Source organism: Carcharhinus amblyrhynchos, chromosome 5, assembly GCF_965287045.1.
Source record: "Carcharhinus amblyrhynchos chromosome 5, sCarAmb.v2.hapA, whole genome shotgun sequence".
NCBI classification, from domain to species: Eukaryota; Metazoa; Chordata; class Chondrichthyes; order Carcharhiniformes; family Carcharhinidae; genus Carcharhinus; species Carcharhinus amblyrhynchos.
In genome coordinates, this window is record NC_137328.1 from 96,184,945 (window position 1) to 96,442,015 (window position 257,071).

The 257,071-nt window shown below is 41.5% G+C and overlaps 1 protein-coding gene and 1 non-coding gene across 3 annotated transcripts; both read left to right on the forward strand.

The window, feature by feature from the left end:
• The first annotated feature begins 71,648 nt into the window (after positions 1-71,648).
• On the forward strand, positions 71,649-243,025 carry tnpo1 (transportin 1). 2 transcript variants are annotated; one of them, XM_080189242.1, is made up of 25 exons: positions 71,649-71,698; positions 112,311-112,424; positions 113,067-113,142; positions 150,099-150,248; positions 153,923-154,029; positions 165,128-165,261; positions 167,043-167,124; positions 179,711-179,833; positions 180,392-180,510; positions 192,997-193,057; positions 193,204-193,372; positions 195,204-195,356; positions 196,880-197,105; positions 203,623-203,794; positions 206,386-206,472; positions 209,376-209,483; positions 211,183-211,341; positions 211,426-211,513; positions 211,668-211,766; positions 217,485-217,580; positions 221,592-221,667; positions 222,717-222,816; positions 228,654-228,728; positions 232,748-232,886; positions 236,759-243,025. In XM_080189242.1, the coding sequence occupies exons 1-24, from the start codon at positions 71,690-71,692 to the stop codon at positions 232,853-232,855; spliced, it is 2,691 nt and encodes an 896-aa protein (XP_080045368.1). In that variant the 5' UTR covers positions 71,649-71,689; the 3' UTR covers positions 232,856-232,886; positions 236,759-243,025. The 2 variants fall into 2 exon arrangements, with proteins under 2 accessions (XP_080045368.1, XP_080045370.1); XM_080189244.1 differs by lacking the exon at positions 71,649-71,698 and adding an exon at positions 111,939-112,178.
• LOC145343601 (U1 spliceosomal RNA) lies at positions 107,027-107,186 on the forward strand. The gene has a single exon (XR_013886750.1). It is a non-coding gene; the product is annotated as a U1 spliceosomal RNA (small nuclear RNA).
• Positions 243,026-257,071: the final 14,046 nt, after the last annotated feature.

The window sequence follows — 257,071 nt, forward strand, 5'->3', positions numbered from 1 at the left end:
AGGAGAGGCTGAATAGACTGGGCTTGTACTCGTTAGAGTTTAGAAGGATGAGGGGGGATCTCATTGAGACATATAAGATGATGAAAGGGATGGATAGGGTAGAGGTGGAGAGGTTCTTCCCGCTCAGAAAGGACAGCAGGAGTAGAGGGCACAGCCTCAAGATAAGGGGGGTGCAGTTTAGAACAGAGTTGAGGAGGAACTTCTTCACTCAAAGGGTGGTGAATCTCTGGAATTCTCTGCCCATTGAAGTGGTGGAGGCTACCTCACTAAATATATTTAAGACGCGGGTAGATAGGTTTTTGGTAGGCAAGGGGATTAAGGGTTATGGGGAGAAAGCAGGAAAGTGGAACTGAGCCACTTCAGATCAGCCATGTTCTTATTGAATGGCGGGGCAGGCTCGAAGGGCTAGATGGCCTACTCCTGCTCCTATTTCTTATGTTCTTATGTTCTTAATGACAAATGGCACTGCTGCAGATTGTTCTAAATATTTTCTAGGGTGGAAGTGAGGGGAAACTTTCCTGCCAAAGACAACATAAGAATTTCTTTTATTGTTTTGTTCCAGGTATCAAGAATCAGAGATACCAACATTTCTAGGATGCCATTAATTCCATAATTTTACCATCCTCCCTTTCACTTTCTTGACCTTCCATTTAACCTGAACAAGTATAACATAAATTTAGCTGGCATTACTGTTAAGAGAGGTCAGAGCCGCAATGTATGGTGGAAAGGGTGAGTTGCATGAAATGTTAGAGGCAGACATCATAAGGCCATAAGACATAAGAGCAGAATTAGGCCACTTGGCCCATTGAGTCTGCTCCGCCATTCAATCATGGCTGATATTTTTCTCATTCCCATTCTCCTGTCTGTACCCATAATCCCTGATTCCCTTATTAATCAAGAACTTACCTGTCTCTGTCTAAAAGACACTCAATGACCTGGCCTCCACAGCCTTCTGCAGCAAAGAGTTCCACAGATTCACTATTCACTATTGAGGAGGCTGAAGAAATTCCTTTTCATCTCTGTTTGAAAAGATCACCCTTTTGACCTGAGGTTGTGCCCTCTGGTTCTAGTTTTTCCTACTACTGGAAACATTCTCTCCATGTCCACTCTAACCAGGCCTCGCAGTATCCTGTAAACTTCAATAAGATCCCCCTTCCTCCTTCTAAACTCCAATGAATACAGACCCAGAATCCTCAACCATTCCTCATATGACAACATCAGAGAGGAGAATTGAATATTGCAGCAATATTAGTGATCTGAAAGAGGAAGGAAAATACCATGTAGAAAGAACCAAATATTGGGGCAATTAGTGTTCAAACTCCAATCCATTTCTCATGGATTTCACCATTCTCATATCTCTTCATTCTTTATCTTTGTTTAGTCTACAGTGACATTGCTACATTTTGTTTTGAAAATGGCCAAAAATGTAAATCCATGCACGTCATTTAAAAGTTATGGAGATGATTCACAACTTGTATTAACAAAACTTTACAATATTATCGACCCTGTTTTGCTTTGTCCTGCATTTGTAACTGAACTAATACTTCAAGTGACTGTCTGTGTTTACCTGGCATCATTCCCAGACAATGAGCTTCCAATTTTTCCAAGCCTCCCAACATCATAATGTTTCCTTGTGTGCCGTTCTCATGCTCAAAGTAAAACTAAAGCCATGGCTTGATATTCTTCTGTTTCTAATAAACCAGTCAATCTTATCTCTGATACAATGGCCTTTTTTTTTTGGCTCCCTCATAAATGATATAAAGCACTATACATAACATTACCTTTACTATGACAGGATTTTCTATCCTTTGAGAAAAAGTAGGAATCTACTATGTTTTGTTGATTTGCACTAAATGTTTTAAAGAAACTAATTAAGGAACCACTTGACAAATGTTTTCAATTCTTTTCCCTTCCTGTTCTGAGGTTTCAAGTACCAACTGCCCACTCATTACATTTGAGTATAGACAGGGTGAACAGGGAGTACTCAAACATAGAGAATGACTTCATGTCCATCAAGACTGATCCTATCTTTTCCCGATTTCCACAAACATGAACTTTTCATTGGGGATGACAATAATTTTTCTTTCTTTTTCCCAGAAATCTTAAGTTCATTGTCATACTCCTGCCTCGACTCAGCCAAGATCAACTAACTCAGCACAGATGAAAGATTTGAATTTGGGAACTTCCTGATGTGTGTGGCTTGGTGCCAACTCATCTGGCGTATTTACCCAATAAGTCATCAGGAAGCCAATGTTGGGAGTTTCATTAGATGAACTACATCTGTGTTTGAATAACTCATTTATTTATTGGTTAGCTTGCTTAAAGCAGTTATGTAAAGGTTTTGATCTGCTTTCCAATCCCTACAAGCTGCTAAACTCTCCACTCCTCCAACTCTGGCCAATTATGCATTCTTCAATCCTTTCATTCCAACATTCACAACCACCTAGGGTCTCCATGCTGCAGAATTTCTTCATTAAATTCCTTCGCCTCTCTACCCCTGAACTTATTTAAGACCCTTTTCTAATAGTCCCATATCTCCCTCTTTGGTTTGGCTACTTCTCTGGTCAGTATTACTACTGGATGGGAAGGACCCAGAATCGAGGCCTGGCTCAGAACACCATGACGTTTGTTTTAGAAAACATGGAACTGCCAGTTAGTTTTTAACAACAAGAAAAAAAAATTAATAAACATAAAAAGTTTAGTTATAATACAATATTCCTTCACTCCAGCTTATCTTCACAAAGGTATACAGATTACAAAGCTAAGACAGCCCATTCTGAAGCCAAATGACAGATGACACTCAATCAATCTTTTGCGGATTTTTCTTCAAATTTCCCCCAGATGATTGTCACATGAATGTTTCCGAACTCCACTCTCAAAAAAATTCACTTTAAAACCTTCTTTCAAACAGTTGTTTTCTAAGAGCCTTAGAATCCCACAGTGTAGAAGGAGGCCATTCAGTCCATTGAGCTTGCACTGTCCACAATCCCACCCAGTAATTCTGCTTACCTTCCCTACAAATCACCCTAACACCCAGGGGCAATTTAGCGTGGCCAATCAATCTAACCTGCACATCTTTGGAGTATGGGAGGAAACTGGAGCACCCCGAGGAAACCCACACAGACACCCGGAGGACGTGCAAACTTCACAGTCACCCGAGGCTGGAACTGAACCCAGGTCCCAGGCGCTGTGAGGCAGCAGTGTTAACCAGTGTGTCATGGTGCCACTCTTTTCATTAAGAATCCACCTCCAGTATTCCAACTCTCCTTTCAGGATTTTTTTGTCTTGATTGCTTTCACACAAACTCTGAAATCCAGCCACCTATTGCTTCACAATTATTTCGAATAATGTCTCACAAACTATCACCAACCTTAGAACTACTTCAGATACCTTTTGGGCACATTAAGTCCCACTCATAAGCTTCTGCAACGAGCAACAGGCTTACTGATATTTCTGCAGAGTGTACATGGGGAGGCCTGAAAACATGCCCAAAAGACAGATCTGAAACTCTCCCAGTTTCAAGTCTGCCCAGCACTGAGAAAAAAAAATTGTAACATTGTCTCCACAATTTGAACTGACGGAAACCCCCACACATCCAAACACCTTTATCTAATATGCAACTAACTAGAATTTTGCTCTTCTTACACAGAAACACTAAATTAAATCTATTTAAATTTATACCTTATTTTTAATATTCAACAAAACAAATAACAATACAAATATAGCTCAGATAAACCTACCCCAGTTTGTAGTCCTTGTCTCCAATCAACCACCTGTCTCGACAAGCTGGCAATGAATAGCCTGGGCATCTTTGAGTGCCAAAATGGACTTAAAACGTTCACTGTGATCCTCTGATCCCAGCAAAGTCAATGAGCTTTTGGCTGGCTCACTGCATTTCCCAGTCCCACCCACAGTGGGACCCATTACAGTGAGGCTGGAAAATCACATATGTTAATTCTGTTTCTCTCTCCACAGATGCTGCCAGGTCTGCTGAGTTTTTTCAGTATTTTCTATTTTTATTTCAGATCTCCTACATCCACAGTATTTTGCTTTTACTCTGCATGACATGATATTAGGACTACAAGATGAGAGAAGCACACTTGAGACCCTCCTCAGTGCTGCCATTCAACTCAATGACCACTCAGTACTCATCGTAGAACGCAGAAAGTCATTGAATCTTTTTCTGGCACTGGATTCAGGTTTTTCAGACAAGGTCATGGCCATTGTCCTCCACTTCCACCTTGGCCCATGCCACCTTTGTGAGGTGGAGTGGTCACTTCCACATATTCCTCAGCATCAGCGTGTCCTCCTTTGTCTGGTTGCTTCCTGCAGGGCTCAGAGGCAGTCATCTGAGAAACAGAGCACTTGCTAGCTGCCTGAACTCCCCTCCTGTCTGCTGTAGCCTCCTACTGTTGCCACTGCTTTCACAAGCACTCTTCTGCGGCCTGTGAAGGCCACTTTTGAAGTTTGGGGCAGGCTGCCCTTGGACATGGCGTGCACGCCTGCCAAGTACGCTCGACCAATTTGGCCATAATTCATATTGGATAGCACTTAAGTGGTAGCTAGCGTAATATCATGAGTTTCAATTGGATTCAAGCGGGACCAGGGATACACAGCTGCTTCCGGTTCCACCGCTAAGTGTGCACAAAGAACAAATTACAGCACAGGTACGTGCCCTTCAGCCCTCCAAGCCTGCACCTACCATGTTGCCTATCTGAACTAAAACTCCCTACCCTTTTGGAAAGAACAAAGAAAATTACACATCAAGGGTGAACTTCTATCATACACTAAGAGATCTTGCAACTGTCAGATCCAAGTTCTGCAGTTCTGCCATATCCCATTAGTCATGGTTAGTTCAAAAACTAAGTGGAGGAGCAGGTGGTTCCAGAAACATCCCTGCTGAAACATTTGCAACCATCCAGCCAGAAGTGCCTTGTGGAGTGATCTATCTCAGTCTTCCCTTAAGGTCTACAGCATCATAAATGCCAGTCTTCCGCTAAATTATTTCACATGATATTAAAAAACAACTGAGCACATTGCATACAGAAAGGCTATAGGCCCCATTACTTCCCAGTTTGTAGCATTGAAGACTGCTCTAGAACTAGCCACACCCTCACCAAGCAGGTCCATAACAGCTACAAAATTCTCATCTATCCAACAATATGTAAAATTGCCCAGGAATTCCTGTCCACGACAAGCAGAACAAATCCAACTAGGCCAATTATTGTCCCATTAGTTTACTCTCGCTCATCAGAAAGTTGTGGAAAGTGATACTAACAATGCTGTAAGATGGCACTTACTCACCAATAATCTGTTCATCAATGTTCTGAATGGTTTTCACCTGGACCACTTAGCTCCAGATTTCATTGCAGCCTTTGTCCAACTAAAGGAGCTGGATCCCAGAGAGGAGATGAAAGTGACTGTTCTTGACATCAAGGCAGCGTCTAGCTGAGTGTGGCATCAAGAAGTATGAGTAAAAGTGAAGTCAAAGGAAATATTTCCATTGATTGGAGCCATACTAGGCATAAAGAAAGATGGATCAAGTTGTTGGAAGTCAGTCATCCTAGCCCGAGGATATCACTGCAGGGGTTCCTCAGGATTGTGTCCTTAGTCCAACAATCTTCAGCTGATTCATCATTGATCTTTCTTCCATGATAGGGTCAGAAATGCAGATGTTGGTTGATGATTCCACAGTGTTCAGCACCATTCAGTGACTCCTCAAATACTGAGGATGGGCGACATGGTGGCACAGTGATTAGCAGTGCTGACTCACAGCACCAGAGATCTGGGTTCAATTCCCAGCTTGGATCACTGTCTGTGTGAAGTTGCACATTCTTCCCATGTCTGTGTGGGTTTCCTCCGGGTGTTCCGGTTTCTTCCCACAGTCCAAGCTTGTGTGGATTAGATGGATTGGCCATGATAAATTGCCCATTGGTGTCAGGGAGACTAGCTAGGGTAAATGAATGGGGTTATGAGGATAGGGCATGGGTGGGATTATGGTCAGTGCAGATTCAGTAGGCCAAATGGCCTCCTTCTGCACTGTTGGATTTTATGATTCTATGAAGCAGTCCATGTCCACATGCAAAAAGACCCGGCCAAAGCTATTAAGTGGCAAGTAACAGTCACACCAAGTAAGTGCAATACAAAGACTATGTTCAACAAGGGAAAATGTAAGCACCTCTCCTTGACACTCAATTGCATTGTTACTGTTGAATTTTAATACAACAACATGGGGTTCGCCATTGACCAGAAACTGAACTGAGCCAACCATATAAATATTGTGACAACAGCAGCACATCAAATGCTGGGAATTCTGCAGCACATAACTCACAACCTGATTCCCCAAAGCCTGGCTGCAAGGATCAGGAATGTGTTATAAGGAATACAACCCCACAAGTCTGGATAAGTGCAGCTCTGACAACACTCATGAAGCTCGATGCCATCCAAGACAAAGCAACTCTTTGATTGGCACCACATCCACCACCTTATGTATTCACTCCCTGTACAAATGATGCACAGTGACAGCAGTGTGTAGCATTTACAAAACTCACTGCAGCAATTCATCAAGGCTTCTCCAACAGCACCTTCCAACCCTTGATCTCAATCACAGAGCAGCATATGCATAGGAACACCACCAGCTGTGAGTTCCCTTTCATGCCACACACTATCCTGACTCAGAAATGTATTCCCGTTCCTTCACTGGTGCTGGGTCAAAATTCTGGAATCACTCCCTCTCTCCTGTGAGTGTACCGACACTAGATGAACTGCCTCAACAACAACTTCTCAAGGGTAATGGGCAATAAATACTGGAGTTTGGATCTCACGAGCAAATAAAATGTTTTATTTTTCAATTTTGCTTGCATTTTTGTCCTTTTCGATGGATGCCCTTTTTATCGAGAGGCCATGTGATTAACAGTTGAGAAATTTAATGCCAATGTGGGTATCTGGTATCTACAGTCAAGCAGGAAAGTCTGAGGTGAACCCCATCAGTTTTCCCTCTGTCACCAATCAGCTGGAAAGTTTGACACTGCTTTGTGCTGCATTGCTATTCCTCCAGCTGAATTGACAGCTTGTTCATGGCCCTCATGTAATTAATCTGTGAAGCTGGGGTTTGAATCCAGATTTTCAAGTCTCTGCACCATGCCACCTGGCTGCTGAAGATACGTTTCACCTTCAATTGTATATAGTTATGATAACTGTTATTATAAAATGTTTCAATTCCAGTTTAGTTTTGTTATATTGAAGACATTTATTTCCCCTTTCCCAGTATGGTATCCAGTATGGTATCTTCAAAAAAGAGATATATGATTAAACTCTTAGGCTTTTATTTATTCCTTCAGTTTATATATTGCTCTTGGCAGTAGTGACATTTGACACCACGGGTGGAATTTTCCCAAAACATTGCTGCTGGTGAGAAAGCTAGCATTCCCTCCAGATCTTACTACCCTGCCAAAAAATGATCATGTCGTCATACGGGGGACACGCCAGTAAAGCCCCACTGCTCAGATATCAGGGAATATCTTTAAGGGTACCCCAGTCAGAACCTGAATAAACCTCTACCCAGCCCACCATGTAGGTCTCAGGGGCCTGCCTCCCCAGTCCTGATCGGAGTCGGCATTTCTATCCCATTCCCCAATCATTAGTCCCCTTCTCCCCACCTGATCATCGGTCCCTTCTACCTCCCACCCAACCATTGGCCCCTTCTTCTTACCCCGATTGAATCACCAGTTCTTTTTCCTGCCTATTAGAATGCAACCAATGATAACATTCGATCTGCTGTAGTGTGACCAATGGTAACATGCTGTAGAGGTCAACTGACCAGTAAACTATGTAACCAATGACAAAATGATGTGGTGGTCAGCTGACCAGCTGACACAGTACAAATAAGAAGCTGCTGGGGTTGTGGGAGTTTGGAATGGCCCAGGGTGAGGCCTCAAGCATTGGAGTAATGAAGTTTATTTATTAAAACTTTTTCTTTGACTTATAAGTTGGAGCAAGCGTTGTTTTATTTATTGCCTACAACTGAAGAGTTCCTTCTGGTGGATCAACATTCCACCCCTCTCACCATGTAATCATCAGCCCCTTTCCCACCATAATCTGAGTTGGCATCCACCTCCACCACTCACCCCCACAAGGGCTATCATCAGCATCCTCTGCTCCTCCAACTGTTCCCGGTCACTAGCACATTTAAATGATTCCCTCCCCTCCTCCTGAGGCTCCCAGTGGTGCCTGGCCCTTGGCACAGGTTGGCACTCATGATGTGGAGATGCCGGCGTTGGACTGGGGTAAACACAGTAAGAAGTCTGACAACACCAGGTTTAAGTCCAACCGATTTATTTGATAGTAAACTCACAAGCTTTCGAGGTTCCCCTCTTCGTCAAAACCTCAAAAGCTTGTGAGTTTACTATCAAATAAATCAGTTGGACTTAAACCTGGTGTTGTCAGACTTCTTACTAGATTGACACTGCCAGGTTGACACTGCCAGGTCAGCATTGTGCCAATCTGGCAGTGCCAACCTGTGCCAAGGGGCAGTGCCAGGGGGCATTATCAGGCCACTGCCTGGCCATGTCCCTCTTCCCTGAGGACTTAATTTATCCCTAAGACTCCTGGGAGACCCCTATGACAGGTTTGCATCTTGGCGACATCATGCCAGCACCTGCTGAATATCCAGTGAGATAGGAAGTCCCAGAAAGAGACAGGCTAATGTATTAAATTAAGCTTTCTGCAGTCCCACAGAATTTCATGCCATTCCACCAGCAAGGGGCTAGTAAGATCGGAAATTGGAAACTCGTCGGCGCAAATCATGCTCTCTGGATTTTGAGCACATGCCACTATTCTCGCAGATGGGAGAGAGCAGGCTCAAAATCGCCCCCTCTTGGTCTTGCTCAAAGGTCTGATCCTACCTTCTGCACTTCAATTCTGTAGGTGACAGAGAGAGGCAAGTGATAACATTAAAAGTTGATGATATATAATATAGGCATAAATGAATGATTGCATCTGCTATGAAGTACAAGATAATTATGAGATACTTTAGATTATGGGTGTGAAAACCAGCTCTGTCAGGAACATAAAATAGATAGTAGTGAATGGACGGTACTTTATACACAGCTTCTGATATTTCTCTCAGTGAATTCCAGAGATGCAATTGTCGTGCGAAGGTTCATCCCAAGTAACTCTGTGATGGAGGACTCTGTGCTCTATAGGCTGTTCTCAGGGATGCACACGAGATAAACATCAACTGCAGCCAGAGGACTAGCAATTTGGTGAAAGATATTCTTTGGTCTGCCTGAAACTTGCTGGTCTTCTAGTGCAAAGAATTATTTTTGACCAAATATTTCACAGTGGCAGATGTCAAGTTTATTTATTAGTGTCACAAGTAGGCTTACATTAACACTACAGTTAAGTTATTGTGAAAGTCCCCTAGTCGGCATACTCTAGCACCTATTCAGGTATACTGAAGGAGAATTTAGCATGGCCAATGTACCTACCCAGCATGTCTTTTGGACTGTGGGAGAAAACCCAAGCAGACACAGGGAGAACGTGCAGACTCCACACAGACAGTGACTTAAGCCTGGAATCGAACCTGGATGCCTAGCGCTGTGAGGTAGCAGTGCTAATCACTGTACCATCATGCCACCCAGGACTATATATTGATGGATGTCTTAAAGTTAGGGACAGCTTCCGTAGAGGTGCCGTAGGAGTGTGAAGGGTACCAAAACAGCTTCTCCCCTGTTCCCATCAGAATTTGAATGGTCTTACCTCATTATTAAGTTGATCATTCTCTACACACTAGCTCTGACTGTAACATTACATTCTGTACCCTCTCCTTTCCTTTTATATGTACGATATGCTTTGTCTGTATGGCTTGCAAAAAACAATACTTTTCACTGGAGGCTAACACATGTGACATTAATAAATCAAATCAAATCAAATCAAAGCAAGGGAGAAAGGTCACAGTTTAAGACCTTTCAGCCATCGTACACCAAGGTGCTAGAAATTGTATAGAACCCCCTGAGTTATATCTCTAACTTGCAATGTACTTCTTGAATATCAAGAGTATTAAAATAATATTAAGGCAACCAGAGTGAAACATGCCATATTGAGGAATGTTGCATTTTCCATAATATTCAGTTAGCAACATCTTGCCCTTGGGTTGTACGTGAAATGTATATAAGAAATATCAAGAGTATTACAGTTGTACTGAAGGACCTCAGGGCGGAACATGCTGTTTGGAGAAAAGTTGGATTTATTGCACCTGCCATTTTCAGGTCAAAATGTTTTGTGATGTATTTCTACACATTTTATGGATGAAGTAAATTTTGGGGAAAAATTAACACTCACTGAATTTCAGAAGATAAATGTTTAGTCAAAAGGCATCTTGACTGGTGACTTACTGTAAATGTGTTTATCTGTCATAAATCTTATTCTCAGGAAACATGAGTAGACTTTCTTTGCAACTGACCCACAGTTGTCTGTGCTGTATAAATGTTGTGTGTTAAAAAGGAGACCCATTCCTTTGAATTGTCACATCATCCTAATAGGTCCCTGCTTAGGTATTCAATTCTCTTTCCCCTCAGATCAGACTGTATTTTCTTGGAATGTCTTTCATTCCACCATTGTATACTTGCAAAACTTTGACTGTAACCTCACTCATATGTGTATCAGCGTTCTCATGGCACTGCCATCTAAATTACAGCAACAAAATGGGGATAGCTCTGGGGAAATTTACCCCATTACAATAAACAGCACTCACTGGAATGCCATTCCCTCCTAAATAAACAAGGTTCCTAATTAAGTAGAAGCATTCATTAATTAACTGCACCAGCTGTAAAAATGACAACCCAATATGTTCAGTGACAGAGTACAGATCATACTGTATGTGAATTCCTTGGAAATTTTACAGATTATAGATGCACCATTGATTCTTTTTGATTGTATCACAGCTTGGTATGGCTCCTGCTCTGCCCAAGACCGCAAGGAACTACAAAAGGTCGTGAAGTAACCCAATCCACCATGCAAATGAGCCTCCCGTTCATTGATTCTATCTACACTTCCCGCTGCCTCGCCAAAGCAACCAGCATAATTAAGGATCCCACGCACACCTGACATTCTCTCTTCCAACTTCTTCCTTTGGAAAAAAGATACAAAAGTCTGAGGTCATGTCCCAACCAACTCCAGAAAAAGCTTCTTCTCTGCTGCTGTCAGACTTTTGAATGGATTTACCTCGCATTAAGTTGATCTTTCTCTACACCCTAGCTATGACTGCAACACTACATTCTGCACTCTCTTGTTTCCTCCCCTATGAACGGTATGTTTTGTCTGTATAGCGCACAAGAAACAATACTTTTCAGTGTATGTTGATACGTGTGACAATAATAAATCAAATCAAATCAAATTTTGATTCCTCTTGGAGTTGGAAGCTACCATCACAAGGTTTCGCCATCTATCGTACTAAAAACGAGGAGATTCCACATCAAATGAAGTCAGTTTTTTATGTGCAGGTTCTGCATTCTGGATACACATGAATGGAAATGCAGTATCTAATGCCAGTTATGTGAATATTTATAGTGGAAAACATTATTATTGAGTAGTTAACAGGTACTTGAAACATTTAAAAGACTTGCTACATAACTTGTAACATAACTGATGAGCTAGTGTGAACTTGCCTGAGCTGGCATTGGCATGTTTTGAGGTTTAGAACAAGCTTCATGTTTCGTCAGTACCATGGCTCTTAGCCAACAGGGGCTTGGAGTTGTAGGTCTTGGAATGTATCCCATGGGGCAATTCCACAGCTATGAGCTACATCAGCAAATAGTGTTGCATCTCAACAGTAACCGTTTCATTCCTGGTCTGTTTCATTTGGTTCAATATTGCTGCTTATTCTAATTCCATGCAGTTATATTTGAATGATTTAACTACTTCCATTATACAATTCCCATCGTACATATTATTTTACAGATCAAGGATAACAGAAGCAATTTTTTCATTCAGGTTAAATATCCTGATTTTTAAACATGTATTAGTTATAACGGAATTTCAATTGCTCTTGCCAATAGTACCACCCTCCTCTCTGACCATTGTCTCAGACTACTAAGATTATTCACAACATTAGCATCCCATTGGATCCTGAGCTGAGACCCTGGCCTCGGTAGCTACCTGGGTCCTATTAAGAGTTGCTGTCTAAATCTTTACTTCTCTTTCCTTCCTATAAAATCTTATCAAACCAAAACTCCCATTCCTGCTTTTCATAAGAATTGCTGTCAACTACCTGTGAATATCTGATTTTACATTAGTGGTATTTTATCAATGAAAGTTGTTGGGCAGGAATTTCTGGCTCATATACCGCAGCACCTGACACAGGGGAATGCCAAATGTCCAAAGATTTTCCACACGATCGGACCATCCTTGTGGCGTGTGGGGTCAGAACTGCATTAAATATAATTTTATGAATTAAAACATGCTCTTTCATAAGAAAATTAAATTCTATGCAAGGGTATCAGGAAACAGAGGCAGGTTTAAGCAATCTATATTTGTATAGCTTAAAGAGTAGAAATGAAGCATAGATTTAAGTGGCTTTAAAATAGTGTTTTGCGTAGAAATGAGTACAACTCTAGTTAGATTCATGTTAAACAAAGGTGTCTACATGTATGGGGGGGGGGGCGCGGGGTAGGTGGTTTAGTCAATTTCACCTGCTCTGCATTTCCACCTCCACCTTTAGCTTCAGGGACCAGTACCCTGTTTCAATGGCAGTTTCCTCTGTTCTCTTAACTTTAGACTACCTGGAAAATATTCTTCATTTCTCTAGTTTCTTTAATTAGCTGTTCCTCAGGTTTCTGGCGTTTGTTTCCTTGTCCCTTGTATGATTATTCATCTAGCAAAGCTGCAAGAGATGTTCCATCTCTCCTTGTGAAGTTCCTTCTACTCTGGCTTCCAGTTAAAACTAAATTTAAAAAGATATTTTCCCTAAAAATGGTCCCTTGAAATTCACTGCCTACCGGTGGATTTATGGAGGAACCGGTGGATGTGGTGTTTTTAGATTTCCAGAAGGCGTTTGATAAGGTGCCTCACTAAGGGTTGCTGCAGAAAATTAAGGTACACGAGGTGGGGGGTAAAGTGTTAGTGTGGATTGAGGATTGGCTATCTAACAAGAAGCAGAGAGTTGGAATAAATGGGTGCTTTTCTGGTTGGCAGTTGGTGACTAGTGCGTGCCACAGGGATTGGTGCTGGGGCCTCAACTGTTTACCATATACATAGACGATCTGGAGGCGGGGACTGAGTGTAGTGTAACAAAGTTTGCTAATGACACAAAGATGAGTGGGAAAGCAAATTGCGTGGAGGATGTGGAAAGTCTGCAGAGAGATTTGGATAGGCTGAGAGAGTGGGCGAGGATCTGGCAGATGGAGTATAACGTTGGCAAGTGTGAGGTTATTCACTTTGGAAGAAATAATAGTAAAATGGACTATTATTTAAATGGTCAAAAATTACATGTTACTGTGCAGAGGGACCTGGGGGTCCTTGTGCATGAATCACAAAGACTCAGTCTGCAGGTGCAGCAGGTGATCAAGAAGGCAAATGGAATGTTGGCCTTTATCGCGAGGGGGATGGAATATAAAAGCAGGGAGGTCTTGCAGCAATTGTACAAGGTACTAGTGAGGCTGCAGCTCGAGTACTGTGTGCAATTTTGGTCCCCTTATTTACGAAAGGATATATTGGCCTTGGAGGGAGTACAGAGAAGGTTCACCAGGTTGATGCCGGAGATGAGGGGGTTAGCTTCTGAGGAGAGATTGAGTAGATTGGGCCTGTACTTGTTGGAGTTTAGAAGTCTGAGGGGTGATCTTATAGAGACATATAAGATAATGAAGGGGTTAGATAGGGTAGAGGCAGAGAGATTCTTTCCACTTAGAAAGGAAACAAGAACTAGAGGACACAGCCTCAAAATAAGGGGGAGTCAGTTTAGAACAGAGTTGAGGAGGAACTTCTTCTCTCAGAGGGTAGTGAATCTTTGGAATTCTCTGCCCATTGAAACGGTGGAGGCTACTTCGTTGAATATGGTTAAGTCATAGGTAGATAGATTTCTGATCAATAAGGAAATTAAGGGTTATGGGGAGCAGGTGGGAAAGTGGAACTGATGACTTTCAGATCAGCCATGATCTTATTGAATGGCGGGGCAGGCTTGAGGGATTAGATGGCCTACTCTTGCTCCTATTTCTTATGTTCTTATGTTCTAAATCTGTACACATTTGTGAAGATAAATGGGAGTAAAGGAGTATTATGTCAAATTTTTCATGTGTACTAATTTATTTTGTTGTTAAAAGTTAATTGGCATATTTGTGACTCTGTTCCTCGATGTTTCCTAAAAAAAAAGTTACAGGGTGGGATTTTCCAGCCCAATGCACTGATTGAGTAGCATAGCGGGTAGGAAATACGAGCGAGAAGCGAGAAATTGGATTTGCGCCCGATTTCTAGCCTCTCACGATCTTGCCGATCCTGTTCTGTCCGCAAAATCAACTTTCCCAGCTGCGAGGTTGATTTAAATACAAATCACCTGATTAGCATGTCATTAACAACCCCAGGACACAATATTCCAGGCTCACTTACCTTCCCTAACTTGCCAGTGGAGGTTCTCACCAGCGAGGATCACAAATGGTTCCCATATGATAGTCTTGCTGGTGGGACCAGAGGCTATTGAAGCCCAGGTGGTTGGGGGCAAGGTTGGGCAGTGTCTTTTATATAGCACCAGCCTGGCAGTCCCAGCTTGGCACCCTGGCACTGCCCATTGGGTGTCCTGGCATTGTCAGCCTTGCACCCTGACAGTGCCAAGGGGATAAGGCTTGAGAGGGGTGAGATCTGACAGTATGAGGTTGCAGGGGTGGGGACTGATGGGGCAGAGCCTGATAGGAGAGGTAGCCTGTAGGAGGGGAGAGAGGTTTGGAAACATGCATTGGGAGTTGGGGGTGACAATTGCTGTGGGTGGGTTGGGGGTGTGATGTCCAAGGGGGGTGGGTGGGGGCTGATGTCTGTGGGAGGTTGGAGGGATAATGTCCATGAGAGGGAGTGGCAGAACTCCCCGTGTACTTTGTACACAGTGTACACAGTTTACTGGGAGATTGAAGCGCCTGTGCACTGGCACTCTTGTTGCTCAGCAGACAGCTTTGCAGCAAGCTGAGACACTACGCCTCCCCTTTACTGGTGACATTCATATTACGGCCTCTGTATTGCACAGAGTGCCATAAATTACTTCCACTTACCTCACTGGAAAAACAGATGAGAAAACCTCCCAATTTTCTCACATATTTTACATTTAGAATTTTTCTGAGAAAATTTTGCCTACAGTCTTTTGAGCCACAGTTCCTTTCTGGGATCTTCCTGCCCATCTAATGGGAATGTAGCAAAGGTGTGCATTTTACGATTTCTCAAGGTTTGAATGTTGATTAAAATATTTCTCAATGTTTATTTGCCTTGTTTCATTTTCAAAAGAACCCCAGGAAGCATTCAATTTTTTTTCATTGTGGGTAGAGCATAACCTCTCCTATTGGAGCCATGCCTGAAGAAGGATTGGTGGCCATAGACTTTGTACGTGATACTGCAGTGGTTTCCCCTTGCCTTCTGCTGTATGGCTGACAAAGAAACTCTGCCACTATTTACCACCTGACATATTGGAAGGATTTACAGCTTGACAGTTAACCTGTTTGGATATGTTATGCACGTGACATGTCCATTAATTCTTGAAGTGGGACTTGAACCCAAAGCTTCTGATCCAAAGCGAGTGGTTCTACCACTGCACCATAAAACTTCCAGAATGGAACCAGAGGCCATCAATATAAAACAGTCACCAAGATATTCAATAAACAATTCAGGAGAAACGTCTTTACCCAAAAGATGGTGAGACATAAAACTCGCTACCTACAGAGAGTGGTTGAAGTGAATAGTGTAGATTAATTCAAGGGAAAACTAGACAAGCAAAAGAAGGAGAATGAATAAAGGGGGTTACATTGATAGATTGAGATAAGATTGGAGGAAACTCAAGTGGAGCATAAACACTGGTATGGGCTGGCTCCGCTGAATCACCTGTCAACATGCTGTAAATCCAGTGTAAGCAAGGAGCAGCAGAACTCCTCATTAGCTCCTGAGAAAAAACTATAGCCCATTGGCAGACTATTCAGGAGCGTTTCAAGCCCCAGAACTATTTCCAAACTGCACCCCATATTTATTACGGGTCAGCTAACTTGTTCAGCTTGGGAGCCAGTTGATCACCCACCCTATTGGTGCTCACTTAGTGCCTGCAGCTGACCAGTGGCATGCGAAGTTTCAATCCAAAGTGGCCTAGCTATAATATTGAGACAGTATTCTGTATTCCCCAAGCCCTTCGAAGTTAATTAAACACTTTAAAGTGTAGTCACAGTTATGAAACAGGGGAATAATCACAGCCCTTTTAATTCTCCAACTCTGGCACTCCTTCAACCATTCAATTATTGTCAATATGTAGGTAAACTCTGATATGTGAATAGGAAGGTTGGGTTGAATTATATACTATAGGTGAACTCCCCCAATCCCAGTGTAAATGTTGGAGACAAGCCTGCCTCCACTTCTACATCTCACCCCACTTTAGCCTTTCTAGGCAATGGTCTTTTAATTAGTATGAAGCAAAGTTTCCATTTGTCTCCAGGAAATGGTCCCACCTCATACAGCCGCCAGCCATTTAGAGGCCAGCAGCTCTGTGACATACCAAAACTGGTAAACATTACACCAGTGCATAAGGCCAGGAGAATGAGAAATAATGGATGCCCCGAAACTCAGGTAACTTTTGTTATCTCACTGGGATCGAGTTGGCAGGCCCCCTTGTAGAGGACGAGATATCTTGTTAGATGGATATGGGGATGGCAGTGGGGCAGATAAGACAGGGCAAAAGTTTGGGGAAGACCTTTGATTGGTACAGAGGCCCCCTTCATTGACCAGCAGCCCACAGGCTACATATTGGATGCATGCCTCTCACCGTACCCGTAAAATTTGAGCAGGAATGAGGCTCTCAATTGAGCAGTAATTGCTTTTGACCACTGCCAGAATTGTGGATACTGACAAGCATGGAGTGCTGTGTATGATCCCATGCCAACAGAAGATTCAAGGATTGGAATGTTTTGCAGCTTTATACATTTCTAATTTTTATGTTCCTCTGAGAGTGGCACTCATAGAGGAATATGTACAATAGTTGACATACTGCACTGAAGGAAATCCTGGCGAAGCCACATGTATGCTCGGCCTGCCTCCCTCTGAAAAGAGACGATGCAGCATTTTGCCTCTTTTATCATACAGAGTATCAGTCACCTCCCTTATACAACGGATGGTGAACTGCAAGATTTTGGGGATGTCACTAGCACCAGCCTAAGGAAGCTGGTTTAAAAATATTTCTGGCCACTAATACCTTTTCAACCACTGGTAATGTTGTTATCAGTTTACTCTGAGTCTGCAGTTCTGCAGCAATACGTGACAGATTTCTGTGAATAGTTCCTTAGTGAAATGGAGATAGTGAATGCATTGTTGAGCTAGGAAAATTGCTTTCTGAAGAGACTGGGTAGTTAAGACCTCCTGCTGAGAGCTGTTACCTCCCTTCTTCCCTCTTTTGATCTTTCTCTGTTACGCCTCTGCTGAATCTCCCTGTCATGCTGCAGACCATGAGGGGTAAAAACTAATGTACCCATCATGAGCAGCAAGTGATCTGAGCAGAACCCTTGAAGCCAGGACCAAGGCCTTCACATATGCCACACCACTTCCTATAGACTTCAACGACCTTAAATGGTCATATAACTTCTACAAACTCAGTAATAACCAGAAATCAGTCAACAATTTAGGAAAGCGGTTAGTGCTGTTCTAAATAGTGCTGGTGGGGGGATTCCTTGCTGCTGAACACATTCATCTGCGCAAGGTTAAGGAGAGGGCATTAGCCAGAGCTTTGAGATCAGGGGTGACATTTGCTAGAGTAAAATCAATATTAAGCAAGGACTGACATCATGATCTGCCTATTCTGCAAACTTCCAGCAGATGCTCCCTGCAGTAAGCACACTAAAATGGCATTCTGCCCTGTCCACACCAGAAGTGTGTGCAAATGGCGTGGGCATCATTCTGGAGCTGAAAAAGCACCAGCAATAAAAATACTGGTGCTACATGCTGGATTTTGCAAATGTTGGCATGTTTCAAATGCCATCATTTTGCATTAATTGCGTTCCACACTGCTCTGTAATGAAAAGTGGGAATATCTGACGTTCAGCCAAAAATAAAGATCTTTGTGGATGGCAGATGAGAAATCTATCATTAAAACTACATCTTGGGATACTTCGCTCAGAAAATTCCATTTTAATGCAATGCCACTCTTCCTTTAGAGAGATAAAAATACTTCAGGAACATTAGCAGAGAGCAGGAAAACCCAATTGTTCTTTACTGAATCCTTGAAACTAAATTACCCATAACAATATAACGTTACCTTTTTTTAAAACATTTATTATTTGTAAATAATATTTAACTCAGTTTTCCTTTGATTGCCTTGCAGTATTTTTACATTTATGGCTGAAATCAAAAGGTATGTGATTTATTAGCATTCATGTATTTTTGTGTGTTGTAACCTATATTTGGTAGAAAGATGCTGGCTGGAATAAAGGGACATGCTTTGTAAAAGTGGGAGGATGCTGTGTGGGTGGTTTCACCTTTGCGCATTCAGCAGCTGCATGTATAAAGTGCTTATTTCACCAGCTAAAATGGTGCAAGTTAAAATGGGATGTGGCATATTGGTAAAGTTCACAGTGATTGTAATAACGTTGATGCAGCAGTAACCCTGCAGTCTTTTGAAGAGGGAATAGGCCGATCATTGTCTTTTCAGGCACCATTATAATAATAGAGTATGCCTAGTTGTGCATTTTTTCAGAGCCAATTCCTGTTATCATAGAATCATAGAAACTCTACAATGCAGAAGGAGGCCTTTCAGCCCATCACATCCGCACCGACAATAATCCCATCCCCATAATAGGGATTCATTACTGCCACTGATAATTCTAACAATGATTAGCACCCATTCCAGCCTAAGCTTTGGCATTGTTTTTCACTTTGGTCTTATACACACAAATGTTAGTGGGATCACTGCTATTCATGACTCACAGGATAGGTGTTGCATTATTTTGGTACCACGAAACTACTCTGCAAAACCTCATGCAGAGACCAATTGCACAGAAAATAGCATTTGCAAGCTGAAAATTGAATGAGAAATTTAAAGACAATAGATCATAAATCAGTTTAGCCCTTTGAGAGACTGCAAATACTTAAAATGTATTTTTCAACCTTTCCAATATATCTACCTGAGTGAAATGTCTGGCAAAAGAAGAGGATGCAAAATAACTGGAGATTGAGGCAGAGAAAAGATGCTGCGGGCAAGTGCTGAAGCATTAAAGCACACCAACAGCTTTTGATGTCTGGCAAGGTTAAAGGGCTATTGTATGAATTATTTATAATTCAGGTTGCCTTTCTTGGCACATTATGACACTCTGTTCCCAGGACAGTAATGGATCATGGCTAGAAAGAAAGAGCGGTCATGTTTAGTAGTTCATACGTTACCTATACAATTAGGGAAATGGTGTAGAAAAATACAGCATGTGATAAGGTGGCTGCCACAGTAAAACTACTGAAAAATGTCATTTGCTAGGTTTGTGCTCCAAGTGTATCTGCCACATTGCATTCACTGCTGGCCCATGCCTAACCCTCATATATCTATGGACCTTCATTATTCCATTTAAAACATATACGAATTCCAGCACATCACACGTTCAATTTGTGGCTTAACACAGTACTGGAAAGAGATAGAGAATCTGGTGAACTAGTGCGAAGACAATAATCTCTCCCTCAATGTCAACAAAACAAAGGAGATAGTCATCGATTTCAGGAAACAGTGGCTGGCATATCCCTGTCTACATCAATGGGGACAAAGTCAAAATGGTCAAGAACTTCAGGTTTTTAGGTGTCCAGATCACCAACAGCCTGTCCTAGCCCCCCCAGCTGGACACTATAGTTAAGGAAGCCCACAATGCCTCTACTTTCTCAGGAGAGTAAGGAAATGTGGCATTTCCACAATAACCTCACCAACCTCTACAGAGGCACCATAGAACTCTTTCTGGTTGTATGACAGCTTGATATGTCTCCTGCTCTCTCCAAGGCTGCAAGAAACTACTATAAAGGGTTGTGAATGAAGCCCAGTCCATCACTCAAATCAACCTCCCATCTATTGGCACTGTCTACACTTCCTGCTGTCTAGTAAAGCAGCCAGTATAATCAAGGACCCCATCCAAGCATCCTGCACATTCTCTCTTTCACTTTCTTCCATCGGGATCTGAGATCATGTCTGAGATCACATACCAACTGACTCAACAGCTTCTCCCCTGCTGTCAATAGACTTTTGAATGGACATACCTTGCATTAAGTTGATCTTCCTCACACCCTAGCTATGACTGTAACACTGCATTCTGCACTCTCTCCTTTCCTTCTCTATGAATGGTATGCTTTGTCTGTATAGCCCACAAGAAACAATACTTTCACTGCACACAAATAAACGTGACAATAATAAATCAAATCACAGCCTTTAGGCATGTATCTTCAGAGAGCTTCACTTATGTTATTTAACAACATAAGAACGTAAGAAATAGGAGCAGGACTAGGCCATCTAGCCCTTCGAGCCTGCCCCGCCATTCAATAAGATCATGGCTGATCTGAAGTGGATCAGTTCCACTTTCCCGTTTTCTCCCCATAACCCTTAATTCCCTTGTCTATCAGAAATCTATCTACAAGTGGCTTAAATATATTCAGTGAGGTAGCCTCCACCACTTCAATGGGCAGAGAATTCCAGAGATTCACCACCCTTTGAGTGAAGAAGTTCCTCCTCAACTCTGATCTAAACTGCGCCCCCCCCCCCTTATTTTGAGGCTGTGCTCTCTAGTTCTGCTATCCTTTCTAAGTGGGAAGAATCTCTCCACCTCTACCCTATCTAGCCCCTTCATTATCTTGTAAGTCTCTATACGATTCCCCCCTCAGCCTTCTAAACTCTAACGAGTACAGACCCAGTCTATTCAATCTCTCTTCATAGGCTAACCCCCTCATCTCCAGCAACTGCCTGGTGAACCTTCTCTGTACTCCCTCCAAGGCCAAAATATCCTTGCGTAAGTGCGGCGACCAAAACTGCACACAGTATTCCAGCTGCGTCCCCACCAGTGCCCTATACAGCTGCAGCAAGACCTCCCTACTTTTATATTCAATCCCCCTCGCTATGAAGGCCAGCATCCCATTCGCCTTCCTGACCACCTGCTGCACCTGCAGGCTGGGTTTTTGCGACTCATGCACAAGGACCCCGAGGTCCCTCTGCACCGCCACATGCTGCAGTTTTTCGCCATGTAAGTAATAGTCCTTCCTACCATTCTTCCTACCAAAGTGGACCACCTCACACTTGCCAACATTAAATTCCATTTGCCAGTTCCTGGCCCATTCGCCCAGCCTATCTAGATCCTTCTGCAGACTCTCCACATCCTCCGCGCAATTTGCCGTTCCACCAATCTTGGTGTCATCAACAAATTTCGACACCATACACTCGGTTCCCTCCTCCTGATCATCTATATAAATGGTAAATAGCTGAGGCCCCAGAACCAACCCCTGGGGTACTCCACTAGTCACCAACCGCCAATCTGAATAGCACCCATTAACCCCCACTCTCTGCCTCCTATTTGATAGCCAATCCCCTATCCACGCTAACACCCTATCCCCAACTCCATGCCCCCTTACCTTCTGCAATAACCTCTTGTGAGGTACCTTGTCAAACGCCTTCTGAAAATCAAGAAAGACCACATCCACCAGCTCTCCTCTATCCACCGCCCTAGACACATCCTCATAGAACTCCAATAAATTCGTCAGACACGACTTCCCCTTAACGAAACCGTGCTGCGTCTGCTCTATCAAGAAATTCCCCTCAAGATGCCTCGCTATTTCCTCCTTGATGACAGATTCTAACATTTTACCTACAACAGACGTTAAACTAACCGGCCTATAATTCCCCGCCTTTTGCCTGCCACCCTTCTTAAACAACGGCGTAACATTAGCCGTTTTCCAATCTTCTGGCACTTCCCCGGAATCCAGCGACGTTTGGAAAATAACCACCAAGGCATCCACTATCACCTCCGCCATTTCTTTCAGAACCCTTGGATGCATTCCATCCAGTCCTGGGAACTTGTCCACAATCAGTCCCTCCAGTCTGTCGAGCACCGCCTCTCCAGTAACAATAATGTCATGGAGACCCTCCTGTCCTACCATCTTTCCATCGCTAACACCCGGCAAATTATTCACGTCCTCTTCCGTGAAGACCGAAACAAGAAAGTTATTCAAGGCCTCAGCCATTTAAAAATAGATTCTATCAGATATTTTTGCTGCCTTTGTTACTCTTATATTGGTTTGTGAGAGGGGCCTGCCCTGCTGGTTCTGGCATGTGACTTTTACAAATTCAGTGGAACCTTAAATGTATATTTGTCAGATTCACTAGGACCAGCAGCTGGGTGATTTATTTTATTTCAGCTGAGTCTTACTGGGCAATGATAGTGAATCATAGTCAAGTGCATGAGATATATTTTGAGAACAAGCAACAAAATAACTCTAAGAATAATGTAAAATCACCTTAGATTTCTCGGAATTGTCGAAACATGTGAATATAAAATCCTCACTAGCAATGTAAGTGCCTGCTTGAAAGAGAATTCACACCCCTATTTGTGTTTATTGGCCAATGTTATAAACGGCAAAGTCATCAGGTGGCAGAAATGACCTTGGACAATTATCTATACTTGCTTTAGACATTCATTCAATTAATAATTTTAAGGGTGTAAAGAGATATTGAGGCAATGCAGGTGCATGGATCTTGGATTTATAGCAGCCATGGTTTTATTGAATAGTGGAAAAGCTGGAAATCCTGAACCGCTGACTCCTGAACCTATATTCCTCATGCATTTGTGTTTACCCCAGGCCTCTGGAAAGCTAACTGCAAAAGTTGCTAACTGTCTCTAATCTGACCTCTGCAATGGCTAACATTGGGAGGGTTTCCAATCTTTGTAATGTTTTGCTATGAACATATATGAAGGGGTCCAATTCTTTGAGAACCTGATTTGAGTGACAGGCAGTGTTGGCGAGTTGTTGTTCCAAAGTAGTCTGAAGTTCTGTTATTGTGATGCCTATTGTTGAACACAAATGAAATGAGTGAGGAGTCCGTCTGAATTGCAATAGTATTGTTGCATACATCAGCATCGAGAAAGGAAGAGAAAGCGTAGGTGCAGGCCTCTCCATGTTCAGAATTAGCCCTGTCTAATTCTTATCTTAAGAGGTCTTGTGGCACATTGGGTAATGTCCGTGCCTCTGAGACAGAAGCTGTACAGTCTCACCCCAGGACTTGATGACCAAGGATAGGTGCATTCATAATGCAGCCAAACAGATTGAGCAACAACCAGCAAAATCCTTCCAACATTCACACTGGCAGGTGGTAAGAGTGGGAGAGACTTTTGGTCAGCCATGCTTGATGCAGAGTGGCTATAAGCCTCTGGCATTGGTATCACGACTTGCTCCAGTAAAAGATTGCTACAGGAACAGATTAAAGTCTACTAGGTGCAGGAAAAGAAACAAGAGAATTCTTATGTTTGACTACTATTTGTTGTAAAAGCAGATGAAGTCACTGCTCAAGCTGATGTACATCAGTCACCTATTTGGTACATGTGTGGGCAGCATTTTGTTTAGCAATATAATTAATTCTTATTCTAGTGTGGAAGAAGCCTGAAAAATTGTGGGGGTGGAACAGGGGATCCAGCACTACAGCCGCAAGCATATGTTTTCACATACCTTCAATGACAACTCCAAATCCTTCCTTCTTCTCATCTGGCTTAGTAACTGCTGTCACTTTTACACCAATCATTAAGGTAACTTAATTAGACCTGAGTAATTCATTCCTCATTCACTATGGTTTGGCTGCCACCAGCTGCAGCAGAGTCATTTTTGCAGCCTACGCAAGTTCCATCAGGGTCACACCAGTCACTGTTAATTCATTAGGGACATAGATGGCTGCATCACCAAAAATGGGCAATTTAGCCCTCGGTATCTTGTTGTCAGAATGTGTATGACATGAATAGAAATATAAATAAATTGAAATTTCCTCAAATTATGTCAAATTTACTAATTTTTGAACATTACAACTTATCATTCTGTTCAAGGTTTGTTTTTGCTGATGATGCATGGATGAAAAATAAGTGGAACTTGCCTGATTAACTTGCAAAGTGAACCCCACACCATGTAACTGGCCTCATCTTGTCAAAGCTGCATTCATGTTTAATGCTTCTCACAGTTATTAGACTGAATAATCTTTGACAACAGTTTAAGGCAAGGAAAGATAAATTTTTGAACAGTAAAGGAATTAAGGGTTATGGTGAGCAGGCAGGTAAGTGGAGCTGAGTCCACGACAAGATCAGCCACGGTCTTATTGAATGACGGAGCAGGCTTGAGGGGCCAGATGGCCTACTCCTGTTCCTAGTTCTTATGTTCTTAAAAGATGAGAAGTTTTTTAAACAAGGGCTGAGCTCTGTTGAAGTCTGCATGTACCATTTTTTAACTTATTCATTTACAAGATGTGGGTATACTGGCTAGGCCAGCATTGGTTGTCCATCCCTAATTGTCCTTGAAAAATTGGTGGTGAGCTGCCTTCTTGAACTGCTGCAGTCCACATGGTGTATGTACATCCACACTGCAGTGAGGGAGGGAGATCCAAGATTTTGACCCAACAGCACTAAAGGAACAGTGATATAATTCCATGTCGGGTTGATGTGTGACTTGGTGGGAAATTTCCAGGTGGTGGTGCTCCCAGGGATCTGCTACCCTTGTCGTTATGGTTTCTTCAAAAGGAACTCTTCAAATACAGATAATAAAAATATTTTAAAAATTTACTCCAATTTATAAATCAAAGAAAGGGTTTAATAAAGAAACTTCATTACTCCAAACTTGGGGCCTTGCCCTGGGCCAATCCAAATTCCCCACAATTCTCAACAGGTTTTTATTTATAGTGAGTTAGCTAGTCAGCTGGCCATCACATCATTCTGTGATTGGTTCCATGGTTTACTAGGTCAGCTGACTCTTACAGCTTGTTACCATCATCACATTACATCCAATACAAAGTTGTCACCGGTTACATTCTAACACTTATAGGTGGTAGAGGTTATGGATTTGGAAGGGGGCCAGTTGAAGAAGCCTTGGTAAGTTGTTGCAATATATCACTGTGCATTGGCGATGGAGGCGCTGAATGTTTAAAGTGATGGATGGGTTGTCAATCAAGCAGGACTTTTGTCCTGGATGGTGTCAGGCTTTTTGAATGCTGTGGAGCTGCACTTATCCAGGCAATATTGGTTTGGATATACTGTCTTAGCACATTTCTTCCTTCCTTCCTTTGGCTGGAAGTCAGGAAGATCTAGATCATGAACTTCTCCACAAAATTCTTTGTCCAGCAGGCAAATAAGTTGGGGCTTTCTCTGCATCATGGCCCTAATCTTTCCTAGGGTGGAGAGATCACACTCAGGAAAGGCAGGGGAAGGGAAGAATGGGAAACTCACACAAGAACACCAGTTTTACCCTAAGGCCATTTTAATTCCCTGGCTTCATTTCAATATTCCAACACTGTCTTGCACCTCAAACCATCAGGACTGGCCTGAAGACTATCTAAATGCAAGTTGTTACATTTTTGAATGGTCATAGTTAACAACTGCAGCATTCCAATTCATTATGCAGACGAATAAAGAATTTTATAGCTGAAATAATGCTTTTGAATGCCAGGGAATTTTGAGCCCAATGGTTTTCATCAGTTATTAGTGTTACAGACAAGGGAGGGAGGCAAAACTAATTTTTTTTATTTTCTCACCATCTGTCCATAAACAGAGGTGTTTTAATTTTTGAAATAGGTTGGGGTGTGTTTTCCCAAATTCTGCTCATGAGGTCAATTTTTAAAGTGACTCGCAGCAAACACTCATTAGGATTAAATCAGAATTGTAGTTTGTTCACACATTCAAACCCGGAGGATGGTTACATTTTCATGTACACAAGCACACAATAAAATTATATGAAAAAGGAGTCCTCACAACTCTGAATAACCAAAAAGAAAAAGTATCACAGATGTGTATATCAGTTTACATGATTGCCATGATCCAAAAGTCCAGTGATGGTCCTTCACAAAGGAGCTACAGTTCAGGTTGGTTCAGCTGGCTGAAGCAGGATTTGCAGAATTCCTTTAAAGTTGATGGAGCACAGCAATAACAATAGCATACAAAGACTTGGTCTGCTCAGAAGACAGTAGCAATAACCTTCTGAATAAAACAGACTCTGAGATAAAAAAAACTATACCACCACACACCAATGTTCCAAGTTGGGACACCCTCACAGAAAACATCAGTGTGGTTTAGGACACTAGCTAGCTTCCTCTTGTGCTCTAGTTTTTCCCTTCTTACATAGGAACATAGGAATTAGGGGTGGAAGTAGGCAAATTCAGCCTTTCAAGCCTGTTCCGTCATTCTGTCAGATCATGGCTCATTTCTTCCTGGCCTCAAATCCACCTCACCACCTGTTCCCTAAATCTCCTTATCAATTTTTAATTAGAAATATATTTATCTTTTCTTGAAACCATTTAACAATTCAGACTCCACCGTGCTATGGGGCAGTGAGTTCCACAAGTTCACCACCCTCTGGGAGAAATAGTTCCTCCTCAACCTTGTTCAAGATTGCCCCTTAAAAGGAAACATTTGTGGGGGCGATTCTCCCAAAAAAGTTCTAAGTGCGGAATTCATGGGAAAACTAGTGTAAATCACGATTGCTTTTCCAGTGGACGTTCACACAAGAATCTCCCATAATGCAGAGGTAACAATTGTGAATATCATTAAAAGCTCGGTGGGGGGTGGGGGAGCCTATTCATGCTGGAGTCTGACATTTCCAGGTCTCCACGCATGCACAGTGCCAGCCGGGGACCCTAGCAGTGCTACCCCTCCTGACACCCCCCATGGCCCAATCGCAGCCTCCATGAGCACTCCCAGGCCAGCAGCCCCAGTCCCTCATTCCAAAGTATCCCGATCTCCAGCCCCCACCCTGAGCAATGACGATCCCCCCACCAGAGGCAGACACCCCCTCACCTTGGCAAACACCCTCCCCATGGGACGCAGACCACCCCCCCATCCACACCAATCACTGGTCTCCTTCCAGCCCTGAACAATCCCAATGGCAGTGGCAGTGGGACCCCCAACTCCACCAATTGCCCCCTAAGCTCTGCCCCCAGATGGCCATGCCCCTAGGCCCCAATTCCAGCAGGCCCACCTACTGTCCCATGCCCGGAGGGCAGTGCCAAGGTGCCTCCTGGGCATGGTCACTTTGCCCCTTGGGCAGTGCTGGGGCACAGGCTTGCACTGCCCAGGTGCCCATAGCTGGGGGGCCCAACAATGACATTTAAATAACATTAAAATAAGACTAAAATTACTTAGCTGCTGGCGCGCCAGGTTCCAACACAGTCCCGACCATGCTGGATATCTGGGAGATGCATGCGTGTATCCATGAATTGGCCCATCTGCAATTCTTGCAGCCCAGTGCGCTAAAAAATTAGCATGTCGGGATGGAAGAATTGCCCTCTTGGTCTACATTTACCTTATTAATCCTTTCAAATTTTTATATACCTCCATCAGATCCCCTCTCATCCTTCTAAACTCCAGCGAGTATAAGCCCAAACAGTTTAATCTCTCCTCGTATGTCAATCTTTTCATCCCCAGAATCAATCTGCAAACCTCCTCCGAACTGCCTCCAATGCCACCACATCTTTCCTCTAATAAGGAGACCAAAACTGGACACAATACTTCAGATGTGATCTCACCAACAGGGGAACAATAATCAGCTGGATTATGACTATACTTGTTAAACTTTATATAGCCTGTCTTCATGGTGGGAAATTCAACAATCTGGCAGAGTCCACTGACCAGTGTTATAATTCAGGTCAGAAACTGCAAAGTGTTCAATGAAGTCCGCCATTTTGCACTTTGAATTTGGCTATGAGAGGCTTCACTTCAGGTATGATTCAACTGACCTACTAAGAAGCTTTTATCAAACAAAGTTTATTTAAGTATACAGTTAACATGTATAGAAAGAAAATTAGCAATAACTTTTACCAATTACAGACAAAGAATCCCATGAGTATAGGAAAGGTCTCAAACAAACATCCCATAAACAAAACCCTTTCCACAGGTTTATCACAGAAACCACAAATGTTCACGTGATGCTGGACTTAAGTCCTATGGTTAAATGCTGCAGTTCTCTTGATACATACACAGTCAAGCTTGGAGTCAGAACAGCCTCCCAAATACCATGGAGGGACTCTGGACAAGCCAACCACCAACAGCAGATTTTCCACTCAGGAAGGCCAGGAACCTTGCTTCTAGCTAACAGCAGAATTTCCAAAACCAGGGACAGAGAGAAACATTGTTTCCAGCTTGATGCCCACACCCTTCTAAACGAAACGTTGCCAGCCAAATGAAAAATGAAATCTTGAATTCACTATAAAAAACTGTCCAACACACATGACTAGTCTTCCTCCTAACAATGCAGGGTCATAAAACAACTCCTAGAAAGTACCTCCCAGAAAATACCTGATGAAAAGTAAACAACACCCCATTTAAAGCAGTAATGAAAGGATGTTTAGCAGCCAGCCCAGTAACATTGAAACCAAAAAGGCCTGCTTACAACTGCAGAGAACATGATTTTTTAAAAAACATTTCTTTAAGGTAAACTAACATCACACCAGGCAAGCTGCAGTACTGTGGCTATACTCATAATCTAAACTGGATTTACTCTACATTTACAAATATTACTCTCTCCTAATTCTTAACTTACCCTTTCATAAATTGTATGGCACTTGAATTGCAACAAGCAATACTGAGCCTTTCCCCCACTTCAAAAGTCCTCTTGCTGGCTTTGTCATTGTTTGAAAGGTCCTTATTGTCATACTGCCTTCTACAAAATGTGTCTATAAACAGAACATCTCATGTTTTTTAACAGGATCACAGATCATCCCACATATTTTTAACATCTTGTATTTATTGAACAGAATTAGTTTATAGAGCAGCGAGAATTTATCCGATGACCCATTTTCAACATCCCATAACCTACCTGCAGATTGCAACCCCCATTTTGAAAAAGGCTGTGCTGTACAATCATTAATTTACAGAACCACCTTTCCACATGTTCTTAGCTTTCTCTCCTTCCTAAATGTCACCTACCCTTCAATATTCAGGTCCTAATCTATGTCATCCTTAGCCATGTCTTTGCTATGGTTATCAGATCATACTTATTAATTGCTATTTGTGTTGTCTTGTTTAAAATGCTACATGCATTAAGATAAAGAGCTTTTAGTTTTGTCTTTTTATTATTTTTTGTAACATCTAGCTTTATCTGCTGATTTACTCTTAGATTTGTATTCTCTGTCCCTTCCTATCATGGTCTGTTTATCATTTCCCATTTTAGTACCCTTCTTCCTTGTCTTTACTCTTTGGTTCTTCCCAAATTTGATCCCTTGCCCTGACTATTCAGTTTACAACTCTCTATTTTTCCAGTTACATAGCTTGTTAGAACATCAGCTCCGGTACGGTTAATTGTAGACCATCCCAATGGTACACAGCCCAACATGAATCCCATTACCCCACAAACCAGGACTCACTTCTCCCACGCCAGTCTCGGAGCCATGCATTAATTTCTCTAACCTTATTTGTCCTATGCCAATTTGTAGATGGATCAGATAATAATCCAGAAATTATTACCTTTCCAGTTCTGCTTCTTCATTTGGCACCTAACTCCTCATACTGACTATGCAAAACCTCCTTCCATTGCTTTTAGTATGGAGCATAGTCAATCAGTAAGGGCAACAAACCTTCTTTCCTAAAGGGCAAAAATGAACCAGAAAGACATCTACAACTATTCAATATTTTCATGATTACCATTACTGATATAGTTTTTTAACCTAAATGATTTAGTTCACTGAATTTGAATTCCCCAATTGCCATACTGACACACACCTTGAGATCATTAATCCAGGTCTCTAGATTACTGGTAGTCTAATAACATAATCACTCTGTTATCCTTCTCCATTTGGTTACTTATATTGTATGGTTGGATGAACTATTTACAGAGAACCAGCCAGAAAGGGGTGTCTAAATTGCCTCCTCCCTTTTTCATTTTTTTTCTCCTCCTCCCCTCCTTCCTCTCTCTTTCCTGATAGTTTATCCTGCTCTTTGCTCATTATCTCAGTCATGCTCTATTTCAAGAGGATTGCCTGCTCCTTTTCCTACATCTGGGAGCAACTGGTCTATGCAGAATGCCTGAGTCAAAATCAAGTCCTTCAGCATGTGCTTACGACTCCTGTACTTTTAACAATTTTAACGAACTCTTGAAGACAAAAATGCTTGTAACAATTATAGCAACAGCTAATGGAAATTAACCAGCAAGCAACCTGTAAGCACTTGAAGATTGATAAGTGCTAGTGGGATGGTTCCTTCCTGCCCCGAACCTGCTTCAGCCATGCGTGATTGAAAGTGGAGTTAGTTGGAGTGTTAATGGCAGTGCTGGCATCAAATCAACATTACACACTGATTCACATTATAATCTGTCTTTTCTGTATAAATCTGGTGGGCTTCACTTTGCATGTGCTATCACCCCCACCAATATGACATCAGATGCAACTCACACTGGAAGTATGCACCTCTGATTTCATTTTGCACTTCTAAATGCAGTTGTATTGTCCAGAAAACAGAATCTATAGATCCACATTTTGCAAATTATGTAAACCCAAAACAAATTCTCAATGTATCTCTTTGTATACATGATCATGTGATTTGGTATTTTCAACAGGCTTCAGCTGAATTTAAAGGTCTCCATGGCAAAGACAACAATATAGGTCAGAATCAGAGGTACAACTTTCAGTCCAAGCCTTTTGAAGCTTGGGAAGCTATCCACCATTAAAGGCGATGAATCAATGAAAAGTGTTGCCATTCATAGATAAGGTAAATTCATTTTTGTGATGCAAAACTTTACAAAATATTGTCTCAAATATAGATTCGACATTTCCTTGAAAAGCTCTCTAGTATTGTTAGTATTAATGAAAAGACTTGGAAACAATGATTATCCTCTGCAGTGGTAACCTTGAACATTTAATTGCTTTTTTATTTTGTATCATAGCAACAGGGTTGTTAAAAGCATAATAGCTTTTATTTGTTACCATTGCTGAGTGGCAGCTTGCACTGATCAAATATCAACTCTGCTGCACATGCTGTTGAAGATTCATTTCAATAATACAGAATAATTCACCAGCACACTGACCCACAAAATTATGCTAGTAACACTGATGGCCTGCCCACACAAAGGTGCTTTCAACACATAGTGGCAGCAGTGTGTACCATCAACTCACCAAGAGTTCCACCCAGCACCTTCCAAGCTGATAACTACTATCATCTAGAAAGACAAGGGCAGCAAACGCATGGGAACAGCACCACCTGTAAGTTCCCATTCAAGTCACTCATCATTCTGATTTGGGAATATTTTGCCATTCCTTCGTTGTCGGTGAGTCAAATTCCTGGAACGCCCTCTCCAACAGCACTATGGGTATACTTACACTTCAGGAGCTGCAGCTGTTTTAAGAAGGCAGTTCATCACTGGGACTGTGGAGTTGAGGTTAATCAGATCTGCCATGATCTTATTGAATGGCAGAGGAGGTTCAAAGAGCTGAGTGGCCTACTCCTGCTCCTATTTCATGGGGGTGATTTTGCGACATCGCCACACCTAGTGCAGATTGCGCAGACCCTGGAAAATAGCGTGCAGGCCTAAAAATCTGTTCCATGCCCAATGCTAAACTATTTGCAATCATCCTTGCCCCTTCCAACTGGTGCAAACTGGATTGCTGCCAGAAGGGGCATGAGGATGATTAGCATGAGACTGACTTGATTTCAATCTCATTAGTGAGTTCAGCCCTCCCAGAATGTTTCCATCACTTGCCATGGGTCATCATATAGGCATGAATCAATATAGGTCTCCACTACCAGAGTCCAGGCTTAATGGTCATGCAGGTACATTCGGAAGCCATTGAAGCCTTTGAGCGGTGGGGGCATGCTATACAGTGCCTATCTGATACAGCCCATCAGGCACCGCAGCAGCACCCACTGGATACCCTGGCAGTGCCCACTGGACACTAAGGCAATACCCTGGAAGTGAAAATTTGGCACTGCCAGTGTGCTGGGGCAGTCACATAGGGGTGTGGCCTGAGTAGTGGGGGGGGCTGAATGGGGGCTGTTGGGTGGGCTAAGACAGGAAGGGGGCTATGTAGGGGGGGGGTCTTGCAGAGGAGAGCACAAAGTAGGTCATGAAGGGCACGAAGGGCAGCACAGTGGCACAGTAATTAGCACTGCTGCCTCACAGCACCAGGGACCAGGTTTGATTCCTGGCTTGGGTAAATGTCTGTGTGGAGTTTGCACGTTCTCCACTTGTCTGCATGCATTTCCTTTGGGTGCTCTGGTTTCCTCCCACAGTCTGAAAGACATGCTGGTTAGGTGCATTGACCGGAGTGTGGCGACAAGGAGAATTTCACAGTAACTTCATTGCAGTGTTAATGTAAGCCTTACTTATTACTAATAAATAAACTTTTTTTTACTATGATGCGGGGGCATGTCAGGGAACATGATGGGTGGCATATCAGGGGTCATGATGGAGGGTCATGCTGAGGGTCAGGTAGGGACCCAATAAGAGGGCCACAATGCTCCAGTGTCAGTGACCAGTGTTGGGGATGGTTTGAAGGAACATGTCGCTGATGAGGGGAGATGTCCATGGGGGATGAGAGGGGGTCTCCCAGTGCACTATGAAATCTGAGCACTCTTGTGAAACAGCGCCCAGATGCCCTGCAGCCAGGTTCACCGGCATGTCTAATCAATTTAATTTATACAGTCATGGTTAGTCAATGAGCCCAATTTCAATCTTGCAGCCCACTGAGATGAATGAGGGCCACTCATGCAGACTACTCAGTAGCCTAGGCTGCTTATCACTGTTGTAGAAGCTTTTACAGTCTGCTTTTATGTCACTTGCAATTTATTCTCAGCTTTCCCCTCATAAGTGATGGAGTGCCCACAAAGAAGGTTCTTGACCTCCCAACAAACTGTGAGGCCGCTGTGTTTTCCAACAGGCAACAAATCCTTCTGATACAATTAAAATGCCTGCAACGGCAGGAAGTGACCTGAATTGGCCAATTCAGTGGCATCATTGACCTCCTGGCAGGCCGTGGGTCTGCTAGATTTCCCACCACTAGCATTGATATGATGGCAGGAAGACATCAGGCAATTGCCAATACTTTCTGTGCCATTTTGTCAAATTTCCTGCCTCCCAACCTGACCCAAAGGACATCAGGCAAACAAACTTCCTGCCTGAATCTGGCAACAATGATGTAGGGCCTAGCATATGAATGGCACTCAGATAATTGTGGTGTCAACAATCCTATTCTTCTGATCCAAAGAGAAACATTTGTAATAAATACAGACCCTTAACTGGGTCTTTTCTCTCTTTCATACCAGGTACTGCTTGTCATGCAGCCACCAAGGAGCTGAGCTTGGTTATCTTTGATTGGAATCAATGAGACAATAATGCAATTCTTAACTACTGCCTAAAATTCTGCCCTCCACCTCTTTCTCTTTCTCCTTTAGGATGCTCCTTAAAATCTTTTTAATCAATCATTTGGTCATCTGTCCTATTATCTCCCTGTGTGGCTTGATATCAAGATTTGATTAAAAACATTCCTTTAAAGCTCCTTGAGAATTTTTATTATGTTAAGAGCGCTATATAATTCCAAGTTGTTATTGATTTGTCAATTGCAAAGAGTCATACACTGCAACAACTGAGCCAATGTTACGCAAATGAGAAAAAGTACATTAGTTGATTTCGAAAGAGATAGGATTCAAGATGTAACCTCAAAGGTCAGTACATAAAAAGGGATTAGGCAGCAGATGACTTCGATCTGTAAATGAAAAGATGATGTCATTTAGCAAGCTATGATGGGTTGCCTGACTGATATGGATTAAGGACAGCTTGAAGAGTCTATTAAAGAATTTGCTCTATTACTGTACAGGCATACATTGCTGAAATATAAATAGTGTTATTCCGTCATTAGTCATACAAATTGAGGTAGAGCGGAATTGGTAATTTTATCCTAATAAACAGATAATTCCCAAATGTCAATGACAGCTGCAATTACAGAACAACCAATACAGTACAAGATACTAATGAGATGTGAAATATGATAGGTTAGAAAAAAAAATTTAAAACAGCATAATTCACAAACTCTTCTTGACATTGGCATCAATTTGCTGCATTATATAAATTCAGTTTTGAACAAAAGCATTGTGCAAAAGCTGGGCACAACTGGGAAATGGGTGATGTGTCAAATAAATTCTTAATATGCTCTCGTATAGAAGGGTTTGTGAATTATGCTCTTTTTAAATTATTTTTAACCTATCATATTTCACATCTCATTAGTATCTAGCACAGTATTGGTTGTTCCGTAATTGCAGCTGTCATTGACATTTGGGAATTGTCTGTTTATTAGGGTAAAATCACCAATTCCATTCCACCTCCCCATGTAAAGGAAGCACAGTCAAAGGGAACAAGGTTGGAGATCATGTTACAACGTTCTCATAGTACTTATTTTTTGATCTGTATGAGCATAAGATCCTCTTGTGAGCACAGGATCAATAAATCTACCCTTGTATTTTTCACATTTGTTCTAAGGACAGAAAGCAAAAGGCTCCTTTAGCCCATGAACCTATTTTCTCCAATGTATGCCATATTATTTTAATTGTCACAGCGTTATAACTTACTTAAATATCCATGATTTGCAATCAAAGATAGAAAAGATTTCCATGCTTCTTCTAGATATTATCCTATACTGAATAAGGGTATAATTACACTTCACATTTAATGTCAATTCAAAATAATTCATTTTACATCAATGCTTAACTCGTGGAGTGTAAATATGAAATTATGTCCTAGCTGACAGTGGAGTGAGTGGAATGGCATTCTGCTTTATTGCAATTTAAGATTGGACTTCTAAGCTGGATTTTGATTGCATTTACACTATAACTGTAATCCATTTTGTGTTAACGCTACAATTATCATAGAATCATTGAGGGCAATAGAAGCCATTTTTGCTATGCTGGTTATTTGCTAGAACCATTGTCTTGATTTTTCCCCAGGCCCCTGCAATTTTTTTATTTTTATGCATGTACCCAATTCCCTTTTGAAATTCACTATTTGATTTTGCTTCATCCAGTTTTTTTAAACAGTATACACCAGGAATTTCTTCAGAATGCCTTGACGGTCCAATGCAATTTTGGTGGCAGATCCTTGAAAACCCTTGATAAACCAGTATTTCTGTCATTTGTTACAATGACCAATTAAAAGAATCCGAGGCAAGCTCCCAGCAATTAACTGGTAATTTATCTCATTGTTCTTGGTGAATATAGCTTGTCCACCTTTTGCTACTTTACAGCAATGTGCTGAGCATATAGGCCTAATAGATAAGCATCTTGGTCCCGTGAGTCAATTTATTGTTTCTCCATGGCCATTTTGTTAGTCATCCAAAGTTGGTGGCTGTTTTTCCAATGCATGTGCTGAGTATTTCATCAAGAAGTAGGTTGTCTGTCACTATAGATAAAAAGTAATACAATTTGCAGACTGTTGTGAGCTATTTAGTCTGATGGCAGGCTGAAACACAACACCCTCTCCCATAACTAGTTTTCTTGACATTGATGTTGAGGGAGAACATGAAACAGGCATGGGATAAAAGGCCCATGAGCCTTTGAAACTGGTCTTCTGAAACTTGTCAAGTGCAGCATCATCAGCATGCAAGAATTCTTGCAGGTGTGGGCAGCACAGTGGCACAAGTGAGCAGCATGGTGGCACAGTGGTTAGCACTGCTGCCTCACAATGCCAGGGACCCAGATTCGATTTCCAGTTTGGGTCACTGTCTGTGTGAAGTTTGCACGTTCTCCCTGTGTCTGCGTGGGTTTCCACTGGGTACTCCGGTTTCTTTCCACAGCCTCAAAGATGTGCTGGTTAGGTGCACTGATTTGAACAGATGCTGCAGTGTAGTGACTAGGGGAATTTCACAGTAACTTCATTGCAATGTAAATGTAAGCTTTACTTGTTGACTAATAATAAATAACCTTTAACTTTCTCTGATCAGGACGTGCCACACTTTTGTCTTGGCTTTTAATCATGATAGGTTGAAGAGTTTCCTATCTGATTGTGCATTGAGGTACTTGTTCCAAGTTGGCAGGAAATGCAAAAGTCAACAGGACAAATGGTGCCATCTATGTTATCATGAAACAACCGAGCAGATTTTGACGTTTGGGAGGACAGCTGATTTTATCTAGTATCACATCCTGTTCGTAGTGCACAAAATGTAAGGTTTTGGTTTGATCTGATTTATTATTGTCACATGTTTCAGTATACAGTGAAAAGTATTGTGACTTGTACACTATACAGACAAAGCATACAGTACTTTGAGAAGGAAGGAAGAGAGTGCAGAATGTAGTGTTACAGTGATAGCTAGGGTGTCGAGAAGATCAACTTAATATGAGGTAGGTCCACTCAAAAATCTGAGGGCAGCAGAGAAGAAACTGTTCTTGAGTCGGTTGGTACATGTCCTCAGACTTACGTATCTTTTTCCCAACGGAAGAAAGTGGAAGAGAGTATGTCCAGGGTGCGTGGGGTCCTTGATTATGCTGGCCGTTTTCCTGAGACAGCAGGAAGTGTGGACAGAGTCAACGGATGGGAAGTTGGTGTGCTTGATGGTCTGGGCTTTGTCCATGACTCTTTGTAGTTTTTTGCGGTCTTGGGAAGGCATACCAAACTGTGATACAACCAGGAAGAATGCTTCTTATCGTGCATCTGTAAAAGTTGTGAGAGTTTGGCAGACATGCCAAATTTCCTTAGCCTCCGGAGAAAATAGAGGTATCAGTGGGCTTTCTTAACTATATCATTGGCATGGAGAGACTTTCGATAACGTTCCTCATGGCAGGCCTGAAACAGAAGGTGAAGTCATATGGGATCCAAGATGAACTGGTAAGATGGATACAAAACTGGCTTGGGCATAGAACACAGTAATAAGTCTCACAACACCAGGTTAAAGTCCAATAGGTTTATTTGGTAGCAAACGTCACTAGTTTTCGGGGTTTTGCCCCTTCATCAGGTGAGTGGGGAGTTCAGAACTCCCCAATCACCTGATGAAGGGGCAAAGCCCCGAAAGCTAGTGGCGTTTGCTACCAAATAAACCTGTTGGACTTTAACTGGTGTTGTGAGACTTCTTACTGTGTTTACCCCAGTCCAACGCCAGCATCTCCACATCTTGGGCATAGAAAGCAGAGAGTAGCAGTGGAAGGGTACTTTTCTAACTGGAGGTCTGTGACAAGTGGTGTTCCACAAGGATCAGTACTGGGGCCTTTGTTATTTGTAATAAATATAAATGATTTGAAGGAAAATGTAGTTGGCCTAATTAGTAAATTTGCAGATGATACAAAAATTGGGGAGTAGTGGATAATGAGGATTGTCAGAGGATATAAATCGGCTAGAGACCTGGGTCAAAAGATAGCAGATGGAATTTAACCCAAATGTGAGGTAATGGAATTTGGAAGGTCTACTGCAGAAGGAAAGTACACAGTAAATGGTAGAGCCCTTAGAAATATTAGCATTGAGAGATCTAGGTGTGTAGATCCATAGTTCCCTGAAGTTGGCAACTCAGGTGGACAAGGTGGTCAAGAAGGCATATGGTATGTTGGCCTTCATCGGTCAGAGCGCTGAGTATAGGAATTGGAAAATCATGTTGCAGTTGTATAAGACCGGTTAGGCCACATTTTGAGCATTGTGTACAATTCTGGTTGCCACTCTACCGGAAGGTTGTTGATGCGTTGCAAACGGTGCAAAACAGACTTACCAGGATGTTGCCTGATTTGAGGATATGGACTATGAAGAAAGGTTGAACAAACTTGGATTGTTTTAATTAGAGCATCGGAGGATTAGGGGGGACCTAATAAGGTTTACAAGATTATGACAGGCTTGGATTGAGTGGATAGTCAGAGTCTTCTGCCCAGGGTGAACGTTCAATTACTTGGAGGGGTAGGTTAAAATTGAGAGGGGGAAAGTTTAAAAGAGATATAAGAGGCAAGTTTTTCACACAGAGGATAGCGAATGCCTAGAATGTGTTGCTGGAGAAGGTGGTGGAAGCAGATTCTACAACAATGTTGAAGAGGCATCTGGATAGATACATGGATAGGCAGGGAATAGAGGGATATGAACCATGTAGAGGCAAGAAAATATTAGTTTAGAGAGGGATCTACGTCAGCACAGACTTGGTGGGCCAAAGGGCCTGTTCCTCTGCTGTACTGTTCTTTTTTTGTTCTTTGGAGCAGAACACGTTGTTGATCTGGACACCTGGAAACTTGAAGTTCTCGACCATTTCCATCTTGTCCCCATTGATGTAGAAAGGAGCATGTCCTCTATCACACTTCCTGAAGTCGATGACTATCTCCTTTATTTTGTTGACATTGAGGGAGCGATTATTGTACTCTGTCTCATCACTCTTTGAGATCCAACCCACTACAGTGGTGTTATCAGCAAACTTAAAAATCGAGTTGGACAGGGATTTGGCCACACAGTCATAGATGTATAAGGAGTATAATAAGGGGCTGAGGATACAACTTGTGGGGCACCTGTGTTGAGGATGATCGTGGAGGAGGTATTGTTGCCTAACGTTACTGATTGTGGTCTGTAGGTTCGGAAGTCTAGGATCCAGTCGCAGAGGGAGGAGTCGAGCCCCAGGCCATGGAGTTTGGAGATGTGTTTGGTAGGAATAATGGTGTTGAAGGCTAAGGTGAAGTCAATAATTAAGAGTTTGACATAGATGTCTTTGTTATCTAGGTGTTCCAGGATTGAGTGTAGGGCCAGGGAGATGGCATCTGTTGTGGACCTGTTGTGGCAATAGGCAAACTTTAGTGGATCCAGGCAAGCTGGGAGGCTGGAATTGATTCATGCCATGATAAATCTTTCAAAACAATTCATAATGATGGATATCAGAGCCACCAGATGATACATAGAACACAGAACATTACAGCGCAGTACAGGCCCTTCGGCCCTCGATGTTGCGCCGACCAGTGGAACCAATCTAATGATCCTCTAACCTAAACTATTCCAATGTTATCCATACGCCTATCCACAATCCATTTGAACGCCCTTAAAGTTGGCGGGTCCACAACTGTTGCAGGCAGGGCATTCCACGACCTTACTACCCTCTGAGTAAAGAACCTACCTCTGACATCCGTCCTATAATTACCACCCCTTAATTTAAAGCTATGTCCACTTGTGTTAGCCATCACCATCCGAGGTAAAAGGCTCTCACTGTCCACCCTATCCAATCCTTTGATCATCTTGTATGCCTCAATCAGGTCACCTCGTAACCTTCTTCTCTCCAATGAAAATAACCTCAAGTCCCTCAGCCTTTCCTCATAAGACCATCCTACCATACCAGGCAACATCCTGGTTAAACCTCCTCTGCACCCTTTCCAATGCCTCCACGTCTTTCTTATAATACGGTGACCAGAACTGTACGCAATACTCCAAGTGCGGCCGCACCAGAGTTTTGTACAGTTGTAACATGACCTCACGGCTCCGAAATTCAATCCCTCTACCAATAAAAGCTAACACACCGTACGCCTCCTTAACAACCTTATCAACCTGGGTGCCAACTTTCAGGTAGCTATGCACATGTACACCGAGATCTCTCTGCTTGTCAACACTACTGAGAGTCCTTCCATTAGCCCTATATTCTGTACTCCTGTTATTCTTACCAAAGTGAATCACCTCACACTTTTCCGTATTAAACTCCACCTGCCACCTCTCAGCCCAGCTCTGCAGCTTATCTATGTCCCTCTGCAAACTGTAACATCCATCCTCACTGTCTACAACTCCTGCAACTTTGATGTTGTCGGCAAATTTACTAATCCATCCTTCTACACCCTCATCTAGGTCATTTATAAAAATGACAAACAGAAGTGGCCCCAAAACAGATCCTTGAGGTACACCACTTGTAACTGAACTCCAGGTTGAATATTTCCCATCAACCACCACCCTCTGTCCTCTATCAGCTAGCCAATTCCTGATCCAAACTGCTAAATCACCCTCAATCCCATGCACCTGCATTTTCTGCAACAGCCTACCATGGGGAACCTTATCAAACGCTTTGCTAAAATCCATATACACCACGTCAACTGCCTTACCCTTATCCACCTCTTCAAAAAACTCGATAAGGTTTGTGAGGCACGACCCACCCTTCACAAAACCGTGTTGACTATCCCTAATCAATTTATTTCCCTCTCGATGATTATAAATCCTATCCCTTATAATTCTTTCCAAAACTTTGCCCACAACAGAAGTAAGGCTCACTGGTCTATAATTCCCAGGATGGTCTCTACTCCCCTTCTTGAATATTTGCTATCCTCCAGTCTTCTGGCACTATACCTGAAGATCAAAGCCAAAGGCTCTGCAATCTCCTCCCTAGCCTCCCAGAGAATCCTAGGGTAAATCCCATTCGGCCCAGGGGACTTATCTATTTTCACACTCTTAAGAATTGCCAACACCTCCTCCTTATGTACCTCAATCCCGTCTAGTCTACTACCTGGTATCGCAGTATTGTCCTCGACTACACTGACTTTTTCCTGCGTGAATACTGACGAAAAATACTCATTCAGTGCCTCTTCTATCTCTTCAGGCTCCACGCACAACTTCCCACTGCTGTCTCTGACTGGCCCTAATCTTGCCCTAACCAATCTTTTATTCTTGACATACCTGAAGAAAGCTTTAGGATTTTCCTTGATCCTATCTGCCAAAGTCTTCTCATGTCCAGTAAGTCAGTAAGGCATGCCACCTGGCTTTTCTTTGGTACTGGGATGACAGTTGTCTTCTTGAAGCAGATTGGGATCTCACATTGATGTAATGATAGGTTAAAGATGATATTTGCTTATCTTTGCACTTCTCCTGAAGCTGATGTAGGGAGATTATATCTACCAAGGATCTGTCTGTGCTGAAGCCACATTGTGCCTCTGAGTATATTCAGCCAGTTAAATTTGAAGGAGCTCCATTAAAATGACTCTGGTAAAGGCCTTCCCAGAGACACTGAGGAGTGAGATGGTATGGTAGTTGTTGCAGTTCCTTTGTTCCTGTATAATGTGATGATGCTTGTGTCACCAATATCTTGTGGGATAAAGCATTCTCCTCCACACAGGAAGAGAGGAGATCTTGCATTTACAAAATGTGCAGTAATACAGTTAAGTACAGTGAGAATGCAAAGCAACAATGTTTAAAACTTATATACAACTGGACTTCCATTTTCGAGAAGGAGATGAGATAAGTAAATTTTTAAGATACAGTTCCTCATCAGAACTCAGTGCTTGTTTGAATTTGCTTCATTTATTCATTTCAATTTATTTGCCTTATTGTGTCTTATGAATTGATATCCAATATCAGCAAGTAGACTTACTATTTAACAAAGTCTGGGAAGGACTGAATAGTGTAACTAAGTACAGGGATAACGGAACTGTGTTTGTAATTTCTCTGTTTGGATGATGGATTGTTCATTTCTAAGTAGTTAATTTGTAAATTGATTGATCTGCTATTTATTTCCTGAGTTTTTGATTATTTATTACAAATTTGAAGTAATTGCTAGTTTTCTTTCTATCTACAATATCGTAAAACCCATTTGTGTTGTTTCATAGTGTTTTATTTCAATGGGGAGATGTTGGGTACATGTTAGCATACTTTATTACATATATATTTCGGTTTTAAATAGTTATAATATGAAGGGAAATTAAATTCATAATGGCATGAAATAGTTTCTAATATGCTGTTCATTAATTTTAAATAGTATAATATTATTCCATTCCAATTCTCTTTCTGCACCTAATGGTGCACTGAGGCAGATTTTGCTCTGTTTCCACAGCTAATATTTCCTGGAACATGTTGCTAGTCCATCGCCAGGGGCTTATAGATTGAAGGGAGCTACTCCACATCAAGCATGGCTGACCAGAATCTCTCCCACTATTACTGTCAACCACGGGCGTGTTGGGAAGGATTTGCAGGCTGACACACTCAACCTGTTTGACCTCATTATGAACATCCCTTCCTTGACCATCAAGTTCTGGGATGGGGCTAGAACCTGGAGCTTCTGGTTCAGAGGCAGAGATGCTACCCACTGTGCCACAAGACCTCCTGTGCAATGTTTTACCCTTATACCTATGTTTGAACTGCACTTGGAGAATGGTGTATTTTAATTCATGTTTTCACATTAAATGTGTTTTAAAACACTGTATATTTAAAGGTTACTTAGTACTAAACTACTACTACAAAAGAGCTCAACTCACAAGGGTTACTGAGAGTCTCTGACATCAAGAAAACACTTTATCAAGTATGGCATCATGGAGCCAAGCAAAACTGAAGTCAATAGGAATCACTGCTTGGCGTCAAAACTATTATGAAAGATGGTTGCAGTTGTTGGAGGCTAATCATCTCAGTCTCAGGATGGGAATTTTTCAGAGTAGTGTCTAGGCCAACCATATACAGCTGCTTCATCATAAGATCAGAAGGTGATTGCACTATATTCAATACCATTCGCAACTTCATGGATGCCGAAGTAGTTCATGTCCATATGGAGCTGAGTCTGCACAACATTAGCCTTGGGTTTATAAATAATAAGTATCATTCATAGAATCATAGAATCCGTACAGTGCAGAAGGAAGCCATCCGACCCATGGAGCCTGCATCGACAACAATCCCACCCAGGCTCTCTCGCTGTAACACCATGTATTTACCCTGCTCATTCCCCCTGACAGTAAGAGCAATTATGGCCAATCAACCTAACCCACACATCTTTGGACTGTGGAAGGAATCTGGAGCACCCAGAGGAAACTCATGCAGACACAGGGAGAACATGCAAACTCCACATAGACAGTTACCCATGGCTGGAATTGAACTCAGGTCCCTGGCACGGTGAGGCAGCATGCTAATCACTTTGCCACTTTACTTATCTCCAACAAATGAACATCTCCAACAAAGGAAATCTTAACTATGCCTATTAACATTCAATGGCATTACCATCATTAAAATGCCTCACTTTCAACATTCCAGGACCAGCCATTCAAGTACTGTGGTTACAAGAGCAGGTCATACTTCCATGGATGGTAACTTGCCTCGTGAATCCCCAAAACCTGCCTACCTTCTGGGGGGGGAAAGGCCAGAATGTGATAGAATACTTTTCACTTATCTGGATGAGTACAGCTCCAAAAACACTCAGAAAACTCTTCACTATCCAGGGAAAAGCAATCTGCTTGATTGACACCCCATCCACCAACTTAAATATTCACTCCCTCCACCACTGAAGCATAGTAGCAGCAGTGTGTACTATATACAAAATGCACTACAGCAACTAACCAATGCTCCTTCAAAAGTTTTATCCGCAAAGCTAATGTGCCTTTAAGAAATGTATTTTAATCATATTTCTCTGCAATTCTTTTAAGAGGGTCTTTTGTCTTTGTTGCCAACCTATCTGACTAGATGTCCTTTTGTTGCTGTTTAAATAATTTAATGAGTTTTTGTTTATTTTTAATCTGGGCCTAATGCATCTCTTTTGGGAATTGTTGGGGGAAGAATGGTCGACAGGCCAGATGGGACAGTTCTTTCCTCCCAAGAGTTCTTTTACTTTCAGTTTTGGTTGCTGGCCAGTGAGAAGGTGTTTGGACTCCAGGCTCAAAGCAGTGTGTTTGTCTCTGTTCTTGGTATTAGAAATTCTGCTGGCTAGTTGAAAGCAGTCTTTCTTACTTTTTTGGAGTGAAAATGCTTTTGGTGGTTTGCTGGCTAGAGACAAGCAGTGGCACTATCTCTGCCCTGAAGTGCTGAGAATTCCAGAACACAGAAGCCAGAGTTTTAATTCTCCGTCCAAAGGACTAATTCACAGCAGATATTGCAGAGCTGAAAAATCACGTGAACATTCTTATTTTCTGTTCTAAAACTGGGACATTTGTTTGTAAGAAGGTTTGCTTGGTTGGACCAGTATATTGAGCTGTTAACATTTGTATAATATTGTGATTGTTGTTTTGTCTTGTTTGTGATTGGTAAAAGTTATTGCTAATTTTCTTTCTAAGTGTTAACTGTATTCCTAGATAAACTTTGTTTAATAAAAGCTCCCTAGTGAGTGATTCGAATCATACCTGGAGTGAAACATCTTTTGCTTACTTGTGCTAAATTCAAAGTACATAACTTATAGTCTGGGCTGACATCATTGGAGATTCTGACCTGGATTATTACACTTGCAATTTCACGATCTCTACTGCCTGGAAGGACAAGGACTGCAGACATATGGGAACACAATCTATTTGAACATTTTTACTATTGAACTTGGTTTTCATTAGTTCATTCATTTTTCTAGAATAAGCTCTGAATTTTAACACAACCTTTTTGAAAATATCTGATTTACTAACTATCCATTTACTTGTTTAAAAATAGAACATTATAAATTACAGTTGCTTTACTCTGGGTAAAATCTAAAATGTGTACCCTAACTAAACACACACACAGCTAATGCTGTCTTTATGCTGCACAATAAAACCACCCACACAGGACACTGTGCATTAGAGCTGTAAGTATTCATGTCAAAAACATACTCAAGAGTGTTGCTTACCAGCCTTAGACTGCCAGCAATCATTCTAGTGATTAAAAAGAGGTGATGGGACAATGGTACACTAGATTTTGTGTTCCAAGCAGAAACTTGCCTTTTTAATAGGCTTTGCACCAACTGCTCTTACATAGCAGCCAATGTACATCGTTATCATTGCAAATAGTTTAATCACCTTTCAATAATGCAATTATTTCCCTCAGTCAAAAATGTTTTGTATGTTTTTAAGAATAATTATCTTTGTGAACTTCCAATTTTGATATTTTGTTTCAAATTGTATTCCTCAGACAAACATATGCTATCATACAGTCCAGATTCTCCTACCCCCAACTAGAAGAATGTGAGCAAAACTTCTATGGGACATCTGCCAGGAAATTCAAGCATTCCATGAGCTAAGTCTGGACTTGGAGAGCTGCCACCGTTTGGGCTGCTCGCCTAAGAGCCCATCATACCCAACACAAATAGATCAAGAAGCCAGGGAAGTATGGCATGCACTGAATAAATAACTTAACCCAACCCACCTGCTCCCATCTCAGACTGTATAATCCTGCTAAAATTCAAATCAATCCCATTATGGTATACTACACAACTTCATCCAGCTCTAATGCTCTCTGTTGGTATCTGTGAATAGAATATGACTTAAAATAGGCAATGGCTGATGTTGAATTGTAAATTTTATAGACTTTGTTCATTAAAATAACTTTTACCCACCAATGTTCCATGGAATATTATGCAATAATATACAGTGATTATGACAATTGGGTGGTGTGTTACAGTTTAATCAGGGTGGCTGTGGCAACATGCATTCTTACATGCATGTTGTAGTCGGAGCAGTGCATAGTAATGATACAGGCTCCAACGTTCTTTCCACTACATGGCTAACCAGGAATCTTCCATGTTTTTTTATTCCAATTCAATCAAATTAAGTCCAATTCAGAGTCTCAACAAGTTGAGACATTCCTGATCCAAGCTGACAGGGCTCTCACCTTGTCTTGGGCCTGCTCTACTTCATCCAAGCTGATTGGAGTAGGCATAGCTCCTCCTCCAAGGCTTGATCTCATTTGCATCTTAGCCAAAAGGCCAGGATGCTGCTTTTAAAAATTGCTTCAAATGAAGCTAAAATGTAACCTAATGACTTCAACCAAGCACAGCATGTCGATATTACACTTGATCTTAGCCAAAAAGCCAAGAAGCTTCCCTGATCTTACTGCCTGCTAATAGCATATGGAATGATTTGAATGTTGATGCTCAACTTGTTTGACCACGTTAGGAGTGCACTTTCCTTGGCCATCATGTCCTGAGCTGGGAGTCAAACCTAGTGCTTCTGGCTCTGAGTAAGAATGCGATCCACTATGCCAAAAGGCCTTCATTACAGCCTTTCCTAAGTCATGACACACTTCTATACTATTAAGAATTTTGAGGCATGCCTCATATTTTCTCTGTCTATTTCCCTTACTGGAAACTTTGGGTCCAGTTCTCCCATCCCAATGCACATGGTTTTTGGTATGTCGGGATGGGAGAATCGCATGTTGGTCATTTTGCGGGATCTGCATGTCAACCATTTTGTAGGCAGTGCCAGCCTGTGCCACGTAGCACTGCCTAAGGGGCAACGTGCCCATCCCCTAACGGGCATCAGGCAGCGCCAAGCAGATGGGGCCTAGGGGAAAGGAGTGGGGCCAGTGGGCAAGGCCAAGTGGGGGACCAAGGGAGTTAGGGGAGGTGGGATCTATGGGACACAGCCTGGGGAGGGGCAGGCCCAAGGGGTGGAGCCAATTGTGAGTGGGGCTAAGGGGCGGGTACTAGGGGAATCAGTGGGGTAGGGACTTCTGCTGCCATTCTGCATGGGGATTGGTCAGGGCTGGAGGCCAGCGATCAGGGCAGGCCGGGGTTGGATGGAGGAGGTGGTCTGCTGGATCAGTGTGCCAGAGGAAGTCTGCCTCTCAGGGGATGGGTGATCAGTTGGGCAGGGGGCAGTGGGGGGACTGCCACTGCTGTAGGGAGTGGTTGCTGGATATCTGGATATTGGGGTGCTCTGAGATGGAGGAGTGGGTCGGGACCAGCCCTGGAATGCTTGTGGGGTCTGCGATTGGGCCATGGGGGGAGGGGCAGCATTGCGGGGGTCCCAAGCTGGCCAGTAATTGAGCTGGCTAGCAGACACAGGGACTGACAGATCGGGGTCACTGCGCATGCGCAGAGTTCTGGAACTGTTAGTCTCCAGCGTGAACAAGCTCCGACTCCCCGAGCTTTTATTGAGGTTCACGATTATGACCTCTGCATTGCACAGAGTGTCGGAGATTTCAGCCTGAAATTGAACTGAAAAATGTTGTGATTTACACCAGTTTTCTCGCCAATTCAGCAGTTTTGGCAGAATTGCCCCCTTTGTTTTTAACTTCTCTGCCAGCTCACCGTTTTTTTTAACCTTTCCCTGTCTCTCTCTTGCTCCTCCCCAGTTTTTTGTGTCCTTTTTGAGCTTTTGCTTTTGTGCAGGCGCATGGGATCTTTGCCTTCTGCTTCAAGTTCTGTTGGTCATACGCATGGGCCTGATCAACATAAAAAATCTAAACCACACATTTGCAGCTCTTTCCCAGCCAGTGCATGCACAGGTGGTCCAAGATTCATCAGATCTAGATGTATTTATAGAGATAGATCAGTTGGAGGCTTGGGGGAGAGATGGCAGATGGAATTTATGCATTTTGGAAAGTCTAATAAAGATAGGGAATATACAGTAAATGGCAGAACCCTTAAGATTATTGATAGGCAAAGGGACCTGGCTGTACAAGTACACAGTTCACTTAAAGTGGCAACACACATGGAGAAGGTAGTCAAGAAGGCATATGACATGCTTGCCTTCATTGGCTGGGGCACTGAGTTTAAAAATTGGCAAGTCATGTTGCAGCTTTATAGAAACTTAGTTAGCATGCACTTGGAATATAGTGTTCAATTCTGGTCGTCACACTACCAGAAGGATGTGGAGGCTTTGGAGAGGGTACAGAAAAGGTTTACGAGGATGTTGTCTGGCATGGAGGGCATTAGTTATGAGAAGAGGTTGAAGAAACTTGGTTTGTTCTCACTGGAACGACAGAGGTTGAGGGGCAACCTGATAGAAGTCTACAAGATTATGAGGGGCATGGACAGAGTGGATAGTCAGAAATATTTTCCCAGGGTGGAAGAGTCAATTACTAGGGAACACAGGTTTAAAGTGCGAGGGGCAAGGTTTAAAGGAGATGTACGAGACAAGTTTTTTACACAGACGGTAATAGGTGCTTGGAACTCGCTGCCGGGAAAGATAGTGGAAGCAGATACGATGGTGACTTTTAAGGGGCATTTGAACAAATACACGAATAGGATAGGAATAGAGGGATATGGTCCCTGCAAGGGTAGGGGGTTTTAGTTCAATCAGGCAGCATGGTCGGTACAGGCTTGGAGGGCCAAAGGGCCTGTTCCTGTGCTGTAATTTTCATTTCTCTTTGTCTTGGAGATGCCAACCACACAGCTGAAGGCAAAGGTTAGTTTCAGTTTAATTCCAAGAATATTGAATCATTTTGAATCATTTTTTGTGGCACACTGGTTAGCAACCCTTGAGTATACCCATCTTAAAATTTAAAATAATCCTAAATTTGTTTGACAACTCTTTTGCCGCCTCAAGTGAGATTTGGAAGGACAACACAGTTAGTCCTTGACTTTACAATGTTTGATTTATGATGAACAATATTTAAAACATTTATGAATTGATACCCCATTTCAATTTTACAATGTCAGTTTCAACTTTACAATGCCACATCAGCACATTCATATGTGCTCCTGGGTGTTCTGAGCTGGCTATATGTTTGACTGGACATGTCAAACCATATTCATTAGAACATAGAACACTACAGCACAAACAGGCCCTTCGGCCCACAAGTTGCGCTGATCATATCCATACCCACCAGGCCTATCTATAATTCTCAATCCCATTAAATCCCATGTACTCATCCAGAAGTCTCTTAAAAGACCCCAGTGAGTTCACCTCTACCACCACCAACAGCAGCCAATTCCACTCACTCACCACCCTCTGAGTGAAAAACTTACCCCTGACATCTCCTCTGTACCTGCTCCCCAGCACCTTAAACCTGTGTCCTCTCGTAGTGACCATTTCAGGCCTGGGAAATAGCCTCCGAGAATCCACCCTATCTATACCTCTCAACATCTTATAAACCTCTATCAGGTCGCCTCTCAACCTTCGTCTCTCCAGGGAGAAGAGACCTAGCTCCCTCAACCTATCATTAGTTGGAAGCGAGTGTTTTATTCTGTTAAGTATCATGATTTAAATGTATTTATACGCTTATGTTGCATTTAACATTTGCTCAGACTCAGGAAATGGAAGGGAAGGAGGAACTCAGGAAAATTACAATCACCAGGAACATGACATTAAGCAGAATGTTGGGTCTACAGGCTGACAAATCCCCAGGTTTGGATGGACTTCAACCAAGAGGTCTTGAAATAGTGAGATAGTTAATGCACAGGTTTTCATTTTCCAAAATTCCATAAATTTAGGGAAGATTCCATTATATAAGATAGCAAATGTAACTCCTTTATTCAAAAAGGGAGAGAGAAAGAAACTACAGATTAGTTAACCTAACATTTGTTATAGGGAAAATGTTAAAGTCATTATTAAAGATGTTTTGTAGGGCACTTGGAAAAATTCAAGGCCATCAGGGAGAGTTAACATGGTTTTATGCAATTTATTGGAGTTCTTTGAAGGAGTCGTATGTTCTGTGGATAAAGGGAAACTCATGGATACACTGTACTTACATTTCCAGAAAGCATTTGATAAGCTGCCATATCAAAAGTTATTGCAGAGAATAAAAACTCATGGTGTAGAGCATAACATATTGGCATGAATTGAAGATTGGCTAGCTCACAGGAAATGGGAAGTAGGCATAAATGGCTCTTTTTCTAGTTGACACGATGTGATGATGATGTGTCACACGGATCAGTGGGACATCAAGTTTTTACAATTTATATAAATGAATTAGATTGAATGAAAGGACTGAAGGTATGGCTGCTAAATTTGCTGACAACATAAAGATAGGTAGGAACATGAATTGTGAAGAGGACAGAGGGAGGCTACAAAGGAATATAAATGTGAGTGGGCAAAGATCTGGCAAATGGAGTAAAATGTGGGCAAATGTGAAATTGTCCATTTTGACAGGAAGAATAAATCAGGAGCTTTTTATCTGAATGGTGAGTTTTCAGAGCTCTGAGGAGCAAAGGAAATTGAGCATCCTAGTATATGAATCACAAAAAGCCACTACACAGGAACAGCAAGTAATTAGGAAAGCTAACAGAACGTTATTGTTTATAGTGAGGGGAATTGATTACAAACGTAGGGAGGTTACACCTCAGTTGTATAGGGTATTGGTAAGACCACATCTGGAATATTGTGAACATTATTGATCTTCTTATTTAAGAAAAGATGTAAATACATTAGAAGTAGTTCAGAGAAGGTTTACTTGACTAATACCAGGGATGGGCGGGTTATCTTATGGAGAAAGTTTGGAGAGGTTATGTTTGTATCTGCTAGAGTTTAGAAGGGTAAGAGGCAACTTGATCAAAATCTTTCAGATTCTGAGGGGTATTGACAGGGTGGATGTGGAGTGGATGTTTTCTCTTGTCAGAGAATCTAGAACTAGAGGTCACTGTTTAGAAATAAGGGTTACTCATTTATGATGGAGACGAGAAGAAATCTTTTCTGTCAGAGGTTTGCCACTCTCTGGAACTCTGTTCCTCAAAAGGCAGTGGAAGCAGAATCTTTAAATATTTTTAAGACAGAGCTAAATAGGTTCTTGATTAACAAGTGAAAGGTTATCAGGGATAGGTAGGAATGTGTTTTGAGATTATAATCAGCAATGATCTTGCTGAATGGCGGAGAAAGTGCAAAGGGGCTAAACGGCTTACTCCTGTTCCTAATTTAGATGTTCATATATTCAGGCTCACAGAAGTTCATGTTAAAGAATGATGGTGACGGAATAACTTCATTATATCCCCCAAACTAACTGAGTGAACTTGTGCTAAGGTGTGAAAGCATCAACTATTTTTGATTTGATTTGATTTATTATTGTCACATATATTGGTATAAAGTGAAAACTATTGTTTCTCACATGCTATACAGACAAAGCATTCTGTATATGGAGAACGAAAGGAGAGGTTGCAGAATGTAGTGTTATAGTTATAGGTATTGAGAAAGATCAACTTAATATGAGCTAGTTCCATTCAAAAGTCTGATGGCAGCAGGTAAGAAGCTGTTCTTGAGTTGGTTGGTACGTGACCTCAGACTTTAGTGTTTTTCCTTTTTAATTTGAATTGATTTGATTTGATTTGATTTATTATTGTCACATGTATTAACATTCAGTGAAAAGTATTGTTTCTTGTGCGCTATACAGACAAAACATACTGTTCATAGAGAAGGAAACAACAGAGTGCAGAATGTTACAGTCATAGCTAGGGTGTAGAGGAAAATCAACTTAATGAAAGGTAAGTCTATTCAAAAGTTTGACAGCAGCAAGGAAGAAGCTCTTCTTAAGTCATTTTTAAGCGATCTCAGACTTTTGTATCTTTTTCCTGAAGGAAGAAGTGGAAGAGAGAATTTCCAGGGTACGTGGGGTCTTTAATTATGCTGGCTGCTTTGCTGAGGAAGCAGGAAGCAGACAGAGTCAATGGATGCGGGGCTGGTTTGCATGATAAATTGGGCTACATTCATGATCTTTTGTATTTCCTTGCAGTCTTGGGCAGAGTAGGAGCCATACCAAGCTGTGATACAACCAGAAAGAATGCTTTCCATAGTGCATCTGTAAAAGTTGGTGACAGTCATAGCTGACATGCCAAATTTCCTTAATCTTCTGAGAAAGTAGAGGCATTGGTGGCTTCCTTAATTATAGTGTTGGCGTGGGGGGACAGGTTGTTGGTTATCTGGACACCTAAATACTTGAAGCTCGACCCTTTCTACTTTGTCCCCATTGATATAGACTGGGGCATGTTTTCCTTTATGCTTCCTGATAACAATCTCCTTTGTTTTGTTGACTTTGAGGGAGAGATCATTATTGCCACACCAGTTCACCAGATTCTCTACCTCATGGAGGATGTGCCCTTGTCTATGTCAATGGGGTCAAAGTAAAAATCATGGACAACTTCATTGTTTGAGATCTGACCCACAACGGTGGTGTCATCAGCAAACTTGAAAATCAAATGGAAGCAGGTGGAAGAGAGTATGTCTGGGGTACTTGGGGTCCTTGATTAAGCTGGATAGAGTCAATGGATTGGAGGCTGGTTTGCGTTCATAAGAACATAAGAACGTAAGAAATAGGAGCAGGAGTAGGCCACCTAGCCCTTCGAGCCTGCCCCGCCATTCAATAAGATCATGGCTGATCTGAAGTGGATCAGTTCCACTTTCCCGCTTTCTCCCCATAACCTTTAATTCCCTTGTCTGTCAAAAACCTATCTACCCGTGACTTAAATATATTTAGCGAGGTAGCCTCCACCACTTCAACGGGCAGAGAATTCCAGAGATTCACCATCCTTTGAGTGAAGAAGTTCCTCCTCAACTCTGTTCTAAACTGCCCCGCCCCCCCTTATCCTGAGGCTGTGCCCTCTAGTCCTGCTGTCCTTTCTGAGCGGGAAGAATCTCTCTACCTCTACCCAATCCATCCCTTTCATTATCTTATATGTCTCTATAAGATCCCCCCTCATCCTTCTAAACTCCAACGAGTGCAGACCCAGTCTATTCAGTCTCTCTTCATAGTCTAACCCCCTCATCTCTGGTATCAGCCTAGTGAACCTCCTCTGCACTCCCTCCAAGGCCAAAATATGCTTGCGCAAGTGCGGCAACCAAAACTGCACACAGTACTCCAGCTGCGGCCTCACCAGTGCCCTGTACAGTTGCAGCAAGACCTCCCTGCTTTTATATTCTATCCCCCTCGCTATAAAGGCTAACATTCCATTCGCCTTCTTGATCACCCGCTGAAGCTGCAGACTGGGTTTTTGCAACTCGTGCACAAGGACCCCCAGGTCCCTCTGCACCGTAGCATGCTGCAGCTTTTCACCCTTTAAATAGTAATCCCTCCTACTATTATTCCTGCCAAAGTGGATAACCTCACGCTTGCTAACATTGTACTCCATCTGCCAGGTCCTCGTCCACTCGCTCAGCCTATCCAGATCCCTTTGCAGACTTTCCACACCCTCCACGTATGACCCATTGTAGTTTCTTGCAGTCTTGGACAGAATAGGAGCCATACCAAGCTGTGGTACAACCAGAAAGAATATTTTCTATGATGTATCCGTAAAGGTTGGTGAAAGTCGTAGCAGATTTGCCATATTCCCTAAGCCTCCTGAAAACGTAGAGACATTGGTGGGCTTTCTCAACTATAGCATCAGCGTGGAGGGACCAGAACAGGTTGTTGGTGATCTGAACACCTGGAAACTTAAAGCTCTCTATGAGTTCCACTTTGTTCCATTGACGTAGACAAGGGCACGTGCTCCACTACACTTCCTGAAGACGACGATTATCTCCTTTGTTTTGTTGACATTGTGGGAGAGATTATTGTCATCGCATCAGTTCACCAGATTCTCTATCTCTTTCTCGTATTCCATCTCATCACTGTTTGTGATCCCACCCATTATGGTGACTTCATCAGCAAACTTGAAAATCAAGTTGAGGGGAATTTGGCCACACAGTCTTAGGTGTATAATGAGTATAGTAAGAGGCTGAGGACACAGCCTTGTGGGGTATTGGTGTTGAAGTTGATCGTGGAGGAGGTGTTGTTGCCTATCCTTACTGATTGTGGTCTGTGGGTTAGGAAGTCTAGGATCCAGTTGCAGAGGGAGAAACTGAGCTCCAATCCACAGAGTTTAGAGATGAATTTTGCAGGAATAATAGTGTTCAAGGCTGAGCTGTAGTCAATAAATAGGAGTCTGACATAAGTATCTTTGTCATCCAGATGTTCCAGAGTTAAATATTGGGCCACAGTTAATGGTGTCTGCTGTGGATCTGTTGCAGTGAGAGGCAAATTGTAGTGGATCCAAGCAATATGGGAGCCAAAATTGATTCATGCCGTGACTAACTACGCCAGCACTACATCAGAGACTTGATAAGGCAAGAATTAAGAACATTTTACAATGCTGGACATCACATGAATGAGTTCTGACCTTCGTTCAGGAACTAATTCCCCATTTATACCATTGTTCCAATGAGAAAAATGGTTCCAACTAATGACTTTTCAAACGAGTTAGCAGGAATTCCGGGGACTGCCTTTACATCAGTTTATTTATGCTGTGTAGGATGGAATTTTACTGAATTTTATGTGTGGGATGTGATATAAAGATATTTTTATCTTAACCAATATGAAATAAAATCTTGTCAGTGGCGGCTGGATTTTACCAGGTCTTGCAGAAGTCATAGAGTCACAGAGGTTTACAGCATGGAAACAGGCCCTTTGGCCCAACTTGTCCACGCTGCCCTTTTTTTAAAACCCCTAAGCTAATCCCAATTGCCCACATTTGGCCCATATCCCTCAATACCCATTGTACCCATGTAACCATCTAAATGCTTTTTAAAAGACAAAATTGTACCCGTCTCTATTACTACCTCTGGCAGTTTGTTCCAGAACTCACCACTCTCTGCGTGAAAAACATGCCCCTCTGGGCACTTTTGTATCTCTCCCCTCTCGTCTTAAATCTATGCCCCCTAGTTTTAGACTCCCCTACCTTTGGGAAAAGATATTGACTATCTAGCTGATCTATGCCCCTCATTATTTTAAAGACCTCTGTAAGATCATCCTTCAGCCTCCTACCCTCCAGAGAAAAAAGTCCCAGTCTATCCAGCCTCTACTTATAACTCAATCCATCACTGTGTGCCATGTCAAACTCACTCAAGTTAATCAGATGCTGTAGCTCTGCTTCTATTCAAATATGGTTTGATGCTAGTTAAGATCTGGCTTCAGGCTAGCACTGACTGCCACATGGTGGAATTGTTTCACACAGGTCAAATTTTCCCCCTTATATAAGGGTTAAATGTGCTGCACGCTTATATCTAAAAACATTTATTATAGTTCAAAAGATAACCTGTGTACTTTAAAATGTCATGTATTATGCCATGTTGGTTATTTATTTAGAAACTATTTAATAAATGCCCAATCAATGACATTCAGAGTGGTTCCAGTAGCATCCTACTAAATCTTTTCTATATTCTTTCCAGTTTAATAATATCCTTTCTATACTAGGGTGACCAGAATTGCACACAGTATTCCAAATGTGGCCTCAGCCAATATCTGTACAACTTCAACAAGACGACCCAACACCTTTATTCAATGTTCTGACCGCTGAAACCAAGTGTGCTGAATGCCTTCTTCACCACTCTGTACACCTGTGACTCCACTTTCAAGGATCTATCAACATGTACCCCTAGATCTTTGTGTTCTGTAACATCCCCAACACCTTACCATTAACTGAGTAAGTCCTGCCCTGGTTCAATCTACCAAAATGCATCACCTCACATTTGTTTAAATTAAATTCCATCTGCCATTTGTCAGCCCACTGACCCAATTGATCAAGATCCTGTTGCAATTGAAGATAACTTTCTTCACGGTCCCCTATGCCACCAATCTTAGTGTCATCTGCAAACTTACTAACCATGCCTTCTATATTCTCATCAAATCATCAATATAAATGACAAATAACAGTGGACCCAGCACTGATCCCTGAGGCACACCGTTGGTCACAGGCCTCCAGTTTGAAAAACAGTCCTCTACAACTACCCTCTGGCTTCTGTCAAGAAGCCAATTTTGTATCCATTTAGATACCTCACCCTGGATCCCATGAGATTTAACCTAATGCAACAACCTACCATGCAGTACCTTGAGAAAGGCGTTGCTAAAGTTCATGTAGACAACACCAACTGCACTGTCCTCATCTATCTTCTTGGTTACCCCTTCAAAAAAACTCAATCAAATTTGTGAGACATGATTTTGCACTCACAAAGCTGTGCTGACTGTCCCTAATTAGTCCTTGCATCTCTAAATGAAAATGTTCCTTTCATCTGTACCAAAATACTGAGGACCACTGTCCAGCCAGATTTTACCCCCTCCTTTTCCAGGACCTACCTGTGAGCGTGTGCCATGTCAAACTCACTCAAGTTAATCAGATGCCGTAGCTCTGCTTCTATTCAAATATGGTTTGATGCCAGTTAAGATCTGGCTTCAGGCTAGCACTGACTGCCACATGGTGGAATTGTTTCACACAGGTCAAATTTCTCCCCTTATATAAGGGTTAAATGTGCTGCATGCTTATATCTAAAAACATTTATTATAGTTCAAAAGATAACCTGTGTACTTTAAAATGTCATGTATTATGCCATGTTGGTTATTTATTTAGAAACTATTTAATAAATGCCCAATCAATGACATTCAGCTCTAAGCTTCTGATGGGAAGATGGGTTACTTCAATAAATTGTTGGAATATAAATGTTTGCTAAATTTATTCACAGTTCTCCTTTTCCAAACACTAATGTTGTATGGAACAAGGAGATGGATAGAACCTTATGTATGACAAATGGGATGGTTTTGCAGAGGTAGTTGTGTCAATGCTACATGAATAAAGGTCCTTTTTAGTTGACTTGTTAAAACAATACTGAAGTCGTCCACTAACCCATGAAGATGTTACAAAATGCTAAAGAAAATCCTCGATTATAATTGTTAAATCCTTTACTACTAGAGGTGTCAGAGCTGACTCCACAGACAGATGTCAAGGAATATCGGTATTTATTGCAGGTCTTACTTGCTCCATGCTCCAAACTACAATTGCCCTCCCAGGGTGGCTCCAAGGCAGATCACCCAGGATCACATGACTCGTTCCCTTAAAGGAGCTATGCCCCAATGTACATAACACCCCTCTCCCTTAAATAACAATCCCCCATTACAGCAACAATAATTAACTTATTTACATACACTTACATATACTTACAAATAGCTTTTCTTTACAGAATTTTCCAATGCCAAGTGATGGACCCACCATATTATTGACAAAATGATACATATCCTTCTTCTGATTCCCCACCCGTACGTCCACACTACATTGTCATGATGAATCTATCTGGGGTTCAACAGTTCTGTGGAAGTTGCTTCCAGGGAGTTGGAAGCGGCCTTTGATTCATCTCTGGTGATCATGGCCTCGGTGAAACTCCCATGTGTGAACCCTCTTCCTGCATGCCTTCGGTTGCCAATGTCAGCTCCCAGTTCCTCAGTAAAAGGAGGGGCTATTGGTTCCATGGCTCTCTCTCCTGGTACCCCGCTGACACTATCCGGAACTCCTCCAAAGTTGTTGATGAGGCTCATTCCTCCTTGTGGAGCTGCAAGCAGTTGATTTGCATATTGCTGCCAAACCAACTCGTCCTGAGTTTCCACAATACAGGACAATGGTTCTGTCTTGGCTACAATCGTGGCTGGAACCCACTTCTCCACCAAAGAGTGGTTCTTGGTAAGTACCAACTCTTCTGGAATGCTCTCACCTTAGCACGCTTGGCTTAATGGTCCATCGGCACCTCCTAGTTCCTCTTCACCACTCATCTTGTTTCATCAGGCCTCAGTAGATCAAATATTGTATGCAACTGTCTCCCAAGCATCAAAGCCACCAGGCAGCATTTGGTTGTTGCATGGAGAGTGTTCCTCTATACACTCAAGAATGTGTTTAATCTTCATGTCAATGACCCCTCTCCCTGTGAAGTCTCTAGGGAGTGTTTAACAGACTATACAAAATGCTTTGCCAAGCTATTTGTCTCTGGTTGGTAGGGTGCAGAATGTGTATAGTGAATTCTATGCAATTCCATATACTCTGCAAAGTGCTGCGGTACGAACTGCAGTCCATTGTCATTCACAACCTGCTCTGGATATTCAAACCTAGCAAACATGTCATGGAGCTTGTCAAGGTTGTTTCTGTGGTCATTGACTTCACACATATCACTTCCGGCCACTTTGAGTGTGCATTGACGGCCACCAGTAGCATATAGCCTTCCACTGGCCTCGCAAAATATATATGGACACGTTCCCAAGGCCCTTTTGGCCATTTCCATGGGTACAATTGTGATGTGGGTGGTGCCTTGTGAATTTTGGAACACGATATGCAATAGCCTTCTATGCTTGCATCCATTTTTGGACATCACACATAACTGCAGCCTACCTCTTTCATGCACATCACTCCTGTGTTCCCTTGGTGCAATTGCTCCAGGATTTTTCTCCTTAAGGAAGAGGGAATAACAACCCACATGCCCTACAACAAATGATTGTCCTACATTGACAATTTCCACTGATGGCTTGGATATAGCGTTAGTTCTGGATTATTCTGTCGGCCTGTTCTTCACTTGTGTAGGACGTCTATCACCTGGCGTTTGCTACAAATAAACCTGTTGGACTTTAACCTGATATTGTGAGACTTCTTCAGGACTGACTACAGGGAAGTGCAGTATTCAGTGGTGGCATTGGAAATTAAATTGTGACTGGCACTTCCTCTGCAGAAGTAAGACCCAGGCCACAAATTCAGAAGAATCTGCATCAGGGCATGTCTATTGGAAATAATTAAGATGCAATATCACACGTCTTTTATAGTATACCTTCCCTAATCCGTACTTTCCTCTTTCAGAATCAAAAATACGGAATGGCCGCAATTCTCCCATCCTGCTGCACTAATATTTTAGTGCAGCAGGCTGGGAAAATTGCGCGTTGGCTGATTCACGGGATTCCCATGAGCATTTTGCTGCGCTTGCATCTCTCAGCATCAGAGTTTGGTGCCGTCTGCTCCATGCCAGAAATAGGCAGGGAGGTGAGATCAGCGTTTAAATAGTATTTAGCATGCTGTTTGCAAGTAGCAAGCCTGGGATGGAATTCTCCAGGCCTAGCCAGTAATGTCCACATCCTGTAAATGAATAAAAAAGATCATTAACAGATGGGGCCAAGATTAAAAATGTTCCTTATGGTATTTCATACTATGTTGAGCCATAATTTTAAAAATGTAGTTTGAGGCCTTTTCCTTATCTCACAAGGTTAATACATTCTTCAATAAGACCACTTCAAAAATTTTTTGTTTCAGAAATCTTTTGAACTGATTTTGATACCATAGTTATCTCATAGTCCTCTCTGATCTATCTATTTGCTTTACATTTATCACTGTCATGTATGTTGGGGCACAGCCCTTTAGGAAATGGGTCATGTAATCCTGGGTGTGGGGTGATCTGTCTGGGAACCGCCCTGGGAGGGCAGTTGTAGTTTGGAGCATGGAGTAAGATCTTCAATAAGTACCCCCTAATAAAAACCGGGCGGCACAGTACCAGAGTGGTTAGCACTGCTGCTTCACAGCTCTAGGGACCTGGGTTCGATTCCCAGCTAGTGTCATTGTCTGCGTGGAGTTTGCACATCCTCCTTGTGTCTGCATGGGTTTTCTCCGGGTGCTCCAGTTTCCTCCCACAGTCCAAAGATGTGCGGGTTAAGTTGATTGACCATGCTAAAATTGCCCCTCAGTGTCCTGAGGTATGTAGGTTAGAGAGATTAGTGGGTAAAATTAATAGGGATATGGGGGTAGGGCCTTGGTGGGATTGTGGTCGGTGCAAACTCGACGGGTTAAATAGCCTCTTTCTGCACTGTAGAATTTCTATGATTCTAAATACCTGAGTTCCCAGATGTCTGTCTGTGGATTCAGTTCTAGGGAATATACTTCCAATAGTAAACTTAACACTCGCGACTAACGTTGGCAGCTCAGAGTGAAGGATTGGGACTTTCTTCACAATAGTGGGCTGGGAGAGAGTGATCATTGTATGGTGGAGTTTCTGGTGCAGATGGAGGAGGAGAAAGTGGGTTCCCGGACACGCGTCCTTTGTTTGAATAGAGGGGAGTACGGTAGGATGAGAGAAGAATTGGCGAATGTGGACTGGGGGAGTGCGTTGGAGGCAGGGTCTGCTGAGGAGCAGTGGAGGATCTTTAAGGAGATCTTTCTTGGTGCTCAGCAGAAATTTATTCCGATGGTCAAAAAGGACTGTAGGAGGAGAGGTAATAAGCCGTGGATAACGAAGGAGGTGAAGGAAAGTGTTAAATTAAAAGCGGAGGCATTTAGAGTAGCTAAGAGTAGTGGGCGAGAAGAGGATTGGGAGAGGTTTAAATGTCAACAAAGATTGACAAAAAAGTTGATAAAGGAGGGTAGGAGAAACTATGAAGCTGGGCTAGCGCTTAATATAAAAAAGGATAGCAAGAGTTTTTATAAATATATAAAAAGGAAGAGGCTGGCTAGGATGAACGTTGGTCCTTTAGAGGATGAGAAAGGGGACCTAGTGGTAGGGGATGGGGATATGGCTAAGGTATTGAATAACTTTTTTGTTTCTGTCTTCACGGAGGAGGACGTGAATAATTTGCCGGGTGTTAGCGATGGAAAGGTGGTAGGACTGGAGGGTCTTAATGACATTACTGTTACTAGAGAGGCGGTGCTCGACAGACTGGAGGGGCTGATTGTGGACAAGTCCCCAGGACCGGATGGAATGCATCCGAGGGTTCTGAAAGAAATGGCGGAGGTTATAGTGGATGCATTGGTGGTTATTTTCCAGACATCGCTGGATTCCGGGGAAGTGCCGGAAGATTGGAAAACGGCTAATGTTACGCCGTTGTTTAAGAAGGGTGCCAGGCAAAAGGCAGGGAATTATAGGCCGGTTAGTTTAACATCTGTGGTAGGTAAAATGTTAGAATCCGTCATTAAGGAGGAAATTGCGAGGCATCTTGAAGGGAATTGCTTGATAGAGCAGACGCAGCATGGTTTCATTAAAGGGAAGTCGTGTCTGACAAATTTACTGGAGTTCTATGAGGATGTGTCTAGGGCGGTCGATAGAGGAGAGCCGGTGGATGTGGTCTTTCTGGATTTTCAGAAGGCGTTTGACAAAGTACCTCATAAGAGGTTATTGCAGAAGGTCCGGGGACTTGGAGTTGGGGGTAGGGTGTTAGCGTGGATAGAGGATTGGTTGTCAAATAGGAGGCAGAGAGTGGGGGTCAACGGGTGCTATTCGGATTGGCGGATGGTGACTAGTGGAGTGCTCCAGGGGTCGGTGCTGGGGCCTCAGCTTTTTACCATTTATATAGATGATCTGGAGGAGGGAACCGAGTGTAGGGTGTCGAAATTTGCGGATGACACCAAGATTGGGGGAACGGCAAATTGTGCGGAGGGTGTGGAGAGTCTGCAGAAGGATCTAGATAGGCTGGGCGAATGGGCCAGGAAATGGCAAATGGAATTTAATGTTGGCAAGTGTGAGGTGGTCCACTTTGGTAGGAAGAATAGTAGGAAGGACTATTACTTACGGGGCGAAAAACTGCAGCAGGCGACGGTGCAGAGGGACCTCGGGGTCCTTGTGCATGAGTCGCAAAAACCCAGCTTGCAGGTGCAGCAGGTGGTCAGGAAGGCGAATGGGATGCTGGCCTTCATAGCGAAGGGGATTGAATATAAAAGTAGGGAGGTCTTGCGGCAGCTGTATAGGGCATTGGTGAGGCTGCAGCTGGAGTACTGTGTGCAGTTTTGGGCGCCGCACCTGCGCAAAGATATTTTGGCCTTGGAGGGAGTGCAGAGGAGGTTTACTAGGCTGATACCGGAGTTGAGGGGGTTGAGCTATGAGGAGAGGCTGAATAAACTAGGCTTGTACTCGTTGGAGTTTAGAAGAATGAGGGGAGATCTCATTGAGACGTATAAGATGATGAATGGGATGGATAGGATAGAGGTGGAGAGACTCTTCCTGCTCAAAAAAGACAGTAGGACTAGGGGGCACAGCCTCAAGATAAAGGGGGGGGCGTTTTAGAACGGAGTTGAGGAGGAACTTCTTCACTCAAAGGGTGGTGAATCTCTGGAATTCTCTACCCGTTGAAGTGGTGGAGGCTGCCTCGCTAAATATTTTCAAGAAGCGGGTTGATGGGTTTTTGATAAGAGAGGGGATTAAGGGTTATGGGGAGAGGGCCGGAAAGTGGAACTGAGCCACGACAGATCAGCCATGATCTTATTGAATGGCGGGGCAGGCTCGAAGGGCCAGATGGCCTACTCCTGCTCCTATTTCTTATGTTCTTATGAGATCCACAGTGTGGAGTGGAAAATAAAACTCCTTGGAAGATGGGTAGGACCATAGGAGTAGGGGGGCATTGTGGGAATCTGCAAATTGAACAGTCTTGGGCACCATCAACAATTGCAAGGTTCTGTCTCTATGGTCGTCACTGGAATCGGTCGTCGTGGGGCACATGGAGGGTATTTGGTTGTCAGGCAATTGGGAATATCAAGCGCTCAAGAAGGGAGAGCAGGAGCCCATGCAGCGAACTACCCAGCCTTCAGGAGAACAATGACCACAACACCACACAATGCTGCCACATCAACATGGATGCCATCATCTCACATGAGAACACCATCCACCAGGTACACGGTACATACTCTTGCAACTCAGCCAACGTTGTCTACCTGATATGCTGCAGGAAAGGATGTCTTGAGGCATGGTACATTAGGGAAACCATGCAGACACTACGACAACGGATGAATGAACACTGCTCGACAATCACCAGGCAAGACTGTTCTCTTCCTGTTGGGGAACACTTCACTGGTCACGGGCATTTGGCTTCTGATCTTCAGGTAAGTGTTCTCCAGGGCGGCCTTCATGACACATGAGAGCACAGAGTCGCTGAACAGAGACTGATGGCCAAATTCCGCACACATGAGGATGGCCTCAATCAGGATCTTGGGTTCATATCACACTATCTGTAACCCCCACAACTTGCCTGGACTTGAAAAATCTCACTAACTTTCCTGTCTGGAAACAATACACATCTTTTTAACCTATACTTAATGCTCTCTCCACTCACATTGTCTGTACCTTTAAGATTTGATTAGCTGTAAAGATTCACATTCCAATCACTATTCATGTAAATTGAGTTTGTGTCATTACATGTCCTGTTTGTGATCAGAGCTTCCACCCACCTAACGAAGGAACAGCCAGTTCCGAAAGCTAGTGGCGTTTGCTACAAATAAACCTGTTGGACTTTAACCTGGTGTTGTGAGACTTCTTACTGTGTTTACCCCAGTCCAATGCTGGCATCTCCACGTCAGTCCTGAAGGCCAGTTATAGCCCAAGCATGCTCTGTCAGTTCCTGTCAAGTTTACAACAGCTTTGAATTTTCATGAGGCGACTTCTTAGAACCAAGTGAAGGAAATCTCTGAAACATCTCCCAAATCATATGAATTATATTAGAAACAAGCAGCAAGGAATAACCTTCCACCTCTGTGGGCCAACTTTGATTATGCTAAGATGGCCATATGTGTTATAGTCAAAACTATGCTCAACTTAACAAATAAAAAGGGATAAGGCAGTGAAGTGAGTTTGGCCTCCCCAAAAACCCAGAACGGATGAGCCGGCCATTAGCCTTCACTGTGAATAATGTCGGGTTCTGTCTTCAGGAACCAGTAGGAGCAGGCAGAAACAGACCTCCAGCCAGCCCCTCAGCCCCCACCCCTAGTCCACCCTGGAGACATGATGCTGAGGAATGACCAAATGTCAAACTGTCACTGCATTCACCTACGTGCTCCATCATCACAGAGACAGACACCTTGTTGGGTCATTGATCTAGGTTAGGCTCAAGGGTCATTATCTGGAGATCACTTCACTGACACATCTCCCCAGCAATTAGAAGCAAGGCATCAGAGAACTGCTGGGGAACTGGATCTTGCAGAGTCTGATGATGAGTCTCTGCAATTGGCCATTGTACACATGCTGGAGATGCAAATTCAGGCAGGGGAACATCAGGTAGAGTTGTCAGAGGCCATCACCAGATTAGAATGAAGGGTGGAAGAGTCTGCCTACATTCTCTCTGATGTTGTCGTTCCACCATGCAGACATCCCTACTAATTTTACCCACTAATCTCTCTAACCTACATACCTCAGGAATTGAACCCAGGGAAGGATGATGACTACCTTGCAGACTACAGTCCAGCAATTTCTGTTGGATTTGTATGTAGACCACCACTCCATTGCTTTAGGCAAGGTGGGGTCCATCAGTAGCTAAGCGAGAGAGAATCAGGGCATCTTGACCTTCTTTTAGGTGCCCCTTCTCAGGAATCAGTGAGAGACCCTCAGGCACTGATGGAATGGGTGCCAATTCACTGCATATATAATGTACCTTTGTAAATACAATTTGACTTTAGGACACAGTTGTCTCAGGACAAGAATGCCACCTGCAAAAGTTTGGTTTAATTCAAGGATGGCCTATGCTCCCACAACTCATCACTCTGCCTTCCTATCTCTTAAATTCATGTTATGTTTAACAAAGTCATGTTAATCATTCACCCCTTGAGTTCTTTACGGGAGATATGTCCAACCAGAAACTGAAAGCACATGTTGATATAGAAATGTTCTTCTAAGTCTACCAAGAAACTATTGAATCATGTGTGCTCCTGTATCTTAGAGGGTGACATTTAATGTTCTGACATCAGCACTGAGCTGTATTCCTTTTGAGTGTGAAGGCATATGTCCTGGATGCATTCTGAAGATGAGGTATGAGCTTTCGCATGATGAACTTGGTGTTACTGACTGTGAGAAAACTGACCCATCATTTGGCCACCATGAAGGCTCTGAGGGGAAATTCAAAATTGTTTTCCTGCAGGCGGGAATCTGATTTTTGACCTCATACTCAATATTAATTTCTCACCTTACGCATTTCCCACCACTGGCAGGAGCATTGGATCATTCTAAAATTGGTCTGTGATCACACAATCATGCATATAAATGTGAATTGATGAGCTTGATTCCATCAGTCTGCAACAGCCAACTTTATTTCAGGAAGACTGCAAGGATTATGTTAAGAATATACACCACAGAAGCATTCATGAAAAGGGTGTGGGAAAAGAATTGTGAGTCCAGGTATGCACCAGGCACTAATGAACATGCCCTTGCCTTTCTCAAGTGGAAATCCTGTTAGTTCAATCCATCAAGTAAATTCTACAGTATAGTCCAGCCAAAGGCAATAAGATTATTCTTGCATACTGTGTCCCCACAATATTTCCCAACTAATGACTCTAAAGACGGAGCAGTCAGGAAAACAAAACACGGCACGTATCTGTTGAAAAGGTGAGCTGAGTTGAAGGAAGCAGAACTGCTGGCTGAATAAGACACTGCAACTTTTGAAAATAATCTTTCATGGGATGTGGGCCAGCTTTGATCTTTAGATAAAGGATGTAATGCTGCAAACATTTACAACCTAAGATTAATGATTCTCCAAAAATATGACTAATCCATCCAGATAAAGCTTTCTCTTCTGCATGAGATTGCCAATTGATACCAAAGCAGAAATGATTCTGTGCTATTGGGTTATATCCAATAAGTACCGGATAGAGAATATTCAAAAGCATTTGCATAGGATCATTACAACTACAAACACATTGAACTTCCACATGATCACTATTTTAGGTTATAGTCCAAAGGTTAATCCACTGCACCAACCATTAACAGATGTCCTATTAATTAACCTGGGCATGTTATAAAACCATGTTTTATATCAAAAATGACTTTATTTATTGAATAGGCTGAACGAGAGGATAAGTTTTTAAAACTGTTGACAATATTCCAAATGACCTCAGCAAGAACTGTCAAAATGCCTCAATGTTTACATAGCTTTATCTTGCAAATTACAAAGCCATCAGAAAGGAGTTGTGCTGACTTGATGGGCCGAATGGCCTCCTTTGCATCGTAGGGATTCTATGGTTTTATGGATTTTATGTAGTTATTTGCTGCAGAATCCCCAGCCTCTGACATACTCTTGAAGCCAAAGTGGCAATATGGCAGATCCAGTCAGTTTCTGGGTCGTAGGTAACGCCAGGATGTTAATATGGGAGATTCAGCAATGGTAATGCCATTGAATGGAAACGCAAGATTGTTGGATTCTCGCTTGTTGGAGATGGTCATTGCCTGGCATTTGTAGAATCTGAATGTTACTTGCAACTTAACAGCCCAAGCCTGAATATTATCTAGGTCTTGCTGCAAATGGGTATGAACTGTTTCAATATCTGAGGAATCATGAATGCTGCTGAACACTGTGCAAATCATCAGCAAACAACCACATTCTGATCTTATAATGGAAGGAAGATCATTGATGAAGCAACTGAAAATGTTTGGACTTTGGACACTACCCTGAGGAACTCCTGCTGTGATGTGCTAGGACTGCAATGATTGGCCTCTAACAATGACAACCTGACTCCAAGCTCACTCATTTAACCCATTGACTCCAGTTTTCCTAGGTCCCTTGATGCCACATTTTTTCACATTTGATGTCACTCTCACCTCTTGAGTTTAGTTCTTTTATCCATGTTTGGAACGTAATGGGGTCAGAAGCTGACTGGCCATGATAGAATCCAAACTGAGCATCAGTGAGTAGGTGTTTCTGAGTAAGTGCTGTCTGATAGCAATGTCGATGCCCCTTACATCGCTTTGGTGGTTGAGAATAGTCAGATGGGGCAGTAATTGGCCTCGTTGGACTTGTCCTGCTCTTTGTCAACAGGATATACCCGGCAAAGGTGGATATACAGTTTGCATGGCCACGCACTCATCTTTAATTCTGTTCCCCCTCTCCCAACCTCACGTGTCTTCTGACACCACCCATCCTTGCCCTACAGAACAAAAAGGCGGAAGCTACAAAATACATAAATTGATTGTTATTTTTTAACCTATAAAAACACACATGTATGAATAATTCCTGACCTAAAAATCTAAGTTTACTTCTTGTCAGAATGACAATGAAGATGGTCAATATTGCAATTTGAGCCTTGAGGCAAATAAACATGGAATTGCTGATGAGCTACAAGATGGAACAATGAACCAATGACGTTTGCTGCAGCATAGAGCATTGCAAGAAATAAGCCAGTGCAGTACAGGAGTAAATAGTCCAATCAACAAGATGCATACACCATAATTTAGTATGTTTTACAGAGTTCCATTCAGTTTCAGAAATATATGTTAACTTCCTTACTTCTTTTCACAAATTCAAATAAGTTATTACTATAAATTCACATGAGTGGAGTGTCCAGCGAGTCGACTCCTATATCAGTGGCTTTGGTAGGATTGCTTTCTTTGTCCTAGACACTTTCTGAAGGCCAGTTTTGAGAGCAATGGTGGTTAGAACTACCAGCACGTGACCAGCTACAGCCATTATATCAGAGCAGCAACAGTCCAATTTGAAAAACAAAATTTAAACAAGAGAATATGGAAGATGGACTGATTTTTAAGTATTTCTTGCTTCATTCCTTGTTGGCATGGCAACTTTGATTGCTTTCTTTCTACATTTTTCTCTACAAAATCATCAGTTACATCATCGTAGATAAAATCTTGTAAAGATACACTTTCAGTTGTCAATATTGCTGAACTTGCCAAATGCTCCTGACTCATTGTACTTCGCCAATAATATTTAGCCCTTTTCAATACAGAAAAAGAACATTCACCGGAAGCATTTGTAACAGGTATTGTTAAAAATATTTTCAAAACAGCATCCACATTTGGAAAAGTTGCCTGCAAACTGCCACATACAAGTCTGCACAAATCAGCTGGTGATCTCAAAATACAGAACTCATCATTATTGATTACATAAATGAATTGTTTCACTTCATCCTCAAAAACATTTGTGCCTATGTCCTCCCAGTAGCATTCACTTAATTTCTTACTACAATGGCTTTGAACATTTTCATCCAAACTTCTGTCAAAAAGCACACATGTATATTAACAGTTTTCTTCAGAGATTCACTTCTACTCTGCAATTGCACTATTATTGTGTCACAAGTAATACTGACAATCTCGATGATCATCTCTTTCCCTTTTAGAGATTTAATTGTTTCTAGTTTCACCAAAAAATACTGTTAGATGAGAAGAAATGTGCAGTTTGTGCACTGTTCAATATTTCAAACTTCTTAAAGTAAAATAACAAACTGTCTCTTTGTCTGCTTTGTCCTCTTGCACACATCCAATTGATAGTGTTGCTTCATATTGCTAAAGAAACTGATCTTGATTTTAAGCAGCTAATAAAGAGTCTGAAAGAGCAGATGTTTGCAGTCAATCCCATGTTTTTATCAAGATTAAGCTTTACAAAAATGGGATTCCTCTTTTAACTATGAAGCTGTGATTTTGATCATGGATTTCAAACAACACTCCCTCTACTCTTCTCCTGCCCATCCCCCTCCCCAAAGTCACAAACTCCTTCCCCTTGGATCTCCAACCCCAAACTCTCCCTCCATAATGCAACCAGTCCTCACACATTCTCCTTCCCTGCAAGTCTGCGCGGGCTTGTTGGGCCGAAGGGCCTGTTTCCCGTGCTGCGTTGTTCTTTGTTCTGCAATCCAATCCCTCTCACACTCTCCTACCCCCCCCCCCATCATGATACTCTCTCCCCCATTGCCATCCCCTCACAGTCTCTCCCCATCCCTCACATTCTCCAAATCTTACTCATCACACTTGCCTGGTCTGTTCACTCTTCAAACCAGCCTGCCTAACTTGCCATTGCTGCCAGGCCTCTCCCTTGCCTCAGGAAGGCATGCACACCTGTTACTGTTTGCTGGCCTGGGTATGCTCTGCAACCAGCATAACCTAGTGCTCAGCTCCTTTTGGCTTGATTCAGAGCGTTGCTGGCCTGGGTCTCCAAGTGCTGGTGCCTGGCGCAAATTTGCTTGCTTGCTCTGCTCCTTGTGGCAGGTTAATCTCTCATCATGTGGCTGGCCACTGTGACTCTCCCTTGCCTCGTGTCATGGTCTCATCTACGCATGGTTCAACAAGTTAACCATTTGTTCCCAGTTTTCCTGCTATTTCAGGCTCACTAATCAGATTCTGATTTTGGTCTGCGTTTTCTGCTGATGGGTTCAAACAAACACAAAGGAATCTATAAACAAATGCAGAAGAAAGATCCTCCAATTGGATGCCCAGTGCACCGACCTGATGTGGGACTCCTCGTGGTCATGGCCTGTGCCTAGGCAAGGTGTATTTCATTGTAAACCTGCCTTTGTACCTGGGCAGTTTTCCACATTGCTGGGTAGATGCCAGTTTTGTAGCTATACTCAAACAGCTTGGCTAATGGCAAATTCTGTTGCCAGAATGTTGTCAGGACTCCGAGACTTTGCTGTATACATTGTCTTCAACTGTTTCTTGATATTACATGGAATGAATTGCATCTGTGATCCTGGGAATCTCAGGAGGAGGCCCAGATGAATCATCCACTTGGCATTTCCGGCTGAAGATTGCTGTAAGTGCTCAGCCTTATCTTTTGTAGTGATTTGCCTGACTCTCCCATCACTGAGGGTATTTATGAGACCTCATCTGCCAGTGGGTTGCTTAATTGTCCAACACCATTCACAACTTGATGTAGCAGTTGTGAATGTAGCCGAGCTTAAATCTGATCTACAGGTTGTGGGATCACCGAGTTCTGTCTAGGACATGGTGCTTATACTGTTTGACACACAAGTATTCCTACGTTAAAACTTCATCAAGTTGACTCCTCATTTTTAGGTTTGCCTGGTGCTGCTTCTGGCATGTCCTCCTGCACTTGTTGAACCAAGGTTGATCCCCTGACGAAGGAGGTAGTGCACATGTGCAGGCCTCTGGTGCAGGCAGCCTGAAGCAGCTTCCCCTCTGCAATCGTGGGGGTTCACAGTTGTAGATGCAGACTGCGCTGACCCCACCACCACCCACTAATCACTGCAGAGTGGCAATGGGCCCCCTTCCCCCACTGGCCTGATCCCATTAGGCCCTCCCCATTAGCCCTGCCCCCCCCACCCCCACTGGCTTTCTCCCCATTAGCGCCACCTCTAGCACTGTCTGGTGGGCATTGCCCAGGTGCCTGGTCGGCATTGCCCAGGTGCCAGAGTGGCACTGCCAGTTTGGCACTGCCCAAACGGCAACCCCCCCCCCCCCCCCCCCTTGTCCTCAGCCTTTCTGAGGGGCCTCAATGGCCTCCGGTTCCACCAGCGAGGCCATGTTGACTGCTCTCCATTCAAAGGGAGCATGTATATTCCTCACCAGCGAGAATCTTTCCCGATGAGGTCATAAGGGCAGGCAAGCCTGGGCTCGCTAATAACATGTAAATGGATCTTTAAATGAATTTCAATAAATTAACCTGCCTCTCGCCTATTTACAGCGAGAGGCTGACAGAAATCCAGCACTCGTAAAACCGGCAGCAATCTCGCTAATCGCTTTTTGCCCCACTTTATGACCACGTCGCACCTGAAAACGGGTGCAACACGATGGTAAAATCCAGTCACAGTCTCACAATAACTTCTTAACAGAGTTGTGGAAAAATTCTAGAGGCCAGCCCACTGCAGATACTCAATAGATTTTTGGACACTAAGGGAATTAAGCTCTGAAGGAAAGTCATATGGACCCGAAGCATTAACTCTATTGCTCTCTGCACAGATGCTGCCAGAGCTCTCTAACCTTTTCTGTTTTTGTTTCAGATTTCCAGCATCTGTAGTATTTTCCTTTCATTTCGGGCAGATGTTCCCAAACCAGGGTCTATGAACCCCTGGGCATCATGAAGTGTCTCCATGGGGTCTGCAAAGCTGGTGACTGCCATGTGACCAGTGATTGCTGATTTGAAGTACAAATTTTAAAAGGAATTCGAGAAATCAAACAGACCAATCAGAGCAAGACCTCTTGGAAAACGGAGCATCCAGGGCTGGAAGAAACCTTGCACTGCTTGGCCCATTTGATTTATTCCATCTTGCTGTTGCTGGACTGAAAAATCCGCGTCCAGCAGCAAGGCTGAGGTGAGGCAGGAGATTCATCTGCCAGAGGTGGAATGGCAGGAGAGGAGAGGCAGCGTATGACCTACAGGCAGTAAAAAAGGGGCCAATGACATTATGAGTATGTTCCTGATGCTCTTTGGAAGTCACTGGGGGTTCATAGCTCGGAAGTTATGTGGGGATAATGTGGATAGGTGAGGGAGGGAGAAGATGAGGCTGAAGGAGTTGAGTGGCCATCCCCACCTATTCCTATTTCTGAGGGCATCTCAGAAACCTGTGAAAAATGTGATTGAGTTGGGCTTGAGCTGTCACATACCTGGATATTTTCAGTGCATTGTACCGTTTTACTTGGAACTGGTGTACTTGGTCACCCCTTTGTCCCCTTGGTCAGTTCCCCAAACAGCAGCAGGAACACTGGTCTGGATCTCCCGGGAGTTGATGGTCCACTGCCACTGTCCACTGTAATGGGCCAAGTGGGAAACCTTGTTCGTGATGTGCTCGAAGAAATCGTTGATGAATGAGTCCATGATGCTCATGGCCTTGGAGGCAATGCTGTGTCAGGGTGAACCTGCTTCTTCACTTTGCAGGTGTAGATGGAGTAACTCTCCTTCCTGGTCCCCCTCACCGCTTTTCGTTGGCGGCTTCTTCTGGGCTTTTTTAGCGTCCTTCTTGGGAGCTTGGACTTTCTTTTCGTCGGGCATGGTGCATGCAGACTGCAGGCACAGAATAACCTGGGCCTTGACCACTCTGCGGCTGGATAGCTCCGCGGTGAGAAAGCCATCCTTTCCACCATGCTGGATGAAGCGCGTCCATTCTTAGCAGGCCAAAGATGCCATCCTCCACAGCGGGTACCGAGCTTCCTTCAGTGGGGCCGTTGTTGCCATGGAGATTTTTTTTAAACCAGGCGCTGGGTTCCGTTGTCATGGTGACCGTCAGGGCACTCGTTGACCAATCAGGTGGATGGTTGATTGCACGTGACCCTCCCGTCGTTGGGCGCCATTTGAGGGGCGTGGATGTGTTTGTGCGGTTACACCGGACACTGTGATGGTTTGGGTAGGTGTGTGTTTGCGGTTATTACCGGACACTGTGATGGTTTGGGTAGGTGTGTGTGTGTGTTTTTGTTAAATCAATCTTCACTGTGTGCCGCAAGGTCTCCTCTTTCAGTGACTACCGTAAAAATGTGTAAGGTAGTAGTTAGATTAGGCGAAGAACGAGGGGAGAGGCTTTGGTTGAAATGGTGCACAGTGCGGCCAGCAGGTCATTGCGACCTCGCTGTTGAAGCTGCCTTTCTCCATCGCGCTTTACTTAAAAAATATTATCAACAGGCTTGAAGTGGGGCTTTGGGAGGTGCACGCCCGACATCTTTATCTCATGCAGTATTTTAACTGGTGGCCATTTATACGCATCTGAGAAGCCAGCGTGGTGGATCCGCATGTTGGAGTTTGACAGGGGTCCGGGAGAGACCGTTTGACGTTTTTTATGTTTCGAAAAAAACAGCCAGCGCCGCGACCTCCCGACAGAAATGCAGATAGAGAAGGGTTGTGTTAGGAGGGTGTTGTATAATTGACCTAGTGGGAAATGTAGTGGAAGAACATTATCCAATTTCTCTTGGATTCGAAGTCTTGGTGAAAAGCTTTTCTTCTGGTAGTGGCTAATTTCTACAGCAATCGTAAACCGCATCGGTCTGATTTAGATCTGTTGCTTTTTTTTCGCGAAGTCCCTAGCCGGATTTTAGTAGAATCTTCCCAATCTTCGTACACTCTAAGGAGGCTGCCGGGGTGGTCTAAAACGTGCGGATCTCTAACGATTATACTTGACTGTCATAAGGCTATTACGAAATGCTTACCAATTCACAACAATGATTGACTGAGCTTGAGTTGAAGGTCAAGTAGTCAAACTTGCAGATGATGCCATACTGGAAGGGAAGATTGAAACTGACGAAGTGACTGAAATTACACAGTTGTGAAAATATAAATAAAAACAGGAGTAGGAACCATTTGATTTTTCAAACATGCTCTACCGTTCAATAAAATTTATGGCTGTTCTGCTTTAATCAAAGAATCCCTGCAGTGCAAAAAGAGGCCACGATCCCACCCAGGTGCTATCCCTGTAACTCCATATATTTACCCTGCTAGTTCCCCTGACACTGAGCCAATTTACCATGGCGAATCCACCTAACCAGTGCATTTTAGGAGTGTGGGGGAAAACTGAAGCACCTGGAGGAAACCCATGCAGACATGGGGAGAATATGCAAATTTCAGAGTCACCTGAAGCTGGAATTTAACCAGGTACCTGGTACTATGAGTCAGCAGTGCTATCTGTTGTGTTGTCCTGCCTACCAAATCCACCACCCTGCTCTTTGCCCATACCCCTTTTTCCTTGGTATCCAATCATCTGTCAAACTCTATCCTATCACTGAGCATATTTATGACATTCCCAACCCTTTAAATGAAGAGATTCCTGCTTGGCTCAATTCTAAATGGCCCCCCTCTACCGCGGCTACGTTCGCGGCCAGGTGTCCCTGGAGAGGGAGCACATGGTGTCCGCGGGCACAGTTGAGGCCTTCTGGATAGCAAGAGTTTTTATAAATATATAAAAAGGAAGAGGCTGGCTAGGGTGAACGTTGGTCCCTTAGAGGATGAGAAAGGGGACCTAGTGGTAGGGGATGGGGATATGGCTAAGGTATTGAATAACTTTTTTGTTTCTGTCTTCACGGAGGAGGACGTGAATAATTTGCCGGGTGTTAGCGATGGAAAGGTGGTAGGACTGGAGGGTCTTAATGACATTACTGTTACTAGAGAGGTGGTGCGCGACAGACTGGAGGGGCTGATTGTGGACAAGTCCCCAGGACCGGATGGAATGCATCCGAGGGTTCTGAAAGAAATGGCGGAGGTTATAGTGGATGCCTTGGTGGTTATTTTCCAGACGTCGCTGGATTCCGGGGAAGTGCCGGAAGATTGGAAAACGGCTAATGTTACGCCGTTGTTTAAGAAGGGTGCCAGGCAAAAGGCGGGGAATTATAGGCCGGTTAGTTTAACGTCTGTGGTAGGTAAAATGTTAGAATCCGTCATTAAGGAGGAAATTGCGAGGCATCTTGAAGGGAATTGCTTGATAGGGCAGACGCAACACGGTTTCATTAAAGGGAAGTCGTGTCTGACAAATTTACTGGAGTTCTATGAGGATGTGTCTAGGGCGGTGGATAGAGGAGAGCCGGTGGATGTGGTCTTTCTGGATTTTCAGAAGGCGTTTGATAAGGTACCTCACGAGGTTACTGCAGAAGGTCAGAGGACATGGAGTTGGGGGTAGGGTGTTAGCGTGGATAGAGGATTGGTTGTCAAATAGGAGGCAGAGAGTGGGGGTCAACGGGTGCTATTCGGATTGGCGGTTGGTGACTAGTGGGGTGCCCCAGGGGTCGGTGCTGGGGCCTCAGCTATTTACCATTTATATAGATGATCTGGAGGAGGGAACCGAGTGTAGGGTGTCGAAATTTGCTGATGACACCAAGATTGGGGGAAAGGCAAATTGTGCGGAGGGTGTGGAGAGTCTGCAGAAGGATCTAGATAGGCTGGGCGAATGGGCCAGGAAATGGCAAATGGAATTTAATGTTGGCAAGTGTGAGGTTGTCCACTTTGGTAGGAAGAATGGTAGGAAGGACTATTACTTACGTGGCGAAAAACTGCAGCAGGCGACGGTGCAGAGGGACCTCGGGGTCCTTGTGCATGAGTCGCAAAAACCCAGCCTGCAGGTGCAGCAGGTGGTCAGGAAGGCGAATGGGATGCTGGCCTTCATAGCGAGGGGGATTGAATATAAAAGTAGGGAGGTCTTGCTGCAGCTGTATAGGGCATTGGTGAGGCCGCAGCTGGAGTACTGTGTGCAGTTTTGGGCGCCGCACCTGCGCAAGGATGTTTTGGCCTTGGAGGGAGTGCAGAGGAGGTTTACTAGGCTGATACCGGAGTTGAGGGGGTTGAGCTATGAGGAGAGGCTGAATAAACTGGGCTTGTACTCGTTAGAGTTTAGAAGAATGAGGGGAGATCTCATTGAGACGTATAAGATGATGAATGGGATGGATAGGATAGAGGTGGAGAGACTCTTCCCGCTCAAAAAAGACAGTAGGACTAGGGGGCACAGCCTCAAGATAAAGGGGGGGCGGTTTAGAACGGAGTTGAGGAGGAACTTCTTCACTCAAAGGGTGGTGAATATCTGGAATTCTCTGCCCGTTGAAGTGGTGGAGGCTGCCTCGCTAAATATTTTTAAGAAGCGGGTTGATGGGTTTTTGATAAGAGAGGGAATTAAGGGTTATGGGGAGAGGGGCGGGAAAGTGGAACTGAGCCACGACAGATCAGCCATGATCTTATTGAATGGCGGGGCAGGCTCGAAGGGCCAGATGGCCTACTCCTGCTCCTATTTCTTATGTTCTTATGTGCCCGTTGGGCACTGCAGGGGCTGAGGTGCCTTATAGACCCCGACAATTACATTTTGATTTGATGTGTCTTAAGTTTCCTTTGTACTTTTTGTTCCTGTTTGGGCCATTCCCCCTCCTTTTGGGGAGCCGCCCCCTTTTTCTTTGTCCGAATGTAGTTTGAGTTTGTTTACTTGATTGACCCGAAAGACTGACCCAATATTCTAAGACTCTGACCTCTCGACTAGACTCCCCAGCCAGGTGAAACATCCCATCCCCCTCAAAATTTTATATGTTCTAATGCGATCACCTCTAATTCTTCTTGCGCTTGGGAATTTAGACCGATCTGTGTAATCTTTCCTCATAGCATTTGCTTTCCTAATTGCTTGCTGTATCTGCTGGTTAATTTCATGATTCACGTCTCCTATTTTTCCTACGTAGAGGATAACTACACACTTGATGTTATATTCCATCTGCCATTTTCTTGCCCAGTCACTTACCCTGTCTATTACCCTGTGTTACCTTTTTGCATTCCCCTCATTACCTAGTTTACCACTGAACTTTGTATCATCATTGAACTTGGATGCATTACACTAGGTTTGCTTAAGTAAGTTATTCTTATAGATTGTAAATAGTTGAGACTGATCTTTGTGGTAGCTGACTACTTACAGCTTGCCAATCTGAAAATGACCTGTTCATTCCTTCTGTTTTCTGTTAGTCAATGATCAATCCGTGCTGATATACTGCCCACGATTGGCGAAGCCCTAGGTTGTAGGTAACCACCCTATGTGAGGTATCTGTGTTTGCTTCTTGGAAATCCAAATACATTGCATTTACTGGTTTCACCTGTACTTACTTGCTGGTTACAGCCATAAAAGTACCTAAACAGATTTGTCAAATATGATTTTCCTTTTATAAATACAAATTGACCAATCACATTTCCCTGTATATCATCAAATTCCTAATAATAGATTCTTGCATTTTTCTCCACTATTGAAGTGCGGTTGAACGCAAAATCATGGCTGACAGTCTGATGCAGCAGAGTTTTCCCTGGTGTCTTGGACAATGTTTATCCCACAAGTAATGCTATGAAATAGATGATCTGGTCATTATCACATTGCAGCTTGTGAGAACTTACTGTTTGGAAATTGGCTGCAGTGTTTCCTACATTAGAGCATAGACTACAATTCAGAAACATTTAATGGACTGTAAAATGCTTTGTGATGTTGGGTGCACATGAAAGGCACATACAAATGTATGTTTTTTTAGTACCATAAATTTCTCCAAGACTTATTATATTCATTTCTTTAGTTTCTCATTCTCATCAGATTTTTAGTTTCCTACAATTTCTGGAATTGTTTTGTTATCTGTCTTGAAGATGGATGTAAAATATTTTGTATAATATCTCTGCCATTTCCTTATTTTTTTGATTGTGTTTTCCTACCTTTGCTTATAAGGGACCTCCATTTACTTTTGCTAATCTTTCTTTATATGACTATAAATGCTTTTTATATCTCTTGCCAGTTTACTCTCAATTTCTTGGTTGTCCTTGGCTGAGCTCTAAATCTTCAGGCTTGGTATTCTTTTTGATTTCTTAATCATCTTCAATTGAATACAATCCTTAGCTTAATTACAAATCAAAATACTGCAGATGCTGGAAACATGAAATGAAAACAAAAAGTGCTGGAAGTACTCAGCAGGTCAGGCAACATCTTTGGAGTCTAGTGATCCAGAGGTTCATGCTAATGCTGACGTATCCAACCACAGCAGCTGGAGGAGGGCATGCCAGGAGTAGTACCTCAAAATAAAGCATCAACCTGGTGAAGGTACAGGACAGAACTACTTGCATGCTAAACAATAGAAGTAGTAACTGATAGGCAGAGCTAAACAATCCCACAACCAATGGCTCAGGTCTAAGCTCAGTAAGAAGTCTCACAACACCAGATTAAAGTCCAACAGGTTTATTTGGTAGCAACAGCCACCAGTTTTCGGGCCTCTGACCCTTTGTCAGGTGTGTGGAGAGAACTCTCCTGACGAAGGGTCAGAGGCCTGTAAGCTGGTGGTTTGTGCTACCAAATAAACATATTGGACTTTAACCTAGTGTTGTGAGACTTCTTACTGTGTTTATCCCCATCCAATGTCAGCATCTCCACATCAGGTCTAAGCTCTGCAGTCCTGCCACATCGAGTTGTGAATGGTAATGAAGAATTAAACAACTAACCAGAGGAGGGGGCTCCAAAAATATCTCCATTGCCAATGATGGGGAAGTCCAGCATTTCAGTGCATAATACAAGGCTGAAGCATTTGCAGCCACCCTAAACCAGAATTGCGGAGTGAATGACCCAACACTTCCTTTTGATTTCCCCAGCATCGCAGATACCAACCTTCATGTTTCATTATGGTATCAAGAAATAGTTGAAAGTAATGGATATAATTTTGGAGCTCAGTCCTGGGGCATCATTGCAGGAATTCCTCAGGGTAATGCCTTGTCTCAACTCCATGCAGACGGTCACCTGGAATCGAACCTGGGTCCCTGGAGCTATGAGGCAGCAGTGCAAACAGCTCTGCTGCCCATCTTTTCCAGAATTTTTTTTTCTCTCACCTATTGTCATCAACCTGGACAAGCCAATGCCTCATTATGCATCTTTGCCTGATGGTGTGGGTGTGTATTATGTAATATATAATGGCAGTAATTATGTTCAATTTTTTACTTGTAAAGCAAAACTAGGGTGAGAATTTTGCTCTTAACCCAATATGGACTTGGATAAACTGGTGTGACAGGATGCATTACTTGACTGCTGAAATAGAATATATAATAAGAATTGGGCCTGGATTTTCATCAGAGGCAGATAACAGGAGTCAGAAAATTTCCTACCCCTCTGTCTGTCTTAAGCAAAGTGCCTGCAAAGGCAGGATTATCATTTGGGTTGTATGAGTGTGAAAGCCAACTAGAGTGAAGCCAACTGCCCCTGGAAACAGCAGCAACTGTGGCTGCTACTGAGCTGTGCGCTGAGGCGGGCTGGTAAAAAGGACTGAGAGGGTTTGATTTATTTAATATTAGACTCTCTAGCCCTCAATCCCATACCCCATCCATGCCAACTGATGTCCTTCCATTCACACACACACACACACACACACACACACACACACACACACACACACCCCCCCCCCCCCCCCCCCCCCCAAACCACGGACCCACCTCCCACCCCCTCATGAGCTCTTGTACGCGCCAATAAACCTTTCACTAACAATGGCATGTGTGGAAAAGTTTTTAAAAAGTAATTCATGATTTTCTTATAAAGAACTTCTTTTTCAACAGCTCTATAAATCCGTAAATTATCCAGACATTTAAAGAATCAAGAACAAGCTACACTTGACACTACTTTATCTTGTGTCAATAACCATTGTGTAATTGACACAAGAGAAAGAGTTATTACGTGGTGTTTCCTTTGGATGCAGCAGTTTCAATAGATGAATGGATATCTAGGTGTTCAGCCAATGTCTCATTATGCATCTTTGCCTGATGCTGTGGGTGTGTATTATGTAATATATAATGACAGTAATTATGTACAATTTTTTATTTGTAGAGCAAAACTAGGGTGAGAGTTTTGCAGTTCATATTGGGTTGACTTGAATAAACATAGTGAATGTGGTCAAAATGGGGAATGATTTTTAAAGTTCATCCAGGACTGCCTTCTGGATTAATATGTCTCTAATCCTACAAGAAAAGAAGCAGTGTGTGATTTAGTTCTATGAATAGTTAAAAAGATTAAATTTAATAAAGAATAGGGCTCACAACACAGGTTGAATGCAAAAGTAAAAGATAAAAAAAAATTTAAAATAGTGTTGGAATAGAAATGGGGCAATATTCATAGAAATCATAGAAACTCTCCAGTACAGAAAGAGGCCATTCGGCCCATCGAGTCTGCACCAACCACAATCCCACCCAGGCCCTACTCTCATATCCCTACATATTTTACCCACTAATCTTTCTAACCTACGCACCTCAGGACACAAAAGGGGCAATTTTAGCATGGCCGAACAACCTAACCTGCACATCTTTGGACTGTGGGAGGAAACCAGAGTACCCAGAGGAAACCCACACAGACACGAGAATGTGCAAACTCCACACAGGCAGTGACCCAAGCGGTCCCTGGAGCTGTGAAGCAGCAATGCTAACCACTGTGCTACCATGCCGCCCTTCAGTAAGATTAGAGAGTTGGTTCAAATTAATTGGACAAGAAACTTAGCAAGGAGAATGGCAGGTCAGGAGTCAAGAACTTGTGAAAGATTACACATTACTTCAGGTGGAAAAAAAATACATAAAGGACAGTCCACTCAATTTCGTTGTTTAAGGCAACTCCATGAGTGTATAAAGGAAGATGACTCGGGAGGGGCCAATCAACTCAGCCTGAAGACATTGCTGCAGGGCTCTTTCATGACTGTATCCTAAGGCCCAACTATCTTTTGCTTTGCCAGTAACCTTTTCATCAAACTGTTGTAAGTGGGAATGTTTACTTATGGCACAGTTTTTAGTTCCCTTCAGAGCGCCTCAAAATGAAGTAACGTGTTCCCACCTGCATGAAAACGTGGACACCATTCAGGCTTGGACAGATCAATAGCAATTAATATTTGTTTGCATGGAATACTGACCGCTTGCTTAGATGAGTGCAGATCCAGCAATACTCAAGAAGCTCAGCACCATCTAGGGCAAAGCAGCATTCATTTGATCGTCATCCTGTCCAACATGTTAATATTCACTGTTCCACCAGTGGTTCACTCTGTCTGCTATATCTACCATCTGGAAAATATCCTGCAGGAAATTACCAAGGACTTTTAGGTCATGCATTTGGGAGGTGTTTTCTAACTGCCTTAAAAAGCAAGGGCAAGAAGCACATTAGAAAACCACCACCTACAAGTTCTCTTCCAAGTTCTACATCATCCTAATTTAGAAATATATTACCATTCCTTCATTGTTGGCTCAAAATCCTAGAACTCCCTGCCTAATGGGTTGCAGTAGTTCAAGAACGCAACTTGCCACCCATCACCTTTCTTTGTTTTCAGTCATGCTTATTATGATCATTGACTAGACCTCAAACTTTTGGTAAGATTCAGTTAGGAACCAATAACGTTTTGTTTATATTGGACAGTTTTAGGTTTAAGATGTTTACTGGGAGTTTGAAGCCTTAAAATTTCATGAGTTTTGAACAAACAATAAAACAAACTTCACTCCCCAGGGTCAGAAAAATGAAACAATTTACAATATCTTGTACTCTAATATGTAGGGCAAATTCAAGATACGTGTGAATTAACAAGTAAACTGTGCTCGATCTGACTGCAGCTGAACGTTGGTGATCATTTAAAGAATCTTCTAAGGATTGCAAAATCCAAAAGAGATTTTTAAACATTTAAATACTTTCGAATTCTGGCAGTTCCTGCCCCTTTCCACATAATCCCTATGTTCGCTGAGACACCAAAAATCTGATTATCCCAGCCTCTATGGAATATTCATACCCCTCTGGGGTAGAGGATTCCAAAGATTCACAACCCTTTGAGTGAAGTAATTTCTCCGCGCCTCAATCCTGACTGATCAGTCCATTATCCTGAAACGGTGCCCTCCATGTTTTAGACTTGCTGATCAGTGGAAGCAAGCTCTCAGCTTCCACTTTATCAAAGCTGTTCAGAATGTTGTAGGCTTCAATGAGATAACCACTCATTCTTCTAAACTCCAGAAAACTCTTTTCTTAGTCTTTCATTGTAGAACAATCCCCTCAGTCCAGTGTTCACTTAGTGTACCTTCGCTGTATCTTCTCCAATGTGAGTAGATCCTTTCTGAAATAAGAACATAAGAATTAGGAGAAGGAGTAGGCCATCTAGCCCTTCGAGCCTGCTCCGCCATATAATAAGATCATGGCTGATCTGAAGTGGATCATTTCCACTTTCCCGCTTTCTCCCCATAACCCTTAATTACCCTGTCTATCAGAAACCTATCTACCTGTGACTTAAATGTATTTAGCGAGGTAGCCTCCACCACTTCAACGGGCAGAGAATTCCCGAGATTCACCACCCTTTGAGTGACGAAGTTCCTCCTCAACTCCGATCTAAGGGGAACCCCCCCCTTATCTTGAGGCTGTCCCCTCCAGTCCTGCTATCCTTTCTAAGTGGGAAGAATCTCTCTACCTCTACCCTATCTATTCCCTTCATTATCTTATACGTCTCTATAAGATCCCCCTCAGCCTTCTAAACTCCGAGTACAGACCCGGTCTATTTCGTCTCTCTTCATTGGCTAACCCCCTCATCTCTGGTATTAGCCTAGTGAACCTTCTCTGCACTCCCTCCAAGGCCAATATATCCTTCCGCAAGTGCGGTGACCAAAACTGCACACAGTACTCCAGCTGCAGCCTCACCAGTACCCTGTACAGTTGCAGCAAGACCTCCCTACTTTTATATTCTATCCCCCTCGCTATAAAGGCCAGCATCCCATTCGCCTTCTTGATCACCTGCTGCAGCTGCAGACTGGGTTTTTGCGATTCGTGCACAAGGACCCCCAGGTCCCTCTGCACCGTAGCATGCTGCAGCTTTTTGCCTTTTAAATAATAATCCCTCCTACTATTATTTCTGCCAAAGTGAATAACCTCACACTTGCTAACATTATACTCCATCTGCCTGGTCCTCGTTCACTCGCTCAGCCTCTGCAGACTCTCCACACCCTCCACGCAATTTGCTTTTCCACTCATCTTCGTGTCAAAAGCAAATTTCGTCACCCTCCACTCAGCCCCCTCCTACAGATCATCTATGTAAATGGTAAACAGTTGAGGCCCCAGCGCCAATCCCTGCGGCACTCCACTAGTCACCAACTGCCAACCAAAATAGCACCCATTGATTCCAACTCTCTGCTTCCCATTAGACAGCCAGCCCTCTATCCGTGCTAACACCTTATCCCCATCTCCGTGCACCCTAACCTTCTGCAGCAACCTTTTGTGAGGCACCTTATCAAATGCCTTTTGGAAATCTAAAAGCACCACATCCACCGGTTCCCCTCTGTCTACCGCACTAGTCACGTCCTCATAGAAATCCAATAAATTCGTCAAACATGACTTCCCCTTAACGAATCCGTGCTGGGTCTGCTCGATCAAACCATTCTTTTCTAGGTGCCTAGCTATTTCTTCTTTGACAGATTCTAGCATTTTTCCAACTACAGATGTTAAACTAACCGGCCTATAATTCCCTGCCTTTTGTCTGCTACCTTTTTTAAACAATGGCGTAACATTAGCCATTTTCCAATCTTCTGGCACTTCCCCAGAGTCCAGCGAATTTTGATAAAAATTACTAAGGCATCCGCTATCACCTCTGCCATTTCTTTCAGAACCCTGGGATGCATTCCATCCGGTCCCAGGGACTTGTCTACCTTCAGTCCTGTTAGTCTGTCAAGCGCTACCTCTCTAGTGACAGTAATCGCATTAAGGCCCTCATCTCCTACCATCCTTCTATCTTTAATATCCGGCAAACTATTTGTGTCCTCTTTTGTGAAGACCGAGGCAAAAAACTTATTTAAAGCCTCAGCCATTTCCTCATCGCCCACTACTAAATCCCCCCTCTCATCCTCCAAGGGTCCAACATTCACTCTAGCCAGCCTCCTCTTTATATATTTGTAAAAACTTTTACTGTCTTTTTTATATTTAGTGCTAGTTTAGCTTCATAGTCTATCTTTCCTTTCTTTATCACCTTCTTAGTCATTCTTTGTTGATTTTTAAACCTTTCCCAATATTCTAATCGCCCACTATTTTTTGCCACTCTGAACACATCAGCTTTTAATTTAATACTCTCCTTTATTTCCTTTGATAACCACAGCTGGTTATCCCTTCTCCTACATTCCTCCTTTACCATCGGAATATATTTCTGCTGCGTACCGAAAAAGATCTCCTTAAAAATCCTCCACTGTTCCTCAGCCGTCCTACCAACCAATCTGCACCCCCAATCTACATTCGCCAATTCCTCTCTCATCCCATCGTATTCCTCTCTGTTCAAACAGAGGACACAGGTTTGGGACCCTACTTTCTCATCCTCCATCTGCATCAGAAATTCAGTCATACTATGATCACTTGTCCCAAGAGGATCCCTCACAAAAAGATCCCTAATTCTACCTGCCTCGTTACACAGCACCAGATCTAAGATAGCTCGCTCCCTCGTAGGTTCCGTTACATACTGTTTAAGGAAACTATCCCGACAGCATTCCAAGAACTCTTCCTCAAGCCCACTGTGTCCGACTTGGGTCATCCAGTCAATATGCAGATTAAAATCCCCCATAATTATCACCATTCTGTTTGTGCACGCATCAGTTATTTGCTTGTTTATAGCCCACCCCACCTCAAAGTTATTATTTGGGGGCCTATAGACCACACCCATCATCATCTTCCTCCCCTTACTATTCCTTATCTCCACCCACAACGATTCCACGTTTTGCTCTTTGGAGCCTATATCTTCCCTTGCTACCACCCTGATATTATCCTTAATTAACAGAGCTACCCCACCCCATTTTTCCTCCTGTCTATCCTTCCTAAACACCTGATACCCCTGGACATTCAGCTCCCAGTCCCTGTCACCCTGCAACCACGTTTCCATAATGGCCATTAGATCATGTCCATTTGTGCTGATTTGCGCCATCAGCTCACTCACTTTGTTCTGAATGCTTTGTGCATTTAGGTTATACCAGCCCTTATCTGGACCTTATTTGTAGAAACGCTACTAACCTCTTTCATGCCCCCTACTCCTTTTTATTAGCGGAACATCCTCAACATTTACCTGCATACGTATCCTCTCCTTTACTTTAGATTTTGTAATTTCCACCACCGCCACCCCCATTAGTTTAAAGCCCTATCTACAGTCCAAGTTATACGATTCGCCAGGACTCTGGTCCCGGCACGATTCAAACGAAGACCATCCCATCTGAACAGGTCTCATCTGTCCCAATACTGGTGCCAATGCCCCATAAATTCAAACCCATTCCTCCCACACCAATCCCTGAGCCACACATTCATCTCCTTAATCCTATTTACCCTGTGCCAATTTGCACATGGTTCAGGTAGTAATCCACAGATAACCACCTGGTTGGTTCTGCTTTTTAATTTGGTTCCCAGAATATCGTACTCCCTCTGCAGATCCTTAGTTCCTATTTTGCCTATGTCGTTGGCACCCACATGAACCATGACGACTGGATTCTCACCCTCCCACTCCAGATTCTTCTGCAGCCCAGATGAGTTATCCTGGACCCGAGCTCCAGGCAGGCAACACACCCTTCGGTATTCTTTATCCTCGTCACAAAGGACAGTGTCTATGCCCCTAACCCCCAGTTACCACTACGTTCCTCTTTACTTCTTCTGCTTTGACCTCTGTCTGCACCACTGTACCGTGGGCAGTTTGCTCGTCCAAATTGCAGCCCTCATTCTTGTCCACACTGGGAGTAAGAACCTCAAACCTGTAGATGTGAAGACCAGATGGATGTACACTATTTCCAGATTTGGCCTCATCAAAATTCTGTACAATTATATCAAAACTTCTTTATTGTTGTACTCCAATCTCCTTGCATGAAATTTGTCTTCCTAATTGCTTGCTGAACCTAGATGTTATCTTTTACATTCCTTGCAAGAGCATGCTGAAGTTTATTTGAACATCAACACTTTGCACATATTTTGAAAGATGTTCTGCCTTTCTATTCTTCCAAACAAAGTGAATAATCCCTCATTTCCCTCAATTATACTCAATCATATTCAATCTACCATCTTGTTGCTCACTCATTTAACCTATCTACATCCCTTTGCAGTCGGTCTATGCCCTTCCCACAGCTTAGCTTTCCACCTAGCTTCGTATCATCAGCAAACTTAATACATCACGCTCTGTCTCTTCATGTAAGTCAATATAGATTCTAAAAAGCTGAAGCCCCAGACCGATCCTTGCTGCAGTCAATTATTCGTTTCTTATCAACTGGAAAAAGCCTTGCTTATGCCCACTCTCTGCCTACTATCCATAAACCAATTCATAAGAACATAAGAAATAGGAGCAGGAGTAGGCCATCTAGCCCCTCGAGCCTGCCCCGCCATTCAATAAGATCATGGCTGATCTGTCGTGGCTCAGTTCCACATTCCCGCCCTCTCCCCATAACCCTTAATCCCCTTGCTTATCAAAAACCCATCAACCTGCGTCTTAAAAATATTTAGCGAGGCAGCCTCCACCACTTCAACGGGCAGAGAATTCCAGAGATTCACCACCCTTTGAGTGAAGAAGTTCCTCCTCAACTCTGTTCTAAACTGCTCCCCCCCCCCCACTTTTATCTTGAGGCTGTGCCCTCTAGTCCTACTGTCCTTTGAGCGGAAAGAGTCTCTCCACCTCTATCCTAACCATCCCATTCATCATCTTATATGTCTCAATGCGATCTCCCCTCATTCTTCTAAACTCTAACGAGTACAAGCCTAGTTTATTCAGCCTCTCCTCATAGTTCAACCCCCTCAACTCCGGTATCAGCCTAGTAAACCTCCTCTGCACTCCCTCCAAGGCCAAAATATCCTTGCGTAAGTGCGGCGGCCAAAACTGCACACAGTACTCCAGCTGCGGCCTCACCAGTGCCCTATACAGCTGCAGCAAGACCTCCCTACTTTTTATATTCAATCCCCCTCGCTATGAAGGCCAGCATCCCATTCGCCTTCCTGACCACCTGCTGCACCTGCAGGCTGGGTTTTTGCGACTCATGCACAAGGACCCTGAGGTCCCTCTGCACCGTCGCATGCTGCAGTTTTTCGCCATGTAAGTAATAGTCCTTCCTACCATTATTCCTACCAAAGTGGACAACCTCACATTTGCCAACATTAAATTCCATTTGCCAGTTCCTGGCCCATTCGCCCAGCCTATCTAGATCCTTCTGCAGACTCTCCACACCCTCCGCGCAATTTGCCATTCCACCAATCTTGGTGTCATCAGCAAATTTCGACACCACACACTCGGTTCCTTCCTCCAGATCATCTATATAAATGGTAAATAGCTGAGGCCCCAGCACCGACCCCTGGGGCACTCCACTAGTCACCAACCGCCAATCCGAATAGCACCCATTGACCCCCACTCTCTGCCTCCTATTTGACAGCCAATCCTCTATCCACGCTAACACCCTACCCCCAACTCCCTGCCCCCTGATCTTCTGTGACAACCTCTTGTGAGGCACCTTATCAAACACCTTCTGAAAATCAAGAAACACCACATCCACCGGCTCTCCTCTATCGACCGCCCTAGACACATCCTCATAGAACTCCAATAAATTTGTCAGACACGACTTCCCCTTAACAAAACCGTGCTGTGTCTGCTCTATCAAACAAATTCTCTATCCATGTTAAGATATTACTGCATGAGCCCTTCCTTATCTTGCCAGTTAATCTTCTGTGTGGCGCCTTATCACATGCCATGCCATTAATGCTACATCTACTGCTTCCTCTTTATCTATCATGCTACTTGCATTCTCAAAATACTTTGTCAAAATTTGTCAAACAGAATTTCCCTTTGGTGAAACCATGTTGACTTGTTCTAATCACACTATGCTTTTAAGTGCATTATTGAGACTTTTTCTTGAAAAATTCCAGCACTTTTCCAACGACTGATGTGAGGTGAGATGGCCTGTAGTTCACTGTTTTCTTTCTTCCTCTTTTTCAAAAAGCAGTATAACATTTGCCAACTTGTAATCTAATGGGACCATTCCTGAAACATAGGAATTTTGGAAAATCATTGCCAGCGTATTTGTTATCTCTGCAACTATCTATTTTAGAATCCTATGGTGTGGACTAGAGAGTTGGTGGATTTTAGTCCTTTAAATTTTCCAATTTTTAAAAAAAATAGTTTCCTCACTTTATAGCTCCTAGTTTGTCTGGTATGCCCCCTGTCTGGTATGAAATTTGTGTCTTCTACTGTGAGGACAAACATAAAATATTTGTTTAATGTCTCTGCCATTTCTTCATTCCACATGATATGTTTTATATTTTTTGGCTATTTTACTCTGTTTATTTCCCTTTTAATATCCCTTTTTATTAACTTCTTGGTTGCTCTGCTGGTTTTTAAAACACCACCATCTTAGTATTGTTTTTTGCAACGTAAGTCCTCCTCTTAACCTAAAGCTATTCTTAACTTCCTGTATGAGTCACAGATGGACATGTTTTTTTTCAATAAAACGTATTTTAATTAAACGTATTAAGTTGTTTCTTTGAATCACTCTTATTTATCTCCATACCTTTTTAAAGCTTTTTATCCAATTAACATAACCGTGGACCACTTCTATCCTCATACCTATGTATCGTGGTGGCACATGGTTAGTACTGCAGCTTTACAGTGCCAGGAACCCCAGGTTCAATTCCTGGCATGGGTCACTATCTGTGGGAAGTCTGCACATTCTTCCTATGTCTGCGTGGGTTTACAAGTACTTCGGTTTCTTCTCACAGTCCGAAAGACATGCTGGCTAGGTGCGTTGGCCATCCTAACTTCTACCTCCGTGCACCTAAACAGGCACCAAAGTGTGGTGACTGGGGGTTTTCACAGTAACTTCATTACAGTGTTAGTGTAAGCCTTCTTCTGACATCAATAAATAAACTTAAATAAAGCCATAACATTAAGATTCTTTGATTTTAGTATGTCACACTCAAACTTAATATGGAATTCAGTGGTACTATGATCACTAACTCCCAATGGATCTTTTAGAACAATGTTACTAATTAATCCTCCTTCATTACACCATACTAGATCTAAGATAAATTCCTCTGCGTATTCCAAAAAATTGCCATGGAAACATTCTATAAACTCATCTTCCAGGCCATTCTTGCTAAACCAATAATTTTAATATAGAGCAAAGTGCGCACAGTTATTACATTTTCTTTGTTTCAAGCTCCAATAACGTAGTTTGTGTGGTGTGTCTGATCACAGTTGGCCTTTTGGTTCATGTCGACTGTATACTTAATAAGAGCGTTACAGCATAAGATACATTTTGTACCTTGTGGTTACCCTTTAAAAATGTGTCCATGTGTGAAGGTATAGATGGCGTGAAGAGTATTGTGCTACAGTCAGTCTTGTCATATTTAATAAATGTTTTTTTTTGTTGAAAGCTAATAGCAATCTTTTGATTTTTGTCCATCCACGTCACTAATCAAAAAATAGAAGTTATGGGGAGGGATTTTCCTGATGCACTTGCCCAAAGACTTCGCTATGGTTCCATGGGCGGGATGGGAAAATTCCCCCCAATAGCCTGTTGAGCCAGGGTTCCATTCTGAGACCTAACTGCCCAGTAGTAATGTCAGCTGGGACCATAATGCCATACTGATTCTACTTCATGATCATCTTGAGGTCGGGTCCTTTTTCACTAATGTCCTTATGTCATCATTTACTATCAGGGCTACCCCTCTTTTGACATTCTGTTTGTATTTCTGAAAGACTGTATACCCTGGAATATTTATTTCCCAACTTTGATCACCTTGTAGTCATGTCTCTGCAAAAATAATTAGGTCTAAATCATTCTTCACTATTACTGCCACCATCTATTATCTATTTTACTTCAGAATGCTTTGTGCATTCTTTAAAAAAATCTTTAATTGTTTTTACTGTTATTGCCTGCAATTACCTTAATTGCCAATGTATGATTTTTGCTCAATTCTATCCCTTCCTATCACACTCTGCTTGCCTTTACCCCCATTGCTATTCTGCTCCAATGCCTTGAGCTTTCTATTTGAATTTCTAAGTATACCTTCACCCAAACTCCTGCCCCATTAGTTTAAAATTCTGCGCATAGTTCTGTGATGGGCCATATTGGTGCCAAGTAGCAAGTTTGTAGGATTAATGATTAAGAAACTGAGGGTGATTTGACACTTGGTATCTATTCCATATCTATCATGAAACTGTCTGAAGGAATGATGGCTTTCAACTACACCCTAGCTTCTTGCGCTTTAAGAACATTTCTTTTGCTTAAATATTGGTGGAGAATATTGTCAGTGAAGGAATTACTTCAAATTGGACCTTACTTGTGACCACCCCGGACCATACTTGTGATGACCCTGGACCTTACTTGCAACCACCCCGTCTGTACCTTATGGCTGACCACCACAGTCTTTGCATCCGACCATGACTGAGCTGTCTCTCTGCCACCCTAGACCTTGCATCCGACCATGCCTGCACATTCTCCCTGTGTTTGCATGGGTTTTATCTGGTTTCCTCCCACAGTCCAAAGATGTGTGGGTTAGGTAGATTGGCCCTGATAAATTGCCCCTTAGTATTGGGGGGATTAGCTAGAGTAAATGCATGGGGTTATGGGGATAGGGCCTGGTGAGATTGTGGTCTGTGCAGACTTGATGGGCTGAATGGCCTCCTCTGCTGTAGGATTCTATGATTTTTATGAACACGTTCCTGCTATCTAGTCAAGGATCATGAAATAGTGTCTTAAGGGCTAGATTTTTAGACCCTGCTGGGGGAGAAAGATGGCAGGCAGGTAATGAAAACATGGGTATGGTCAGTGTATCAATTTCCTATCACTGTTCCCAGTGCTGTCCAGCTTCGCCAGAACTGGGGGAGAGTAGTCCCAAGAACCTGCCCAGTCTGTTAATAGGTGTAATTAATGTTAGTAACAGCTCACTGAGAACATGTTGAGAGCCAAGTTGAAAATTTGGCAGGACTGCATGTGCTGCACATTAAGTCAGGGGAAGATCAGATGCAGGAGATTGGCTCCGCACTGTGAACCGCCGTAACTGCCAAGGGAAATAAGTGTTTAGAGTTCATTTATTAGTGTCATAAGTAGGCTTACATTAACACTGCAGTGAAGTTACTGTGAAAATCCCCTGGTTGCCACACTCCAATGCCTGTTCGCGTACACTGAGGAGCATGCCACCAAATCAGCATGTCTTTTGGACATCTGGGAGGAAATCTGTGCAAACGTGGTGATAATGTGCAGACTCCACCCTGACAGTGACCCAAGCTAGGAACTGAAACCTGGTCCCTGGTGCTAAGGCAGCAGTGCCAACCACTGTGCCACCCTGCCACCCAGTGAGTACACAGAGCTAGGAGGGTGCCTTGGCCCCTGGCACAAAGTGGTTATCAGGTCAACACAACTTGCAAAGAGAGTGACTAGTGAGCACTTGGGCTTAAGTGGAGGGGGTCTCCAATCTGCAAGCATTACAGGACCATAGGATGAGGGGCAAGGCTTCCAAACTTAATTGGAAGGGGACGAGCACAAGGAAGGCAGCAGCGGGGGTAATGGGAGCTTGACTGTCTGATTTCAGATCCAGTGATGGTATGCTGCACAGGAAGGATAGAACTCTCTGCATGAGGACGACAAGAAAGGTGACAGGCGGAAAGACAATAGACTTATGGTGACAGGACTGATTGGGTGGTGCCCACTTGCATGGATATCAGTCACTGTAGTAGTCTGTTTGCACTTGCCATGACACTGTCCTCCAGTGAGCTATGGAGCTTAGGTGAAGCAATGGAGAGACATATCTGAGCAGGAGAAAGTGCAGGGCATAGTGTCAGGGCTAGCACAGAGTGTGGAGAGGATCCCATTAATGTCTGGGATTTTCTGGTGCAGGTTCTTTTCGGCTGACCCCTTTGGCCTGGGAAGAATGGCGTGGTTGACTTTATGCTGCCTACAAGAACACTTCCACAAGCCACAGCCTCGAATAGATTAAGCCTTACTACCAAGAAGGAAGCCTGTTTACCCAGAGGTTTCACTGGAACCATTCATGGACCCTTCTTCCCCATCACCACTTCCAAGTTTCTCATCCCACCATTAACAGAAGAATACACTCACATCTGGCTTCATGTGTCAATATTTGCATGGCGCTCAAAGACAAAAAGACAGTTATACGTGCAAGAATTCCCAGTGATCCACTTGGTGCTATGCCTGATGCAAAGATCTCAGCTCTTGCCCTGTTCTATGCAGTGCTTCCCTTGTGGCCTTGATTGAGGTAGTGGCTACCTGCTCACTTGTGTCTCTGTCTGAGGCTGAGATGCACTTGGTGGTCGTTCTCATGGTGGCGTTGCCCATGAAGGCATTTCCAGAAGTTGCTGCACGTGTGTCATTTTCAGGGCAGCCTAACATGTGCAGATGGTTTCTCAGTCAGACTGGTGATAGTGCCTAGGAAGGGAGGCACCCTCGCTCTCCTCTGCTTCAGCCCTTGGCTTGCGCGACTCGCTCCTTAATCTACACGTTTAGGTTCCTATTTACCCTTTCCACCAGGGACGTCCATTTTGTCATCTCAGATTTACTTGTGAACAGCAACCACTAGTAATGCCTGTAGCTCCATCTTTAATGTTGGTAACAGTGTGCCCATCTATGTGCTTTGCAGGGTGTTTGTGATACTTTTCTGTTATGATCCTTGGCCAGACTCCAGGATGTGGGGGGAAATCTGGTTAGGAACTTGGTTCCTGACCTCTACAACCTCAGTCCAAATGTGGACAGCTGGATGGTAAGTTGAGAGTGACTGTTCTTGACAACAAGGCAGCATTTGACCAGTTTTGTTGGAGCTTCTTGATGCTACACCTGGAGTCAATAGGGAAAACTTGCACTGGTTGGAGTCATACCTAGCACTGAGGGAGGTAGTTGTGATTGTTGGAGGCCAATCATCTTGAGTCCCAGGATGTAGCTGCAGGAGTTTTTCAAAGTAGTGTCCTCGGCCTAAACGTCTTCAACTGCTTCATCAATGACTTTTCTTCCATCATAAGGTCAAAAATTGGAATATTTGCTGCTGATTGCATTGTTTTCAGTACTACTCAGCAACTCCTCAGATACTGAAGCAGCTCAGATGCTAGATGTATCCGTATGCCCAGGATTTGGACAACGTTTGGCCTTGGACAATAAGTGACAAGTAATATTCATGACAGACAAGCTGTGCCATCACGTCACCTCTCCTTGTTATTCAATGGCATTACCATTGCTGAATTCCCCATTATCAACATCCTGGTGGTTATTGACCAGGAACTTGTGATAACTCCCATGATCTGCATGGGGAATCATTAATTGACCTCCCAGTTTGTCTTGCTGAATACAAGCTCCCTGAGGATTGATGATGAGCCAACCAGGTGGAGCTCATATACTGAGCTCTTTATAAAACAAGACCCTGAGAGGGTCCACTAATCTTTTAGTTCCAGTAGTTCACCACAGGCTTGTGGTTATTGTTTATTTCCATTTGTGCAGTAAAAGCATGGTTACTTCACAGCCAACTCCTTACTGAACTGAAATGGACAAGCCATAAAAATACTGTGGCTATGAGAGCAGAGTAAGAAGTCTCACAACACAAGGTTAAAGTCAACAGGTTTATTTACAGCACTAGTTTTCAGAGCCTCAAGCTCGCTGTTCAGGTGAGTGAGGACTTGTGTTCACAAACAGGGCGTATAATGACACAAACTCAATTTACAAGATAGTGGTTGGAATGCGCGTCTTTACAGGTAATCAAGTCTTAAAGGTACAGACAATGTGAGTGGAGAGAGGGTTAAGCACAGGTTAAAGAGAGGTGTATTGTTTCCAGCCAGGACAGTTAGTGAGATTTTGCAAGCCCAGGCAAATCATGGGGGTTACAGATAGTGTGACGTGAACCCCAAGATCCCTGTTGAGCCCGTCCTCGTGTGCGGAACTTGGCAATCAGTTTCTGCTCAGCAATTCTTTGTTGTGTGTCGTGAACGTCGCTTTGGAGAACGCTTACCTGAAGATCAGAAGCTGAATGCCGTGACTGCTGAAGTGTTCCCCGACTGGAAGGGAACGCTCCTGCCTAGTGATTTTGAATGGTGTTCATTCATTCATTGTTGGGGAGACCATGCAAACACTACAATGTACCATGCCTCGGGACATCCTTTCCTGCAGTATCAGGTAGACAACATTGACCGAGTTGCAAAAGTATATACCATGTACCTGGTGGATGGTGTTCTCACGTCAGATGATGGCATCTGTGTGTATAAGAGCAGGTCAGAGGCTGGGAGTTCTGTGGACAATAACTTCCTGACTCCCCAAAGTCTACCCACCATCTACAAAGCACAAGTCAGGAGTGTGATGGAATAGTCACCACTTGCCTGGATGAATATAGCTCTTTTAAAAAAAAACCTTGAGAAGCTTGAAGGCATCCAGGACACAGCAGCCTTCTCAATTGGCACCAAGTCTACCACCTTAAACACATTTATTTCACCACTGACACGCAGTGGCAGTAGTGTGTACCATCTAGTAAGGTGCACTGCAACAATTCGTCAAGTCTGTCTTGAGAGCATCTTTTCAAATCTTCCATCTCTACCACCTAGAAGGACAAAGACAGCACCTGTGAGTGCCACTGCCTGCAAGTTTCCTTCCAAGTCACTCACCATCTTAATTTGAAACTATATTGCCTTTCCCTCACTATTGCTATGTCAAAATTGTGGAATTCTGTTCCTAATAGCATTTGGGAGTTTATACAGTTACTTCTCCCTGTAGCAGTATCTCAAAAGGTATTCAAAAGTTGTAACATTTTTTGCATAAAATGTTAAGAACATTGAATAATTGCTTTAATTCATAATGTCAATTTTTGTATTAGCAAAAGAATATTTGATATTTTCTACCATAAGTGAAAGATTCTTTTGGTCAATAGGAGAACAAAAGTTCAAAAATTTTGTTATTTAAATTCTAAATTAGTATTGCATCTAACAGTTATTAACTTGCTGATCTTGTAGCTATAATGGTAGGAACATAGCAACTAGTGCTGTAAAAGGGGATATGGCTTTATTTTCCCTGAAGCTCCTGCAATATGAAGGAAGGACACCAGGAGCAGGTACGCTCCATGTTGCTCAGGACACCTGGTTTGGAAGTCCAGACGAGAAATGTGGAGCTCTAGTGTAAGGTAAGTAAATAAGAGTGAAATGGCAATCCAACAGTAATTGCTATTCCTTGGAAGATTCAGCCATGTGCTGTCCTAATCTTTAATCAGTGTGACTTTATTTATTTTTTTACTGTTATTAGCACACTTGGCTGTTAAAAGATTATAATATGGATTGTAAAAATCATGATGGGTTAATGTGAAAATGTAAATGAGACAGTTCACATCTTGGAAGTGATGCAAGATCACACAACTGACATGATCAGGTTTTTCTTTGGCAGCCTCATGGTCAGGTGAAGTCTCCTGCTAAATGTGGTTATTCTTTAATGTTTTGAATAAATTTGATGTTAAACCCTACGTCCAGACTCTACTGAAGGTCATTAACATCGCCTTGAGCAGCAGGTAAATGGACTGCAGTAAAATGAGCAGCCAGTGACCAAGCAGCAGATAAAACAAAAGTAAAACAGTGGAGTGGAGAAGTTATTGCCATGATCAACTGATTTGAGCAGGTTCAAAGTTGAAGTGTGACTCAACCTGCACCGAAAATTTGCAATGTACTGCACCACAAATGGGCTCACTACAAAACCGAACTAGGAGCAGGTCTGATATCCTAGTCACTGTATGTGACAGAGTAATGAAAGCATTCATTGCCTACTTCAGTCTAAGAAAAAATACTCATTTACAAAGAATGACTGACTCAGTAGAGTTCATTTAAGTTGGAGTAAAAACATGGCTGCACCAAAACACAGTGTGAGAAGAGGGCATGGCAACTGCAATAAACAAGTGTTATTGATGTTCCAAAACTGCTGACTGCTATTTTTATAAGAAGACAGGTCATGTTAAAGCAGTTAACATGGTTAAAGCATAGCTGGAAGTTTACAAATGACAGAAAAAAGAAAAGCCCTCAAAGGTTAGCAAAATCCAACAAATTGAAGATGTTAATAATTTACAGATGTCCTTCCTGGTCAGGATTAAGGGGTCAACTGGAATTTGTGCTGAAATATTAGTTGGTGGACGTGAAATACATTTTAAAGTGGGCAGTGGAGCTGGAGTTTTGTTTCTTTCCATTGTGCTGTGGTCTGAACAAGGCCTTCAACTATCAAATATACAACTCCATGGACCAAAGTAATGCAACATAGGATAGATGACTGCAGCACTTCAGTATAAAGAGACTCAGTGAAATCTAATACACAGTACAAAACCAGATTGTTCACTTTTACTAGAAGAGTTTATATAGATTTACAACTGAACAATAGAATGGAGAAATTTGAAAACCAAGAATGTGTAACAATTTTAGAGGTGAATTTCCAGTTGTTCAAAGGGCTTGGGAAGCTCAAAACAGCTTATCACATCACCTGATGGAATGTTTGTTTTTACTGGGAAAAGTTCCTCATTCATTTTTAAGAACATAAGAACATAAGAAATAGGAGCAGGAGTAGGCCATCTAGCCCTTCGAGCCTGCCCCGCCATTCAATAAGATCATGGCTGATCTGTCGTGGCTCAGTTCCACTTTCCCGCCCTCTCCCCATAACCCTTAATCCCCTCTCTTATCAAGAACCCATCAACCCGCTTCTTAAAAATATTTAGCGAGGCAGCCTCCACCACTTCAACGGGCAGAGAATTCCAGAGATTCACCACCCTTTGAGTGAAGAAGTTCCTCCTCAACTCCGTTCTAAACCGCCTCCCCTTTATCTTGAGGCTGTGCCCCCTAGTCCTACTGTCTTTTTTGAGCGGGAAGAGTCTCTCCACCTCTATCCTATCCATGCTGAAGGTAAAGCAGTAAATTCGCAAAGTTATGACCAAGAGTAATCTCATCTGTAACAAAACCTGCGCATTCGTGTCTAAGTACAGTTTCAGCACTGAAATTAACTAGATCACTAAGAACCTGTATCAGTCTCACACTGAATAAACCTATTGAAAGGAAAATTCTTCAATCTAGTCTTTGGGTGAGAGTCTGGCAGAGTTGGGAATTTTTACTAATTAATGACTTTTGGCAATGACCCTTAGACGAGGAGTCCCAATATACTTAACCTTTACATCTTTTGGGAGATTTTGCTTTAATCTTTTGGTGTATATATTATGTTTAGTGTATATGGACTTTCAAAAGGTGTTTGATACAGTGATGCACAATGGACTTGAGCAAAGTGCACACCGAGAACTGGACACAATACCCTTAAGCTGAGACTGAATTTATAACTTACAAATTCAACATAACCTCCTTGCTCTTGTACTCTATGCCCATTAATAAAGTCCATGTTAAGAAACTGCCACATCCATGTCCTTGAAAAGACAGTAGCAGCATGGGTACGGATTTGGTTGAGTGGCAGAGAACAAAGTAATTGTTATGAATGTTTCTCCTACTTGAGGAAAGTTTGTAATGGTAGTCTCCAGGAATAGATGTTGGGACCCTTGCGTTTTCAGATGTGTATTAATGACCTATAATTTGGTGTTCAGGGCACAATTTCAAAGTCTGTGAACGGTACAAAACTTGAAAGCATTGTGTGGAGGAATATGTAGAACTTCAAAGGGCATAAACGAGTTGGTGGAATTGGCAGACAAATAACAGATGCACTTCAATGCAGAGATGTGTGAAGTGATTCATTTTGTTAGGAAGAACATGGAGACGCTGTAAAATAAGAGTGCAACTCTAAAGCGGTTGCAAATGCAGAGGGACCTGCATGCATATGCATCATTTGGAGGTAGCAATTTCTTAACATGTACTCTATGCCCATTTATGAAGTCCAAGAGCAAGGAGGTTGTGTTAAAGTTGTATGAGTCCTAAGTTTGGTCTCAGCTTAAGAGTATTGTGTCTGGTTCTGGATGTGCTCTTTAAGAAGAATGTGAAGACATTAAGAGAGGATGCAGAAAAAAATTAATAATAGTTCCAGGGAAGAGAAACTTCACTTATGAAGATAGTCTTATTTTCTCTTAAGGAAAACTATCCTAACCTCCCCAGTCTGAGGACATATAATAGGTATTCAAAATCTTGAGGGTTCTGGGCAGTGTAAATAGGGAGAAACTGTTCCACTTGTGAAAGGTTTGAGAACAAGAGGATACAGATTTAATGTGATTGGTAAAAAGAAAAGTAATGAGGAGAAACATTTGTTTACATAGCACGTGGGCTGAGTTCAGAATGTACTGCCTGTTAGTGTGGTGGAGGCAGGTACAATTTAAAGCATTTAAAAGGGAATTAGACTGCTAACTGAAAAGGAAGGTGCAGAGCTACGGGGAAACGGGCAGTATGGTACTAGGTGGGTTGCTCATTTTAAAGATCAGTGTGGATACAATGGACTAAATGGTAACAATCTGTGCCCGTAACATTGAAGTCTGTATCACCTAAGGTTTTTCAACAGTCAACAACATGTACCCTGGCAGGATTGCCACATGGTTAATGTCTTAATAGTTCTGCCACAACTGAGCATGATGTCAGAGTGAGCTATGCTACAACATCTACGAGAAGCGGGACTTGTCCTTGATAGATGCAAGTTCTTGTAACTGACTATTGAATTCCTAGAATATATTGTAAAACGCAAGTTAGTGCAGATTCCCAGAAAACTTGAGCAACGAAAGAGTTTCCATCACCTTGAAATATCAGAGCTCCACCGATTTATGGGGATAATGAATTGAATGGGGATGTTCTGACCCAACTTGGCAAATGTGAATGAACCATTACTTCAGCTGCTCAGACAGGACCAGGCTTGATGCTGAGAAGAAGCTCACCAGCGTTTGAAAGAATTGAGGAAATGATATCACCGAATATATTGGCTCATGATCAAGAATTGCTGACCAATTGTTGCCACAGATGCATCATTGACTAGATTAGGGGTTGACTCAGAAGGATTGTGAATGTCAATATACTATGCATCTCGTTCTTGGACTGAAACAAGATAAAAGTATGCATTACTGAAAAAGAAGCCTTAAATACTACTTGGGTTTGTGTGAAATTTGCAGACTCACCTAGGTTTTCAATTCACAATTGAGACTGACTACAGACCTTTGGTTACTCTATTGAATGCAAAGGAATTGGCAAAGCTGTCACCAAGCATGCAAAGGTTTTGTTTCAGTTTGAAGAGATTTGATGGTGCAAGGGAAGAAACACACTACAGCAGATGCACTCATTCCCAGCAAGGCAGGCAGAAGGGGATATCAATTTTATTGAAGACATGAAGACCTTAATTGCATTAACAACCAAATATCTATTAGTTGCATTGCCCTTGAATGAGGTCAGAAGTGTGCAAATGAAGAATGTGCTCAATTTGAGATTACTGCATCAAGTGGATGACTGGAATATATGCTAGAAAATCCCATTCCGAGGCAATATTTTGACTGAAGTGTATTCTGATTTAATGACAAGATGATGTTTATAACTTTAGTCCTATGACTATATACACTTCAGACGTCACATCAAGGTCACTGGGTACCATGAAGCGTTGTGCCAGAGCAAGAAATTGTGTGATGGCCAGGACACTCCCAAGTTATTAGGAGAGATGATGCGCTATCCATCGATAAGAACATAGGGAATTATTGATGGCATTCTCATTAACCATTAAATGCGGTAGTTTACATCATCTTGAAGTGATGCAAGATCATATGAAGCAAGACTCAGAGTTCAGCACCATCCACAACAAAGCAGCCTGCTTGATTGGCACCACAGCCGCTGTTTATCCAACAACAAGAATACTCCAGTAGTAAGCAATAAAAGAAATAATTTCACCGCGTAAGGTTTAATAAAGAAACTTCATTTCACCACTGCTTAGGCCATGCCCTAGGCTGCAAAAGCTCCCCCTAATTCCCGTCTGCTTTCTATTATTACTGGACCAGCTAGCCATACATCATTTTGCCATTAGTTATATTGTCTACTTGGTCAGCTGACCCTCACAGCTTGTTATCATTGGTTACATTATAACACACACTACCTTTTTAAATATTCACTCTTAGCACCAATGCACGTTCAAGGCACAAGATGCCCTACAACAATGCACCCAAGGTTTCTTTGACAACACCTTCCAAACATGCCACCTGTATCTTACAAGGGCAGCAGATGCATGGGACACAACTTGCAAGTTTCCTTCCAAGCCACACATTATCCTGCCTTGTAACATCATCACTATTTCTTCACTTTTTTAGAAACTTCTGCAACTCCCTTCCTAACACCATTGTGGGCACATCAATACAATATGGATTGCAGCAGTTTAAGTCGTCAGTTCACCACCACCTTTCCTAGAGCAATAAATGCTATGCTAAGCTAACCAGCTATGCCCAGGTCCTTGTGAATGAATAAAACATAACTGACTTGATTGGGTTTTTCTTTGGCAGCCTCATTGCCAGGATAAAGTCTTCTAGGTGTAGTTATTCTTTGTTTTGAATAATATTGATTTTAAACTCCAACAGGTCAGTAATGTTACCTTTCAGGTATGGTTGGAGTAGTTAATGAAATATCATTTCATACATGTGCTGAGAGGCACTTGCTCCTGTACACAACTGAGTTTTACTTGTCGTATGACTTAAATTTCCTTTCAGCCATCTATAATTCTCTTGGTAGAACCTTTCTGGTTGTTATGGCCAATGAACACAGTAACTTCAGTTGGGGACAAATTTCACCCTGCGCTGAGAATCTGATAAGTGAAGCAAGGTTACAGACTTTTAGTGAAAGATTGGAAGGTTGAATTTAATTACTTTGAAGTATTACATACATTAAGCAGTTTCCACCGTCTGCATCAAGCACTATAAAATTCCTCAACAATTATTTTCTGCACTGTATTCTTCTATCTAGCTTTCTGTAATTGTTCCAGTTTGCTATTGAATTATACACAGTGGAGCCGGGTTGCTGACTAAATAGAGTTGGACTGCCCAAAATTAAATCACTTAGAATCTCTGCAGTTATTAAAGAGGATGTTTTTGCATCCTTCAGGCTGGCTGCTTACATATCTACACAAGTCACAACTTTATTCTGAGTTCTTTTTTAACTCCAGCAGAGGTTATTTTTATCATTAAATAAATACACATAAAAATTATTGGCACTTGTGTCAGTAAGTGGGAGCTGTGTTTTGCAAGTACTTTGTTTTGACACTTTTTTACATGCACAATTATTGTGAAATTAGTTCAAATCTGTAGTGAATATTGCCTATTTTTAAATAATTGCAAATGTCTACTATTACTTGGAAGGTGAAAGTAATTGCATTATTTATTTAAAACAAACAATATGCAAAGGAGAGCAACAAAGGCCTTTGTACACCAACTCCCGAGGATCAATTATCAGAACTCAACTGCCAATCTCCAACCACCACCCTTAACTGCTGCATCACAAGTTCAGACTCGCTCTGTAGGATGTGAATTTGGATTCAGGTTCAACTGCCACTCTGTACTCAGCCCCACGCTCCACTGCCACTCTGCACCCCTGAACTTGTACTCAACTGCCGTGCATCATGTTCTGCTGCACTACCACATCTCCCTCCCCTTTTAAGTCCTTTACAAATGAGTTCATGAACAGGCAACTATTTACAGGAGTAGACAAAATTACTTTTTAAAATGGATAATATAGTTTCTCAATTTCAGGTGATCCTCCTAAGAATGTTTCTGCTCTGTGCTGGGCTCCGCCTCAGTTGAAGTAGCAATGTCCTGAGTATCAGCTGGTTTTGCAGTTTCAGGAGGTGTACTGAGCCAGACATCTACTCCAGTTCCCATTGGAATAAACAAGTGCCTTTCTCTGAATTAAAAGGTCCTACTGAACTTGGCACTTTTGAAGGAATGTTGCTTGATGCCTCTGGATTATCCTTCTCTGTTTGCCTTGTGTTAGTTTCTCTTTTCCTTATGTGCTCTATATGTTTCTTTACTTCCTTGGAGATCAATGATAGGACAACAGGGCCTATTTTTGTTATTTTTCCAGGGACCAAGGCTGGACCAAATTTAAAGTTCCTAACGAATACTATATCATTGACCTTGAATGATCTATTACTCTTAGATGGCATGGTGGCATATTGGTTAGTACAACTGCTTCACAGCGCCAGGGACCTAGGTTCAATTCCTGGTTTGGATCATTGTGTAGAACTTGCACGTTCTGTGTCTGCCTCGGTTTCCTCTGAGTGCTCTGGTTTCCTCCCACACGCAAGATGTGCAGCTTAGGTGGATTGGCCATGCTAAGTTGCATCTTAGCGTGAGGGGAACTAAGAAGAGTTTTGGGGATAGGGCCTGGGTGGGATTGTTATTGGTGCAGGCTTGATGGTCCAAATGGTTGCCTGCTGCAGGAATTCTGATTCTATTCTATGATGATTCTTAACAGAATTGTGATATCCCTTTTGTATACTTTGTTTCATTTCCGCCTTCCCCACTAAATTTGGAAACACCAGGTCAAGTCTTTGTCTCGAGGCACCATCCCATTAATAGCTTTGTAGGGGATGCTCCCATAGTAATGTGGTGTTGTCCTATAAGTGAGGAATAATCTAGCTAGCTTCGATTGTAAGGGTGCATCTGGTTTTTTTTTCATTGCTGACTTGAAAGTCTGGACAGCTCTTTCTGCTGAGCTATTCAGTGCTGGTGAAAGGATGTGTGTGCACATTTTATTCTGTTACTTTTTATAAACTACTCCTGTAAAGGCAGTGCCATTATAAGAGACCAAATCATCTGGCAGACCAAAGATTTGTCATGGTTTTTCAATCATTATGGATGATGCTGTTTTAATTTCATTAAATATTGAGCCACTTGGAACGGGCATCAGTGATAATTAAGAACGTAGTGTCCGTAAGTGGACCAGCGAAATCCACATGTAACTGTACTCAATGTCAGCTAGGGCACTCCCATTGGCGCAAATAAGTCAAAGGAGGCAGTACTTGTTGCAATTGGCATTGAGCACAATATTTTACTAGATCTTCAATATCTTTACCAATGCCTGGCCACCAAATTTAATCTCTTGTGAGAATGTTCATTTCAGTCTGACTAGGATGAGCAGTGCGTAATTCCTCCAGTAATATTCCTCTTGCTGGGCCAAGAACCACTACTCTACGCCACAGTAGTAACACGCTGTCCTCACATCTCAGTTCGTCTTTGCAGACTGGAAGGATTTGAGTTGGTCAGAGATGTCGAAGTGCCATTGATGGAAATAAATCCACTTTGGATGGGACAGGATCTCTTGAGTTGAATTCCGGATTTACTTTGACAATACCGACACATTGAATAAATTGAGGGCTAATACTATTTTGATACTGTTGGTGATAATATTGTTTGAGGCAGTGTAGGTGAATCTGGGCATGTACATTTGGTGCTTTTGATGCCTGATTTATACTGGAGCATGTGGCTGTATTCTGCCAGAAGTAAATATCACTGTTGGACTCTGGCTGATACAATGTGAGGAATAGCTTGTCTTTGCAAAATAACCCTAATAGTAGCTTGTGATCAGTGATGATCATGAAATGACACCCATAAACATACAGGTGGAATGTTTTAACTCCATAAATTAGGGAGTATTTTCTTTTGCGTCGGTTAAGGTTCTTGACGCAAAAGTGATGGACCCTTGTATCCTACAACTGTGTCCCTATGCCAACTGGTGAAGCATTACACATTAGAATTATTTCTCTTTTGAGGTCAAAATGGACTAGTAAATTTCTTGAAACCTTTTTGTTATTCATTCCAGTATCAATGTTGACAGATTTGGTATAAATCAGCCATATTAATGAACCACAGCTTTAACTTTAAGCAGGTGCAGCCCCTTGGCATCAACTTTAAATCCAAGGTAAGTGACCTCGTGGCTTGAAAGGTACACCTCTCTATTAAATCACACTCCTTTTTCTTAGAATCTCAAAGAGGTGTTCGAGAGATTCAGGGGAAACTCCTGTTACTAAAACATCATCTGATATGTCTTGCAATAAATTTTCCATGGTATGTTGAAAAATTGCACATGCTGAAGCCACACCAAATGGTAATCGGGTGTATTGAAATAAATTCTTGTGGGTGTTAATTATTATAAATTTTCTTGACTTCTCATCCAATTATAATTATTGTTAGGCATGGCTCATGTCTAGTTTTGTATACATTAGGCCTCCCACTACAGAATCATAGAAACCCCACAGTGTAGTAAGAGACCATTTGGCCCACTGAGTCTGCACCAATCACAATCCCACCCAGGCCCTACCCCCTGTATCCATTATATTATTTATCTGCAAATCCCGCTAACCCACACATTTCAGGACACTAAGGGGCAATTTAAGCATGGCCAATCAATTTAACCTGCACATCTTTGAACTGTGGGAGGAGACTGGAGGAAACACATGCAGACACGAGGGGAATGTGCAGACTCCAGACAGACAGTGACCCAAGTTGGGAATTAAACCCAGGTTCCTGGAGCTGTGAAGCAGCAATGCTAACCACTGTGCTGCCCAGCTTCGCATAAAGATCCTTAATTTTTGGAGTTGGATATTTGTCCAGCTTAGCTGCTGCTTAGTTAATTTGTGATCCCCACAGATGTGGACAGCCCTGTGCAATTTAGTGTGGGTATGATGGGGGCAACGCAAGCAGAAAACTGTATTGGCCTAATGATTCCTGATTCTTCCAAATGTAGTTCCCAAAATTGAAGTTTTCCCTGTATATGTGGCCAATCTAACTCTTGAATTACTTTAGGGGTTGAACAGTGCCACGGTGGTACAGTGGTTAGCACTGCTGCCTCTCAGCGCCAGGGACAGGGGTTCCATTCTGACTGTGGGTCACTGGCTGGAATTTGCATATTTTCTCCATGTCTGGGTGAGTTTCTTCTAGGTGGTCCAGTTTCAGAAAGGATAGTAGGACTAGGGGGCATAGCCTCAAGATAAAGGGGGGGCGGTTTAGAACAGAGTTGAGGAGGAACTTCTTCACTCAAAGGGTGGTGAATCTCTGGAATTCTCTGCCCGTTGAAGTGGTGGAGGCTGCCTCGCTAAATATTTTTAAGACATGGGTTGATGGGTTTTTGATGAGAGAGGGGATTAAGGGTTATGGGGAGAGGGCGGGAATGTGGAACTGAGCCACGACAGATCAGCCATGATCTTATCAAATGGTGGGGCAGGCTCGAAGGGCTAGATGGCCTACTCCTGCTCCTATTTCTTATGTTCTTATGTTCCTCCCACAGTCTAAAGTTGTGTAGGTTATGTTGATTGGCCATGCTAAGTTGACCCTAGTGTCAGTGGAATTAGCAGGATAAATACGTGCGGTTACGTGAAGGTAAATATGTGGGGTTACGTGGATAGAGCCTGGGTGGGATTGTGGTCGGTGCAGACTGGATAGGTCGAATGGCCTCTTTCTGCGCTATAGGGATTGCATGAGTGTATTTAAATATTTGCTCCCCTACAATGGTAATGAAAGCACCGGTGACTGCTTCCTTGCTTAGTGGCTACCTATTTATCAAAAGTACTAATGTTATAGGATCTGATTTGCTCTCTTTCACGTTCAATTGATGTATCTCAGATTCCTCTTCTGAATCTTATTCTAAACGGCACACTGGAGTCCAATTTTTCTTTTTGTTTAAACTAGTTGTATTCTGTTTGACTCAGCAGTTGATTTGGATGTGGCCTCTCCGATTGCAGCCAAAACAGATAGAATCCCAGAATTTACATTTTTCCTAGGGGAGGTAACATTTGTGAGAATTTCTGTTCTGTTGACCTGTTTCTTCTGTCCCTTTGCTCATTGAGCTACTGCGCACTCTCTTCTGCGCACCCAACTTTATCCTCCCGACTGATTCACCTCGTCTGAATGCATGCAGTTTAAGTCGAGCTGCCTCTCTCCACACGCTCAATTACCTGAGCTATTTCCATGGCTTTCTCTAAGGAAATCTCATCCTCTGCCAGTAATTTTTTTTGTATGTTTAAGATATTCACACCGCAAATTAATCTGTCTTGCAGCATGCCACAAAGCGTGGCTCTGTCAGTTTTCTTGGTTTTGCCATATATATCACAATCAACTCCCTTGAGTCCCTCACAGCAGTGGTAAACTTGGTCTAAGGTTATAATGATCCTTTAACCAAAGTTACACACTAGTCAAATGATTGCAGTTCAAGGATACTAAATTTCTAATAAGACTATAAGTCTGAGGTCAAAAAACCATAAGCAGAATGACTTTTTAATTTACTGTCTACTGTGGTGAAGAAATGGTGGAGTCTTTCAATATATTGAGCCCCGTGTTCAGTCTCTGAGTCAAAAGGATCAATTTTTAACAAAAAGGGGGGTTTTTCTTGCTGTTACTGCTGAGCTTTTTTTGTAACCAGCAAAACTTCCCCCTTTCAATTCCAGGAGCTGGTGACTGTATTCTAATTTACCTCATTGCTAAATTGCGAGGCTCTACAATTACTTTGGCAGGTGAAAGCAATTGAATTATTTATTTGAAACAAACTATATCCAAAGGAAGACAACAAAGACCTCTGTAGTCTTCAACTCTTGAAGGTGAACTATCAGAGCTCAACCACCGATTTTCTAACACTGCAACACAAGTTCAAACTCGTGCTCCACCTCCATAGAAAATGAGTTTGACTCTCGTTCGACCTCTGCTCAGTGCTCCCAAACCACAATCCCTATAGTACAGAAGGAGGCCATTCTGCCCATCAAGTGTGCACCAACTCTCCAAAAGAGCATCTTACCCTATCCCCCTAACCTACAATTCTTGGGACAGTAAGGGGCAATTTACTATGACCAATCTGCCTAACTTGCATATCTTTAGAATGTGGGAGAAAACCCACACAGACATGGGGAGAACATGCAAACTCCACATACAGTCATCCAAGGCTGGAATTGAACCTGGGTTCCTAATGCTGAGAGGCAGCAGTGTTAAGCATTCTGCCACCATGCTGAGCTCAGCCACTATAGAGCCACACTCTTACTGTGATACCAGTGTTCTAGTTTTAGAATCCAGTTGATTCGCTACTTCTTAACTGAGCATCTGCTGATCAGAGGTTTTACTCTGCTAAAAACAGAAAATGCTGCAAATATTCAGTAGCTCAGACAGCCTCTAGAAAAGGGGAGGTAAGATAAACATTTCAGATCCATCAATTTTTATCAGGTCAGAAACCTAAAATGTTAGCCTTGCTTTCTTCTCTGCCTGACTTTTAGGATTTTCTGTTTTTAATTTGAAAACCCAGAAGCTGCAGTATTTTTATTCATTTCTTTCATTGGGTGTATATGACTGGCAAGAAACTGACCGTGTTAGAAAGTCAAGGGGAATATCTTTTCTGCATTTCTTCGTTGTTGGTTGCCTGCTAAGTAGTGTTAATGTGATGCTGGTTATAATTTAAGTGATTAGAGCACACTGCCAAAATCCTGCTGCCGTTTGTGCCAGTGGGATCATAAGGCACATCCTGGCTGCAAGCTTGCCAGTGGCAAGGTGTGCATTCAGCATTAAACCCCATTGACAACCCTACTGCCAACAAATGGCTTGCCACCTCCCACCACTGCAAAACATGCTGCAGTGAGAGAGGAAAATCCCACCCAAAGTCTTGAAAGCTCAAACCTTATTCTGTCATCCTTTTGTGGACCACTGGGAATTCAAATTTCTTTTTAAAGGCCTCTACAAGGATTGTTTTGTTGCAAGCTCTGTGCAAGTTACTTTCTTGTGCTTTATTTTAAAGGCATCATACGTAGAATTATAGATGATTAGGAAGTAGAGCTGGAGTAAGGCCTTTGGCCCTTTGAGCAAATTCAATATCCTGATCCCACCTTTCTCTTTTTCCCCCTCCCTATATCCCTTTAGCCCCAAGAGCTATAACTAATTTTTTCTTGAAAATATACACCTTTTGACCTCAATTACTTTCTTTGATGATGAATTCCACAAATTCACCACTCTGGATGAAGAAATTTCTCCTCGCCTCAGTCATAAAAGACGAACAACAATGTTTTGATATCCCACAAAATTAGTGGCTGTTGAGTGGTTTATTGATTATGAATTACAAGTATATGATTTGTTCTGATGCAGAAGATTTGAGAAGTTATTGTGATTGATTGACACATCAAAATGGGCAGAAGGATTGAATGTATAAAATCATTACTTGAAATGAGTTGCAAAGTAGTTCTGATCAATTCTGGCATTTTATATTTCAACAGAACAGTGTAAAATACTTTCTCTGAACTTAAAATTATTTTAAAAAATTATTTTAATTTCTATTAACTTGCATGTACTGAAGGCTTGTAGAATTTGTAGATACTTACCTGGCAAAGTCAATAATTAGGCAGGTTGATCTCCCAGGTTGAGGCTATCCCATTGTACTCCAGGTATGCTGACACCTGCCATATCCCCAAATGCAGGGTACCCAGCTGTAGAATTTGTGATTGTCGGGGGATTGCGTTCGCGCTGTATTTGGGTGGCATAGTGGTTAGCACTGCTGCTTCAAATGCCAAGAACCTGGGTTCGATTCCTGGCTTAGATCACTGCGCGGAGTCTGCACATTTTCTCTGTGTCTGCGTGGGTCTTCTCTGGGTGCTCCGGTTTCCTCCCGCACTCCAAAGATGTGTGGATTAAGTGGATTGGTCATGTTAAATTGCCCCTTAGTGTTAGGGGGGAATAGCTAGGGTAAATGAATGGGGTTATGGGGATAGGGCCTCGGTGGGATTATGGTCGGTGCAGACTCAATGGGCTGAATGACCTCCTGTATTGTAGGGATTCTATGATTCTAAGCAACAACTAAAATGAGAATAACACAGTGACACAGCCTCAAGGTACCTGAGATCAGTGGTACCAAAGTAATAATTTCTGAGAGTTCTATTGTATAAAATGGGGTTATGAAATGATTCTGAAACAAAATTAAACATCCTGAACAGTGAAGATGTTGGCGTGATCATGAGGCACAGGTGTGTTTGTTTGGTGAAAACATGATTTGTGCTAATCTGTAGTGCTACTCCACTGTCAAATTGCTTAGAGGCATGAATGGGGTCTGACATTCAGCATTTCCAGGATGTGAGCCACTTCCCCACCCCTTCTGGAATTGCACTGCATTGTGGGTAGACTATGGCTTAAGAGGCATATCATCAACATTTGCTGAAGGCATTACAAGTAGGGAGTGATTCAGGAAGGTACTTGGCTAAATTTAAAAAATGTAGAGGAGAACTAAAAAAGAAAATAAAATAATCAGAGTGCCTGACAATAGGTTATCAAGGGGGAAACAAACGTTTAGAAAAACACATAGTTGGGCCAGTTAGAGACCAAGAAAGCAGATCATTTTGTGAAGCAGAGCGCATGGCTGACTTGAGACAGATATGGCAATGCCACAATGAGGTTTGGAGACAGGAGTGGGAGGGGTAGTCGAGAAATTGGATGGAATAAAAATGGTGGAAGTACTAAAAATTTGGTCACTGCTCAAACTAGAGAAATCACTTGGTGCAGATGGGATGTATCCAAGGCTGCAAGGTCGAGGTAAGGCTGGAAATTGTGGAACTTCTCGTCCCAATCTCCTAGTCTCCCTTCAAAAAAAGGGGAGAGGGTTAAATGTGGCAATCATGATCAATCAGCCTAATGTCAGTGGCGAGAACAGAGAGGCATTAATCCAGGACAAATTTAATTGGCAGTTGGAAAGCCATGGACTAATACACGAAAGTGAGTGCAGGCAGCATGGTAGCACAGTGGTTAGCACTGCAGCTTCACAGCTCCAGGGACCTGGGTTTAATTCCCAGCTTGGGTCTCAGTCTGTGTGGGGTTTGCACAATCTCTTTGTGTTTGCATGGGTTTTCTCCGGGTGCTCCAGTTCCTTCCCACAGTCCAAAGATGTGCAGGTTAGGTTGATTTGCCATGCTAAAAAATTGCCCCTTAGTGTCCTGAGATGCATAGGTTAGAGGGACTAGTGGATAAATGCGTAGGGATGTGGGGGGGCGGGTAGGGCCTGGGTGGGATTGTGGTTGGTGCAGACTCGATGGGCCAGATGGACTTTTCTGCACTGTAGGGATTTTATGATTCTATGATTTATTAAAGGTAAATTGAGCTTAACAAATTTGAGCTTTTATGGTAACGGCAAAGGTTGATGAGAGTATTGTAGTTAATGTGTATATGGACTTAAAATACCACAAGATCTATTAGCAAAGTTGAAACCCAGAGAATTTAAGTTAGTGTGAATGTGAAACTGGTAAGGAACAAAGCAGACAATAATGGTGAGATGATTGTTTTTCAGACTGGAGGAAACTGGCAGTCTTGGGGGTCTCATGGGTTGGTGTTGGGTCAGCTGCTTTTTGATGTATATTGGTGACCAAGACTTGGGTTTGCAGGACCTAATTTCAAAGTTTGCAGATGACTCAGAACTTGGAAATGTGATAACACTGTGGAGGACAGTAACAAACTTCTGAAGACGTAGACTGATGAAATGTAATTTGGGAGTGTGAACTGATTTATTTTGCTAAGCATAAAAACTAAATGGTACAATTTTAAAATGGGTGCGGGAACACGTGGGATGTACATTCTCGTCTTTGCATAAGAACATAAGAACATAAGAAATAGGAGCAGGAGTAGGCCATCTAGCCCTTCGAGCCTGCCCCACCATTCAATAAGATCATGGCTGATCTGTCGTGGCACAGTTCCACATTCCCACCCTCTCCTCATAACCCTTAATCCCCTTGCTTATCAAAAACCCATCAACCCGCGTCTTAAAAATATTTAGCGAGGCAGCCTCCACCACCTCAACGGGCAGAGAATTCCAGAGATTCACCACCCTTTGAGTGAAGAAGTTCCTCCTCAACTCCGTTCTAACCCCCCCCCCCCCCCCCACCCTTTTATCTTGAGGCTATGCCCCCTAGTCCTACTGTCCTTTCTGAGCGGGAAGAGTCTCTCCACCTCTATCCTATCCATCCCATTCATCATCTTATATGTCTCAATGAGATCTCCCCTCATTCTTCTAAACTCTAACGAGTACAAGCCTAGTTTATTCAGCCTCTCCTCATAGCTCAACCCCCTCAACTCCGGTATCAGCCTAGTAAACCACCTCTGCACTCCCTCCAAGGCCAAAATATCCTTGCATAAGTATGGCGACCAAAACTGCACACAGTACTCCAGCTGCGGCCTCACCAATGCCCTATACAGCCGCAGCAAGACCTCCCTACTTTTATATTCAATCCCCCTCGCTATGAAGGCCAGCATCCCATTCACCTTCCTGACCACCTGCAGGCTGGGTTTTTGTGACTCATGCACAAGGACCCCGAGGTCCCTCTGCACCGTCGCCTGCTGCAGTTTTTTGTCACGTAAGTAATAGTCTTTCCTACCATTATTCCTACCAAAGTGGACCACCCCGCACTTGCCAACATTAAATTTCATTTGCCATTTCCTGGCCCATTCGCCCAGCCTATCTAGATCCTTCTGCAGACTCTCCACACCCTCCGTGCAATTTGCCGTTCCACCAATCTTGGTGTCATCAGCGTATTTCGACACCATACACTCGGTTCCTTCCTCCAGATCATCTATGTAAATGGTAAATAGCTGAGGCCCCAGCACCGACCCCTGGGGCACTCCACTAGTCAGCAACCGCCAATCTGAATAGTACCCATTGACCCCCACTCTCTGCCTCCTATTTGACAACCAATCCTCTATCCACACTAACACCCTACCCCCAACTCCATTACCTTCTGCAATAACCTCTGTGGCAGGGCAATTTGTAAAGAGTATTGAAAAAAGTTGTATTGGATCTTTGTAAATAGAGGCATAGAGTATGAAAGCAATGGAGTTACCCCAAGCCTTTATAAAACAGGTTAGGTCCCAGATGGAGCATTGTTTCCAATTCTGGACTTTAGGATGAAAGTCAAAGGTCATTGGGAGGATGCAGAGAAGATTTGCTGGCACGATATCAGGCATGAAAGATTTCAATTTTGTGGAGAGACTAGAAAAACTGGGATGGTTCTCCTTAGAACAGAAGGTTATAGATAATTTGACAGATGTTCAGGGAGTTTTGATAGAATAAATAAGAGCCTGTCTCTGGTAGCAGAGGATCAATAACCAGAAGACACTGATAGGTAATTGGCAAAATAACCAATGGTGACAACATAGAAACAATTTTATGCGGTGACTTTTGAGTGACTTTGCATAAGCTCAGAAATTACACACAAACTTCAGATACTTAAATATTTAAAAGTAGAAGAACTGGTTGTAAAAACTATGAAGGGCAAGGGATTATATGTTTTGTAAATGATGGTGGAGTTCAAATCAAGATAATGAAAAAATCTGTGCAAGTCATTTGCTAGGTCACAATGAGATTGCTATGTTCAGTATTGAATAGCCTCCTTCATGAAGAATGCCAAGACCATCCAGAGAATTTGGAGGAAATTTTATTTATTTGTTCATAGGATGTGGGTGTCACTGGCAAGGCCAGCATTTTTTGCCTACCCCAGATTGATCTTGAGAGCAGTTGAGTGTCAGCCTCATTGCTGTGGGTCTGGAGTTGTATGTGGGCCAGACTGGGTAAGAATGGCAGATTTCCTTCTAAAATGACAGAGAACAAATTTGTATGACATGGGATGAGATGCTGAATAAGCTGAAGCTTAGTAATAAAAAAAACTTACAGGTGTTCAAAATTGAGGGACTTTTAAATCAAATTTGATTAACTACTTCATTTGTTAGTGTGTTTTTTAAAGAAAGACAAACTCAAGGTATTTATCAAAAGGTTTAAGGGAAATGTTGGAAATTGAAGGTTGAGGCATGAAATATTTTACTAGGATCTGTGACTGAGTCAGACTGTATTTAAATGTGGACGAACATCTCAGAAAGAAAAAATGGCATGTATGGAACCAAGGGATGGGGGGATAAGTGCAAACTTGACGTGCTGAATGTAAAATTCTGTGACTTGAAGATATTGGGAAGATTGCACCAAAGCATGAGGATGGGAATAAACTGGAGGTGAAAAGTGTAAGAGGAATTGATGTAATTTATTTGTGGGAATGCTGTTGACGAATGACATGGAGTCAAAAGAACGTTTTCTGATGTAGCATCGGTATTGCTCAGTTGTTACTCTATACCTCAATCTATGCAGAACTACTATAGTGTTGATTTTTCGTCAAAAACATGGAACAAACATCAGCAAAGCAGTGTTCTAACATTTTTATTCTCTTGTTGGTTCCTACGGTATTTTTCATCTCTGAACCCAAACGCTGGGAAATCAAGTGTCTCTAGGACCCAGAGAAGGAGATTGGCAGATTTGTGGTTGGACGTATGACCGGTTGCGCATTAGGACCCGGAGAGGGAGCGAGGCTTTCAGTTCTGTTGTTTGACTGGATTGAAAATTCGCCATGAGTCTGTCGTTTTAGGCCTTGGCAGCGCGGTGTCAGTAGGATTGTTGTCACGTTTGATTGAGGGCGAAGAAAACACGCAAACCGTAAAGTGCAATTAGGTCTGTAAGAAATGAAGGGGAGTTTTAATGTTGCTTTGCGACCCAAGAGCAGGCACTGACGGCGAAGGGTGTGAGTTGAATGTGTTTGTAGTGAGTGGTGTTTGACCCGACTCTCTGTCTATCTCATTGCAGCAAACCAAGATGGAGTACGAGTGGAAACCCGACGAGCAAGGGCTCCAGCAGATCCTGCAGCTACTGAAGGAATCGCAGTCTCCAGACACGGCTATCCAGAGATCGGTTCAGCAAGTATCCTTTTCAAAGCGGCCTGTCTGACTTTTTTTTCCTAAAATCACTCGTCGAAACGTTGCTCGACCGGGAAATGTTCCGTATTGTCGTGTTCGAGGCGAGAGGAGCAAGAACGAAGCAGTTAGGGGTAGCGCCTAAGGCGGAAAGGCCGAGGGAGACACTTTACCCCCCTCTGGAAATGTCTCTTAATTTTTCTAAATTGAAATATTCGTATGCGTCTTTTTTTAAAAAAAACTGTCTCCACTCTTCCATAATACGGATACAGTGCGCTACCATCAGGCTGAACGTGAAGCCTGTGGCGTATGCAGTTTTACGGAACCTTTTTTTTAAATGGTGCTTTAACACGAATGGCATGCTTAGCACACCATCGCCATGCGCCTCACGTTGTATAAATTGGTTGATGGAGGAGGTGAATATTGTAATACGCTGTTTAAATTACTGCGAGATCTTTTCATTTCACTCAAACGATAGATTTGCGTCTGTTTTGCAGGTTTCGCGATTTGATAAACAAACTTTTAATAGATTAAATGGTGTTTTCAATTTGATTTCTATTTTATCTGCAAAACTGTGCCATGTTTTATTTCAGAAGTGCTCAATAATTTAGTTCCTTAGTTGTGAAATATTTCCTTAGCCCTTTTTAAGAAACTGGAGCAACTTAATCAATATCCTGATTTCAATAACTACCTGATTTTTGTGTTGACAAAGTTAAAAACAGAAGGTAAGTGCACTTGGTGGTTTTGGATTCTAAATTTATAATCCTAGAAGTTTGATTTACGATTTATAACGTGTCAACTTTCATGCTACCTAACCATCATTTAGCCTATCTTCCCTCTTTGGTGGTTTCCTGGGCTGTGGGTCTTAACCCTTGATCAAGGTATCTTAATTTTGGAAAACACTTTGCATGTCTACAAGAAGTTTATTCAACCTTATTCATGGTTTACTAATACAAATTATGTTCAAAGTTGATGAGAGCTATAAGCTACTGAAATTGAGTATCAAAATTTCTACAGTTACAACATCTAACACCTGAATTCAAAAGTAATTTATACTGAGATGTATCTTTTTGTTTAACATCAGATCTGCAATAAAGGATGGTATTGGCTTAAATTAACCTGGGATTTTGGCATACTTGTGGCAAGCCTGACTACAGTAACGTTTTTGTATTCTAGTTTGCTCTCATAATGGCAGTGTCATATGATTTTACTTTTAATTCTGATCCAATAAAGGTTTGAGAGCTTATGTAGCTTGATATATATTGAAAGCTCTGCTAAAAAAAATAGCATCAGCTGAACTGGTGTTCTTAAAGGTAGAGGACGTTTTTGCACTTGATGTTACAATGTTTTACACTTGATGACCCAAGTGCCTGTGTGCTTTATACTTTAAAGCTATACTTTGTTTGGAAGCAGACATTTTGTGTTGACCTTAACACTGATGTGATGTGAATAGGGCAAATTGCTCAATGCTTACCATCTCATCTTTGTGGAATGAAATGTCATGATATGACATTTGAAGTAGTGGAAAACAAAAGTCTGCAATTTCTGGCATTGTGAAACATGGTAATAGATGACTAAACAATACATAGTTGTACAGATGTTGATTTTTAAAATATTTAGGAAAGAACTCACCTTTCAAATCCTCTATTTGTCCCAAAGTACTTTACAACCAACAAACAACTATTGAACTGTAGTCACTGTTTTGAGGCAAACGAAGCAATCAAGTTGCACAGTTGTCAGTGAGACAGATAACATTAACAAAAAGAAAATACTGTGAATGTGGGAAATCTGAAATAACTACAGCATTCAGCATCTATGGAGAGCTGGACGGCATTAATAAAGTTTAAAGTTTATTTATTAGTGTCACAAGTAGGCTGACATTAACACTGCAATGAAGTTACTGTGTAAATCTCCTAATTGCCACACTCCTGTGCCTTTTCGGGTACACATGAAGGAGAATTTAGCATGATCAATGCAACTAACCAGCACATCTTTCAGACTGGGAGGAAACCAATGCAGACACGGGGAATGTGCAGACTCCATACAGACAGTGACTTAAACCATGAATCGAACCTGGAATTATGTGGCAGTGGTGTAACCACTATGCCACCCTCATTTCAGGTCCATGAATTTTCTTTAGAACTAGCTGATAACCAGTCATTTTGTAGTGCTGGTGTAGGTTACGGTATTGACTAGGATATTTGAAAACATGGGCTCTTTTGCATTTGTTGTATGATAGTTTATGGAACTTTTTTTAGTTCACTTGACTAACATTGATAAGTGTAGCACTTGCATTGCTTTTTAGATTTGTCTCATTGGTAGTACTGTATTGCCATTTATATAAAAAGTGAAAAGTTGAACATTTGCATTACTACTTGTTTTAAGTAAACACCATAGGTATTTCAGTTTCACATACTTTTCTTTGCTGTTTTACCAGGTGTCCTGGCTTTGAGAGAGTATGCAATTACATATTTTAATATAAAATGCCAGTTGTAGAAATCAGTCTAGGTTAATGTTTTTAAGTGTGCTTATAGTTTGTGTTGTGAAGTCTGTAGTTTTTAAAACTGTTTTCATAATCTTACAAACTTGTTCATCATTTAGGTTAATTGTTTCTGCTGCATATGTGTTCTTGTTTTTTCGTTGGATATATTTGTCATTAAGTGACCAGTGGAAATATATCCAAAAATCTCCTGGTGCAGTGGCCATTATCCCCAAAGTAGCCTTAAAGTTGAGTATTTGCATGACCTCTGGATTTCACAGCCGTGTGGCTCACCGTCGATTGTTGTGAAATTGGAGAGGAATTTCCAAAGTTGTTTTTGAATTTCTTGCCTAAGAAAGCGAGGGTGAGTGGAATAGTGTGAGTGCCCTTGATGGCTCTCGGCCCTTGCTCACTTTTACATGTCTGTGTTCACATGATGTTTCAGGTAAGGTTTCTGTAAGCATATTAGGAATGGAGACACTGGCCTTATTCCTCCCCAGGGTACTGAGGCTAACTGTAGTGTCCTGTTGAGATCTGCTACCTTGAAAGAGGTACCTTGTGGGAAGATGTAGCATGTTGGCAGTGTCAGTGGACTAGGGACATGAGTCCACATACCACCTTGGCTGTTAATAAAACTTAATCTCAGTAATGCTGACCATAGCAACTATTGTTGATTGTCATAAAAATCCATCTGGTTCACTAATGTCCATTAGGGAAAAAAATCTGTAAATGACTCTGCCTAATGAAAATCATAGAATCCCTATGGTGTAGATGGAGGCCATTCTGCCCATTGAGTCTGCACTGACAACAGTCCCACCCTGGCCCTGTCCCTGTAAATCCTCCTGACACTAACGGTCAATTTATCATGGCCAATCAACCGAACCAGCATGTATTTTGGATTGTGGGAGAAAACTGTTGGAGAGCCTGTGGAAACCCATGCAGATACTGGGAGAACATGCAGACAACACACGGCTGGAATTGAACCTGGTCCCTGGCACTGTGAGGCAACAGTGCTAACCACCATGCTGCCCTAAAATAGCCTGGCAAGCCACTCAGTTCTAGGGCAGTTGGGGATGGGTAACATGTGTAAGTCTTGCCAGTAACACACATAACCCCTTGTGCAAATATTAAAAAATAGCAAACCAGTGATCTTATTGCACTGTTAAGCTCAGCTACTAACTTGATGTACTTGCTTGACCAGCAGGCTTGCTGAAATTCGATTTTGAGTGCAGTTTGATTTGTAAAATGATTTAAAATGTCAATAGTTACATCAGCATAAGCTGTTTCTGGTCATGTGATTCATTAATTTCATCCACTCCGGGATATTTGTCTGCCAAGATGGTTTGCTTGCAGATAGTTTGAGTTGATGTGAAGTTGCTTGATACTGTTAAAAGAAATTATAAATATTGTGAGGACTTTTTTCATTTAACTTGATCACCTGCCAGCGCTTTAATTATGATTTAGCAGTATAGAGTTGACTTAAGATTAATGTTGATTATTATATGACTAATTCAATTTTCTCATTGTCTGCCCTCCATAATTTGTGCAAATCAGATTTGTGTTTTCACTGCAACCATCCAAAAATGAAGGAAACCAGTTTTGTTTGATGCAAAATTTTAATTTTCAATGCAAAAGTTCTGTTAGTGAGATTTATGTTTTAGGGTGATGTGTTGGATTGTAAGAATTGAGATATAAAGATAGTATACTGCTTAGGAGCCTTGAAAACTTTGCTGTTGGCTGACAGACAAGTTTGCACTAAAAATGTCATAGATCCAAAATGTTAACTCTTGTTTCTGTCTCTACAGACATGGTTAGGCCTGCTGAGTATTTCCAGTATTTTTGCTTTTATTTTAGATTTCCAGCTGCTTTTTAGACAAATTTGCATCTTTTTTGGCAGTGTTACTAAGTATTTAGCAATAGTGTGAAAAATTTAGATTTTCTTTGAGCTGTCTCTAGCATTTGAATTGCTAACAATTTATGTTTTAAAAACAATACTTGAAGAGTGAATGTTCCCTAATTTTGTTGAGAGGATTATTCTTCAAATGCTTGCAACAGGAAATACCTTAATTCTTGCACGAATGGCAAAATATTATCTATATAGACTTCAGTTCACTTTTTAAAGGCTGTCCTTGTCCATGTACCGAGCTCTACCTCTCTCCCAGGCTCTTACGTTTTAAAAAGTTTTAAAATGTATCGCTAACTATTTTTCCAAAGTTGCACCAAAATACAACTTGTCCGTATTCAGGAAGTGATCAGCAGTGTACTTTGGGAGACTTAATAAATTGTCTGATAGTTCACTGTTTTACATTTTACAAATTATTTCAGTCCAAATGCCATTTCACAACACATTGAAGACACTACCTTTTTAAAAAAATGTTGGCATAAATTCTTGAAACTTGTAGGTTGATTTCTTGAGACAAATGTGAAATACTGCAGATGCTGGAATCTGAAACAAAACAGAAAAATGCTGGAAAATCTCAGCAGGTCTGACAACATCTGTGGAGAGAGAATAGACTAACGTTTCAAGTCTATATGACCTTTTGTCAGAGCTCTGAGGTGAAACTACTCCTGTATTCAGATCCTATTGTGATAAGGGCCAATGTACCATTTGTCTTCCTACTTGCTGGCTGCACCTGGTTGTTAACCTTCGGTGACTTATTGACAAGAAATCCAGGTCCTTTTTTTCTGTCTACATTTTCTAATCTCTTGCCATTTAAAAAAAATTCTGTGCATCTATTCCTGCCATCAAAGTGGATAACCTCATTTTTCCACATTATATTCCATCTGTCATGTTCTTGTCTGCTCGCAAGTCTGTCCAAAGTCTTGAAGCTGCGCTGCATCTTCCTCACGGTGCACATTCCCTCACCAAACTTTGTGTCATCTGTAAACTTGGAAATAATGCATTTGCTCCCCACATCCAAATAATTGATATTTTGAAGACCTGGGGCTCAAGTATTGATTCCTGTGACATCCCACTAGTCTCAGCCAGCCAGTATAAGAATGACCCATGTATTCTATGCACTGTTATCTGCCTATTAACTGATCCTTAATCCATGCCAGTATCACCTTTCCTATTTGATTTTGATTTTACTAACCAACCTGCTGTGGGGGATTTTATCAAAAGCCTTCAGAACATCAATTCTGTTTGTTTTTCGAGATGTTCATCAAATTTGATTACCTGTTTGTATATCTGTGTTGACTTTGCCAAAGCACATCATTATTATTCATGTATCCAATGATTGCATCTATATAATAGATTCTAACATTTTTCCCCATCACTGATGTAAGGCTAACAGGTCTATAGTTCCCTGTTTTCATTTGCTATCTTCCAATTAGGGAACCATTTCAGAATTTATAGAATTTTGGAAGATCAACTGTTACCTCTGCAGATCCACCTTTCAACCTTCTGGGATGCAGAGCATCAGGTCTTGGAGCCATATTGATCTTCAGCCCCATTAATTTATCCAGTATAAACTTGTTAGTAACACAAATTTACTTCAATTCCTCATTCTCCTTCATGTACCTTAGTGAAGACAGGCACAAAGTAATTTTGCTTTTCTGTCATTTCTTTATTCTCCATTATAAATTCTCCTGACTCTGCCTGTAATGGACCAACATTTGTGTTTGCTGAATGTTTCCTTTTTAGGTACGTATAGAATATTTTACAGTCTGCTTTTGCTAACTAACACATTCTATTCTCCCTTTATCAATTTCTTGGTTCTCCATCAATGTATCTAAAACCCTCCTGATCCTCACTGTTACTATTTGTGTCAGCTTTTATTGGCATTTTCTTCGAATTTTATGCAATCTTTAATGTCTCTTGTTAGCCATGTTTGATTGACTTTTTGGGTTTTTGTGCCATAAAAAATGTATAATTGCTATAAACTATATAATTCTTTAAAGACTATGTACAGTCATACCTTTTAATGTATTACCCCAATGCACTTCAGCCAATTTGCCCTTCGTACTTTTTTGTTTCCTTTGTTCAAATTTAACAACCTGACTTCAGCTTCAACTATGTCACACTCAAACATAATGTAAAATTCCATTATTCTGTGAACATTCATCCAAGAAGGTTCTTTTACAACAATATTATTAATTAGCCCTTTTTTTTGTTACATAATGCTAGATCTAAAATAACCTGTTCTGTTGTCAGTTCCTTAGCATACTGCTCTAGAAAACCATCCCAAACACATCTCCCATAACATTGGTACTCATTAGGTTTAGAACAAAGAAAATCACAGCATAGGAACAGGCCTTTCGGCCCTTCAAGCCTGCACCGATTATGCTGCCTTTGCGCAGTCTTTTTATAGATTGAAGTCACCTATGATTACCTGTTAGGCCATGGACAATTTTTTTAAAAATGTTTTGAAAATGCATCAAGACTTTAACTGCTTTGTATGAGAATTGCAACATGCGTGGGTTTTGAAGAATTTTAATTTTTTTTCGGATTGGTATCTTAATGTGTTGTAACTGTATAAAGGCTACAGTTTCACAAAGATTCTCAAATTAGTTCAAAACATATCCTGTACAGAAATTGGGAGGAAGATTCTGTGCTATAACACTGACCAGTAGACCTCTGTTTAAAATATTCTAAACCTCCCCAGATTTCTTCTGGATCGAGTTTTCAATTTTAGTGCAACACTCCCATGCATCATTATTTCAATTATTGGTTGGAAGAAAGATGGAAGATCATTATTATCGCCATAGAATCTTAGTGCAGAAGGGGTCCTTTCTAACCTAGAGTTGAGAATGTAAAATATAATTTGGGACTTTCCATCTCTAACCGATTGAATTCTGATGTAAAGGACACACTCACTGTTGTAAACAAAAACATTTCTGGGAAGTTTTCTCTCTTGATTTATTATTCTCACATATTAATATACAGTGAAAAGTATTGTTTCTTGCATGCTATACAGACAAATGCTATTCATACAGAAGGAAATGAGAGAGTACAGAATGTAGTGTTACAGTCATAGCGAGGGTGTAGAGAAAGATAGGTCCTTTCAAAAGTTTAATGGCAGCAGTGAAGAAGTTGTTCTTGAGTCGGTTGATACGTAACCTCAGACTTTTGTATCTTTTTCCTACAGAAGAAGGTGGAAAAGAGAATGGCTGGGGTGAGTGGGATCCTTAATTATGATGGCTGCTTTGCCAAAGCAGCGGGAGGCATAGACAGAGTCACTGTCTGGGAGGCTGGACTGCGTGATGGATTGGGTTAAATTCATGACCTTTTGTAGTTTCTTGTAGTCTTAGGCAAAGCAGGAGCCATACTAAGCTATGATATAACCAGAAAGAATGCTTTCTATGGTGAGAGTTGAAGCTGATGTGCCAAATTTCTTTAGTGTTCTGAGAAAGTAGAGATGTTGGTGGGCTTTCTTAACTATAGTGTCAGCATGGGTGTACCAGGATAAGTTGTTGGTGATCTGGACATCTAAAAACTGGAAGCTCTTGACTCTTTCTACTTTGCCCCTTATGTAGGCAGGAACATGTTGTCCTGTACGCTTCCTGAAGTCGATGACCATCTCCTTCGTTTTGTTGACGTTGAGGGAGAGATTATTGCTGCTGCACCAGTTCACCAGATTCTCTCTCATTCTTGTACTCCGTCTTGCCATTGTTTGAAACCCAGCCCACTATGGTGGTGTAGTCAGCAAACTTGAAAATCGAGTTGGAGGAGAATTTGACCCAACAATCATAGGTGTATATGGAGTATAGTAGGAGGCTTTTGGGGCATCGATGCTGAGAATGATCATGGAGCATGTGTTGTTCCCTATCCTTACTGATTATGGTGTGTGGGTTAAGAAGTTCAGCATTCAGATGAAGAGAGAGGAGCTGAGGCCTAGGCCACAGAGTTTGGAGATGAATTTTATAGGAATAATGGTGTTGAAGCTGAGCAGTAGTTAATAAATAATTCTTCATGGGGCAAGTGCAACAACTTCATGGCGTTCAGTGTGTTTGAATAAAGCCAGACAGCAGTTCATGTTCTCGCTCAGACAGACACCTCTGTATTTTTGTGTTTAACTACTCACATGCAGCTGGTAGAAGTTGCTGTCCGATTTTTATAGAAACAGCTTTTAGCTTCGTGACAAGAAAGTGCAGCCCAGTGTTTATTAAAACACTGTAAATATTAGCTTCTGATGCAAAGCAATAGTTTTTTCAAAAGATATTGGGGAAAGTGATGGAAAAAGAGATGTCAGTTACGAAAGCTAATCTGCAGCTTAATGTTGCTTATCACATGCCATCTGCCAAGTGCCCCGACTGGAAAAAATTGTTAAAATCTGCGTGACTTTAAAATTACATTTAACATCTGACTTCTCAGTGTAAAAATACATTGCTTTACCTTAAAACAATGCTTTGTGTGTTATGTAATCTTAAGCTTATTTTGTGAAACATCTTTGAAGATTCACTAACTCCATTTCTCTACATGGGATTGAAACGTGAGACTAAGCTAATAACTTCACGTTTTTCTGAGGAAGTGCAATACAAAGGTAAGATTTAAACTTTTCAAGAACAGAACATTGGTAAGGTGGGCCGGAATCTTTTGATTGTCTACTTGCAAACAAAAGCAGGCCTGAATAGCAACTAATTTTTGAAAACATTTCGGCTGCTATTTGCTTGCATTTTTAAACCCATGAGGATAAGGAAAAAGGCTGCAGGTAGATGGTTAGAATATTAATGATGGAATTTCTTTATTCTTTCTTAGGATTTCATGGCAAGGCAGGCATTTGATACCCACCTGTAATTGCTCTTGAACTGAGTGGTTTGCAAGATCATTTCAGAGGGTAGTTAAGAGCGAACCACATTACTGTGAGTCTGGATTTGCGTGCAGGCCAGGCCAGGCTAGGACAGGAAAGAATGGCAGATCAAAGGACATTAGTGAACCAGATGGGATTTTATAGCAATCAACAATGGTTTTATGGTCACAATTACTGGGATTAGCTTTTATAAATTTCTGATTGAATTCCACCTACCATGGTGGAAGTTGAACCAGTTTTCTCAGAGCATTAGTCTGGGCCCTCTGGGTTACTAACCCAGTGACATTATCGCTACACCACATCTCTCTGGAGCAGAAGGTTGTCTAGTTGGGTGGTAGGAGAGAGCACAATTGAAAGGTTGTGATCATAGTGGATTGGCTGACTAGAGGTATAATAATGTCCTCTGCAGTCCTAACTGAGGTTCCAGGAGGGTGTTTTGACCAATGGAGTGCAAAGGTAAAGGATATCTCAGAGCAGCTGGAGGGGAAACTTGGAAAGGGAGACGGAAGATACGGTTGTTATCTGACTTGTGGCACCACGGGAGATTCACTTGTGACTTACTAAAAACAATACACTTGTGAAAGTAAGTTTCACTCTTAAAAGTAAAACTATACTTTTTTACCGTGGTGGGTCATGCGAGGGCTGCTCTTGGACGTTGCTTCGAGAGTTGCCTAATGCTTCACGTCATTAGTGTGCGCTTAAACTGGATCACTTGACAGCTTAGTGACCATCACTGTTTGCTGTGCAGTTACAGGGACCCAGGTCGGATCTCTGGCTTGGGTCGATGTCTGTGGGAGTTTGCACATTCTCCCTGTGCTTGCGTGGGTTTTCTCCGGGTGCTCTGGTTTCCTCTCACACCCCAAAAACATGCTTTTAGGCTGATTGGTGTGATAAATTGTCTCTAAATTGGATCTCCCTTAATGTGGCGCACATATAATTCTCTAAATTTGCGCCCCTTTATTGTGGAGTCCACGAGATGTAGACAAAAGTCATAAGTAGAAGGAGGATTGGAATGAGGCACTCAGTGTTAAAATGGGCAGCGCGGGCTTGTAGGGCCAAAAGGCTTGTTTCCTGTGCTGTGTTGTTCTTTGTTCTTTTATATTTTAGAACTGGGCTATGAAACTTCCAATTTTGAATTTTCTGAGGAAACATTAGTTAAACTAAATGATCCTAAGCTCTGTTAATTAACAAATAATGTCCTGCCTTAAAGAGGCAACTTGCTGTATTATCAGCAAAACAATATATCACTATGTAGAACAATACATCTTATAAAATGGTGCACCCCATTCAGCTTCATGGGCAGTCTTTCCACTTATTTAGTATCATTATATTAATACTCTAGCCTTTATTAGTAGGGTCATAGAGTACACGAGTAAGGACGTAATGCTGAACTTGTACAATGCTGGAGTATTGTGTACAGTGTGGGCACCGTAAGCATGTAAACGCGTTAGAGAGGGTGAAGAAGAGTTTCAAACACATTGTTCAAGAGATGAGAAACTTAAGTTATAGGGAGAGGTTGGGATGATTCTTGGAAAGAAGATTTGATGGAGATGTTCAAAATCATGAGAAGTCTGGACAAAGTGGATAGAGGAAAAACTGTTCCCATTCATGAAAGGATCAAGAATGAGAGGGCACAGATTTGAAGTGATTTGCAAAAGAAGATGTGAGGTGAAAAACTTTGGTGTGCAATGAGTACTTTGGGCTGAATTGTACTATCTAGACTCATGGTGGAAACAAGTTCAGTTGCTTTGATGGAAGCTATGTGCAAGAGTAAGGGAAAAGGCGGGGGAACTTAACTGATTTTTTTTAGAAGTGGCACAGATAATTGAGAAAAGGACTGTGGATGTAATTTATATGGACTTCAGTAAGGTGTTTGACAAACTCCCACGTGGCGGACTGGTACAAAAACTAAAACCACATAGGATTCGGTGTAAATTGGCTAGATGGATACAGAACTAGCTTGGTTATAGGAGACGGCGAGTAACTGTGGAAGGATATTTTTCAGAATGGAGAGCTGTAGCCAGTGGTGGTGTGCAGGGATCAGTGCTGGGACTTATCTTGTTTGTAGTATATATAAATGATCTGGAGGAAAATGTGTAAGCTTACGGATGACACGAAGATTGGTGGAGTTGCTAATAGTGCCGCGGATTGTCAGAGGATGCAACAGGATAAAGTTAGATTGGAAACTTGGGCACAGAAATGGCAAATGGAGTTTAATCTGGACAAATACAAAGTGATGCATTTTGGAGGATCAAATTTAGGTGCGAATTGTACTGTGTAAATGGCAGAACCCTTAGGAATATTAACATACATTAAAGTGGCAATACATGTGTCCAGGGTGATTAAGAAAGCATATGGCAAGTTTGAATTTGTCACCAGAGCATTGAGTTCAAGATTTGGGAAATCATGTTATGGCTATATGAAACCTTGGTTAGGCCACATTCGGAGCATTGTGTGCAGTTCTGGTAACCACACTAACAGAAAGGTGTGGAAGTTTTGGAGAGAGTGCAAAGAAGATTCACCAGGATGTTGCCTGGTCTCGAGGGTGTTGGCCAGGAGAAGAGGTTGAATAAACTAAGATGGTTTTCACTGGAAAGATGAAGGCTGAAGGGCTGATAGAGGTCAACAAAATTGAGGTGCATGTGAACAGTCAGAGGCTTTTTCCAAGGATGGAAGTATCAATTATGGGGGGGGGAGGAATGACACAGGATGAAGGAGAGGAGGAAAGTTTAAGGGAGATGTGCAGGAATGTGCTTCCAAAGGAGGTGGTGGACGCAGGCACATCAAACTCTGAGGCATCTGGATGGGCACGTGAATAGGGAGATACAGTCTGAGTAAGGGGAGTTGAGGGGGTTGAGCTATGAGGAGAGGCTGAATAAACTAGGCTTGTACTCGTTAGAGTTTAGAAGAATGAGGGGAGATCTCATTGAGACGTATAAGATGATGAATGGGATGGATAGGATAAAGGTGGAGAGACTCTTCCCGCTCAGAAAGGATAGTAGGACTGGGGGCACAGCCTCAAGATAAAGGAGGGGCGGTTTAGAACAGAGTTGAGGAGGAACTTCTTCACTCAGAGGGTGGTGAATCTCTGGAATTCTCTGCCCGTTGAAGTGGTGGAGGCTACCTCGCTAAATATTTTTAAGACGCGGGTTGATGGGTTTTTGATAAGAGAGGGGATTAAGGGTTATGGGGAGAGGGCGGGAATGTGGAACTGAGCCACGACAGATCAGCCATGATCTTATTGAATGGCCGGGCAGGCTTGAAGGGGTAGATGGCCTACTCCTGCTCCTATTTCTTATGTCCTTATTATGTAAGGGCAGAAGGCCGTTTCTTTAGTTAAGGCATTATGATCGGCACAGGCTTGGTGGGCAGAAGGGCCTGTTCTTGTGTTCTTTTCTTTGCCACTAAGTCATGATTTTTGTTTGCGTCTGCACCAGTTCTCCAATGGGGTCCTCCTGCTCTGTAACAGTTGTGATTGTAGGATAATAAATTCATTTGTAGAAAATCTGATGTATGTAAAAATTAGCTGTGCCATCTGACGAACAATGGAATTAAATAATACAGACGAAGTAGGTTAAATCTGAATAGCTATTTCAACTGCAATGGAAAATCCTAGGGGATGTGCTGCAAAGGTTTTTGGGGTTAGCATTAGAACGTAGAACACTACAGCACAAACAGGCCCTTCGGTCCGCAAGTTGCGCTGATCACATCAATACCTACCAATCCATAGACCTATCTATAACCCCCAATCCCGTTAAATCCCATTTACTCATCTAGAAGTCTTGTAAAAGACCCCAGCGAGTTCGCCTCCACCACCACTGACGGCAGCCGATTCCATTCATTCACCACCCTCTGAGTGAAAAACCTACCCCTAACATCACCTCTGTACTTGCTGCCCTGCACCTTTAAATCTGTGTCCTCTCGTAGCGACCATTTCAACCTGGGGACATAGCCTCTGAGAATCCACCGTATCTATTCCTCTCAACATTTTATAAACCTCTATCAGGTCGCCTTTCAACCTTCATCTCTCCAGGGAGAAGAGTCCCAGCTCCCTCAACCTATCTTCATAAGGCATGCCTCCCAATCCAGGCAACATCCTTGTAAATCTCCTCTGTACCCTTTCAATAGCTTCTACGTCCTTCCTATAGTGAGGCAACCAGAACTGCGCACAGTACTCCGAGTGGGGCCTGACTAGGGACTTACAAAGTTGCAGCATTACCTCCCGACTCCTAAACTCAGTCCCTCGATTAATGAAGGCCAGTACACCATACGCCTTCTTGACGACATCCTCCACCTGCGAGGCCGATTTAAGAGTCCTGTGGACCCGGACCCCAAGATCCTTCTGCTCTTCAACACTGCTAAGACTCCTGCCCTTGATAGTGTACTCGTTCATCCCATTGCTCCTGCCAAAATGGACCACTACACATTTATCCGTGTTGAAGTCCATCTGCCACTTCTCCGCTCAGTCTTGCATCCTATTTGTGTCCTGCTGCAACTTCTGACATCCTTCCAGACCATCCACAGCACCACCGACCTTCGTGTCATCGGCGAACTTACTAACCCATCCCTCCACTTCCTCATCTAGGTCATTTGTGAAAATGACAAACAGCAAGGGTCCTAGAACAGATCCCTGGGGCACTCCACTGGTGACTGACCTCCATACAGAAAAAGACCATCCACAACCACTCTCTGCCTTCTGCAGGCAAGCCAGTTCTGGATCCACAAGGCCAAAGGCCCTTGGATCCCATGCCCTCTCACCTTCTCAAGAAGTCTTGCATGGGGGACCTTATCAAACGCCTTGCTGAAGTCCATGTACACCACATCTACTGCTCTTCCTTCGTCAGTGTGTTCAGTCACATTCTTGAAAGACCTTTTTGATTTTATTTTTTGTTTTAAAACCTTTCGGAGCTAGGAAAAGATTTTTTGTCGCTATTTGATTTTATTTTCCCTGTTTCATATTCCCCAACAGCAAATATTAGGAATAAAATGCAAATTAAAACCAGTTGTACAGGACTTTTAGTTTTGAAAGGTTTAAAATATAGATCTATATTGAAACACTATTTTAATAGATTCATGCAGAATGATTATTTGAAACACGGTACTGATGGTAATCGACCTGAAATGAAGTGTCATCTTGGTTCCTGTGAACAATGAAACATTTTATATGCTGTCAGTGGTTGATTGTGCTCTTGATACAATGTTAACTAAATTTTAGGCTCTGAATAGGAAGATTGATATTGAAATTAGTCTTTGATTATAAGTATTTGGAAAGGTTTTTCTCATGAACTGAAATTACCAAGTCTTGGGGAGTCAGCAAAAAGTTGAGCAGTTGAGCTAGGCAGTATAGGATTGAATACAAAAGCAAAATGTACTGCAGATGCTGGGAATCTGAAATAAAAACAGAAATGCTGGAAATACTTGCGTCACTTAGCATCACTGGATAGAAAAAGCGTCAGTGTTTCTGATTGGTCCATCAAAACTGGAAATAGTTAGAAATGTAATGGGTTTTAAGCAAAGCTCCTTTTCATTCTGTCATTGCCAGCATCTTCCATTGCTTCAGCTTTACCCAGTGGAATCCCCCCAACTCTGCAACCTTTCTGCATTTTTTTTCATTTGTGAAAACCTCAGCGTCCATAATTTTGACTAAGCTTCAGTCACCTTTTTAATTTCTCAATTGTTTGATTCCTGGTTTCCCACCTTCCACAAGCTGTAATTTGTCCAAACTTCTGCTGTCTGGGCTCCTTACATCCTGTGCATCCTTGTTCTCGCTAACCAGTGTTAGCTTTCAATGCCCCAGTGCCTCCAGCGTAAAATTCTCAAGCTCATGTTTACTTTTGTGGCTATGTTTCTGTAGTTTCCTCCTGCCTACAATCCTTCATAAGTTCTGCATTCCTCCAACTCTGGTCTTTCTCACACCTTCACTAACTTTCCCTTGCTGTTGGTGGCTGTGCCTTTAAGTTTCAAGTTTATTTATTAGTGTCACAAGTTGGCTTGTGTTAACACTGCAATGCAGTTACTATAAAAATCCCCTAGATACCACATTCTGGTGCCTGTTCAGGTAAAGTGAGGGAGAATTTAACATGGTCAATACATCTAACCAGCATGTCTTTCACACTTTGGGAGGAAACCCACGCAGATTTGGGGAAGACGTGAAGACTCCGTGCAGACAGTGACCCAAGCTGGGAATTGAATCTGGGTCCCTGGTTCTGTGAGGAAGCAGTGCTAACCGCTGTGCTGCTGCGCCTTTTGTGGTGGCATTTCACTGCCTTCACTGTTCTTCGCTCTGGACTTTCCTTCCTAATCTACTACCGTACGTTTCATCTTTTTAAGATTTCCCATAGAACTGCACCTTTGAGTGAGACTTTACTTTGTTACCTCTGCTAATATCTTTTTTTGGCTCAGTCTCAATTTTGTCTGATGATGATTTTCTACTTCTCTTTTCTTCCCTCCCAATTCCAATACAATTTTCCCAGCTTAAGTTTTATGAATGAGTGCCTTGGAAGCTTCCATTCAGTGAGTTGATCATTCTAAGGGGCGGCACACAATAGCACAGTAGTTGGCTTGCTCCCTTTCTGTTTTCACCAGTGCTGCTCCCCACCCCCCCACCACACAAAAAAAAAACTTAGTGTGAACTGTGTGACTTTTTGCTGCAGTAAAACAGTGCATTTGTCCAATGAACAATCAAAGTACTCCTGAATCTTTAAACAGGCACTTATTGTGTTGCAGGTATTAAATTGCAAATCGGCAACTATTCAGTTTATTTGTACTGTACTGTTTTGCTCAAAATTCAATCTTACAAATTTAAGAAACAATGCATCAGTTAATTTCTTGTTATTTATCTGTCATGGAGCTGCATTGGAAAAGCTGGAGGCTCATGCAATTAATTCAGCTTAGTTTGCCTTTTGCTCGTTTGTTTTTGAACGATGGAATTATTCTAGATGGTAGATTAATAGAGACAAGTTTCACTTGATAAAATATAATCAACCAAATGTGTACCAGCCAAATGTAAATTTACTTAAGGAGATCACAAATATTTATCCAAAAGCTGTTTTTATTTCTTGCCAGAATTTGGCTTTTGAGTTCTGGAAGAAATTTTGTATTGAATTTCTGATCATATCCCTCGAATTTCTTCAGGATTATTGATATTGCATTTACAAATTATAGCTCCTGAACATGTGAAACTTATTGATGTAATCTACACATGTGGCATTGTTGAATAGATTAGTAGGAATTTAGGGATTCTTCTGGTCCCCTTGGTTCCTTCACATACAAGAAATGTGTCCAACTGCAGCTCCTGTTAGACCGCTTGACAGCTCTGGAGTTGAGGCTGGATTCACTTTGGAGCATCCATGATGCTGAGGAAGTCGTGGCTAGCACGTTAAGGGAGTTGGTCACACCGCAGGTAAAAAAATTACCAAGGGAGATAGGGAATGGGTTATCACTGGATAAAGGAAGAATAGGAAGGCAGTGTAGCATCCCCTATGATCATCTCCCTCAAACAGATATACCGTTTTGGATACTGTTGGAGGAAATGGCTCACCAGGGGAAGGTGGCAGCAGCCAGGTTCATGGCACAGTTGCTGGTTCTGCTAAGCAGAAGGGCAGAAGAAATAGTGGCAGAGCTGTAGCAATAGGGGATCCAGTTGTAAGGGGAATAGACGGGCATTTCTGCGCATGCAAATTAAATTCCAGGATGGTATGTTGACTCTCCGGATGAGTTCCTGCAAGCTGCATCTAGGGAGTTAGGACTTAAACTAAAAAGTAGGACCTCAAAGGTAGTAATCTCATGATTGCGACCAGTGCCATGTGCTAGTCAGAGTAAGAATGTTAGGGTAACTGAGATGGTGCAAGAGGGGGGGATTCAAATTCCTGGGTCATTGGAACTGGTTCTGGGGCAGTAGGACCGGTACAAATCAGATGGCCTGCACCTGGGAAGGGACTGAAACCAACGTCCTGGGGGGACTGTTTGCTTGTACTGTTGGGGAGGGTTTAAACTAATGTGGCAGAGGGAAGGGAACCAATGCAGGAAGTCAGGGAAGTACTGTGGGGACAGAAAAATTAGGAAGGGGAAAAAGTAGAAGGCAGAGAAAGCAAAGACAAAAATCAAGAAGGGCCACAGTACAGAGTGCAGAGACTGGAGAACTCAGTGAATGGATCCAGTAAGGCTAACAAATAAAACACGGAGAGTGTATAAAACAGGACAGATGGTCTGAGAAAGCAGGGCAGTGAGCAAGGGACGTTTAGATTAAATTGCATTTATTTCCATGCAAGAGGCCTGGCGGGCAAGGCAGATGAACTTGGCATGGATGGGTATATATGACTGGGATATTATAGCAATTACTGAAGCATGGCTGAGGGAGGGGCAGGACTGGCAGCTCAATGTTCCAGGGTATAGATGCTATGGAAAAGATAGAACAGGAGGTAAAAGAGGAAGGGGAATTGTGTTTTTGATTAGGGGAGACATCAAGGCAGTACTGAGTGGCAGTATATCCAAGAGTTGGCCCACTGAGTATGGGTAGAACTGAGAAATAGGAAGGAGAATGTCATTTTGATGGGATTGTACTTCAGGCTCTAAAAAAAGTCAGCAGGGAATCGAGGAACAAATATATGAGGAGATATGTGGGTTACAGTGCCTGGTTGGGATTGTGGTTGGTGCAGACCTGAAGGGCTGAGTGGCCTCCTTTCTACACTGTAGGGATTCTGAGATTTATAGATAGCTCCAAGAAAAATAGGGTGGTAATAGTAGGGGACTTTAATTTTCCCAACGTTGACGAGGACAGCCATAGTATTAGGGGCTTGAATGGAAAGAAATTTCAGTGTATTCAGGAGGAATTTATTATTCAGTATGTGGATGGCACGACTAGAAAGGGGGCAAAACCTGACCTCTTGGGAAATAAGGAAGGGCAGGTAACAGAAGAGTTAGTGAGGGATCACTTTGGGACCAGTGACCATAAAACTAATGAAATTAAGATAGCTATGGAGAATGATAGGTCTGGCCCAAAAGTTGAAATTCTAAATTGGGGCAAGGCCAATTTTGATAGTATCAGGCAAGAACTTTCAAAGTTGATGGGGGAAGTCTATTAGCAGGCCAAGGGGCATCTGGTAAGTGGGAGGCTTTCAAGTGTGTTAACCAGGGTTCAGGATAAGCACATTCCATTTTACACTGAAGGGCAAGGCTGGCAGAAGTAGGGAAGCTGGATGATTTGAAATATTGAGGCCGTGGTCAAGAAGAAGGAGGCATATGACATGCACAGCAAGCTGAGATCAAGAGGATCCTCTTGAGTATAGAGGTTGTCAGAGTAGAGTTGAGAGAAATCAGGAGGGCAAAAAGGGGACATGAAATTGCTTTGGCCGATAAAGCAAAGGAGAATCCAGAGAGCTTCTATAATAAAAGGCAAAAGAGTAACAAGGGAGAGAGTAGGGCTGTTTAAGGATCAACAAGCTCATTTATATGCAGATCTGCAAGAGGTGGGTGAGATCCTAAATGAGTATTTCTCACTGCTATTTACTGTTGAGAAAGACATGGTTATTAGGGAACTTTGGGGAAATAAATAGTTATGTCTTGAGGAATGTACATAGAGAAGGAGGTGCTGGAAATCTTAAATCACATCAAGGTAGATAAATCCCTGGGATTTGATGAAATGTATCTCAGGATGTTGTGGGGGACTAGGGAGGAAATTGTGTATTCCCCAGCAGAGATATTTTAGATCATTGACAGCCACAGGCGAGGTGCCTGAAGTTTTGAGGGTAGCAAATATTGTGCCTTTGTTTAGGAAGGGCTGTAGAGAAAAGCCTGGGGACTACAGACAGGTGAACCTAACATCTGTAGTGGGTAAGTTGTTTGAAGGTATTCTGAGAAACTGGATCTACAGGCATTTACAGGAGCAAGGACTGATTTGGAACAGTCAGCTTGGCTTTGAGTGGAAAATCATGTGTCTCAAATTTGATAAGAGTTTTTTGAAGGAGTAACCAAGAAGGTAGATGAGGGCAGTGCAGTTGATGTTGTCTACATGGACTTTAGCAAGCCCTATGACAAGATACCGCATGGTAGGTTGTTACGTAAGGTTAAATCTCTCGGGATCTAGAGTGAGGTAGCCAATTGGATACAAAATTGGCTTGATGGCAGAAGAGAGAGGGTAGTTGTAGAGGATTGTTTTTCAAACTGGAGGCCTGTGAACAGTACTGTGCCTCAGGGATTGGTGCTGGATCCACTGTTACTTGTTATTAATATTAATGATTTGGATGAGAATTTATGGGGCATGGTTAGTAAGTTTTAGCAGACACCAAGATTAGTGGCGTAGTGGACAGTGAAGAAGGTTATGTAGGATTGCAACAGGATCTTAATCAATTGGGCCAGTGGGCTGATGAATGGCAGATGGAATTTAATTTAGATAAATGTGAGATGATGCATTTTGGTAGATCAAATCGGGGCAGGACCTAATCAGTTAATGGTAGGACATTGGGGAGAGCTACAGAAGAAAGAGATCTAGGGGTACAGGTTCATAGCTCCTTGAAAGTGGACTCACTGGTGGACATAGTGGTGAGGAAGGCATTTGGCATGCTTGGTTTCATTTGTCAGAACATTGAATGCAGGAGTTGGGACATCTTGTTGAAATTGTACAAGACATTGGTAAGGCCACACATGGAACATTGTATATAGTTCAGGCAGCCTTATTATAGAAAGGATATTACTAAACTAGAAAGAGTGCAGAAAAGATTTACTAGGATCCTACTAGGATTTGATCCTCTGAATTATAAGGAGAGGCTGGATAGACTGGAACTTTTTTCCCTGTAGGCTTTGGGGTGATCTTACAGAGGTCTATAAAATAATGAGGGGCAAAGATCAGTAGATAGTCGACATCTTTTCCCAGAGGTAGGGCAGTCTAAAACTAGATGGCATCGATTTAAGGTGAGAGGGGAGAGATACAAAAGAATCCAGAAGAGCAATTCTTTCACCGAGGGTGGCGAGTACCTGGAATAAGCTGCTAGACGCAGTAGTTGAGGCGGGTACAATTTTGTCTTCTAAAAAGCATTTGAACAGTTACATGGGTATGGTTGGTATTGAGGGGTATGGGCCAAATGCGGCCAATTGGGACTAGCTTAGCGGTTAAAAACTGGTGGCATGGATAAGTTGGGCTGAAGGGCCTGTTTCCATGCTGTAAACCTCTGTGACTCTGATCATGTTAGTCTTACTGTTTATTTTATGCATTCTATGAATTTGAATTCATTTTATAGAAATTGATAGCACATTGGGCAGGAACCATTTTCAGGTCCCATGATGTTACCCAAAATAGGCAAGATGAAAGTTTCTTCCAAAATACTGGATACTTTAAAATAAAAGCTAGGCTTTTAGAATTAGGTATTTTTGTTTTGTTTCTTGTATGTTTTGCCCTTTTCCTCTGCCTGAAAAGCTCACCCACAAAGGTGCAGATTTATATGCTTTATTTAAGTTTGATACTACTATTTAACTTTTTTAGTTACCTATTCCAATTCTGTCTTCATTATCTAGCTACTATCCTTAACTGGTTTTAAATGGTAAATCCTCCCCTTCGCATTTTTCTTTCCTATTGTGATGTATCTATTCTGTGTATTCCAAATATCCCCTTAAGTATGTTCCACTGCATCACTAATGATCTAGCCCCTAGCTTGTCCCTTAACCTAAATTTGTGAATTTGCTTGCCCTGGTAATTGCCCTTATTTACATTTAAAATATTTGTCTTTGATCCACTCTTCTCTCCCTTAACTTGAATGCAAAATGAATCATATGATTGCTGCTACCCAGGGTGCTCTCACAATGAGGTCATTAATTTATCCTATCTCATTGTACAGTAGCATTGTATAGCCTGATCTCTGGTTGGTGCGACAATAAGCTGTTCTAAGAAATGATGTGGAAAACATTTTATCAAGGCTACCTATGCCCATCAGATTTTTCCTTTTTTAGAGAGCTTAAAATCCCCCTTTTGTTTTCACCATAATTTTCTAACAAGCTCCTATTAAACCTCCCCACAGAGTAATTACTGTTCAAAGCCTGTACACAGTCCCACAAGTGTCTTCTTGCCTTTGTCATTTTCTCATCCCCACCAAAACTATTTTTGCATCCTGGTTTCCTGAACTTGGGTCATTCCTCTAAGTGCTCATATCATCGATTAACAAGAGCCATCCCTCGCCTTCACCTAGCTTCCTGTCCTTTCTAAATGCCATGTCCCTGTCAATATTCAGGTCCAAATCCATATCACCCTGCACCCATGTCTCTGTAATGGATCGTGCTTATTTATTTCTACTTGAGCCATCAATTTGTTTTGAATGCTGTGTGCATTCAGCAACAGCCTTTAATTTTGTCCTCTTATTTTTGCAACCCCTAGTTTTATCAACTTTACTGTTAGGCTGGTACTCCCTTGTCATCGGCTGTTTATTGTTTCCCACATTAATATCATTCTCTCTTGCCTCGATTATTTAATTTGCCACACCTTCCCAAATTAAATCACTTATTTAGTTTACAACCTTCCCTAGGTACATGGCTTGCTAGAACACTGGTCCCAGCATGGATTAGGTATTGACTGTCCCAACTTTACAGCTCCCACTTTCCCCAGTACTGATGCCAGTGCCCCATGAATCGAATCCCACTTGAGCCATGCATTCATTTTATTACTCTATGCCAGTCTGTACAAGGCTCAAGAAATAATGCAGACATTATTACCTTTTGAGGTTCTTTTTTTTTAATTTAGTGCCTAGCTCCTCATATCCCTTTGTAAAACCTCTACTTCTACCTATGTCACTGGTAACTACATGGACTGTTGCAACTGGAACCTCCCTTCCAAGTAGTTCTTTAGTCCTGAGCAGGTATTCTGAACACTGGCTACGAGCAGACAATGCAGCCTTCTGGAATCCCTTGGCAACAGAGAACAGTGTCTATTCCTGACTATACTATTCCCCTCCTGCAACATTCTTTTTTTGTTCCCTGTACTCTGGTGCCATGACCTGGGATACATGTGCACAAATCATTGAAGGTGGCAGGGCAGGCTTACATGTATAATCCTGGGCTTATAAATTGGAGGGGAGCATACAAGAATACATTCATCATTAATCTATACAAAAGCCTGGTTTGGCTTCAGCTGGAGCATTCATGCAGTTCTGGGCACCACATTTTATGAAAGATGTGAAGGTATCTGAGAGGGTGCTGAAAAGATTCGTAAGAATATTCCATGAATAGATTGGAGAAACTGGGGGTGTTCTCTTTGAAGAAGAAATTTGATTGAGATTTTTCAGAATCAGTTGCTTGCTGCACAGAAGGTTGTCATTTGGCCCATTGAGTCCATGCTGCCCCACCCCTTCCCTGAGCAAGCAGTCAGTACTGCAAGTTTATTTCCTTTACCCAATCCAATTTTCTTTGAAACAATAAGTTGTTTCAGCTTCTAGCACACTTGTGGGCAGAGCATTCCAGGCATTTACACCCCCCCCCCCCCCCCCCAAGACATCTCTTGCCCAGAATCTTCGGCCACTAGTAGCTGTACAGTCAGGTAATGTGGATGTTTATTTGTTCTTGTCAGCTTATCTCAACTTGTGATAATCCTGTACACTTCTCTCAGATCTTCCCTGAATCGCCTTTGCTCCAAGGAGAACAACCCTAACTATGCTTTGTTAACCACTCTCCTAATATGAAGTCTCACAATACCAGGTTAAAATCCAACAGGTTTATTTGGAATCACAAGCTTTTAGAGTGCTGCTGCTTCTGTGTTACTCTTCCAATTTTGGTATTATTGGCAAATTTTGCCCAGTATCCAAGATCTAAATAATTTATGTATAGCAAAAAAAAAGCAGTGGTCTTGGCACAGACTCGTGAGGGAACATAGTCCACCCACCCTTCAGTCTGCAACATAACCGTCTACCTTGACTTGCTGCCTTCAGTTCGTGGATGGCACAGTGGTTAGCACTGCTGCCTCACAATTGATTCCTGGCTTTGGTTACTGTGCGGAATCTGCACATTCTGCTGAAGTCTGAGGGTTTCTTCCCGTAATCGAAAGATGTGCTGGTCAGTTTCAACTTAATTGCAGAGTTAATGTAAGCCTACTTGTGACACTAATAAACAAACTTTAAATTTAAACTTAAGCCTTTTTTTTATCCAGGTGCACATTGACCTTCCAGTTCCGCAGGTGCAATTTTTGTTAACTGGTCTTTTATGTGGCACTTTGTCAAATGCTTTCCTGAAGTCCATTCAGAAGCAGCCACCTTGTTCCCTCTGTCGACCTTTTACATTATTAGCAATTCACTTGCACTTCTTTCAGTTTAGTCTCCTGCATTCACAGCTCACAATGCAGTCTCCTCTACACTGGGGACACTAGATGCAGACTGGGTGACCATTTTACAGAACACTTTGCAGAACACCTTCCCTCAGGAAGATGGCAGGTTGAATTGGCTCAGTGTTAGGAAACAAGGGGTAGTGGTTGATGGATGTTTTTGCAAATGGAAAGCTGTTTCCATTGGTGTTTCATGGGGCTTGGTGTTGAGCTGTAACTTGGTTCTAAGCCTGACACAAACTGGAAGACCAACACCTCATCTTCCACTTAAGCATTTGAAAGCCTTCTGGACTTTGAATTCAACAACTTCAGACCATGAACGCTATCTTGCAGTTAGATATTTTTTCCTAGCCTCACACAAGAGCCAGACTGTAACTTGTTCTAAAGAATGCTGACCCTTGTTCTTCTATAAACACATTCTATTTGACCTTTATGTCAATATTAACATCTACCTTAGTCTTTAACACTATCATTACCACTCACTTCGCCTTGTGTCCATGACATCTTTGCCTCATCTCCTGATATCCCATCTATTCCTGACCTATTTTGCTCACCCCTTTGCCCCTCTCCAATCCTCTGACAGTTCCCCCCCCCCCATGTCTAGGGAGGCTTGAAAAATCAAAGCCAGCCCTTCCACTAACTCAACCCCCATGTCCTTTAGCAAGACATTAGCTACCCTGAGCAAAGCCAGTCTTTCCAGTACCATCTCCCTTTCAATTTTAACACGGTCCAATGCCTCCGTCATCTCTGTTTCTACTGATACCTTGTCAAATTCCTCTTGGTAAATAAATATTGATATAAAGAACTCAAGTATTCTAGCCTTGCTCAGCGCCTCTAAACATATATCACCCTTTTATCTAATTTGGTAACGTGTTCCCACATTCACTCTGTATCTTTTGATCCCTGTAGCCACAAGAGCCAAAGCTAACTCCTTCTTGAAAACATATAATTTTTAGTCTCAATTGCTTTCTGTGGTAGAGAATTCCACAAGTTTACAGCACTGGATAAAGGAATTACTCATCTCCGCTCTAAATGGTCCATCCCATATTCTCAGACTGTGACACCTGGTTCTGGATTCCCCTGCCAATGGGAACATCCTTCCTGCAACTATTCTGTCTAGGCCTGTTGAAATTTTACAGGTTTCTAAGATCCACACTCGTTCTTCTGAACTTCATGTGCTTTTATTTTCTGAATAATTCTGTTAGAGATGAAAGTTAGGGGAGTGGCTAGTGTAAACGAAAGTTTGAGATGTTGTAGCCTTTGTTTAGTGGGTGTGCCGAGAGGTGGAGAGGGAGCAAAAGGGAATGGAAATTGAGGGGTGATGAATGTAAAGGGAACTGTGCATTGGGGGCCAGGAAGGATTGACGGGCAGAGTTGGCTATGCAAGAAGAGAATGGTATTAATATGATGAGAGGAGAGGAAATGAACTAGTGTGATTGACATGAGAAAGAAGGTGCTACACTTATGATTGCCAGAGGATGTGATAGAGGAGAAGGAATTGAGTGGTGGGAGGGAGGTAAGTGATGTCAGGTGTTGTTAAGAAAGATGAAAGGTGGCAAGAAGTGCTCACCTCTTGCGATTTTTAAAAAAAAAAATTGGATCTGAGGGTGAAACTGGAGTTGCTGTGCAGTGATCACTAGGAGATACATAAAATCAATGAGTAATCATAGTCACTCTAATTTTTGCTTTTTTGAATTGCTTCCAGTAACTCATTTTTGTGACTAGATTTCTCCTTTATTGATTGTAAGGCTAAATGCAGTAGTCGGTTGCCTGTTTGATCTTGGAGGGAAAGCTTTGTTAATTTTGCCCCAGATCATCGTTTCTCAATCAGACAAGAGTGGATTAATTAAAGAAAGCCATTGTAGATTTGTTAAAGACAAATTGTGCTCAATAACTTTTTGATGAGATTGAGTTGGTGTATATGGATTTCCTTTGATGTTTGATTAAATGCTCATAATAGGTTTGTCAACAAAGTTGAAACCCATGGAATAAAAGCCAGTGGCAGCATAAATACAGGTTTGGTTAAGTGACAGTAAACGGGGCAAACTTCCTCTTTTTTGGACAGAGAAAGATGTACGGTGGGGTTCTCCAGGGATCAGTACTGGGATCACTACTTTCCATGAATATATTAATGAGGGTGCAATTTCAAAATATGCATATGACAGTGAACTTGGTTGCAATATTGTGAACCATGAGGCGGATAGGATAGATTGCAGAGGATGTAGTAAGGCAGATGGAATGGATGCTTACGTGTCAGGTACTTAATTGGGAGAAATATGAAATGGTACATTTTAGTAAGAAGTTTGAGAAGGAACAATAAATTGAAGGGTCAATTTAAGGAGATATAGGGTTGGAAAAACCTGAAAGGCTATGTGCACTAATTGCTGAAGGTTCCAGGCTAGATTGAGAAAGTGGTTAAAAAGCACTGGGGACCTGGGCTTTATAATTAGAGGTACAGGATATTAAATCAAGGAAGTTGAGAGGAATGTTTGTAAAACACTGTTTCATTCTCAGCTAGATTATTTTGGGGACCATACTTTTTATGTGAGTGAATGAAGAATGTGAGGGCTTTCAAGAGGATACAGAAAAGATTTATCATAGAATGTTTACAGCACAAAAAGAGGCCAATTGGCCTGACTGTCTACTGAATTTCTGAAAATACAATTTAATTAATTCCACACGGCCCTGCAAATCTTTTCCCTTCAAATAATTATCTAATTCCGTTTCAAAAGCCATAATTTAATCTGCCTCCTTCATATTCTCAGGTATTGCTTTCCGGATGTTAACCACTCTGCATCAAAGAAGTTTTTCCTTGTTGTGCCATTGCTTCTTTTGCCAATTGTCTTAAATCAATGTCTTCTGTAAGTTTAAAGTTTATTTATTAGTGTTACAAGTAGGGTTACATTAACAATGCAATGAAGTTACTGTGAAAATCCCCCAGTTGTTACACTCCAGCACCTGTTCGGAAACACTGAGGGAGAATTCATCATAGCCAGTGCATGTAACCAGCGCATCTTTCGGACTGTGGGAGGAAGCAAAGCATCCAAAGGAAACCCAGTGTGCAGACTCTGGAAGACAGTGACCCGAGCCGGAAATCGAACCCATGTTTCTGATACTGTGAAGCAGCAGCGCTAACCTCTGCTATTGTGCCACCTTTGATCCTTCCAACAATGGGGAACAGTTTTTCCATATCTTCTCTGACTCTCATGATTTTGAATACCTATCTACATTTAAGAGAATGCTTACAGCGATGAAGAACTTTAGTTCTGAGGATATTTTGGAGAAGCTGGGGTTCTTCTGCATAGAGAACTGAAGGACGGGAGGAAATTTTAGAGATATTCAAAACCCTGAATGGTCTAACCAGAGAGGAGTGTGGAGAACTAGAGGACGCAGATTTAAGGCAATTGTCAAATGGCAACATGAGAGAACTTTATGTAGCTGTTGGTTAGGATCTGGAATGCACTGCCTGAAAATGTGGAGATGAATTCAATAGTGGTATTTAGAAAGGAATTAGATGAGCACCCAAAGACAAAATGTGCAGGTTTAATGGGAGAAGGGAGTAGTTATGGAAGTAGCTGAATTGCTTTTGCGGAGGGCTTACCCAGACTAAATGGTTATAGCACAGGAAACCTTTCAGTGAATATGTCATGCTGCCGAAGGAATAACTTACTTGATATGGTTTGATTTCAAACACAGGTCCGAATGCATGTGGAAAGAACAACTAAATATTGTCAGTTTACATAGGATTTGTAGCACTGAAACGGGCTGTAGCAGACTTTGATGTTCAGCCTTTTAATTTGCACCAGACCAAGTCATGGAGTTCTCTTAAACGGCAGTTTTTAATTCAAGTTATATAGTGAAGATACTGGAAAATCACACCAGAGTCCAGAATTCAGGAATACAAAAGCAGTTGTAATTTCAAATTTGATTACAAGTAATTAGCATATACCAATCATGGTATAGGAGTTCTCTCATTCATAGCTATTAAGGTTGTATTAGTCCATAAGGTACACATATTAAAACCAATCACAATCTTTACATGCCTGCTTAATTATAATATCTAATCAGCATGAAGACTTAAGCGTATTACCTGACATAATTCATCATTGTTACAAATTATCACTGATGTCCTAGTTTGTGTCTGTGTACATTAGTCCTCCCAGATCCAGATGTCTGATTAAATGAATTCTCTCAGATTAAAGGCCTTGGAGCTTATCTGTGAAGACTTTTATAAAGATCTTTTCTTCCCCCATAGCAGCTTGTGTGATTTTTAAACTTGTGATTATTAACTCTGTCACAGACTTTTCAGCCCAACTAGTTCTTGCCAACATTTGTACTTTCATCTTTCCTTACGTAAATCTATCAGAATAACCCTGTTTACTTTTCATGCTTGTTTGGCCTACACTTGACTGTTCACTTCCAAGAACTCCCTATGGTAGCAAGTTTCATATTCTCATCACACTTGATATGTGAATGAATAAAAGAGTCTTCTGAATTCTCAATTGGATTTCTTGGTGAACTAAGCTTCCCTCAGTCGATTGCCTCATGGGGTCTGAAATCCAAATAAACAATTTTGCTGATGCAAGTAACAGGTAAAAGTTATAACAGCGGAGATCCTGGATGTGAGTTGTAGAATATGTAATAATTCAGTGCTGCTTGTGCTCTATTTGGTTTGTACTTGTTACAACAATCTAGTTCATGGTTTGTGTTAATGTTTGAGATAATCTTAGTTCAGGGAAGATGATTGTTGTGAAGGTAACTAAAATGCTTGCTTTGGAAGTTACCAGAACACCTAAATGAAAACGGCAATTCAGAAGGTTATCCTAATTGTTTAAAAGAGTTGAAGACATAAAACAGTCAGTGGGCATAATTAGCTGGTGCACAAGAGGTGTGATGATTGCTTGTCAATAAGTGTAGTCCAGAGCAATATTTTGCTTTGGGAGTTAAAGCTGTATTATTTTAAAACCATTCAAGGAAGCTTGAAGGGCCATGGAGATGTGTGGAGCTTAAGGTTTTCTGGTTTCAATTTATCTTTGATTGCTGGGAGTTGCAGCTTGGACCTTGTGTCGTTTTCAGCTCTGAGAAACTTTGGCAGCCTTTCAGCACAGTTAGATGTTCTGGGAAGTTGTGAAGGTGGCAGAAGGTTGTTGGATCTATCTTAGAGTGTTACAGCTCAGAAGACATCTTGAGCCACTTATAACGAGTGTAGTCAGGAGACAGGTTCACAGAAACACCAGCATATTGAAGCTAGAAATCTGCAAAAGGGCTGAAAGAGGGCTTTGCGAATCCTGCTAATTGTAGTCTAGGAGGAAGAGATCAAACCATCAGGAGTTGAGCAGTCCTTGAAACACTCTGAGTTGAGTAGCTTTGAAGGAGTTAGCCTAGATCTTCGAAAATGAAGTTTTGAAATCCCTCCTGAGGAAGCTGTTCTTGAGTCGGTTGGTACGTGATTCAGACTTTTGAATCTTTTTCCCAAAGGAAGAAAGTGGAAAAGAGAATGTCGGGGTGCATGGGGTCCGTGATTGTGCTGGCTGCTTTGTTGAGGCAGCAGGAAGTATAGACAGAGTTGATGGATGGGAGGCTGGATGCGTGCTGGATTGGGCCACATTCCACTCATGGAAGTCCTTCAACTTCCTTTTCATTATGAAAACTTTTTGTCCATTTTTGAAACAAGGCAGTAATGAGGGCAGGTGCTGAGTGGCTCTGGTGGAACCCAAACTTTGCATCAGTGAAAGGAAACTACTTAGTAAGTGCCACTTGATCACTTTCCTGATGCTCAAGAGTAAACTGATGGGGCAGCAACTTATCAGGTTTAATTTATTCTGCTTTTTGTGAACAGAACTTACTTGGGCAATAGTCCATTTTGTCAGGTTGTGCCAGTGTTGTATGCTGGAAGAGCTTGGTTAGGGATGTAAATTATGGAGGACAGGTTTTTAGTACTATTGCTAGAATGTTGTCTGGCCCCATAGCTCTTGCAATGTATAGTGTGTTTAGCTGTTTGTTAATATCACATGGACTGGGTCGAATTTGCTGAAGATTATAATTTGTGATGTTGGGGACCTCAGGAGGAGGCTGAGATGGATCATAAGGAATAGAGTCGTAATTGGGGACAGTGGGGTTAAGGGTATTGACACTGTCCTTTGTTACAATGACAAAGTGCACAGAAGGGTGTTTTGTCCGCCTGGTGCTTGGGTCCAGGATGTCACATCTGGGCTGCAGAGGAACCTGGAGTGGGAAGGTGAGAATCCGGTCGTTGTAGTACATGTGGGTGCCAACGACGTAGGCAAAATGCAAACTGAGGATCTGGGGAGGGAGTATGAAAAGCTGGGAATGGAATTAAAATGTAGAAGTGACAAGGTGGTTATCTCTGGACTACTGCCTGAACCGAGTGCAGACGGGTGTAAGGTTAATGAGATTAAGGAAGTGAATGGGTGGCTCAGGGATTGGTGTGGGAGGAATGAATTTGAATTTATGGGGCATTGGCATCAGTATTGGGGTAGGTGGGACCTGTTCGGGTGGGATGGGGTTGGTCTGAACCGTGCTGGGACCAGAGTCCTGGCGAATCGTGTAAATAGGACTGTAGGTAGGGCTTTAAACTAATTGGGGGGGGGGGGGGGGGGGGGTGCGAGGGTAGGTGACATTACGGGGTCTAAAGTTAAGGAGAGGGTACAGGTAAGGGAAGAGGCCGAGGATGTCCCAATAATAAAGGGAGTAGGGGGCGTGAGTATGGTTGGTGGCGTTCTGGCAAATAGGGTCCAGGTGAAGGCTGGGATGAAGGCACTTTATCTGAATGCACGAAGCATTCAGAATAAAGTGGATGAGGTGGTGGCGCAGATCAGCACAAATGGATATAATCTGGTGGCCATTACAGAGACGTGGCTGGAAGGTGACAGGGCCTGGGAGCTGAATGTCCAGGGGTATCAAGTGTTTAGGAAGGTTAGGCGGGAGGAAAAAGGGGGGGAAGCGTAGTTCTGCTGATTAAGGATAGCATCAGGGTGGTAGCAAGGGTTGATATAGGAACCAAAGAGCAGAAAGTGGAATCGTTGTGGGTGGAGATTAGGATCAGCAAAGGGAGGAAGACGCTGGTGGGTGTCGTCTATAGGCCCCCAAATAATGACCTGGAGGTGGGCCGGGCTGTTAACGTGCAAATGTGCGGCTTGCAGGAATGGAACGGCGATAATTATGGGGGATTTCAATCTACATATTGATTGGTTGACCCATGTTGGACGCGGTGGGCTTGAGGAGGAGTTCTTGGAATGCCGCCGGGATAGTTTCCTTGAACAGTGTGTGTTGGAGCCGATGAGGGAGCGAGCTATCTTGGATCTGGCGTTATGTAACGAGGCGGATAGAATTAGGGACCTTGTGGTGAAGGATCCTCTTGAGAAGAGCGATCATTGTATGGTGGAGTTTCTGGTGCAGATGGAGGAGGAGAAAGTGGGTTCCCGGACACGCGTCCTTTGTTTGAACAGAGGGGAGTACGGAAGGATGAGAGAAGAATTGGCGAATGTTGACTGGGGGAGCGCGTTGGAAGGTAGGTCTGCTGAGGAGCAGCGGAGGATCTTTCTTGGTGCTCAGCAGAAATTTATTCCGATGGTTAAAAAGGACCGTAGGAGGAGAGGTAATAAGCCGTGGATAACGAAGGAGGTGAAGGAAAGTGTTAAATTAAAAGCGGATGCGTTTAGAGTAGCTAAGAGTAGTGGTGAGAAGAGGATTGGGAGAGGTTTAAATGTCAACAAAGATTGACAAAGAAGTTGATAAAGAAGGGTATGAAAAAACTAGAAGCTGGGCTAGCGCTTAATATAAAAAAGGATAGCAAGAGTTTTTATAAATATATAGAAAGGAAGAGGCTGACTAGGGTGAACGTTGGACCTTTAGAGGATGAGAGGGGGGACTTAGTGGTAGGGGATGGTGAAATGGCTGAGGCCTTGAATAACTTTTTTGCTTCGGTCTTCACGGAAGAGGACGAGAATAATTTGCCGGGTGTTAGCGATGGAAAGATGGTAGGACAGGAGGGTCTCAATGACATTATTGTTACTAGAGAGGCGGTGCTCGACAGACTGGAGGGACTGATTGTGGACAAGTTCCCAGGACCGGATGGAATACATCCAAGGGTTCTGAAAGAAATGGCGGAGGTGATAGTGGATGCCTTGGTGGTTATTTTCCAAACGTCGCTGGATTCCGGGGAAGTGCCAGAAGATTGGAAAACGGCTAATGTTACGCCGTTGTTTAAGAAGGGTGGCAGGCAAAAGGCAGGGAATTATAGGCCGATTAGTTTAACGTCTGTTATAGGTAAAATGTTAGAATCTGTCATCAAGGAGGAAATAGCGAGGCATCTTGAGGGGAATTTCTTGATAGAGCAGACGCAGCACGGTTTCGTTAAGGGGAAGTCGTGTCTGACGAATTTATTGGAGTTCTATGAGGATGTGTCTAGGGCGGTGGATAGAGGAGAGCTGGTGGATGTGGTGTTTCTTGATTTTCAGAAGGCGTTTGACAAGGTACCTCACGAGGTTATTGCAGAAGGTAAGGGGGCATGGAGTTGGGGATAGGGTGTTAGCGTGGATAGGGGATTGGCTGTCAAATAGGAGGCAGAGAGTGGGGGTTAATGGGTGCTATTCAGATTGGCGGTTGGTGACTAGTGGAATGCCCCAGGGGTTGATTCTGGGGCCTCAGCTATTTACCATTTATATAGATGATCTGGAGGAGGGAACCGAGTGTATGGTGTCGAAATTTGCTGATGACACCAAGATTGGTGGAACGGCAAATTGTGCGGAGGGTGTGGAGAGTCTGCAGAAGGATCTAGATAGGCTGGGCGAATGGGCCAGGAACTGGCAAATGGAATTTAATGTTGGCAAGTGCGAGGTGGTCCACTTTAGTAGGAATAATGGTAGGAAGGACTATTACTTACATGGCGAAAAACTGCAGCATGCAACGGTGCAGAGGGACCTCGGGGTCCTTGTGCATGAGCCGCAAAAACCCAGCCTGCAGGTGCAGCAGGTGGTCAGGAAGGCGAATGGGATGCTGGCCTTCATAGCGAGGGGGATTGAATATAAAAGTAGGGAGGTCTTGCTGCAGCTGTATAGGGCACTGGTGAGGCCGCAGCTGGAGTACTGTGTGCAGTTTTGGTCGCCGAACTCACGCAAGGATATTTTGGCCTTGGAGGGCGTGCAGAGGAGGTTTACTAGGCTGATGCCAGAGTTGAGGAGGTTGAACTATGAGGAGAGGCTGAATAAACTCGGCTTGTACTCGTTAGAGTTTAGAAGAATGAGGGGAGATCTCATTGAGACATATAAGATGATGAATGGGATGGATAGGATAGAGGTGGAGAGGCTCTTCCCGCTCAGAAAGGACAGTAGGACTAGAGGGCACAGCCTCAAGATAAAGGGGGGGCGGTTTAGAATGGAGTTGAGGAGGAACTTCTTCACTCAAAGCGTGGTGAATCTCTGGAATTCTCTGCCCGTTGAAGTGGTGGAGGCTACCTTGCTAAATATTTTTAAGACGCGGGTTGATGGGTTTTTGATAAGCGAGGGGATTAAGGGTTATGGGGAGAGGACGGGAAAGTGGAACTGAGCCACGACAGATCAGCCATGATCTTATTGAATGGCGGGGCAGGCTCGAAGGGCCAGATGGCCTACTCCTGCTCCTATTTCTTATGTTCTATCATCTGACTGAAGATGGTTGCAAATGCTTCAGCCTTGTGTTTTGCATTGATGTGCTGGGCTTTCCCCATTATTTAGGGCAGTGATATTTCTGGAGCCTCCTCAAGTTAATTGTTTCATTGTCCACCGTCACTTAGCATTGGTGTGGCAGAATTGGGAAGCTTGGGTATGATTTTGGTTCTGGAGATACTTAGCTGTCTATCACATTCTGCTTCCACTAGTCTTGTGTTGCTTCAGTGATGCCCCTGGCTTGCTCTCTTGCAATCTTCATTGAACCAGGCCCAGTTTGATGGTAATGGCAGATTAGGGGGCATACCAGGCTCTGAGGTTAGATTGTGGTTGAATACTATTCTGCTGTTTTAGCTGATGGCCCACAGTGCCTCATGGATGACCAGTTTGAGTTGTTGGATCTGTTTAAAATCCATTCCATTTAGCACATTGGTAGTAGCATACAGTACAGTGGAGGGTATCCTCAATATGAAGATGGGGCTTTTTCTCCAGAAGAACTCTGTGGTGCTTATTCCTGATGTGGAGATGCCACTGTTGGGGTAAGCACAGTAAGAAGTCTCACAGCATCAGGTTAAAAGTCCAACAGGTTTATTTGGTAGCATAAGCTACCATGTCACGCTGTCTGTAACCCCCGTGGCTTGCCTGGGTTTGCAAAATCTCACTAACTTTCTGGCTGGAGACAATTCGCACCTATTTAACCTGTGCCTAACCCTCTCTACTTACATTGCCTGTACCTGTAAAGACTTGATTATCTGTGAACATTCCAACCATTATCTTGTAAATTTCGTCTGTGTCTATGTATGCTCTGTTTGTGAACACAACTCTTCACTCACCTGAAGAAGGAATAACACTCAAAGCTTGTGCCACCAGATAAACCTGTTGGACTTTAACCTGGTGTTGTGAGACTTCTCACTGTGCTCATTCCTACCAGTACTGTAATAGAGAGAGAGAGAGAGATATCTGTGTCAGGTAGTTAGGTGAAGACAAGGTCAAATAAGTTTTTCCCTCTTGGTTCCCTCTCCAACTATGGCATTGCAAGTCTAGCAGCTGTGCCTTTTAGGACTTGGTCAGTAGTAATGCCACCAAGCCACTCTTGGTGATGGATTTTGAAGTTTCCCCCACCCTGAATTTTACCTTAATGCTACCTTCAAGTGGTGCTCAACATAGAGGAATATTGGTTTCCTTCCTCATGTTTGACATGATTCCATCATACGTTGTGGAGTTGATGTTGGAGACCTCCTGGGAAGCTTTTTCCATAGAATCCCTATACTGCAGAAGGAGGCCATTCAGCCCATTTGAATCTGCACTGATTCTATGAAACAGCATCTTATCCAGGCCTATTTCTCCATCCTATCCCTTTAACCCTGTGCATTTACTATGACTAATCAACATAATCTACACATTTTTGGCACTAAACATCAATTTAGCATTGCCAGTCCATCTAATCTGCGTATCTTTGGACTGTGGTGGAAACTGGAGCACTCGGAAGAAACAGACATGGAGAATGTGAAAACTCCACATCGTCACCCAAGACTGCCTGGTGCTGAGATAACAGAACTAACCACTGCCACCTGTCTGCATCCTGTTGTGTTGTCATCTTTGTGCTGTTAGTGAGACTTCCTGGCCCAGGGACTTTGCTGTTGGTTGTAAGATATGATTGTTAGATAGCTCTCTTTTGGCACAAGTGCCTACATGTTAGTAAAGAGGACTTTGTAGGATCACCAGGACTGGGTTGCCGTTGTCACTTCTGGTACCTGGGGAGATGCTAGGTGGTCCATCCGGTTTCATTCCTTTTTAGACTTTGTGGTTTAATACAACTGTGTGGCTTGATAGGACATTTCATAGTTCATTTAACCACACTGTTCTGTCTGGAGTTGCATGTAGGCCAGACCAATAAAGAAGGTCTGTAGGGCATTAGTGAACCAGATCTTTTTACGACAATATATACACTCACATTACTGAGGTTAGCTTTAAATTCCATATTTAGTAATTTTAATTTAAATTCCACTAGCTTCCATGGTGAGATTTTATTCAGTGTTCCCAGAGAATTTGTGTGGGCCTTTGGATTCTAGTCAGTGACATTACCATGACCCAACTGCCGCCTCTTCAGTGTAACACTGCTATGGTGACAAGGGCATCTACTCCTACTTTTCTCTAGTAGCCACCTTTTGTGTTTGGGATCAAGGCTGTGAAGAGGTTTGAAACTATATGGTTCTCCAGAACGTAAATGTTAGCAAGCACATTATTAACATGTCTGTTGAATGATTTTTTTTGTCCACCACTAATTATATGTTTATTTGCACATGAAAACTAAACTGTATTCAAAAGTTGATTCTTTAGGAAACAAGAAATAGAATGTACTTGTTTTGTGTCAGCCTTGTGTTAGCGATGGAAAGATGGTAGGAGTGAAGGGCCTGAATGACATTATTGTTACTAGAGAGGCGGTGCTCGACAGACTGGAGGGACTGATTGTGGACACGTCCCCAGGACCGGATGGAATGCATCCAAGGGTCCTGAAGGAAATGGCGGAGGTGATAGTGGATGCCTTGGTGATTATTTTCCAAACGTCGCTGGATTCCGGGGAAGTGCCGGAAGATTGGAAAACGGCTGATGTTACGCTGTTGTTTAAGAAGGGTGGCAGGCAAAAGGTGGGGAATTATAGGCTGGTTAGTTTAACGTCTGTTGTAGGAAAAATGTTAGAATCCGTGATCAAGGAGAAAATAGCAAGGCATCTTGAGGAGAATTGTTTGGTAGAGCAGACGCAGCACAGTTTCGTTAAGGGGAAGTCGTGTCTGACAAGTTTATTGGAATTCTATGAGGATGTGTCTAGGGTGGTGGATAGAGGAGAGCTGGTGGATGTGGTGTTTCTTGATTTTCAGAAGGAGTTTGACAAGGTGCCACACAAGAGGTTATTACAGAAGGTCAGGGGGCATGGAGTTGGGGGTAGGGTGTTAGTGTGGATAGGGGATTGGCTGTCAAATAGGAGGCAGAGAGTGGGGGTTAATGGGTACTATTCGGATTGGCGGTTGGTGACTAGTGGAGTGCCCCAGGGGTCGGTGCTGGGGCCTCAGCTATTTACCATTTATATAGATGATCTGGAGGAGGGAACCGAGTGTATGGTGTCGAAATTTGCTGATGACACCAAGATTGGTGGAACGGCAAACTGTGCGGAGGGTGTGGAGAGTCTGCAGAAGGATCTAGATAGGCTGGGCGAATGGGCCGGGAACTGGCAAATGGAATTTAATGTGGGCAAATGTGAGGTTGTCCACTTTGGTAGGAATAATGGTAGGAAGGACTATTACTTACATGGCGAAAAACTGCAGCATGCAACGGTGCAGAGGGACCTCGGGGTCCTTGTGCATGAGTCGCAAAAACCCAGCCTGCAGGTGGTCAGGAAGGCGAATGGGATGCTGGCCTTCATAGCGAGGGGGATTGAGTATAAAAGAAGGGAGGTCTTGCTGCAGCTGTATAGGGCACTGGTGAGTCTGCAGCTGGAGTACTGTGTGCAGTTTTCGTCGCTGCACTTACGCAAGGATGTTTTGGCCTTGGAGGGCGTGCAGAGGAGGTTTACTAGGCTGATTCTGGAGTTGAGGGGGTTGAACTATGAGGAGAGGCTGAATAAACTGGGCTTGTACTCGTTAGAGTTTAGAAGAATGAGGGGAGATCTCATTGAGACATATAAGATGTTGAATGGGATGGATAGGATAGAGGTGGAGAGGCTCTTCCCGCTCAGAAAGGACAGTAGGACTAGAGGGCACAGCCTCAAGATAAAGGGGGGGGGGGGTTTAGAACGGAGTTGAGCAGGAACTTCTTCACTCAAAGCGTGGTGAATCTCTGGAATTCTCTGCCCGTTGAAGTGGTGGAGGCTGCCTCGCTCAATATTTTTAAGACGCGAGTTGATAGGTTTTTGATAGACAAGGGGATTAAGGGTTATGGGGAGAGGACGGGAAAGTGGAACTGAGCCACGACAGATCAGCCATGATCTTATTGAATGGTGGGGCAGGCTTGAAGGGCTAGATGGCCTACTCCTGCTCCTATTTCTTATGTTCTTACTCTGACAGTTTCTGAATCAGAATGTCATGGGTTCAACCTTTACTGTAGACATTTGAGCATGTAATAAAGTTCTGACAATTCAACAAAATACTGAGCGAGTGCTGCCAAATTAGTGGCCCCATTTTTAGGATGAGATGCAGAAGTGAAAGGTTGCATGGGACTATTCAAAGAGAAACAATATTCTCCCATTGTCCTAGCCATCATTGCTCCAACAACAAAACTAAATAAATTATTCATCATTACTATGCCTAAGTTAGCCTACAATGCAGCTGACTACTCTTAAATGTTCTTTATCGGGAATAAGGAGCTTTGGGATCTCATGAGGGTGTGAAAGGCATTATTTCATTGTAATTCCATTATTTAATGCATCCTGTTCATACCATTGCTATGGTGGCTATTTAAAAACCCAATATGCATTTTTTTTCTTGTTCCATTACAGATGAACCCACACGATCCTTGAGTGGTCTAATTTTGAAGAACAATGTGAAAGCCCATTTACACAATTTCCCAAATGGGGTAACAGACTTTATTAAAAATGAGTGCCTGAAAAACATTGGTGATCCCTCGCCCTTAATAAGAGCTACTGTTGGTAAGTTTGTAAAGTAATATTTTGGTTTGTTGATTCTTGATACTTTAATGTATTTTTAAATGAAAAATGATTGCAAATGACACCTTATTTTCTGGTAAGGGAGCTGCCCAACTTGAATGAAATGTAGTAATTTGAATAGTATGTTTTAAAAACACTAGAAATTGGAGCAGCAGCAGCCAATTCGGCAATTTTAAGACCGGTCATTCAGTACAGTTGTGGCTGATGTACCTCAATATCATCATCTGTACTATCCTCATGTTCCTTAATTCCTTTAAAATTTAAAAGTCTATTACTTACTGTGTTTCCTTAAGTTTCCAAACTCAAATTCCAAATATCTCAACCCTTTGAAGAAATTCCTCCCAATTTGAAGTCCTAGATGACTGACCCCAGATTAAGCCCAGTTCCTTGTTCCTCAGCTAGGCAAAACGTTTTACCAGCATCTACCCATTCAAGTCCCTTTAAAACTTCAATATTTCAATTAAAGGCTGAGGGGTGATCTGTTAGAAGTTTACAAAATTGAGGCTTAGATAGTCAGAGTCTTTTCCCAGGATAGAAATGTAAGTTATTAGTGTTGTAAAGCAGAGGTTGATTTTCCCCCTTCTGAGACACCCATGGAGGAGTACCTCGCCTTATAATCTGTAAAAGGTGTGTATGAAGTGGCGCAACCTGCTCTTTGGCAACTTCTAGTGGTTACATAAAAATCCCTGACGCGCTGTCTCAAATCAACACTCAAAATTTATTTATCTAACAAAGTGAGCAAATTAACTAAACTATTAACAAACCAAATAAATTGCTTCTATTAACTATTCCCAAATAACATTAGATTCTAATGGTACGCTGTTCAGGTACATAACAATTCCCACTCATTAACAAAATAGAATTTAGTCTCTCTGAATTACAAGAGATTTGTTCTTTGTGCAGTGAGAAGGTTTACATGATTTTGTGGGCTCTCCAATAGTTTTGTCCTTTTCAGTGTTGACCTTTGGTCTCAGACAAGTGGCACTCAATCCATGAGGGTGTTTAAACTTGCTTTGTTATCTAGCTAACTTTGATAAGTTTGCATGTAGTATAAACATAAAATCTATTTTTATATTGTTTTAGCTACTCATTCAACCCTGTGCCTGCACAGAATTTCATCTTCAAGAAGAGGCAGAATTATTACACCAGATCCAATTTTACATTTTGAACTGCCAAATGAGTGAATGAGCTAATGAAGGGCAGAAGTATGATTTTCCCAAGTTTTACCTCCCCATATGGCAGAAAGTAGAACATTTACAACTTTGTGCACAACTAATTATTCTTGTTGCCTAATTATTTTTCCCTTCAGTCCATCACAGGAGTTATTTACCTTAATTAATACACTTCAAAAGTCCTAATTAAATATCTCTGAAGGCATTACTCAAAATAGTATAATAACATTTGGTATATATTAAAATTTGAGTATTATAGATTAATATATACATAAACATCATATCAATATGAAAATCTGTGCTTTCAGAGCATTTTGTAGAAATTTTATTGTTTTGGATCCCACCCGTTCTATTACTTCAACTGAGCTGCTGCAGCTCATGGACTTTGGCTGGGAAACAAATGGTGTTTATGTTCATTTTTGTATTCAGCAGTAGGTATCCATAGCAACATTGCACCAAAGTTACTTCAAGGTCATCTTGCTATGATTAGTGTTAATGAAATAAGCTTTCTGCTGGTGATTTCAGTGCCCCCAGATTCCCACCTTCACAGCGTTATCAATTCCTTTATCCCTCCCCCACTCCTACATTGTAAGCAATCCCCCTTGCATGCCCCACACAGGTCAGCATCAGAGCATCGTCACCATAAGTACTGGACCAGTTTGAAGACATTTACTACTGTTTTCAGGCAACTGGGGAAGAGCCATGAATGGTATCTTGCCCATTACACTGATATCCCAAGAACAAATATATTTTAAGTATAGATAAGTCCCCTGGTCCGGATGGGATTTACCCTAGGATTCTCTGGGAGGCAAGAGAGGTGATTGCGGAGCCTCTGGCTCTGATCTTCAGGTCGTCGTTGGTCTCTGGTATAGTACCGGAAGATTGGAGGACAGCAAATGTTGTCCCATTGTTTAAGAAGGGGAGCAGAGACTTCCCTGGGAATTATAGACCGGTGAGTCTTACTTCTGTGGTGGGTAAGGTTTTGGAAAGGATTATTAGAGACAGGATTTATAGTTATTTGGAGAGTAATGAATTGATTAGAGACAGCATGGTTTTGTAGCGGGTAGGTCGTGCCTTACTAACCTTATCGAGTTCTTTGAGAAAGTGACCAAAGAGGTGGATAGGGGTAAGGCAGTTGACGTGGTGTATATGGATTTTAGTAAGGCGTTTGATAAGGTTCACCATGGTAGGCTTCTGCAGAAAATGCAGATGTATGGGATTGGGGGTGATCTAGGTAATTGGATCAGGAATTGGCTAGCAGATAGGAGACAGAGGGTGGTGGTTGATGGTAAATATTCGTCATGGAGTTCGGTTACGAGTGGTGTGCCTCAGGGATCTGTTTTGGGGCCACTGCTGTTTGTAATTTTTATTAATGATCTGGATGAGGGTATAGTTGGGTGGATTAGTAAGTTTGCTGATGACACCAAAGTCGGAGGTGTGGTAGATTGTGAGGAAGGGTGTCATAGTTTGCAGGGTGACTTAGAAAGGTTGCAGAGCTGGGCCGCGAGGTGGCGGATGGAGTTTAATGTGGAGAAGTGTGAGGTAATTCATTTCGGTAGGAATAACAGATGTGTTGAGTATAGGGCTAACGGGAGGACTTTGAATAGTGTGGAGGAGCAGAGGGATCTAGGTGTATGTGTACATAGATCCCTGAAAGTTGGGAATCAAGTAGATAAGGTTGTTAAGAAGGCATACGGTGTCTTGGCGTTTATTGGTAGGGGGATTGAATTTAGGAGTCGCAGCGTCATGATGCAACTGTACACAACTCTGGTGCGGCCGCACTTGGAGTATTGTGTGCAGTTCTGGTCCCCACATTACAGGAAGGATGTAGAGGCTTTGGAGAGGGTGCAGAGGAGGTTTACCAGGATGTTGCCTGGTATGGAGGGGAGATCCTATGAGGAGAGACTGAGAGATTTGGGGTTGTTTTCGCTGGAAAGAAGGCGGCTAAGAGGGGACCTTATTGAAACATATAAGATGATTAGAGGTTTAGACAGGGTGGATAGTGATAGCCTTTTTCCTAGGATGGAGAAAGCTAGCACGAGGGGGCACGGCTTTAAATTAAGGGGGGGTAGTTATAGGACTGATGTCAGGGGTAGGTTCTTTACCCAGAGGGTGGTGAGGGACTGGAATGCCCTGCCTGCTGCAGTTGTAAATGCGCCTAGTTTGGGGGCGTTTAAGAGATCTGTGGATAGGTTTATGGACGAAATGGGATTGGTTTAGATTAGTGGGTTAGTGTTTTTTTTAGAAAGCTGGTCGGCGCAACATCGTGGGCCGAAGGGCCTGTTCTGCGCTGTAATGTTCTATGTTATGTAATGCAAGTTTTGGATAATCAATTACTTGGGTTTGTAAATGAAAGCATGCACCCCAGATTTAGTTAGTTGTATTGTAAATTTTATAAAACTTGATTGCAATTGACACCATCCTTCTCTAGCCTTTTGTACTTCAGAACTTGGGACAAATGTTGCTAATCTTGTGTTGTTACAGGAATCTTGATCACAACAATAGCCTCAAAGGGTGAGCTACAAAACTGGCCAGATCTCTTGCCTAAATTGTGTGCACTTTTGGATTCAGAAGATTATAACACATGTGAAGTAAGTTTGTTTTGCAGATTGTAGTAATGCCTGAACTTAAATTGATCAGTTGCCAAGCTAATAACTGAAAGGTCCTACTTTGGAAACAGTTTGTCTTTATATTTCAGCATGACCTGAAAATCAGCCTAAACAATAATAATTTGGATTTTCCGATTTTGGTGCTGCATTTTGGGAAACTCCAGAGTGATTAGAAGTGAAAAATAAAATTTTGACATTCGATTCTGCGCCCCAGTCTTTAAAAATGTCTTTAGATTTTCCATTAAGAGTGATGTCAATTTCAGTAAGTGCCCACTTAAGTCCCAATAACTGTGTATAGATCGTTTGCATCGCATATTATTTAAGTACAATCAGCTTTCCAACTTTCTCTATGTGTGATCTGTTTGCTGAAAACGTGTTGCATTGTCATTCAGTTTCTAACAAGTGAAGCTGTATTTAGAAGGGTACTTCATGGTCCTGTTTAAATTGCTTCCTAATGGTTTTTTTGGCTATTTTCATTAAAACTGTACAATATAAGAACATAGGAGCAGGAGCAGGAGTAGGCCATCTAGCCCATTGGATAAGATCATGGCTGATCTGATAGTGGTTCAGTTCCACCTACCCACTTGTTCCCCATAACCTTTAATTCCCTATTGGTCAAAAATCTATCTACCTGTGACGTAAACAAAGTCAATTGTTCAATATTGAAGTCATGCTTTGATGCTTTCTCTTTATTTCATCAAGACATTCAACATGCATAATAGTATTCCCATTGCAGTTTCCCTCGAGAGTTCTTCAGAGGAAGGTGAGGAATGCAGAAAGGCAAGATTAATTAGACACTAATTCTGTCTGCATCTGAGGCAATGTCTACAAAAACTGTTGTACTGAAGCTATGCTCATTTGTACTTGGAGCCTATCTCCATATTGCCAGTGTCAGCAAAGGTAAATTGCAGGATAATTTAAGTTGTACCTGGGGACATGTGCAACATGAATGCTTTATTGAACAAAAAAATACTAAACAATTCACTTGTGCCGTGGTTGCTAGTATATTACATCCTATGGACATTGCTCGTCTCTGTAACAAGGCACTTTTTTAGTGTGGCAGGATTCCCCAAGTCATAAATTGTCATGGATTACTGTGGCATCAGGTACTTTCCACAATGCTGTTAATTTCCATCACAGGAAAGGATTTCCCTCAATGAATGCCCAGTTGTTTAGTCATCATGAACACCAAAAGAATGAAAGACTTGCATAATGCAGATGTTATTCATGATCACTGGACATCTTAAAAGTTCTTCACATCCTTTGAAGCGCAGTCATTTGCAATACAGGAAACATGACGTGCATGGTGCACAGCACACTCCAAAGGAATGTACATAGTAGCTATCTAAAATAATTCTTTGAGGCAGGTGAGACCAGTGGTGTGTAATGATGTTCATGCTAACACCAGAATCATCATCATCACCATGGATGAACAGGAGTATCCACTGCTTGCTGAAGTCCAGGTCTGAGGTGTTCAAGTTGAGTGACCCTAACCTGTACAAGAAATCCAGGTATGATCTATGGAGGACTATTAAAGATGCTGAGAGATAATACTGGACCAAGCTAGAATCCCAGGCTAGCCACACAGACTCCCACTGATTATATGGCAAGATCTGCAAGATAACAGACTACAAAATGAAGGCATGGGGAATCATCGACAACAGTACACTCCTTACTGATGAGCTCAACACGTGCTATGCAACTATCCTATTTGAGCAAGAGGTCAGTGAGAAGATGCCTTGACCCTGGAAACCTTGGTTGAATCGGTATCTGAGGTCGCCATTGCTGATACCAGATCAGCTGCCTTGGAAGTCAACCCACAAAGCATTTAGCCTGGATGGGGTGCGCAGATGAACACTCGGGTCCTGTGCAGATCAGTTGGTGGGGTTATTCGCAGATATCTTTAACCTCTCTTTACACTGATCTGAAGTCCCTATCTGCTTCAAGAAGATGACCATCATCTGAGTACCAAAGAAAAGCCAGGCAGTGTGCCTTAATGACTGTCGTCTGGTGGTTCTGATATCCATCGTCATGAAGTGCTTTGAAAGGTTATTCATGTCACGGATCAAGTCTCGCCTCAGATTGCCTGGATCTACTACAGTTTGCCTTTTGCCACAACAGATCTACAGCTGATGCCATCTCCCTTGCCCTACACTCAACCCTGGAACACCTGGATAATAAAGACATTTATGTCAGACTCCTTATTGAATATAACTCAGTCTTCAACACTATTATCCCTATAAAACTCTGTGGCCTAGGATGTGGCTCCTCCCTCTTCATTTGGATCCTACACTTTCTAACCCACAGACTTCAATTTGTAAGGATAGGCAATGACAGCTCCTCCATGATTATCCTCAACACCGATGCCTCACGAGGCTGTGCCCTCAGCTCCTTACTATACTCCTTATACAATTATGACTGACCATTTCAAGTTTGCTGATGATGCCAGTCGTAGTGGACTGGATCTCACAGTGATGAGATGGAATACAGGAAAGAGATAAAGAATCCAATGAAATGGTGTGATGTCAATAATCACTCCCACAATGTCAGGAAAACAAAGGAAATAGTCATTGACTTCAGGAAGCATTGTGGAGGATGAAATGGAAATGGTCAAGAGCTTCAAATTTGAAGCCAGATCACCAAGACCTGTGCTGGTCTCTCTACGCTGATGCTATAGTTAAAGTCCACCAACGTTACTTTATTCGGAGGCTGAGGAAATTCGGCATATCCACTATGACTCTGCAGTTTTTACAGATGCACGATAGAAAGCATCCTTTCCAAATGTATCACAACTTGGTAAGGCCCCTGCTAAGACCAGACCACAAGAAACTACAAATGGTTGTGAGTGTAGCCCAATTCATCTCTCAAACTAGCCTTCCCTCCATTGATTCCATCTACACTTCCTGCTGCCTCTAAAAAGCAGCCAGCATAATCAAGGACCCCACACACCCCAGGTATTCTCTCTTCCACCTCCTTCCATCAGGAAAAAGAAAAATCTGAGATCATGTACCAACCAATACAAGAACATCCTTTTCCTTGCTGTCATCAGACTTTTAAATGAACTTGCTTCCTATCAAGTTGATCTTTCTTTATACCCTAGCTGTGTACTCTATGAACAGTATACTTTGTGTAGTGTGCAAGAAACAATACTTTTCACTGTATAGCAATACATATGACAATAATAAATCATAGTGGTCAAAAAGCACACAGAAGATACCCTAATACTTGTTCAGAACAATCCAGCCAGGGTGTCCAGAACATAGCGTGCAACTGCTTTTCAAATCAAACTCCTGATGCCCGTTTGAAGACGGGTGGAGCAGTTTGAATAGCAGTGAAAGGAACTGCTGCAGGAAGAGTTTGCATGGAACCTTTTGCTGTGTGTATGATATCTATAGGAAGAACAAAAATGGGGCTTTTTTTTGACATGCCTGTGGTCATTTCTGCAGTAGTCACTTCCTTGTTTTTCATATTTCTAGACACACTAAACTATTCATGTACCTCAATTTGACTTGTATTCTGTATCTGTGATTTTCTAATATATTTGCACACAACCAGAAAAGCAGAACCTATGAAAAGGATTTGTTGAGTTGCAAAAATTCTTCTGTCTTCCTACTATCCTCCTGACTCACTACACATTGCAGTACCTACATTTGTGTTTCCCATCAGTTCTATTATCTTTTTGTCCTCCCACAGTTGGTAGTAAGACGTTAAGTGGTTGGCTGGTGTTTTGCCACAGAGCAGTTTACCAACTTGTCTCAGGGTAGTTTGGCTTCACTGGGGATTGATGAAAATTGTTTCCATTGTCTGCAACTGTAGATAAAAAGGTTTTTTTTGCATGTTCAGACATCTGAAAGAGCTGGCAGAAGAGCACTGTCTAGTCTACTGTGCTAACAGCAAAGGAAATTTGACAGTGGTATTTGACAGGTTGTTGGGAACAACGTTCCCAACAACCTGTCAGGTACCATTGTCAATGTGTTTTGGCTGGATTCCAGACCCAACTGTTTTAAAGTCAGAAGTGGAAATCCACTTTGGCACCTAAAGTGTCTGTTGCAGCAGTGACTGTCATTTATTCTTCCATTGGGTGAGGAGGAAGGAGTGACGCTTTTGATTGTTCTGGATTTAGAGGATCTACTTCTGTGCTGAACATATCCATAATGTTTCTACAGATGCAGTTAGTGGATAACTTCAATTGAGGCATGGTCAGCAGTAGTTTACTATAAATATAGGTTTTATTAATGGGGCAGAGAGTACAAAAGCAAGGAAGTTATTTAAACTGTGCAGAATACTAGTTTGGCTTCAGCTGGAGATTTGCATCCAGTTCTGGGTACGACGCTTCAGGAAAGATGAGGGCATTTAGCGACAGCCTCATCGTTATGATTCCAGGTTTGAGCACAAAAATCAAAGCTTACACTCAAAGTACTGGATTGTCAGAAGTGCTGTGTCTTAAATGAAACTTTAAACCAAGGCCCCATTATACTGATCAGGTGGATATAAAAGGTCCCCTGGCACTATTTTGAAGTTTAACTTTAACCTGGTGTTGTGAGACTTCTTACTGTGCTTACCCCAGTCCAACGCCAGCATTTCCATATCATGACTATTTTGAAGAGCAGGGGAGTTATAACTGGTGTGCTAGCCAATATCCCTGAATCAGTATCACAAAAAAACCAGCTGATCTGGTCGTTATCACATGTTTGTGGGAGTATGCTGTCCAAGTTAGCTGCCTCATTTTTTTATATCACAACAGTCACCCCACTTGAAAGGGCTTCCATGGATGGATAATATTCTTCAATGGTTGTAAAAAGACTTTGATAATTCAAATCTGCCTATCTTGTTAGAGAGGGTGTAGAAAAGATTCATGAGAACGATTCCAGGGATGAGAATCTTCAGATTGGAGAAGATGGGGCTATATTTCTTAAGTGAAGATAAGGTTGAGAGGAGAATTGATCCAGATATTCAAAATTATGAGGGGTCTGAACAGAATATTTAGGGAGAAGCTCCCCATTAGCAAAAGGATAGAGAGTAAGAGAACACTGATGATGGGAAGAAAGACTTTCTTTTATGCTGAGTGGTTAGGTTGTAGAAATGCTCTGCCTGAATGTAAGTTCAATCGTGACTTTCAGAAGGAAATATCCACCTAAAGAGAGAAAAGTTATGAGCCATGGAGAGTAGCATTAGCTGAGTTGCTATTGGAAATGATGTGTCAAAGGCGTCTGTCTAATCTTGAAATGATAATCATTTGGTAACGGGAGTAAAAGATTAACAAATGTATAAGAGAATGTTTAGTCATTTACCAAACTAATTAAAGTTGTCACCAGTTAGCTCATCCATGTTTTTGTGGTCATCCAGCTGCATCAGGCAAATAATGTTAGTCATTGCGCCAAAGTCCATTACAAAGATGCTGGCTGTTTTGGGTAGCAATAGATCAAATTGTCATATTACACACACACTTTAACTTAATACTTGTTCTGTTTAGAAGTTCCACTAAAGTAGAGTAATGTTGCCTTAAAAGTTATTTCTCTTATTTGTGAGCAACAGAGGCCCCAGGAGTTTTGGGTTTCTCTTGGTCATAGCTGTCGAATTAGAATTAGCACTATATACATTCTGTGTTACTTGTGCAAGGACAGCTGTTTTCCAGTTTCAGTTTGTTTAATGTTTGGATTTAATATTTTTCAGCTTTATTGGATTCAGGACATCTTATTAAGCTCACTTGAGATTTGAAACATAAGTATAAACACTAGCATTTTTTTCAAAAGCTCATGAGCAGACGTGAGATCCCATTCAATTAATAATACATAAAACAAAGGAAACCACAGTTGTCCTGAAAATTGAAGTAGTGGAATGATCTAAAAATAGTAGTTCTGTTTATAAAGCTTTGATCTCTTGCTCAAACCCACAGGGGCAACAAACATAGATGCAGTTTTATAATCCATTGATAGTGGGCCGACTGCATTTAGAACGGAGTTGAGGAGGAACTTCTTCACTCAAAGGGTGGTGAATCTCTGGAATTCTCTGCCCGTTGAAGTGGTGGAGGCTGCCTCGCTAAATATTTTTAAGACGCGGGTTGATGGGTTTTTGATAGGAGAGGGGATTAAGGGTTATGGGGAGAGGGCGGGAAAGTGGAACTGAGCAGCGACAGATCAGCCATGATCTTATTGAATGGCGGGGCAGGCTCGAAGGGCTGGATGGCCTACTCCTGCTCCTATTTCTTATGTTCTTATGTTCTTATTAACACCAATGCAACCACTATTAATTTTGCTGGTTAAGTTCTTGCCATTAAGTGCCATGTTCTAGCATACTCACACATACGAATTGACTATTGTGCAATGAAAATAGAGTCATAAAATGACTACAGCACAGACAACTGCAGTTTTGGTCCATCGTGTCTGTGCTGCCCTCCTGAAGGAACATTGACTGTCATTCTCTGCCAGTTCACTTGTGAAGGCTTCAATTGATCATGCCTCCACCACACTCAGGCTATATCAGATCCAAATCCTAACCTCGTGTTGTGGTTGCTATTTTTGATAACTACCTTAAATCTGTGTCCTTTGCTTCTTGATTGCCCATCAGTTTCTCTATCAACTCCATACATTGTCTACAAATTTCAGTTCTGTAGTAAATTACTTGTGTAGCATTGGGTTGTTTTTCAGTAGCCATATTTCAAAGTCTGTGTATATCTGATTTCAAGCTCTTGTGCTGACTTGGCCTCTGCGGTTGTGGCCTTTATTGTAAGTTGAAGTAAATGGATTTTGAATGAACTTTCACAGCTTTCAGTTTCTTACACTGCAAAAATTATGCACCCAGAAAGACGAGTGTTACTGTATAGCTACTTTTTAATTCTTCTGAATTAAAGTTCTATTCATTAATTCCATTTGAAAAAAATCCTTAAGAAATTAGTTGGAAAGTAAAGTTTGAATGTTAAAAACATCTTCAATCAGTATCAGTCCCAATCAAAAATAAATAACAAAATGGATTAGCTGTTGTTGGGTCTTGGGTTGGTACAGTTTGCCTCTGCAGTTTTCAGAGTGTAATCTAATTGTTGTATTCAGGTGATCACAGTACGAGTAAAATGCTGAATTACCAGAGTTTGTAATTACTATGTAGTAGTTGTATTCAATTTCTGGTTTGTTTCTAGATGTACATGTAATAATTCTCAACTGGTTAATAGTTTCTTGTTGATCATAATGAAGGTTAGTGTGTTGTGCTGAAAATAATATCAGTCAGAGATATAGGGCCCTGTTTTATCATTTTGATTCTGCTGGGCAGACTTGAAACTGGGAGTGTTTCAGATCCGACCTTTTAGACCTGTTCTCAGGCGCCTCCATACCCATGCTACCTGAAAAAAATCAGCAATTCCACATCGTGCTACAGAAGCCTGTGGGTGAAGCTTATTGCGCCCAAAACCCTACAGCTCTGATCGGTGCTTCTAACTGCGTGTGCGCAGAAAAAAAAGACAGAATATGGCTCCCCTGCCACATCACTCCTGGGCTGGATAATACCAACCCCTTACCCCCAAAGAGATTGTCCCACCCCCACAACATTGCTGATCCCCTTATCCCTCCACCACCCAGACTGATCATGGGCCCTCCCCCTCTCCCCCTTTCAGATCTCAGGCAGAGCAGGCAGTGTGGGAGCAGACCTCCCCCATTTCTCCTCTGATCTCAGGAGTGTGGCAGCGGACCCCTCCTTTCCCCTCACAGGTCTCAGGCAGAGTGGCAGCAAAAGCTCTTAAATGGCTGTCGCACCTGTTTTAGGCATGGCCCCAGTTGTGGCCATTTTCGGGCCTTGGTAAAGGGGGAACTGGCACACAGGTGGCACGGATCACACTAAGCCTGACTTTACCAAGTTTTTGCACCGGAACATGGGCGCAACTTGATAGTAAATTTGGGTCCATAGTGTCAAATGCCATATAGTTTGTGGAATGTTTCATAAAACGTATCTGTGTTTGGTGACTTTCATCTTTAAATGCTGTGTTTTTTGACTTCCTTGGTGCCAGATTTTTTTAAAGCAGTAAAATGATTGAAAACAGGAAGTTTACATTGGCATTGTTGCTGAAGAACTGCTTCCTCACCATATATGGACATCATTACATGTTTTTTCAGAGTTGCTACATTTTTGTTCAGGCTCTCTCCTTTAACCATGTGCTATGAGTGTCCCCTTAGCAACCATAATTCCACAAGTGAACATAAACCTAAACAATTAGAACGATCCTTTGGTGTACAGCTTTTATAAATAGCATAAGTGATTTTCTTTCCACCTTTAAAAGGATGTTGCATTTTTTTGGCTAATATGTTAGAAGAGTATTTCTTCAGGTCTGCTGTCTTGGATTTTTAAATGTGCTAATATTTCTGTAAACTTTAAGGTGAGGGTGGGAGGTAGGGGGATGTGGTTTTTAATTGTTAAACATTACAGTGCAGGTGTGCCCTTACCTTTGTGTTCAGCTATCTTTTTAAACTCCTGTTGGCATACTGGTTAGCACTGCTGCCTCTCAACGCCAGGTACCCAGGCTTAATTTTCGCCTCGGATGACTGGAGTTTGCACATTCTCTCCATGTCTGTTTGAGTTTCCTCCACGTACTCGGGCTTCCTTCCCCAGTCCAAAGATATGCAGGCTAATTGGGTTGATTGGCCATGCTAAATTTCCCCTTAGTGTCAGGGGGAATCAGCAGTGTAAATAAGTGGTGTTGTGGAAATGGGGCCTGGGTGAGATTATTGGTGCAAGTTTGATAGACCAAATGGCCACCGTCTGCACGTTGATTTTATAATAAATACAATTAAGGATCTAATGGGCTATCAGTTTGTACTGCTTTGTATCCTTTCACGTCAGATAACATAGAACATTACTGCACAGTACAGACCCTTTCTCCCTCAATGTTGTGCTGAGCTATGTCCAATCCCAAGATCAAGTTATCCCACTCCCTATAATTCTGGTGTGCTCCATGTGCCCACTTGAAAGTTCCTAAAGTGTCCACCTCCACTATCACAGCAGGCCAACCACCCTGAATGAAGAACCTACCTCAGACATCCCTCCTATATCTCCCACCATGAACGTTTATAGTTATGCCCCCTAGTAACAGCACCATCCACCTGAGGAAATAGTCTCTGCACGTCCACTCAATCAATCCCTCTCATCATCTTATAAACCTCTAAGTCACGTCTCATCCTCCTCCGCTCTAAAGAGAAAAGCCCCAGCTCCCTCAATCTTTCCTCATAAGACCTACCCTCCAAACCAGGCAGCATCCTGGCAAATCTCCTTTGCACTCTATCCAATGCTCCCATATCCTTCTTATAATGAGGTGACCAGAACTGAACACAATATTCCAAATGCATCTCACCAACGTCTGGTATAGTTGCAGTGTAACCCCACGGCTCTTAAACTCAAACCCCCTGTTAATAAATGCTAACGCACTATAAGCCGCCTTCATGGCTCTACCCACTTGAGTGGCAACCTTCAGAGATCTGTGGATATGAACCCCAAGATCTCTCTGCTCCTCCACATTCCTTAGAACCCTGCTGTTGACCCTGTAATCTGCATTCAAGTTTGTCCTGCCAAAATGAATCACCTCACACTTATCAGGGTTAAACTCCATCTGCCACTTTTTGGCCCAGCTCTGCATCCTATCAGTGTCTCTTTGCAGCCTGCAAGAGCCCTCCACCTCATCCACTACTCCACCAATCTTGGTGTCGTCAGCAAATTTACTAACCCACCCTTCAACCCCCTCTTGATAAAAATCACAAATAGCAGAGGACCCAGCACTGACCCCTGTGGTACACCGCTGGTAACTAGACTCCAGTCTGAAAATTTTCCTTCCACACACTGTCTTCTATGATACAGCCAGTTACTTATTCAATCGGCCACATTTCCTTCTATATCACATGTCTTTATCTTCTTCATGAGCCCACCATGGGGAACCTTATCAAACGCCTTAGTAAAATCCATCTATACGATATCAACTGCCCTACCTTCGTCCGCACACTTAGTTACCTCCTCCCTCAAAGAATTCAGTCAAATTTGTGAGACAGGACTTACCCTTCACAAAACCGTGCTGACTATCCCGGATTAAGCTGCATCTTTCCAAATGGTCATAAATCCTATTTCTCAGGACCCTTTCCGTTAACTTACCGACCACTGAAGTAAGACTAACTGGCCTGTGATTACCAGGCTCATTCCTGTTTCCTTTCTTGAAGCGAGGAACAACATTTGCGACTCTCCAGTCCTCTGGCATTAACCCCGCGGATAGTGAGAACCCAAAGATCAAAGCTAAAGGCTCCATAATCTCATCCCTCACCTCCCAAAGTATCCTAGGATGTATCCCATCTGGCCCAGCAGACTTATCCACCCTCAGGTTTTTCAAAATTGCTAATATATCTTCCCACAACATCTACCTCCTCCATCCTATCAGCCTGTATTATGCACTCATCCTCAAAAGCCCCTCCTTAATGAACACTGAAGAAATGTATTCATTCCATGCCTCACCTATCTCTTCTGACTTCATGCGCAAGTTCCCACTACTATCCTTGACTGGCCCTAACCTCACCCTGGTCATTCTTTTATCTCTCACATAAGAGTAAAAAGCCTTGGGGTTTTCTTTTATCTGACCCGCCAAGGACTTCTCATGCCCTCTCCTAAGCCCTTTCTTTAACTCATTCTTAGCTACCTTGTAACACTCAAGCGACCCAACTGAACATTGTTTTTTCATCCTTACACACACTTCCTTTTTCCTCTTAACAAGACATTCAACCTCCTTTGTGAACCATGATTCCCTCACTGGGCCGTTTCCTTCCTGCCTGCCAGGGACATACCTATCAAGGACAACGCAGTATTTGTTCCTTGAAAAAGCTCCACTTTTTGTGCCCATACCTGACGACAGTTTCTGTTCCCATCTTATGCTCCCTAATTCTTGCCTAATCGCATCATAATTACCCCTGCCCCAGGTTGAGCTGTTTCCATGCTGCATTTTTTTTAAAGACTAGTTCTCATTGAAATTATAAGTTGCAATGTTAAAAGTGCTATTAAAAAGGTGACTTCTTAACCATAGAACATTTGCTTGAAATTTATTTTTTGCATTTTCTCCCTCTTTTAGGGAGCCTTTGGTGCGCTTCAGAAGATTTGTGAAGACTCTGCTGAGATTTTAGACAGTGAAATTCTGAATAGGCCTCTCAATGTCATGATTCCTAAGTTTCTGCAATTCTTTAAACACAGCAGCTCCAAGATTAGGTAAGTTTAATACATATTTGTATTTTGTTGTAGGTCTCAAGATGGCCATGATTCTTTTCAAATAATATGACTTTTGTGTTGTTTATAAATTTAAAAATTTTCTGTCCCCAAATAACATTGCTGCTACTCATGGTTTTTTTTTACAGCTTTACAACGCTTGTTAATTTTCTCCTAAACTTCTGGAAAGATTTTTTGGTTAGATTGCTCTGCTAATCTTGAAAAATACGTAGTTTGGTTCACTTTAGAACATGTAGGGATGCATAGAAAAGAACAGAAACATACAAAGAAGTAGTAATGGGATAGTTGACCAAGAAACTCCACCTGAGGTATTTTGTGAAGAACATGTTCCAAGTTGGTCAAGTTTTCTCATGTCTTTTCCCATAGGCTGTGAGGATCTTTAGAAGATCCAAGAGCCTGTCACTTCAATATGCAACATCTTTAAGTTTCAGGCACTTTTATTTGAAGAAAAATATGTACGCTTAGAATTAAACAACAAAGTATTTACTTTAACTCGTCAAGCCTTGGGAGTATGTACAACAGTGTATCTTCAGCTGCCCCTTGTGACTGAAACTGAATTTGTCATTTGGACTATTTATAATATGAATGAACTACCCATTGGTCAATAAGTTTTGAACCTTTAGATTTTTAAAATGCATTATGGGCTAATGTACTAATGATACAGTTTTACATCTATGCAAGGACAGAATACTGAAAGTGGGTAGATTGGGGAGTGGGGGAAGGGAAATCCATATTCAGAATCGCCATCTTGAGGGGTTTCTTTCTACTTCTCCCATTTTGGAAGAATGAAATCTTATGATTCTTCCCCCAACTATGCATACTACTTGTTCAGCTGCCCTTTGTGTCAGCTACTTGGTCTGTAGTTTACAAATTAGATTCAACATCCATTCTGGAGTGATCAGAATCTTTTGAGATTGAAACTATGAATCTCCTCTTCACTGCCTTTGACATTCATATATTTACATGAGTGATTTGAATGTGAAGTTGTATAATATATTAATCTATTAATTATGAAGCTCAGTTACAAAAGTTGGCTTATTTATCAATTCCATAAATTCTCATTGTGCAAGTTCAGTTCTATAAGAAGTTTAATGTATTTGTATTTTAATACACAATGACAGCTTATTTACATGTTTTTCTTCAGCACATCTCAACTTAAAACAAAAGTGAACATAAAGGGATATTATAAAATGTTTTTCTTGCAATCTTGGAGATTGAATTGATTTCTTGCCCTTCTAATCTGAGGATCTAACCTGAAGTGATTAATGCCTTTGGCCAAACATTTTTTTTTAAATTTGTGAACATAATTGGAAAAAATTAACCTGAAATTCCTTTAGTGGGATGATTAATTTGCAAGCAAAGTTTGAATGCAGCATGATATAACAATAGGTGGTTTGGTATAGCAGTAATGCTGCTCAGGGAAAGGGGATGAGGAAAAAAACGCTAACTAGGCCAATTAACCTGATGCATAATACATTTGGTAACAAAGCATCTTGTTTTCCACTCTTGCTTAGTTGGACTTTTGGTTCGTAATTCTGCTGATTGTCAGAGGTGGAGCTACAGTTGAAGTTGGCTGAATTTATAAGTATTTCCAATCAAAAAATAATCTACAGTTCAATTTGGAAACAAAAAGGCTTTGTTTAAAAACAGATAATTGATTACAGAATGCTTTTAGAAATCATTAACATTAGGTTACAATTTTGACAGATATGACTAAATTTGATGTAATTTTTGCTAATACAAAAATGCTGTAATGCTTTTAGGTCTCATGCTGTTGCTTGTGTGAATCAGTTCATCATCAGTAGAACTCAAGCTTTGATGTTGCATATCGACTCTTTCATCGAGGTATGTTTACTTCTTACATTTAGACATTTAAATCAATACTTTTAAATCATTTCTAATTGTTAAACACTCAGTACATTTATTGTGAACTGTAGTGATATCAAGTGAATTACTGACATGGAACCTTTTCTGATTTAACAGTACAAGGTGCTGACTAAACGAGTTAGTTCAGTCAAACTTTTTTTTTTGTATTTGGAGTTGAATGTGACCTTTGCTCCAAAAACAATTTATAAAGTTCTTAAATATTTACTGTTAATACTTTTTATTTGAATAGTGTATTTATAATCCAGGACATGCATTGCTTTTAATGGAGATCCTGTATTTCCCTTTTAGAACATAGAAAAACTACAGCACAAACAGGCCCTTTGGCCCACAAGTTGCACCAATCATATCACTACCTACTAGGCTTACATATAACCTTCAATCCTATTAAGTCCCATAAATAAAGTAAAAACCTATTGATTTATCATATCCTAAGACAAAATTAAATTGCATAATTTAGTCCCATAATCTCATTAAAAAAATTGAATTTATTCAGCCACTATAATGTTAAGCCATGTCTATTGTATATACCATGAATCTCAGCATACATTGACCCAGAACACACACACCCATTTTTACAGTTCCGGAAATCATGTTCTTGCATATATTTAGTATATAAGTTGACCCTCTTTCAGCCATGAGATTCTACACTCTCATTTGTAGTCAGCCTCAAATTTTTCATGCCACACATGCATGTTTTACTTACCAGCACCATATAACTGGGTGCATGGGATCTCACAGACAATGCAGGCTGTGTTGCAAAGATGTGTAGGAGTTAAAGACATGCCCACTTAGATGCCGATGGCATTTCAAAATGGTAGCCACCCACACAAGGAGTTTACTTTTGGACATAGCGTTTAAGCTAACCCCTATTTTTGGAGGGACTTTTCAAAGTTTCGGAGATCGATTTGTAGCCAATGTCAATGGTAGGTGTGCTTTTGAGAAATTTCATTGGCTGTCAGTAAACCATTTATTTCTGTTTCATATTATGCTCCTACCACCTTGTTCTATTAGTTTGATTGATTCCATTTTTGTTTCTCTCTCATGGCTGATAAAGGTATAGAGCAACAATATACCTTTACATCCAGATCATTAAGCCAGACTCAGGAGTAGCAGAGTATATCATTGGGATGCCTCCTTTGTGTTTGTGAATTGGGCGTTGCACTGCTGTATGTTCCATGGTTTCTTCTGCATGACCATAGTTGCATACTTGAAAGTTTTCAATTTTGTGTGTGTCCATTTACGTACCTGCTATTGTCTTTGTGGATGTGATCTTGGATTGCTTGGGAGCTTCACGGAACATCAAAGCCAGGGATCATTTGACTCATTTGAGATGTTTGAGAGTTCTTGTGAACGCCATTTAGTTTTCAAAGCTTCAGATGGGTTGAAGTCGCAATAAATGTTGAGGGACGTATTGAAACCTGAGAGATGCATATCTTTATTTTCCTCCATTGGACGTCCTGGAGGGTTGTGGCATCATGGCGAACAGTGCAAAACAGCACGGAATGGCAGGGTGTTGAGGTTGACTTAAGAGTTCAAGTGATACAAGCATTACGGTTTTCAGTTGGACATCAACAATTTGAGGGAGGCTACTTCAGTTCCAAACTTAAGCTCAAAGGCAATCAATCTGTCACCCTCATCAGTGCTTATGTATCTGCCTTGGATCAGTATTCCAACCTAGATACAACACAAGCACAACTTTTCCATCACACTCAAAGATCATGATTCTGATGATTTCAGTGTCAGGTTGGGAGTAACCTGGGAAGTAGACTAGAAAAGTCCAATTCCAACAGTGTTACACCTCCTTATCGTGTGTATTGAACATGATCTTGTGATCATTAGCACCCTTTTCTGCCAAATGAAAAGTTTCAGGACATTCTAGCAACATCCGATATAAAACTTTCCTTCATCGAGAATGTGATGGTCAGGACCGGGGATGTTTTTAAAGGTGCTCGTTACACGTGCTGTCATTGAGGTGGGAAAGATCATTTATTTGTTTGGTATTAGTACTTGAGGCAGTTCCCCCCCCCACCCCCCAAAAAAAAATGACAGGTATGGAGATGTTTCTGGTCTGTCAAATGACACCAAATTCAGAGAATATAAAGCACGAATGAATTGAAAACCACAAGAGTGAATGGTTACATCATAAAGTAACATCCAAGGGCACCACTAAAGACACCCAAGATTGGATTGATGAAATTGATATAGAAATATACAAACTCATTTATTGTAAATGGATTCCAAACCTAGCAACAGGATCCAAGCACTACAGAAAAGAAGCTCACCTGTCAGATAGCCGAAGCTCTAGTTCAAAGAAGAACCTGCAATATGAAACACACAATTGAACACATGAACTGGGAGCAGGAGTAGACCATCTGGTCCCTCGAGTCTTCTCCGCCATTCACTGAGATCTTGGCTGATCTTTTTGTGGACTCAGCTCCACTTGCCTGCCTGCTCACCATAACCCTTAATTCCTTTACTGTTTAAAAAAAAATTATCTATCCTTGCCTTAACGGTCAACAAGGTAGCCTCAACTGCTTCATTGGGCAGGGAATTCCACAGATTTACAACCTTTTGGGTGAAGAAGTTCTTCCTCAACTCAGTCCTAAACCTGCTTTTCCTTATTTTGAGGCCATGCCCTCTAGTTCTAGTTTCACTTGCCAGTGGAAACAACCTTCCTGCTTCTAATTTATCTACTTTCTCCTTAATCTTATGTTTCTATAACATCTCCTCTCATTCTTCTGAATTTCATTGAGTCTAATCCCAGTCTATTCAGTTTCTCCTCATAAACCAACCCTTTCAACTCCAGAATCAACCTAGTGAATCTCCTCTGCACCCCCTCAAGTGCCAGTATATCTTTCCTCAAGTAAGGAGATCAAAACTGTACGCTACTCCTGGTGTGGCCTCACTAGCATCTTATACAACTGCAACATAACCTCCCTGTTTTAAACTCCATCCTTCTAGCAATGAAGGACAAAATTTCATTTGCCTTCTTAATTACCTGCTGCGCTTGCAAACCAACTTTTTTGCAATTCATGCACAAGGACATCCAGGTCCCTTTCCACAGCAATTTTTTACCATTTAAATAATAGTCCATTTTGCTGTTGTTCCTACCAAAATGGATGACCTCACATTTACCAACATTGTACTCCATTTGTCAGACCCTTGTTCACTCACTCAGACTATCTATATCCCTTTGCAGACTTTCAGCGTCCTCTGAACACTTTTCTCTGCCACTCATCTTAGGGTCATCTGCAAATTTTGACACACTACACTTGGTCCCCAACTCCAAATCATCTATGTGAATTGCAGCTTGTGCGTTTACTATCAAATAAATCGGTTGGACTAAAACCTGGTGTTGTCAGACTTTTTACTGTAATTGCAGCCCCAACACTGATCCCTGAAGCACACCACTAGTCACTGCTCATCAACCGTAAAAACACCTATTTACCCCCACTCTTTGCTTTCTATTAGTTAACCAATCTTCTATCCATGCTAATACATAACACCATGCACCTTTATCTTATGTAGCAGCCTTTGGTGCAACACCTTGTCAAATACCTTCTGAAAATCCAGATACACCACATGCACAGGTTCCCATTGGCCACCATGCATGTAGTGTTCTCAAAGAATCACAGCAAATTAGTCAAACATGGCTTGCCCTTCAGAAACCCATGCTCCGTCCTCCCAGTGGGTTAATTTATATCCCGATATCTTGCTATTTTGTTCTTGATAGTAGATTCAAGCATTTTCCCTACTACAGAAATTAAGCTAACTGGCCTATAGTTACCCGCCTTTTGTCTATCTCCTATTTTTAAACAGTGGCGTCACATTTGCTATTTTCCAATCTACAGAAACCACCCTAAAGTGTAATGAATTTTGGTAAATTACCACTCGTGTGTTAGCTATTTCCCTGCCATCTCTAAGTACCCTGGGATGCATTCCATCAGGGCCAGGAGACTTGTCTACCTTTAGTCCCGTTAGTTTGTCCAATACGACCTTTTTAGTGATAGTTTTAGGGCCTTGTCATTAATTTTTAGCATGTTATTTGTGTGTTCTACTGTGAAGACCAACACAAATTACCTTTTCAATGTCTCAGCCATTTCCAGTTATTAATGCCCCCCCCCCCCCCGCCATTCTCTAAAGGACCAATGTTTACATTCGCCACTCTTGTTTTATATATTTGTAGAAACTTTTGCTATCTTTATATATTCTGAGCTTCTTTACTCATAATCCATCTTATTGTTCTTTATAGCTTTTTTTCATGGCTTTCTGTTGACCCTTAGATTTCCCAATCCTCCAGTTTCTCATAATCTTTGCCACTGTGTATGCTTTTTTCAATTTGATACCCTCCTTTATTTCCTTAGATATCCATGGCTAATTATCTCTTTTTCTACAGTCCTTCCTTATCACTGGTATATACTTTTGGTGAGCACGCTGAAAGATTGCTTTGAAAGTCCTCCACTATTCCTCAATTGTCCCATCATACCGTAGCCAACTCCTCCCTCATCCCACTGTGGTCTCCTTTGTTTAAACACAAGACTGGTATTGGATTTTTACCTTCTTGTACTCCATGTGTATTTTAAATTCAACCATACTGTGATTGCTTCTTCCGAGAGGATCCCTAACCGTAAGATCATTAATTATTCCTGTCTCATTATACAGGACCAGATCTAGGATAGCTTGCTCTCTCGTAGATTCTACTACACACTGTTCAAGGAAACTATCGCAGGTATATTCTATGAATTCCTCCTCAAGGCTGGCTTGACCGATCTAGTTTGACCAATCAACGTAGATTAAAATTCCCATGATGATTGCCGTACCATTTTTACATTCATCAGTTATTTCTTTGTTTATTTTTCGCCCCACCGTGATATTATCAGTGACCGTTTCTCACTATTTCTAATTTCCACCCAAATGGATTCAACCATTTTTTCCATTGAATCTATATCATCTCTCACTACTGCCCTGATGTCATCCTTAAATATCAGAGCTACACCATCCCCCTTGTCTCCTTTTACCCCTGGATATTTAACTCCCAGTCATGACCATCTTGCAAACATGTCTCTAATGGCCACCAAGTCATACTCATTCGCGATCATTTATGCCGTCAGCTCATTTTATCTGGTTTCGAATGCTATGAACATTCAGGTAAACTGTCCTTATGCTAATTTTTGTACCTTTTTTGAATCCTAATACTTCCATTAATAACGTCTCCTCAATTCTCCTTCCTTTTAACTTTTTTCCTGATTTTTAGATGTAGTTGAAATCTTCTCCCATGTGCTAACCTACCATATTGCTTTCCACTAACCATTATACTGCCTGTAGTTTTATTCTTCCCTTGACAAGGAGGTTTGAGAAAATTCAATTCCTTGCAGATCTGAATGCTCCACGTCTTTTTAAAGCCACCCAAAAAATCTGTAAACCTTCCAGACCAACCACTGTGTTCCAAAGATAACGTGACACTCAAATTCATGAAAGTTGATGGTATCAACCATCAACAGCAGTGAAGTGGAAGTAAATGGTCAAGAGCTTCAAGTTTCTAGGTGTCCAGATTGCTAACAAACTGTCCTGATTCCTCCATGCTAATGCTATAGTTAAGAAAGTGCACTAATGCCTCTATTTTTTGAGGGGGCTTAGGAAATCAGTATGTCCACTACAACTCTCACCAATTTTTATAGATGCACTAAAGGAAGCATCCTACCCGGATTTATCACAGCTTGGTATGGTTCCTGCTCTGGCCAAGATCACTAGAAACTACAAAGGCTTGTGAACATAGTCCAGTCTGTCACACCGTCCAGCCTCTCATCCATTGACTCTATCTATATTTCGCAGTGCCTTGGAAAAGCAGGCAGCATAATCAAGGACCCCATTGCACCCGGACATAACTCTCTTCTGCCTTCTTCCATTGGGGGGAAAAAAGTACGCAAGTTTGAGATTATGTACCAACCGACTTGAACAGCTTCTTCCCTGCTGCCATCAGACTTTTGAATGGACCTGCCATATATTAAACTGATCTTTTTCTACACCCTAGCTGTGACTATAACATTACATACTGCACCCTGAACTTTCCTTATCCCCTATGTACTCTGTGGACTGTGTTTTGTCTGTGTAGTGCAGAAGGAATAGTACTTTGTCACATGTATTGGAATACAGTGAAATAAATCAAGTCAAATACAGTAACATAAATAAATGGGAGCAGGAGTAGACTAATTGGTCTCCTCCAGTACTGCTCCACCGTTTAATGAAGTGATGCTTAATCTGATCATGACTTCAATTCCACTTTCTTGTCTGACCCCGTAATCTCTGGTGTTGTAGTAGATAAAAATAGAACTTGGCCTTGAATATATTCAATGACGAGCCTCCATTACTCTCTGCGATGGAGATTTTCAAAGATTAACGACTCACAATAATTCCTCCAAATCTCTCTCAAATCGAAGATTGCTTATTCTGAAACTCTGCTCCTTAGTTCTGGTTTCACCCACAAGGTGAAAGGTCATCTTGGCATTCACGTTGCCATGCTTCCAAAAATCTTTCATCTTCCTCGGGGTTCTTGTGCATGAGTCGCAAAAACCCAGCTTGCAGGTGCAGCAGGTGGTCAGGAAGGCGAATGGGATGCTGGCCTTCATTGCGAGGGAGATTGAATATAAAAGTAGGGAGGTCTTGCTGCGGCTGTATAGGGCATTGGTGAGGCCGCAGCTGGAGTACTGTGTGCAGTTTTGGGCGCCGTACTTACGCAAGGATATTTTAGCCTTGGAGGGAGTACAGAGGAGGTTTACTAGGCTGATGCCGGAGTTGAGGGGGTTGAGCAATGAGGAGAGGCTGAATAGATTAGGCTTGTACTCGTTAGAGTTTAGAAGAATGAGGGGAGATCTCATTGAGACGTATAAGATGATGAATGGGATGGATAGGATAGAGGTGGAGAGACTCTTCCCGCTCAGAAAGGATAGTAGGACTAGGGGGCATAGCCTCAAGATAAAGGGGGGGTGGTTTAGAACGGAGTTGAGGAAGAACTTCTTCACTCAAAGGGTGGTGAATCTCTGGAATTCTCTACCCGTTGAAGTGGTGGAGGCTGCCTCGCTAAATATTTTTAAGACGCGGGTTGATGGGTTTTTGATGAGAGAGGGGATTAAGGGTTATAGGCAGAGGGCGGGAATGTGGAACTGAGCCACGACAGATCAGCCATGACCTTATTGAATGGCGGGGCAGGCTCGAAGGCCTACTCCTGCTCCTATTTCTTATGTTCTTATGAAAAGATCAGTTCTCGTTCTTCTAAACTCCAATCAGTAAAGGCCCAGCCTGATCAATCTTCATGTGACAGCCCCTTCACCCAGCAGTGAATCACATGAGCCTTCATCTCCAATACAGGTTTTTTTTTCTAGATGTGATCTCACCAATGCCCTGTACAGTTATAGCAAGACCTTCCCACTTGTATATTCTATTCCCCCCCTTGCAATAAAGGCTAGTTATCTACTTGCCTTCCTAATTATTTGCTCTGCATATAGTTAGCACATGGAACTACAAAAATGTTATGAAAGCAGGAAGTTAGCATGCCAGTGCAACAAGCAATTAAAAAAGGCAAATTGTATATTGGCCTTTATAGCAAGGGAATTAAAGTACGAGAATAAAGAAGTCTTGCTACACTTGCACAGGATTTTGGTGTGGCCACATCTGGGATACTGTGTGCAGTTTTGATTGCCACATGTAAGAAAGCCACGTCTTCTCCCCCAGCCCTTTTCAGTAACATCAGGTTAAAGTCCAACTGGTTTATTTGGTATTACCAGCTTTCAGAGCGCTGCTCCTTCTTCAGGTGAGTCACTTGCCCTCTAGGGCGCTTTTATCAAACAAAGTTTATTTAATAATATGATTAACCTGTATAATAAGAAAACTAGCAATAACTTTTATCAAGTTTTATCAAAAGACAAAAACAAAACAACCATGATAATGTATAACCTTTAACAAATATATTTTAGATGTTCCAGTCAAAAAAACTTCCCATAGACAAAAAACCCTTTCCACAGGTTTAAGACAGCAAAGACTAATAGGCACATGATACTGGAACTGGGTCCTTTGGTTGGTGAATTGCAAATCCTGATTTATCAACCTTGTAACTTCTAGCAGCTCTCTAGACATACTCAGAACAGCTTCCTGGCGCACCAGGGACAGACTGGTCAAGCCACCAAGTGCAGGTGTTCTACTCCCAGAAGGCAGTGAGCCTTGCGTTCAGCAAACCAGCAGAATTTCCAAAACCAGGGAGTTTTCAGCTTGATATCCCCTCTAAAGCTAAAACCTGCAGCCAGCCAAAAGAGAGATACCAGAGTAAAATTAAACAACCCCATTTTAAACCACTGAAGGAACAATAAAAAGACTTCTAGCAGACAACCTGGCAGTAATGAAACCATATAGCTGCAGAGAACGGTTTAAAAACAAACGTTTCTTAAAGGTACACTAACACCACAAGTCTTGCTACAGTTGTACAGGGTCTTGGTGAGATCACATCTGGAATACTGTATATAGTACAAAGACAGAAAAATGTCAGCAGAACTGATGGCATCTGTGGAGAGAGAGTAGAGCCAGAGTTTCAGTTCTAGATGACCCTTAATTAGAGCTTTGACAAAGGGTCATCTAGACTCAACAATGGCTCTAATTTCTCCACAGATGCCACCAGACCTGTTGAGATTTTCCAGCATTTTTCTGGTTTTGTTTCAGGTTCCAGCATCTGCAATATTTTGCGTTTATCCCATTGTATGTAGTTGTCTCTATATTTAAGGAAGTATGTACTTGCATTTGAGACAGTACAGCAAAGTTCACCAGATTGGGCCCTGAGAACATGGGGTTTGTCCTAGGATGAGATACTGAGTAAATTGGGCTTATGTTCTCTGGAGCGGAGAAGAATGAGAGGTGGTCTCATTGAAACATTCTTTTGAAGCAGCTTGTGTTGTGAACTTGGCTGTTCATTGTGAGGGTATTGCAAATTGCAGATGAGAAACTTGGATTTCAAGTTCTTAGCTACTTGTTCAATTTAGGAAAAAAATGTGAGGAGGGATGAAATCAGGTGAGGAGTGGCTGAGTCTTGTCATATACTATTCAAATAACAAAGTTTATTAAACTTTAAAACATAAAGCTAACAGTAAAGAATAACATTTATCCCCAGTCCAAATTTATCTACGTCCCTAAACTGAGGATACACCATTCCCGGAGAAACTTCCCATAGATTTAAACACTGAGCCAAATCCAGAAAATAATTACCATACAGGACCTATAGCTTTCTCTTGGGAACTCTAACTTACAGGGTCTCACACAGACAGACCTCTGCCGCATTCTTTCTGCACAGCATTTTGCTCCTGGGTGTGGGATTTTCCTGCCTTTGCTGCCATTTGGACCTTCTGGTCCTGATGATGACACACTCCTGCCATGGGTTTTCTGGCTATGGGATAATCTGCAACTGTGCTAGGCTAATCTGCATCTTACCTGTCCTCCGTTCAGTAAATCCTATTTTTGTATCTAATTCTTTGCTTTTCATTTCATTCCAACATCCTAACAATACTTGACAAAATAGACGCAAGTTGTTTTGCTAGCATGGGTAATTTGAAACATTGGCCTGGTTTCAGAAAGGGGATGACCATTTTGGATTGCAAAGAAGAAAAATTACTTTGCCCAAACAGTTTTGAATTTTTGGAATTCTCTGCCTCAGAGGTTTGAGACTTTATTGTTGTATTTAAAACTGGGATGACAGATCTTTTTTGTCTCCAGGGATTTAAGGGATATGGTAAGTGGACAGGAAAGTGGAGTTGAAGTTCAAGATCAGCCGTGGTATTGGATGATTGGAGTAGTTATGATCTACTTATGTTCCTGAATGTTCTGAAGCTGACTTTTTTCAGTGTGTAAAGCCATCTTAAAATAGAAGCATTGCTCTTTTAAAGAATTGCTGTTTCCCTTTACAATATCCAACACTGATGTTCCTTGTTCTGCATTTTTTCACATGCTTAGTTTCATTTTAAAGGGTTAAAATGTCTAGCAGGAAGTTATAGAACTTGGAGAAGTCAGACTGATACAACAAGTTGAAATCATGGTATATTAAATTGATAATATATTCAATTGTATGTCGGGCTGATAAAGATGCATGTATTGACTTTGAGGTACTTGTTATGTGAGGAAATTAAGCTGATTAACTTGCAAATCCTTGTCCTTTTATTGCCTCATTACGCATTCTGAATTTAATAGATGAGGTCTAAATTTTCAAAATGAATAATAAACTAATGAGGTGTTTACTGGCATAAGTCACATTTCCCAAGGTCAGTCATTCTATTTCATGTTTTAGATATTTTTATGTTGTAACGCACTCAAAATATTTTGTCTCAAGAGTGAGAATTTAGACTTCATGCTTAGTTAAGCATGCGGTGGTGCAGTCTTCCTCAAAGATTTGATTTTATTTATTATTGTCACAGATATTAGTATACAATGAAAAGTATTGTTTCATGCATGCTTTACAGGCAAAGCATACTGTTCGTAGAGAAGGAAAGGAAAGAGAGCAGAATGTACCATTACAGTCATTGCTAGGGTATAGGGAAAGATCAATTTAGTGCAAGTGGGTCCATTCAAAAGTCTGATGGCAACAGGGAGGAAGCTGTTCTTGAGTCATGACTTCAGACTTTTGTATCTTTTTCCCAATGGAAGAAGGTGGAAGAGAGTATGTAGGGTGCATGGGGTTCTTAGTTATGCTGGCTGACTTTTGAGGCAGTGAGAACTGCCAACAGGTGGGATTTGTGTGATGGGTTGGGCTACATTCACAACCTTTTGTAGTTTCTTGCAGTCTTGGGCAGAGCAGGAGCCAAAGCAAGCCATGATACAACCAGAAAGAATGCTTTCTGTGGTGCATCTGTAAAATTAGGTGAGAGTCATAGCTGACATGCCAAATTTCCTTAGCCTTTGAGAAAGTAGATGCATTGGAGAGTTTTCTTAACTGTAATGTCGTCTTAGGGGGCCAGGACAAATGGTCTGCACACCTAAAAACCTGAAGCTGTCAACCATTTCTACTTCGTTGCCGCTGATGTAAACAGGGGCATGTTTCTCCACCACACTTCCTGGAGTCAACAATGATCTCCTTCGTTTTGTTAACATTGAGGGAAATATTATTGTTGCACCAGTTCACCAGATTCTTGCTCACTTGCTCCTGTACTCTGTCTCGTCGTTGTTTGCGATCCAACCCTGTGCGGTGGTGTCAGCAGCAAACTTGAAAATTGAGTTGGAGGGGAATTTGGGCACTCATTCTATTTTATACTGTAGTCCTTATACACAGTCATAGGTGTATAAGGAGTATAGTAAGGGGCTGAGGACACAGCCTTGTGGCGTGTAGGATTTTGCAAGTAATTTTTGCAAATGCATATAAAACATGATCAGAAAAATAAACTGACTGAATCATTTTTGTTAAAGTCTGGAACTGTTGGTTGACATGATAGGTGACTTTGTTAATGACTCTAGTACAGAGATTTGTACTGCTGTTTACTCTAAGATTCTGCTTCTGAAATTTGAAAGCTATGGAGTCTAACTTGCACCTGAAGCCCCTTAGCTTTCACAGTGAACAAATCTTGAATTGGAGCATCATAACTGGAAATATCCAGAAGTGTATAATGGCGCCTTGGTGTTCTTTGATTTTTTTTAAACAAGGTAGTGACTCAAAGCAGAAAAGATGGAATGCAATTGATAGCTTTATTACAGTATGTGATGGGCCAATTGATTGCTGCAAACACTTGTCTTTGCTGCAATATATTAAATCTTGTCAAATAAAATATTTGTGAAGTCTGCAAAAACAAAAGGGTCACTTGATTGGAGCAACATGCCAGCTGCTTTTGAAACTAATAGCAAATTGGCCCTGTACATTTTTCGTCCCATGGCCATTTACTGTCACTTTATTCAAATAAATATTTATTGTATTGCTTTGGAAACTGCTTAGCAGCTTTAATAACAGTTCCATATTTCTGGAGCTTTTGACATATCCCCTGCAGAATCCATTTTACTTCAGAGCAATGTATGGGCAATTGTATTAAATGCTGTGTAATGGCTCGTTGTGAAGTATTTTTAACGTTCCTTAAAATATTCTAGGTAAAGGTATCTTCAGCTAGTTGGGTGGGTTGTCTGAATCAAAGATTCAGTAAACTAAACCTGCTTGTTACAGCATGAAAATCAATTTCATGACCTGCAGTTGGGAAGACAATTAGACTTCGCTCGTAACTTGGATTTAGCAACATTGAAAATTGTCCATGTCATCTATTGTGTGCACATTAAGGGTATTTAATTTATGTTGATCAGCCACATTAAACTTTAAAAGTGGGGTTCACACTGGTTACCAGTTCAGTGTGTGCAAACTGGTGTCTGTGAGCTCCTCAGGAATGCTGAATTCTGAGCATTTCATGAAGCTTTGCTCCCCTTGTTGGTGCTGACTTTGGGGCACTGAATTTGTTGTACCAAAGAAAGGGAAGTAATGTTTTGCTATTATGCAATATATAAAATTATATGCTGTTGTAAATATTAAATGCTGTTCCCTTAGAATTTGTTTGCATTGGCTGGAGATGAAGAATCTGAAGTACGGAAAAATGTATGCCGTGCCCTTGTTATGCTGCTTGAAGTTCGGATGGATCGCTTGCTCCCTCAGATGCACAACATTGTTGAGGTGAAACTATATTAAAATGCTCTCAGCTTGTTTTATTTTGCCTTTTCAACAGCTATACCCAAAACTGATTAGCAGAGGAGCATTTTGGGATTTCCTGTGGTTGTGAAAAATGCTGTATAAATACGTATTTTGTCTTAGTCTCTCTCAGTAGTCTACTTGAACTTTCACCAGTGAATTATGAGACTTATTTTTCTGCATTTCCTCTCCTGGTAGATTTTGAGAGCTTTTTTATTTTTTTAAAAATAATCTCTTCTCGAGTCATGGCACCAATGGATCTTTTCATTAATTCAGAAATATCCTCATCTTTTTTCATAATGTAAGCCTACTTGTATGGAATATTGCAGTAATTCTTGACACCAGTTATATAATTGTCGTATAAGTTGGTATTTTGACAGTTCTATTTATCTTGGTGCTGGAACTGTTCCTTTCAAAGCCATATGCTGCAATGAATATTTGCATATTTAAATAATTAAACATTGGAAGTACTTTCCCGAAGCTTGATTTCTAGCTTCCAAGATATTGTGCATTACTGATATTAAAGGCATTACTTTACTACAGTACATGCTGCAGAGGACACAGGATCAAGATGAAAATGTAGCATTGGAAGCCTGCGAGTTCTGGCTAACGTTGGCTGAACAGCCCATTTGCAAAGATGTACTTTCCGGACATATGTCTCTGTGAGTAACTGCCTGTAAATGTAAGAATATTAATATTTAATGTGCTAATTCTTACAGAAAACTTTTATATTGCATTGCAAACCTATACAAGCTCTTTTATTGACCGAGCAACTGGTAGTTGAAAGTCTTGGGTTGGCAATCATGTCTTCTAATAAATAATTTGGAAATGTAAATAATCATTGAAATCAGAGCCTTAAAATTTTTTGGGTAGTTGAACATGAGAAAGAAATGAAACCTATATATTGTAAAATTTCCAACAGCAGTAAATTATTTTTAATGCTGACCAAATATCCTGGCTAGATAATTTTTCAGTAAAATACTACAAATGTAGCTATTAATTCACAATTGAAAAGTACTTTGTCCAGCTCATGTACATATTTGCTCAGAATTAATGTCAGAGCTTAGAAAGGTAATTTGATATTGAATCCTATCCCTTTGTTCAGTCGCGCATGCATCAGGCTTCAGAAAACTGTGTTTTGGCTGCACGACCTAACTGCAAAGTGATTAATGAGCTACAAGCTAATAGGCATTGGAAATTAACTAACACTGGGAGAATTAGATAGTTGTTTTACATTAGAGAAGATGGTGCTGGAGAGAATGGTGAGGAAAAATTCAAAGCTGAGATCAGTGACTTCGAATTGTCGGGTATCAGAAATCCTGCCAAAGTTGCCTTTCACGATCTTGTGGGCAATACTGACGCACAATGTAGCACAATGCTGATTTCTGCAGCAAGATAAAAGTGATGTTGCTGGAGACTGAGCAACTTAGCTATGCAAAATTGCAGTCAGCAATGAACATGATGAAATTCACAATGTTTTAGTCATGACCAGAACTATCTAAACTATTTTGGAATAATTAGTTCCTGAATTCCCTATTGAACACCTTTTGAAATTTTATTTATTTTCTTCAAAAGAACTTGATGAAATGTGTTAGACATAATCCTTCCCTTACAAATTGCTGCTCTCAGTCTCATCCAATATGTATTAATACGAGTGATGGCAAGGTTCTACATGGACATTAGATGGCTACAATATCTGGATAGGCTGAGCAAGTGGGCAAGAACCTGGCAGATGGAGTATAATGTTAGAATGTGTGAGGTTATCCACTTTGGCAGAAATAATAGGAGGGATTATTATTTAAAAGGCAAAGCTGCAGCATGCTACGGTGCAGAGGGACCTCGGGGTCCTTGTGCACAAGTCGCAAAAACCCAGTCTGCAGGTGCAGCAGGTGATCAAGAAGGAGAATGGAATGTTGGCCTAACTGTACAGGGTACTGGTGAGGCTGCAGCTGGAGTATTGTGCGCAGTTTTGGTCGCCGCATTTGCGGAAGGATATATCGGCCTTGGAGGGAGTGCAGAGGAGGTTCACGAGGTTTATATTGGAGATGAGGGGTTGGACAATGAAGAGAGATGAAATAGACTAGGTCTGTACTCATTGGAATTTAGAAGGATGAGGGGGGATCTTAGAGAGACGTATAAGATAATGAAGGGGGTGGATAGGGTAGAGTTGATTCTTCCCGCTTAGAAAGGATAGCAGGACTAGAGGGCACAGCCTCAAGATAAGTTGCGGGGGGGAGCAGTTTAGGTCAGAGTTGAGGAGGAACTTCTTCACTCAGAGGGTGGTGAATCTCTGGCATTCTCTGCCCATTGAAGTGGTGGAGGCTACCTCGCTAAATATATTTAAGTCACGGGTAGATAGGTTTTTGATAGACAGGGGAATTAAGGGTTACGGGGAGGAAGTGGGAAAGTGGAACTGAGCCACTTCAGATCAGCCATGATCTTATTGAATGGCGGGGCAGGCTCAAAGGGCTAGATGGCTTACTCCTGCTCCTATTACTTATGTTCTTAATATACAAACTCACTGGAACTTGTGGCCATTTTCATGTGTGATCTGATAAACTGCAGCATAGCCAGAGTCAATTCCAGTAGACCAGAGGCAGTGGTGAGGAAAAAATACTAGAAAGCATGAACCTTCAAAAAAAAAATCTATTGGGGCTAAGAAGATTTGATGTGGAATAGAGACATGGGTAGGTACGCTCTCTTATCCTCTGTTTCCTTCTCTTATCCTCTCCTTTTCCATCCCTCTGCCCAGCCCTTTTCCATCCTGCTCACTCTGTTCTGTCATTTGAGTTAGTTGTTAGCACATCACCTTTGAGTCAGGTTGGTGGATTCAAGTCACACCAGCACATCAGCTCAAAAATCAAGGTTGACGTTCCAGTGTAGTTCTGACTGCTGCTGCACTGTCTTTCAGAAGACATGTTATACTGAGGACCTAGCTTGCCTGTCGGCTGGACATAAAAATCCCATGGCACAACTTCAAAAAGGAAAGATTATTCCCAGTGTTCTGGAAAGTATTTATTCCTCAATCAGCATCGCAAGTCAAAGCAAATGGACTAAGTTTTGCTGCAGGTCAACAGAACATAACAAACTCCAGCACAATGATTTTATTTTTGTGAGGATTAACACTGAAAAGTAGAGAACTCCTGAACTCCTAGCAGACTTCAGTAAAACCACACTTGGGTGTATTGTGTGCAGTTGATTGCCGTGTTGTCAAAGGATATAGAGGCTTCAAAAATTACAAGGATGATAGCAGATTGTAGGAACAAGTGTTAGGCCAGTTAGCCCCTAGAGCTATTTCTGAACTGAGAGTTTATACATCAGCAAACAGGACAGGCCTCTTTTTCTCTAGAAAAACGATGGCTGAGGGATTCCTTAACCGAGATCTTTAAAATTATAAAAGATCTTGATAGGATAGAGTACGTTTCCACTTCTAGTGAAGAACAAACCTACAGGCCATCAGTGCAAATAAAATGGTCATCAAGGAATTAAAAAGAATTCAAAATAAACTTCATTTTGGAACTTGCAACCACAAGATCTCAATGAGGAAAATGGGAAATATGCGTTTAAGTGGAAGAACAGAATGGAGCGTTATGCTGATTAATTGAAGAAAAATGGGAGGAAGCTCAAGTGGAGCACAAATGTCAGCGTGGGCAGGTTCAGCCAAGTAACCCTTTTCTGTGCTGCATGTTCATTGTAATTTCTGTCCCTTTTTTGATCTACTTGCTCTACTGTGCTTTGACATTGCTCATGAATGACTGTTGTCCAAATTGATCAAAATCAAAAACGTTGTTTACCACTATTTAGTACTGTTTGATTTGATTTGTTATTGTCACACGTATAAACATAGTGAGAAGTATTGTTTCTTCTGTGCTATACAGACAAAACATTCTGTTTATAGAGAAGGAAATGAGAGTGCAGAATGTAGTGATACAGTCATAGCTAGGGTGTAGAGAAAGATCAATTTAATTCAAGGTAAGTTCATTCAAAAGTCTGAAAGCAGCAGGGAAGAAGTTATTCTTGAGTCGGTTAGTATGTGACCTCAGACTTTTCCACCTTTTTCCCTAAGGAAGAAGGTGGAAGAGAGAATGTCCTGAGTGCATGGGGTCCTTAATTATGCTGGCTGTTTTGCCAAGGCAGCAGGAAGTGTAGGTAGAATCAATGGATGGGAGGCTGGTTTGCATGATGGATTGGGCCACATTCATTACTTTGTGTAGTTTGTTGTGGTCTTCAGCCGAGCAGGAGCCATACCAAGCTGTGATACAACCAGAAAGAATACATTCTATGGTGCAACTGTAAAAGTTTAGAGAGTCATAGCTGACATGCCAAATTTCCTTAGTCTTCTGAGAAAATAGAGGTGTTGGTGGGCTTTCTTAACTTTACTGTCGGCATGGGGGGACCAGGATAGGTCCCCTAGATGTTGGTGATCTGGACACCTAAAAACTTGAAACTCTCGACCCTTTCTACTTCGTCCCTATAGATGGGACTGAGGGATGTTCTCCTTCACACTTCGTGAAGTCGATGACAGGCTGCTTTTTGTTGACATTGAGCGAGAGATTATTGTTGCTGCACCAGTTCATCAGATTCTCTGTCTCATTCCCGTACTCTGTGTCTTTAGTCTTGTGGAATCCCTGAAACGTTTTTTTTGGTTCCTCTTCCTACACTAATGTATAGTTACTTGCTTTGCCTAAGTGACCAGCACCTGTAGTAAATGATGCAAATATTTCACTTGAACTCAATGACTTGAGTGCACAGAATGGTTCCTCAAGCATAAGGTTCTGCCAGAATCACTAGGAAAATAATGGAAGGGGTCTTCAAAAGGCACTATCAATCAGGACTTGGCAATAACCTGTTCACTGTTGCTCAATTTGGGTGCAACCAGGACACTTCACTCCTAACTTCATTACAACCTTCGTCCAAACATTGACAGAAGAGCCAAACTCGAGGCAAGACTGATTGCCCTTGATATCAAGCATTTGACTGGGTATGGAATCACAGAGCCCAAACAAAACTGGAATCAGTGGGAATTAGGATAAACATTTTATTGGTTGGAGTCATGTCTAGTACAAAAGAAGCTGATTGTAGTTGTTGGAAGTTAATCATCTCAGTGTCAGAACATCACAGCACGAGTTCCTCAAGATAATGCCCTCGAACTAACCACCTTCACCTATTTCGTCAACAACCTACTCTCCAATGTAAGTTGGGGAGGTGATGGCCTGGTGATATTATCGCTAGCTTATTCATCCAGATACAGCTAATGTTCTGGGCACCTGAATTTGAATCCTGCCACAACAGATGGGTGGAATTTAAATTCAATAAAAACCTGGAATTAAGAATTTAATGACTGTGAAACCATTGTTACTTGTCGGAAAAAACCATCTGGTTCACTAAGGGCAGAAAATCTGCTGTCATTGCCCACTCTGGCTTACATGTGACTCCAGGGCCACTGCAATGTAGTTGACTCTCAACTGCCCTTGGGCATCTAGAAGTGGGCAATAAATGCTGGCCAGCCAGTGAAGTCCATGTCCCACGAATGAATTAAGAAAAAGTTCAGAAATGGTGATGTTCAGCATTCCTCAGAAAAGGTGATGTTCAGCATTCCTCAGAAACTAAAGCAATTTATGCCCATTTGCAGCAAAACCTGGATAACACTCAGGCTAAGGGGAGTAGGCTGCTTTGACAACATCTTTCAAACCCATGACATTCACCACCTAGAGTATAAAAGGATATGGGCAATAAATGCCTCAAACACTGCCGCCTGCAAATCCTCTCCAAGTCACACATCATCCTGACTGGGAAGTGTATTGCCATTCATTCACTTTTGGGTCAAAATTCCCCACTAACAACATTGTGGCTGTGCCTATACCTGCAGCAGTTCACCACTACCTTCTCAAGGGAAGTTAGGGATGTGAAAAATAAATGCTGGCCTAGTCAAAAAATACCTACATCCCATGAAATAATACACTTTCTAAAAATTGTGAAGCATTTAGAGTCTTGAGCACTGTTCCGTCCAATTAAGTCAAATTTGAAGTTTCTATTATGTTCACACTCAACATGCTGACTTTTAAAATTGATTTTAAGGGCCACTGAACCTCAAAGCTACTTTTAGAACATAGAAAAACTACAGCACAAACAGGCCCTTCAGCCCACAAATTGCGCCAAACATATCCCTACCTACTAGGCTTAACTGTAACCCTCAATCTTACTGAGTTCCATGTACTTATCCAAAAGTTTCTTAAAAGACCCTATCGAATCTGCCTCCACCGCTGGCAGCCGATTCTATGCACCCACCACCCTCTAAGTGAAAAACTTACCCTGACATCTCCTCTGTACCTACTCCCCAGCACCCTAAACCTGTGTCCTATTGTGGCAGCCATTTCAGCCCTGGGAAAAAGCCTCTGAGCATCCATTCGATCAATATCTCTCAACATCTTATACACCTCTATCAGGTCACGTCTCGTCCTTTGTCTCTGTAAGGAGAAAAGACCGAGCTCTCTCAACCTATTATAAGGCATGCCACCCAATCCAGGCAACATCCTTGTAATTCTCTTATGCACCCTTTCAATGGCTTCCACATCCTTGTAGTGAGGTGACCAGAACTGAGCACTGTACCTGACCAGGGTCTTATACAGCTGCAGCATTATCTCCAGACTTCTAAACTCAATTCCTCAATTGATAAAGGCCAGTACACCATACGCCGCCTTAACCACATCCTTTACCTGCGAAGCTGATTTGAGAGTCCTATGAACCTGGACCCCAAGATCCTTCTGATCTTCCACACTGCTAAGAGTCTTACCCGTAACATTATATTCCTTCATCCCATTTGACTTGCCAGAATGAACCACCACACACTTATCTGGGTTGAAGTCCATCTGCCACTTCTCCACCCAGTCTTGCATCCTATCTGTGTCTCGTTGCAACTTCTGACATCCCTGCAAACTATCCACAACACCTCCAACCTTTGTGTCATTGGCAAACTTACCAACCCATCCCTTCACTTCCTCATCCAGATCATTTATAAAAATCACAAACAGCAAGGGCCCCAAAACAGATCCCTGGGGCACTCCACTGGTGGCCAACCTCCATGCTGAACAAGACCCATCTGCAACCACTCTTTGCCTTCTGTGGGCAAGCCAGTTTTGGATCCACAAAGCAGTGTCCCCTTGGATCCCATGCCCCCTCACTTTCTCAATAAGCCTTGCATGGGGGATCTTATTGAACACTTTGCTGAGGCCATATAAACCACACCTACTGCTCTTCCTTCATCAGTGTGTTTAGTCACATTTTCAAAAAACTCAATCAGGCTCGTAAGGCATGATCTGCCTTTGACAAAGCCATGCTGACCATTTTTGATCATATTATACTTCTCCAAATGTTCATAAATTCTGTCTCTTGGGATCTTCTCCACCAACTTAACCACTGAGGTTAGACTCATTGGTCGATAATTTCCCGGGCTATCTCTGCTCCCTTTCTTGAATAGAGGAACCACATCAGCAATCCTCCGGAACCTCTCCCATCTCCATTGATGACGCAAAGATCATCATGTGGATATGACGGCATTGGACTGGGGTAAACACCGTAAAAAGTCTGACAACACCAGGTTTAAGTCCAACTGATTTATTTGATAGTAAACTCACAAGCTTTTGGGGTTTGTCCCTTCGTCAGGTGTTCTGGCCTCAGACAGAGCATATAAAGCACAGACAGTTTACAGATTACTGATTAGAATGTGAATCTTTACACCTAACCTGCTGTTCAAGTCCTAAAGTGGCCAACTCTGTAATAATCCCTCCATGGCTTCCACCTTCTCTACGGCCGTGACATTATTGATGATCATCAGTGCCACTCCCCCACCTCTTTTGCCTCCCTCCCTGTCCCTCCTGAAACATCTGAAACCCAGCACTTGAAATATCCAGTCCTGTCCCTGAGTCATCCAAGTCTCTGTAATGGCCACCACATCACATTTCCAAGCAGTGATCCACGCTCTAAGCTCATCCGTTTTGTTCACAACACTCCTAGTGTTAAAATCCACATCACAAACCTTCGGCTTGAGCACTCCCCTTCTCCATCACCTGCCTACCCTCTCTCTCACACTGTTGACAATCTTTCTGTATTTGCGAGCTAACCTTCTCTCTCCCAGTCACTTCATTTCGATTCCCTCCCCCCAAACATTCTAGTTTAAAGTCTCCCCAGTAGCCTTAGCAAACCTTCCTGCCAGGATATTGGTCCCCCTGGGATTCAAGTGCCACACGTCCTTTTTGTACAAGAAATACCTGCCCCTAAAGAGGTCCCAGTGACCCAGGAACCTGAATCCCTGTCCCCTGCTCCAATCCCTCAGCCACGCATTTATCCTCCACCTCATTCCATTCCTGCTCTCGCTTTCTCGTGGTACAGGCAGCAATCCTGAGATTACTACCTTTTGCATTCCTCCTTCTGAACATTCTACCTAACTCCCTATATTCTCTTTTCATGACCCCTTCCCTTTTCCTACCTTCGTCAGCAGTACCAGTATGTACCACGACCTCTGGCTCCTCTCCCTCCCACTTCAGGATTTCTTGGACGCGACCAGACACGTCCCAGATCCTGGCACCAGGGAGGCAAACTACCATCCGAGCTTCCTGTCTGTTTCCGCAAAATCGCCTGTCCAACCCACTCACTGTAGAGTCCCCGATTTAATACTGCCTTCCTCCTTTTCTTACTGTTATGATCTACAGGTTTTAGTCCAACCTATTTATTTGATAATATACTCACAAGCTTTCGGGGTTAGCCCCTTCGTCAGGTGAATGGAGAGTTCTGGCCTCAGACAGAGCATATAAAGCACAGACGGTTTAGAGATTACTGATTAGAATGCGAATCCTTACACCTAACCTGCTGTTCAAGACCTGAAGTGGCGGATAATGTGAGTGGAAGGAGCACTGATCACAGTTTAGAGAGATGTGTATTGTCTCCAGACAGTACAGTAAGTGAGGTTTTGCAAACGTCGAGGGCATCCTGAAACCCATTGTACAAAGAACCCCCAGCTTTTGTCGCGACACTACGGACTTCCTACTGAAACTCAGCACACACGGAGCAGTTGAACCAGGGACACTCCTCGTCACAATGGATGTCTCGGCGCTCTACACCAACATCCCCCACAACGATGGCATTGCTGCGACTGCCTCAGTACTCAATGCTGACAACTGCCAGTTTCCAGATGCAATTTTACAACTCATCCGCTTTATCCTGGACCACAATGTCTTCACCTTCAACAACCAGTTTTTCATCCAGACACATGGAACAGCCATGGAGACCAAATTTGCACCTCAATATGCCAACATCTTCATGCACAGGTTCGAACAAGACTTCTTCACTGCACAGAATCTTCAACCGATGCTGTACACTAGATACATCGATGACATTTTCTTCCTTTGGCCTCATGGTGAACAATCACTGAAACAACTATATGATGATATCAACAAATTCCACCCCACCATCAGACTCACCATGGACTATTCCCCAGAATCAGTTGCATTCTTGGACACACGCATCTCCATTAAGGACGGTCACCTCAGCACCTCACTGTACCGCAAGCCCACAGACAATCTCACAATGCTCCACTTCTCCAGTTTCCACCCTAAACATGTTAAAGAAGCCATTCCCTATGGACAAGCCCTCCGTATACACAGGATTTGCTCAGATGAGGAGGATCGTGACAGACACCTCCAGACCCTGAAAGATGCCCTCATAAGAACAGGATATGGTGCTCGACTCATAGATCGGCAGTTCCGATGCGCCACAGCGAAAAACCGCACTGATCTCCTCAGAAGGCAAACACGGGACACAGTGGACAGAGTACCCTTCGTCATCCAGTACTTCCCCGGAGCGGAGAAGCTACGACATCTTCTCCGGAGTCTTCAACATATCATTGATGAAGACGAACATCTCGCCAGGGCTATCCCCACACCCCCACTTCTTGCTTTCAGACAACCACACAACCTCAAATAGACCATTGTTCGCAGCAAACTACCCAGCCTTCAGGAGAACAGTGACCACAATACCACACAACCCTGCCACAGCAACCTCTGCAAGACATGCCGGATCATCGACATGGATACCATCATCACATGTGAGAATACCATCCACCAGGTACATGGTAAATACTCTTGCAACTCGGCCAACATTGTCTACCTGATACGTTGCAAGAAAGGATGTCCCGAAGCATGGTACGTTGGGGAGACCATGCAGACGCTACGACAACGGATGAATGAACATCGCTCGACAGTCACCAGGCAAGACTGTTCCCTTCCTGTTGGCGAACACTTCAGTGGTCACGGGCATTCAGCCTCTGACCTTCGGGTAAGCATTCTCCAAGGCGGCCTTCACGACACACGACAGCGCAGAGTCGCTGAACAGAGACTGATAGCCAAGTTCCGCACACATGAGGACGGTCTCAACAGGGATCTTGGGTTCATGTCGCACTATCTGTAACCCCTGTGACTTGCCTGGGTTTGCAAAACCTCACTTACTGTACTGTCTGGAGACAATACACATCTCTCTAAACTGTGATCAGTGCTCCTTCCACTCACATTATCAGCCACTTCAGGTCTTGAACAGCAGGTTAGGTGTAAGGATTCGCATTCTAATCAGTAATCTCTAAACTGTCTGTGCTTTATATGCTCTGTCTGAGGCCAGAACTCTCCATTCACCTGACGAAGGGGCTAACCCCAAAAGCTTGTGAGTATATTATCAAATAAATAGGTTGGACTAAAACCTGGTGTTGTCAGACTTTTTACTGTGTTTACGCCAGTCCAACGCCGGCATACCCACATCATGATCTACAGGGCCAGACTCTGTGCTGGAGATATGGCCACTGCTGCTTCCACCGGATGGGCTGCTGCCCTCCTACACCTCCCCCCCGCCCCATTACTCAAACAGGACTGCTGTTATTGTGAAGGGGCACATCCACCAGGGTGCTCTGTACTACTTGAGCTTTCCCCTTCCTAACCGTGACCCACTTGCATGCCTCCTGTGTCCCCAGTGTGACCACCTACCTGTAACTTCTATCTATCACCACCTCGTTTTCCCCGACCAGACGAAGGTCCTCGAACTGAAGCTCCAGTTCCCTGACATGGTCCCTTAGCAGCCGCAGCGTGACGTACCCGGCACAGATATGGACATCCAGGAGGCTAGGAGACTCCGGGACCTCCCACGTCCGACACTGAGAACAACAAACTTGCCTCGCACTCAAAATTCCCCTTCAAAGAACACAGAGAAAGAAACTAAGAATTAAACCTACCTTGCCTCGCCCATTTCTGCCTAAGCCTGTTGAGCCAAAGCCTTTCAGCTGTCACTCTGCTACCTGCTCACTCCGCTGCCCGCTAGTTAGTGCGGCCTCCCTTTTTAAACCTCACGTGCTTAAAAAAAAAACCTTCCCAGATCACCCCGCGGCCAACTTCCACTTTTCTGTTAAAGTAACTTGTAAAAAGAAAAACCCGCGAAAAACTAAAAAAAGTCCATCGCATATCTTCACCCTCCAGCCACTAATCGATCCTCCTCTCAGCTTGCTCCGACGAACAATGCTCAGGCTAACCTCCAATTCTTTGCTTTTTGTGTACTTCATTCATCTCTTGTGGCTCAAGGTTTAATGTTTTAATATAGTCTTCTGAACTGCTCCCTCAATATCCTTATGTAAACTCCTGAGGTCTTATTTTCTGTTCCTGGCATGTTAGATTTAAACTTGGTTTCTTTTAATGCTTTCCTCTATCTTTTCCAATGTTGGTATGTATTTTTTGAGTGTAGTTATAAGAACTGAATACTGTTCCAAATCACACCATTATCAATTAAATTATACAGATTGAGGCACTTCTGTTTCTACTTGATACAGATACAGCCCATGAAGAATTGTACTGACCTGATAAGTGCTCCATCATTAATGTCATTTATGATGACAGGAAAGAGGTGCATTTTCTCAGTTTCAGCTAGCTTATCAATAGACTACATTATATAAATTAATGTTTGCTCTTTGGCAGCTGTCCTGATGCACTTGTTGCTCACAATCCCAAATTCTTTAACCCAGAAATAAAAGCAAGTTAAGCTATACTGACGAGACCTGTGCACTTTTCGAGGACATTGCTCTAACATGTGGAGAACACATGCTGTTGAAAGCTGCTTGATCAGCCTGATTGCTGTGCCATATAATTTGGTTTGGGTTAATGGTGTTCGAGATGCCATACAGCATTGAACATTTGGAGAACAAAGCACCCAAGAAGTGTTGGGGCAGTGGGTAGCCAAAGAAGCAGTCAGAAGCATTAAGAAAATGCATAGAAATACCTGTGCCAGCTGGAAGATGTATTTAGATCACTTATCACCACCAATCGTCTTGTGTTTCTAACTGCATGATTCTACTGTTTTCACACCCATTTGTGTGCATCTCGCATACAACTACCTTGTATGTTGTCTCATCAAAGGTAAATTCCAATCATGTCAGTATGTTCTATGATCTCAGTTCTGCTGTTATTGTATTTACTTCTGTGTGGTTAGCATTACTTGCCAGCGTTTCCAAATCCGTGCTTATTTGTGACGTGCTTGACTCTACCTGCTAGGTGTGGTTGATGCAGCTGTCTATTGTGTATTTTGATGAGGCACTTGGATTGAGGTGGCTGTTGTTTTGGACCGTAATCAAAGCTGGAATTGCTGCTGTATGGGAGAGGGCATATATATCATTTAATCTCATGCCTACTGATTCTTAAAATAGAACTTATCAGCAAATCTAGTGAAATTGGAGTGGATTTCTTACATTTGTTCAATGTCATAATTTTGTAAAATTGCTTGTTGTCAGTAACAAAAAGTAATCTACAAAATATCTGAGATGTTGTTATTGTGCTTTGTAGTCTTTTTAAGCTTAGCTGTTATTTTATGTACCCAATTTGGATTAGAAAATATTAGAAAAGTAGTATATTCATGTGAACAAGCTCCTGCAAAACCATGAGTATGGGAATAAAGTCTTGTATACTCGCTTATCAGCACAAAGGCTTTGTTAGGTTTAAGTAACTTATTCAGTACTTCTACACAAACTACAAACTGTCTGTTGTGTGCGTGCTACAAAATTCTTTGCTTAATCATTGAATTGACTATAGTCAACCAAGACTTAACATGAAAATACTTGTTAATTTCAGGTTAATACCTGTCCTTGTGAATGGGATGAAATATTCAGAAATTGACATTATTCTTCTAAAGGTGAGTTCTATTATTTATGTCTGAAAACTGTAAATTTGAAATAAATCGTTGTTAAGTTACTAGTAGTCCACATGCTTTATTACCTGAGAGTGGAGCATTCTTTTTTAGGAATGATTAATAATTAACTTCTTGGTTTTCTTTTTCAGGGTGATGTTGAGGAAGACGAAGCTGTTCCTGATAATGAGCAGGATATTAAACCTCGCTTTCATCGATCTCGAACTGTTGCTCAGCAGCATGAAGAGGATGGAATTGGTGAAGAGGAGGAGGAGGAGGATGACCTCGATGATGATGATACAATTTCTGATTGGAATTTAAGTATGTTTAAATGAAAATGCTGCTTAATATTTTCTAACCTAATCAACGTACCTTATTAACCAGTATTAAATTCTATTCTGGTTTGTATGAAATGCTTTTAGGATAATTAAGCGGAGAAGAAATGCAAGGAATTTGTTATGGTAGGTGGTTAGCAAGGAGTGATGGAGATGGCACTATGAACAATTTGTGAACTGATGGTTAATATTCCAGGTAAACTGAACAGAAAGCTATGGAACACTACTCATCCTCCAAAATGCCTCTATTTCGCCTTGTAATGTAGTTTTGTGACTGTCAAGGTTATTGCAATTGTACTATCTGAAACAAAATGGTAATGCAATTGAAAGTTCCAAAAGAGCTTTGTCAAATGAAATAATTGTTTGTTTGCGGGGATGGCATCTGGTTCAAGTAAGTGCTGAATTAAAATATGTTTGTGAGAATGGAGTTGCTGAACCAGATTGCAGTGATAAAGCCATGCTTGAAAAATAACCTTGCAATAATGTACCAAGAATATTTCAAGATATTGTAATTAGTAGTACTGTGTTGCATCATACTGCATTCCTAAGGGAAGGGACAAAAGAATGCAAGCTTAACTATTAGACCTGAAATTCTCGCAAAAATATATTATATTAAACTTTAATCTGAATTAAATGTAGGCATAATTTTTCTTTGGGTCTTAAAAGGTGCTTGGGCATCACAGTGGCTTAATGGTTAGCACTGCTGCTTCACAAAACCAAGGATTTGGGTTCAATTCTGGTCTTGGTTAGTGTGTGGTGTTTGCATGTTTTCCCCGTGTTTACATAGGTTTCCTATGGGTGTTCCGGTTTCTTCCTGCAGTCCAAAGATGTTTGGGTTAGGTTAATTGGCCATGCTAAATTGCCCCTTTAATGTCAGGAGTAGTAGCAGGGCACAGACAAGGAGTAACAGGGATAGGGCCTGGGTGGAGTTGTTGGTGCCATCTCAATGGGCCAAATGGCAGTCACCTGCACGAGAGATTCTGTGATTCTTCTAAGTTTCTAGAAGTGAGTTTCTCATTGCCATTGTGCAAGAGTAATTAGTTGCTGGGCATGATTACTTTCTTGGGTCAAAAAATAAGGAATTGATATGTTCCATTTGAAAATTAATTTATGTTAAAGGATTTTTTCTTTATGGTCAGATATGCTATCTGTTCTTCAATATCAGTAACATTCTTGAAACATTGAACTTAATCATATCTCAACTAAGCTTATGGTGCATATATTTAAAATATAGTGCTTTCATCAAGTCAAACCGTTATCTGGATTTTCCACTTTTTATATATTTCTATTGCTTCTACTTTGTTATCCCTGGCATGTCTCTGCATCAGACACTTGCATCAAAAGGCATCAGTTCTCTCATGTCTTGCATAATGCTTCAAGCTTTCATTAATAAATGACATTTCTCTTCCTCAATTTCTCCTCTTATCAGAGGCTACCTAACTTTTCAGTGTAGCAAAACATGAACTGTAGCATCGTGACAGCAAAGCTCACATTTTAAGGTCAAACAAAATACAGATATTTTTGTTCTGGAAGAGCTTGATAACAGCAGAAATTATTTTCCCTGATGGACCTTTTTAAACTTTCCTTTTCCAACAGCGGCAGAAAATGAGAATTGCTTTGCTGGCCTTGTTTGAAGACTTAATTTTCTGCATTTCATTTGTCTGATTTGAATAGCCAGCGAATATTGACATTAACTGTGCTTTTTAAAGACATTGATGATGTTCCTACAGTTTTTTGCTGAAGTTGTATCAGCTTTAATATACTATGTAACAATAGATTAAATATAAATATTTAATAACAGTAGATTATTCTTTTAGGAAAATGTTCCGCTGCTGCATTGGACGTACTGGCTAATGTTTTCCGGGATGAACTGTTGCCACATGTTCTACCACTGCTGAAAGAGCTGCTATTTAACCCAGATTGGGTGGTGAAGGAGTCTGGAATTCTGGTGCTTGGAGCTATTGCTGAAGGTTGGTGGATGATTGAATGCTACAAAAGTTAAATTGTAAATAAATTTTTTAAGAAGTATTTGATTTGTAGAAAAGTGCATAAACTTGTATTCTGTGAAAACTACTTATACTCAAAGTTATGACAAGGGTGTTGTAGATTCCCAACTCATTCTTGCGAATGTGGGACTTTCATTTTAAGTTGAATTGTGGTGCCTTTGCACGAATGAGGAAGTTGGGTATCAGTAATCTTTAACTCCATGATTCCAGGATTTTAACTTTCTGTCGTTCTTTCACTGTTGCTATATTCCAAACCAAGATGGTGATAACTTGGAGGGGAACCTCCAGGTGGTGTTCCTGAGAATCTGCTGCTCTAGCCCGTCCAGGTGATAGTAATCATGGATTTAGAAGGTGTTGCTGAAGAAACCTGTTGAGTTTCTGCAGTATATCTTGTGGATAATACACATGGCTGCCACAGTTTGTCGGTATTGGAGGGATTGAATGTTTGTGAACAGGGTAGCAATCAAGCCGGCTGGTTTGTCCTGGATGATGTCAAGTTTCAGGAGAGCTTATGGAGCTGCACTCATCCAGGCAGTGTATTCCATTACGCTCCTGACTTCTGCCTTGTAGATGGTGGACAGGCTCTGGGCAGTTAGGGGTTGTTACTCACTGCAGGATTCCTAGCCTTTATATGTGTGGTGGCCACAGTATTTATATGGCTAGTCCAGTGCTGTTTCTGGTCAGTGGTAACTCCAAGGATGTTGATGGTGGGGATTCAGCAATGTTAATGCCATTGAATGTCATAGGGTGATGGTTAGATCCTGTCTCGTTGGAGATGGTCATTGCCTGGCACTTGTGTAGTACGAACATTATTTACTATGTGTCAGCTTAAGCCTGGATATTGTCCAGGTCTTGCTGCATTTAGGCTTGGTCTGCTTCAATATCTGAGGAGTCACAAATGGCACTAAACATTATGCAGTCATTAACAAACATCCCCCTGTGTAGCATAAAGAATCATGATGAAGACAATGAAATGTTAAATCATATTTACTTGTTAGTTGTAATTTAACGAACAAGCACAAAATTGGTAAATGCATCATTTTCGGTAACTCCTTTGTGATTAACTTTGGATAGGCCCTTTCTCTTGAAATAATGTTTCAATTAAATTATAACTTGAACAACTTGCTAGAAGAATTTGTTGGATAGTTATAATTAGATTATGCTGCATATCATTTTATTTAAAACTAGGAGTTGGTTATATGACTTCAGATTTTCACCTGCAATTCTTTATCTCTTCTGAGCTAAGTGGAGAATTCCTCCAGAGAGGAACAGCATCTTAGGAACTGTAACCCATGTAATACTGAATAATTGGTGTGGAAAAGTCCAACAGTGGGTAAAGATTGCTGGGAAGAAAATATTAGAAATGTTAAATCTTTTGTTTTTTGACTCTTGTGTACCATGAATTTTATTTGTAGAGCACTGAGTTGATTTACTAAGAAATGTGGGAATTTTCCCCAAAGTTTATATTTTTTAACTTTGTTCAACAGGCTGTATGCAGGGTATGATCCCTTACCTGCCAGAGCTTATCCCTCACCTTATTCAGTGCCTGTCTGATAAAAAAGCTCTTGTGCGTTCCATAACCTGTTGGACACTCAGCCGCTATGCACATTGGGTAGTAAGCCAGCCCCCAGATACCTATTTGAAGCCATTAATGACCGAACTGCTGAAGCGTATCTTGGACAGCAATAAACGAGTGCAAGAGGCTGCCTGCAGGTTTGTTACTGGACAATATTTGGGGATGTCATTACAGATTTTATGTTGTTATATTGTGCAAATAATATTTGAATTTTAACATTGTGTTGAAATATCTTTGACTATAGTTACCAACTTCTTCTCCCTTTCCCTGGCAACTGTTTGAGGCTGAATCAGAATATTAGCAATTGGAGCGTCATGTATGACCCCAAAATGAGCTTCCAACCACACATTTGGCCATCCCAAACATCCCTTATTTCTAACTTCAATCATGTTGCCTGACCTCTATTCTCCAGCTCAGTTCAGAAGTGCTTTTTGGTAACTTTAAATTGAACTATTCCAATACACCCTTAGCCGGCCTGCCACATTTTTTCCTCTTTAAGTTTGAGGTCATCCAAAACTCTGTCTGTGTCCTTACTCGTGCCAAGTCTCCTTGCACATCATTCTTCGTCATTGTTGATCGGGGAGATTAGTGATCAGAGAGGGAGCGACTGGTGAGAGGAGAGCTTGTGAGTAAGTTACTGTGTTTTTTTTAAACTAATGTCTCTAGCTTTTTTTTTAATTTTTAACCGGATACAGGAAGTAGTCACAGGGAGGCCCGGGAAGTAGTTTTTTTCCTCCTCTGGGCCCCCATAAATTGGAAAGGTGAAGAAACCCGGTACTCTACACGTGTAGAGTATCCCACCCTACCCCCTCGTCTAACCTAAAAAAAAAAGAGTGACTTGGAGTGAGAGCAGGTAAGTTTAAGTTTATTTTTGTTTCTTGGTAAGGGAAGTAATAGGGATGGCAGTGCAGGCGTGCAATGTTCCTCCTGTGGGATGTTTGAGGTGAGGGACACTGGTAGTGTCCCAGCTGATTACACCTGCAGGAGGTGCATCCATTTGCAGCTCCTTGAGGACCATGTTAGGGACCTGGAGCTGGAACTGGAGGAACTAAGAATCATTCGGGAAGCAGAGGCAGCTATCGACAAAAGTTACAGGGAGATAGTTACTCCTAAAAGTGATGCATGGGTGACTGCTAGAAGGGGTAAGAAGCGGTCAGAGCAGCGATCCCCTGAGGCTGTTCCTCTCCAAAATAAGTACTCTGTTTTTGATGCTGTTGGGGAGGAAGACTCAACCGGGGTAAGCTATGGAGTACAGGTCTCAGGAGTAGAGCCTCTCCTTGATGCTCAGGTGGGAAGGGGGAAGAAAAGAACAGAATTAGTGATTGGGGATTCCGTAGTTAAGGGGATAGATAGGAGAGTCTGTGGGAATGAGGAGACTCGCGGTTGGTATGTTGCCTCCCAGGTGCCAGGGTCCATGATATGTCTGATCGAGTGTTTGAGATCCTTAAGGGGGAGGGGAACCAGCCCCAAGTTGTGGTTCATGTAGGCACCCATGACATAGGTAAGAAAAGGGATGGGGATATAAAACAGAAATTCAGAGAGTTAGGGTGGAAGCTTAGGGCTAAAACAAGCAGAGTGGTTATCTCTGGTTTGTTACCTGTGCCGCGGGATAGCATGGAGAAGAATAGAGAGAGAGAACATTTGAACTCGTGGCTAAAGGGATGGTGCAGGAGGGAAGTGTTCAGATACTTAGACAATTGGGGCTCATTCTGGAGTAGGTGGGACCTCTACAAGAGGGATGGTCTGCACCTAAACCAGAGCGATACTAATATCTTGGGGGGGAAAATTTGCCAATGCTATTCAGGGGGGTTTAAACTGATGCAGAGGGGCAATGGGAACCTGAATTGTAGCTCCACTGTACAGGAAGATGAAAATAGGGAGGTCACGGATAAGGTTTCTAGGTCACAGCAGTGTATTGGCAGGCGGGAGGGTGGTTTGAAGTGCGTATGCTTTAATGCGAGGAGCATATGCAATAAGGTGGACGAACTTGCAGCCTGGATTGGTGCCTGGGACTTCGATGTTGTGGCCATTTCAGAGACACGGATAGAGCAGGGACAGGAATGGTTGTTGCAGGTTCTGGGCTTCAGATGTTTCAGTCAGAGCAGAGAAGGTGGTAGAAGAGGGGGAGGTGTGGCATTGTTAGTCAAGGACAGTATTACAGTGGCAGAAAGGACATTTGATGTGGACCTGTCTATTGAGGTAGTATGGGCTGAGGTTAGAAACAGGAAAGGAGAGATCACACTGGGAATTTTTTATAGGCCTCCAAAAAGTTCCAGAGATGTAGAGGAAAGGATTGCAAAGATGATCCTGGATAGGTGCGAAAGTAACAAGGTAGTTGTTATGGGGGACTTTAACTTTACAAATATCGATTGGAAAAGCTATAGTTCAAGCACGTTAGAGGGGTCAGTTTTTGTCCAATGTGTGCAGGAAGGTTTCATGACACAGTATGTAGATAGGCCAACAAGAGGTGAGGCTACATTGGATTTGGTACTGGGTAATGAATCAGACCAGGTGTTAGACTTGAAGGTAGGTGAGCACTTTGGTGATAGTGACCACAATTCGATTACGTTTACCTTAGTGATGGAAAGGGATAGGCATATACCAAAGGGCAGAAGTTACAGCTGGGGGAAAGGTAATTATGAGGCTATAAGGTGAGATTTAGGATACATAGGGTGGAGTAGGAAATTGCAGGGGCTGGGAACATCTGAAATGTGGAGCTTGTTCAAGGAGCAGCTACTGCGAGTCCTTGATAAATATGTACCTATCAGGCAGGGAGGAAGTGGTCGAGCGAGGGAACCATGGTGTACTAAGGAAGTTGAATCTCTGGTGAAGAGGAAGAAGGAGGCTTATGTAAAGATGAGACGTGAAGGCTTAGTTAGGGCACTGGAGAGTTATAAATTAGCCAGGAAGGAGCTAAAGAGAGAGTTAAGAAGAGCTAGAAGAGGACATGAGAAAATTTTGGCGGATAGGATCAAGGAAAATCCTAAAGCTTTCTACAGGTATGTCAAGAATAAAAGATTGGTTAGGGCAAGATTAGGGCCAGTCAGAGACAGCAGTAGGAAGTTGTGCGTGGAGCCTGAAGAGATAGAAGAGGCACCGAATGAGTATTTTTCGTCAGTATTCACGCAGGAAAAAGTCAGTGTAGTCGAGGTGAATACTGCGATACCAGGTAGTAGACTAGACCGTATTGAGGTACATAAGGAGGAGGTGTTGGCAATTCTTGAGAGTGTGGAAATGAATAAGTCCCCTGGGCCGGATGGGATTTACCCTAGGATTCTCTGGGAGGTTAGGGAGGAGATTGCAGAGCCTTTGGCTTTGATCTTCATGTCGTCATTGGCTTCAGGTATAGTGCTGGAAGACTGGAGGATAGCAAATGTTGTCCCCTTGTTCAAGAAGGGGAGTAGAGACCGTCCTGGGAATTATAGACCAGTGAGCCTTACTTCTGTTGTGGGCAAAGCTTTGGAAAGAATTATAAGGGATAGGATTTATAATCATCTAGAGGGAAATAAATTGATTAGGGATAGTCAGTACGGTTTTGTGAAGGGTAGGTCGTGCCTCCCAGACCTTATCGAGTTTTTTGAAAAGGTGACCAAAGAGTTGGAAAGGGGTAAGGCAGTTGATGTGGTGTATATGGATTTTAGCAAAGCGTTTGATAAGGTTCCCCATGGTAGGCTATTGCAGAAAATGCAGGTGCATGGGATTGAGGGTGATTTAGCAGTTTGGATCAGGAATTGGCTAGCTGATAGAAGACAGAGGGTTGTGGTTGATGGGAAATATTCAACCTGGAGTTCAGTTACAAGTGGTGTACCTCAAGAATCTGTTTTGGGGCCACTGCCGTTTGTCATTTTTATAAATGACCTAGATGAGGGTATAGAAGGATGGATTAGTAAATTTGCAGACAACACCAAAGTTGGAGGAGTTGTAGACAGTGAGGATGGATGTTACAGTTTGCAGAGGGACATAGATAAGTTGCAAGAGCTGGGCCGAGAGGTGGCAGGTGGAGTTTAATACGGAAAAGTGTGAGGTGATTCACTTTTTGGTAAGAGTAACAGGAGTACAGAATATAGGGCTAATGGAAGGACTGTTAGTAGTGTTGACAAGCAGAGAGATCTCGGTGTACATGTGCATAGCTCCCTGAAAGTTGGCACCCAGGTTGATAAGGTTGTTAAGAAGGCGTATGGTGTGTTAGCTTTTGGTAGAGGGATTGAATTTCGGAGCCGTGAGGTCATGTTACAACTGTGCAAAGCCCTGGTGCGGCCACACTTGGAGTATTGCGTACAGTTCTGGTCGCCACATTCTAAGAAAGATGTGGAGGCATTGGAAAGGGTGCAGAGGAGGTTTACCAGGATGTTGTCTGGTATGGTGGGAAGGTCTTATGAGGAAAGGCTGAGGGACTTGAGGTTATTTTCATTGGAGAGAAGAAGGTTATGAAGTGACCTGATTGAGGCATACAAGATGACCAAAGGATTGGATAGGGTGGACAGTGAGAGCCTTTTACCTCAGATGGTGCTGGCTAACACAAGGGGACATAGCTTTAAATTAAGGGGTGGTAATTATAGGACGGATGTCAGAGGTAGGTTCTTTACTCAGGGTAGTAAGGTCGTGGAATGCCCTGCCTGCAGCAGTTGTGGACTCGCCAACTTTAAGGGCGTTCAAATGATCAGTGGGTAGGTATATGGATAACATTGGAATAGTTTAGGTTAGAGGATCATTAGATTGGTTCCACTGGTCAGCGCAACATCGAGGACCGAAGGGCCTGTACTGCGCTGTTATGTTCTATTATGTTTATGTTGCAGCTGTATAAGGTGCTGGTGAGGCCACACCTGGAGTAGTTGGTGCTGGAAGGGTTGCAGGAGAGATCCACTAGATTGATTCAGGAGTTGAGAAGGTTAGCTTGTGAGGAGAGACTGAGTAGATTGGGACTATACTCATTGGAATTTGGAAGAACGATAGGGGATCTTACAGAAACATACAAAATTATGAAAGGAATAGATACAATAGAAATGGGAGGTTGTTTCCACTGGCAAGTGAAACCGGAACTAGGGGGCTCAGCCTCAAAATAAGGGGGAGCAGATTTAGGACTGAGTTGAGGAGGAACTTCTTCATCCAAAGAGTTGTGAATCTGTGGAATTCCCTGCCCAGTGAGGCAGTTGAGGCCACCTCGTTGAATGTTTTTAAGGCAAAGATGGCTAGATTTTTGAACAGTAAAGGAATTAAGGGTTATGGTGAATGGGCAGGTAAGTGGAGCTGAGTCTATGAAAGGATCAGCCATGATCTTATTAAATGGCAGAGCAGGCTCAAGGGGCCAAATGGCCTATTCCTGCTCCCAATTCTTACGTTCTTATCTACATTAGTTTTCTGTTAAGCAGTGCCTGACTTTACAGTCTCGTCCCTTATTTTCAGATCCCTCCCTTTCTCTACTCTCCACCCAGTGCTCCAACCCTTTGAGTTATCCATGCTCATCTAGTTCTGGCCTCTTGAACATCCCTTATTTAATTGCTCTGCCACTGGTAGCTGTGGCTGCAACTGTCTAGTCTTGCACTCTGAAATTCCCCCTATAGATGCTCAGCCCCTTTCCTCTGAGGCACATCTTAAGACCTACCTTCTGACCACTTGCCCTAATGTCACCTTATGTAGCTAAGTCAAATTTTGCTTTAATAACCCCATGCACACCTTAGGACATTTTAGTACATTATGGCGTTGTATGTGTACAAGTTGTTTCTCACTAAATATCTATGGACTAATGTGTTATCCCTATATTTTGTGAAATGATTGAGTTTTGCCTTCTATAACACTTAAAATTCCAGTAATTGCTTTGATGTTTTATATGTTGTATTTGTTTCATTGAAATTGTTTAATTCAAAGCATATAGTATCAGCACAGAAAGAGGCCACTTAGGCCATCGTGTCTGTGCTAGCATTTGAAAGCTGTCTAATTCCTCCGACAACCTTATTTTTTTCCCCATTAATTAATGCAAATTGCTTAGACAGTTACCCAAGCCTGAATTGAATCTGGGTCCCTTGCTCTGAGAGACAGTATTGCCAACCACTGTGCCACGCACTTGACTTGGATGTTTTTCTGAAGGCAGGATTATAGATTCCAGTGCTTGATGATTTTTTTGCCCCAGGAATGAAACTATATTTGTAATTTCCAACCATTACTTCAGCTGAAATCACTCAGCCAGTGATTTCCCATACAGCATCCTATCTCAGCCACTAGCATTACGTTAGGTCCAGTTCTAGCTTTGGCATTACGGTTCTGCTGCTATTAGTGAAAGCAAAAGATACCCTTCTAAGATGTCTGGACTTATGGTCTGAAACACCTAGAGGATAAAACAATCCAAAGAGACATCGGAGTCCAGATTCACCTAGTACTAAGGTGAATGAATGCCTATTTGAAGCGGCAGCTGTACTTTAAATAAAAGTATTTTCTGATTTAATGTCTTAGCTCTAACATGTATTCTTTTATATATTGTGTATTTAATAAATTTAAGTTATTGATGACGTGATGCATTTATGTTGCAATTGCAAATCCTATTTTTTTGATACACCATAAATTTTCTCAAAGTATCCTGAGTTTTAGTGGTCTCTGTACAAAAAGACTAAGTATGTTTAAGTCAAAAATGTAAATATAACTAATTTATTTGCTTTCCAGTGCTTTTGCTACCCTAGAGGAAGAAGCTTGCACGGAGTTGGTGCCATACCTTGGTTACATACTTGATACACTTGTCTTTGCTTTCAATAAATATCAACATAAAAATCTTCTAATTCTATATGATGCTATTGGAACCCTTGCTGACTCAGTAGGGCACCATTTAAATAAGCAGGTAAGGAGAAAAAAGTGCTGCAGTGTGATCAATTATATCAAGTTATTAGCACAGCAAAGTCAGCAAATACTGAATGGCTCGGGCTTTATTCTGTAAAAAAGAGATTGAGGGGTGAGGCCTCTAAAGATGAAAGGACTGGACAGGGTAAGGTAGAAACAATGGCCCCACTTGTGGACTGCTCTAAACTAAGGACCATAAATATACGATTATCTCTAATAAATTAATGACTACAATGTGGAACAGTGAATAGTTGAAATAAGTAATAGATATGTTTATGGGGAAGTTAGATATAGACATGAAGGCTAAAGGAGTGGAGGATTGAGCAGCTGTTGTTTGTTGAAGAGGAATGGAAGGAGATTTATGTGAAGCATTACCATCAGCAATTAGATTGGATGGCCTGTTTCTGTGCTGTAAATTACATACACGATTCACTTTAGCTATTTGTTAGTAAGTTGAAATGTGTCAATGTCTATGGTACTGTACTGCTTTGGTACTCATCCAGATTTCGCACTGAAGATTTTTTACAAGATTGTTTTACTGTTTAGTTTAAAATTTGTTACGCATGCATTTATTAGCCTTGTGCTAAAAAATATTAGGTTTGTTCTTGTTGCATTCAATTTAATCTGTCCTGTACACAATGCAAAAGAAGCTCATTATTTAACTGGCATGAGATTGCAGAAATCTGCAGTATGGAGGGAATAGCAAGTGATGAGGAAGGCAAATAGAATTTTTTCTTAGGATCTCTCTTCCCCAGGGAGCAGTGGAGACAGGGCCATTGACTATTTATATGGCTGATTTAGATTCTTGATTATGGTATGGGGATACACAGGCCGCAGTCAGATCAGCCATGGTCCTATCCAATGGCAGAGCAGAGGCCAAATGTGGATTCGTGCTCTTAATATGTTCATATGTACATTAACAAAAGTTCCTACTCCTGTGCTCATGTTTCCCAGAATCACTGTCTTTGGTTTAAATGTCACAAACACTGAATTTAGAAGAGAGCTTCCATTACTCTTTCTGTAATTGGCAATGGTTCCAATTTTGAAAAAATCCAAATTGCTGTTAATTCCATAACATAAGAAATTGGAGCAGGAGGAGGCCAGTTGGCCCCTCAAGCCTGTTCTGCCATTCAATAAGACAATGGCTAATCAGATCATGGCCTCAACTCCCCTCTCTTGCTTGTCCCCACATAACCCTTTACTCCATTGTAGATCTTCTCCTGCTCCTGTAGTGATGCAAACAACTCTGCCATGTCCCTTCACTGAACAATCAGAGTTTCTAGAGCATGTTTTCCAAATCTTTCTGAAATATGTGGAATTGAAACATACAAAATTCTAGCAAGGTTGGACAGACTGGATGTTCTCCCTGGTTGGGGAGCCTAGAACCAGGGGACACAGTCTGTTAGGATTGGATTGAGAAATAATGTCTTCACTTAAATGGTGACAAACCTGTGGAATTCTCTATCACAGAATGCTGTGGAAGCCAAGTCACTGAAAATATTTAAGGAAGTTTTTTAGATTTTAATGGCATCAGTGATATGGAGAGATAGTAGGATAGAGAATCAGCCATTATCATATTAAATGGTGGAGTAGGCTGAAAGAACCAATAGCCTACTCCTCTTTGTTACTATAAATTTATAGAAATCTTTTCTGAATAAGCCTAATTAACATACAAGTTAACATAAACGGAAACTTTAGAACAGTGGTCCGGATTTTGGTGTCAATCGTGAATGGATGGCCTTAGCTCCTCGTTTTACTTCCCCACAGACTTTCTTGGGGCTTTTGCAGTGCAGCTACTGGTGATTAAAAATGTAGAACGTTTGTTGCCTTTTACAGAGAGAGATCAGTCAGGTCAAGCAACTGTGCATCTCCTTAACCAGTCAAAATGAAGAGTCCTTACTGAGATGCACAGAATCTAAACCAGAAAGTGTATGTTGGAATAGTTTACTCAATGTTGAATCAATTAATTAACATCAAATCGTATACAGAAAGTTAAAGGAAAAGAAAGAAAGATGGATTGAGAAAGATTAGGTAAAACAAAAAACTGTTTTTAATGTTTTCTTAAAATAACCAGCAATAATTAAAATGTGAAGGAATAAGACCCCACACTTAGGAAGGTAAATGCCACACTTAGGAAGGTAAAGTGCCAGAGTGGTTTGGTAGTAATTAAGGCATACTATGCCATTAAAAATTCACCTAGTGTTGAGTAGGAAAGTCCTTGCTCATTAATCATGTCAGAAAATGTAAGGAAGTAATTAGCCACAGTCCACAAAAGAGTAACTCCCAACTTAACACCCTTCCACATATCTAAATGTCGAATCTTAGTGAAGTAGTTACGGCAAAGCTTCAGGTTGGTTAAGGCAACTTGACAGCACCTTCCAGATTTTAGTGCTTGCTTACAATATCTGGTGTGATTTACTCATGAAAAATGATGGGTGTTGATAATGCTATTACTTAGTCTGTAAAATCTGGGCCATTATTGTTCGAAGTAAAAAAAAATCTTTTGTGATAATTGTTTAGTGCTAATTTTCTGTTCGAATTTAAGCAGTTCGTTTGAGCAGTAAAATTTACCATCTTTGTCTTTCTCACAAGGAATACATTCAAATGTTGATGCCTCCTCTCATTCAGAAATGGAATATGTTGAAGGATGAAGACAAAGATCTTTTTCCCTTGCTTGAGGTGCGAAGAACTTCAATATGTTATTTGCACAAAAATATTTACCTTGGTAGACCTTAATGAAATAGACACATCGTTGATTTAGCTGAGCTTGTGGATGTGTGTGTTCTAGGATGGTTGTCATGTCCCTTGCAATTATTACTACGTTACTGCTTTTCTGCTTTGCCTCTTGTTACAAGTTTTTTAAAAAAACTTCTTACTTTCATCCTGCCACTTCTGAGTTTTTCTTGCTGTCTATCCCCTGCCCATGGGTTTAGAAGATCTGGTCCCATTTGAGAATATTGTTCTTCAAACAGTGCCATGACACAGCCAGTTGCTTTTTTCTTTATGGATATCATATACCATTCACCAGTCAGGCTCAAAAAATCAACATTAACACAGCACCTGACACTGAAGATGATGCTTTTCAAAGGTTTATTCTGCTTTAATGCAACACTTACTGGATCTTGATCATTTGTACTTTTACTTTTCCCACTCTCATTTTTCTTCTTTAAACTTGGGATTTGTTTCTTTGAGCCTTACTTCTTGTAGTTTTCCTTAACTTTTCATTGCAGTCTCTAGTGCAAAGAAATAAATTCTGTTGACCTGACTGGTTATCTTGATTTCTTTTGTTATCCAGCTTAGATCTGTCCTGATTAAAAATAACTTGCCCTTGTCTTTAAATTCAAAGAACAATACAGCACGAGTGCAAGCTCTTTGGCCCGCCAAGCCTGCGGTGGTTCTTAATCCTTATTTTGCCCTGTATCCTATTGCCCATACGCAGTTTTGGTTGTTTTTGCCTCCTATTCATGTGTCTATCAAGATATACCTTGAACGTTGCTAACGTGCCTGCTTCCACCACATCCACTAGCAGTGAGTTCCAGGCACCCACCACCCTCTGTGAAAGGCTTACCCTACGCGTCTCCTAAATTTTCTCCCGTCCCATTTGATCTGTGCCCTCTTGTAGTTGACCTTTCCACCCTGGGAAAAAGCCCCTGACTATCCATCCTATCTATGCCACTCCTAATTTTGTAGACCACTATCAGCCTTCATCTTTCCAGTGAAAACAATCTGAGTTTATCCAACCTCTGGTACCTAAAACCCTGCAGACCAGGCATCATCCTGGTAAATCTCCTTTGCACCCTGTCCAAAGCATCCATGTCCTTTCCAATAGTGTGGTGACCAGAACTGCGTGCACTATTCCAAATGTGGCCTAGTTAGTTTTGTATAGCTGTGTCATAACTTACCAGTTTTCATACTGATGCTCTGGCAGATGAAAACAAGCATGCTATATGCCATTTTGACCACTTTATTCATTGTGTTGCCACTTCCAGGGATCTGTGGACCTGTACTCCCAGATTCCCGTAGGTCAAAAATGCTAACGATTCTGCCATTTACTGTTTAATTTGTAACTGAATTTGATCTTGCTAAATGCATCACTTTGCATTTGTCCAGATTAAACGCTACCATTTCTCTGCCCACGTTTGCAATCTATCCATATCCAGCTGTACCCTTTGACAATCCTCATTATTATCTGCAACTCCACTAATTTTCGTCATTCTGCAACTCCCCTGATCATCTCCAGTAATCTCCTAACCTGATACCATAGGACTTGTCAGTTTCTTTTTGAGCAATATTAAATACAACTTCACTGCACATCATCAGTAATAGCTTCTACTAACCAGATCACTCTGCCAGTTCCCTTTGCTGTAATTTTTGCTTATTCCTTTGAATAAATTATCACTTAGCAATCCTCTACCCATTGGATAATTTTACTAACCCAACATTACCCTAATTTCAGTCTAATTTTTACTGGACTTCTCAAATTGCTATTTTGTATCAGTCAATTACAGAACAACCTACAGGCTACACGCTGTAAACCAATTTTATCTGGCGGCTTAAGTCTGCAAACTGAAATAGTTGGCAATTCTTGACTCAGTTCAACTGTTGCTTTTGCTCTTATACTTTTTCTGTCCGTGAATTAATTGATTTCTAGCTGATGTGGAAATTTTCTTACTATCTCCTTTTCCTCCTGTTATGAGCCTACAACTTATTTCAGTCATGTCCTTCATTCTATTCTTTAAAAAAAAGGCTCTACACCTGACATCTTGATCTACTTGCAATGTTATGGTAACCTGGTCTCTGTGGCTCAAGGCTCACTGGAAGTTACAGAGTCATTTGTTTGTCAGAGGTAGTTTCTCCATTTCCTTTCAAATCTAGTTAACAACTGCGTCTTTTTGGATTCATCTCTAGTCCTTTTCTTCTCTTGATGTTCTTGGCCTTATTGTCTGTTTGGGGCTCTATTCATTGCCACAACTCCATTGCTAAAGTTAACTTCATAGAAGCTCAGTTTCATTTTTAACTGTCAAATGTCCTTTTACCAGCTCAAAGTTTGGTCAGACTTGTATTTCAGAAGGCTCTGCTGACATAGCGCACTTGTACCTAGGAAATAAATGGGTTTTGTCATGTTGCTTGTCCAATATCCAATACTGGCTGAACAGAAATTCCCTCAATCTAAAAACACTGGAAATACTGTTGCCACAAATTTCATTCCCTGACTACTGATGCAATTCCTGGCCATAGTGTGAAACTGAACCAGGCCATTTGCACCCTGGGGACAAGACGTTTTGGCCCTACATCCTGTCCAAAACAGCCTATTTCACTATCTTAATGTTGCCGTCTCTACCCTGCTTCAACTCATCTGAAACCTTCGTTTGTACCTTTGTGACCTGTAAATTCAACTATTACAGTGCTGTCCTAGTGAGCCTTCCACATTCTGACCTTTAAACTTGAGCTTATCTGATTATGTTGCAGGGGATAACTTGAGCCATTTGGAATGTCTTGTGTTGCTGTAATGAAGGCTCCACTTTATACATTGCGTGACCTGAAATAGCATTATATTAAATCTAATATGTTTTGTGTTATAGTGCCTGTCTTCTGTTGCCACTGCTTTGCAGTCCGGCTTTCTTCCATACTGTGAACCTGTCTACCAGCGTTGTGTAAATCTCGTCCAAAAGACTCTTTCCCAAGCTATGGCAAGTATTGTAATACTATGTGTAGATTTTCCAAGAAAATTATAGCTTGTTATAAGATGGTCACCCGTAAATCCAATGGAGATTTTGGATGACCTTTACCAAGTGAGTGGTTAGAGTATTAAACTTGCTACCACAAGGACTTTTTTGATCAGTCGTACAAGATTCATTTGAGGGAAGCTGGGTATATGCATAAAGGGCATAAGAATAGAATGTTATGCTAATAGGGTTAATTGTTGTTGTGTCAAACATTTCACCAGCTGAACCAATTGGATTGTTGCACCTGCTGTTTTGCTGTAACAAAAGTAACACATTTAATTCAATTTTGTTTATTCTTCCATGAACTCTATTGAAAGCTAGTACTGTGTGTGGAGTTTGCACATTCTCCCCGTGTCTGCATGGGTTTCCTCTGGGTGCTCAGGTTTCCTCCCAAGTAGTTAAGGCAAATGACATTTTGGCCTTTATTGCAAAGGGATTGAAGCTTAAAAAAGGGAGGTTTTGTTGCAATTGCACAGGGTGTTAGTGGGGCCTCACCTGGAATACAGTGTACAGTTTTGGGCCCCTTAACTAAAAAAAAGTAACATTGGAAGCAGTCCAAAGAAGAACCACCAGGCTAATTTCTGGGATGAGAGAGTTGTCCTATCAAGCGAGACTAAATAGTCTTGGTCTGCATTCTTTGGCATTTAGAAGTAATCTTATACATACAAAATCCTGAGGGGGCTTGATAGGGTAGATGATGAGGTGTTCTCACTAGTTGGAGAGTCTCAAACAAAGGGACATAGCTCCAAGATAAAGAACAGGTCACCTACAACTGAAATTCTCTGCCCAAAGAGTAGTGATAGCTGGATTCCTGTTTCTATTTTTACCACCTTAGCTGTACACTGCTGCCTCTGAGAAGAAATTTATATGCACCTCAGTTTTAATGTATAAGATGACTTCTAAATGCCAAAGAATGCAGACGCAGATTATTTAGTCTCTCTTGATAGGACAACCCTCTCATCCCAGGAATTAGCCTGGTGGTTCTCCTTTGGACTGTCTCCAATGTTACTATGTTGTGTTCTTGTGTTCAATATGCAGTAATAATTTTAAATTAGTAATGTTTACCACCTTAGTTTGTACACTGCTGCCTCACTGTGCCAGGGACTTGGGTTCGATTCCTGGCTTGTGTCACTGTCTGTGCAGACTCTGCACATTCTCCCTGTGTCTGCGTGGGTTTCCTCTGGGTCTTCCTGTTTCCTCCCACAGTCCGAAAGACATGTTGGTTAGGTGCATTGGCCATGTTAAATTTCCCCTCAGTGTACTCGAATAGGTGCTGTGATGTGGCAACTAGGTGATTTTTCACAGTAACTTCATTGCAGTGTTAATGTAAACCTACTTGTGACACTAATAAATAAACTTAAAACATTAATAATTGCGGTCAGGAAGTATTGGGGGCCCTTTTCAATACATCAGCTCTAATTTGGATTGATCTTTTTCCTTTTTTTAAATTTACTAAGTCTTAATGAAGGTCTTTGGGCCATGGTCCAGTGCAATGCCAAGATTGGAAGAAATAGAAGAGAAGACTAAGTTAATGGAGTAATGTTTTCTGACATTACTCCATTTAACTGTCTGGGTGTATATAGTCTAACATAGGTCGGTATTATTATAATCCAAATGGTTGTTTTCTTGTTCTGTACTTATATCATTGGTCCTTGTATTGCAGTTGCATGGTTCTCAGCCTGACCAGTGTGAGGCTCCAGATAAAGATTTTATGATTGTGGCACTTGATTTACTGAGTGGTCTGGCTGAAGGCCTTGGAGGAAGTATTGAACAGCTGGTAGCACGGAGCAATATTTTATCGTTAATGTACCAGTGCATGCAGGTAAGTAAATGTTCTGTTAAAACTCTCTTTTTTTAACTCCAAAGAAGAAACCAAAACTATGATTTTCTTTTCCCTTAACTATAGGATAAGATGCCAGAAGTACGACAAAGTTCATTTGCCTTGTTGGGTGATTTAACAAAGGCCTGTTTTCAGCATGTGAAACCTTGCATTGGTATGCAATGTCTTCTTTATTCATTTGTCTGTTTTACTATTCGGGTAATGTGAAATTCACTGTTAAGAAAATAAACGACGGGAAGCATGTTTTGTTGCACATGTAGTGGCATATTTTAATTGGACTATGACTTCAACTTTGTTTCTTTTTACAGCTGATTTCATGCCAGTTCTTGGAACTAATCTGAACCCAGAGTTTATTTCAGTGTGTAACAATGCCACATGGGCAATAGGAGAGATCTCCATTCAGATGGGTTAGTATTTGATGTATGTACATCAAGCTGTGAATTTGATAAGAAATATTATTTTCAGCACAAAAGGAGGCTATTTGACTGCTTTCCTTGGGGTGAATCCTTGATAGAGGAATCCAAAGCTAGTTTCCTTTTTCTTATTATTTCCTTTAATCTTGCATTCCCTTCAGCTTCATATTTTTGTTCACTTTTTCTAAAAGATTAGTGGCCTTTTCTATTCTCTATGGCAAAACATTCATGCTGTAACAGCTCTGATGCAGCCATTCTGCTCATAAATAAGATTCCCTTAACTGCTTTCCTTATCTAACGACTTGTTCCCACCCCTGCATTACTGATTCTCCAATCAGAATTGTTTTCCTGTATACGTGTGTCAAAGACATCATAATTTTGTGGGAAGAAAATTCCTTGCCCTACTGTGCTGCAGTGTAAATAGTTTCAATACATTAAGTTTCTCATAACTAGGTTTCTCATCCTTGATAAGCTAGTGAATATAGGGGCGGTTACAAAGTGGTTACGTATCTGGACTAGTCTTCCAGAAAACGAGTGGCTGAGGGAAGCGGCATTTATTTTAGACTTGATTAAAGTCATGGATAAGGAAGCCTGTTAATGATTACCTACTTCAGTCCCGCATTTGGTGAACCAGTACCCCAAGTTGAACAACATTTGGAGGAAGCACCAAGGAAAACAAGGCATAAAGCATTCTCTGGGTTATCGGGGCTTCAGTATTCATCACTACTTGCCGCAACTGACAGAGTTCGTTGAGTGCAGGAAGGCAGTTGGCAGCCAGTGAGAGAACCAAATCAAAGGATTTACCACATGCCAGACTACCTCCAGCAGATTTGTCTCTGACAACAATGACAGTAGTTATCACCTCACAGCTCTTGTAGAGATTAAGTCCTATCTTCACACCTAAGGACATATCCTGTTATGTGGAAATATCAGTGTATTAATTGGGAATTACTATCTCCTGCGCTGTAGCAATTCTGGGATGTTGTACAATTAAGAACAATTCTAGCAGCTCTCATTTGTATCCAAGCAGCAACAGAATTGTACATCACTACCAGCTGTGACTTGGGCCATTACATCCCTCTTCCTTCATCATCACGAAACCAGACAACTGAAGCGGGTTACAGGATAGAATGAGGAGAGTAATGCCAGGCATTATGAAAATGACATGCCAACCTGTTGAAACTACAGCATAAGATTACCTGCAAATTAAACAGGACAGGATGTAGATGGACAGAACTAAACAATTTCATAACCAATGGACCAGATCAAAACTTTGTAACTCTGCCAGATTAATTTGTGAGTGATGGAACAGGAGAGGGACTCCAGAAACTTTCTCAGCCTCAGCAATGCCTGAGCTCATATTATGAATGCAAAAGGCTCGGCTGAAGCTTTTTCAGGAATTGTCAGCAACAGGTGCAAATGGATCCTTCTGAGATTCAGGCGACAATTGCCTTTATGCAACCAATTCACTTCATGCACATGATATCAAGAAACAACTGTGTACACTGAACATGTTTGTACCTCCTTCCTTTGGTGCAAAAAACCAGTGCTCAGAAGTAGAAGTATTCATAGCTAAGCTATTTCACCACAGCTACAACACTAGTCTCCAGCTGCCATTAGGTAAAATGGCCTAATATATCAAATCCATTAAAATGCCAATCCAATTGAACCTACTGACTATGAACAACATTAATGGAGGGAGTCATCAACAATGGCTGGGAAATGATACTAATATCACAACTAGAGCAACCACAAAATATCATGGCTAATAAAGCAGGCCACAACTGCAGTACTTGTCTCTTCACCTGACTTCCCATAGCTTCTTTGCCACCTACAAGCACGTCTTGAACAGAAGTGTGATAGTATATTATCCATTTCTCTGGATGGATGAAGTTGGGGCTGCTCAAATTCAACACCATCTATTTGACTGGCATCCTACTTGATGTATATTATTCCCTACACTTAGCCATTTAGTTGTATAGAATTTGAGTATTGCTGAAAAAGAGACACGTGCTGTCTAAACTTTTCATTTTGCACTTATCAGGATAGCTCGCAAGAAATGACCAAACTAATGGAACAACATCTTATACTGTATAAAAAGAGAGTGCGGATTGGTTGACAAGTGGACTCTGGTGGAGGCGTTGCCATGGAGAACATAGTAGGGAGCAATTAGTTGCCCAGTTTTGTGCAAATTCAAACTGAGCGAATCGATTCCTGGTTCATCCCCAAGGAAATGCTTTGACCAAAGACTGTTTCCTAAACTTTAGTTCAGATGAGAAAATTGCAAAATATGAACATGTTCCTTCTATCTGCAAAGGATAAGGCCCTGTGTGTGAACACGTGACTTCTCGCATGTGTAAGAGAGCCACACTGAGTCTGACTAACAATCTTAAATTGGCTTTCAGTATAATTGTTTGCACAATCAGGGTATTTAGCAGGTGTTGTCCAATGGTGGAACTGATTGTTTGATACAATCCTCCTTTCTTGGAATGCACAGCTTATATACCAGCATTTCACCTACACTGAAATTAATATGCCTGATTGCCTATTTCTGCAATAGGCAGACCATCCTTTTTGGTGATTCTTAATACTGAAGCCACAACGTGCACTGTTTAAAGAATGTATTGCAGCAAGTTGCTAAGGCTTCTTCAACAGCTCTTAAACACGCAGCTGTCAATGGCTAAGAAAATGAGAGTAAGAGATTTTGCAACACCAGGTTAAAGTCCAACAGGCTTATTTGTTAGCACAAGCCACTAGTTTTCAGAGCACTGCTCCTTCATCAAGTGAGTGGGATTTCAGTTCACAAGCAGAACTATAAAGAGAGACACTCAATTTACAAAAGAATGGTTGGAATGCGAGTCTTTACAGGTAATCAAGTCTTCAAGCTACAGACAATGTGAGTGGAGAGTGGGTTAAGCACAAGTTAAAGAGATGTATTGTCTTCAGCCAGGTCAGTTAGTGAGATTTTGCAAGCCCAGGCAAATCTGGGGGTTAGTGTGACATGAGCCCAAGACTTGGTTGAGGCTGTCCTCGTGTGCGAAATTTGGCTGTCAGTCTCTGCTCAACAAATCTGTGTTGTCGAGTGTTGTGAAGGCTGCCTTGGAGAACGTTTACCCGAAGATCAGAGGCCGAATGCCCATGACTGCTGAAGTGTTCCCCAACAGGAAGAGAAGTCTCTTGCCTGGTGATTGTCGCGAGGTGTTCGTTCATCTGTTTTCGTAGCTTCTGCATGGTCTCCCCAGTGTACAGTGCCTCGGGACATCCTTTCTTACAGCATATCAGGTAGATGACGGCTGAGTTGTAAGTGTATGTACGGTGTACCTGTTGGTTGATGTTCTCACATGAGATAATGGCATCCTTGTTGATGATCCGGCATGTCTTGCAGAGGTTGCTGTGGCATGGTTGTGTGGTGTTGTGGTCACTGTTCTCCTGAAGGCTGGGTAGTTTGCTGCAGACAGTGGACTGTTTGAGGTTGTTTGAAGGCAAGAAGTGGGGGTGTGGGGGTGGCCTTGATGAAGTGTTTGTCGTCTTCAGTGACATGTTGAAGGCTCTGGACAAGGTGTTATAGTTTCTCTGCTCCGGGAAAGTACTGGACAGCGAAGAGTAATCTATCTGCTGTGTCCTGTGTTTGTCTTAATGCATGCAGCAGATACAGAGAAACAGTGATCTCCAAGTTACACTATACTAACTTGACATCTATCTCAATTTCTTCCATATCAAAATCATCAACTCCGTAACTAATGACATTACAAATGTAATATCACTGTAAACAGCAGCAGTTCAAGAAGGCCCACCGCTGTCGCCTGAAGGGGAACTAGGAATGATTAATAAATGTTGGCTGTTACAACTCTAGTATTACCCATTTCTGATAAAGCCTTGTATCCCAAAGAATGATTTAAACTAACAGCCCAATCCTAAGGAGCAGGGAGCTGTTCCTGTGAACCACCTGTGAATTGGAATAAATAAATCAGAGAATTAAATGTATGTTCAGAATGTGATTCATGGGTACTAGTACTGGGAAAAGATGGATAAAAGCAGAAATTGCTGAAAATTGGTCTCAGCAGCTTCTGTAGAGAGAAGCAAAGTAAATGGTTCAGGTTGACGACCTTTTATCAGAAATGGGTAATATTAGAGTTGTAACAGTTTTGAAGCAGATGAAAGATGGAGAGAAGAATAGAATTATAGAATGGTTACATCACAGGAGAAAAAAAACCTTTGGGTTGTCAAGTCTGGCAGCTCTCTGCAATAACACTTTAGCTAGTCCTAATTCCCCACCTTTGCTCCTCCTGTCGGAACTAAGACAGATCCCTAACCTTTTTGAATTAACATTGTGAGCTAAATCTATTAACTTATTTAAATGAAACACACTTTGCAAAGCCAAAGAGTCTCGTAATGGGGTAAATAAAGAAACATCCCTGGAGCAGTTATGAATATCAGAGTGATGAATAGCTGACTTCTGAAAGTGAAAAAGGGAAAACTAAAACCATCAGAGGGAGCTGTTCCTTAGGATTGGGCTTCACTTAAACCAGCCTGGAACCAGTGTCCTGGTAAATCGTAAAACTAAGGCTGAATCTTGGATACTCTGTTTTATTAACAGCACTCAACCTGTCCTACCACCTCAAATAACTTGTGCATATGCACACCCAAGGCTCCTGCACCCACTTCAGAATTGTATCCTTCATATTGTCACTCCATGTCCTTCCTTCCAAAATGAATCACTTCATGTTTTTCCACATTGAACTTCATATGCCAGTTGTGCACCCATTCCATAAACTGTGTACCTTGTTAAGTTTACCATCCTATTCACAGTTCATTGTACTTCCAAGTTTCATATCATCTGTAAATTTTGAAATTGTGCTTTGTAAACCAAGGGCTAGGTTTTATTATATGTCAGGAAGAGCAAAGGTTCCGAGAGTGACCCTTGTGAAACTCCACTACAAACTTCCTTTCAGCTGGAAAAACATCCACTAACCACTATGCACAGTTTCCTGCCACTCACCCAATTTTGTAGCATGCTACTATATTTTTATTTCATGAAGTATAAGTTCGCTCACAGCTCTGTTCTGAGGTACTGTATCAAATGTCTTTGTAAGCCCATGTATGCCATATCAACAACATTGCCCTCATCAAGGCCAGTGCCTCTGCAATTTATTTACACCATTGCTTAACCCTATATCCTTGGATGCATCTCATAGGTCCTGTGCTTTATCAACTTTAAATATAGACAATCTATTGAATATCTTATCAATTTTAAATCGTTCTAGTATATTAATTACCTCCTCTTTCACCATGGACTGGGTAACATCTTGGTTATTTAGAAAAAAATCTATAGACTTCTCCAAATTGTAATTTGAACTTGTAAAGAAAGTGTTAAGTCACTGAAATATGAAATGGATCAGTTATGTACTGAGTAAAATATTTTAAGTACTGTGGTATTTTATTGCAGCTCCTTGCTGCTCCTGTCTCTATTTTGTGCTTTGGCTAAACTATGATTGAAAAATATATATTTTCTTTCACTTTCTCCCGAGCAAGGTGCAGGGGAGGAGGAATGAAGTAAAATTCCTTCCAACTTCACTTTCTTCATTCCTAAGTGCACTTTGTGTTTACGCCTGATTTCTTAAAACAAATATGTAGAATTTTAAAACGCAATGAGTGAAGAACTGCCTTTAATTGGTTAAACTCTTCACTCCGTTAATTTTATTTTTTCACTAGGGATTGAAATGCAGCCTTATGTGCCCATGGTCTTGCACCAGCTGGTGGATATCATTAATAGACCTAACACACCAAAAACTTTACTGGAAAATACAGGTAACCCAAATAGTGATTTTGTAGGATGCTTAATTTGTTGAGTATTATTCCAATTAGGAATGTTTGAAATATATCTGTGGCTAAGAATATATTTTTAATTGCATTACTAATATTGTGTGTTGGCTATTGGCAGAAAAATGTCAGCTAGTTTATAAAGCAACTCTTCAGAATTTGTTCTATCGCATTGCTTAATTTTAGCTTTTAGGTGAGGCTACTGGTCCCAGAGAATTATTAAGAGGGATGATAGTCCTACCTATTGGGGTTGCTCTCTCAGTTGTATCCACAAAATAATTTCTGCACTGTATTTATTGCATAGTGGAATCAATCTTTACAAACCTTAATTTTAGAAATACTGAACAAGCATAAAATATTGAATAATGAAAATGACCAAACTTTTCAATATTAAAGAAGGGTATTTTGTTTAAATGCTTGACTTACGAAGGTTAGCCTTAAAGTAACATTTATTAAAATAGAAATTCGGTGCATTATCATTGCATTATTTTGAGGCTTCTAAGTGCGTGATAATTGGAACAAGCTTGCTGATTTGCTGTCAGATGCATGGTCTGATCAATTACTTTGAGAGACTATTGACAAATGAATAAACTTTTCATTATTAACATTAAATAAATTTGCATTAAACTTACTAAAATGGGTATAAAAGGTACTAGTCAAGAATATTACTCGCCTGGATGAGTGCAGTCTAGCAACATTCTCAAAGCCTGACACCGTCCAAGACAAAACAACCCATGTGATCGCAGCCTATTTATCACCTTTAAACATTCACCTAACTCCATCACCAGCACAGCGTTAGTGTGTACTAGCTACAAGGTGTAATGCAGTAACTAGCCAGGTTTCCTTCAACTGTATCTTCCAGCTTACAGCCTCGACCACCTAGAAGGACAAGAGCAGCAGACCTGTGGGTACATCACTGCCTGCAAGTTCCCCTCCAAACCATACAACATTCTCACTTGAAACTATATCAGTGTTTCTTTATTGTCGCCAGGTCAAAATTCTGGCTTCCCCTCCCTTGCACCACTTGGTTCAAGAAGGCAGCTCACCACCACCATCTCATGGACATGTAAAAACCTTACAGATGCTGGCATTGCCACTGATGCTCACATCCTATGAATGTGAAAACAAAATTATATCTATATTTTTTCTGACAGACGTGATGTACAATTGGCATACTGGAATGCAATTTGGTTCTTCAACATGTTTCAACTCCCCCAAGTAACATTACTTATGCAAAAATATTGTTTGTTTATATATAGCTGATGACCCAGAATACTGCAGTAGTATTGTCAGATTATCTATTTTAGTTCTGCCTCCTTTCACTTTCGGATTTCTAATATCCAAACATTTCCAAACTCATGACCTGGGGAATTTCTTGCTCTTATTCTGGTCAGCAACTCTTGTCTCACCGAAGCAACTTATTGCTCTCTCATCAGATTTTATTTTGTATGCTGTCTATGTATTTATTATTAAGGAATAATATACTCAAATGTAATTAGCACATAGTTACAAGAACATTTAAAACAAGCCTTTTATTTTGTGTAGCACTTTTTTTGATCTCAGGACAGGTGCCAAAGTGCTCTGCAGCAATTAAATGGTTCTGAACTGTAGTTACTGCTATAATAATCCATTATATTTGTTTTGTACAGAACTTGCATCTGACACGGAGTTCAGTTGACTCCTGTAGTAAACGTTTTCTGGCAGCTTTTTTTTTTGGTGATTAATGAATATCTAGAATAAGGACATTTATATTCATAAGCTTGTTCCTCTTTCTCAGCATTTAAATACAATTTAGGTCTTTCAAATGCAAATGTAGATGTGCATTGAGATTACACAGCAGCAATAAATGTGAACAAAATGTTGCACGTTTAATGAAGGATAACTGATCAACTGTCCCTTTTTCTAAATATGCTGTATTGCAATGGGTTGAATAATTGATTTTATGTAAATGTCCCTGTTTTAATGTAGAAATGAAACTGTGCAATGTAGCAACACTGCCTATTGTGTGCCCTTACATATAAGCTGACAGTTCTTTCTTAGTTCCTTTCTAAACTCCCAGAATTTTTAACCATACATGAAACACAATTGCTAGTTGCTCCTAGTTCTTGATGTGATTTTAAAATATTGTCACATGCTTTGACAGTCTGGATTCTTAGCTATCCCTTTTTTTCTAGGTATATCTATCTTTTATAAAACAAAAATAGCATAGATGCTGTAAATCTGAAAGAGGAAATGCTGGAAGTACTCAGCAGGGCTGACAGCAACCAGGTAGATGTTTCAGGTTAACCCCTTGAATCTCTAAATTTTTCTAGCTTTGACTAAAGACCATCAACCTGAAGAGTTCACTCTGATTTTCTGTTCACAATTGCTGTCCGACCTGCTAAGTATTTCCAGCACTTTGGGATTTTTTTTTATTTTACAAATCTATCCCAGAAAGGCTGAATCTAATTCAAAGTTTTTTTTCTGATGAATAAGATTACAAAATTTTAAGCATTTTCGCAGGAGTCTTTTCTTGAGTGAGGTGTTGCTATAAAAAATCTTTCCATAATTTGAGATTTTTGAAATTTGGTTACATAGTGAAAAAAAGTTTTCTGCTAAATGCGGTGTTATTCAAATTGGAAATATATTTTGTGTGCGACGTGCATGTTACGCAAGTTGCAAAAAATTTTGTATCAATTGGCATACTTCATACAGTTTGATCAGTATATCCTACACTGAACTTTATTTTTGAATGAACATTCATCTGCTTTTCTGCATGTCTCATCAGATTGTTCATGAATGCTTGTTTTAATGAGAATGTTGCATAGTTTGTGTCTCTTGAACATAGGTTTCCCTTCTCTGCTTTATATGAATCTGCTGAATTTTTGTAATGTCCTTTGTAGTTAGCTTGGAGTAATCCTTAAACCATTACTTTTTCTTTCTGAATGATAACCTTTTGTGAGTTTAAAGAGGAACACTTCTAAAACACTTGGTTGATTTCCATGTTTTACGTAGCCTGACTATCAGAATTAAAGTGGATATGATAAAGCCTTCTGAAAAGAACAAAAGCTATTTAAGTTAAAGGGTTTCTATTTTAAAATGTTCTTTTTCCCACTTTAAGATAAATCGTTAATTTTCTTTCAACCATAAATAAAGAATAGATTTTATTTCATTCTACAGCCATTTTGAAGGTTTTAATAATATGCTCCTTCCCCTTTCATAGCTCTCAACTTACTTGCAAAAATGATCCTTATTAATTACTAACCCAGTTTAGGAAACACAATAATTGTGATTTTAACTTCTGATGACAGATAAAATGGCATTTACATTATATCAAAGTTTAAAATTAAACATTTAAATTGTTATCTAAGCAACTGTAAGAAGTACTTTTGTATTTTTCTTGTTTAGCTCAATGAGTACGTTGAGTATGCAAAGTGAAAGCAAATTTTTCATGAGGGAGCGGTTACATTGTCACTTACATTATCAGTAATTTTGCATCAGGTTGGTAATATAAAAATAACAATATAACAGAAGAGATTAATATACAGAGGCCCTTTCTAAGGAATCTGCTTCATGCTGGTTTGAGTTTTCAGATTGGAATATAACTGCAACTTAGTAAAGAGAACTTTAAAATTTGAAGTAATATCGAAAGAAATCTATTTGCCAAAACAGTTCAGCAATTGGAAGGGTTGTTGAGTTTGATATTTCAGGAGGTCTCATATTTGTTCAGTTGGAAGGGTTAGTTTAAAATTCGGGTGTGCTTTGGGAGTGTTCCCTCTTTTGACGTACCTTTTTTTATTTTTTAAAGATTGCACCATAACTTCTGCCTCCCTTCAATGGGTGGTAGTTAATCTAATAATCAACTCAAAAAGATGATCTTAATTTTGTTATCATACACAGATTCTGTTGATTTCTGTTTCTGAGTTATTTGTTGTTTTTTCTTTATTTTTCTCCTCCCCCTCATTTGCTCATGTCTTGGTTGGCGTTTGGTGGTGTATAACCGTGATTGCGTTACCGTAGCAATAACAATTGGTCGTCTTGGTTACGTTTGTCCTCAAGAGGTGGCCCCCATGCTACAGCAGTTTATAAGACCCTGGTGTGTATTATTCAATCTTTATTTAATTCATTTTCCTCTTCACTCTTTCTCTATCTCTCTCACTTATAGCAAATAGTTTTCAGTTGATTGCAAATTCACAATCCTTAACCATTGCCAACCATGTGACTAATCTTGTCCTATCAGGTTTGTGATTTTTCAGTAGCACCGTTATGTGTGTATTTTTATTTTATGTTGTGGCTAACAACTAACTGATGCATGGGATAAGATTGTCACATGCTTGCCGTATTAAGAAGCTTGATTATGAACGTAAAAGCATTAAAGAAATTTTCATCAGAATGATAAATTGCATGCAGAAATCTTTGTATAAAGTTATAAAAATACAGAACTTCAGTTGGCTATGAGAAATATGTTCTGAAACTATTAACTTTTAAGGTCAAACACTTTGCTTGCAAACTGTGGAAGTCTGTTGTATTCAGCTTGTACGAATACCAGCTTGTGTTCCACCTTGTCTTATATTCAATCATTTGTCTTTCACATGCTGCTTTTTAAAACTGAATGGCTGAAGTAAATCTTGTACTACTGAAAAAACTGAGTTCTGCAAAGGATAATATTGTTGAAATGATGGGTTAATTGAAGTACTCTTTAAAATGGTTTTTGTTTTTTTAAAGTGTTTGATGGAATAACCAAATCACACTGAACACAACCTTAGTCCCAATGACTTAATACAAGTTTGTGTGAATATTTAAATATTTCATTATATACCAATTTCACAAAAAAGGAAGTATTTGCAGCTTTTTTTTAGAACTGAAAACATTGTAACTTCATTAATTTATTGTTTAAAGAAGATCTTACGAGACTAGATTATTGGTTTACATGAAATACATAATGTTCTGTTTAAGTAAAAACCTGAACTTTAATTGTGTTTTTGCAGTCAGACTTGCAAAGAGGACAATCAAACAACTAAATTAATTGCAGCATATATATTCCATTAAATACTATACATTTGTGTGCAGTGCTTTAGTGCATTAAAACCAGTCTTTGTACATAACCCACGTTTATACATGAACTTTTTTAACACTATTGAACAGGTGTACTTCCCTGCGAAACATAAGGGATAATGAAGAAAAAGATTCTGCTTTCCGTGGCATTTGCAGTATGATTGGTGTCAATCCAGCAGGAGTTGTGCAGGTGATAAGTTGTGACCAGTTCATTTGCTAGCTTTTTAGTAATGATGCTTGTGATGGTGATTTTAAAATGGGGATCAAAAATGCTATCGTTATATTTGATTTCCTGAAATATGACTTATTTCTTAAATAAAAGCAACTGGAATGCTGCCTAAAATCTTCAGAATAAACAACAGCGTAGAGCCCACCTAATAAAATTTATGAAGTTTAAAGTTTTCAATATATTTTGCAGCAGTTTGTTGAATGTTAACTGAAAGCTGAGTAGCACAAAACTAGTTTAACATTGTTTTGTTTAAAGCAGTAATGTCCTTTGGTTTCTGTATGAATTTGTATCTGAAGAATTACTTCTGTTTTGTACAGTAAGGTAATTGGCAGTCTAGCGTGTCCAGGAAACTTCACCCAGCCAGAAGTGTTGGAGGTTCATTGGCCTGATACTATCCTTTTCATTCGAGATCCTTCAAGAACAATGTTAGAAGAGCAAGGAGAGTAACATTGCCTAAATTTTAGGGAAGTGCGAGTTTATGTTTTAGGCAGCTTTGAGGCAGTGGCTTCATAGAATTTACAGCCAGGCAGACTCAGTTTTTCATCTGGACTGCTTTTGGCTTAATGCAGATAGTCATTAGCCCATCTAATTCAAGATGAGTGAAAATCTAAATGTGCTGTCTTAGTAGAAATAAACACTTAATCCTGTCAAATTAAGTGCTTTACTGCAGTAATGTTGTGACAGTGGGTGGATCAAACTGGACAAGACAGTATCTCCAAGATGGAACTTTACTGGTTACACTCTGGAAAATGAGGTATACATTCTTTTGAGACTTCAAGATTATTGATCACCGAGGTATAACCCAAACCATCACTATCAAGAATGTTAAGTGTCAAGAAAATCAGAAGGGCTAGATGAAAAGAGTGGGAGAAGAACCAACCTTCAATACAACAGATAACTAACTGCGTAGCAGAACAGGGCACCTACTCGAATGTATTGTGGTCTGAAATGATTGCAATACAACTGGGTTCCAGCAGCTCCAAGATGAAGACCTTTTAATCAACATGGTGCTGAGTCTGGTAAGTGATCTAAATTATACTGCCATCTGCCTTTTCTGGTTACAAAATGTAATATCAGCATAACAGTACTCTGTCTTCTAAAGTACATGACAGTAATTTTGGCAAGATCTTTTAATTGCCAAAATGTGCATCGACAATTATTTGCCTTGCTTGCAATAAATGTGAAAAGCGGCTTTCAACAATCGCTATTTAAATAGTTGTCATTAATGCACAGTCAAAAGTTGAATACTGAATGCTATTTTCTGTTTCCACAGATAACATCTATCAGCATTTCTAAGAAAAGTGCATTTGAAGTTGACAATTCTCCCTTTCTGCCTGCAAAACCTAGATTTAAGTCTATGGTTATGAGTGCTGTGGAACTGGAGGAGGAGAATCGGAAGTCACAGCTTTCACTTGATTGCAAACTGTAAAAATTCATACAGACTGTAACACTGGAGGCAGAGACGCAATTCACAGATAATGACACTGCAATGTCCCCAACCAGACCCCCAGAACTGAGGAGATGAGCCCATTTACCTGCTTCACAGGCAGTGCAAAAGCTGGGCATTACAATCTGGCCACATCATACATAAAAGATATCCATTTCCATATTGGACATGTCTGATTTTCAGGCATCTGGGGCAATGACTTAGGACAGGCATTAGGCCCCTTTCACGTACTGAATGAAGGTCTAATGCTTGTTTTGCGTTCCCATGAAATTAAATTGTCAAGCCTAGGAACCACCCACCATTGAAATTGAGCTTAACTGAAAGGAGGAATGGCCCTTGCATGATCTGCAGCACCCTTAACTGTAATTGGCTGCCTCTTGATAATCTTGGAGAGCCAGGTGCTCAGAAATTCAGCAGTTTCAACGCGCAAACTGCCTATGAAGGATTGGCAATTACTGACAGCTCACATAAATCATTCAAATCAGGCTTGACATCCGATTTATGTCCTGGCTTCGAGCCTAACTGTTTATGCCTTCACAAAATAAAGGGCGTAAGTTTTTTTTTGTGCATGAGGGGCAGAATGTCCTGCAAGGTAGTATGATCTGGAGTGCAGACTTTGCTTCCCTCTCTTGCACTGCTCTATCTCACTAAGACGTTGTGACTCAAAGCAGTTGTAATTTTGAACAGTTGGCGCTAGCTACTCCCAGTCACTAATGTCAGTGCTGCCGCATTGAGAGCTTCAGTGTCTTGAAGTATTTTCTTTGTTCCCCCCCCCCCCCCCCCCCTTCCATTGGCCCTTTGAGTGTACAGAAAACAGGATCGGTCACAGGAATGCTTTTCAGTCATCTGGATACAGTGTCCTCTCCATCAAAGTTGACTTGCAGGAGTTTTGCCTGAATGCTTATGAAGTTGGCTTCAGGACGGACGCTAGCATTTGTTCAACAATCCCCCCATTGTGTCAGGAGGCCAAGGCATTTCTGATGGAATTTTTTTAAGCACTTTTGTGTGTCCTTGATATCCAGTTTAGGATTCACCTCACTAAAGGAGCTTGGTTACAACAACTGCTCTGTACACTAGGGATTTGTTGATTTCCGGAGGTCTTTGTTGTTGAACACTTGCTGCTGTATTTTGTAGAAGGCTGAGCCAGCACAGTTGATCCTGTGTTGGCTTTCCTTTTGAAAAGGAAAAGTTAGCCTTCTGAGAGATGTGGCTGTCAAGGTATGGGAAGTGCTTAACACATTCGAGTGATTCCTTCCACACATGTGGGGGGTGGAATATTTGGCTGACCAATTATGGGTTGATATGAGTTTTGTTTTAGCAACGTTCAAGGATGGGCAGAGTTTCTTGTATGCAGAGTTGAAGAAATTGAGAGTGGCTTTCAAATCTTGTGCAGAGTGAGCATTGATACTAGAGTTATCCACAAACTATAGATCAGGAATGTCTATGGGGGCCAAGAATACATCCTTCAGGAATATGAGCGGTCACAGTGTTGGAATGAAAGAGAAGTCACTCCAGATATTTATTCCTTTGGCTTTGGATAGATAAGGAATGTAACCAGTTGAGGACACTCTCACCCAGATGGATGATAATGAAGAGGTGTTGGAACATAGAACATTACAGCGCGGAACAGGCCCTTCGGCCCACAATGTTGCGCCGACCAGTCTTATTTTTTAAAAAAAACATTGACCCACTAATCTAAACCAATCCCTTTTCGTCCATAAACCTATCCACCAATCTCTTAAACGCCCCCAAACTAGGTGCATTTACAACTGCAGCAGGCAGGGCATTCCAGTCCCTCACCACCCTCTGGGTAAAGAACCTGCCCCTGACATCCGTCCTATAACTACCCCCCCTTAATTTAAAGCCATGCCCCCTCGTGCTAGATTTCTCCATCCGAGGAAACAGGCTATCACCATCCACCCTATCTAAACCTCTAATCATCTTATATGTTTCTATAAGATCCCCTCTTAGCCGCCTTCTTTCCAGTGAAAACAACCCCAAATCCCTCAGTCTCTCCTCATAGGACCTCCCCTGCATACCAGGCAACATCCTGGTAAACCTCCTCTGCACCCTCTCCAAAGCCTCCACATCCTTCCTGTAATGTGGGGACCAGAACTGCACACAGTACTCCAAGTGCGGCCGCACCAGAGTTGTGTACAGTTGCAACATGACGCTACGACTCCTAAATTCAATCCCCCTACCAATAAACGCCAAGACACCGTACGCCTTCTTAACAACCTTATCTACTTGATTCCCAACTTTCAGGGATCTATGTACACATACACCTAGATCCCTCTGCTCCTCCACTCTATTCAAAGTCCTCCCATTAGCCCTATACTCAACACATCTGTTATTCCTACCGAAATGGATTACCTCACACTTCTCCGCATTAAACTCCATCCGCCACCTCGCTGCCCAGCTCTGCAACCTGTCCAAGTCACCCTGCAAACTTCGACACCCTTCCTCACAATCTACCACACCTCCGACTTTGGTGTCATCAGCAAACTTACTAATCCACCCAACTATACCCTCATCCAGATCATTAATAAAGATTACAAACAGCAGTGGCCCCAAAACAGATCCCTGAGGCACACCACTCGTAACCGAACTCCATGATGAATAATTACCATCAACCACCACCCTCTGTCTCCTATCTGCTAACCAATTCCTGATCCAAGTACCTAAATTACCACCAATCCCATACATCTGCATTTTCTGCAGAAGCATACCATGGTGAACCTTATCAAACGCCTTACTAAAATCCATATATACCACATCTACTGCCTTACCCCTATCCACCTCTTTGGTCACCTTCTCAAAGAACTCAATAAGGTTAGTAAGGCACGACCTTCCCGCTACAAAACCATGCTGACTATCTCTAATCAATTCATTACTTTCCAAATAACTATAAATCCTATCCCTAATAATTCTTTCTAAAACCTTGCCCACTACAGAAGTAAGACTCACTGGTCTATAATTCCCAGGGAAGTCTCTGTTCCCCTTCTTAAACAATGGGACAACATTCGCTGTCCTCCAATCTTCCGGTACTATACCAGAGACCAACGACGACCTGAAGATCAGAGCCAGTGGCTCTGCAATCACCTCTCTTGCCTCCCATAGAATCCTAGGGTAAATCCCGTCTGGACCAGGGGACTTATCTATTTTCAACCCATCTAGAATATCCAACACATCCTCTGTATCAACTACAATACTTTCTATTTTACACCCCTTCACCCCAGTGACCTCCTCAGCTACATTCATATCGTCCTGCGTGAACACCAAAGAGAAATAATGGTTCAATGCCTCTCCAATCTCTTCCGGTTCCACACACAACTTCCCCCTACTGTCTGTAACTGGCCCTAATCTTGTCCTAACCAACCTTCTGTTCTTGACATACCTATAGAACACCTTAGGATTCTATTGGAGGGGAACTGTGAACAGTGTCAAAGGCTGCAGATAGGTTGAGAACGACCCTACCAAACTTTCAGTCGGCGTGGATGCAATCCAGTAGACCAGGGATTTTATTCTGTCCAGTTTGTTTAGTTTATCAATAATGTTCCCACTTTCTATCCTGAATGTTTTAATCATCTCTTCTTGTGTCAGGTTACATATCCCCAATAATAGAGTAATTATCTCTGCCATTTCAATGTCATTGTTTATTTATCATGTACCCCTTAATGGCCCCATCCATATCTTGATTGTTTTTTGTTACTTATGTATCTCTAGAATGTAAGTTATTTTTATCTTTATTGATGATTTAATTTTATAGTTTCCCTTTGCCTTAATTGTTGCTTTTTCATGAAATCGTTTTATTTTCCCTTTTATTATTTATTCACTCCTCTATGGTTCTTATGCCTTCTCAATTTTATCCTTATTTTTTAATGGCAAAACAGTAGCAATAGCAATAATGGCATTATTGACAAGCTCTTACTTTTTTTGTGGAAAGTGATGCTTTCTGAAAATAAATCAATTAACATTAACATTACAAACTTTAAAACTATGCCCAATATGAAGCGTATGTGTGAAGAAAATGCAGATTGTGTTTAGTTTCTTAGTGGTTCAGTGGTGAGAAACAAGGTTTCAGATACATTGTTTTTCTAACTAAATCCTATTTCAAATGTGCTTTCATTCGTTCAGGTTTGTCAGTAACATCAATATTGTTTAACCTAGTTTTAAACTATCTGAAGAATAATTTTTTTTTAAGATGCAAAATCTTTTAAGATAAGAAATTGAAACTGATCTCCAGACAGCTGTTTGATTTATATTAGCATCCTTTTTGACACCTCATAAAAGAACTCTTGTTTGTTTTTAAGCATTTTGTGTCAGAATTGTTCAAATTTTTTTCTTCCAGGACTTCATTTTTTTCTGTGATGCAGTTGCCTCTTGGATTAGTCCAAAAGATGACCTTCGCGATATGTTCTACAAGGTAACAGTTTTGTTTCGTTTCTGGAATTTGGTTTTTTTGGTTCCTTTTGAGACAATAAAAACAGGAATGATGAACATTTCATTTTTCATAAATGTCTGGTGTTATCTGATGTCTAAAAATAGACATTTTTATTTTATTTATAATACAAGAATGTTGAAATTCACTCTGGAGAAATTACATATTTTAAAAGGTTTTCTCATTAGTTTAGCAATCTGTAACAGATTTTTCTGCCAGAGAAGTTTACCCGAAGAGATTATAGGTGGAGTCAAGATAGTCTTCTTCATCTATAGATAAATTAGAGCATGCATAAATTAGAGTTGATTATGTTGAGTTGAATAATCTTATTTGTGACTCTTGATGGGTTAATAAAACGTTTTTGTAGCAACTTCCTAAAAATATCAATTTTTCTCCAGCTGTTTCTTGTTTTATTTTTCAACACTTGTGGGATGTGAGGAGTGCTTAAAAGGAAATCTGAGTTTTTTGTGCAATGACCCTTTAAGACCAAAGTGGCATGGGGAGTATTCTGAAAGAAGGTTAATTGGCTTCCTGGTTTTGATGTCATTTTGTTTCAAATTCCCATCTGACTGAAAGTTGCCATGTGGGCATTATCGGCTTAAAAATGGTAAATAGCCAAATGCAGTGAGTTTGGGTGAGCTTGAGTTGTTTTCTGTTTGGTAGCTCTGAATGCACTGAGAATTCATGCGAAGAGGAAACAAGCAAGATTCTCTCTGAATGGAACAGTTTTTTTTTAGTTTGGCAGTCTTTGAACATATCCTAACACTGAATCGGGACTCTGAGAATAGAGCAGAGACTGTGTTCCTGTGTGTTGCTCAGCTGGAAAGAGCAAAAAGCTGAAGATAGGAAGAGCAAAATAGGTCATGAATTGGATTAGACCCATTGCTACTATTTTGTCAGAGCCCACCAGAATATTCAAAGGGGTTGAAAAATGGAGTCTGAGATTTTGTACCATCAGGATTGCAGGTTCTAGGGTTGATGCTGACCGTACTTTGGACGTCAAAGAAATATTGTTGCTGGTTAAAATGACTTGAGGGCCAAAACAATTAAGTGGGGAGACTTATAAAGCGGAGGCCGAGTTAGAGACATTGCAAGATTGCATATTGAAATGCTCGTACCTATATGAGGTGGATTTTTGTTGTAGCAACTACTTGAAGTGAAATTCAAGTTTTTATTTGGAATACCTTTCACTTATTACTTAATGTGGGTTATGGGAATTGGGGTGGTAGCGTGTGGTGGCAGGGTGAGGGGTGGTGATGGTGAGATGGAGGTGAAGGAGTTGGGGCAGTAGGAGGAGTGGAAACAGATAGTTGGATATTTGGGGACAGATGTCACTTTTAGTTAGTACTGCAAAATTATACTGTACGTTTTGTAAAATTCTGTTTTGAATTTAAACCAGCAAATAGCTATCTAAATTTTTCTCATGCGCGCACAAACTAGCGCTGCAGTATATCATTCATAACCCTCATTGTGTATGTATATCAAACAATATTTGTAACCAGATGTCCTAGTAGTTGACATTTGAGATTGTTTCATGAATTGGTTGGTGAATTTTGAAATTGGAAAAAGTGTGATTGAGAGGGATTGTTAAAGGAGGATGGGAATAAGGGGCTCAGAAACAGGAAAAGCTCCAAGGCCCAGGATTTCTCTTACTGGTTCTGAATGTGAGGGCCCTGAGAGTTTCCAGAAATGAGGGATTTTAACTACAAGGTTGATTTGAAGAAGCCTGTGTTGCTTTATGTAAAGCAGAAGGGAATGGGAATAAATTTGATAGTAGTGCAAGATTTAGGTAGGATAATGCAGAAAGCCCCAAATAGTTGATGCAAGGATGAGAGGGCATGAGACTTCAGGCAGGAAGTGCAGGAGCAGTGTAATGATGAACTTTTTTATACTGCAAGTGGTGATGACTTGGAACTTTTCCGTAAGATCAATGACAGAAACATAAAAAATAAAAGCAGGAGTGGGCTATTCAGTCCTTTTGAACCTGCTCTGCCATTCATTATGATCATCACTGATCATCCAATTCTCTATCCTGAATTCCCCCCATTCCTCTCATATCCCTTGATCCCTTTAGCCCCAAGATCTATATCTAATTTATTTTTGAAATCTCAATGATTTGGCCTCAACTACTACTTGTGGCTGTGAATTCCACAAATTCACCGCACTCTCTGGTTGAAAATATTTCTCCTCACCTCAGTCCTAAAAGGTTTACCCCTTACCCTCAAAGTTCAACCTCTAGTTCTGGATTTCCCCCAAGATCAGGAACATTTTTACTGAATCTACCCTGTCATTAATGATATAATGCAGCGCTAGTTTGTGCGTGCATGAGGAAAATTTAGATAGTTCAGGGATCTCAATGTCCATCACCAAAAGTGTCTCAGAATCTCCAGAACTGACCAGGTTGGCTGAGTTGTATACAGGGCTAAGAAGCATAGAGTCATAATGGCAAAGATGGAGGTGAGACCATTTTGTCTGTCTCTGCAGAGCAATCCAATCAGTTCTATTCCCCTGCTCTACCCCAGCAGCTCAGAAAGCTTATTTCTTTAAGTACCTTAATGAGGATCCTCCCTCATTCTTCTAAACTCCACTGAATACAATGAGTTCAGAAGGAAAATGATTGGTACTTAAAGAAATAAGCTTTCTGAGCTGCTGGGGTAGAGCAGGGGAATAGAACTGATTGGATTGCTCTGCAGAGACAGACAAAATGGTCTCACCTCTATCTTTGCCATTATGACTCTATGCTTCTCAGCCCTGTATACAACTCAGCCAACCAGGTCAGTTCTGGAGATTCTGAGACACTTTTGGTGATGGACATTGAGATCCCTGAACTATCTAAATTTTCCTCATGCACGCACAAACTAGCGCTGCATTATATCATTAATGGCCCTCATTCTGTGCCTTTGCTCCCTCAGTGCTTCTTCAAAGTGCTGTTTAAATTGGAAGAATACTGACTCAACAGCTGAAAGAGGGCAGTGTCACTCAACTTGAGATCACCGTATCCATTTTGACTTGCTATCACAAGATTTTATGGAGCCTGGTGTCTGTAATGTGGACTCCCAGGGCCACACTCTCCCAACTGTATGCTACTGTGCAAACATCTCTCGTGGGTCTGGCCTGCAAATGAGACAGATGTATTCCAAGATGATGATGGTGGAGTCTGGAATGCTGGCAGAAAAATTTGAACTTGAGAGTAATGGCTGTCAAGTTTTTTCTTAATAACTACTTTGTTTTGCAACTAGGCTAGTTGTACTTTAATCATGTCTGGTTCTCAGGTCATTGCTGGGTAGTCTCTTTGATTTTATTTGAAACAACTGTTTAGCTTGCTAGGCCATTTCAGAGGGCAGTGGGAATTACAGGCTTTGGAGTCACGTATAGGCCAGACCACTTAAGGGTGGCATATTTACTACTTTAAAAGGACTTGGTGACTCAGCTGGGTTTTTATAACACTCCGGTAGTTTCATTACTGATACCAGATTTTTATTCCAGATTGATTTGATTAACTGAATGTAAATTCCCCAGCTGCATTTGTGGGAATTAAATTCCTGTCTTCAGGTCATCAATTTGTATCTCTAGATACTAGGCCTATAATGTAACTGCTATTACCATACCCATTATGAACCGTGGTGTTATGTATTGAAATTGGAAATGTTTAGTACCTCTTCTATATCAACTTAAATGATTGGAAACCTGTTGGGAGAATATGTAAACCATTCCGAGAAGGTTATGAGTAACCAAGCTGAATTTATTTGAGTTGGTACTGTGCAAGAGGGAAACCCTTAGACTATTTTGAAGTTTAAATGTATTACTGACATGTAAAAATGTCAAGTTATGAGATATAAATGATGGAATTTTACTTTGCAGAGTATTTTAACTAGCAGATTGTTGAGTTTGTTCGGTAGCTCAGGAAAATTCTTGATTGTACCATGCATATTTAGATTACTGAAAATCCTCATGCATATTTTAAACCTGTTGGCTTAAAAAATAATTTTTGTACTTCCTTTCAGATCCTTCATGGTTTTAAGAGTCAGATTGGGGATGAGAATTGGACCCGTTTTTCAGACCAGTTCCCACCTCCCTTGAAGGAACGCCTTGCAGCGTATTATGGAGTCTAGCTGTATACGCTGTTGTCAACCCATACTCGTGGTAATTTCCGAAGTGTTTTGCTTTAAATGAAACATGGGAAACGTGACACACCCATACCATCACTAAGACTACTTATTTCCACCCCCATAATATTGCTCATTTTCATTACTGTCTAACCTGAGCTACTGCAAGTCCCCATCCATGTCTTTTGAAATAGTTAAGTCTAGAGGTAACAGTGTACACCTGGCTGGTCTCCCACCTTTTCTGTATAAATTTGAGGTCATTCAGAACTTTGTTGCTTGTGCCAAAACTGTGTCGCTCCTGAACTAACTCAGACCAAGTCCCATTTATCCATAGGTCACTTCAGTGCAGGCAGGCCTAGAGTAGTTTCTGAGTAAGCAACATGTTGTTATAAAAAAATTCTTATCCATGTTTTCAAATTCTTCCAAGCCCTCATCCCTGCACTAGCCCTGTACTGTACTCCAGCTCTAGTACCCTCTGCAATACCTGCGCTCCTCCACATCTGACTTTGTGACCATCCTGATTTTAATTGCTTCATTATTGACAATTATGATTTCAACTAAGTTCTGGAATTTCCTCCCTAAACAAACGTCCCCCAGATAAATGAGAGGTACTGCATTTTGAAAGGTCAAATACAGATAGGAAATATACAGTAAATGGCAGAACCCTTAAGAATATTGATAGGCAAAGGGATCTGGATATACGGGTACACAGGTCACAAAGTGGCAGCGCAGGTGAAGAAGGTAGTCAAGAAGGCATACGGCATGCTTGCCTTCACTGGTCGTGCAGTGAGTTTAAAAATTGGCAAGTCATGTTGCAGCTTTATAGAACCTTAGTTAGGCTGCACTTGGAATATAGTGTTCAATTCTGGTCACCACACACTACCAGAAAGATGTAGAGGCTTTGGAGAGGGTACAGAAATGATTTACCAGGATTTTGTCTGATATGGAGGGCATTAGCTATAGAGAAAGGTTGGAGAAACTTGATTTATTCTCAGTGGAACAGTGGAGGTTGAGCGGCGACCTGATTGAAGCCTACAAGCTTATGAGAGGCATGGACAGTGGATAGTCAGTTGCTTTTTCCCAGGTGGAAGAGCCAGTTACGAGGGGGCATGGGTTTCAGGTGCGAGGGGCAAGGTTTATAGGAGGCATAAGAGGCAGATTTTTTGCACAGCAGGTGGTGGGTGCCTGGAACTTGCTGCGGGGGGAGGTTGTGGAAGCAGATACGGTAGTGGCTTTTAAGGGGCATCTTGACAAATATATGAATAGGATGGGAATAGAGGGATATGGTCCCTGGAAGGGTAGGGGTTTTAGTTAAGTCAGGCAGCATGATCAGTGCAGGCTTGGAGGGCAGAAGGGCCTGTTCTTGTGCTGTAATTTTTTTGTAACAACTCCTCTATCTGTCTTTCCTCCTCAAAGACACTCAAAAGAATCACATAATGGTTACAGCACAGAAGTAGGTCATCTGGACTGTCAAGCCCATGCTGACTCTCTGCAAAAAGGATTTAACTGTTCCACTTCCCCTCCTTTGCCCTGTAACCCCAAAATTGTTTTCATTTCCATTGCTTATCCAATTCCTTTTTGAAAGCCACAACTGAGCATCTGCCATCTTTTCAGGTTGTAACCTCCATGTCATGTAACCTGTGATTATTTTCACTTAAACTTTAAATCTGTGTCCATTGGTTCTCAACGCTTCTACCAATGGAAAGACTTTATTTTTATCTTTTCGGGATTGCCCATGCTTTTGAACATACCCTTTCAGCATTTTCTTGAAGGAAAACCATGCCAGCTTCCTGAATTTATCTACAGAACAAAAGTCCTTGGATTCCCAAAACCATTCTCAATTTTTTTTTCCCACTTTAACTCCTTAGTAAAGTGCAATGCTCATAACTGGACACATTACCTCTGGTGAGATTAAATCAGTGTTTAATAAGCATTCATTGTAACTTTCTTGTTTTACAAAGCCCAGGATCCCACATGCTTTTTAAAAATGTTTCCTACTTGTCACCTTAAACATTTTCTGCGCATTTACACACAGTTCTCTTGTTCCTGCAGCCCCTTTAAAATAGTGTCTTTTAACTTTTCATTCTTGCTACCAAAAATTTAAATTTTATCTGTGTTCTCTTGAAAGTCAATTACTATTCTCCGCAGTTCATAATACTTGCCAATTTTGAAGTTGTGCCTTCTAAACCTAAGTCTAAGTGATTGATATGTCATGAAGAGTAGTGATCCTCATATGGATCCCTGGGAAACACTCCTTCCTCCAGTTTGGGAAGCATCCATTCACCACAACTGTTTCTTGCGTCACAGCCGAATTTGATCACTATCCCTTGTATTCTGTGGGCTTCAGCTTTGCTGGCAAGCATGTTTTGTGGCATTACATCAAATCTGTTTATAAATCTATATGTGCCATATCAACCACTTTATCCTCAACAACCCTCTCTAGCCTTTCAAAAAATCAATTAAAGCAAGTTGCACTTAATTAACGTATGCTGACTTTAGTTGATTAATCCACACATTTTTAATTCTCATGCTGCGTGTATGTCATTGCTAAGGCTGGCATTTGTTCCTGACTGCTCTTGAACTGAATGGCTTGCGAGGCCACTTTAGAGTTAAAAATGGAAAACATTGCTTAGTCCCTGTAGGTCAGAGCTGGTAGCATGAGAGGTTTCCTTCCATCAGGTGGGATTTTACAGCAATTGATGATGGTTGTCATGATTACCATTATGGAGACTAGTCTTATATTCCAAATTTATTCGTTAATCAACTTCTAAATTCCACCAGCTGCCATGGTGGGATTTGAACTCCGGCATTATAATGGGCCTCTGAATTACTAATTCAGTGACACTACTGCTATTAATCCCACCCCCTGTATCTGAGGAGTATTGGAAGATTATGGCCAGTGCCTCCATTTCTACCTTTACTTCTCTCAGTATTGTCAGATGCACCCCATCTAGTCCGAGTGTCTTTAACTTTTCTAGTGTGTCTTAATTTTGACTCATCCAGTATCTCAGCTATCTCCTTTTTCACTGATTTGTGGAAGCATCATCTTCCTTGATAAAGACTGATGCTTCAGCAATGTCCATTACCTTAGGCTTCACTTTTTTGGCACAAAATCAGCCCAACCCTCTCCTTGCTGCCCTTTATATGCCTGTTGATTCCTCTACTGGCTGAGGTTATTCATGAAGGCCCTGCCTTCTCAATTGTGACCCTCAGGTTAAATTACAATCTGTTAGCTCTCCCTATCAAAGGGGAGCTATGGTCATCTGGGACTATGGTGACTTTACTTTGCCTGTAGAACAATTTTGGATTCCCTTCTATGTTAGCAAACAGTCTCTTCTGCACCACCTTTGCACTTATTTGCTTTTTCATTACTGTCTGAATTTTCTATATTCAGTCTTTTGTCATCTGGGAGCTCTTTATTTCCCTCATGAGAATGTTTCCAGACTGTATCTGAACATCTCTCTGAAGACGGCCCATTTTTTTGATAGTCTGCCTGATTCCAATTTGCTTAGGAGAAATCTGTTCTCAACCCACTGAAATTGGTCTTGCTTCATTTACATATATTGCCTCCAGGTTGCTCTTTGTCTTTTTTTATAGCTAATTTAATCCTTATAATTGCCCCCTAAGCGTTCCCCCACTTACACTTGATCCATTTGATTCACCTCATGCCCCAGACCCAAATCCAGCAATACTTCCTTCCTAAATGGGCTAGAAGTTACTGATCAAAAAAAATTCTCTTCAGACCAGTTCAAAAACCCTTCCTCCTCTCAGCCCTATATTAGAATTAAAACCAACTTTTGGACTAATATTGCATTATGTGGTTCTGTGTGAGATTTGTTTGGTAATGAAGCGCATTGAGATACTTTATTTTGGGTCAAACGTGTAAAACATATTTCTTTGTCTCTACAGGTCTTTCAAGCTGGGAAGTCCATAGGGAGACTCTGCACCCAGGGAAAAAGTTACCCTTTACGGGGGGGGAAGGGTAAACCAGTGGGACATATAGTACAATCCCAACCCTACTGGGACGGGTGGGAGGGAGGTGTTTAGCCGTCGCACTGTTCAGTCGACATTGGGGAAAGTTGAACCCTGAAGTCTTTTTCGATGGACATTTGTCTCTTCTTTTTAGAGCTTTACACCAGAAGAGAAGAAACAAAGGAAGACATCTGACCCAAAAACATCATGTTTCTGACTAAGGGAAAAATGCAACAAATGCAGGAATATAGGCTTCAAAAGTGGGTTTAAGTGCAGAGAGAAAATCATAATCATTAGGTTAAAAGTTGGCAGCCAGAGACATGGGGGTTTTACATACAGACTAAGGCTGAAGGTAAGAATTAAGAAAACACTCGGGGATTAATAGGCATTTGCATGAATTTAGGAGAGCTACAAAAATGACGATGTTAGCGCAATTCAAAAGTGCAGCTTGTTTCCAAGATTAATAGCAAACACCTAAGTAAAATCATAGACATTAAAATGTGAGTTTCTAATGAAGTAACGATGTTGGTCAGAATGAGTGACTAATGATTGGTAACAAGGCTAAATGGCTCAAAACCCTAAATAGCTTATTTTTTTTCACTGAGTGGTACGTGCATATCAGTTAATGTTTGACATATCTTTAGTTTTGCATTTAAAAACACACCAGATAGTATAAGTAATTGGGTTGTAATGCCAGTGTTCAGATTTTTTTCTAAACGAAGAACTACAGTAAATCTTTGTAGCATACATGTTCGATTAAAGGTACAGGCATGTATTTGGTTCACTGTGGTTAACAGTAAGGTTGCTTTGTTTAGTGGGGCATTGGTCTAGCATGCGTGCATCATAGAGAGTGGAAATGGTAAGGTTTCTTTCCCACTAGATTTTTCTTTAGTGTTGCAGCTCAACAATATTACTAAATAGACTTTGTGTAAAATACCCCGAGGTTTTTCATATAGGATTTTAATTTCTGTTAAGGTTATTCATAGGTATAACAGTTTGTAAGGATTTGAAATATCTTTAGGATCCAATAGGGTTAAGATTGTTATTGTATTGTGTGTAACCTGCACAATGTGGAAAGCTGAAATCTCCATGCAAATCTGTTGCCTCTGTGCTGTCAATGTGATGTGCTTTCTGCATGGTTATATACTATTGAAATTAATAGAACCTCCAGAGATAAAAGAATTATGTAGTAGGACAATTGAGGGCTGCATAATTAGATGGCATGTAAGGACAATTGTACAAGTGTTAAGAGACAGGTTTGCTTTATTTAGTGTTTTTAATCTGACTTGATTGGTAATATTTTTGTTCAAAGCATGATCTCGTGAGATGCTTATTGTCCTGTACTGAGTCTTAAGCAGGATAGTTCAAAATTTCAATCTGGAATACATGAAACAAAAATTGGCACATTGGTGGCCCTTTGTGCCATAAAAGCTGCAGGAGTACAAAATGAAATGGATCCGTTTTCTTTAATTTGTTCCACTTTATGTTGCTTTCTATACTCCTTTGTGTAAATAAATCCTTTTACATTAAATTCTGCCCCTTCCCCCTAATGTGTATTTTGTTGTAAATCTTTTTTTATTTTTATTAGTATGTACTGTGAATGTGGAAAACAAAAAAGCTGGTACACTTGACCTTTGTTATGCGTGAGTCTTTTATAATACATTGACTGCCTGATTATTATCCCATGATGGTTAGATTTCTTTTTAGATGGGACAACCCCCCCCCCACCCCGCCCCCCCAGGGAAAATAGCAGCTCTGCTGGTCAGAGTGTGGAGCGCAGCACAATTTTGGAGGCTGCAAGGCTAGATTAGAATATACAGCAAATAATTTTAAGTATTTTAAAAGCCATGAACGCTTTTTGTATTTCTAGGTTTCCCTCTGTTACATATTTTGCTACACAAAAAAGGGAGAAAAAACAGTGTGTTTGGCTGATTTTTTTTTGTTTGCTTTTTAAGTTGTGTGGAATGAATGAGGTAACTAATGCACTGAAGATGACAGGCTTTTTGTGTGTGTGTGCATGAGTGAGATTGCAGCATGGAATTCAGTAGCTACAATTTGCTTTGCAATGCATTTGTGGATTTTTTTTAATTTTGCATGACGACGCAGTTTATACATTCCTTTTGCACAGCTTTGACAGTATGATTGGACAGAACTGTTTTTTTTATCGCAACTACATATTATCTACAAACCATGTAATATGCTAGTTAACAAAGCTCTTCACTAAATAAAGGTCCCATCAACTTGCATGGCCCTTTTCTACATGTGCAACATTCATAAATGTGCATGCTATGGACTTTCTTTAATTGCTAATGCATAAATGATTAGAAAAACATTTTGCTCAGGTTTTTAGAAAACAACCCCATGGCTGCTGCTAGAAGCTACCGGTATTTGTATTGTGAAGAGAAGTGTATTTGCATGTTCTTCATAGGCTTAAACCAAAAGAAATTTCTGTGCTCATTACCTGCAGTTGATTCCAAAATGTGCTTAGCTTGCTTCTGATCTAAAAAGACATTTTCTTCAGGTCAGATACTCCCTAACCAGGAATACAATATTTCAGACCAAGTTTTTTCTCGCTTTGAAAATGACTAACAAAACTCTTAAATCGCCGGAGTGTTCAGGCATAAGGAATAAAAATTACAGTATTTCAGCAGATTGGACAGAATTTATAAATGTACTTAATTCCCTGGGGGTGGAGGATTTATTAGGGAGCAGAGCAGAATGGGCAAAGATCAGATTCCTCTAAAGAATTAGAAAGTTTTGTTGATGAGTTTCTTAACTTTAATTCCAGGCTTTCTAGTCAGTCAGTTTGCTGAAGAAAACACACATATTGCAGTAATTCAGCTGTTGGAATGTCAAGTGGCTTATTTACTGTAATATTAAAATAAAATCTTAAATACTTTGCCTACTGTCCTCCCTTTTAACCATATCATAATTTTTATTTTATCCATTTCTATCCCCATATTCTTTGTTTTAGTATAAACATTGTTAATACTTTTATTTCTCAATCTCCTGATCTTACCATCTATTTTAGAAATTGGAAAAATATTTAGAAGTTAATTCCAAAGTATAGACATGTGAAATTACCAGGTCAATCTTCAATGTTACTTTGTTACATCAGCAACCCGCCAGCAGCAGAATGAATTCTCATCCAGGAATGTGCTTCGATGAGATAAACCGTCCTTGTATCCTTGGGTTAAGATCATGTTGATAGAAATTTTTCTTGGGCAGCCATGTGAAATGCATAGTGGTCATCCTTTTACATCTATTCTTCTACCAGTGTTCAGGTTCGAATTGCTATAACTTTATCAAATCTATATGCAGTATTTTAAAGACTGACTAGTATCACTTGATTTGATAGGTCAGGTTTGAGCTAACGTATTTAATGTGGGAGTATAATTCCAGTAACCAGGATTAATCCCAAAAAATAATAACTGTAAATCATTTTCTTTACTAAAGGTATCTATTTCCCCATCAAATAATTTTGTATGAGCAGACTCAACAGTCTGAAGTTGATCATTATTTGTATTTGCCCTATTTGACCTTGATCTGCACATATATACTGCAGTTGCATTTCCATAAACTTCTACATAATTGGTTTTAAACTAGTTATAATTGTTTTCAACACACACATTAAAAAAAATTGTGTTGAATGTGGAATAATCAAGGTTCAGTGCTCCAAAGAACAGCAGCAGTAGCTCCTTGTGTCCAAGCTTTATTTTCAGTTTTTGGTAACTTAAACATTCACCTTTGTCAGGGTATGAAATTTTGAAATGGAGATTTACAGAAGTTGGTATTTTGCCTCGTTCTGGTGGGCATAGCAAATGCTGAGATAATTTTCCTTTAGTCTCCTGTCTCATTAAAAAAAACATTTTGCAAGCCATGGGGCCCACTTAAGTGAATAGGCATTTGCCAGCAAAATCCCATAGATTGGCTGGGTTACCCCAAATGATTTTAAGTGTTGCTGTGGTATTTGTTTCAATAATGAGATTGTTCTAATCCTGCATGACACAATATTGCACTTGACTGAGCAGCTGATTAATAATTGGCTACATTCTACCAACGCCTACTGAAACAAAGCAGGTTATGTAGTATTAACCTAGCTGCCTGAAATAAAAACATAACAGTTGACAATTGCAGTGTTTAAAAATTGTACCTATGGCTTAAAGCTATTTCAAATTAACACTAGACATATTTTAATTCATTCTTGACTAGCATGGGTATGAAATATTGAAAAGTACTTCTAAGGAAAATAACTACAAATAGCAGCTTAATTTACTTATCCAGTCGGATAAAATTGAGTCTTTTTTGGTGAAATTTAATTCACTGAAATATGCTATTTATTTAAATGGATTTTACTGAATTCATAAAGCCGAATGTTAAAAATTCAAATTTTTTGAAGAAATGCTGGTAACTAGTAATGGAGACTGCCAATGAATAAGCATACAAACATTTTTTTTTAGATCAACCCCTTCGTACTTTTAATTTATGAAGTGTAGCATTCATTAATTACCCTTTCTCGATCTTGCCTTCCCAATTTTCAACCAATTTGTGAAATTCCTGGGGAAACTAAAAACTGAAAATAAAGAACTTATCTGTACCTTTACATGCTCATTGCATTGCAGGTGCATGAGTTTGATTTCCCCTACCCCACCCCACCCCACTCTTTTAACATAAAGGTTAAATTAACATTCAGATTGCTGAGGGTGTAGGAAGGAACAAGTGTGCATTGTAAAATGTTTCCCCTTCCCCCTCAAAGTTATGAACCTGAATATAAACACTAAATATTTTGCACAAACTAAATGCATCATGGGATATACAGAGCATTTTAGTCGCTCGTCGTGTAAATGTACCATATGGTCTTGAATGTTGGGAGAATGTTGATGGAGTCATGAGAATTAGTCTCATCACATTCCAGTGTTTCTGCCTTTTTGGCATGCTATAGCACGGCTTGATTTGTCTGCTCCTCACACTGAATGGAGTGCTGTTAGTGTGCTGTCCTTGCAGAAACGGCCGCTGCTACTGATGTAGTTTTTCTACTTGAATATTTTTATGTTGTAGAGATCTCAGGTCAGCATTTACTGTTTTTATATATGCCTTTTATCTTCCCTTCCTGTTTGAGCATCCCTCTTTTGAAGGGTTCTAACAGTGCATTATTTAGCAATTATAGATGCTTCAGGTCATTCTCCATTCACACCATTAAATCTATTCACATTTTTTGTCTTGTCCAAAATTGGTCATAACTTGAAATGAAATTTCATGTGAATGTTCTTTTAACATTTTTCAAGTGATCCATTCTGCTCAGTAAGAGCAGAAAAGTGCAGAAGCTTCCACCTTGATTATCTACTAAGTAGAAATCCACAGCCATTGATTATTATAAAATTTATTTAAAAACTGCATACAGGTTCAGTTTTGACTTGCGGTTTCAACATTGAACTTTTACCTGTCAATATATCAAAATCAACAGTATATTATCTCATTGTAATCGGGACCTATGCAGAATGATAGTGGTCTACTCTCTGGCCAATCTGTCATTTAGAGTGGAATATGACAATTGTCAAGAATTATAGAATTGCAATTGTCTGTGATATCTTAAAAGATTTATTAAAGTGACTTCTCCAATTGTTGAACACAAATGCAGTGTTAGCTCAATGGCATTTCTTGTCTCCACTCTTGCAAAAGACGACTAACAGTGGCTTGCTGGAGCTTCAGTGACCACTTTGTGTTCTGAGTTAGTTTAGGCATTGACAGGCTTGTAGTTTGATTAGTTATAAAATTGTGGAAGATATCTGCATTCATACATGGGTTTTTTCCCCCCCCAATTTAATGACCAAAGGATTCTTTAAAAGGAGCTTCACATGAGTAATGTGGTGTTAGAATTTGCCCTTCAAAACCTCTCCTGCAACCTCTCAAGCTGTATGAACAAGCTGTAAGCAACATTTCTTGGAAGTCTGCCTCTGTGTAAACTTGACAAAACTTCATTTTAAATAGAAACATGATTTTAATTTTTGATAAGCTGCTGAATTTTGAAGAAAGTTTTTGGGGCCACCAAATATTTTGGATCATGCAGAGAATATATATTGTATTGATCTTATGTAGTAATTTTTGTATTGATAAATGTTAGTTTGTATCTTGTAGTGAACTAGTAGATGTTAATGTTAACCACTGCTAGGAAATGTATGTTCAAAATAAACCATTTAAAGATAACGATTGAACTCTGATTTTTATCTGGAAAACTCTAAAATGCAAAATCTGATTTTTTGAAAAACGGAAAATCCAACTACAGGCACTTCTCTCCCTTTGTCCCCTTGCTAAACACACAGTATCTTGAAATGCTCAGTGGATAGATGATGTGTTGCACTGGAAATTTAGTTCCTGACTACTTTACAAGTTAACTTTGAGCATTGAAATCAATAACCATGAACAATTCAGCTCAGCTTGAAAGAAATGACCTAACATTGCAGATTTTCAGCAGGCAGCCTGACCACCACATACATGTTCAATGAGCCATGGTTTTTTTTAATCAAGAATGTTTCACGGAAGGTGGCAGAGTAGAGATGCAGGCCAGGTTACAAGATGGTTTTCCCCATACCATTCCATACAGTTGCTAAATTGCAAGCAATCAATTGCTTATAACAGCTCTGATATCGAAATTATAAAATGTTAAGATGGGCATTGGAAATACTATGTTTCAGAATAAATGTGATTTTGAAGTCATAGTTTGTGCAGTAGAAGGTGCTGTGGATTTATGATGCCATCTTTTAATCGTGCCACGATTTATAAGGCAATATCTTCCTATTTCATTCATGCATTTCAGCAACCCAAAGTGAAATCAGGAAACACCTTGCTCACAGTGCCTCTTTAGTCTATTATGGACTTACCTCATATGTAATATATGCTTTGCCTCAAGAATATCTCATGGCTTCCTGTAATAGCAAGTATTCTGGCTCCTTCTCAATTTGTAGTTGTATTTTGAGATCAGAGTTGTATTGAATGTTGAGTGCTTGAGAAATGTGCTTTGATGTTGCAGACAGATTATATTTTGCTGGTTAGGGAAGATCTTCAAGTCATCGGAGCAGATCATCTTAAACAACTTGTCAATGACCAAAAATTGACATTCATGGAAAGCATGTAAATTCCACCAAAGCCTAATCTTGAAGTTTAGAGTTATGTTCAAACATAGGAATGAAGTCAGACACTAAACTTCAGACTCTGATCTAATATTTTTGTTAGTCACAAGAACTGGCCCTTTAAACATCATTCTCTCTGCCTTCTCTCCATAACTTTAATACCTTTACACATCTTATTTTGAACACTACAATTAACTTTATATTTGTGACCTTCTGTACCAGTGTATTCCCCATTCTGTCAATCCTTCGTGACATTTTTCCGTTTCATTTTCCAGTGTCTTTACTCATTCTAAAATTACATTTTTAGTTTTCCATCAATCTGTTCATGCTTTGGTGGAATAGGTATCTTTAGATCCATAGTTCACACAGCTTTCAATCACTTGAGGTTTTCTCAGCCAATGTCTGAGTCTGTAATTTTGACAGGGTTTGTTTCCAATGATCAGTCAAAAACAATTCCATTATCATATGCCTAGCTGTACCAAGATGGTAGGAAACAAGATTAACTTTTTCTTATAATTCCTATGCCATACCTCAGCCTTATTATCTGGTAAGTCGTTGCTGGTGATCTGAACGATTTCATGACATCATTTGAAGAGCAGAAAACTCTCCTGGTATCCTAGCCAATATTCCTACCTCAATCAATCACCAGCAAACAAAGGGTCATCTGGAGTCGAAAGGTCAACTCTTTTTCTCTCCTTACAGATGCTGCCGGACCTGCTGAGATTTTCCAGCGTTTTCTCTTTTGGTACCACCATCAATTGATTGCTCACTTATCACATTGACAATTTGTGGGACCTTGAAATGTGCAATTGGCTGTGTGCTTACATAACTAGCAGTAGTTGTGCATCAGAAGTATGGCTTTTCCATCTTCAGGAAGGATTAGTTTTTATCCTAAAAAAGAAGTTATTTAGTCTTTCTTGAATTATTAAATTTCTCCTCCTGTCATTCTATTTTCATACTGCCAGTTCTAACCTCATCTATTTCTCATTCTAAAATCCTATATGCTGAGATAATGTACTTGTTCTGTAGGTTTTAGCTGGGTATTTGAAAATTATTGCACATAAACTTCCTCTGTTCTGTAATTGTTAACAGTATTTGTTTTCAGTCAACCCTCTCATTCCTTACCACCCACATCCCTATGCTACCTGCTGCACTGTTTACTTGTTAATTTACCATCTTAATGAATTTTTGTAAAATCTTGCATCTCCACTACCCTTATTCTTTCGTACCATGTTTTTAAAATTACATTTGTTCCTATTTTACTTGTACTGTTCACAGTACCCTTGCAAATTTTGTTTGAGACCTGCTAATACTTAACTGTTTCATTATTGCATAGTACTATATATTAACACTTTATCCATCAATTCTGATCATGAATGAAATACAGATTCTTCGCTGGCCCAGTTGCAAATGATTGAGGTTACACCACTGGTAGAATCAAATTAATAAGCAAACACTAAACTGTCAAAATTAACTTGAGCTGTTAATCCTGCAACTAACCAGTTCCAGTATTATTTTTCAGACAGTTGTATAAAATTAGGGTGTAAGATATTAACTCAGTTACATCTGATGATATCAAGCCGTTTTCTAATCATGAAGAAAATAAATCTTCTAAGTGCACTGCCCTGAGCAATGCAAAAGATGACCATTGAGCAGGTTGAAACTTCTGAAAGCAATTTGCCATTGATAATATCTGCTTTCTTAAAACAAGCAACCCAAAGCTTGGTCAAAAAGATGTGTTCCAAAGAGTAATTTCAAGAAAATGAGATGAGGGCATTTAAGAGGGCACAGCCACCAAAGACAACTATCAGACAGCTGAAAGCATTTTACAACCAATGGAGTACTTTTGAATTGTAATCACTGATGTAGGAAATGTGGCAGCCAAGTTGCACATGTAAGTTTCACCAAACAACATGACTGTGATGTTGATTGGATAAATAATGGCCAGGACATTAGTAGAAAAACAAAATATGCAAAATTGTTGCCCCCTCAAGTTAATGGAATGCAACTGTGCCTGATGTTCCTCAATGTGCTCAGATGAACTATTGCTAACCTATCTTCCATTACATACCTACTAGCACATTTGATTAATCTCAAAGCTACTGTCAGATCCATATGCAAAGCCACCTTTTGAATTTCAGTTCTGACAAATCAGTGGTCAGCCTTTATCATCTCTTCAGAATTGGAAATTTTAAGAACTTTTAAAGAAAGTTATATTTTTTCAGACTTTGAGGGTGGAAAATAGGAGAAAGAAGAATGAGAAAGTATATGTGGTTGGGATCAACAGGAATTGTTTATACACAGTAGAGCCTGTGTTTTGTAAGTTGGAAATTCATCATTATTGGAGACGATGAGATTTGAGTTTGAGCTTGTACTCAATCATATGCAGTTCATACATAAGTTTGATAAGTCTGCTAGTTTAAAAGATTGATCATCACTTGTAGGTGGCCTTACTATTTAATGGTATGCAGTAGATTATTTTCATAATTTTTAAAACTTTATGTATGAAATGGCATAAAGTACATTTTGAAATATTAAATGTTTTTCAGATTAATTGCATAATCTCCACACTTGTATTAAATTTATTCAGAGGCCATAAATGTTAACCTAAGTGTATAATAGTGCAGTGATTATGGTAATAGATTAGCAAGACTAGTTGAGTTCACATCCTAGTATGGTTGATTTGTGAAATGGCTTCAATAAATCTGGTAATTGTGGGTTAACTGGGAAGATGTCAGATTGTTTGAGAAGCACAATGGCCCTTCATGTTTAGCTCGTATTTTACGTGGATCTAATCCATAGTCTGCTGACTTAAAACATCTAAAACGGTTAATTGAGCTGGGCAGTTGTACAGATTATTACTACTTCAAAGCTTTGTCAGCCTCATCTACAATACAGTTGTTTTTAAAATAGGTAAATACGCTGACTAATTCAGGCAAGTTATTTGACCTCTAACTGGCAATACAAGCACTTCAATTAGCTTAACTGTCTGATCGAGGAAGATAAAATTCCAATCCTTATTTCTTTTCCAACTTTTTCTGGTAAGCGCACATGTGTGAATACTTAATGAAATCATCGAACTCAGCTTGGAGGGGCACAGGCTAAATCGCCAGCTAACATGTACTGTTTACATTCATACAAACATGCCAGTGAGGTACCCAAGGGACCTCTTTGGAACTAGACCTCAACAATTGGAGAGGGTCAGAGAATTTTTTTGACATTGGTGTGGCTGTGTAAATTGTATTACTAGACAAGAATTCAAGGGCCTGGACTAATAATTGAGCAAATTTCAGTTTAAAAAAAAATAAATTATGTAAAAGAAAAATCATTAACATAATCACTGTTTGTCATACAAACAATTCACTAATATCCTTCAGGGAAGGAAACTTGGCATCATAGAAAATTTACAATACAGAAGGAGGCTAGTTGGCCCATTGTGTGTACTGTTCAACAAAGAGTTACCAAACTTAATTTTGCCTTCCTGAATTGGGTCCATAGCCCTGTTGGTCAGTCACAGTTCTTCCAGTAGACTTCAGGATACTTATTAAATGTAATAACTCTAGCTTTTAAAAAAGTTTCCTCGCCTCCCCTACTTTAAATCTTTTATTTCCCTACTTCTTGACCACCTCTCTATCCACTCTATCTCAACCCCTCAATTTTTTTATGCCAATTAAGTTAGCTTACAGCCTCCTCTGTTCTAAGGAAACTAGCTAGCCCTTGTCCAATTTCAGTCCTGGCAACATTCTTGTACACCATCTCTCCAGTGTAGACATTTCTTTCTTGTAACCTGAACTATATGCAGTACTCAAGCTGTGGTCTAACTGGTGTATGTAGCTCTACATAACTTAATTGATTTGATTTTACTGTCACGTTTTAATGTAGTGAAAAGTATTGTTTATTGCATGCTATACAGATAAAGCATACTGTTAATAGAGAAGGAAATGAGAGAGTGTAGAATGTAGTGTCACAGTCATAGCTGGGGTGTAGAGAGATCAATTTAATGCAAAGTAACTCCATTCGAAAGTCTGGCAGCAGCAGGGAAGAAACTTCTTGAGTCAGTTGGTAAGTGACCTCAGACTTTTCGGTCTTTTTCCTGACGGAAGGTAGTGGAAAAGAGAATGTCTGGGGTGCGTGGGGTCCTTAATTATGCTGGCTGCTTTGCCGAGGCAACAAAGTGTAGACAGAGTCACTGGATGGGATACTGGTTTGCGTGATGGATTGGGCTACTTTCACAACCTTTTGTAGTTTCTTGCGGTGTTTGGCAGAACAGGAACCATACCAAGCTGTGATCGAACCAGAAAGAATGCCTTCTAAGATGCATCTGTAAAAGTTGGTGAGAGTTGTAGCTGACATGCCACATTTCTTAAGAGAAAGTAGAGGCGTTGGTGGGCTTTCTTAACTATAGTGTTTATGTGGGGGGACCAGGACAGGATGTTAATGACTTGGACACCTAAAATCTTGAAGCTTTCAACCCTTTCTGCTTCGTCCCCACTGATGTAGACAGGGGCATGTTCTTTACGCTTCCTGAAGTCGATGACAACCTGTTTTGTTGATATTGAGAGGTTATTATTGCCACCCTAGTTCACCAGATTCTTTCTCATTCCTATACTCTGTCTCGTCATTGAGATTCAGCCCACTATGGTGGTGTCATCAGCAAACTTGAAAATCGAATCGTAGAGGAATTTGTCCGCACGGTCATAGGTGCGTAAGGAGAGGGCTGAGAACACAACTTTGTGGGGCACCAGTGTTGAAGATGATCATGGAGGAGGCCTATCCTTGCTGATTGTGGGTCTGTGAGCAAGTTCAGGATCCAGTCGCGGAGGGAGGTGCCAAGATACCGGCCATGGAGTTTGGAGATGAGTTTTGTAGGAATAATGGTGTTAAAGGCTGAGCTGAAACCAATAAATAGAAGTCTGACATAAGTGTCCTTGTTATCTAGCTGTTCTAAGGTTGAGCGCAGGGCCAGGGTGATGGTGTCTGCTGTGGACCTTTTGCAGCGGTAGGCAAACTGTAGTGGATCCAGGTAGCCTGGGAGGCTGCAATTGATTCACTGCCATGACTCGCCTTTTGAAGCATTTCGTAATGATGGATGTCAGAGCCACCGGCTGATGAATCAGGCAGTGTGTCTTAATGATTATCTTTAGGTACTGAGATGATGTTCGTCATTTTGAAGCAGATAGGGACCTCAGATTGTTGTAAAGAGAGGTTGAAGGTGTCTGTGAATATCCCCACTGGCTGATCAGTGCAGGATCTGAGTGCTCTGGGTACCCCATCCAGGCCAGTTGCTTTCTGTAGGTTGATCTTCGAGAAAGCTGCTCTGAGATTCACAACAGTGACCCCAGATACAGGTTCATAGAACCGTAGAATATTACAGCACAGAAACAGGCCTTTTGGCCTTTCTTGGCTGTGCCGAACCATTTTTCTGCCTAGTCCCACTGACCTGCACCTGGACCATATCCCTCCACATCCCTCTCATCCATGTACCTGTCCAAGTTTTTCTTAAATGTTAAAAGTGAGCCCACATTTACCACTTGATCTGGCAGCTCATTCCACACCCACTTACGGGGTGTGAAGAAGCACCCCCCCCCCCGCCAATATTCCCTTTAAAACTCTCCCCACTGCCGCCCCCCCCCCCCCCCCCCACCCCCCTTAACCCTTGTCCTCCTTTTTCCCTCCCATAGTCTTGGTGGAAAAAGTCTGCTTGTATTCACTCTACCTATAATCATCATAATTTTATACACGTCTATCAAATCTCTGCTCATTCTTTATTGCTCTAGGGAATAAAGTCCTAACCTATTCAACCTTTCTTTGTAACTCAGTTTCTCAAGTCCCGGCAACATCCTTGTAAATCCTTCTCTGCACTCTTTCAACATTATTATCCTTCCTGTAATTAGATGACTAAAACTGCACACAATACTCTAAATTCGGCCTCACCCGTGTCTTATACAACCTCACTATAACATTCCAACTTTTATACTCGATACTTTGATTTATAAAGGCCAATGTACCAAAAGCACACTCTACGACTGTATCTCCCTGTGATGCCACTTTTAGGGAATTTACATATCTGTATTCCCAGATCCTGTTGTTCTACTGCACTCTTCAGAGTCCTACCATTTACCTTGTATGTAATGCCTTGGTTTGTCCTTCCAAAGTGCAATACCTCACACTTGTCTGCATCAAACTCCATCTCCATTTTTCAGCCCATTTTTCTAACTGATCCAAATCCCCTGCAAGCTTTAAAAACCTTCTTGACTGTACAGTACACCTCCAATCTTTGTTTCATCAGCAAATTTGCTGATCCAATTTACCACATTGTCATCTATGTCAATGATCTGGATGATAAACAACAATGGACACAGCCTGTGGCATACAGTCACAGGCCTCCACTCAGAAGCAATCCTCCACTACCAATCTCTGGCTTCTTCCATTGATGTGGAGATGCCAGTGTTGGACTGGGGTAAACACAGTACGAAGTCTGACAAAACCAGGTTCAAGTCCAACAGGTTTATTTGATAGTAAACTCACAAGCTTTTGAGGTTAAACTCTTCGTCAGGCAAGTGGGGAGTTCTGTCCTCAGAGCATATAAAGCACAGACAGTTTACAGATTACCGATTAGAATGCAAATCTTTACACCTAACCTGCTATTTCAAGTCTTAAAGTGGCCGACAATGTGAGTGGAAGGAGCACTGATCACAGGTTAAAGAGATGTGTGTTGTCTCCAGACAGTACAGTAAGTGAGGTTTTGCAAACCCAGGCAAGTCACGGAGGTTACAGATAGTGCGACATGAACCCAAGATCCCTGTTGAGACCATCCCATCGTATCGGGCAATGGGTCCCTGCGTGAGAACCTCTCCGGCTACGTCGATGGCATCCTGAAACCCATTGTACAAAGAACCCCCAGCTTTTGTCGCGACACTACGGACTTTCTGGGAAACTCAGCACACATGGAGCAGTTGAACCAGGGACGCTCCTCGTCACAATGGATGTTTTGGCACTCTACACCAACATCCCCCACAACAATGGCATTGCTGCGACTGCCTCAGTACTCAATACCAACAACTGCCAGTTTCCAGATGCAATTTTACAACTCATCCGCTTCATCCTGGACCACAACGTCTTCACCTTCAACCAGTTTTTCATCCAGACACACGGAACAGCCATGGGGACCAAATTTGCACCTCAATATGTCAACATCTTCATGCACAGGTTCGAACAAGACTTCTTCACCTCACAGAATCTTCAAACGAGGCTATACACTAGATACATCGACGACATTTTCTTCCTTTGGCCTCATGGTGGAACAATCATTGAAACAACTATATGATGATGTCAACAAGTTCCACCCCACCATCAGAATCACCATGGACTTTTATCCAGAATCGGTTGCATTCTTGGACACGCGCATCTCCATCAAGGACCGTCACCTCAGCACTTCACTGTACTGCAAGCCCACAGACAACCTTACAATGCTCCACTTCTCCAGCTTCCATCATGTTGAAGAAGCCATCCCCTATGGACAAGCCCTCCATATACACAGGATTTGCTCAGATGAGGAGGAGCGTGACAGACACCTCCAGATGCTGAAAGAAGCCCTCATAAGAACAGAATATGGCGCTCGACTCAATCGATCGACAGTTCCAATGCGCCATGGCAAAAAACCGCACCGACCTCCTCAGAAGACAAACACGGGACACGGTGGACAGACTACCCTTCGTCGTCCAGTACTTCCCTGGAGCGGAGAAGCTACGACATCTTCTCCAGACTCTTCAACATATCATTGATGAAGATGAACATTTTGCCAGGGCCATCCCCACACCCCCACTTCTTGCCTTCAAACAACTGCAAACAGATCATTGTTCGCAGCAAACTACCCAGCCTTCAGAAGACAGTGACCACAATACCCCACAACCCTGCCACAGCAACCTCTGCAAGACATGCCGGATCATCAACAGGGATGACATCATCACACGTGAGAATACCATCCACCAGATACACGGTAAATACTCTTGCAATTTGGCCAACGTTGTCTACCTGATACGTTGTAAGAGAGGATGTCCCAAAGTATGGTACTTTGGGGAGACCATACAGACGCTATGACAACGGATGAATGAACATCGCTCGACAATCACCAGGCAAGACTGTTCCCTTCCTGTTGGCGAACACTTCAGTGGTCACGGGCATTCAGCCTCTGACCTTCGGGTAAGCATTCTCCAAGGCAGCCTTCACGACACACGACAGCGCAGAGTCGCTGAGCAGAGACTGATAGCCAAGTTCCACACACGTGAGGACGGTCTCAACAAGGATCTTGGGTTCATGCCACACTATCTGTAACCCCCATGACTTGCCTCGGTTTGCAAAACCTCACTTACTGTACTTCTGGAGACAATACACATCTCTTTAACTTGTGATCAGTGCTCCTTCCACTCTCATTGTCGGCCACTTTAAGACTTGACTAGCAGGTTGTGTAAAGATTTGCATTCTAATCGGTAATCTTTATATGCTCTGTCTGAGGACAGAACTCTCCACTCACCTGACGAAGAGTTTAACCTCGAAAGCTTGAGTTTACTATCGAATAGACCTGTTGGACTTAAATCTGGTGTTGTCAGACTTCATACTGCGTTCTTCCATTTGAGCAAATGTCTAATCCAATTTACTGTCTCTCCATGTATACTTAGCACCTGAACCTTCCTAACAACTGCCATGCAGGACCTTGTCAAAGGCCTTACTGAAGTTCATGCAGACAACATCCACTGCCTTCCCTTCATCCACTTTCCTGGTAACCTCCTTGGAAAAACTCTAATTGGTTAAACATGATCTACACGCACAAAGGCATATTGAGTCTCCCTAAAGTCCCTGTCCGTCCAAGTATTTGTAGATCCTATCTGTTAGTACTCCTTCCAATAATTTACCTACTACTGACGTCAAACTTACCGGCCTATAATTTTCCGGATTACTTTTTTGAGCCTTTTTTAAACACCGGAACAACATGAGCTATCCTCTAATCATCTGGCACCTCACCTGTGGACACCGACATTTTAAATATATCTGCCAGGGCCCCTGCAATTTCAACACTAGTCTCCTTCAAGATCTCTGTCCAGTCCTAGAGATTTATCTACTTTGATTTCCCTCAAGATAGCAAGCACCTCCTCCCCTTTTTAATCTGTATAGGTTCCATGACCTGTCTACTTGTTTGCCTTATTTCCACAGACTCTATGCCAGTTTCCTTAGTAAATATGGATGCAAAAAACCCATTTAATATCCCCCCCCCCCCCCCCCCCCCCCCGCGACATTTCTTTTGGTTCCATACAAAGCTGACCACTCTGGTCTTCAATAGGACCAATTTTATCCCTTACTATCCTTTTGCTCTTAATATACCTTATATAAGCTCTTAGGATATCCTTCACTTTGACTGCCAAAGCAACCTCATGTCTTCTTTTAGCCTTCCTGATTTTCTTCTTAAGTAGTTTCTTAAACACCTTATTTGTTCCCTGTTGCCTATACATGTCATACATCTCTTTATCAGAGTTCAGTATTGTTTGAGAACCAAGGTTCCTTATTCTTATTCACTTTGCCTTTAATCCTGACAGGAACATACAAACTCTGCACTCTCAAATTTCTCCTTTTGAAGGCCTCCCACTTACCAATCACATCCTTGCCAGAGAATGACCTGTCCCAATCCACACTTTTTAGATCCCTTCTCATTTCTTCACATTTGGCCTTTTTCCAGTTTAGAACCTCAACCCGAGGACCACATCTATCTTTATCCACGATCAAGTTGAAACTAATGGCATTACGATCACTGGAACTAATGTGTTCCCCTACACGCACTTACGTCACTTGCCCTAACTCATTTCCTAATAGATTTAATATTGCATCCTCTCTAGTTGGTACCTCTATATATTGATTTAGAAAATTTTCCTGAACACATTTTACAAACTCCAATCCATCAACCTTTAGACCTTTAACAGTATGATAGTCCCAGTCTCTATGTGGAAAATTAAAATCCTCTACTATCACAACCATATGTTTCTGGCAGTTGTCTGCTATCTCTGAAGATTTGCTCGTCCAATTCTCGCTGACTATTGGGTGGTCTATAATACAACTCCATTAATGTGGTCATACCTTTCCTGTTTCTCAGCTCCACCCACATGGTCTCGGTAGAGAAGCCCTCTAATGTGTCCTGCCTGAGCACTGCTGCAACATTTCCCCTGACTCGCAATGCCACCCCCTCCCCCACCCTTCATCCCTCTGCCTCTATCACGTTTGAAACATTGGAACCCTGGAACATTGAGCTGCCCCTCCTGTAGCCAAGTTTCATGAATGGCTATCATGTCATAATTCCATGTGTCAATCTATGCCCTCAACTCATCTGCTGTCTCCACAATACTGGCATTGAAATAGACACACCTCAGAAGATTATTACCACCACACACAAGCGCTCTATTTGTGATTTTGCATGAACTATTATCATTTATTTTCACCCCTGCTCCACTGTCTGCTCTGGCCCTCTAGATCTGCAGGGGGATGGGAATCAGTTTAAACCCTCCCCAATAACACTAGCAAACCTCCCTGCAAGTATATTGGTCCCCTTGTAGTTCAGCTGCAACCTGTCTCTCTTGTACAGGTCCCACCTGCCCCAGAAGAGGTCCCAATGATCTAGAAATCTGAAACCCTGCCCCCTACACCAGTTCTCCAGCCACGTGTTCATCCATCTGAGCGTCCTACTCTTACCTGTGCCACATGCCAGTGAGGGTAACAATCCTGAGATTACTACCCTTGGGGTCCTGCTTTTTAACTTTCTGTCAAGCTCTCTATACTCACTTTTCAGGACTTCCTCACACTTCCTTCCTACATCATTGATACTGATGTGTGTCATGACATCTGGCAGATCACCCTCCCACTTAAATGCTATGCACACGATCAGAGACATCCCTGACCCTGGCACCCAGGAGGCAACAAATCATCCGAGAGCCTCTGTCACGACCACAGAAGGTGGAGGGCATGCTCTCGCTGACCTGTTGCTGAAAATGGGCGTTGAATGCATTGAGCTCATCGGGAAGGGGTGCATTGGAGCTGGTGATTTTACTTGCCTTCATCTTGTAGCGTTTTATGTCTTGCAGACCTTGCAATAATTGGGTCGGTATGGCTAGCCTGGGACTCTCGCTTGGTCTGGTACTGTCTTTTGGCTTCGTGTCTTCTGGAATATTCTGGGCCTTTTCTGTTGATTCTCATGTCTGGAACTTCTGTCTTTGGGGCCTTTGCTAACTAGATGATGCTTTCTTTAAGACATAGATGAAACTAAGAGTCAGCAATTATACCTCAAGAGAGAGGAGCTGTTAGCTCTGGCAGGTGTCCCACTGCCCCCTTTTATACCCATAATGACATATCAATATGTCCCACAATAGGATTGGTCCTAGGTTATCAAAAGCATCAGATTTAACAGGTTTTTGGTATATAGGTGGTTGCTTCAAATAGTTAGGTTAAATTCAAGAATCTGCCGTTTGGTAAAACTGCTACTTGGCCTTTTGATGCAAATGTTTTAGTTTGGGCTTTGTGTACTTGTGCCACCTTTTAACAGGACCATGCAAAACTCCTCCCCTCTCCCACCCCTCCAAGCATTTTACAAACATCAAATTCTAATTTCCTATCTCCCAATCTACAATTACTCTATCCAACTTCACAACAGTAGGGTGTGAAAAAAAATACTTCCATGCTGAGTGGCAGTGACCTGGAACACAATGCAATCAGGTGTGATGAAGGCAGAGTCCAAAAAATTCCTGAGGAGATTGGATGGCTATAGGTTGGCTATGGGGATAGAGTGGAGGATGTGGAATTGACTGGAATGCTGTATTGAGGCAGCAAATGTTTGATAAACTGAATGGCTCCCTTGTATGCTGTAATAGCATAGCACATAGCACTGCTGCCTCCCTGTGTCTGCATGTGTTTCCTCTGGGTGCTCTGATTTCCTCCTACAGTTAGGTGCATTGACCATGCCAAATTCAGTGTTCCCGAACAGGTGCTGGAGTATAGTGACTAGGGGATTTTCACAATAACTTCATTGTCACACATAGCTTTAGATTAATAAATAAACTTTAAGTTTAAAACTTTAAAAAAAACTTTAATGACTGCATTGATGACGCAACATTGACACATTTTGGATCGCACAGTGATTAACAATGTATTTAAGTATGTCACCAAATTAGTATGAAGCTATTATACTGATAGCAGTGCTCCGGTAAAACCCCACCTTGAGCACAGAATTCAGTTCCAAACACAAACATCAAGTAAAAGATAAATCTGGGGTTATGAAAAATGATTAATGGTTTGGCTGGATGGGATAGCGGAATTGAAACCTTGGAAAAACATCAGGCAAATATATTCGGTGTTAGTGGGAATTTCAGTTTTCCATAAAGAATTGGAGAAATGGCCTCTTCATCCGTATCTATAGAGCACATAAGAAATTGATATGGTCAACATCACCATGTTGAGATTGTGGATTGAGAAAAGATATCTATTACTTCATACTAGTTACAAACTGAGGAAGATAAGTGACACGAGTGAAACCTTCATGTGGCAAAAGCAAGAGATTTATAAACATTTAAAATATGGCCAAGAAAAGCATCAGGCTATCTACTGATCTCTCAACAAAAATGGTACAGTTGTATTCATTTCCTGTCATGAAACTGTCACACTTCCATAATCATAATCTGACATACTTTGTTGATTTGACAGCAAACTGAGGAGTGAGGTGAGCAGCTAGAAATCTATCAGAGGAATTCCTGAGAACTTGCTATGGTGGGATTAAATTCAATTTATTAATAAAGCACGAATAATCAACATGATGTGGAGATGGTGGCATTGGATTGGGTAAACACAATAAAGAAGGCTCACAACGCCAGGTTAAAGTCCAACAGGTTTATTTGGTAGCATGAGCTTTCAGAGTGCTGCTCCTTTGTCAGGTGAGTGGGAGTTGGGGTCACAAACCGGGCATATATAGACACAAACTCAATTACAGGACAATGGTTGGAATGTGAGTCTTAACAGATAATCAAGTCTTTACAGGTACAGACAACGCAAGCGGAGAGGGGGTTAAGTACAGGTTAAAGAGATGTCTAGCTGA

Coding starts and splice junctions, on each gene's coding strand:
- tnpo1 (XM_080189242.1), top strand. Junction 179,834..180,391: donor AGATGCACAACATTGTTGAG/GTGAAACTATAT, acceptor ACTTTACTACAG/TACATGCTGCAGAGGACACA. Junction 217,581..221,591: donor AACTTTACTGGAAAATACAG/GTAACCCAAATA, acceptor GCGTTACCGTAG/CAATAACAATTGGTCGTCTT.